This window comes from Onthophagus taurus, chromosome 1 (genome assembly GCF_036711975.1).
Source record: "Onthophagus taurus isolate NC chromosome 1, IU_Otau_3.0, whole genome shotgun sequence".
Taxonomy (NCBI): domain Eukaryota; kingdom Metazoa; phylum Arthropoda; class Insecta; order Coleoptera; family Scarabaeidae; genus Onthophagus; species Onthophagus taurus.
In genome coordinates, this window is record NC_091966.1 from 4,243,874 (window position 1) to 4,487,617 (window position 243,744).

A 243,744-nucleotide genomic window follows, 5' to 3' on the forward strand; every position below is an offset into this window, starting at 1 on the left:
TGATAATGTTAATAATTACAAAACTAATGGCAATTACTATGTTTATAACACTCGCAGAGCTAATCAATTGATGATTGATTATGCTAGGACGGAAAGGGTGAGAGATGGAATCAACTATTACGGCATACATTTTTATAACTTATTACCTGATCACGTCAAAAACTTGGGTGCAAACACATTCAAAACGAAGATTAAAAACTATTTATTAAATAAAATATTTTATCATATAGATGAATACATGAGTAATGATTTTAGGGATCTTCTATAATTTTGTTGCTTTTGTCAGCCGTTGCCTGTACTCCTCAAATATGTATATTGATGTGGTGTTTTTGCTTTTCTTTTCGAGTTCTAGTGGTCTCGTGTTATGTAAGTCTGTATTATATCTATATAAGTAGGTTATTTATGACTAGTAATATGTATTACTATACATCATTTTGTATCTTGTACTACTGACTTGTGATAATGCTTCATAGCATATTTTCATTAATAAAGATTATTATTATAAAACCTGCACTACAACCTGAATTCTCACCTTAAAACGGGATGTCAATATTGCAGGCTACGCGGACTATCTTGCAATAGTAATGGAGAGGACAATAATAAAAACAATAATTGAGAATGTCGAGTACTTCATAGTACTCCTCAAAATGAAGAAATCAAAGATGAAGTAATAATTCTAAATGTTATGCATTTTGGAAAGTGTCAAATATCCCGGATTGACTACCCACCTAAAACTAATGTCTGAAAAAGTGGTCAGGATATGTCGCAATGTCGATGCATAAATGCGATTACAGGAGAATTTTTAGTGGTAATTATCAGTCTGGTAATTACAGATGCCACCAGTAGTACAAGATTTTCCTTTTTAGTGCCAAATAAGAAATTTAGATTGGCTAGGGTGGTTTAGTTCTAAGAGAAATAAATTGAAAACAGACGCAATAGAAGAAGTTTTGAAGGTTTTGAAGAGAACAAAATGTCTAAAAGTGTTCAGAATAATAAGAAGAAATGTATTTTAACCATGCCTGATGTAAGAAACATATTCGATTCATCATCATTAGACCAGATTAGACCAACAACTCATACATTGAATATAATGATGTTTGATAAAAAGTGACAAAGATCAGTTGTGGGACAAATTCACTACAACATTTTCTTTGGCCAAATTCTGCAGGCAAATCTAAAGGCAGAAGACGAAGATGTAAATTTCATAACATACAGGTTGTTTCTGTAAGTCGTGGCATAATTTTAATCACAAATATAGAGTCAAAATGATGACGATTCGTGTAAAAATGTTTGGTCTCAAACGTTTAAAAGAAATCTGTCAAATTATTACTCAACGTAGCATGAAATCTGGATTTTCTTCAGTACAATTATTCTTCACAAATTAATGGTTATCTGTTAAAAGTACTTTTTTCAAAAACGCAGTATAATAGCACACTTTTCCAGCATAGTATGGCAACACTGTACAGGCAGCGGATGATCAGCAATTTTAAATTCTTGTACTCTCGACAAATGGATAGATACAATAAAATTGCTGTTCATGTAGGACATGCCAACACGTAACTTTGGATATTCTGAAATGTCAGAAACTGTATAGTCCTGTAATGTCCCTGTATAGCATTGATCCCGTGGTTCGATTTTTTCAATCGTAATCTTAAACGATTTAATAATAATGATGTATGAATTATAATCAATGTAGTTGCCACGACTTACAAAAACACCCTGTATAATGACGATCTGGTAATCATCAATTGAGTATGAGAAGTAAGTGATATAGTGTTAGTTGCTCTAAAATATTGAGGCAGAAGTGATGAATAGCAGCGTCCTCTATAAAATCATCCTTCCATCGTTTTTTGGTTCTTTCATTCTTTGTTCTTGTGGTGTCCATTCTACAATTCTCTTCACTCCTCTGTCTCCGTGCATCTTTTTCAGCACATATTCACATGTTTTGTTTTTTTTTCGCATGTTCCAGCCATACTATTCTCGGCGCTTTTATGTGTCATACTTTGTCTCCGCCATCCATGAACTGGACCACTCCATGGTTCATTCTCCAGTTTCCAACACCATTTTGTATCGGACCATAATCATGTGCAAAATCGGTCTTTCAAAGACTCTTAATTCGTTTTCAGCTCCAGTCGTCATGATCCATGCTTCGCATCCATATAATCTACTTGGTCTTATAATAGTGCGATAGTGGTATACGTTCAAATAAGAAATTTCCTATGTTGAGATGATTTGGTTCTCTTATTTGAGTTCTTGTGAACTTCATACATTTTATTTTGAATTCGTTAGTTATGAATCCTACTTTAGTGTCTTCTTTTGTGAATTGATGTGCAACTTAGGATCGAAGCTCCCGCATGACAGCTTTTACAGTCGGATTAAATATTATGGGAGCAAACGTGTCACCTTATCTGTGACAGATCTAAAGTAGATCCAGATATTAATTAAGTTTAAATGAAAGATGTCTTGATTTGACTAGGATCTATGAGTTTATGTCATTATGCCCTAATCATTTTGTTTTGTCATCATCTTCAATTTCAAGATTGAGCACCACTAATATTTGTGCACAATTTTGAAATGAAAAGAATCCAAGGTGTGTACAGGGTGTCCCAAGTTCGATGTCCGTATAGGCTATCTCCGAAACTAAAAGAGATAGAAAAAAAGTAGCTTACATGTCATGATCTCGTTTTTCGAGAAAATGCTAATGCCGAAAACTCCGAACAGCTATCGTCTTTTGTTTTCGCCCTATCGGCAAAAACTGAAAATTTTGCGAAAACGACATTCGCGAATATCTCACTTATTATCAAAGATGGAGTATTATAAATAAAACATTATATGGGCAACTTTTTACGAAGAATTCAGTGGCGTAGGTAGAATTTTTTTCCCATCTTTTATTTTCGAGATTTTAGACGTAACTTTATTTTTTTAAATGGAAATCATAGTTGGCTATGGCTTAAAATAATTTGTTATTTTCTTCTGATAACAAATATATATAGTTTATGGGGTATATTTCTTATAGTTATTGAATAATTAACAAAAATTCATTTTGTTCTATCTAAAACTAATGTATGTATTTAAAAGTTAATGTTGCTATGGTGATAACCATACATACTATGATGGAACATAATGTATCAAATAATTGTCAAAGTTTGTATTTAAAAATTCGATAACAACTCTGGCATTATGTGCTGGTACGATGCACCAGCATGTTAAGTGTCAAAATATAACAAAACCAAATAAAACTTTACAATGAATTTCGAAAATTATGAAAAATGTAACATGATGGAATGCTACATGTTATCAGATAAGAATGCGACGTTAGCCGCGGAATTTTATTTCACAAGATATCCAGAAAGAAGACAACCGCACGTAAGAACCTTCAGCCGGTTAGCAGAAAATTTAATAGATATTTGGCCCTTCCCCAAACCACATACAAAAACATACCAAAATGACCTGCAAGAGAAATTGCAACAAGACGTCTGACCCAAAAGCCGTTGCTCCCGAATATGAAAGAAAAATAAGTATAAATCATACAAAGCGGGGCTAACTCCTTATTTACGTGCCGGAGATGTCAATCGAAGATTAGAATTTTGTAGATGATATTTAGAAAAATTAAATAGTCTGCTGTTTGTTCAAAATGTTATCTGGACCGAAGAAGTCTCTGAGTGTTCAAAGAAGCTTGGGGTTCAATGTATGGTGTGCCCTTTTAGATAATAGAATTTTGCCATATAGTATCTACCATAAAAACTTTAACTCAGAGAAATACCTCAATATATTAAGGCAGCACTTGAGCCTTTGGTCGACAATTTGGCACAAAATATGTCTCAAATGATAGACTTTCAATATGACGGAGCACCAGCACATAATGCCAGAGTTGTTAGTGAATTTTTAAATACTACTACAAACTCCTTGCTACAAACTTTGGCAATAATTGGAAACAAAGCTTTTCCTCATGGTATGGTTATCACCATAACAACATTAAGTTTTAAATACATACAATAGTTTTAGAAAGAACAAAAAAAATTGATACATTATATTAAATCGTAGTATGTATGGTTATCACTAGGGCACGAAACTTTTGTAACAAAACGATACGATTTCCCCCCTCCACTTCTTCTCATTGGCTAGTTTTCTAGGAAGCCACTGAGAACAAGTGGAGGGGGAAATCGTATTCTTTTGTTACAAAAGTTCCGTGCCTTAGTTATCACCATAGCAACATTAACTTTTAAATACATACATTAGATTTAGATGGAACAAACTATAAGAAATATACAACACAAACTATATACAGGGTGGTTCAGTTTTTAATCGGGAAACTTTACTAGAACGTAGTACTTGCCAAAATAACACAAGTTTTTTATATAAACATAGGGTCGCAACTCTTTTGTTTTCGAGCTATGAGCTGTCAAAATTGAGCCAAAAATTTACACTTTATCTTTTATTTCGGGTATAAGTAAACCATATAATTTGAAATTTTGTATGCATGTACTGCTGGTTAATATCTTATTTTCAACAATACCTTAAACTTCCCTAGCGCCCTCTAAGGGGATGAAATTCACAACCCCTTTGATTTTTTTATAACAACTTTTTAACACCATGGAATATTAACATAAAAAAATATGGGTTGTAAAGCTTATTCATTATTGGTACTTTTTTGTCTCTTTAGTTTTTTCCTTAAAGTTAATAGTTTTAGCGTAAAAAAATAAAATATGCTACATTGTACTGTAAAGTGCTGCTATTATTAAAAAAAATTCTCTTTATAGCTGGCTATGGAAGTAGTGCACTTACTAGGATCTAGTACTAATTAAATAACACCAATTAATTGTGATTTGCATAAGAAAAATCATAAATAAGATTAATGCCTGTCTGAACAAATTACGTTGTTTTTAACAATATTAAAAAATTGATACTGTTGCTTAATAACAGTCAAAAATTATTAATTATCATCAACAATTATGAGGCAACTTGCACGATATTTTATTTTTTACATGGAAACTATTAACTTTAAGGAAAATACTAAAGAGAGAAAAAAGTACCATTAAAGAATGAGCTTTACAACCCATATTTTTTAATGTTAATATTCTATAGCGTTAAAAAGTTATTATAAAAAAAATCAAGGGGGTGGTGAATTTTATCCCCTTAGAGGGCGCTGAGGAAGTTTAAGGTATGCTAGAAAATAAGGTGTTAACCAGTAGTACACACGTACAAAGTTTCAAATTCTACGGTTTATTTACAAGCGAAATACAAAACAAAATGTAAATTTTTGGCTCAACTTTGATTGCTCATAGCTCGAAAACAAAAGAGTTGCGACCCTATGTTTATATAAAAAAATTGTGTTATTTTAGCAAGTACTACATCCTAGTAAAGTTTCCCGATTAAAAACTGAACCACCCTGTATATTTGTCATCAGAAGAAAATAACAAATTATTTTAAGTCATAGCCAACTATGGTTTCCATTTAAAAAAATAAAGTTACGTCTAAAATCTCGAAAATAAAGGATGGGAAAAAAATTCTACCTACGCCACTGAATTCTTCGTAAAAAGTTGCCCATATAATGTTTTATTTATAATACTCCATCTTTGATAATAAGTGAGATATTCGCGAATGTCGTTTTTGTAAAATTTTCAGTTTTTGCCGATAGGGCGAAAACAAAAGACGATAGCTGTTCGGAGTTTTCGGGAATTAGCATTTCCTCGAAAAACGAGATCATGACATGTAAGCTACTTTTTTTCTATCTCTTTTAGTTTCGGAGATGACCTATGCGGACATCGAAATTGGGACACCTGTATATACCACAACACATATCTAATGAGTCTTAGATCATTAAAATGGTTTTAACAAAATTTTTTTCCTAATCATTTTCCTTTCTTTCTCTTCTTACACTCCACCCAAACGCCTTTTTCTTCTCTTTTCCTTTTTTATTCACCCCTACGGAGAACAAAATCCCTTTGTTGCCGTAGTGAAAACTGCCGACGTCAAAGCGATATAAAAGAAAAAAGGCGATTCCCCGTTCGGTAGCTCCCCCCGGAAAATCATTAGTAGTAAAAACCCTCACCAACACAGCAACAAGCCCCTTTTCTGGTAGGTTCGAATTTCGCCCGAACGCAGGGGTCGCTAAGTCACCCTTCCAAAGCACCGAGATCCCCGTCGCGGACGGCACTTCTGGTGGCGCACGCCCGAATCAACAAGCGTGCAAGTGCAACGTGACGCGTGACGTCATTATCCGGTTCGCTAATTGGGCGGGAACATACGTTCGTTCGATCCGGGGAATCCCCGAACCGTATGTTCCTGTGTGATGCTGACCGGATTGGGATCATTGAATCTTGAATGGGTATCAACCCGATTTAACGAAGAAGAGAAGCGACAGGGGAAGAAGTTTTTGATTTATTGAAATCATTGTTGTGCTTGAAAATTCGTTGGGTTAGAAATTAATGCCAATTTATAGGAATCTAAATTTTTTTGTGGTTAAATATTCCAAGAAAATCAAAATAAAATATAGATTAAGTTATGCATTATTATATTTTTGATTCAAAACTTTCCTTTTTAAGAATACTAATCTGATTTCGAGAAATCGTTAGAGTCTCTTTGAAAGCGCATAAATAAGAAACAATTTACATCCCAGTATATCCACAAACATCGTTTCTTGCTTCTTCTTCTTCTTCTAATGAAGACGTCCCGTTTGACAGCTGTTTTGTGTACAAAGGCGGCCACGGACAATGAATCCAAGGCCTTCTTGGCTTCAACTCCTCCGTTTTATTCTTCCATTTTATTCTTTTATTTTCTCCTCCATTCTGTATTTTCCTCAATTTTTTTTTATTATTTCGCCGAGATTCCAAGAATTAACACCAAGTTACTATTTAAATTTCGATTTTTCTTTGACGAAGATCATCAGTACACGTGTGCACGAACTGATGCCATTTTTAGACGTGCATGACTCCGTGTCGAAAGCGATTAATACAACGGGGCGAGGTGAAGAGAAGTGATACAGGGGGAAGGAACCACCTTTGATGTACGGACTATCGGGTATTTAATACAAAACACCTGATACTCTTCTCTCGGGAGCAGGTGCGCTTCCTCCATTATATAGTTGGAGCTGTTGTGGCGACCCGTGGAGACTCAAATTGTTCGATAGACCGGCACTGATTCGTTCTGATCTAAGTTGACTGCGATAATCAGACATGTGTTGTATATTTTGTATCTAGTAAAAGATGTTTTTTTTTTGTTAATAATTAGATTAATTTAAAATTTGAAAAGTGAAATAATTTCTTGTTTGGACTATTTGTTAAATGATGGTTTTAAAGAACGTTTCTCTGTGTTCATTCGTCGTAAATTAGTTTTTTGGGATCCTCAAACGAGCCGGCTTTAGGCTTTTGGGACGGCGACGGCAATCATAAATCCCAAAAATAATTTTTGATTAATAAGCGAAGCGCGCTATTTCGGTACGCGCCCGCGCCTTCGAGGGCGCCACCATCCTCCGTCTTTCTTTCTCTTTCTCTCCGGAGGAATAAATCCACGCTAATTATTTTTAAAGGTCCACACCACGGACGGCCGCGCATTTAAATTTAAATTGTTTCTTGCGCCCACAGACCCAATATACCTTCTCTTCTATATAACTTGATGATGATTTTCTCTTACTTCCATCTCTTTTCCTCAAGACCATTCGTATATTCTCCTAACTCATTTCGACTAAAGTCTTTTCTTTCATCTCCTTTTCTAACAACGCCTTAATATTTAATTTATTGGACGTTTATTTGTATAAGATAATAATTTTTCTTTTTCAAATTATTTATGACTCCATTTATTTTTTGTTTTCTTAATGCTCTGTTAGATGTTAATATCTAAATGATGCAGAATATTATAGAAAAAAAATGTAAGAATCCAGAAAGGAAAAAGGAAATCCAGAAAAAAGAAGGGAATCCGAAATAAAAATACTCAGGATAAACCCGAACGACACCAGACGCAGAGGAAACATGCCAGAAGACACAAAGAATAAGGAACAGTTCAGAAACAAGTAAGAAATTTGCAAGGACTCAGGAAATTGATAAGAGGCAGAAGCAATGTAACTAACATACGGAGGAAGAAGCCCAAACGAAGCCAGATGAAGAGATGCTGGAAAGATGGCAGAAGATTTAGAAAAGAAAAAGGAGAGAGCCAACCCAGAAATATGCAAGAAATTTACAAGAATGCAAAAAAAGGATCGAATCAGAAACAATAATGCTGAGGAAAAACTTAAACGAAGCCAGATAAAAAGATGGAAACATGCCAGAAGATATAGAACAGAAGAAACAACCCAGAAACAAGCAAGAAATTTGGAATAATACAGGAAAAAGAAAGAAGTCATAAACAATCAAACTAAAGTACTGAGGAAAAACACCCGAACAAAGCCAGATGAAGAAATGTTGAAAAAATTTAAACAAAGAATAAAGAATCCAGAATAAGCATAAATTTGCAAGAATATATGGAAAAGAGAAACGTCAAAAATGATGAGCAAGATGCACGAACGATACCAAATCAAAACACTCTGGAAATATGTTAGATAGAGAATGAGAAATAACCCAGAAACAAGTAAGAATACAAAAAAATATACGGCATATATACAGGGTGTCCCGTTAAGCGTACGGAGCGGCTGTATCTCTAGAACGGTAAGGCTTAGAGGTTTGGGAAAAAAATCCTTATAAGCAAAGTCACCAAGAGAAATATCTGGAAATTATTTTGAAGTTCGTAATTCGACCGCTAGGGGGCGTAACTGCCATTGAGAAACATAAAGTTCCCGCTATCTCAGAAACTTAGACGATGAGCTATAATTTTGACAACATCATTTAATAGCTTGGATAATACCGCATCACTTTTGTTTAGCGATATTTCTCATATCTGTCATAATAAGGGAGGGGGAGGCCAATGCGTTTTCATATGTTTACATTTTAATATCTCCTAGACCATTCAACCGATTTGAATGTTTTCGGTGTTGTTTGAAAGAGCATTTTATGCTCTTTTTAAAGATATTTTCAGTAAGGCCGTCTGCATTAAAACAAATGAGCTAGAGGACGTTATTTGCAGCGATTACATATTTTTGTGATTTTTGAAGAAAAGTTAAATGGAACGATACTATTTACTTTACAGACCCTTAGTCACCTTAAAATTTGTAAAATTTTAGTGAAAACCGCATCTCGATATCGCCACCCGTTCTCGAGTTATAGAAGAAAATGTTAAAAACTCGAGTGCCATCAATCGGATCCAATTACCTCATCGAGAAAAACAAATCACATAACCATGGTAACTGTAAATATGTCATTTACTAACGCAGCAGCGTATGATAGAGCGTATGATGATTTATTTTCAATGTTTCGAATACGATGCAACTGCATGGCAAAAATGTGCAATGCAATTACAACAAAGAAAGACATTTTTCTCTAGACGTGTTTTTAAGATTGACTTAGCGATTACGGAAAACTGGCAACGTGTAGCCCATTCAGACATCTGTATGAATTCGTAAATCACATTGGTGCGCAATGTGATCCCACATAATCTGGGAACTCCGAAAACAATTGTCCACAAGAGTTCTCAAGAGAATAATATCTCCACCGCGTTGTTTTACATCATGCCTTAACAGATACCGATTATGATAATAGACTGAACTATTACCATTGACTTTTAAATATGATTTGGGCAAATCCAAACCTTTTATCACAAATGCTATGGATGCATGAAGCATCTGTCCAGAAGCTGATGTAAACTTGCATAATATGCATTCTTGGTTCGAGCAAAACCCACATTGCTTTCACCCCTTTATCTATTGGGTAGACTAAACGACTTGACTTTTCAAGAAAAACCAATAACCAGGGAAAATATGACAAAACATTAAATACCAGTAGAAACGTGTCCAGGGCCGAGACTTAAGCAGCGCTTTTTTTTCGTCGAAACTAGATTAAATAAATGCATCGAGGTTTATGGAAGGCATTTCGCACATTAGTGAGTTATTTTTGCCAAAAATTTAAGTTATTCTAAGTGTTTTGGTTTATTTTGTTTTTTTGGTTTATTTGGCTTTTCAACATGCTTCAAAAGTAGTTTTGAAGCAGTTCTAAGTTTGGATAAAGTGTGAAGGAAGGTTCTAGATAATAAAATGTATAATTCGAGAATGGATGGAGATATCGAGATGCGGTTTTCAGTAATATTTAGCAAATTTTATGGTGATTAACGGTCTGTGAAGTAAATAGTACCGTTCCATTTAACTTTTTTTCAAAAATCACAAAAATATGTAACCGCTGCAGATAACGCCCTCTAGCTTATTTGTTTGAAACCAAGCGGTCTTACTGAAAATATCTTTAAAAAGAGCATAAAATGCTCTTTCAAACAACACCGAAAACATTCAAATCGGTTGAATGGTCCAGGAGATATTAAAATGTAAACATTTGAAAACGCATTGTCTTCCCCCTCCCTTATTATGACAGATATGAGAAATATCGCACAACAAAAGCGATGCGGTATTATCCAAGCTACTAAATGATGTTGTCAACGTTATAGCTCATCGTCCAAATTTCTGAGATAGCAGGAATTTTATGTTTCTCTATGGCAGTTACGTCCCCTAGCGGTCGAATTACGAACTTCAAACTAATTTCCAGCTATTTCTCTTGCCCACTTTACTTATAAGGATTTTTTTCCCAAACCTCTAGGCCTTACCGTTGTTGAGATACAGCCGCTCCGTACGCTTAACGGGACACCCTGTATATTGTATTCTGACAAGTTAATCTGTTAAAAAGAGGAAATGCTTTTTATCGGACTGTTGGTAAAAGATGAGTTGTTTTTATAGACCACCCTCGAGACATCTCTGGAACTTGTAAACTTCTTCCTATCAACAATCAATTTAAGCTGGAAAGAAAAGTTTTATTCGCAATATGAGGAAACAACCATGGGGTTGTTTTTATTACCAGTCATTGTCAACTTCTGTAAAAACTATTTTTTGGTACCCAAAGTTATGGCTTCGATACCTAGAAAGTTAGGCTAAAACAGATTTCGATAAGGTAAACATACTTGTCAGAAACAAGTATTACAATCACTGGTGGTGCACTTAACACAGTAATTGTTTGATAAACAAAAACTAAACCCACCTCAACCCAATCCTTCCTTCTTTTCGAAACAGAACTTTATGATCACTGTATATTTGATGCAGTAATTGTTAAGTCTGCCAGATAGAAGCAAATCCAGCCATTCCAAAGGCTGTCTTTTTGTTGGGGAAATCCCAAATAGCACACTGGAAGTAGATTTTGTTTACCTACATGAAGCAAACCCAACCCGACTTTCCTTTTATTGGGGAAAGATCTGCATGGTCACCATGGATTTGGCGTAGTAGCTGTTTGTTAACCCATTAAAAGCCAACCCAACTCTTCCTTTCTATTGACAAAAATTCTAACCTTACCCTACAAGTAGACGTTGTTTCTCTGCTAAAATCAAACCTAATCTAACCCAAAACTTGTATTTTGTTTAGGAAAGATTTTAATGGGCACACTACACCCTTGGCATAGCATTATTTTAGATAATCTTTGAGTGGTCACAATTACAACAATTCTCGAACTCGTTAGAAATAAACATTTGGTGTACAAAAAGCAACAAATCGATGCGTTTGTAGTTGTTTTCACTTTGTTTCCTTTGCAACATTATGTAAAGTGTCAGAATAATAAGATTACAGAGATAATCTTCCGGTTTGAGATGGACAGCATCTTAAAGTCTCCTAGAGTTCGATTGAAGATCTGATCAATATAGGATAGTTCTTGGCCAGTTTGGGTAAGCCAGGTTTTTTGTTATTAGCAATTATATTGCTGTATGATTTCTTGTAGGTGGTTTCCTTTGGGAGAGTTTTTTGTTTGGAGTTTGCATCTTCGAGTTTAGTGGCAGATTTAGGTTCGGGAGTGTAACTTGTTAGTTGATTTGTTGTATGGGACACTCAGGTAATGTTTAAAACAAGTTGGGTAGGATCTCCCATATAGACCACATGAGTCATTGATACCACATTTGACGCATCGTTGTATTGCCTAACAGTTTTTGGCCGTGCCCATAGAGCTGGCAACGGTGGCAATGCGTGGTATAAACTTTTTCCGTGATTTTGGGTCCAACAGAAATATTGACTCCGCACATTCCGCAGAGGTGGAAAAATTCGAAAGTATAGACAAAAAAAATGAAAGAATCCAGAAACATACAAGAAAAAGATTCATGAGAAAGAAGGGAGTCCGAAACAAAAACAAAACAAGCCAGAAGATATAAAGAATAAGGGCCAGTCCAGAAACAAGTAAGAAATTTGCAAGGATTCAGGAAATTGATAAGGGTCAGACGCAATGTAACTAAAATACGGACGAAAAAGCCCAAACGAAACCCTAACAGATGAAAAGATGCTTGTAAGATTGCAGAAGATTTAGAAATGAAATAGGAGAGTGCTCAGAAAGATGCAAGAAATTTATAATAATACAAGAACAAGAAACGAGTCAGAAAAACCTGAATGAAACCAGATGAAAACATGCCAGAACATATAGAGCAGAAGAAACAACCCAAAAACAAGCAAGAAATTTAGAAAAATACAGGAAAAAAGAAAAGAAAAGAAAGAAGTCATAAACAATCAAACTGAAATACTGAGGAAAAAACACCCGAACAAAGCTAGATGAAGAAATGTTGAAAAAATTTAAACAAAGAATGAAGAATCCAGAATAAGCAAAAATTTGCAAGAATATATGTAAAAGAAAAACGTCAAATATGATGATCAAGAAGCCCGAACGATACTTAATCAAAACACTCTGGAAATATGTTAGATAAAGAATGAGAAATAACCCAGAAACAAGAATATAAAAAAATATACGGTATATATATTGTATTCTGAAAAGTTAATCTCTTTCGATGAGGAGATACTTTTTACCGGACTGTTGGTAAAGGCATTATTCTTGACATAGCATTATTCTAGATAATTCTTGAGAGCTCTTAATTGTAACAATTCTAAAGCTCGTTGGAAATAAGCATTTTTTGCCTTTTACTTTGTTTCCTTTGCAATGTTATATAAGGTATCAAAATTTTGAAGTCTCCTAGAGTTAGATTGAAGATTTGATCAATATTTTCTAGAAACAGGGTTTTGTGGTTCTTGGCCAGTTTAGGTGTGCCAAGGTTTTTTTTTCGCCGGGCGGTTTCAAACACACGGCTCAACCCAAATGTTTCTAGTTCTAGGTGTAGTGTTAGTTCTAGTTTTATTTCAATGAAGAATATACTATGATTTAACGCTGAATAACAACTAAAACTAACACTAGCATTAGAACTAATACTAGAACTAGAAACATTCGGGTTTAGCCGTGCGTCTCTTAAGACGGCTAAACCCGAATGATTCTAGTTCTAGGTCTAGTGTTAGTTCCACTTCTACTTCAATTAGAACGATCTAACGCTAATAGCAATTAAAACTAGAAAACTCTTCAGACGTACGGCTAAAACCGAAACTTTCTAGTTTTAGGTCTAGCGTTAATTTTAGTTTTATTTCAATGAAAAATATACTACGATCTAACGCTGAATAACAACTAAAACTAGAATTAACACTAGCATTAGAACTAACACTAGACCTAGAACTAGAAACATTCGGATTTAGCCGTCTTAAGAGACGTACGACTAAACCCGAATGTTTCTAGTTCTTGGTCTAGTGTTAGTTCTACTTTTTGTTCATAAAAAATATACAACAATTTAATCGTATAAACAATTCGGAAAATACTTTTACTGTATTAAAAGAGATTTGAAATAACCGCATCCTGTGTATATGGAATTAGTTTAATGAACATCCTTTAGTAGATCGTCTTGAAAACACTTTAAGACGTTCGTTTCGCGAGTTTGATTTAGGGCGGACGTGGTCGTAGGTGAAGTTGAACTGCGACCATAAATTTCGGTCCGAGTCGTCCGACTTCAAACACAATTCAAACCGCGCCACCACCGGAAAGCGGCCTGAAGTGCTCCGGCCCCGTTGTCCGCACTTTCATTTTCCCTTCCACGTAATTTATAAACATGGAAGTGGGAGGCGCGGGCGGTCGTAAATCTTAAGACGCCACAAACTACACGCCAGCGAAGGCTTTTTGCCAAACAACTTAAAGAACGGCCGCCCTTCGTTTGCCCGTTTAATTAACAGTTAAAGGTAAACATAACTTGAACTAATTTTCCTTCGTTTCGTTCCCAAGCATCAAAGTTAAAGAGAAGGTTATCTTGGGTCCTGGAATTTTGGATGGTCGCGGTGGTAGTGGTGGTTATCAAGACGCGTGGGAGTGGCGAATTACCGAAGTGACACTCCATAAATAAGAGTCGGGACATTGGAGCCGTCGTATTTCAATTCCCGCGGTGAAATATCGTCCCTGGACGCATCCACCCACAGACTGAACAGGGTAACTATATGGAGGCCCCCATTTTTGTGCCTCAAGGCGCGAAGTAATTGATTTCGCTCACCTACGACGACGTCCTCACCAAGGCGGCGATATTTACCTTACATTATGCAGATTTATTTACATTCTCTAATTTAACTAATGTTATATACCGCACTTAATAACTCAACCGACAGGAATTTAATACAATTAAAAAAATCATTTGACGTTGATTGAAATGACACAAAGAAAAAAGAGAAAAATCGTTTCAGTCAAGGAAAGGAATTTTCATCTAAGAAACTTTAATCACCATTTATAGTTAATTAGTCATTTAAATTGTAACAAAAATTAATCAAGATTATGTTTATTTATATAAACTTACGTAATTACACTCGATAATATTTATTTCTTCATTTTACAAGATCAGCACAAACTGCTAATTGCATTTATTGTTCGATGTTTTTAAAATTAAATCTAAATCTGCTACTAACTTACAAGTCAGGGAAAGTTTAATCAACAAATAAGAAACAATTAAAAGATTCAAAAACAGATTTTCCAAATATCTCCAAAATGACACTGTTTTAAACTTTGTTTCTCAATGCGTCGCACCAACTAACTGAGGATAAATCGCTACATCGTTTTAAGATGCCATATTAGGGGACTGCCATATTAGAGGACGGCAAAGATTTATGACAAAATTTTCCGAGAAAAGGTATACGTCCAATTCTGCAAGGATCAAAACGAAATCTTCCATCTCTGCGGCATATACGGAAACAATATTTCTGTTGGACCCAAAAACACGGAAAAAGTTCACATCACACATTGCCACTGTTGCCAGCTCTATGGACATGACCAGAAACTATCAAGCAGCACAACGATGCGTCAAATGTGACATCAATGCCTCATGTGCTCTATGTGAGAGAGCCTACCCAACTTGTTTGAAGCCTTACACAGGTGTCCCACACAACAAGTTACCTAAGAATAATAAAAGTCCAATAATATCCAAAGTTTTTGAAACTGCAATAAAAAACAGGATCATGGACCACATAAAAGACAATAATCTAATAACACGATATCAACATGTATATCAAAAAAAAATCAACAACATCAGCACTGCTTAGTGTAATCCAAAGTATAATAACTGGTTTTGATACGCAAAATTATACACAAGTAGTTTTGTGTGACCTGAGTAAAGCTTTTGACGCAGTGAATTATCAAATTCTTGAATAAAATAGAAAAATACGGCATAAAGGAAAATGGAAATAAACTTATTGGTTCATATCTTCAGGAAAGACAATAACAGACACACTGGAAGGGAGCAATTTGTGAATGGAGAACAGTAGAAACAGGAGCACCACAGGGCTCTGTGCTCGGACCAGTTTTATTTCTGTTATATTTAAACGTTTTACCAAAAAATATAAAGGCATACTTAATGTATTTGTATGCTGATGACACCTCATTCATGAATAGTTCTAAAGACTTAGAAGACCTAAAAGAAAAAACATTGGTTCGAAATAAATAATCTACAACTGAACAGAGAAAAAACACACACATACACCTTCTTCACAAAACAAAACCAAGAGGTCAGAGATAATACTACAATGTTTCTAGGAAACTCTATCATGGAAGGACCACATAAAAAAATTGAAAGGAAAACTGGCAATGGCACTGTATTGTTTAAGAATGTTAACTAAAAGTTTATCGGAGGAAGAAATAAGGAATGTATATTTTGCGTATTTTCATAGTATGGATATGACATACTTACCTGAGGCGCATCTAATGAAGCAGGTGAGATTTTTATGTTGCAAAAAAAAGCAATTAGAATACTTACAAAATTGGGTTATAGAGAAAGTTGCAGAGGTTATTTTAGGGACTTGAAGATACAGACAATACCATCCTGTTTTGTTTTTTTTGTCTCCAATATGTTCATGTACAAAGAGAAACATTGGAAAGAAATGTAGACTCTCACAACTACAGTACAGGATATGGAAACAATTTACTGGTACAGAGTACAGAAGTCACTTTCAAATATATTTCAATAAAACTATATAATGCTCTACCATCAAGAATAAAACAATTAGACGAGAAGAAATTTAAAGCAGAAGTGAAGAAACACCTAATAGAAAGTGAAATTTACTTAATTCTTAGCAGAGGGAGAGGAAGAGGAACTTGAAGTCAATTTTATTTTTTTTATTGACGAATTGAATGTACCATGTTTTGTATATTTAAGAAATAAACTATTATTATTATTATTAACAAGTTACACTCCCGAACCTAAATAAGCACCACCTATAAGAAATCATACAGTAACATAATAAAAAACCTGGCTCACCCAAACTAGCCAAGAACCTCAAAATCCTGTTTCTAGAGAATATTGAACAAATCTTCAATCTAACTCTAGGAGACTTTAGGATGCAGTCCATCTCAAAGCAGAAGATTACCTCTGTCATTTCAGGATTTTGAAAAATTTCATAAAATCGCAAAGGAAATTAAGTAAAAGCATCCAAATGCTTATTCCCAACGAGCTCGAGAATTGTAGTAATTGTGCTCTCAAAGATTATCTCGAATAATGTTATGTCAAGGGTATGGTGCCCATTAAAATCGTTCCCCAACAAAATACAAGTTTTGGGTTAGATTAGATTAGAACAGAAAGGAAGAGTTGGGCTGGCTTTTAAAACCAAGTTCAAGGTGTCCATACAGATCTTTCCTCATTAAAAGAAATGTCGGGTTGGGTATGCTTCATGTAGGCAAACAAAATCTACTTCTAGTGTGCCATTTGGGATTTCCCCAACAAAAAGACAAGTTGGCAAATGTAACAATTGCTGTGTCAAATATATAGTGCTCATAGAAACTTTTCCAACAAGAAAGGAAGGATTGGGTTAAGTGGGGTTTAGTTTTTGTTTATCAAACAATTACTGTGTTAGGTACAACACCTGTGATTGTAATAGTTATTTCTGACAAGTCTTTTTACCTTATCGAAATCTATTTTAGCCTAACTTTCTAGGTATCGAAGCCCTCTGCGGAATGTGCGGAGTCAATATTTCTGTTGGACCCAAAATCACGGAAAAAGTTTATACCACGCATTGCCACCGTTGCCAGCTCTATGGGCACGGCCAAAAACTGTTAGGCAATACAACGATGCGTCAAATGTGGTATCAATGACTCATGTGGTCTATATGGGAAATCCTACCCAACTTGTTTTAGACATTACCTGAGTGTCCCATACAACAAGTCAACTAACAAGTTACACTCCCGAACCTAAATCTGCCACTAAACTCGAAGATGCAAACTCCAAACAAAAAACTCTGCCAAAGGAAACCACCTACAAGAAATCATACAGCAATATAATTGCTAATAATAAAAAACCTGGCTCACCCAAACTGGCCAAGAACTATCCTATATTGATCAGATCTTCAATCCAACTCTAGGAGACTTTAAGATGCTGTCCATCTCAAACCGGAAGATTATCTCTGTAATCTTATTATTCTGACACTTTACATAACGTTGCAAAGGAAACAAAGTGAAAACAACTACAAACGCATCGATTTGTTGCTTTTTGTACACCAAATGTTTATTTCTAACGAGTTCGAGAATTGTTGTAACTGTGAGCACTCAAAGATTATCTAGAATAATGCTATGCCAAGGGTATAGTGTGCCCATTAAAATCTTTCCTAAACAAAATACAAGTTTTGGGTTAGATTAGGTTTGCTTTTAGCAGAGAAACAACGTCTACTTGTAGGGTAAGGTTATAATTTTTGTCAACAGAAAGGAACAGTTGGGTTGGCTTTTAATGGGTTAACAAACAGCTACTACGCCAAATTCATGGTGACCATGCAGATCTTTCCCCAATAAAAGGAAAGTCGGTTTGGGTTTGCTTCATGTAGGTAAACAAAATCTACTTCCAGTGTGCTATTTGGGATCTCCCCAACAAAAAGACAGCCTTTGGAATGGCTGGATTTGCTTCTATCTGGCAGACTTAACAATTACTGCATCAAATATACAGTGATCATAAAGTTCTGTTTCAAAAAGAAGGAAGGATTGGGTTGAGATGGGTTTAGTTTTTGTTTATCAAACAATTACTGTGTTAGGTACAACACCTGTGATTGTAATAGTTATTTCTGACAAGTCTTTTTACCTTATCGAAATCTATTTTAGCCTAACTTTCTAGGTATCGAAGCCATAACTTTGGGTACCAAAAAATAGTTTTTACAGAAGTTGACAATGACTAGTAATAAGAGCAATCCCATGGTTGTTCCCTTATATTGAGAATAAAACTTTCCTTTCCAGCTTAAGTAGCAGATTAACCTTTCAAAACACAATATACAGGGTAATTCAAATTCGACCCCCACCATTCTGATCTCAGAAACCATAAGAGATACAGAAATGGTTAAATGGAGGCAAAGTTGATCTTAGAGCTCATCTTTTTCAGCAAAATTTTTGGATCTAACCGTTTTAGTTTTTAAAATATGGCCGAAAAACAAAAAAATTACTTTTTCGGTTTTTGACTATAACTTCTTTATTTTTCGTTTTTTGGTGAATCTGAAAAAACATTCGTAAGGCAACTTTTTATGAAAAATGTCATGACACAACTAGAAATTTTCCCCGACGTTTCGTTTTCGTGAAACTATCATCAGGTTTATTTTTTTTTTTTAATAATTCTGTGTTTTTTTAAATGAAATACATTGTGTGACATATCATTGAAATCAGAATTAATTATCGTATTGTATGGTGTGAAAATCAAATATGGCGTTCATAAGAAAAAATAAACCTGATGATAGTTTCACGAAAACGAAACATCGGAGAAAATTTCTAGTTGTGTCATGACTCATGACATTTTTCATCCTCTAAATCTTCTGCAATCTTTCCAGCATCTTTTCATCTGTTAGGGTTTCGTTTAGGCTTCTTTTTCCGTATTGCAGTTACATTGTTTCTGACTTCTATCATTTTCGTATATTCTTGCAAATTTCTTACTTGTTTCTGGCCTGACCCTTATTCTTTATATCTTCTGGCATGTTTTATTTTTGTTTTGGACTTCCTTCTTTTTCATGAATCTGTGTTAATTTCTTGCATATTTCTGGATTCTTTCATTTTTTTTGTCTATACATATAATGACTGATAATAAGAGCCGTGCGTCTGAAGATCCTTATTAGAAGATTTATCGAACATTATTTTTTTTATTAGAAGTGGAACTAACACCAGACCTAAAACTTTTTTCCTATAACAAATTTTTGGCTATAATACACTCCCTTCCCCGTATAAGTCCGTTACATCGAGGTTATACAACAATTTTTTTTTGTATCCCAATTCCACCAACATAAAGAAAGATTGATACACACACGATGACGTGGTCGTGTTTATACACAATTAGCGAGGTTCATTAATCATCGTGGAAGTGAAGGGGAGGCGAAGTTTCGAATCTATTTAAGTGACCTGTGGAGTCAAGAATGGAATGCGACGGCGATGTCTAAGCACGCATCAGCTACCGTCTGCGTGCCATCGCTTCGTCTTCTTCTTCTTCTTAGCTACTAGAAGAGAGGAGCCACCGTTATCTGATAAGAAACTTCAACGATGTCGAGAGAAGAACCGCACAATCTTGATATTGGTTTATGTCATCAATAGTTGGCAAAAAAGAAAGATTACGTCAAAAATCTATTTCGTTACGATAAGATTAATTTTATTTCTTCTTTTTTTGGACGATTACAGAAACTCTATTTGATTTGAGTGGTTCGATTAAACTGCGTGCTTGTCGTTTATAGCGCGAATTTGTTGGACGTTTTACGGTACTAGGAAACATTAACTTCAACCGGGAAAAGACGTAAATTAAATTCGTTAAAGCGGTTTTAACGATATTTTGGAACCGGAAATGGGTTTAACCTTGACTATTAAAATTTTATTAAACTAATTCTTCAACTTATCTAAATACCGAATTTCTTTAATAAACCAACGCAACAGGTAGGGTTCAAAAATGACTTTGCAAAAACCGTTATTTTTTTAATACTCTTTGTGGTATATAAATTTAGCGGAGGTAAACCCGGAAAACAATAGCTTAGAGAGGATTAGATGATGTGCTAAACCCATAATTTATCAAAAAAAAGGTTACAGAAAAGAAAAAAAGGTGCAGGTAGCAAAAAGGCGTGGGAACGTTTATTTAGTTAACTTATTAAAAAGCGATTTATCAAAATTAAAAAAAAAATCTTTCTACGAGAAAAAAGTGTGTAAGACTAATTTTAAAGTTAAAATCTTAAAATCTAGTCGTATAAGTTTGCGTGTCTTATTCTAGATTGCAAACTTGTTTTAAAATATACAATCTAAGCAGGTGTTAATAGTCGTTTCCTTCACGCTTTCAGCGATTTCCACGAGCATTGCATACGATAGCGCTCATTAAGTGTGCCACTGAAAAAATCGTTGTATTTATGTCCGAACGGCTTACAATGGCAAATGAGACATAGATTAAACTGTCTGGGGCCGGTCTTGCAATCCGTTGCGCGCGGTTAACAAGACGTAAAATTGAGGGAACCCGAAGACCTCTCTCTTCTTCTTTCTTAGCCTTCTCTTACTTAGCGGCAGTACATCTACAGAAAGTGTGGTGCAAAACGAAAAATTCTCTGCTAATTACCGCCGCCTTAATGTCCTTGATAACCATCTAATGGCCGAAGGGGTGTTAGCGGGTGGTGCAATTAGTTGAGCGCCGTCGAGCAAGAACTTATTCCAACTAAAATCAAAATTTTTTTTGAAAATCGTTTATTTCAGTATGTAATCACTAAATATATTAAAAATAAAATCTGTAAATTAGTAAATTATAACCAAAAGTGTTATTAATATCTTTATGATACAAATACAACACCGAAAATGATTACAACCTAAAGACTTTATCATTAACTGTATGGCTGGAGTAGTATAGAGTTGATGGGTCAAGTACATCATAATGTTTGTTTGCTGTGCATGTAGCTACAATTTTAAGAAGTGTCCTTAAACATACATGGAAACTTATAACATCTTGGGAACTGATAAATGAAAGGTACAAAATTCATTTTATGAAAAAACAGAAGCCTTATTGCATTATCCTGGAATTGTAGATTAGGCATAAGTCAATGGAAAATGTATAGAATCAGTTTCTATTATTTGAAAGTTTAAACTCGATTTTCTCAAAACTTCATTTGTGATAGCGACCATAATCTATTTAAAGTACAGCTAATATTTTTAATAACAACAAAATAACAGCAGGAAAAGAAAATAGAAAATGACAACAGAGAAATAGTGACTGAAAGAAGATATGAGATAATTAGTCTAGAAGATGAAAGCGCTGTACAAATCAAACTAAAACCTGAGCTGCCAGAAATATCATTCCAAAAGACTAAAACATAAATTTACATATAAGCAAGTACAAGAAATGTGAATGACTACTCTAAAAAAAGGTCAAAAATGGGAAAGATCCTGCTTTAGACTCAAGACCTACCTAGGAGGAAGAAAAAGCACAGAAAGTTGAAGAATACTGAAAAATAATAATACTTAAGAGATTTGACAAAATGACATTTGCTCTTGATCAAGTTTTGATTCCACAAGAAATTAATGATGCTGAATATGTAACTCGCAAACTAATTGAAGAGTATGATAAATGGGTCTTAACTTGCAAAAAACTGAATACATGTATATTGAAACTCAGCCCAACCCAACTTGTTTTGCCTTTCTCGAACAAACCGGAAATCAAACATTGCAGCTTATACAAATACTTAGACTTAAAAATATCGAAGGAAGGAAAAATCCCTTGGAATTATGTTCTTGTTGCACATGAAAAGTAACAGGCTACTCAGTACGAATAACCGAGGAATTGGGGAATACCCATAAAACAGTCAAATTAATAGAAGCAATCTTAGCCAATTCTACGGCTACAGTAAGAGTTGACGGAGAACTAACCTCTACATTTAGCATTTATACTGGCGTGATATACTGTCGGGTACAATGTTCAAACTAGTGCTGGAAACAGCCATTAAAAAAGAGATACTGCTGGGTATATTGGTACAAAAATATCGCAAGTGTATCTATGATCATTATCAGCAAAAGTGCGAGAGTACCGAGAGAAAGCTTGAGCATATTGGCCAAAGAAGCGAACAGGAGAGGGATAGAAATAAAAGAAGACCAGGTTAATTACGTGACACTACAACAGAGTACAGCAACAAGCAACAATGTAGACCTGGAAGTCTTACAAGAATTAAGGAAGGATTACATAGAATGGGTCGAGAAGTAATTGAATAAGATCCCGTATCGTAATGTAATGTAACAGGTGCACCTATGCTTACTTTTAAGCAGTTTCTGTCCAACTGTAGAATGTTGAGCAAAAATATGTGCTCGTATTTGTAGCATGATTGTCTACTCTAGTTGTGTATGCTGCTACAACTTTATTTTTCTTTCGGGCTCACTGAGATCATCCACATCAATATTTTTGAACTCATTTATTGTTCCTAAAACTTACAGAAAATTTTAGTTCGAGTGAAATTAAAATAAAACTATGTGTGTTTATGAGATGGATAGTTATCTTCAGGAGCATGATAACAAACACATCGTCGACATATCTTTGCCAAAGAAGTATGTTGTTTCTATGGGGACTCCTGTTGTTAATGATCAACTCATTCTTTAGATTGTCCAGAAAGATGTCAGCTAATAGTCCACTAGGTGGTGACCAAATTGGAAAACTTTTGTTATTTATAAGTGTAGTATTGTTTGTTAAAGCTGCAAAATTTTTTTTGAAAATTGTGAGATAAACAAATTAATATTTAACAATCCCAACAAAATTTGTCTCAATGATCAAATAACGACAACTACTAGACCATTATATACATATTTACAATCTTCTTCCACCCTTTCCCGAAAAACCCCCAGATGAACGAGGATCTCATGCCACGGTTGTAGTATGTTGCAGCATACTACTCATCCTAGTTCACTGGAAAGAGAGTCGATGGAAGATGTTATCAATAAGGCAATCCAGGACAGTGACGAGTCCTGACAGTGAAGAGATAACGAAGTACGATGACTTAGTTTTTTTAGACATCTCACCCCAAGATGTTTTTAGCAATCTTTGGTGTTCTTCTTGAGATTCTAGGAAAACTTCTTAAAATTTAGACGAATTGGTGAGTTGCCACTTTTTGCGAAATTTTGGCAGAAAGCAAGTCATGATGCAAAACTTATCTGACACAAATTATAGAGTGTGCGGACCACCATGTAACTATTTGCTGCAATATTCACTTTAATCAAGTATTATCACCTCAGATGCAAATTCCACATCGATAAAAATGGAATATTAGGAGGAGCCCTGTCATATACAAGATGATTCTCAAAATTGTAACAAAAGTTTTTTAGTTTTCTAGATATCGCTAGGAAACTAGCTACTTATTATGTATCGAAAGTTGGATGTTCAAAGATTGAACTTATGTACCTCCGCCTCGTAAAAGTAAGAGTTTCATACCAGAATTGGCTTATGTTTCTCCTAGTGCTATAATTAGTAATCAAAGTGGTGAATTGCTAAAACAACGATTTTATCCCTTATCACCTGCCTTAATGAAGTACATCGATAATGAACTAGACGAAATGTTGGCAAATGGACAAGCCATGAAGAAGTGCCTGGAGTAGTTCTGTTGTGCTTGTGCGAAAGAAGGATGATTCATACCGATTTTGCGTGGACTACAGAAAAGTTAATAGTGTAACTAAAAAAAACGCTTATCCTCTACCATTTGTTGGTGCCATACTTGATCGTCTAAGGGATGCGAGATATTTATGCAGTCTGGATATTAAATCTGCTTACTGGCAGATACCAGTAACAAAAGATTCCCGTCAATATACAGCTTTTACTGTGCCAGGACGCAGATTATATCAATTTTGTAGAATGCCTTTTGGCTTACACTCAGCACCTGCAACATGGTTTTGAGCAATGATAAATGTAACTTTTGTCGGAGTGAGCTATTTAGGATATGTTGTGGATGAACTCTCTTGAATATTCCAACGCCAAAGAAGATTTCAGATGTTCGAAGTATCATGGGAACTGCATCGTGATATAGACGATTTATACCAAATGTTTTTGACGTTATACAACCACTGTGTTGTGACGCCAAACCTTACTAAACCGATTTTTTTTTTTTTTTTTTAAATTTAACAAAATAAAGAACGATAACAAATTTTTCGACAAGGACAAAACTAGTTTTACCACCCTGATGTACGCGAGTCCTCGACCGGCTCAGTGAAGAAGGGAGGGGTATTTATATGGCGCCACACAGTTAATCCCGCGTACAACACGAACTGTGACGTGGTATGATGGAATATGGTGATATAAACATATAACACAACAAAACATAAACGCTCAACAAAATAGATTTTGAGTTACACACAATATTTATTAAAAAAAAATTCCGAAGAAAAAAAAAAATATATATGTAAGTAAAATAAAGAAAAAAAATCAATAACAAAATTATAAATCAGTGAACTTCTAGGTTAAATCAACAAAGAAAACGAAAATTATATTGATGTTTGCGAGTTTTTCAAAACTAAAAGGAATTACTCAAATAAAATAAAAAAAAAATATATCAAGAAAGATGGAAATTAAAAATTAACACGCGTCTGACTCCGTATGGTTGAGCTCAACGTGAAATCGAGAATTAAAAATAAAAAAAATTAACGCCAAAAATAGAATAAAAAAAAAAAATCACTCGCCAAACAAGAATTCACAATAATCAATTCAAATGATATATATAAAAAAAATTGAAGTTCAGATGAAATCTTCTTTCAGAAAAAAATCAAGGATTTTCTTAAGGAAAATCAAATACAAAAAAAATATGTTATAGATAAATTCTTCAGTAACCAAAATAATAGTATGTTGTTCTATCTGACCTTTACTCCAAGTCTTGATCACCGGTCCAAACAAAAAAAAATATCTTCAGCAACAAATTCTGGTGATTCAGGAAAGGTAAGGTTTATTCTTTGTTTCTCTCCAAAAAAAGATAGTTATAATCCTTAGGACGTAAAGAAAATTATCCAAGGACACTGGTTCCAGATTATTAAAAAAAAATGTTCCGAAAGAGATGCCAAAGGTTGCTCCCCTCAATAAAACCTGGATATAGAAATAAAACAAATGAAACGTGGAAATATTAGATTTAAGAATTTTTCTGTTAGTAGCATAGTTTTTCTGTTTAAGTAGTTAGAACGATTTTTTTTTTTTTTTAAAGTAGTTAGTTTCTCTTTTTTTTTTTTTTTTGAAAAGTAGTGAGTAGATTGTTTGTTAAAAAAAATGGGTGGAAGAAAAAGCCAAAAGTATTTAATAAAGACCTTACGAACATGCTTACCTCTGATGTTCGAGGTTTAACCAGAAGACAGAAGAAACTTTAAAGAAATACGTTGAAATCCGGAATCTCCGTACAATTTGGTAAAAGAAAGACACTTTTCCAAAATTTTATTTCGAGTGATGAATCCCACAAAAATGGATTAGAAAAATTTTTCCACCCCAAAACCAAAAATGGCGAACCAATCACTTTCTTAAACACTCGAAAACACGTATATTCTGGTAATATAGCAAGAACAGAGAGAGACCGAGAAGAAACTGGAACCGTCTTTTATACCCAAAAATTCGGAAATATCAAAAAAAAAATTACGTCTGCGCAAGATCATGTACTTACGACACCCTCTCAAAAGCAAAGGAAGAATTTGTAGTATGATAGGAATTGAAAGGGATTAACAACAGGGATACTCAGAATCTGTTGCTGAAAAAGATAAAAAAAAATAACAAATGTTAATAATAAACAAAATGTAAACAAAGTAAATACAAATAAAAATAATAAATTTCCGAATGTATGCAACTCACAACCTATAACAGATAAACAAGTCACCCACACATAACATAAAAATTTCGGAACGTAACAGTGTCTTTTGCTAAAGAAATTAATGCCTGTGTTAACCACTGTATATCATCCTCAGTATCAGCCAAGAGCACGGCATCATCTGCACAGTATTCAATCTTGATTTTGTAACCATCATTGATAGTGTAACCATAGTTTACATTACATACTTTGTAATGTTAAACTTGTTCTAATTCTTTTATCGTTACTTTGTCGAACGTTTTAGTTAGATCAACGAAACAGAGGAAGGCTGCTTGACATTTTTTCGTCGTAGTTCTATCTGATTCTTTTTAATGCTCTCAACATTGTGTAGACAACTTTTGCAATCAGAAGGATGTGAACAAACGACACACTCAAACGTATGTCAAATTTTTTGTGCTGAACATGAAATAAGTATGGTGGTATCAGTTCTAGACAGATGAGATAGTTTGGTGTTGCTGTGTAAGATGATTTCTGAAAGCAAATACTGTACGCTTGAAAAGCATAATGTACATGCTTTTTAAGTGATATTTTTTTCACCTATTACCTGTTATTTGTCTCAAGGAATAAATCTCCAAGTTTATACGTATAGGTTGAGAATCACCATGTATCTGTACTAGGAGTTCCTATACTTCTTCGGACACTCGAATGAACGAGTGAGCTCTATGTACACCAAAATTCTTTTCTGTATCTGCAATGTTGACATAAATATAGTTTCGCTTGACATAAATGAACAAAGCCCAATTATTTTGTGTGCAATTCAATATACTTAAGACATACAGCTATTATCCAACTTTTAATGACGAACTAGATTATTAACCCTTTGTGTCCCAAGAAGTCAAAAATTTTGAAACTTTGTGGCAGAATTAAAACGCTATCAAAATACATTCAGTAGAGGCCTTTGGAATCAATTTTAGCAAAATATGCAATCCCCCCATTCCAGGGGGATAATGGTACTTGAGAGTACCGTCAAGCATTAAAATATATTTTCAGTATACAAAAACAGTTCTTTCTTTCATTACAACATAAATAAACATTGCACAAAGTACATTTTGAGTGGGGTCTAGCTTTGGCAGAACAATTTTGGCAACTTCCTCTTTCCTTTGAACTTACGCTACAACATTTTCGTGGACGCAGTAAATTTGAATATTTATTTATCAGAAATTATCAAAATCTGATAGAATATCGAGAAAAAACATATTGAGCAAAAACTAACATTTTCGCATAATCTAAGTGTCAAAAAAGATACTAATTTAAAAATTCCTGGAAGCCGTATTTATTGAAATTAAGGAATGAGACTTATTCTAAATTAAAGCTCAAAGCTTTCTCTTTAAAATGATGTATAATAATTGTTAGGTTGTATTGGAAAAATAAAAAAAAAAATGTTGAAATAAAACTTACATTTTCGTATGACCTAAAAGTGTCAAAAAAGTGTTAATTTAAAAATTCCTGGAAGCCGTATTTATTGAAATTAAGGAATGAGACTTATTCTAAATTAAAGCTCAAAGCTTTCTTTTTAAAATGATGTATAATAATTGTTGGGTTGGATTGGAAAAATATCGAGAAAAGAAATGTTGAAACAAAACTTACATTTTCGTATAACCTAAAAGTATCAAAAAAGATGCTAATTTAAAAATTCGTGGAAGCCGTATTTATTGAAATTAAGGAATGAGACTTATTCTAAATTAAAGCTCAAAGCTTTCTCTTTAAAATGATGTATAATAATTGTTAGGTTGGATTGGAAAAATATTGAGAAAAAAAATGTTGAAATAAAACTTACATTTTCGTATAACCTAAAAGTATCAAAAAAGATGCTAATTTAAAAATTCCTGGAAGCCGTATTTATTAAAATTAAGGAATGAGACTTATTCTAAATTAAAGCTCAAAGCTTTCTTTTTAAAATGATGTATAATAATTGTTGGGTTGGATTGGAAAAATATTGAGAAAAAAAATGTTGAAATAAAACTTACATTTTCGTATAACCTAAAAGTGTCAAAAAAGTGTTAATTTAAAAATTCCTGGAAACCGTATTTATTGAAATTAAGGAATGAGACTTATTCTAAATTAAAGCTCAAAGCTTTCTTTTTAAAATGATGTATAATAATTGTTGGGTTGGATTGGAAAAATATCGAGAAAAGAAATGTTGAAACAAAACTTACATTTTGGTATAACCTAAAAGTATCAAAAAAGATGCTAATTTAAAAATTCGTGGAAGCCGTATTTATTGAAATTAAGAAATGAGACTTATTCTAACTTAAAGCTCAAAGCTTTCTCTTTAAAATGATGTATAATAATTGTTAGGTTGGATTGGAAAAATATTGAGAAAAAAAATGTTGAAATAAAACTTACATTTTCGTATAACCTAAAAGTGTCAAAAAAGTGTTAATTTAAAAATTCCTGGAAGCCGTATTTATTGAAATTAAGGAATGAGACTTATTCTAAATTAAAGCTCAAAGCTTTCTTTTTAAAATGATGTATAATAATTGTTAGGTTGGATTGGAAAAATATTGAGAAAAAAAATGTTGAAATAAAACTTACATTTTCGTATAACCTAAAAGTATCAAAAAAGATGCTAATTTAAAAATTCGTGGAAGCCGTATTTATTGAAATTAAGGAATGAGACTTATTCTAAATTAAAGCTCAAAGCTTTCTCTTTAAAATGATGTATAATAATTGTTAGGTTGGATTGGAAAAATATTGAGAAAAAAAATGTTGAAATAAAGCTTACATTTTCGTATAATCTAAAAGTGTCCAAAACGATGCTAATTTAAAAATTCCTGGAAGCCGTATTTATTAAAATTAAGGAATGAGACTTATTCTAAATTAAAGCTCAAAGCTTTCTCTTTAAAATGATGTATAATAATTGTTGGGTTGGATTGGAAAAATATTGAGAAAAATAATATTGAAATAAAACTTACATTTTCGTATAACCTAAAAGTGTCAAAAAAGATGTTAATTTAAAAATTCCCGGAAGCCGTATTTATTGAAATTAAGGAATGAGACTTATTTTAAATTAAAGCTCAATGCTTTCTTTTTAAAATGATCTGTAATAATCACACCTAATAACCATTTATCAAAGAAATACCTTTTTGAACAACAAAATTCAACAAGACCACTTTTCACTAAACTTCTAACTTCACATCTGGATGAATAAGTTTAAATAGGTATACCTAAAAACCCTACAGTGCGGATTGCGTCATTTTTTATACAGATTCTTTCTTGTATAGACTACAGTTTAAAACGAGTGTTTGAAACTAGCGGTACTTTAAAGTACCGTCGGGACACAAAGGGTTAAGGATAAATAGCAAATAATTAAAATTGTTTGCTTAAATTATTATCAATTTTTTATAACTAAAAAAAATCTTTCTCACACAATTAAAGAACGGAAATGAAGGAAAAAGTAAAATTATCGAAAATCACAGTGATGATGGTTTACAGTGATCAAAGGTTCCGCCGACCAGCGATTTCCGATAATATCCGGTAGTCCGAAAGACACGGAGACCACAGTTGTCACTTGTATCCGAACACGCGATCACCAACACCACCGTCCTCTCGCATTATAATTGCCGGATGCGCACCGTTCGTGTTTTACTTTAAATTAACGTTGGAAGGACCCTCCACCACGGATGAGGCGATGCGAGAAAAATCGAAAAATAAATCGATAATAACACGAAAAATCGCAATTAAAAGAAATGAAGTTGTATATGAAAAAAAGTGAAATAAAATAAGGGGAAAGAACGGTAAAAGCGAACGTCGAAGTCGTTGGATTGAGAAGAAGAATTGTCCTTAGTCATCCGGGACAAAGGAGCTGCTGTCGGGCGAGTTGCGGCTCCCGTGGATTCCTTTCGAGGTGGCCATTCGGCTTTTTGAGTGTTGAGGACCGCCCGTTGAACAATAGAGAATGTTCCGACGATGACTTATCATCTAAAGTGTATTCAACTTAATGTTTGTTTGTCAGATTTCAATGTTACATATAAAATTTCTTAAATTTCTAATATGGTAATTTAAGTTAATTGAACATAATTGTGGTTAAGAAACGATTTCAATTGGGAAGCAGACCGTGTCTAAAGAAACGAGGAGGGGTGCTGCTGGCGAACACCGTGTCACTTAATTTATAGTCCTTAATTAGTCCCGTTGTTTGTCAAGCGATACCGGTACAAAACGGAAGAGGGCGTAGCCACCATGTCACTGAGCGCCCCAAATAGATGGTATGTGTGCCTGCCTCCGAAATTTTATAATTGCGGCGCCCCCAAGCTCGTGTTTCAATATTTATTACGCGACGACCACATTATACTTTGAAATACCACATGTGGCTTCCTTATCTACGTGATTCCTCCCTTATTATACCAAGGGTAATGTTTATCGTGGGTGGCCCCCCGGAAATAATTATTTAAGTATTTTACGATCGAAAAATTACAAAAGTGTACTACGTGTTTAAATACGTGTTGAGATCGTTAAAAAGGACAAAAAACAAAAAAAAAATGTAAACCTTGATAGCCAGAGGGCGGATGAGGATGGCGAAGCCTCCGCCATTTTACGAGGGAGCCAATAATAATTATTTGAGCTCGTGGTGATCTGCACCGTGGCTGGGGCAATAACAATAAAGTTTGTCGCGGCACCGACAACGACGGCGTAATGATAACAATAAAGGCGGTGAAGACGCTTGTTCGAACGATGTAGGTACAGGCGCACTTTTATAGCGCCAGGTGAAATTGGTTCACAAATTGAATCTCATCCGCTGCCGCGCCGAATTTATGGGTTCTACCCGCGGCGTTTGGCCGTTTGTTTAAGTCCGGTGAAGAGGCCGCCCTCTTAACTTTTACAGAACCGGACTTAATATTAAATAAAGTAACAAATGAAATCTAATGATTTTGAATTAACAAGAAAAAGTTAGAATCCCATTATACTATAGTCTGTACCATCAGGAGATGCAGTTGTAAATCACTACTACTCATTCAAGTAAACTAAAACTAACATTAGACCACTAGAACTAGAAACAATCAGGTTAAGTAGCTTTTGAAAAAATGTTTGATGTTTCAGATGCCATCTTGCAACCTTCTTCAGAAACAAGTTCGAAGTGACAAAATCGGTTGGCAAACTTTAACCGATACCATTAGAACCTGGAAATGATGTTACTTTACTTACGATGTTAATTCCCAACACGACCATCGAGGAACAACGATCTAAATTCGAGAAAAACCACGATTCTGACCATTGTACAAGAACAATTCTTTCAACACCACCACCAGGAGATAGATTGCTTACGTTAAGTTGCAAGCAGCTCAAGCTGTGCTCGAGGAAAATTCGAGATGTTGCCGGCCGCCTAGAAACATTCGGATTTAGCCGCACGTCTCTCAAGACGGCTAAACCCGAATGATTCTAGTTCTAGGTCTGGTGTTAGTTCTAGTGACAGTGCTAGTGTAACACTAGAACTAACACTAGACCGAGAACCAGAAACATTCGAATTTAGCCGCACGTTTCTCAAGACGGCTAAACGCGAATGGTTGTAGTTCTAGGTCTTGTGTTAGTTCTAGTGATAGTGCTAGTGTAAAACTAGAACTAATACTAGTCCGAGAACTAGAAACATTCGGATTCAGCAGCACGTCTCTTAAGACAGCTAAACCCGAATGATTCTAGTTCTAGATCTTGTGTTAGTTCTAGTGATAGTGCTAGTGTAAAACTAGAACTAGCACCAGACCTAGAACTAGAAAAGCACGGGTTTAGCCGTGCGTCTAAAGATGGAACCTCTTCATTCATCTTTGATCCAGAGAACCTATTTTCATTGATCTACGATCCACTGTCGAAATATAGTTTTATTATTTCCTGTTTCCTTGAGAAACTATTTTTCCTTGAATTTTTGCAAATTTCGGGTTGATCAGAACTTTTGAACAATTTAGTTTAAACTGCGTCCCATTCTTCAACCTGTCTAAGTAGGTAAATATGAAAGCAAAAATTTTGGCATTTCTTATTTTCTTGGAAAACTCTGGCATTTTGTACTGAAAATTCTTTCTGATTAATTTCATTTGAAGGCGAATTCCACTCAAAGTGTGCAAAATGTATTATATACTATAATGTATCTAAAAATAGAAGAAGATGCCTAATCGCACGATGGCTTACTGTAATGGCTGACCGCATAAATAGCGTCAAACTCAGTCAAGTAAACTACAACTAACACTAGCACTATCATTAAAACTAGCACTAGACCCAGAACTAGAAACATTCGGGTTAAGTAACATTTGAAAAAATTTTTGCCGTTCCAGCAACCTTCTTCAGAAACATGTTCGAAGTGACAAAATTGGTTGTCAAACATTAACCGATACCATGAGAATATGGAGATGTGATTCTGACAAAGCAGATGATTCCATCACCTACTTTGAATACCGAAAGTGTTCTTGGCACAGACGTCCCTGACTTCGATTTTGCAGGATTTAACAGATCCCAAAAACAGACTCCAGGCTACATGGTATCCCGCGCCTGTCTCTTTCTTTATCTCGGCAAACAGTTCGTTTAACTACAAGTTGAAGAGGTTAGAACTGAGTGAATCTCCTTGTTTTACTACAGCTAGAGCTGTAAGCCTTCTTCAATGTGCTAGCTATGTGTTTGATGACAGGAAGATTGATGTCGCGACGTATGATACAATTCCTCGTCAAAGATTTTGCAGGTGTCCAGCGAAACGTTTTTTCTCTTCTCGGAGTGATAGGTGTCTTGGCTTTATTATCATCAGGCAAAATTTCAATAATCTTATCTTTTTATCTTAATATCACAACTTGAAATAGGCAGTACCATCGTGAAACAACGACTCAAATCCAAGAAAAACCACGATTCTGATCATTGGAGACAGATTGCTTACGTTAAGTTGCAAGCAGTTCCAAACAATATGGACATGTCAGCAGGACTTGGAAAAGCCTCCACGTGCGGCAATTACAGCCTCAACCTTTCTTAGTATGCCTTCCACAAGTCTTTGTACGAGAGCTCTCGACGGTCTAATTCGTCCTAGAACGTTGTGCATTCCGCATCTTGCACCATGACAGCGGTGAGCTTTTCGCCATTCCATCCATACCAGGGTAAACACTCCCAAATCATAATCAAACATCCTTAGAAGTTGCATGGAGGAAAATGCATTCGGGCAGAAGACGTTCTCCAGGTTGACACAAAACCTAGAAACTGCCATTCGAAAAACAGAGGGTGAATGATTTGTTCGTTGATCCTCAAAACCTATTTTCATTGATCTATGGTCCACTGACTGTTTGTAGTTTTATTGTTTTATTTCCTTGCAAAACCATTTTTCATTAAAATTTTGCAAATTTCGGGTTGATCAGAATTTTTGAACAATTTGAATGCGGATAAAATGACCACATTTTTTGCAACCTAAGCAAGCAATATCATTTCATACCACTCCAAAGTTCGTTCTTCTAAAGTCAATCTTATCGAGGTCAAAATCGTTCTTTCATCATCCAATTCCTGTGTTAGTTGAACCAAATTAGTCATGGGATGTAATTTATCTCCGTTTCCTCTAAATTTAGGCCATAATTCGGATTTTAATTTGTAAAACTGGCAAATTCAGCATTGATATTTTTGAATCTCTGTTTCTTAAGATTTTCGATCTTTTTCTTTAATCTATGAAATTCATGATTTCTCTCCTGATTCCATTCTTCAATTACCTCTTTTATTTTCAGATTTCCTTTCTTGGTACTACCTGGTACTAACTCCACTACACTTGATTCATCTAAGAAGAGTCTTAGAATTTATTTTTCTTCTAAGTCTTCTAATTTTTTGTTGTTATCGTCCTTTTCTATCTCAAATTGCCTTGCTTACAAATTGGTAATGTTTGTGTTAAATTCTTTTTGATGTTCATCTAATTAGCTAATTAGCTCTTCTAATTTTTCTACAGTTTTCTTTTAATTTTCTTCAAATTGAAAGTAAAACTACAATATGAACTTGTAAACTTGACAATATCATCACAGTACCTAAAAATAGACTGGCCAATGGCCGATGACACGATGGCTAACACCGATCTCGCTTGTCAAGTATTTGGGAACTCGATATTCACTCACTATTTAAAGTCCGGTTTGAAGTTAGGTTTTTAGGAAACAACACAGGGGTTGCTAGTCAGGAATCCTTCTTCACAAACACCTTCAAGTTAGTTCTCCAACATAACTATAGGAATGTTTCCCTGCAATCCCCCGTAGTCCCCCACAATCAACACATAATGTCTAAACAAGTTAGAAAGCCCAGAACCAAACTCACTGAGAGATTTGCAAGGGAGATTTGCTTTTCATCTATGAGGCTCCAAATGCCTTATAAATGGTCTTGTAGACTATCCTCCCTTAGCAGTCTCTAACATCTTCTTTAGAGATTCTGGTTCCAGAACTGACAATCTATTCTTAGTCCCGCTAGCAGCCATCTCCAGCAAACCGAAATAATACCTTAGGATGGAATTTGGCATAACGAACATCATAACTGGTGGAAACACTCTTGGCATAAACCACAGGTAAGTGCAAAAACCATTTCGCATACATGGAAAAGATGCAACAATCTCTAATTGCTCGGACATCAAGTAACTGTGTTGATGTACAAAAAGCAAAGATTTTAAATTTGCTCTAAGAGACTTGGTGCCCACCACTCGATGTCCAAATTTTCTGTACTTTTTGATATACTTGAAAAATGTATGTTTTCTATCTAAAATTTTTACCGTAATTTAGAGTGCTTATTTTGATTTTATTAAAATGAATATATTAAATATAGTCAGTTAAGTCCTGCCCTGTTCATCTTATGTCCGTTCTGAAAGGGTTTTTATAGTCCATCGTGCGTGGGGCAGCCAGCAGAGAGCGCGCCGCGGCACACGGTGATATGTGGGTGTCGTCGGTAAGCTGGCCATAACTCGAAAGTAAATATAAACAAAAAATTATCGGCTAATAGCCATTCGTTTTGCTCGTCGACAGGTCGGGACCCCGGGCCGCCGGACGCTGATTTAGGCCGTGTGGCGGGGTCCCGAATTATTTTTTTTTTATTGTGGGGCGCCATGATTTACCGACGCCCGAAGGATATTGGATTTTTTTCGATATGCAGTTATCGCCTGATTTACTCCCTGTTTGTTTTTAGGGGCACAACTAAAAACGTCACGAAATTAAAATTAAAATCGTTCCTATTTCATTCCACTTTTTTTTTCAACTCCAAAAACCAATCAACATCATCATCCATTCATTTCATTATTACTATATTCTATTTTTTAATTTGGAAGAGTGTTTTCAAATTGAAACGCCAAAAAGAAGGGTTGCTATTGGTCAGTTTTAAGCAAAAATTTCACTAGGAAAATTCGAGATGTTGCCGGCCGTCTAGAAATATTTGAGTTTAGCTGCACGTCTCTCAGTATGGCTAACTCCGAATGATTGTAGTTCTAGGTGTTGTGTTAGTTCTAGTGATAGTGCTAGTGTAAAACTAGAAATAATAGTAGACCTAGAACTAGAAACATTCGGATTTAGCCGCACACCTCTCAAGACGGCTATAGCTGTCCTGACTTTATCATCATCAGGCAAAATTTCAATAATCTCATCTTTTTGTTTTTATATCAGAACTTGAAATAGGCAATACCATCGCGAAACAACGACTCAAATCCGAGAAAAACCGCGATTCTGACCATTGCACAAGTAAAAATTTTTCGACGCGAGGAGATAGATCGCTTACGTTAAGTTGCAAACAATTCCGAACAATATGGACATATAAGCAGGACTTAGTATAGCCTCCACGTGCGGCAATTACAACCTCAATCCTTCTTAGTATGCTTTCCACAAGTCTTTGTGGAAATCTTTGGTCTAATTCGTTCTACAGCTTTATGCATTCTGCCTCTTGCACCATGACAGTTAGAATTGTCCACCTAAAAGTAACATGCGTCAACGTTGGGCTTTCCTCTATTCCATCCATACCAGCGCAAACACTCCCAAACCATAATCCCACATCCCCCGAACTTGCATGGAGGAAAATGCATTCGGGCAGAAAACGTTCTCCAGACTGAGGCAAGACTCAGACCCTGCCATCCGAAAACCAGAGGGTGAAGGACCACTGTCCACTATCGGTGTGTAATTTTATTATTTTATTTCCTTGGATAACCATTTTTCATTGAAATTTTCCAAATTTTGGGTTGAGCAGAATTTTCGCATCGCATCCTCATCTTCTCTAAAATAGCAAATACCTAAAAAAGATAATTTTGCCATTTCCTTTCATCATTTGGAAACTAGTTTTCCTTGAATTTTTACAAATTTCGGGTTGATTAGAATTTTTGAACAATTTAGTCTAAACTGCGTCGCATTCTCTAACCTGTCTATATAGCATTTCTGATTTTTTTTGGGAAACTTTGGCATTTCGTACTGAAAATTCTTTCTGGCCAATTTAATTTGAAGGGTAATCCCACTCAAAGAATGTAAACAATACAGAATGCGGATAAAATGACCACATTTTTTGCAACATAAATAAGCATAAAGAAGAAAGAAATACGCAATTCTTTCTTAAAATCTTCTAAAGTTATGCACCATATCATTAATTCATACCACTCCAAAGTTCATTCTTCTAAAGTCAATCTAATCGAGGTTAAAATCGTTCTTTCATCATCCAATTCCTGTGTTAGTTGAACCAAATTGTTAAGATAAGTCATGAGATGTAATTTATCTCCGTTTTCTTTAAATTTAGGCCTAACGTCGTTTCCTAATTCGTAAGACCTTGAATTAGAAACATTCGGATTTAGCCGCACGTCTCTCAAGACGGCTAAATCCGAATGATTCTAGTTCTAGGTCTTTGATTAGTTCTAGTAATACTGCTAGAGTAAGACTAGAACTAACACTAGACCTAGAACTAGAAACATTCGGGTTTAGCCTCACGTCTCTCAAGACGGCTAAATCCGAATGATTCTAGTTCTAGGTTTTGTGTTAGTTCTAGTGATAGATCTTGTGTTAGTCCTAGTGATAATGCTAGTGTAAAACTAGAAGTAGCACTAGAGCGAGAACTAGTAACATGCAGATTTAGCCACACGTCTCTCAAGACGGCTAAACTTGAATGATTGTAGTTCTAGGTCTTGTGTTAATTCTAGTGATAGTGCTAGTTCAATATAAATATACAACATAGTAATATCTTATGCTAACTAGCGCTATCTATCACTGTGACTAGAACTAACATTACATATAGATACATTCGGATATAGAAATGTCACTGATGATCTCTTCAGGGCTCGCGATGATGGTCAGAGTAGAGTGGTTGTGCTCCTGGATTACAGCAAGGCTTTTGACAAAGTCAACCACCGAATGCTGTTATCCCTCTTGCATTATGTTGGTATATCTGAGTCGGCAGTGTCTCTTATAAACAGCTTCCTTTCTGGTCGAGTCCAGGTGGTGAGATTGGGAGAGGAATTTTCGGCTTCCTTATTCGTGAAGGCTGGTGTGCCTCAAGGATCTTCGTTCGCTCCGCTACTATTTACTCTATACACCTCTCAACTGCCCAATTGTGTTAAACACTCGTCAGTACACATGTACGCTGATGATATTCAGCTGTATTTGACTTTTCGAAGAGAGCACGTTGCCTTGTCATGTACAAAATTAAACGAAGATTTTTTTGCACTCTCGGAGTACTCCACCAAATTGGCGCTAACACTCAACGCAACCAAATTAACAATAATTACCTTTGGCAATTTACCAGCTGATAATGTCAATGTTTCATTGAATGGTGAGCGGCTGGTGAGTGGTGTTTGACTCTAATCTTCGTTTCACTACTCACGTCACTGCTTGTATAAGGAAGGCATATGCAGCTTTTCGGTATCTCTACCGACACCGTCGGGTACTTAACTCCACTACTAAAAGATACCTATGTGATACGTTGGTTTTATCAACTCCTGGTTGAGTAGAACAGATGACAGAATCTTTGGAAACTGTTATCTGGACTTCGCCGTTTGACTGCATATAGTTTAAGTCTGATGATGTTATATATTATTTTTCTTGATTGCAGTCAATAAAGGGGTTTATTATTATTATTATTTAGTCGCACGTCTCTCAAGACGACTAAACCCGAAATTTTTAAAATAGAATATAAACATTTAATATTAAAAAAAAATTTTAAAAATAAAAATAATAAGTATACTTTTGTAAAATTAAATATTTTTTGTTTAGTTAAAGTTAGGAAACCCTAAGGCCATCTTGTGGCAGACCCTATGATTAGGGACGGTGCCTCCCACAGTAGCCCAAGAGTAACTACACCCTCATTAACTCTCGCCACACCGACCGCTACTCTCCCAACCCGATAATTGTATTTGCTCATAGTCTAGAAACCCTTGGAACGTGATTCGGTGCGAATTCGCAGCAGGAAGCAGCAAAACCGTCTCAGAAATATTATTTATTAAGCGATAACGATCTGAAGAGGCGCGCAAGATGACGGACGCGACCCGATGCGAGTGTAAACATTTCATAAATCTCCGAGACTCTCATTCTAGAAAGGATGAGTGGGTGACGCTGTCCAGGAAATGGTTCTAAGACACTTTTACAGAAACGTATTCAACATTTTTCTTAATCTCCTTAATTAAAACAACTCCAATACATCTTATTTTCTTAAAATTTATTATTTCTTAATAAAAAAATTTTGTGTGCATCACCTAAAATGATAATAATAGTATTTTTGATAAAAACATAAAATTTTTGGTACGGTTCTGCATATTATTAAAAAATATGAGTGAAGCCCGGCAGCTCGTCGCTTGGTATCTCGGAGTCCTTCCAAGAGAAACGGCATGTGGCATGCCCTTTGACCCCTCGTAGGTGCTCCGGTATCAGATGACACGGTGTCTTAATGGCATTCCGCCTTCCCAGCTTTTCCAACCAACCCAAAAAAAATAACCATCACACCATCATCATCATCTGCATAGAAATGTGTTGATCAAAACCAACTACAACAAGAAAAACAAAAAAAAACGCAACTCAACATAATACATACTTCCACTACCTAGGTTACGTAACCCCCACCTTCTCGCTTCAGTTGACAAGTGACACCCGAAAAAAAAGAGACGCGATCGTCTCCACCTGTCAACGTACAGCGCCCCTAACGTTTCACTCGTCGGTCGGCGTTTCGCGGCGAACACGACCGATCGCGAAAGTATTGACGCGCCATAAACAATTCGAACGTGCGTCGTCCAATCACGCCGGTCCCACATCGTCCATGGACACACTCGATTGGACAGGGTGGGTTATGGTGGGGGTGATAGAGGGCGTGACGTGTAAAGCTGCGCGCGAACGCCTCTTTTTTAGGGCGGCGCGAACGCAGCATCCCTGGAGCTGCTCCTCTGCTCAAATGCTTGCCAACGTGAACGCGTTTCGGACGTTACATACCAGACGAACGTAACATTGTGTTTTTATTGTATCGTTCAATCGACGCACTTTTTTAATGGATTTTGATTAAAGCAAAAAAGTGATTTTGATATTACAAGTATTATAAAAAGACTGTGTTTTAGTGGAGTGTTATTTCTTGGAGGTTATTATTATTAATTATCATAATTAATGTCTTGATAAGGTTAGTTTATTAATAATAATTAATTTTTATTGTTAATGAAGTTATAAAAGTACCAATTTCGATTCGAAATCGGAAAAGGGGGAAATTTTTTGCACTTTTTTTAATTGACGACACGAAACTTATTAAGTGTAATTAAATAATTAAGGGGAAACGCGACAATTTGCGACAAGGTACCAATTTGGTAATCTAATAAGGTATTAAATTTCCCTGTGAACAGGTTAACTTTCACGTCTTCGTTATATAAATTTTAATATTTTCCGGTGATATTTTTCGGTAATTGATACAATACTCAAATCGGTGCATCCGGTGACGTTCTATTACGTCACGAATCGAAGGTCGAAAAATAGACGGCCCCGCCCCCATTGTCATGGAAACACCTTTGTTGCCATGGAATCGTCAAGAGAAGGCGATAGGGTGGGGGTGACATCTTCAACCAATATTTCAAATATACACATTCTACTTCTTTGCTTTATATAAATATATATATATAAAATTTATAAAATATATAGGTATATATAATATGTTAACAACGTTCTAGCAGTAGTAGTAAGATTCTGACATTTTCCAAGTCTTAATGTATCTACTATCTGTCACTTTCCTATATCTTTTTGTAACATTTCATTCCATAATTTATACAGGTTGGTTTCAAAATTCTTGCATTTTTTACTTTCTCAATAACTGCAAATTGGCATTCTAATCCTTTCAGCCTTTTGGGTTTAGCTCCCTCTTTCATTTTACCACGATGTTGTTCGATTTTTTTCAGGAAATTTTTGCCTTGGTAATAAATTGTTGGAGTTTGTGACAAGGGGCTTTTAGTCGAAATCTTAGAATTAGACTGACCAAATTATAAGCTCCAAGAATAAGTCTGGAATTGCGTCAGATAAAACTCTAAATTGCAAGATAAAGCAATGATCAAACAAGAAATGTGGAATTACACTATCTAAACTTTATGACAATGTGTGATAAAGTTTACACTGTATGCACTGTATGAGTTTCAAAATTAAGAAGAAGTCTGGAATCACACTACATACATGACATGGTTGTAGACTCAAAAAGTAGTTTGAAATTACACTGCCCAAACTTCAAATTTTAGGAAAAAGTGGCGAATTACATTCACCCAATTTGTGACTGTAAAAAAATGTCTGGAATTACTCTGACCAAAATTAAGACTGCAAGGAAATGGCTATAATCATCCTAATCAAAGTCTGGACTTCAAATTTTCAAATTTATATAAATATATATATATTGTTAATGCGTAGTGATTCACGGTTGGAGAAGTATGTGTTGCTGTGGTCAGTTCTAGATTTCATCATTCTTCCTCTTGGTTCCCTTTGGAAAGGAGCAGAGGTTTTGCAAAGATTTTGCAAACATTCGGGTTTAGCCGCACGTCTCTCAAGACGGCTAAACACGAATGATTCTAGTTCTAGGTCTTGTGTTAGTTCTAGTGGTAGTGCTAGTGTAAAACTAGAACTAACACTAGACCTAGAACTAAAAATATCTAAAAACCCGAATCTTTCTAGTTTTAGGTCTAGTGTTAGTTTTAGTTTTAGTTCTATATAAATATACAACATAGTAATATCTTATGCTAACTAGCGCTACCTACCACTGCCACTAGAACTAACACAAGACCTAGAACTAGAATCATTCGGGTTTAGCCATCTTGAGAGACGTGCGGCTAAATCCGAATGATTCTAGTTCTAGGTCTTGTGTTAGTTCTAGTGATAATGCTAGTGTCAAATTAGAACTAACACTAGACCGAGAACTAGAAACATTCGGGTTTAGCCGCACGTCTCTCAAGACGGCTAAACCCGAATGATTCTAGTTCTAGGTCTTGTGTTAGTTCTAGTGATACTGCTAGTGTAAAACTAGAACTAACACTAGACCTAGAACTAGAAAATATGATATTTTAGGCTTTCAAGAAAAGGTTAGAATTACATTTACCAATCTTCCCGTTGCAAAATTAACTCTGGCATCAAACTAAGTCTGCAAGTTTATTTATTGTGCAATGTTATTAGGTATTGATGTTGGATAATCATTACATATCGGTTATTGAAGATAATAAATTTAAACTTATTTGATATCATCTGGATTGATCAGATATGATTCATATTTCCTGGACTTTCCTACGCTAAAAAACTCAGAACCGTGTTTCTGAAATTTGTCTTGTAACGATAAAAATTTCCACATCATCGTAGACAAGTATTCACTTTTCCCTTTTGGCACTCGATTACTTTTATCTAAGTTTTAGATGAAAATTTCAATTTTTGCAAAAGCCCAAAATGTAACTTGAAAAATGGTCAAGCATCATTTTGTCAGAAATAAAACTTAATTTTATATCATGATCTCCAATGTGTTGCTCTAGTTTCATCCTCATTGGATCTGGTAGTGTGACTCATATCACTAAGATCTGCAAATTGCAACATATTCACCAAAGTTATGTGATTATAGTCTTTGTATTTGGTCATTCTTGTTCTTGTAAGTTTGTAACGAATTTCACTGTTGGAAGCTTTTACATTAATTGTTGAGAATTTGCCTAAACATTTAGAAAATCTATATATCATTGAATATTGCTACGAGAGTGTTAATATATGTATTTGTTAACGTATTATAACATAGTTGAAATACTGGATTATAATAAAATAACATAATTTATCTTTAATTTAAGATACATATCATTTCATAAGTATGTTACAGGAAATTTTTTAAAATTATCAGTTTTATAAAGCTCAATTTATATATACCGGGTGATTCAGACCACCCGTACCAGGGATTTTTCTCAAAAACGCGATTACCTAAAAAGTTGCAATAAAAAATATGATAATAATAAATTCGTTGTGCAGTTAATGCTGTAAAGAGGCGAGCAAGAAGGTGTGTGGCTGTTGATGGCAACGTTTTTGAACGTTAAAGTAAAATTTTTAAGTTGATGTCATTACCACCAACTTCCGGTGTTACCAGCGTGATAAAAACTGGTGCATTGGATTCTTCATATACGATTTTATTATCATATTTTTTATTGCAACTTCTCAGGTAATCGCGTTTTTGAGAAAAATTCCTGGTACGGATGGTCTGAATCACCCGGTATATATCATTAATTTATTAAAAATTTCCTTTTTTTATTGAGGCAATTTTTATGATATTTATTCTAAACCTTTTTATGAATATATTTATGATCCACCCTCATATTTTTTATGACCTATCAGAAAATATTATCATTTAACTTAAATTTAAGATATATATCATTTCTTAAGTACAATAAGTATATCATCAGCGAATTTTTATAGTTATCATTTTGTTAAATGAACCAAATATTTATAAAGATTTTTCAAAAATTATTCTTGTTTGCTTTTATGGTTCACCCACAAAATTTTTATGGCTTATCATACAATATCATCTTTTAGCATCAATTTAAGCTATAACTCATTCGTTAATTCCGATTAATGTACTATATATGGACGAATTCTTTAATTTTTCACTTTTATGATTTTGCACAATTTTTATCTAGTTTTATTCTTGAATGTTTTTGTAATACACCAATAAATTTTTTATGGCTTATCACATAATATCATCATTCAGCTTCAATTTAAGGTATAACTCATTCCTTAACTCCGATTAATATACTAGGTGAATTTTAGAAGTTTTCTCTTTCATGATTTTCCACATATTTTAGTAAGTTTTGTAAAGATTATTTTCGAAATATTTTTATTATCAACCTATATCATTTCTATAGCTTATCGTAAAGTACCATCAATCTAAGCTATATATCATTTCTTACTACCATAATTAACCCAATAAGTATGATGGATGTATTAATAATTTCATTTTTTATATAACATAAATATATTTATTATGCATACTTTTATGACTAATCTTAAAATATCATTACTTGACTACCAATAAGTATATCTGATGTGCAGTTTAGATTCGGTGTGGCATCAGTTGTAGCGGCTCGGCCGCAAGCGACCTCGACTTAATTATACATTATACATCTTAAATTTTGTGCAGAAACTCTACGACTCTTGTATAGAAAATAAGACCAACCACTTGAGCATAACAAATTTAGTTCTTTTATCTCTCAAAGTTATAACATAACTACTGAATCTTCATCTGTTCTATCCTGCCACCATCACCACTGGACTTTCTGTTTTGATATTGTTTGGCCGAAAAGTTTTTTACTTTCTCATAGACTTGGTTACTGTACTCAAATCATCGGCCACAAAAATATTAGTTTTCCAATACTGCCAAAGTGTTGGTTATACTACAGCTAAACCGATTTGAGTACTTTGTAGTGTATATGCAGAATTGTTCCAAATATACGTGTTTCTATGGGAAGCGTTTCCATTAAATGTAGTATTAGTAATAATTTTTTGAAATTGAAGTGGAAATCGTGGAAAAGTGTTGGAACGACTAGAAACTAAAAATAGTAATATAATAAATAATACGTAACGTCCGGTAGTTAATACGTGGGGCACGCGAGAACGTAGTCGTTCTCGCTGGTGTCGCAATAAACAATAACAATTAGCAATTAACAAATTAACGACAACACGTAGACACATACACACACAGACGGTTGCGCGAGGCTCTCGCATAAACAAAACGTCAATTACGGGGCGGCGTGGAACTAATGCGCCCGCGAAATGTTTATCTTCGACGCGACGCTGAGAATTGCATGTCGACCGCCCGGTAACCAATAAATCGACCCTTTCTGACCGAGTTAATTGAACGCAATTAGCCGGCAGGAGCGAGTCGCGTTTTTATTTTCGCACAACGACTGACGTTCGGTTCGTTTCTTTTATAACGTCAACTCTCGTTTTCTTTTCCCACTTTTTTTTGTATCATACGTTTTATTTTCATTTACCAATTAAAATATTTTTCAACGAATCGATTCATTATTAAAATAAAAAAAATACAACCTTTTTACTCTCTCATATTTACAAAGTATTTTTTTTGTTTTATATATAGTTAAATACCAATGCATTCATGAAATACGTCATCCCATATTTATCTTCTACTAGGATATATCAGTGTCTTACAGAACAGATAATGTCAGAGAAATCTCCTTCAAAAAGATAGGTTGTTGAATTGTAGCATCATCTCACTAAGTGAAGTAGCTATTAGTCATGCAGTTAGATAACTTTTGCTATTCAGGTCTAAAGATGGATGATCTATTAGTGGTTTCATGTTGCTGTCCAAATCCTAACTATCAGCTTGTTCTTATATTGTTATCAACATTTTTTTGAATATCTTTCCAGAATTAGCAACTGCTTGGTTTTTGAAAACACAAAACATGCTCTTCTTCAATCTCTACAATAAAGCTGAATTTTATGAAAACCAAGAAAGAACCGTCTTTGAGTACTTAAAAGGCAAATTTCTCAGGTTCAATGAAGTTGAGGTTGAAGATATTAGGCTATTGGAATAAAAATAATTCTTACACTGAAATTCATTTGGAGGAACAATATTTGGAAGCAACCCAACGATCTCACGAAGTCTTCACTTCATTCTTTTCAGGTTAATCATCTGCGAGATATTGTTCTATCAATTTAGAATGGAATGCAATTGAAATTGAAACATTTGGAAACAACTTTTCAATGTTGATGATGACTGCTAAATTTTTAACGAATAGTTTTAGCCAACGTAGTTACGAATCTTTCTCTCCTCCATCGAGGTTTTCTGGAAATGACAAAAAATCAGTTGTGTGAGCAGTACACTCAACAATGCTACTTAGGCAAAGCACACTTGAAGTTGTCTTTGATATTGTGATCCTAAACACCAATCTCGTTGCAAGCGACGTCCTGTCTTGCTGAAAAAAGTCCATCTTGGCAACATTATATCTCATCACTAAACTGTTTGGAAAGGACTCATGGTTATCTTCCATTATTTCTGGTAACAACGCTTAGGTTGATACCTTTTTTAATTAAAGTAATGTAAATTTCTAAAAATTTATTTCTAACTGTTGGTTATAAGGGTGATTAATTCTCTTATTCGATCAGATTTTAGAATATAAGAGGAATACCTGCAATGGACAAAATCATATGTAGTGTTAAAAAGGTGGAAGTGTAAAGATTGGACTATGAAGCAATAAATATAATGTGCTATGCCGACGATGCCTTTTTAATGGCAAAAAATTAAAATGATCTACAATGATATCTATATACATTTCAAATAACGTCAGAAAAATGTAATATATTAATATCAGTAAATAAAACAGAATCAATAGTAATAATGAAAATCTCATTCTATATCACGAACTCCGTATACAAGCAAATAGCAGGACTCGACGGAACTCTGGCAGAGTGTCTTACAGAACAGATAATGTCAGAGAAATCTCCTTCAAAAAGATAGGTTGTTGAATTGTAGCATCATCTCACTAAGTGAAGCAGCTATTCATCATGCAGTTAGATAACTTTTGCTATTCAGGTCTAAAGATGAATGAGCTATTAGTGGTTTCATGTTGCTGTCCAAATCCTAACTATCAGCTTGTTCTTATATTGTTATCAAAAATTTTTTGAATATCTTTCCAGAATTAGCAACTGCTTGGTTTTTGAAAACATAAAACATGCTCTTCTTCAATCTCTACAACAAAGCTGAATTTTATGAAAACCAAGAAAGAACCGTCTTTGAGTACTTAGAAGGCAAATTTCTCAGGTTCAATGAAGTTGAGGTTGAAGATGTTAGGCTTTTGGAATAAAAATAATTCTTACACTGAAATTCATTTGGAGGAACAATATTTGGAAGCAACCCAAACGGATTCGATCTCACGAAGTCTTCACTTCATTCTTTTCAGGTTAATCATCTGCGAGATATTGTTCTATCAATTTAGAATAGAATGCAATTGAGATTGAAAGATTTGGAAACAACTTTTCAATGTTGATGATGACTGGTAAATTTTTAACGAATAGTTTTAGCCAACGTAGTTACGAATCTCTCTCCTCCATCGAGGTTTTCTGGAAATGCCAGAAAATCAATTGTGTGAGCAGTACACTCAACAATGCTACTTAGGCAAAGCACACTTGAAGTTGTCTTTGATATTGTGATCCTAAACACCAATCTCGTTGCAAGCGACGTCCTGTCTTGCTGAAAAAAGTCCATCTTGGCAACATTATATCTCATCACTAAACTGTTTGGAAAGAAGTCATGGTTATCTTCCATTATTTCTGGTAACAACGCTTAGGTTGATACCTTTTTTAATTAAAGTAATGTAAATTCCTAAAAATTTATTTCTAACTGTTGGTTATAAGGGTGATTAATTCTCTTATTCGATCAGATTTTAGAATATAAGAGGAATACCTGCAATGGACAAAATCAAAAGTAGTGTTAAAAAGGTGGAAGTGTAAAGAATGGACTATGAAGCAATAAATATTCTGTGCTATGCTGACGATGCCTTTTTAATGGCAAAAAATTAAAATGATCTACAATGATATCTATATAAATTTCAAATAACGTCAGAAAAATGTAATATGTTAATATCAGTAAATAAAACAGAATCAATAGTAATAATGAAAATCTCATTCTATATCACGAACTCCGTATGCAAGCAAATAGCAGGACTCGACGGAACTCTGGCAGAGTGTCTTACAGAACAGATAATGTCAGAGAAATCTCCTTCAAAAAGATAGGTTGTTGAATTGTAGCATCATCTCACTAAGTGAAGTAGCTATTAGTCATGCAGTTAGATAACTTTTGCTATTCAGGTCTAAAGATGAATGAGCTATTAGTGGTTTCATGTTGCTGTCCAAATCCTAACTATCAGCTTGTTCTTATATTGTTATCAAAATTTTTTTGAATATCTTTCCAGAATTAGCAACTGCTTGGTTTTTGAAAACACAAAACATTCAATCTCTACAATAAAGCTGAATTTTATGAAAACCAAGAAAGAACCGTCTTTGAGTATTTAAAAGGCAAATTTCTCAGGTTCAATGAAGTTGAGGTTGAAGATATTAGGCTATTGGAATAAAAATAATTCTTACACTGAAATTCATTTGGAGGAACAATATTTGGAAGCAACCCAACGATCTCACGAAGTCTTCACTTCGTTCTTTTCAGGTTAATCATCTGCGAGATGTTGTTCTATCAATTTAGAATAGAATGCAATTGAGATTGAAAGATTTGGAAACAACTTTTCAATGTTGATGATGACTGGTAAATTTTTAACGAATAGTTTTAGCCAACGTAGTTACGAATCTTTCTCTCCTCCATCGAGGTTTTCTGGAAATGACAAAAAATCAGTTGTGTGAGCAGTACACTCAACAATGCTACTTAGGCAAAGCACACATGAAGTTGTCTTTGATATTGTGATCCTAAACACCAATCTCGTTGCAAGCGACGTCCTGTCTTGCTGAAAAAAGTCCATCTTGGCAACATTATATCTCATCACTAAACTGTTTGGAAAGTAGTCATGGTTATCTTCCATTATTTCTGGTAACAACGCTTAGGTTGATACCTTTTTTAATTAAAGTAATGTAAATTCCTACAAATTTATTTCTAACTGTTGGTTATAAGGGTGACTAATTCTCTTATTCGATCAGATTTTAGAATATAAGAGGAATACCTGCAATGGACAAAATCAAAAGTAGTGTTAAAAAGGTGGAAGTGTAAAGAATGGACTATGAAGCAATAAATATTCTGTGCTATGCTGACGATGCCTTTTTAATGGCAAAAAATTAAAATGATCTACAATGATATCTATATAAATTTCAAATAACGTCAGAAAAATGTAATATGTTAATATCAGTAAATAAAACAGAATCAATAGTAATAATGAAAATCTCATTCTATATCACGAACTCCGTATGCAAGCAAATAGCAGGACTCGACGGAACTCTGGCAGAGTGTCTTACAGAACAGATAATGTCAGAGAAATCTCCTTCAAAAAGATAGGTTGTTGAATTGTAGCATCATCTCACTAAGTGAAGCAGGTATTAATCATGCAGTTAGATAACTTTTGCTATTCAGGTCTAAAGATGAATGAGCTATTAGTGGTTTCATGTTGCTGTCCAAATCCTAACTATCAGCTTGTTCTTATATTGTTATCAACATTTTTTTGAATATCTTTCCAGAATTAGCAACTGCTTGGTTTTTGAAAACACAAAACATTCAATCTCTACAATAAAGCTGAATTTTATGAAAACCAAGAAAGAACCATCTTTGAGTATTTAAAAGGCAAATTTCTCAGGTTCAATGAAGTTGAGGTTGAAGATATTAGGCTATTGGAATAAAAATAATTCTTACACTGAAATTCATTTGGAGAAACAATATTTGGAAGCAACCCAAACGGATTCGATCTCACGAAGTCTTCACTTCATTCTTTTCAGGTTAATCATCTGCGAGATATTGTTCTATCAATTTAGAATAGAATGCAATTGAGATTGAAAGATTTGGAAACAACTTTTCAATGTTGATGATGACTGGTAAATTTTTAACGAATAGTTTTAGCCAACGTAGTTACGAATCTTTCTCTCCTCCATCGAGGTTTTCTGGAAATGACAAAAAATCAGTTGTGTGAGCAGTACACTCAACAATGCTACTTAGGCAAAGCACACATGAAGTTGTCTTTGATATTGTGATCCTAAACACCAATCTCGTTGCAAGCGACGTCCTGTCTTGCTGAAAAAAGTCCATCTTGGCAACATTATATCTCATCACTAAACTGTTTGGAAAGGACTCATGGTTATCTTCCATTATTTCTGGTAACAACGCTTAGGTTGATACCTTTTTTAATTAAAGTAATGTAAATTCCTAAAAATTTATTTCTAACTGTTGGTTATAAGGGTGATTAATTCTCTTATTCGATCAGATTTTTGAATATAAGAGGAATACCTGCAATGGACAAAATCATATGTAGTGTTAAAAAGGTGGAAGTGTAAAGAATGGACTATGAAGCAATAAATATTCTGTGCTATGCCGACGATGCCTTTTTAATGGCAAAAAATTAAAATGATCTACAATGATATCTATATAAATTTCAAATAACGTCAGAAAAATGTAACATGTTAATATCAGTAAATAAAATCAATAGTAATAATGAAAATATCATTCTATATCAAGAACTCCGTATGCAAGCAAATAAAGCTGCAAGCAAATAGCAGGACTCGACGGAACTCTGGCAGAGACTTCTAAAACAGAAAGTATGATTAAAACTGTAAAAATGATAGCATTGCGAACGATTAGAGGCGTAATGTTACGAGACTAAATTAAGAGTGCTTAACACGTGAAAAACTAGATATTCAGGATGTTACTAGATTCACCAGATCTAGGTGAAGATACCATGTCGATAGTATGGAGGATAGATGGGCGAAGTGAGCAAAGGAAATAAAATCCACAACGAAGAGACTTTTTGGCAAGACCTTGTCTTAATACAAGAGGATAAGAAAATCTTCGCTAACGATCTAAAGGTGAACTGCGTGTATTCAAGTCCTAGCAGGAAATCGCCGGGATTTAAGCTCGACCCAGTACTTCATTAGGTCAGATCTAGCAACCTAATACCAACGATACCCCACAAGTAAAGTCCACCATAAACAGAATTATCAGCGAGGTTGACCGTCACAAAGAAGATGTTGCTATGGATTTTCAAAGAAATTGTTTTCATTTTACTAGAAGGCAACGTAAAAGCCGTTGGACTGATTACACCTAAGTTTCCAACAGAATATCGAGGCGACTTCGAGAAGTACCAAAATTCCATCACCACTAAGATGGTAAAACTCATGCGTCCTTACTCAAGCCTCATATCGAGATTAGATCGATAGAATGATTTAGATAATTATCAATTTAGGGATTTTGATTGGATCTAAACACATCATTTTTGCAAGACTATCTAATTTGTAAAATAGAAGGTCATATTGCAAACAGATGTACTACCTAGAAAAAAATATAGTTTTATTCCATTTATTTCAGTCTAAATTCTACTTTCCTGGGCAAATAGCATTGGCTAAAATATTTTCAGGCAAATAGCTCTTTAAGCATTAATTATTCGCTCTGTACAACAGAAAACAAAACATATATCATTGGCGTCTATTAAAGATCAGCTGTTTAACTTTAAAAACAACAAAATCTGACGATTGATAAATCCGGAAATGAGGACTAGTAACTCTGCGTAATGAATCTGTCACCTCTTTCATTTCTGCTTTGATCAAAGTTGATTAAACTTATTCCATTTATGTTGTATAAATATGCAGCTCCACAACAAACATGGTGCCAAGATTACACCAGTTATGCAACAACACCAAAAACAATTTTATATCAAGAATAGCAGAAATATAGTTCCATAACAATAAGCTAAGAATCAATACTGATAAAACATAATATTTAAAATTGGCGCCAAGAAATGACCCAACAGTGTAACATCAAGTATTTAGAGTTGAACATAGATAACAAACTCACGTGGCAATCACATATATCGGATATAGCTTCCAAATTAGCCGGTGCAATATCGATACACAATCAGGTGAATGAAAATGGTTGCAACTCACGAAGCAGGATGGCTTATTTTGCAAATTTCCAAAGCATTGCATGTTATGGAATTCTATTTCGGGCTATGGCATCGGTCTCAGTACAAAGGTGTACTTGTTATAAAAATAAGATGATGTGCAATAGTAGATGCCATTCCAGCAACAATTGTTAAAACAAGTAAATTTTTGTATTTAGTATTATTAAACCACTCTAATTATCAATAATAAGTTTTTGATAATGTAAGTGGATAAGACATATCAAGACGAACCAACAATTTCGCTTTTTTAACAAATAATTACGCGTTCTTTTAGTAAATAAATAGATCACAGAGATACTACATCAGACGTGGTGCCTGATGATGGTTTAATAACCGAAACAAATTTGTAGCACCGATAATTAAAAATAAAATATCATCTTTCAAAGGAAATGTGTTTTCTCAATACATATAACTACTTTATTTTGTTGTGAACAGGTACTTACTCTATATTGCATTGTTGTATCGAAAAAATGGCATTTGCCTAAAACAAACTATTTATCTTGTCTAATAGTATTTGCCTAAACATTTAATGATAAAACTGTAACGAACTACTTTTTGCCTATGCAGACAGTATGTGCCTAGGAAAAAGCTATCTACCTGAAATAACCATTTGCCTGCGACATCTATACTGTCCTATCAACATGATTATGTTTGCTCTATACAATGACATACAAAATTTTTTGGAATCTTACAAACAATTTGGTTTTGAATTAAGCCAGTACTCAAATATAACAAAACTCGGAATAGATTTACTTTGAAGATTTCTATTCTTTATGATTCAATAATTATTTGTATTCTAGGTTTGAATAATGAGATAAAATGGGATAAAAAAATAAGTATATCAGCATCCTTGTGGACTTGTCGCAGTCTTTGTGGAAAAAGTTGGGGTCTTACCCCTGAAAGACTGTACTGGCTCTATGTGACTGTGGTTAGACCTATGATCACATACGGAGCAGCAGCCTGGTATAGGAAAGTCCGACAGACTTCAGCTATCAGTAAACTTTCACGAATTCAACGAGTAGCTGGATTGGCAATCTCTGGTGCGATAGGCACAACGCCAACTCTAGCAATGGAGGTTCTGTTTGGCCTATCTCCTCTGCATTTGCATATAGAGAAAGTGGCTAGAACAACCATTTACAGATTTAAGCAATATGCTCAAAACTGTTCCGACATGTCCTACCAATGGGCTGCGGAAGACATTATAAGCACTGATACTGTGCTATCAATGCCATCAGATTTGGCGGTATCACTATCAGTGATTAATGCTCGATACCAGATTGTACTGCCTGAGCGGCAGTCCTGGATCGAAAATGAAAATTCTCTGGTTCGGGCAGACATTTGCTTGTACACATGTGATCAAAAACGCCTGAAGGGGTAGGAGCAGGAGTATACTGCCAGACACCTCGAATTAAGCAAGCCTACAGCCTAGGTACGTACTGTACTGTATTCCAGGCGGAAGTATTTGCTATTGACATGGGTGCTAAAATCCTTCTTGAAAGAGGGGTGAAGAACATGACAGTACGAATCTTCTCAGACAGTCAAGCCGCACTCCAGGCGCTGCAAGCCGTGAAAACGGTGTCGGCTCTGGTTAATGATTGTAAGAGAACATTAAACACACTGAGTTGTGATAACAGAGTCTCTCTGATCTGGGTCCCGGGTCACTCTGGTGTTGCTGGCAATGAAGCGGCAGATAAGCTAGCACGAGATGGCAGCGCTGAAGCGTTTGTGGGACCGGAACCAGCAGTTGGTGTATCATTTGCGATGGCCAAATATAGGATTGGACTGTGGGCTGAAGAGAGACTTCGCCTACTGTGGACCAGTTCTCCTGGAATGAGACATGCTAAGGTGTTTATTAACATCGCCACTGTCAAACCCGGGAATATTTTGGGACTTGCCCGTAGTAGCATAAAAGTTCTAATGGGTGTTTTTACTGGGCACTGCCGATTAAAAGCACACCTCAACTTGTTGGGTTTAGCCGACGATGTTGAATGCCGACTATGTGCGGAGGAAGCAGAGACGGTTGACCATGTTTTATGCCACTGCCCTGCCGTTAACCGTATCAGATTCTCGATTTTTGGGTCGCAGTTTATCTCCTCAAAAGATCTGAATGACCTTTCGCCGAGCAAGGTATTAATGTTCGTTAAGAGCATTGGACTGCACGGTGAAATTTGATAATGATATCTATCGGGGTACAATAGATCCTTAGGGTCGCGGTGCAAGGTTGGTTGGTCCGCCTACCCGATATGTATTCTATGTAATGTAATGTAATGTAAGTATATCAGCATTCCAACTTGTTATATGCAGTGACAAAAAAAAATCATTTCACTAAAGAGATAATTATCAAAATTCCAGTGTTAAGATTGCTGATTAACTAACTTTGGGTTTTCAAGCATATAAATTTATATGTTTTTATACATACTTCTTGAAGTCGGGGTCATCAAACTAAGTTACGCTCTATATAAATATACAAATAAAAATTCTTTTAAAACCTTTAACCTACATCTCAAACTTCTTATTTACAAGAGGAAATAAGATTTTGTCGCCAATTCAGAAAACCAGTTAGTTAGACTAGACTATCCGGACACCTTCATACCTCTACTTACCCATTTCGAGTCTCGTCAACAGTTCCAAACTCTCTATAAACTCTTAGTTGGCGCCACATCTCGTCTTAAGTCTATTTAAATCGGTACGAGACATATCGCCAGAGATCAAGTTAGGTTAATTGCGGAACAACGTGAAAGTTAACGGATGGTTAATTCGATTCGGAGCTCACATCAGTATATTAGTAAGCGATTTCGTATGTTTCAGGTCAGTCGAGCGAGTACAAGACCATCAAAGTTAAAGAAAAAGGATGCTGAAGGAACGGGAAAGTTTGGAAAGATCATCACCGTGCTCATTGGGTAGTTCCGGATTGGATGTGGTTTCTTGCGCGGGATGTGGTGGACGAATCCACGATCGATATTATCTTTTAGCCGTGGATAGACAATGGCACGCACACTGTTTGAAATGTTGCGAATGTAAATTACCTTTAGACACTGAATTGACGTGTTTTGCCCGGGATGGAAACATTTATTGCAAAGAAGATTATTATAGGTAAGTAGATTTTTTAAAAACATTTTAATCTGATTAGTTTCCTCGTAAAGCTATTGGTTTAAATAAGTGCATAATTTTACATTTTAATTTAAAATATGAAACTCGGCGAGTTCTTGACTTAAAAAAATTTTTTACAGTGTTTTTTTGGATTTAATGTTATTAATTTAGATTAATTAGTATAATATATAAACCACACCTTTTGCGATTTATAATTTAATCAAGCAATTTCTCCTCGTTCCAATAATTAAACATTTGTGTAATCTAATCAACATTTCTATTAATGTATAAATGCATAGAATTAGTGAAAATTTAATTAATTGAAAGTTGTATATATATATCAGGTGAATATCATAAATATGATTAAATTATTCTAATACAATAACCGTGTGGTACAAACATTACATAATGAAAATATTTCTTACTATTTTTTGTTATTTGGAATTGAGTTGAATCTAAGAGTGAGGTCTTAGTCTTCAAATTGTCACCTGGCTTTTGTTTGGATGACCATCGTCTCAAACACAATAAAAAAAAGTTCCCAACGGCCCGTGGAATGTTAATTAATTTTTAAGGGAACGACCAAGAATGCACCCTCATTATCCCCGTCCGGTTACGCAATAGAAAGAACGGGAGCTGAGATATTCAGATCGTTTATCGACACAAAAAGCCGCGCTTCGAAAGCGAGAGCTTTTCGTAGATCGATGAATGAGAAGGCGTTTGGGAGTTTCGCCGTCCGAGGAAATATTTACGAGATTCCTCCGACGTCCCCCCTTGCTTGCGCCTTCAGAATTGACCGCGACCGGAATTTTTGACGGCACCGCGGGCAAAAGACACGATCGACAGATATTTTTTTCGGGATCTTTTTAATTGGGTCGTCCCGGATGCATGGCCCCCGTATTCGCGAATTTGTTATCGAAAAAGCCGCTAATTGTTATTTATTTGTCCCGACCTAACTTCTGACGCCGATTTATTACCAAAAATAACCAAAAAAAAATTTTATTTATAAACGATCAATGATATAAGAATAAAAATATTTACACCGAAAGCTTCGTTCCCTTCAAATATGCTCGTAATGACTCCCTTCGTCATGTCATAAAATTATAAAACCCCCCATCATAACAACTTTAGACAGGTTGTCGATGATATCGCGACGTCAACAAACGGTTTATCGAAACATATCGAAAATTAGGACATGGAGGAAAAAGATAACCTATCTAAGACACACGTTGGTTCCCATGATAAAAAAAATTGTCGATTTTGCGTTTAGTGAAGGGGTAAAGAAGACAGGAAGGAAGAAATAGCGCGTCGTCCTACTCGATCCTCGTAGAAAATCCTTCGACGTTATCTCACGCTCGATCTGCTGCCATCTCGCGACCAGCGCTTAATTGGTCGTGGTGAAGGACGCGTGGGCGACTGTGTGTGTGTGCAATTTGCGCTGTCTTTTGTTATGACACTGCATGGTTTTGATCGTGATAAACGTTATCGGTGTACTAAGATCAAGATGGTGTGCTGAATATATTAAAAAATTCGTTTATTACTTAATCAATCTGTTCATATCATTAAACATGTCTTGGAATTCCATCAAGTAAAGAGACTTTAAAAAATGTTGATTATTATCATAAGTTGGTTGAAACTTGGGAAACAAAACTTTAGGGAAAAAGTTTGGGTTGTGGTCAATTTCTCTTTTTACTATTAAGAACCTCCTTCCAGTTCTCTTCTTCTTTGTCCTGTTCCTTTGTTACCTTTACACTTTTTGCCAAACTCCTTCCTTCTCCTTCGTCTTCCCTGTCTGAGTCTCTTTCCAGTTTCACTCCGCTTTGTTCAACATTTTGCCTCTGTTTCGTTGTCGGGTACCTAGTTTCATGAAATTACTTAAAAATCATTTTGTTTAGCTATAGCTTGGGATACAAAATTGTTATAGAAAATGTATGATCATAAGTGACAATGTGATAATCGAAAGAACCATGATAGTGGAAATTTTGCAAATTCACAAAATGAGGTATTTCCCCTGAAAGTTTACATAATTTTAATTATTGATTATGTCGTGCCAAAAGGATTTCTTGAAATGCATTTTGCTTATTGACCTAATAATTTCTGTCTTTACACATTTCTGTCTCTTTCCACTCTGCTCAGTTTTCTCTAGTATCTTTTCTCTCTATCAAATCTCGTTCCTGTCTAACTTTCTGCTCAGTCTTTTTTTCTTGTCCAGCATTATTCTTCCCATTACAGTCTCTTCCCAACCTCACTTTCTATTGCACAGTATATTTTTTCCAGTATTGTGCTTCAGCCATCTTCTTCTATTACCAGCCTCCTGACAGTCTCACTCCTTTCTGCCTAATCCTTTTCAGACTCTGTCCAGCTTCCTAAATCTATTACTAGTTTCTTTTGAGTGTCCCTCCATTATGCCAGTATTTGTTCTCTTTCCAAGCTCTATTAAAAGTCTTTCTTCTATTTCCAATTTCGTTATTTTGCTGCCTTTACACCTTCTTTTCATTTTCATTCCTCTCTGCTCAGTTTTTTTCCTGACCAGCACTCTACCCTCATTTTTATATCTTTTCAGCTTCGTTCAATCTCTTTCGTCTATCACTAGTTTCCTTGCATTTCTCCTCTGCTCTATCTAATTTTTTCGTTGCTTTTACACATTTTTTTCTAGTCTCCTACATCTATATCAAGTCTCCTTCCTGTTCAACATTCTACTCACTCTTCTTTTTTCCTTGTTCTGCATTATTCTTCCCGTTACGGTCTCTTTCCAAAATAACTCTCCTTTGTATAGTATTCTTCTTTCTTTTCAGTATTTATTCAGCCTTCTTCTTCTATAACCAGCCTCTAGACAGTCGCCTTCCTCTCTGCACAATCCTTTTCATTTGATTCCAGTCTCCATTCCGTTCCCTATTTTTTGCCAAATATAGTTTCTGCAACTTCATATTTAATTGTAGCAAATGAGCTATTTTCCCTGAAAATTTACATAATTTTAATTATTGGTTATGTCGTGCGAAAACGATTTTTGAAAATGCATTTGGCTTTATACTCTCTTTCCATTCTCCTTCTACTCCGTTCAGTTTTCTTTGTCCACTACCAGTGTCCTTCCAGTTCTTTTCTCTCTATCAAGTCTCCTTCTTGTCCAACTTTCTGCCCAGTTTTTTTTTCTTGTCCAGCATTATCCCATTACAGTCTCTTCCCAACCTCATTTTCTATTGCACAGTATTTTTTTTTTCCAGTATTGTGATTCAGCCATCTTCTTCTATTACCAGCCTCCTGTCAGTCCCATTCCTCTCTGCCTAGTCCTAGACTCTATCCAGCTTCCTAAATCTATTACCAGTTTCTTTTCAGCGTCCCTCCATTATGGCTAGTATTTCTCCTCTTTCCAAGCTCTATGAAAACTCTTTCTTCTATTTCCAATTTCATTATTTTGTTGTATTTACATCTTCTTTTCAGTTTCATGCTGCTCTGCTCAGTTTTTTTCCTGTTCAGAACTCTACCTTCGCCTTCATATCTTTGCAGCCATTTTCCTCTGCTCTATCAAATTTCTTCGTTGCTTTTACACATTTTTTCCAATCTCCTTCCTCTATATCAAGTCTCCTTCCAGTTCAACATTCTGCACACTCTTCTTTTTTCCTTGTGTAGCATTATTCTTCCCATTACGGTCTCTTTCCAACTTCAATCTCCTTTGCACAGTATTCTTTTTTCTTTCCAGTATTTATTCAGCCTTCTTCTTCTATAACCAGCCTCTTGATAGTCTTTCTCCTTTCTGCCAAGTCTTTTTCATTTGATTCCAGTCTCCATCCAGTTTCCTAGGTACTCGTCGAAAGCGGCTGGGTGGATTTTGTCGTGGTTTTAACCAAAATATTACAAATAATTGCGTTTGTCAGAGTTATGTTCTCTAAGTTTTTTAGAGCGAATTATAAATTAAAAAGGAACATAAATAAACCATGCGGGGAGAGGAAGGTTTTGTCCAATCGGAAAATATGGTCCTGGTGTGTATTCCAGAAACAGAACGTCGCGCCTCTATTTCTTTATGTAGATAAGATGTAGCAGCGACGTACTCTCTGGAACGCACCTTTTTATTTCGAAAAAGTAAATTTGCTCCTCTTTAAGAACACATCAAGCTACCACCTGTTCAAAATTGAAACCTCTTTCTTTTATTTCCAATCTCCTTCATAGCTTTCCAGTTTCTACCAGTCTCGTTCTTCCATTACCAGTGTCCTTCCAGTTCTCCTCATCTCTGTCTAATTACTTTCTTGCCTTTACATCCTCTTTCCTGCTTAGCATTCTGCTGGATCTTCTTCTCCCATGTCCAGTACCTTTCTTCCTGTTATTATCTCTTTCCCGCTTAACTCCCCCTTTTTTGCACAGTATCTTTTTTCCTAACAGTAATTATTAATCCTTTTTCTTCTACTATGGAACATAATTACATGTTGAGTAACCAGCAACACGTATTAAAAGAGATTTAGGATTACAAATGCTCAATATTGTTAACATAGAACGCTTTCAAACTTTCTTTAAATGCATATACAATTCTTTTTGCTAAGAGTGAATTCCAATTGTGACCATGGTCATCTTTAAGACGTTATCTTTGCTGCCACAAATATAGTATCTTGTAAAGGAACATTTTGTGCTCTCCATTGTATGCGATCTGGTGAGTTTTGAACATCAATTAGTGGATCATCTCGCTAGCTAAGATAAAAGTAGAGAATAAGGATATGAAAAGAAATACTCCATGGAAGACTAAATACAACCAATAGAACGCTAAAATCTGCGTAGAGTAGATTAGAATCTGCATAGAAAACTAGATATTGCTGATAGAAGACCATATTCTGATGGCAAAAGACTACATCTGCTTGTGACCTACCCAGTCGGTGCTACTGGGTACTACTACTACTTGTAGTAGACTTGAATTGCTTGTATAAGACTAGATATCGCTTGCAGAAGATTTGATACAATTTTTCCGATGACAAATGACTTTAAATGAAGGATTAGGTGTAAATAAAAAGGCAGAAGCGGCTTGCAAAAGATTAGATATACTGCCAGAAAATCAGATGCTACTTGCAGAAGGCTAGATATTTATGCAGAAAACCATATGGTGCTAATACAGGATAAAACAATGCAAACAGAATAATAATTATGAGAAAATCTAGTAGATTATCAAAATAATACATCATCCAGTCCATCTAATTCTAATTGTTATAATTCTATTAAAGATTCATTCTCTTTTATAGATAGGATTCATTGTGTTTCTAAATTATTGATTTTCCTTGCAAACTTAAGGGTATTTCAGTATATTTATAACAATATTTCAAATACTACTTTTGTCCACTCAAGTCTAATTTTTATTAATATATATTTTTTTTTTCTAGAATGTTTGCAGTTTCAAGATGTGGTAGATGTCACGCAGGGATATCAGCAAATGAACTAGTAATGAGAGCTCGTGATCTCGTCTACCATTTACATTGTTTCTCCTGTACATCATGCGGCGTGCCATTATCAAAAGGTGATCACTTCGGAATGAGAGAAGGTCTCGTTTATTGCAGGTACAAAAATTTTTCCTCTCTTAATCTAGATTCAAAGCCTATTCTTGTATGTCAGTAATTAAGACGTCTGTTTCGGTCTTAAACGGCGCGTTGCGATGATAATTCACCGCGGTACTAACGAGCAATTAATCCCGAGTCTTATTCAAATGCCTCCAGACTAACTCGGAATAATAATGGTTTTGCGTCGCGTGTCCAAAGAGCGTTTGTTATTTTTGAATTTGGCGCAACTAAAACGGCAGCTCTTTTTCTTAATTAAGGTTAATCCCTTTTCACGATTTCGATTCTAGGCCTCATTATGAACTGTTGGATTACTGCGATCCACCCGATCCGATGGATTTGGTTTACAGGGGTGGTGAATCCCCGGGTTACTATCCAGCTACGCCTCCACATCATCATCAAAAGGGGCGACCTCGAAAACGAAAATTGGGTAGCGACGGAGAATCGACTTGTGGAGAAATGCCTGTTACTATGAGAATGTCTACTTTAGGTAAATATGCTTATTTTAGATCATTGTTTAGTATTTTTGATAAAAGAAAATAAAAAATTGTGCGGGTGTACTACCAGCCATTTTCAAGAGACCCTCGAGATTCAAACACTTCGCGTACTACACACAGATTTAGGGGGGGATCTTCATCAGAGGGGGGAGAACACGGCAAACTCCGGACTTCTCAACGAGGGTACTACACGGACGTGCTCGAGTGCTCCGTTTGTATGCGTGGGGAACTCACTGCTGGTCCCCCAAAAACCTCTTCTCCGAAAAGGGACCAAAGGGCACGAAGCAAAACCGCGAATTTCTCTCTCTCGGTTTTTGGTCCGGTTTCAGGTAAACCGATCTCGAGGTGCCATAGCGTCCTTACTATTGGCTACCGGGGCTTCTTTATCCAATCCTCGATCGTTGGATACTTTTCATCTGTCAACGAAATCTACTCAGGTGGCCACCCGCGGATTAAAACAAAACCAAAAAATTAGAACAGGACCGTATTGGAAACGGCTTTAAATACTTCATTTTATTTTTAGTTTCGATCGGTGTATATGGTCAAGTGGGTAAGTTAAAAAATTCATGGTGGGCGTTGTAGCTTCGAGTGTTGGTTGAGCAAAAAAAACTTTCTTCTATTGTAATAGGGTAGAAATAAATACAAACGCGTTGACGAGAAGGCAGTAGTACCGGTAACGAGCAAACAATATATTTGACAAGCAGGATTTAGATTTCGATTGTATCCCCCTCCTTCACTGTTGTTGTGAACCTTAGAACTTGAGCTTGTAGTGTTCGCTACTCTTTTGTCCGTGTCGTTTCTTTGTTTGGATATCGTTACTGCTGGATTTATCGTTATTTAGGGTTAGAAATGTTTCTATTTTTCTTACAGCTTTTTCAATTTTTTTTTAAGAAATTTTTGTAATTAAATAGTTTATACAGTATACATATATTTCCATAGAAATCAAGAAAGAAACCACCTCACTAAATTTAAATCACTAGATATATTTAATTGTAAGATTTCTTTTCACTCTGCGGCGTCACCTCTACTAACAACAGGTTAATTCCTACTATATTTTTAGATTGGCAACAAAGCATAAGATACAGAATAACCTTAAAGGTCTGGATACCGTTATTGTTTTGTTGTCTTTCAGTTGGTCCAAAGGTTCAACTTCACAGCCGCGTCGAAAAATGAAATTACACTTCATCATCCAAGTGCTCTGTGGAATTCTTCCGAATTCCTGCTTTGGAATTTTCTGGAAATGTGCAAGAAACTTTAACATAATGGCTCTTGGTAGTTTGTCAGACTTATCATACTACTGTTATACTTGGTGGGACACTACACGAATCAAAATGACCTAAAACATCATTATGGAGTAAAACTCCAAAAATACTTGTATGCAGAGAGTAGGTATTTTATTGTTGGCTAGGTATGACAAATTTCGTTGTCTTCAACATTCTGTCAGAGTGCAAAATGATATTTCTTGTAGATGGTATTCACACTGATCAAAAAATGTCACTTGAAAAAATAAGGTTAGTACGGACATAAGATAGATAACAAATTTCTGTTTGGTCAACATCATTTTCCAGCACAGCTTTAAACAAACACGGCTGTTTTCGATTGGTCGTCTCCGGCTAGCATTTTTTTAATGAAACGTCAAAAAATGTAAACTTAGAACGGACAGAAGATAGATAACAAACAAGAATCCTCTACGTCATTTTCCAGCACAGCTTCAAACTAGCACGGCCGTTTTCGAAAACATCGGCTGCCCCCGGACTTTCTTCAGGATGCTATGAAAGTGGTAAATCACCAAAAATATCATGGTTTAATCAGTTAATCAGTATTTCTAATCGGCCAACTGTATCAAATATTCTGCAAGCGATATCTAGTCTTATACAAGCAATTCAAGTCTACTGCAAATAGTAGTCAACCAGTAGGACCGACTGGGTACGTCACAATCAGTTGTTAGTCTTTTGCCATCAGAATCTGGTCTTCTGTCAGCAATATCTAGTCTTCTACAAGCACATTCTAATCTACCATAGGCAGATTCTTGCGTTGTATTGGTAGTATTTAATCTTCATGAAGTATATCTAATTCTCTACCAGCAGTATTTCTTATTATATACTTATTCTCTACTTTCGTCTTGGCGAAATGATCTACATACAACAGATAGCACAAAATGTTCCTTTACAAGATACTATATTTGTGGCGGATAACGTCTTAGAAGTGACCATAATCACTCTCGGCATTCACTCTTAGCAAAAAGAATTGTGTGTTATCAAATGGTTCATTGCAAATTTCAGGACAATTTTTGAAAGCGTTCTATATTAACAGTATTGAGAATTTGTAATCCTAAATCTCTTTTAATACGAGTTGCTGGTTACTCAACATGTAATTATGATCGATAGTAGAAGAAAGAGGATTAATAATTACTGTTAAGAAAAAAGATAAAAAAAGGGGAGTTAAGCTGGAAAGAGATCGTTCGAGAAAAAAGGTGCTGGCCATGGAAGAAGAAAATCGGGCAGAATGCTAAGCAGGAAGGAGACTTGAAAGAGGATATAATTCAAGAAGGTAATTTGACAGAGATGAGGAGAAGTGAAAGAGCACTAGTAATGGAAGAAAGAGGTTGAATAGCTTCAATACCTTGGAAAGCAATAAAAATTCTGGTCACAATGGAGGGACACTGAAAAATGATTAGTAGTAAAAATAGGAAACTGAATGGAGACTGGAATCAAATGAAAAGGACTGTACAGAGAGGAAGGCGACTATCTAGAGGCTGGTAATAGAAGAAGAAAGCTGAATGAATACTGAGAAGAAAAATGAATACTGTACAAAGCCCGAATAAACCCGAATATTTCTAGCTCTTGGTCTAGTGTTAGTTCTAGTTTTACACTAGCACTATCACTTGAACTAACACAAGACCTAGAACTAGAATCATTCGGGTTTAGCTGCCTTGAGAGACGTGCGGCGAAATCCGAATATTTCTAGTTCTCGGTCTAGTATTAATTCTAGTTTTAAGCTAGCACTATCACTAGAACTAACACAAGACCTATCACTAGAACTAACACAAGACCTACAACTAGAATCATTCGGGTTTAGCCGTCTTGAGAGACGTGCGGCTAAATCCAAATGTTTCTAGTTCTCGGTCTAGTGTTAGTTCTAGTTTTACACTAGCAGTAATACAAGATTTAGAACTAGAATCATTCGGGTTTAGCCGCACGTCTCTCAAGACGGTTTTATTCTCGGTATTAAGAACTCTTATTATTTTAGAAATTATTGTGCTTCCTTGTTGTGTCAAAAAAAAAACACTCATATTGAATTGTTGAGTAGCCTTGATTATTGGCATTAATTTCCGAATGAGTATAATTATTATGACAGTAACCTTTTCCTTTTCAAATGTAAGTGTTTTTTAAACACTCAATGCTTTCTCTCGAGTATTCAGACCTTGCATATCAATAAAACAACAACACTAATAAATAATTGTCAAGCAAGGTATCATAAGCTGTTCAAAAATTTTGAAAACGAAAGATCTTTGTAAGGAAAAGAAACTGTTACGCCTAAGAGGTTATTGGAAATAGACAAAACATCAAAAAAGGAATCATCGATAACACCTACAAATAAGAAAGTTAAATGGGAATGTGAACGATGTCTGAATTAATACTGAGATTTTAGATAATGTAATTGCACTAATTAATATCATATGGATGTTGGATGTTACAATGAAGGGCACTTATTTTTAATTTCACAAAACGCTACCATCTATCGGTGAATAACAGAAATTTAACATAGCGCCATCTAATGCTGCATTGTGTAAGGACCAATATCTATCAAGATTACTTCCCCTTTCAAACTCATACTAACCATCAAGAAAAATTGAAATAAACTAAGACTCATGGAAGATAAACATCATAATAGTCGTTGATATCTTCCATGAACTCTTTTAAACTCTATACATACTACTTCAAAGGAGATGATGCATTCTTGACTATTAATCCAATGCCTAGATGCTGTGCTAAATTAATTTGAATTTAAAACAAACCAACTTTGTGTATTCTTAAATTGTATTCTTAGTTTGACATGCAATGCAAAAATACTTGCTGTATGCATCAGCTGATGTGACTAATGTTACTCAATTGTCCTCATGCGCAATCTTAACGAACAAAATCCTTTCAGACTATGATTTAAACTTCTACAAGATGTGATGTGACTTCTCCGTTTTCTTATTTTCACCTTGTCATAATCTCCAGGATATAGTTGTAAACTTAGTAACTCGCTTTTAGTATTCTGTCTATTGTGTTCCCTAAATTAATTGAGCCCATATTCCCGAGTCGCATATTCCTTCTTGCACACGTTTGGATATTCTTTATAGGATTCGTCGTAGAACCTCTCTCTCAAAAGCATTGATGATTTTTCCGGATGTTTGCAATGAGGTCCACATTTCACTGCCGTAGTCTAGGTCTGATTTTAGTCTTGGAGATTCCTAGCTTCATCTCTTTGTGGATATCTTTACATTTGATGATTGGAAGTATCCAGTAGTGTCATGTCAATCAAACCACATCCGGAGATAAACTCTATGTTTTATTCTTTATCATAATACATCTCGTAATTTCGTAGATTTCATTTCGTTCCCATACAAGTTGGTTTCCAGATATATGGAATAGAGAATCCAGATATCCACCACGACAATTGCACCATGACTTTCGTCTTGTCGTCGCTGATGTGTAACTTCCTTGGTGACCTGGTATGATCTTGCCATTATGTACTCGGCGTAGATCACTATCTGCGACGCCTTAAGCAGTAGTGTACCTTTTGATATCAACTGGGAATTTTCTTATGACGTACTTCAAAGTCTGACTAAAAGTGTAGCTGGAAGGCCACTTCTCTCTACTTCAGGCTGGAGACCGTTTGGTGTCAACTCTTGCTTTTTTGGTTCTTTCACTTCCTCTACAGTTGGTAGATACATTGTGCTTTAACCGTCGGCGAGCGCCTCGTCCGGGTTGGGTTGGGTTGTTGGGGCGCAACTAAAGCTGTTTTTATTGCCCTTTTAAGTTGCATCGAATTTCAGTCCTTTTGCACATTTTGTACAATATATGCAGTCAAGTATTGATCTCTATAAATTACTACTCCTACTCCCTACATAACCCAAGTCTCCCCAATTTATCAAAACTCTACCAACCCAACTCTCCTCAATACATCACAACCCAACTCATCTTAAGTCTAGCAACCCAACTCTCCACAACTTATAACCTTACTTCCTACAGAACCCAACTCATCAAATCTCTAACAATCCAACTTTCCTCAACATATCACAACCCAACTCATATTAAGTGTACAAATCCAACTCTCTACAACTCATCATAACTCTACCAACCCAACTCTCCTCACAACATCACAACCCAACTTTTCCAAACACCTCCCAATTCATCTTAAGTCTAGCAAACCAACTCTCCCCAACTCATCAAAGCTCTAGCAACCCAACTCATCTTAAGTCTAGCAACCCAACTCATCCAAACTTATCATAACTCTATCAACCCAACTCTCCGCAAGTCATCATAACGTTTAGCACCTTACTTGACGCAACCTTTTAAGGAACTACTTTGCGAATCACTGTCATAATACAATATATAACGAGATCCATTGTGAGAAAGCTGCGAGGAAAAATGTGGCTAACATATTTCTGAACGGATGATTAAAATGAAACAGTTAATGAGCAATGTTGATGTTCTGGCGATTATTACCATACAAACCTGAGTTATTTAAAACTTTCCAACCCACAAATCAAGAAATTCAACGTTAATAATTGTATAATATTAATTTAATTTTTAATTTTCCAGAAATGTTACAACAAGGCGACCTTTCCTCCTCAATGGAATCGCTAGCATACGATTCTTCAGTGACATCACCAGCATCGAGTACCGGTCAACAATCACAACGAACGAAACGGATGCGAACATCATTCAAACACCATCAATTAAGAACGATGAAAACGTATTTTGCAATCAACCAAAATCCAGATGCTAAAGACCTAAAGCAATTGGCCCAAAAAACTGGATTATCAAAGCGGGTTCTGCAAGTTTGGTTTCAAAACGCGCGCGCTAAATGGAGGAGGAATCTGATGCGTCAAGAAGGTGGCGGAGGTGGACAGGTCACCCCCAATGGTCCAACTAGCGGTGGACCTTCACCTTCTACTCCCGGAATGATCGACTCAACAATTCAACAACATCAATCGTCTTTGGAGGATATTCATCGGCATATTCATCAAAATTCCCAAACGTTAAATTTTGGCGATATCTATTAAATAAGAATTATAGTAAAACAATATATTTGATGAAAAATATTGGATGAAAAGTATTGAAAGAGAAAGATTCAAAAAACAAGAAAAAAAAGAGGAGGGATTTCCCAAGAAGATAATGTTCCTTTTAATATAGTGATATAGATTAAAGAATAAAAACGGATTTCGGACACAATTTACGTTTTATTCTTCTAATTGCTTTCAGTGGTTTTTGTTAACACCTAATAGTTGCCACGTTTATCTAAAATAATTGTATTATAGGTACGGAATTATGTGCAATTTCTTTTTTAAATTGAAATTAAACTAGAATGGTGTACGAGTACGCGTAGAAGTATTATGTGAATTTGTGATTATTCATTTTTACCTTATTTTTCTAGAAGTAGGGTAACTGTACATAATGTCGATGATTTATAATAATATATTTAAAATAAAAATCATTAAACAAAAATTTAAATCAATTTTTTTAGCACCATCTAACAATTTTGATTTGAAACTTTTAAACACCTATAAATCAGCTTTTCGTTAATAGATAACGCTGCGATCTTTCGAAATCTTTATTTTTAATTTTTTATTTACAACGATTTTTATCTTCTGATTTGAGTTCCCCTCCGGGCGGTAGCGGGCGCTATTTACGATCGCAGATCGCAACGAGATACGTTGCGAAGCTCGAGCTTTTCCGAAAATAAGATCGAGATGCGGTGAATTCCTCGAGAATGACCAAGAAGAGTGACAAGGAAAGACGCGGTAAGGCGGAGAAAGAGAGGTATATAGGCGGGCGGCCTCTTTAATTTACGGTTTAAGATAACGCCGCGGTCGCCGAAATTAAGACCTAAAGATCGCAGTCGCCGAGGGGCGCATTTTTCGCGATTCCCGGCCTCCATAAAACGATAATTGCCGCGCGTAGATGGCACCCCTGCGCTCTTTCACCAGGCGCAGCGAGCGTGGTGCGCGATAAGGGCCGATTTTACGACCAAACCGCAAAAGCACCAACAACCTATATACTCTACACGTAGAGTAAAGATACCTGATTTTATCGGTTTGTGTATTTCTTTACACAATTTGTCTTAACAAAAATTTATTTGTTTTCATTCTTTTTTTCTATTTTGAAACAACTCTCAAAGATATCTAATGTTGACAGTTGCATTTTATAAGAGTTGAAAGACCAATAACATCCAGAATCCCAAAGCAGCTGAAGAATTTCCAGAAAGTTATATCTTAAGAAACTCTTTATTAGAGTCATCGTACCTATCTATGCCTATCCATACGATTATGAATGCTCTCTTGGGTTCGTTTCTTCCTCCATCAACTGCTTGTTGTAAATCTGAGATGTGCTTCCTTTCTGACACAACACCACTACTGCCTTCATGCTCTGCAGTTAGAAACGAGAGTGCCATTTGGGATAGTGTCCCGTACTTCTTCATGCATTCCTGGGACAAGGGTACAAAGTCTAGCAGCTTTGTAACTGAGTTATTAGTATCTGATTATATCATGCATTTTCTGAAGAATTTTCAGAAAGTTAAATCTTAAGAAACTCCTTATTAGAGTCATCGTACCTATTTATGCCAATCCATACGATTATGAATGCTCTCTTGGGTTCATTTCTTCCTCCATCAACTGCTTGTTGTAAATCTGAGACGTGCTTCCTTTCTGACACAACACCACTACTGCCTTCATGCTCTGCAGTTAGAAACGAGAGTGCCATTTGGGATAGTGTCTCGTACTTCTTCATGCATTCCTGGGACAAGGGTACAAAGTCTAGCAGCTTTGTAACTGAGTCATTCCAGGACTCAGAGGCATATTCGTTCAAAAATAAAACCTTAATATTATTTAGTAACTTAACCCCCGCTCAATCAGTACTTTTCAAAACTCCATAAAATATAAGTGAAGCTAAAAGTTCCTAAACTTAATATTTACGAAATCCAATCCTGAAAGTAACTGATCTATACCTCTCAATAATGTTTTAACATTACCTATCCCAACCCAACTCACCTCCTCAAAGGAATCATCAATAACATTAAGAATTCCAAAGCAACCTAACTTATGAACCAACATTGGTGCAGAAAAATTATGCTGCCAGAACAGATCTTCAACGCCTGGAGAGAAGATAATTTACACAAAACATTTATGTAGACCAACAAAAAATTTTCACTACAGCTTTATCTATTCAATACTTTATAATTTGTTGAAAGCAAAAAGAATGCTACAAGATCCAAACGAACAAAATACATAGGAATACAAAGAGTCCAATTAGTTAATCCAACCCAACTCATCTCAAAGCAACCATCAACAACATTGAGAATCCCAAAGCAACCTAACTTATGAATCAACATTGGTGTAGGAAAAGAAAATCTTCAACGCTTAGAGAGAAGATAATTTACACAAAACATTTGTAGACCAACAAAAAATTTTCACTTCGGCTTTATACATTCAATACTTTATAATTTGTAGGAAGCAAAAAGAATGCTACAAGATCCAAACGAACAAAATACATAGGAATACAAAGAGTCCAATTAGTTAATCCCAACCCAACTCATCTCAAAGCAACCATCAATAACATTGAGAATCCCAAAGCAACCTAACTTATGAATCAACATTGGTGCAGAAAAATTATCCTGCCAGAAAATCTTCAACGCTTGGAGAGAAGATAATTTACACAAAACATTTGTAGACCAGAAAAAAATTTTCACTCCAGCTTTATACACTCAATACTTTATAATTTGTTGGAAGTAAAAAAAGTGCTACAAGATCCAAACGAACAAAATACATAGGAATACAAAGAGTCCAATTAGTTAATCCAACCCAACTCATCTCAAAGCAACCATCAATAACATTGAGAATCCCAAAGCAACCTAACTTATGAATCAACATTGGTGCAGAAAAATTATCTTGCCAGAAAATTTTCAACGCTTAGAGAGAAGATAATTTACACAAAACATTTGTAGACCAACAAAAAATTTTCACTCCAGCTTTATACATTCAATACTTTATAATTTGTTGGAAGTAAAAAGAATGCTACAAGATCCAAACGAACAAAACACATACGAATACAGAGAGTCCAGGAACAATAGAAAAAAAAAGCAGTAAGAACCAAATAGAATAAACAACAGAACTACTAAACTAAAGAATATGAAAAACCAACCTCTTCACAGGTGAAGCTGAATTGATAGAGACTTAGAAAATGGCTACTGAATGTGCAGGCAGATGAAATTAGACGTGAAGATAAATTTCTTACGGTCGAACCTCTACTGAAACAAGTATTATGAGCTATCTGCAAGCTAGAAAGTAACAAAACTCCAAGAAACGACACTATATCAGCAGAATGTCCAAAAAATGGAGGAGAAACTTTGATGCTTGTCACTATTATGTTTATGTCCTCTCCCTTTTAGTATCAACTGAGAATTTTCTTATGATATACTCCAAAATCAGGTTAAAAAGTGTAGGTGCAAGGCCATCTCTCTGCTACAACCTGGAAAGCGTTTGGAAACATGGTATCAAGTCGTTCTGGATTCTCACTTGCCAGGTTGAATTCGTCATTGTAAGTATAAAGCTCCATGGAACTACACCACATCGGCAGAATGTCTAAAAAATGGAGGAAAGAGTTTAGTGCTAGCTTTCTATCAGCTAATCTGGAAAATATGGAAAGAAAAGCGAATACCAACACTCTGGAAAGAAAGTGTGATAGTATCGATACACAAAAAAAAGGCGATAAAATGTTGCTATTTTATTATCTCTTATTAATACAAGATACAAGGTCTTTTCCCTAATGTTATTACGACTGACAGCGTATGTGGATCATCAAATGGAAGGTTATAGATAATGCAGAAATGCTGAAAATACATCGAAACATTGTCCCTGCTATTTGTTGTAGATTTTAAACAGGCATACAATAGCTATGGCAGAACTAGGCATACCAAAAATATTAACAAATCTCAAAAAGCCTGTGTAGAGAGATCTACACCATGTATCTTTGCAATCAATAATGGTTTCAAACAGGGAAATGCGTTCTCTTCACCTTTCTTTAAGTTGCTTGGTTAGTTTGGTTAGTTTAGCTTGGAAAGTGTCGTGTAGAAGACAAACACAAAAACGCTGCTATTTAAAAATCAAGGTCCTCGAATTATTCTGGTTTTCGCTGATGACATAGATAGATGTAGTGACATAGATGTAGTGAAGATACAACTATCCATGTCAAGGAAGCGTTCATTAAACTGGTAGTTGTTGCAAGGGAAATTGGCTTACGAATCAACGATACACAAATATAAATCAACAAAATATATGATTACAACAAGAACAGAACGACGAGACAGAATAGGGCAGAACGTGACAATGGACAATTTCCTCTGACAAAAACATAACACAAGAGATTGATAGTAGAACAGAATGCAGGGAGTAAATCGCTACTAGTTTTATTACAAATGTAATGAAATCGATTATTTTGTTACAAGACCTATAATGACATATCCATATGAAACATTTTAAAGGACGATGACGAAACAAAATAAGAACCGATTAAAAATCGAGGAAAGAAGAATTCTTGAAGGGGTATACTGGCTAATAGAGAATTGCAAGAACTATATAACCAGCCAGATATACTGAAAGTAATAAAGTCAGAAAGAATGAGATGGGCTGGCCATGTTAGGAGAGAAGACAAACGTGTCATCAAGTTGGTAATGGAAGAGTCTTCAGAGAGAAGGCAGCCGCTGAGAAGACCAAAGATGTGGTGGACGACTAGAAAAGCTAATGTTGGTCCGCAGCAAATAGAGGCAACTTGCAAAGTCAACGAAGACGCAGTGGTAGTTGTAATGTTACGGAGAAAGGGAGAGAGAAAGCAAAAAGAAATTAGGAGAAGACATGTTTGTTTGTTCTAAACAGGTTCATTCAAACAGACTGTTGCCAAAGTTTTGGAAAAATGATATGTCGATTGTTGCTGGTATGCTGGAGAAATTTACATACTGTGTTAATTAATTATCGTACCCGACGTTATAATTGCAAGTATGCAACCAATATCACAGTGCAATACGCATCATACGTAAATCGCGTATTACAAAAAAATTTTGTGATACTGTATTTAAGATATTTGATGATTTTGAAGAAACTCTTTTGAAATAGTATTTTCCCCTACAATTTTGTGAGATGAATGAGCGGTTGCATAAAGACATTAGAAAGACTGTATCAAAAAGACCGTAAATATCGCTTGAATATCAATATGTTTGATATTGGTGTTGGTGATAATACCGAGATGTTTAGCTCTCATGAGAAAAGAAATAAAACACATAAATCTAACTAATTTTATAAACAATTTATTATTACGTAATTTAAAAACTTTACAAACCAAATGTTAAATCAAAAGGTTTAAGCCCAACCAAGTAAACCATAAAGGACGTCCTTAACTCTTTGAACATCGATTCCGTAAGCGGTGAGGGTTTCAACCAAATATTGGACTTCGTAATCGTCAAACAAGAAATCTTCTAAGAAGGACCTGGATTCAGAGCTAGAAATCCTCTCGAAAAATTCAACGAAATCGCCACTGCCGCTCAAAAGTTCATCTAATTTAGCGGCGACGGCATCCAAAGAGAAATATTCAAGGCATTCATCGACGAGAGCCCTAACTCCACCCATATCTCCACCGGGTCCAATTTCAACGCCGTTGATCAAATCGTGAACTTGATCGACTACGATTTGCAAATCGACGCCACGTACCAAAAGCCAATCTTTGAATCCTTGCCATTGAGCGTTGTCCCTAACGCGTTCAACTAAACCTTGCCAATCTCCGGTTGCACCTTGGAGGTAGCCGAGAACTCTTCCGTATTCGCTGTCTCCTTCACGGAAACGTGCAGAAACTGCTTTCCATTCATCGATGGGAATGATTGAGGTGAGCTCGAGTAAATCGTCTCTGAGCGAGCCGTAGGAAAGGCCGAAACAGGCCAAGAAGATTAAGAAGAATTTCATTTTTATCTATTTAAATAAAATTACAATTATAATTAAAACATTATTTTAAGATTATTGAAAAAATTTCTTACCTTTGTAGTTATTGGACCACAACTGAATACCCCTTGTGAGAATAATGGCTCTTTTATACTCACCCAGGGGGCTTCAATTGACGAAATGTCTTATTATCTAATCTATTATAATTATATTTACGACTTTTAGTCGAAGAACCCTGTACTTGAACCGAATTTGGGGCATTATCTTTCATCTCGAGGGTTTAACAAATTAAGTAAGATCAACTTTATCTGTATTCTGGACGTACATGGGAATTGACGTTACCCAATCAATTTTATTTTTTTAAGTCTGAATAAACACATTTCTACATTTTAATCTCACAATAAAAGATATATGTATATAAAAAAAACTATTACGAAACAGATAACCATTATAAATTAATACCTGTGTATTAACAGGGGGTCCGATAAAAGTGATTTATTAGTTAATTAGTGGTTGTTAAAAAGTAAAAACTCCGAATTAATCCAAAATTAAAATGAATGTGATTTTAACTTAGTTATAAAAAACATCAAGCTCTTTGTTATACAAAATCTATAAATATGAATGAAAAGATTGAGGACCCACTCGAGATTGAGTTTGAAATGCTTCAATTTCATCTTTATGCAAATTACTGATTATTATCATTTTTTAACGAAGTAAATTTAATTGATCGAAATGAATGTTATCAATCTCGTTTATCAATTTAATCGAGATCTATTAGATTATGATGTTAATTACGCATTCTCTTTTAAACTTTACACTTAAAGTACAAGGTAGTGCCAGGTTTTCTCAACTGTGTTCGGTTATTTTTGAAGTAATTGAAAAAATGTTAAAGTTGATTGAGAGAATAGAAGATTTTATATAAGTCTGAAACCATTATGAAACCTATACGCTTATAAGTACACCAAATAAAGTGTTAACAATCTTCAAAAAGAACTGAAATAAGCTAAGAAAAGAAACATTATTGGTAGAGCTAAAACCAACATCAACATTAAACCTTGAAGAATATGCTTATTGAAGCCAGGTTAAGCAGGTTATTGAAGATAAAACCATAGAAAAACATATGTTGAGATAACATATTATGAGAGATTCTTCAAGATTCTAAAAAAGCAGGAACTGTCTAGAAAACATAAATTCTCTTTTCTCACCTCAATCGATCTTTTCTCCGAGGCGGGAAGGTACATAATAACATGCCAAGACAGGATCTTTCCATCGTTAGTATAAGGAAGGTAAATATATACGACACAAAGTATAAAACTAGGCTATATAATAGCTGACACATAGCTCACACTATAAAGATATGGATACTCAATGAGTTGCAATATCTACCGCGGCTAATTTTTTAAAAAAATATCTTAAACAACTTTATGAATATGTTTAAATAAATGATATTTTTCCAGAATGTTAATTGAAATTGAAACATAACATCACGTCGGTATGAGAAGCTTTAGCAGCCCGTAGAATAAGCGATCGTATGAGACTTCTTAAAATTGTAAAATAATGTTTGGTATTCCTGGCAAAAAATCACGAGGTTTGCCAACCATGGTGATTGACTTCTAACTAACTCTTCAATTTACTTAGAAGAATACACAATGTGCAATGTGATCTCTCTTCACAGTTACTTTCTGTTGATACACAATCAATCTTTAAATAACCGTCATCATACTTTCGATATTTTCATTAAAGCAGAAGAAGCAGAGAAAGCAAAATTTTTTCAGATTAGGCACTTTGTGACAGGAAGCAAGGTGTTTTCTGATTAAGCCGAGGTTGCTTGCAGCCAAGACTGACCAATTAATCCCATTTGAATTCAAAACTGGTTAACACAATGTAATACTTCGGCTGCCAGCGAGCTCGCCTATACTTAAAATAGAGAAAACAGCATTTATTTATTACGCCAAGGTTTCTTGCTGCCGAGGCTGCAGGGAAAAAATTACAACGCCTCCAAAAAGTTTGCCTGCTTAAGCTGATGTCCCTTACCGGCGAGACTCTTGAATTAACCATATCATGCTAAAAAACACATTGAAATGCAACGACGACCTTATTAGCTGAACTTAGAACACAGATTCTATACTTTTACCTGATTAAGGTAAGGTTGGTTTCATCCGAGGCTTTACCATTAATATAAGAACATCCCAAAAGTGACCAACGTCCTGATTTGTGTCTAATTTCGATTGATTAATATTATTTTTTTGCATTGGTTAAGAACCGTCACAACAGAATAAAAAATGAACTTTTGAAGATTAGAGAAGATGAATTTTTACCATGAAGGCATTTAGCGCAGATATCTATATAGATAATGCGTTTATCGCATCTTGAATCGAATTTCCCCAATTGATAGTTATAGATGTAACATAGATATCATAATAAGATAAAAATTAAATAACAGCAAATTTAATCTACCTTTAATTTTTAGTTTTTTTAGAATTATAATGTTGCTTTTAATAAATTGCAAGATTTAAATTACTCAATTCGTGCTGAATCATGGATTTAGTCTTAATACTAGCAAATTTTAAGATATATTTCCAATTCCTATTCAAAATTGCAACAGTTGTTTCTTTTTAGCGTTCTACATCACATTAGAAGTATTGTGCAGATAATGACATTTTAACTGTAACAGAAAACAAATAATAAAACCTGTATGATTCTATTAATACTAAATTTTTAAAGATTTAATAAATAATTTCAAATAATAAAATTACGTCTACTTTTTTACAATCTCGTTCAAGTATAGTAATAAAAGTCTTCTTCTTGTATACCTTCGACTAAGGATGCATCCCTGTTTGTCAAACCTCATGTTTGAACTTTACTCCACAAATGAGGAGAACCAGCTCTGTGTCCATCTTGGGCGATCGTCTTTGTGGTCTTTTTCCTTTCGGTTGTCCATACATGCATATTCTGGCCAATCTCCTCTCATCCATTCTTTCCACATGCTCCTTACACCTTTTCTTTCTTACTTTTGTCCATCTTACTACATCTTGTATGTTACATCTTTCTCTGATAGAAGTGTTGGTCTGCCTATCTTGCAGTGTCACATTCAACATACATCTCAAGTCTTCTTTGTTTCTGCTGTCGTCTCTTATTAAAGTTGGTATTAATATTTAATATAATTAAATTGCTATCTTCATTGTTGCTAACTTCGGGTTTAACGTTTTTTATTCTAACTTTTTTGTTTTTTGAGATAAGTGCGTCATCTTTGAACTCATTTTAAAGGTTTTTTTAATGAAAATGACAAATATGTCAAAATTGACGTTGACGTTTCAAACCGGAAATGATTGTATTTTCATTAATATTAAAGTTAAATATGTAGAGTTTGAACTCATTTTAAAGGAATTTTTATGAAGTTGACAAATATGACAACATTAAAAGTTGAAAGTTCGAACTTTTTGGGTTTTTGAGATAAATGCGTCAAGTTTGGGCTCACTTTAAAGGTTATTTTATGAAGATTACACTTAAAACTTTCTAGTTCTAGTTCTAGTGTTAGTTCTAGTTTTAATTGTAATTCTTGTACATTTGAATTGATCTAAAAATTTGTTTCTTTTGATTTAATCCACTTACCTTGCTTATAATTTCATCCATTTACCCATTTTGAATTAAATACAACCTTTAAATCCAATTAATTATGTGTTTTTCATTAAAAAAAACTTAAATTGAACGTCAATTTTGACAGTTGCTTGTCAAAAATGTAATATTTGGATCTTAATCACCATGGTAACCGAGTCAAGTTTGGATAACCTTAAAATAAAAAAATTTTATTACGATTTTTTTATCAATTCTAACCTAATTTTTATTAATTTTAAAACATTTCGAATTGTTTACGATTATGTCGCATTCATAATAAAGTCGTTAATTGCAATTAATTTAAATCGATTCTAATTAAGAGTAATAAATTAAAAATATCTTTTTTTGATTTAATCCACTTATCTTGTTTATAAATCCCTAGATAAACCAATTTTGAGTTAAATACAGCCTTTTAAACCAATTAAATAAGACTTTTTCCTTAAAAATACTTAAATTCAATTTCAATTTTGACAAGCACCTGCAATATTTGGATCTTAATCACCATGGTAACCGAGTCAAGTTGGATAATCTAAAAATAATAAAATTTTAACCGTTAATATTTCGCTTTATATTTTAATATTTTTTTTATTTTTATATTTTTGTATATTGCTTCTTAAGTGAAATACACTGTATAAATAATATTTACTCAACGGACCTTGAATCAGTTGGGGTTTAGATGTAAGTTGTGTTGCCTAAATAACACTCAATATATTGACATTCAAAATAATTTAGTACAAATTTGGCGATAATAACTAGTTTGATGTAAATTACGTAAATAAAATAATTTTAATTTTTAATGTCTTATTTAATTGAATTACGAGTAAATTTATTCTTAAAACAGTTTTTTATAGAATACGACTCAACAATTATTATTTTAATACAACCATTTAATAATAGATGTCGCGTCACACATAATAAAAAAATTAATAGTTATCAATTAACCGATAATTAATTCCGTTTTAAATGATAATAAATTGCGTTAAATTTTTTAAATACGAAAGTATTTCCTAGAAAAACTTTTATTTTTATTACGTTTCTTTAATTAATTTTTAATGGAGAAATGTGGTGGTGGTAGATTGATGTGACGTTTGTTACAGAAAGTATGACGTTTTGTACTCGTTGATGAACTGTGGAGAAGTGCACGAGTGTAACTGCAACGAAAGTTGAAACTGAACGTTTTTTAAAGAAAATAAGAGGTTTTATTTCGTAACTCGTCTTGGTGGTCTTCGCAAATGATAAAAATTCAATAATTTAGATACGTTATTAGATTATCTTGAGTTTAGTTTTAAATTTAGGTCAGTTGTATATTTATTGTATATTTTTAGAAGTGCAACAAGAAATAAGTTAACAGGTAAGTTTTATAAGATTCATTTAATTAATTAATTAGTTTAAATTGTTGTTCTAATTAAAGCCGAATGCAACTAATTAGAAACGGTATTTATTTTTATGTAAACAAACCACGTTGGAATGTGTTATTATTTTATTCTAAGATTTCTTGTATGAACGATAAATTTATTTCAAGAAAAAAACTGTTGAGTTTATTTATTTAATGATAAGTCGAATTTTGATCGAAACGATTATAGTGCACTTTTGTGATTTCAAAGCGGAACTTGCACGTTTTCTATGCCCTACTTTCCGAGACGAATTTTTTTTTTATTTGCCGTCAACAAACAGAAAACTTTGAACTGTCCGTTTGGACTTTGCCCCCCGATCATTTTAATACAACGCACACCTCCTACCGCTGTGTTTATAAGCCTTTATGTTTACTTAGTGATAATTAAATTTATTTCTTTTTGATTCAATTAAAAAGAAAAATATTAACTCTTTTATAATCATTAATAATAAACTTATTGAAATAACGAAAAAATAAATAATTGTGGTATTGGAATGCAAAATAAACACTTACTACAAATGCGATATTATCTAATCACTTTTGATTATAGATTGTTGCGGATAATTATCTGATATTATAAAATGTGTCTAAACGTTGGATATATTGTTAATAAGTTGTTTTTTTAGTGCATTTAAACGAAAAACTAGAGAATGTGCGCAATTTAATTTGCGCACGTGTGGCCTCTGTTATGTGTTATCTTATTTGCACTTCCTTTACTTGGTCATATGCACTTTAGATATAGATTTTAATTAGAAACTCTCACAAAATAATATCTTGCAGGTTTTAAAGTTAGAGTCAATGTTGATAAAAAGTACTTGGATATTTCTCTAAATTTAAATGAAATTATTTTGTTACTACTTTGTGCAGATCTTTTTTACCTCTGAAACTTGCAGGATAAAATGATAATAATCCGATTTCTGTTAGTTGCAGAGTTTTGTAAAGTTTTGCCAGTGTCTAGAAACTCATTTCTAGACAGTATAACTCTTGTTGCTACTTTTTGCTCACTACCAAAGTGAGCATCATAGCTTTTTTCCAAATCGATTTTTTCTACAGTTAGAAATTTTAGCAAATTTTGGCAGAGTACAAGTCATTTCGTGTTTCTATTTAGTCCAGTGCATAAGTCAGCAAATAAAATTATATATACAGAGTGTCCCACAGCGTAACTGCAATAGCTTGGGTGATTTCAAGTCAAAAATGTCCCAAAACGCTATCATAACCTGTTGATTTTGTTATTATTAAAAAGTCCAGGTGGCCGTAAATGATAATTTGTTATTTATTGTTCCGCAGTTCCTTGGCCAGCAAAGTCACCAGACTTTAATCCCTTAGATTACTTTTTATAGAAGACTGAAAAGTTTAGTTTATGCAGAAAATATTGAAAATAGAGAACAACTAGTAGCTAGAATTATGGATGCCGCAGAAACTATTCGTGCTGATCCTGAGACTGTTAGAAGAGCTAGGTACCACTTCAATTCTAAGAAGAGCTAGACTATGTATACAGCAACTGGGTGGACATTTTGAGCAACTAATTCAAAAAAAAGCTGTTTCTTTTTAAATGGTCTACTACTACTTATTTAAAATTTCAACTGCTTTTTGCTCGGTTACGATAGCGTTTTGGGTCAAATCACCCCAGCAACGCACTCCCAAGCTATGGCAGTGACGTCGTGGGACACCTGTATAGTTTTTTGTATTTTTTCTTAAGTGCTTTTTGATGCAAAATCCTATCTCATCTCAAGCATAGATGTTGCCAGCGTTGAAGCAATAAATACCAATCTTTTTATTCATACAATGTTGTTTTATAGGATACAATAAACGTAGAGAGCTTTGGGAAAGGTTTACCTTTCAAAACTCGAATTACTGGCGTCTTTCAAGAAAATCCTAATTTGTTCTGCGCGAACTACATGTAATTTCTTTTGCATGCTACAACATTCTTCTCTCTGAATCCTGTTCACTTTTTATGTTATGCATTAATTATCAGATATCCTTACTTAGCACTTTAAGACTTTTGTCGCTCTATGATTTTTTGGATGTGTCCTCATTGGCTTCGAGTATTGTACTATCCCAAGCAAGAACATATTCTGTTTGAAATAGTCTGTCAGTTTCAACTGGATAGTTGACTATATTTAAATGATTATCTGTTAGGCATCGAAATGTTACGAAAACTATGTAGATCAGAAGTGCATTTTGCTAAAAATATATACTATAACGTATCTGTAATTTGGCAATACTACATTTAAGTTTTTGCCGTCTTTCTAGCCATATTATAGTTAGACCATCTTTATACTCTCCAATAAGTGTTCTGCATTTACCCCTTTTTGTGGATTTGTAATATTCTCGTGAATATAGTACAAAATGCGTACATTATTCGTTATTGTTGTAGTAGTTATTTTGTTAGTTAGCATAAAGATTTTGGCTATAAGTATTCCTAGCGGTCAAGGAGTAATTCGGAAGTGATATATCCCTGCTTCGGCCGCAAGTGACCTTGACTTGTTATAACTACATACAGGTGTCCCTTTAAGGGAACAGAACGGCTGTATCTCGACAACGGTAAGGCCCAAAGGTTTGGGAAAAAATCCTTATAGGTAAAGTGGGCAAGAGAAATAGCTGGAAATTATTTTGAAGTTCGTAATTCGACTTCTAGGTGGCTAACTGCCATAGAGAAACATAAAATTCCCGGTATCTCAGAAAGTTAGACGATGAGCTATAACTTTGACAATATCATTTAATAGCTTAGATAATACTGCATCGCTTTTGTTTTGCGATATTTCTCATATCTATCATAATAAGGGAGCGTTTTCAAATGTTTATATTTTAATATCTCCTGGACCATTCTCCCGATTTAAATATCTTTGGTCTTATTTGAAAGAGCATTTTCTGCTTTTTAAAAATATATTTTCAGTAAGACCATTTGGTTTAAAACAGATAAGATAGAGGGCCTTATCTGCAGCGATTGGCGTAGCGATTACAGGTAGCTGGCAACGTGTAGCCCATTCAGACATCTCTATAAATTCGTAAATCACATTGGTTCGCAATGAGATCCCACATTATCTGGGAACCCCGAAAACAATTGTCCATAAGATTCCTCAAGAGAATAATATGTATCTCCACCATATTGTTTTATCAGGCCTTAACAGATACCGATTATGATAACAGACTAAACTATTATCATTAACTTTTAAATATGAGTCGGGCAAATTCAAACTTTTTATCACAAATGCTATGGATGCATGAAGCATCTTTCAACAAGCTGATGTAAACTTGCATAATATGCATTCTTGGTTCGAGCAAAACCCACATTGCTTTCACCTCTTTATGTATGGGGTAGACTAAACGAACTGACTTTTCAAGAAAAACCAATTAATAACAAAATACTAAATGCCATTAGTAACGTGTACAGGGCTGAGGCTTAAACAGCATTTTTTTTCGTTGAAACTAGGTTAAATAAATGCTTCGAGATTTATGGAAGGCATTTATTAGGTGTCCCGTTTAGGCTATAATGGGACACCGGTATAGTCATGACCATGGTATCATGTTTTTGAGAACGCATGAAATAACGTACATGACGAGATCTTTCACATTAATTAATTAATGCGTTGCCTCGACCATAAGCGACTTGCCCTTTAATCTTGACCTTGAGACTGCTTCAGCAACACGCAATCTCGGATTGTTGCTGCTAAAATTTACGGCTGTAGCATACACTCCGTTTTTTTGAAAACTACATGAAGTATTCATGTGTATGCCGGAATCTTTCAGTTTTAATATGGCCTCGACCGAAACCGGCCTCACTTATCGCAAAACACTATTTTTTGAAAATGAGTGGTTAAGTTGCCGTGTACTCCAGATTTTGAGCTGCAAAAATTGGAAAGTGTTTGTAAAATATGAGTAAATAAGTAGTAAAAAGCTCGTGGTAGTATTTGGTTCACCAAAATAACAGCACCTTAAGATATGGTTGTGCTTTAAGAGTAAGCAGATTTTATACGACTTTAAAATCTCAAGTATTCCCAGTAGTTAAGCAGTAAGTTTAGTATCTTGAGGTTTTAATGTCATAGTTATAAATAATCCAGCGGTCCATTATTAAATTTACGTTGAGAGTGCACTACGTCGGCCGCAAGCTACCTATTTTAATGATGACCTTGAATTTTAAAATTGTAGCTGCAACTACTCCCGCCTTGGTACATTAATGTAATACTTATGGCTGAGGTATATACATATTCTTTTTGTAATTATACTAAACATTGATCTAAATCTTTGAATTTAGACATTGGTATACCTTGGTAGCAAGCAATTTGGGTTTTATGACCTTGAGATTTTAATATCCCTGTTGCAAGTATTCTTAGCAATTCAAGAATAACTCGGCGTTAAGATTGCATTATAAATAACAGTTATGGCTGAGCTGTATACAAATATTTATTATAATTTTACTAAATATTGAGTGATTTTAATTAAGACATTGTTAACATCTTGGCTTTACGTATGACCTTGAGGTATTAAAGTTGCGGTTAAGATTGCACTGCATCAGCCGTAAGCGACATCAATTTTAATGATGACCTTGAGTTTTAAAGTCATGGTAGCAAGTATTTCCAATAGTTGAGTAGCAAGTCAACATTTAGTTTTTTTATGAATCACATGGAATAGTAACATAATCTTTTGGTCTCAACTGCATAAAGGAATCCAACCCACTTATTAAGGAATCCACTCAACTAATTAAGTATTAAGTATACATAATTTATTTATCATTTGGCAACAATTTCGCAACACTCTGCAACTCTACTTCCCTAAAAATATTTTGACACCTGATATTATGATATGATATCTGAACATAATGTTTAAAATCAAAAACGTTATTGATACATAAACCGGATACCGAATAAAATTTCAAATTATCACATTGATTATAATGTTATTTACTTATGATATTTGTGTAATAATCAAGAAATGTATCGACGAAAACAATTTTGTCTCCGAGATAATATAACACTTACGTCAACCAATTTTTTTTAATGTATAAACAACATTTTTGTCGTATCAGAAACAAAAATGAAAATATTCCTTTTGACGGCAAAGCAGCTCTATTTTTTTTTTTCTATTTTTTTAATAATTCAAGTTCAAAGACCAAAGGTTAAACGGTTAAAAATTATTATTCAATTTTTGAACCGTTTATTTCTCTATTTTTCTTCAAATCGTTTTCACAAAAACAATTTCACATTAAAAATAATTATTCTGATTAATTAACATATTTAATCTAAATGACTTTACATTTTCACAAACACTTTCAACGAAAGTAACATGAATAATAATTACGTTTTAATGACTTAATACGCACAATGAAAAAATAAAAGAAACCACGTTTTATTAGAAACCAGTTTTTATTATGAAATGCGGAATTTATTTATCAATAAAAATTTTATATAATGAAATAAATAAATTGCGTAATCGATATACGTGTGTATTTTTTTTGTATGATTCAATTGGCGAGCCCACCCGTTAGACACCGAGTATTAAACATGTCGAGATAACGTTTTTGATGCAATAAAATTGGAGTGTCTGTGAGTTCGTGGGGGCCAGCCTTGTGTAGTGCGTATGTTTACTCGAATTTTTGCCTTTACGAATCGATACCATCGGAACTTTGCACCGCCGGCCGTAATCCGATGATAACGCATCTGTCGAGACGTTTTATTAATAAACACATAATATAAATACAGGTAGATTATTTCGGGTAAATTCATTTTTGAAATTTTTTTATTAGAGGCGGGCGAAGCTAGAAGAAATTATAACTAAAGAGAAACCATGGCGGAAGCTCATCAAGCCGTTGCTTTTTCTTTTGCCATCACCCACGAGGGATGGGATGTTAATTTTGATAGAGAGGTACTCAATCTTGTCTTCCAATCAGGAATTAGATCATGGAAGAAGAGAGTTGCTCGATTTATGGTAAGTAAAATTTTTTTTGATTTAGTGTTCAATTAATTTTTCCTGGCCATTATCACCGAATCAGATACATTCTGGTTCAATCCGAATGTTTGTAGTTCTAGGTCTAGTGTTAATTCGACTTTTAGTTCAATAAAAATATACAACCACCTGACTTTGAATAATAACTAAAACTAGAACATTCAGGTTTTTGAATCTTTAGACGCATGGCTAAACCTGAATGTTTCTAGTTTTGTCTTCCTAGTGACCAAATCATCCACGGAAAAATAACTGTTTAGCAACTTCCGTTTCCATGATAAATTTGATCGATCATGAAATGTTACGAGTTCAAGTGGTCTACGAATTTCTGGTCCTTTTCCATGCTGCCAGATCACAAAGTTGTCATCTACGTAACGAAACCGAATGATACTCCCCATTTATAAAGGTGGCGCAAGAAATTTAATCGCCAACTATAGACTATAACTATAGCCTCAAAAGTCTTTGAACGTCTTATCTATGTTTAATGTCAAATCATCCTTAATCCTTGAACAACATGGCTTTTTTCAAATATTGCTTTCTCAAAAACTAAAAGTTATTTTTCAAAACGGCTTTTTGCATTAAAAAGAGGACAATTTAATTAATAATTGTTGATATTTCCACAAGGACCCTTCAAGAAATTAATTTTATAGCGAATTTTTAAAATTATCGATGAAAATTGCAACATTGAAAATTTTATCAAAACTTCAAATATTGTTTTCTCAAAAACTAAAAGTTATTTTTCAAAACGGGTTGGTTCATTGGAAAGGAGACTCTTTTATTAACACTTTGGGAAATTTTCATACTCATATTTCAAGAAATGGATTTTATACGAATTTTTAAAACTTAATCGGTGAAAATGGCAAAATTCGAAAAAATTATTGATCATTTCAAAAATTTATTTCTCAAAAACTAAAAGCGATTTTTCAAAACGGCTTGTTGCATTGAAAAGAGGATACTTTTATTAATAATTGGTGATATTTCCACAAGGATTCTTCAAGAAATTAATTTTATACCGAATTTTGAAAATTATCGATGAAAATTGCAACATCGAAAATTTTATCAAAACTTCAAATATTGTTTTCTCAAAAACTAAAAGTTATTTTTCAAAACGGGTTGGTTCATTGGAAAGAGGACACTTTTATTAACACTTTGGAAAATTTTCATACCAACATTCCAAGAAATCGATTTTATACGAATTTTTAAAACTTAATCTGCGAAAATTGCAAAATTCGAAAAAATTGTCGATTTTAAAAAAATTTTTTTTCTCAAGAACTGAAAGTGATTTCTCAAAACGGCTTTTTGCATTAAAAAGAAGATACCTTAATTAACAATTGGTGATATTTCCGCAAGGATTCTTCAAAAAATTAATTTTATAGCGAATTTTGAAAATTATCGATGAAAATTGCAATATCGAAAATTTTAGCAAAACTTCAAATATTGTTTTCTCAAAAACTAAAAGTTATTGTTCAAAACGGGTTGGTTCATTGGAAAGGGGACTCTTTTATTAACACTTTGGGACATTTTCATACTCATATTTCAAGAAATGGATTTTATACGAATTTTTAAAACTTAATCGGTGAAAATTGCAAAATTCGAAAAAATTGTTGATTATTTCAAAAATTTATTTCTCAAAAACTAAAAGCGATTTTTCAAAACGGTTTGTTGCATTAAAAAGAGGATAATTTAATTAATAATTGGTGATATTTCCACAAGGATTCTTCAAAAAATTAATTTTATAGCGAATTTTGAAAATTATCGATGAAAATTGCAATATCGAAAATTTTATCAAAACTTCAAATATTGTTTTCTCAAAAACTAAAAGTTATTGTTCAAAACGGGTTGGTTCGTTGGAAAGGGGACTCTTTTATTAACACTTTGGGAAATTTTCATACTCATATTTCAAGAAATGGATTTTATACGAATTTTTAAAACTTAATCGGTGAAAATGGCAAAATTCGAAAAAATTGTTGATCATTTCAAAAATTTATTTCTCAAAAACTAAAAACGATTTTTCAAAAAGGTTTGTTGCATTTAAAAGAGGACACTTTAATTAATAATTGGTGATATTTCCAAAGGATCCTTCAAGAAATTAATTTTATACCGATTTTTGAAAATTTTCGATGAAAATTGCAACATCGAAAATTTTATCAATACTTCAAATATTGTTTTCTCAAAAACTAAAAGTTATTTTTCAAAACGGGTAGGTTCATTGGAAAGAGGACACTTTTATTAACACTTTGGGAAATTTTCATACTCATAGTCCAAGAAGTGGATTTTATACGAATTTTTAAAACTTAATCGGCGAAAATTGCAAAATTCGAAAAAATTGTTTATTTCAAAAATTTATTTCTCAAAAACTAAAAGCGATTTTTCAAAAAGGCTTGTTGCATTTTCTGCTCATATTGATTATATCATATATGGTGGTTCTACATCGAAACTTACAAAGATATCTTGAGGATCTAACTTCATATTTATGATTGATTCACAAAAAACGTAGAATCTCTGACATATGATTTTTGTTTTACTTGTAAAAGGAGGCAGAACCATTAGCAAGGAGTTTTTCCAACGGGTACGTTGCAGAATTTATGGCACTGACAATATTTAGGTTCTAGATAATCCATAAATTTTTGATGATACTAGGCCCTGTACAAACAAACTTCTCTGTTATTCTGCTGGAATTTGCCCTGATTGTGAGTTGGACTGGATCCAAAAGGTTCGTCATCTTGTCCATGACGATGGAGAAGATAATATTCTTCCCTGCCCATGACGATGGCAATATGGAATCCAGTCCCAACGGATTACCAGGCATTTTGATTGTCAAGTGTGCCCCTGAACTAGCTAATCCAGTTTATATTATTTTTTTGTTGTTGAGTAAAAAAAAGCGTATGTTCTTCCTATCTATGAGCCTGGAAGTAGGAACCTTGTCACTAATTATCACCCTATTTCCATTTTTTCGATATTATGTAAAGTTTTTGAAAAAATCGTTTATCAAAATTTTATAAACAACAAGATGGCTTTCTTCGTGGCCGATCTCTAGAGACTGCTCTGGTATCCTGCACAAATTACATTCAAACTTGCATGAACGAAAATTGCCAAGTCGATGCTATTTGTGTTGATTTTAGCAAAGCTTCTGACAAGCTGCATCATGGGGTACTCCAGGCCAAACTAGATAAATTTAACCTTTTCTTATTCACTTCTGATTGGCAAAGGTTACAAATTGATCAAGACAGATTACAAAATTATTGCTCAACAAATTTTCTTTACTTACATTACAACAAATGCAATCAAATAGTGTTCAGCAAAAAAAGTTACGTAGTGATTTTCACTTATTGGCCTTGGACCAGGACACCTAAATGCATCTTTGCATTATCCTGTTAAGAAATTACTCTCATACGAGTAAAGTATGATATAAACTAAACAATTTGCCAAACAACTTTTATATTATGATTAATTTTCATTGATTTTTACAGAATAGCATTCACAATGGAGTATATCCAGCTCATTTATGGACGCTATGGTTAACCATGTCAGTGGTGGTCGCAATCCACTTTTCAGGTTTTAAAGTGCCTTATGATTTAGTGGCCAAAATAATGCCTTTTCTTCCTGGGTATGAATCAATTTCCCAATTATATTTAATTAATAATTTGGTAAATTTTTTTAGAACCAGTACAAAGTGGCAAATAATAGGTAGCGCAATTGTAGCGGGATTAATGTGGTTAACCGTTATTTACACCGTTAGATATACTCTGAAATTACTTCTCATGTACAAGGGATGGATGTACGAAGCCCGGGGGAAAGGCTCAAAAATGAGCAACAAATCCAAATTGTGGTTATTAGCCGTTCATTTATTGAGCGGAAAGAACCCTAAACTTTACAGTCTGCAAGGATCACTGCCCAAGTTACCTTTACCTTCCGTTCATGATACAATGCAAAGAGTTAGTTATAATTTTCTTAATTAATTTTTAAATACATCCTTATTTTTTAGTATTTAAGATCAGCTCGTCCATTATTAGACGATGAAAACTACGAAAAAATGGTTAAATTAGCCGCAGAATTTGAATCTGGTATAGCAGTAAAACTCCAACGTTATCTCATATTAAAATCTTGGTTCTCTAGTAACTACGTATCCGATTGGTGGGAAGAATACGTTTATTTACGTAGTAGATCGCCTTTAATGATCAGTTCGAATTTTTACGGTGTCGATGCGATTAAATTACAGCCGACAACGAAACCGGCGGCGCGTGCCGCATCTACAATTCACTCGTGCCTTATTTATCGACGCCTAGTTGAACGACAAGAACTTGAACCAATTCTAATCCACAAATGCGTCCCACTTTGTTCGTGGCAATACGAAAGGATTTTTAATACAACCAGAATTCCGGGAATCGAAAGCGATAAAATTCAACATTGGTCCGATTCAAATCATATCGTTGTTTATCATAAAGGAAGATATTTTAAAGTTATTATTTATAAAGGACGAATTTTAAAACCAAGAGAAATTCAAACGTAATATGATTTTGTTAATTAATTAATTAAATAATTATATGTATAATTAATTTGTAGACAAATTCAACAAGTTCTTGATGATACCTCCCTCCCACAAAAAGGCGAAGAAAAATTGGCTGCTTTAACAGCGGGGGAGAGGACACATTGGGCGCAAGTTAGACGTAGTTTATTTAATAAAGGTGTCAACAAGATATCTTTGGATCTTATTGAGAAAGCTGCTTTTGTGGTGACTTTGGATGATGTGCCTTATGTTTATGATAAGGTATTTTGGATTATTTTATTTATTAATTTTTTTTAATTGTAATTTTTATTTCCAGAAAAATCCCTCCAAATTGGATGAATATGGAAAAATTTTGTTGCATGGTAAAGGGTATGATAGATGGTTTGATAAATCATTTACTTTATGCATTGGAAACAATGGAAAGGTAAATCTTAAATTTTGTTTTTTAACATCTGTATATATCTTTACTTTGTGGACGAATATCTTTGGATGTTTTGATCAAATTAAAATCTTATTGTGTTCCTTCATATATGAACGTATGGTTTGCAAGCTGTTTAAATGTATATGGGCTACCAAATCCTGCATATATTACGTGGGTCTTTATAAATATTCTAATAATGCTTTTACCAGGCTGATTATTAATGCTGTAAAAATTCATGCTGTAAAAATCATTGGCATAATATCCACAACATATACTATAACAAAAATGATAACAATTTGAGGCAAACATCTAAATGTTGATCCCATTTAGTTTTCAAGTTGTACATCAACTAGATAAATTGATTTTGACAAATACTAATGCAAAACATTAATAATATTATTCACTAATTATCCTTGATCTATTGGTTTAAGGAGCAAAATGGCACTTAATTATTAGTGCTGAGATAGGCAGGTGCATTATGTAGTAGGAGAATAGCTTTCATTTTATCAGGAGATAGCTGGAACATATCCTCCTGATATTATTAGTACTCCAAGTTTTATTGTTTATGTCACTTATGTCAATGCCTTACTAATTTTCTTCTTTTTTATTACTTCTTGATTCCTAATTCTTCTTGTATTGTTTGGATTGGGTTGAACCTGCATTGTATAGCTATAAATATTATTTTGAGACTCATACATTATTTCTTGTTATCGTCAGTTTAATAAATGATTTATCAAAAAGTTCTACAAAACATTTAAACGGAGGTTTATGCCGCAAAATCTTAAGAAGATGACATTAATGGAGTTAAACATTAACCTTTTGTCACTATCTCCAAAGAAAATCAACTAAATCGCACAACAAGACATCACAACACCTCACCAAGCCACCCAAATTAAACCAAAATAATACCTAATCTGAAGTCAGAAAATAATTCAACTCCAACACAAGCCAATCTAACTCTAAAGTAACTCAAAGAAATTCAAGTAAAAGGCAAGCTAACCATCATACAAGCCAAACAACGCCAAACCAACCCAACCTCAAAGTAAGTCAATCCAAACATAAATCAAGGCAACCCAACTCATTGTAATTCAAATTTGACACATGGTTGGGTTGGATTGCTTTAGAAACAGCCCAATCAGAAAGCAAATCAAACTAGTTCTAGAGAACGTTAACCAGAAAGTAATCCAACTCCAAACCAAGCTAATCCAACTCTATAGGAACTAAGCTATAAAATAATCTTAATTCAAAATAACCAATTTAACTCTAAACTAACTCAACCACAAAGGAATTCAACTAAGAGGCCAGCTAATTATTATACAAGCCAAACAATGACAAACCAATCCAACCTAACTCTAAAGCAAATCGATTCAACCTCAAAGTAAGTCAATCCTAACATAGATCAAGACAACCCAACTCATTGTAATTCAAATTTGACACATGGTTGGGTTGGATTGCTTTAGAAAATTCCAATTCAGAAACCAAATCAAGCTAGTTCTAGAGCAAGCTAACCAGAAAGTAATCCAACTCCAAACCAAGCTAGCCCAACCCTATAGGAACTAAGCCATAAATTAATCCTACTTCCAAACAAGCAATCTAACTCTAAAGTAACTTAACCATAAAGTAATTCAACTAAGAGGCAAGCTAACAATCGTACAAAGCAATCAACGCCAAACTAATCCAACCTAACTGTATAGCAAATCGACTCAATCTCAAAGTAAGTCAATCCAATCATAAATCAAGGCAACCCAACTCATTGTAATTTAAATTTGACACATGGTTGGGTTGGATTGCTTTAAAAAATCCCAATTCAGAAAGGAAATCAAGCTAGTTCTAGAGCAAGTTAACCAGAAAGTAATCCAACTCCAAACCAAGCTAGCCCAACCCTATAGGAACTAAGCCATAAATTAATCCTACTTCCAAACAAGCAATCTAACTCTAAAGTAACTTAACCACAAAGTAATTCAACTAAGAGGCAAGCTAACAATCATACAAAGCAATCAACGCGAAACTAATCCAACCTAACTGTATAGTAAATCGACTCAATCTCAAAGCAAGTCAATCCAATCATAAAACAAGGCAACCCAACTCATTGTAATTCAAATTTGACACATGGTTGGGTTGGATTTCTTTAGAAAATCGCAGTTCAGAAAGCAAATCAAGCTAGCTCAAGAGCAAGTTAACCAGAAAGTAATCCAACTCCAAACCAAGCTAATCCAACCCTATAGGTATTAAGCGACAAAATAATCCTACTACTTAAAAACAAGCCAATCTAACTCTAAAGTAACTCAACCACAAAGGAATTCAACTAAGATTCAAGCTAATCATCATACAAGCCAAACAACGCCAAACTAATCCAACCTAACTCTATAGCAAATCGGCTCAACCTCAAAATAAGTCAATCCAAATATAAATCAGGCAACCCAACTTATTATAATTCAAATTTGACACATGGTTGGGTTGGATTGCTTTAAAAAATCCCAATTCAGAAAGCAAATCAAGCTAGTTCTAGAGTTAGTTAACCAGAAAGTAATCCAACTCCAAACTAAGCTAGCCCAACCCTATAGGAACTAAGCCATAAATTAATCCTACTTCCAAACAAGTCAATCTAACTCTGAAGTAACTCAACCACAAAGTAATTCAACTAAGAGGCAAGCTAACCATCATACAAAGCAATCAACGCCAAACTAATCCAACCTAACTGTATAGCAAATCGACTCAATCTCAAAGTAAGTCTATCCAATCATAAATCAAGGCAACCCAACTCATTGTAATTCAAATTTGACACATGGTTGGGTTGGATTGCTTTAAAAAATTCCAATTCAGAAACCAAATCAAGCTAGTTCTAGAGCAAGCTAACCAGAAAGTAATCCAACTCCAAACCAAGCTAGCCCAACCCTATAGGAACTAAGCCATAAATTAATCCTACTTCCAAACAAGCCAATCTAACTCTAAAGTAACTTAACCACAAAGTAATTCAACTAAGAGGCAAGCTAACAATCATACAAAGCAATCAACGCAAAACTAATCCAACCTAACTGTATAGCAAATCGACTCAATCTCAAAGTAAGTTAATCCAATCATAAATCAAGGCAACCCAACTTATTGTAATTCAAATTTGACACATGGTTGGGTTGGATTTCTTTAGAAAATCGCAGTTCAGAAAGCAAATCAAGCTAGCTCAAGAGCAAGTTAACCAGAAAGTAATCCAACTCCAAACCAAGCTAATCCAACCCTATAGGAATTAAGCGACAAAATAATCCTACTACTTAAAAACAAGCCAATCTAACTCTAAAGTAACTCAACCACTAAGATTCAAGCTAATCATTATACAAGCCAAACAACGCCAATCTAATCCAACCTAACTCTATAGCAAATCGACTCAACCTCAAAGTAAGTCAATCCAAACATAAATCAAGGCAACCCAACTCACTGTAATTCAAATTTGAAACATGGTTGGGTTCTATAGCTTTAGAAAATCTCAATTCAGAAAACAAATCAAGCTAGTTCTAGACTCATTCTAGAGCAAGTTAATCAGCAAGTAATCCAACTGCAAACCAAGTTAACCCAACCCTAAGCCACAAAATACTCCTACTCCAAAACTAGTCAATCTAATTCTAAAGTAACTCAACTATAAAGTAACTAGTTCATATATATTCATCCACAAAGTAAAACGTTCTGATTTAAATTTATTAATTATCTTTACTTAAATTTTCCTTTCTTATTATTAGGTTGGATTCAACGCTGAACATTCGTGGTAAGACACCATTAACAAATTTTCTCATTTAAATTTACTAATTTAATAATTGCTGCCAAAATAGAATAAATTCTCGCAGTTTTGAGCTACTAGAAAATAAGTTTAGGTGTGTTATAGGGGAGATGCAGCCGTAATGTCGCATATATGGGAATTAGTGGTGACCAATGAAGCAACAATGGTTCGGTAAAGCATTCAAAACAACAATACCGATAATTTTTTCTTTTTATAACCATGTACATAAAGTAGAGCACTCGTTTAGAAAGGTTTTGCCTTCGACGCCAGAACTGCCATTCTATCAACTTTATTCTTGCACTTTCTTTTCGGATTTAACCTTTTTTAATTTTATTTTATTATTTAATTTTTTTGTTTATTTGTGTTCTTGGTTGAGGTTAACACGATTTTCTTTTCCGGTACGCGTCCTAAAGGGCTGACGCCGCAGTCTTGACTCACATGTGGGAGCACGTCATCTGTGACGATCTTGAAAATCGGTAAATCATCATCAACAAGCTTTTTTCTTTTTGTCTTACTTCTAATTCAAAAAAAAATATATCCATATAAAGCATTAATTTTATATTTTCTAATTTAACAATATCTAAAAAGGCTTGAAATGGATATATTTATATTTTAGTTTCTTTTTTTGTTATCACACTTTCCTATCTATTAGCTTAAATCTATCCGCTTCGTAGCTTTCGATTTCATAACAACCAAATAAAACTTAAAAAAAAAATAATTTATTCCTTTTAGATATAATTCAAATGGTGACACAGTTGGTGAATGTGAAATTACACCCCCAACCCCAATTCGTTTACAATGGGACATCAAAGACGAAGCTGAAAATATAATTAATATAGCTGCTGATAACGCTTTAAAATTAATCAACGACGTCGATTTAAGGATATTCGTCCATGATCATTATGGAAAAGGTTTTATGAAGAAATGTAGAGTAAGTCCAGATGCGTACATTCAAATGGCTTTACAGTTGGCGTATTACCGCGATGCGGGGAGATTTAGTTTAACTTACGAGGCTAGTATGACGCGGTTATTCAGGGAAGGGCGCACTGAAACCGTTCGACCTTGCACCATTGAATCATCAGCGTGGGTTAAAGCTATGGAGGATAAGAATTGTTCGAATGATGAAAGAGTGAGGTTGTTATGGGCTGCTTGCAATAATCACCAGGTGAATTAAAACATTAAATCTTCGTATTAGTATTTAATTTTTTAATTTTTAGTCGGCGTATCAAGATGCTATGTGTGGAAAAGGGATCGACAGACATCTATTTTGTCTCTACGTTATATCGAAATATCTCGAACTAGAGTCTCCTTTCTTACAAAAAGTATTAAGCGAACCGTGGAGGTTATCAACATCCCAAACACCACATGGACAAACATCCCGAATGGATTTACAAAAATATCCTGATTGTATTTCAGCTGGTGGAGGATTTGGGCCTGTAGCTGATGATGGATATGGAGTTTCTTACATTATAGCTGGAGAAGATATGATTTTCTTCCATATTTCTCATAAAAGAAGCAGCACGCAAACGGTAAATTTAAAAATAAAAACGTTTGCAACGTTTTAAATCCAATTTTATTTTTAGGATTGTCACAGGTTTGCGAAAAAGATCGAAACTGCTTTATCTGATATGAAACAGCTCTTCCTTAACGTAAAAGCAGCGAATGGAACCAATTAATTAATTAATTATTTAGGTGATAAGAATTTGGTATATGGTTCTTTAATTAAGTTTAAATTTGGAATGAATAAAAAATGTACATATCGGCCGATCATTAATAAATTTAAATAATAAACTCCGCACAAGGACTTTAAAAAAAAAATAACGAATAAAAGCATTTAATGAATATTTTAATACATCCTTTATAGGGTTTAATCAAGTGCAAAGTCAATGCAATGTTATTCTGTATTTTATATTAATTATTGTTATTAATTTATAGTTTCTCATTATTTAGAACCCCCTTTTTTTAATCGAGCGACTTTGTTAATTTTTCTTCTATAATACTATGCTGTTTGTTTGAATAATAAAGGATTTGATTCTAATAAAATTTGATAGAAACTACAAAAATAATCTTTTTTAATTCTTTTTTACCTAATAATATTATAACCTATCAATTCTTCTTAAATACCAGGGATATAAACTTGATGTCTGGGTTTATATAACCCTTTTACCACCAATACAAATTTTCTTGTATCAGTTTCTCTTCAAATGAGGTAGTCCAATTAAACAAAAAATCCAATCTTGCACAAAAAATAAAAAAGCATTCTTAAAACTCTAACGTCATTAATAGCCAAAAGTAAACTAACATTATATGGAGGAAAAATACCATCCCTTCTCAACCAGCCAAAATAATGTGATTAAGATCACAAAATTCTTCGCAACTGCAATTTGGAAAATCCACCATACCAATCCTATACATATGTGCAGGAAACATGCCGTGTCCCCCCACTCTCAGGCGATTAATTGTAGATATCATATGCTTAGATTCTGAAGACAATAGCTTATACCATGCCTACTCTCCGACATCCCTCTTAATCAACCACAAAGCTCTGCCTATAAAATCTGCGACTATCGTCCCAATCCCGCTGCCATAAATTCAAACTATATCTCTTTAGTTCGTAGAAAATGTAACTAACATTGACTTCTACCGCCAGACTATCGGCCATCTCATTTCCGATAATCCCCGCATGACCAGGAATCCAAGTCAACTCAATCTTCAGATTTTCTGCTGTAGACTGCTAGTTAAGTTCTTTGATATTATTCACCAGATAATATACTTTCGTCTTCCTTCACATGGTCACCTTCAATGCACGCTTAAAAGGGGGCGCTGGCGCCCTTTTTAATGTTTTCTCCAACAATATCTTATCTTTCTTTTGCAATATTTAGACCTGTCAGCAGTAGCTAGTCTTCAGAAAGCAGTATTTAGTCTCCAGAAAGCAATTTTAGTCTTTAGAAAGCAGTATTTAGTGTTCCAGATGCTGTATTTAGACCTGTCGCAGTATCTAGTCTTCAGAAAGCAGTATTTAGTCTTCTAGAAGCAGTATCTAGTCTTCTGCCAAAGTTATGTATGTTTTCTCCAAAATATTTTATCTTTCTTTTGCAGTATTTAGACCTGTCAGCAGTAGCTAGTCTTCAGAAAGCAGTATTTAGTCTCCACAAAGCAATTTCAGTCTTTAGAAAGCAGTATTTAGTGTTCCAGACGCTGTATTTAGATCTGTCGGCAGTATCTAGTCTTCAGAAAGCAGTATTTAGTCTTCTAGAAGCAGTATCTAGTCTTCTGCCAAAGTTATGTATGTTTTCTCCAAAATATTTTATGTTTCTTTTGCAGTATTTAGACCTGTTAGCAGTATCTAGTCTTCAGAAAGCAGTATTTAGTCTCCACAAAGCAATTTTAGTCTTTAGAAAGCAGTATTTAGTGTTCCAGATGCTGTATTTAGACCTGTCGGCAGTATCTAGTCTTCAGAAAGCAGTATTTAGTCTTCTAGAAGCAGTATCTAGTCTTCTGCCAAAGTTATGTATGTTTTCTCCAAAATATTTTATCTTTCTTTTGCAGTATTTAGACCTGTCAGCAGTATCTAATCTTCAGAAAGCAGTATTTAGTCTCCACAAAGCAATTTTAGTCTTTAGAAGGCAGTATTTAGTGTTCCAGACGCTGTATTTAGACCTGTCGGAAGTATCTAGTCTTCAGAAAGCAGTATTTAGTCTTCTAGAAGCAGTATCTAGTCTTCTGCCAACGTTATGTATGTTTTCTCCAACAATATCTTATCTTTCTTTTGCAGTACTTAGACCTGTCAGCAGTATCTAGTCTTCAGAAAGCAGTATTTAGTCTCCACAAAGCAATTTTAGTCTTTAGAAAGCAGTATTTAGTGTTCCAGATGCTGTATTTAGACCTGTCGGCAGTATCTAGTCTTCAGAAAGCAGTATTTAATCTTCCAGAGCAGTATCTAGTCTTCAGAAAGCAGTATTTAATTTTTTAGAAGCAGTATCTAGTCTTCTGCCAACGTTATGTATGTTTTGTTCTTGATACTGACAGCTACTTCATTCTGGGTGTCTATCATCATCTTTTTGGGATGATTCTCTTATTATCTATACGGATCTTGTACCACCCGGTACCTCATTTCTGCAGCTGTTACCTTGCTTTTGTGCTTATCCTGCATTGGCAAAGTTTCCGTATTGGTGATTTCCTGTCCTGTGCAATAACAAGACAAGTCCATTGGTTTCTTGTACATATTCTTCGCATTCTTTTATTGAACACATAAGTATTGCCATGAAAAATCATGTTTGGTTTATAATTAATTTTGTTTTCTCTGAACAGTAATTTTAGACTTCATGTGGACTTTGAACAATGTAATTCCTGTTTTTTGCTGAAGTCTAGTTTATAACTATTGCAATTTCAGACTTTTTCTTGCAAATTAACCTTCTGACCAGAGTATTCCCGACTATTCCCTTAAGTTTGGTTTTTCACCAGTATAATTCTTAAATTTTTGCTGAAGTATGGATTATGATTATTCCAGTCTTTTTAAGTTTATTTATATTTCTTTGATTATATATATTTTTTTAATTAAAATATATAATAAAATAATATAATAATAATTATAATTAATTTTTAATTTTTTTAAATTAAAATGAATTTTTGATTTTTCCCCCGCATTTTTTCGCTCCCCCCCCCCCCCGCATTCCACCCAAAAATTGGGGGGACTGCATCCAAATGTGCAGTAACATCCAAAAATATACCTCCAAATCAGGGGGAATATACCTCGCCACAAAAGTAATACCTCTCACCCTGAACATGGCAAAATGAATTTTCTCCTCAATCCACAGAGTATAGAGTATGAGTCATCTGTGCCTCAATCACTACTGGATCGTCTAACTATACCGCTTGTATACCTCTTTTAATCAAAATGGAGAGTTCTCCATAACCATCAGTTCTTCTGATATGTCTAATATTAAAACCAGGAGTACTTACCAAAAAAGTTTTCTTTAGCCAAGTTTCGCAGATGACTATTATATCCTGGGGAGAATCGGCGATAAAATTATAAAGATCCGGCTTGTTTCTGCTTAAACTACAAGAGTTCCATAACATAATATTAATAATTGAACTTGTGTTATCCATTAAACTAACTAAAGTTTTTGTTGAGTTCAATTTGATTTCATAAACGTCAAAATTTTGACGTAAATTTTTAGTACCAACCTAAAAATTATTGAATTAAATTGATTTTTCAAATATAAATCTTTTTAATTAATATAATTCTTATTTTATTTATATTAATTATCTTTTTATTAACATCATTTAATTATTTTGATGTTAATTTAAATTATTTTTTAAGAAACGTCAAAATTTTTTTGACATAAACGTCTAAAAACCAACCTAAAAAATGATTTCAAGAAATCAAAATCGATTATTCAAATGAATTTGTAATTTCTTTAGCATACGTTCAAACCCGTTAAATCGGCATTTTGGTTCGTATCTTAGCTATCGACCAATAACGTATCAGAACGTCCCAAAAAAAACCAAAAAGCTCCTCCCATTTCTAGGCCATCTGGGCACGTAAGGTTTTCCCGTAAGGTGTCCACATCCTTAATGGTAAATAATTGACAGATTCTTTTTTTGGGTTAAACAATCTTCCGTCATCGAAGCATTAAAAATGATCGAAAATCTCCGAAAATTAAACGTGATAAAGTGAATAGTAATAAACTGCGAGTATAGAAAGGTTTGTAATCAACACGTCATGCGAAACGATATTCAGTGTTGCTGATAAGAAAGGCGCTCTCTCCCGTTTGTTAAGCATTCGAATATAAAATACAGTCCGAGGGACGGCAATATGTTATTAGTTTCATGACGATTAATGTCGAACGTCTCCACATAAGATGTACCTACCTGTAAAATTGTTACAACGATGGCTGTACCCTTTTGTTGTTTTATCAGTGTGTGTTTCGTTAGGCCTAACAGATGAGTTTACACCTATGTCAACAGAGGAAAGATTAAAATTAAGGTATAAACTAACTTTAATTAACATAATCTTGATATTAAAGATTTTTTTTGTTTGTAGAGAGGAAGCAAGAGATATGTTTTATCATGCTTATAACGCATACATGGAAAATGCTTTCCCAGCAGATGAACTTATGCCTTTAAGTTGTTCTGGACGATACAGGGGATTAACACCTAATCGTGGTGATATTGATGATTCCTTAGGAAAGTAAGTTATATACTAAAAGAATTTATTTGAAATTTTTTGTTTATCTTGCATAAAAACAAAAATTATTTCAACAATTTAAGCACACATTTTTGTTGCATAATGAAATTCATTCACGCATATATTTCCCACGCTACCTAAATAAAAATAGTATTAAAATATCAAATATCCAATAAATCATGTTGATATTAATTGCATTTTTCTCATTCTAGTTTTTCATTAACGTTAATTGATACCTTGGACACATTGGTGATTCTGGGCGACTTGGAAGAATTTGAGCACGCCGTTAAACTTGTTATTGATAACGTTTCGTTTGATAATGATGTTGTGGTTTCCGTTTTTGAAACGAACATTCGCATATTAGGGTAAATAAGAAAGATTCATGAAATTGTTTGTAATCCTCTAATTTTGTTGTTTTTTGTAGTGGTCTTTTATCAGCTCATATCCTCGCAGAATACCTCCAACAAAACGCCGACGTCCTTCAATGGTACAAAGGTGAACTTTTAGATATGGCCAAAGATGTTGGATATCGATTACTTCCAGCTTTTAATACTACAACAGGAATTCCATATTCTAGAGTAAATAAAAATATTATTCTTATTAACACACTTACATTTTAAACAAATAATTCTTTAAATAGAAGTTTAGTTAAAGAGTATAAAGTCCATAAATTATATTTGATATGGAAAATTATTTAAAAATGAATAGATTGTTGTTTATTTTGAAAAAACTTCAATGAGGTTATAAAAAATAGATTGGAAAAAGATTAAAAACGTATAGTGGTGGATTTTATTATCACAACTTGTTACAAAAATGGTACATAGAAAGTTAAAACACTTAGTATTACATTTTAATCTAGAAAATCTTTGAATATACAGAGTGTTTAATAATATATGCGCAGAACTTCAGGATGTGACCCTCTAAAATGTACCATTTTCGAGATTATTTAATTTAATTATTTTCTACTCATAATAAGCTAAGTTTTGTGTGAGAAAAAAATTGTTTAAAGTTATATGGTGAAAATTTTGAAGGGGTATTACTCCCCAATTTCTACGCCACTGGAAAAAGTACGGTTTTGAGACGCCCATTTAAACCGTCAATGTTTTTTACACAAAAAAGGTACTGTAGGTCATGAGCTCTAAAGTTGACCGTTTTCTAGAAAAATCAACTTTTATGTTGAATAACATTTTATGTCAATTTTTTGAAACAAAAATTTTATTTTACTAAAACGTTAGAACAAGTAAAAACTTTACTTTTTGCAGGTACAAACTAATTGTTATTTTGACAGGAGGTAGCTTTTGTTAAAAATTTAAAGCCTCTTTGTTGAAAATAAATTATACAATTTTTTACACAAACGCTGAAATGTGCGCAATGCGTTACTTTTATGGTTTGGAGAATTTTTAAAAGACATCTTTTGTATCATTTCTTAGTTTTTTTTATTTTGCAATTATGAAGTAACGTTTGCTTTTGTTACTTGTTCTAACCTTTTATTTTAAAAAATTGACCATGTTCAACATAAAAGTTGATTTTTCTCGAAAACGGTCAACTTTAGAGATGACCTTCATGTACCTTTTTTGTGTAGAAAACATTGACGGCTCAAATGGGCGTCTCAAAACCGTAGTTTTTCCAGTGGCGTAGAAGTTGAGGAGAAAAACAACCACTACTCCTTCAAAATCTTCACCAATTATGACTTAATAAAAAAAAATTCTCGCACAAAACTTAGCTTATTAGAGTAGAAAATGCTTACAAACGCTGTTTTCTGTACGATAAATGGTTCCGGAGATATTCGTAAAAAACAATTTTTTTATTAAATTTCAACACCCTGTATCTCGAAAGTTGTGAATTTTAGAGGGTAAGTTGATAGAAACTTTTTTTCAAATTTTTGGACAAGCTATCACATCCTGAAGTCCTACGCATATATTATGAAATAACCTGTATATGTAATAAATGTAGAATATATGAAGCAGCAATAGAAATATTTGCAAAAAAAGTGTTAAAAGCAATTAATGTTGCTGGTAAAATTAACAGAGTAAGAATGATGATGGAAATAAAGAATAAGGCCTACCAGAACACCATTCTAAACTCCAAAGAAGACATGCACTAAAAGAATATTAGAAGAACAGACGAATAAGAAGGTTTTTTCTTCTGAAAATATTCAATCAGCAAATTACAATTAAAGTAGGCGCCCAAATAGCGCCATTGGCAGTTTTAAATGTCAAAGAAATGACAGTTTTCAAAGAACGCATTTTTTTCTTATACAACCATATCATTTGATATGTTCATCACATAGAAGGATTTATCTTCTATCAAAATATGTAAAAAAAAACATGCATCCCATTTAAAGTAACAATGTTGGTTGCCATAGCAACGAAACAAGAACCAATGTAAACAAGCAAATATCGCCAAAAAATGTGCCACAATTAATAAAGAATTTTCTTTAATAAAGAAGAAACATTTTTCTTTAAAACCACAAATGGCGAAGTTATTGGCTATATTCCAGACATTTGACACACCTATATACAGGTCAGTAATTAGTACCTCGGCGGTCAATAGTTACTAAACCGTTTGAAAAACAAAAAAAAAATTATACAAAAGTTGTTTGACTCGTCACTTTCTATTACGTAAAATTATTTTCACTTATACAGGTTGTTCCATTTAAGCGTAACGGAGAGTACGTCAATTTATTTAAATGGAACATCCTGTATATTTTATCATATTATGAATACAACTAAATTTGTTTATACGATCATATATGTTACTATTTCACAACGTTCATAGTTTCTGACATATTCAATTGTTCTTCCAAAATGTGCCCATTACAGAATCTTTTTAAAAATGATGTAAAAACGACATTTTTTCCGATTTTGCCTTGAAACTACGTCGGATAATAGTCAAAGCCAGTAGGTAGATGATAGTATTCGAAGATATTAGATACACTATACAGGATGTTTAAAAAGCTCAGTTACTTTTGATGCTTTTCAAATGGCTTTTTTTTAAGTTTTTTAAATGGAACAGCCTGTATATTGTGTGTTAGTTGAATTACTCATCAAATTCCTTTTAATTAATGATAAGTATGTTATATGTCTAACTTTAATAGTTTTTTTTAGAATTTAAAGAAAAATGTGTAATAAAATGTCATTATTATACTTAAAAAAGTAACAGAATGTAATATATTCTGTCCTTTTGTTGTCACTTTTTTTTGTTTCTTCTTTTTTGATTGTCTGTCATTTGTGAATCAGTAATATTATATTAAAATACAATTAAAAAAAAAACTTTAATAAATAAATAATCAAAACGTGATAAAAATACAAACAATACAATTAAATGACAGAACAATAAATCCCTTTTTTAATTACTAAATTATTTGAAGGAAATGCAGTAGGTATTAATTTAATTAATATTTAGAAGTTGTTCAAAATGCCGCCCATTTTCTCTTCTACAAGCATTAATGCGCTGTATAAAAGACCTTGAGGTATCTCTTAACATGTGCATCTTATTTTCTCTAAAGTCGTAAATTATATGGTAGAACAATTGCATATTTTATTACTTATGTATATCTTTTTAAATCTCATAAAGTACCAAGTCGCATTAAAATTTAGTATTTGGCAGCAGAATTATTTTACATTATAAAATATTTATCAAATAATAAAAGGAAGAGCAAAAAAAAATTGATAAAAATAGACTCATAATCAATAACTCATATTTTATTACACATTATTCTTTAAATTCTAAATATCAGGAAAAATACTAGAGTTAGATATATGACACACTTATCATTAATTAAAGGTAACTTGATGGGCAATTCAACCAGCACACAATATATCCTGTATATTCCAATTAAAAAACTTATGAAAAAGTCTTTGAAAAACATCAAAAGTAACTAAGCTTTATGAACACGCTGTATAGCGTATCTAATATCTTTGAATACTATCATTTACCTACTGGCTTTGACTATTATCTGACATAGTTTCAAGGCAAAATTGGGAAAAACGTTTTTACATCGTTTTTAAAAACACACATTTTGGAAAAACAATTGACTATCTCAGGAACTATGAACGCTATGAGTTAGTAACATAAACGGTTGTATAAACAAATTTAATTCTATTCATAATATGATAAAATATACAGGATATACATATACAAATTGATAAAGATTTTCTTAGTTGTCGACATATCGAGACCAAAAAAAAGCGAGACCAATATGAGAGAAACTATAATAAATAGGAATAAGAATGCTTATAGATAAGTTGTAGAGAATTAAATTACCTTTCGGATAGACTAATAAAATGTGGGGCATTCCATTTAAAATTTTCGACTTTCTCCCCATTGAATATGGAGAAACGGTAATTCAGTTTTTGACCAGCCTGTATAAAATACTCTGATACAACAAATGACAATCTATTTGACAGCATCTGAACAATAATCGTGCCACTTTAGAGCTTTTTTGAATGAACGTTGGCTGGGATATGGGGATTTACAGAGCATGGTGAAATTTACAAAAAAAAATTTAAAATCAAAATAACTCGAAAACGAAAAACTCTGGATACCAATAACTTCTAAAATCTGAAAAGAAAACTTATTTTAAGCAATACCTCAAATGCTGATAAATGGATGTTTCTAAGAAATAACATTATTAAATCGAAGAACGTCATATGGCTTAATATTAATCTCGGATTGTAATGAAATTAATAAATTCTGGATTATCTCTTCTCAACACAACTTTCAGTTAGACGAGTCTTTGCTAGAGTATTATAAAACTCACTTCAGAGATGGTATTGGAACTTTTTCCTTTACTGAGGTAGTGTTATCGAAACGGCTATTTCAAAAATAAAAGCGAGTTGACTTCAAATTTCTTCGCATCTGTTGTCCCTATATTGTACCGGTGATCCGCCACATTATCAATGTTTTTCTGCACTGTCCCACAGTGCTAATAAATGATTTATTATTATTAATTATGAAAGAGAGGAATTGGTGATCACATCTATGTAGGTTAATCGCTATCATTCTTCTGTCAACATAATCTTGAGCTTAATATCGCATGCAAAGTTATCTCAAATATATAGTTAATCATTTGGTAAATGAAATAAGTAATGGTAATTTGAGAGTATTGTTGCTATAATACTATTAGAAGGGAGACTTTGTATAGAAAACTTCTGGAAATGTTTTGATCAAAACAGATTCTTACAGAATTTTAAAGCGACTTTTATATAAGAAAGCTTACAGATATACTGTTTGTACCAAAACTTGACGTGCAAGTATAAATTAGTTTATTGCTATTATTACGACTGTAAGAGAAAGTAAAACTACATAGTTACTAAAGAAAAATTAAAAAAATGTAAATTTGTTGTCTAGTGTAATTAAAGATCCTTTTGATGTTTTGAATATTATCTGATATTATAAAAATATCTAATTAGTAAAGTCTAAAATTTGATACATAAATAAAAATTTAATTATGTACTAATTTTTTTTCTTTTCTTTTTAGATTAATTTAAAGTATGGTATAAAAGGAGATAGACTTGAAACTTCCCGTGAAACTTGCACAGCTTGTGCAGGTTCGATAATCTTAGAAATGGCAGCTCTTTCACGATTAACAGGAGAACCAATTTTCGAAGAAAAAGCCCATCGGGCGATGGATGAATTATGGAAGATGCGACATAGAAGCTCCGATTTAATGGGAACAGTTCTAAACGTACACTCAGGTGATTGGATTCGAAGGGATTCAGGCGTTGGGGCCGGAATCGACTCATACTACGAGTACTGTTTGAAAGCTTACATTTTACTCGGCGATGATCGTTATTTAAACCGTTTCAATCGCCATTATAACGCCGTTATGAAATACATTTCTCAAGGTCCAATGTTATTAGACGTACATATGCATCGACCACATACGAATTCAAGAAATTACATGGATGCCTTATTAGCATTTTGGCCCGGATTGCAAGTTTTAAAGGGCGACATAAAACCGGCGGTTGAAACCCACGAGATGTTATACCAAGTGATGCAACGGCATAAATTTATTCCGGAAGCGTTTACGACTGATTTTCAAGTACACTGGGGTAATCATCCGTTAAGACCCGAATTTTTAGAGTCAACATACTTTTTGTACACAGCAACAAACGATCCTTATTACCTCGAAGTTGGTCGAAACGTTTTAAAAAGTTTACAAAAATACGCTCGAGTTCCTTGTGGTTACGCCGCTGTAAACGATGTTCGTACAGGAAGGCAAGAAGATCGTATGGATTCGTTTGTATTGGCCGAAACGTTAAAATATCTATATTTGTTATTCGCCGATCGGGAGGATTTAATTTTGAATTTGGACGAGTTTATTTTTACGACTGAGGGGCACTTGTTACCGTTGAGTTTATCTAGTTATAAAAATAATACTTTAATCGAAGAGGAAACTGAAGATTATTATTACGAATACGCTAGAATATGCCCGAATTCTTTGACGTTATTCCCCGAATCGGTGAGGAAACCTTTAAGGAATATGGTCGATGGGATGTGTCCTAGAAGAATTGGGAAACGAAGACTTACGGCTGCCGAATTTAGTGCTTCTAATATGAATCATTTGAAGGTGATTAAAGATATGGGGATTAGTATTATTGCGTTAAATGATGGAAGGGTGCAGTTATTACATACTTTTTCAGCGGTAAGTTAAATCAAAATTTTTTTTATTAAAAACTTAAAAAATAACTAACGCATAAGGGTTTATTTGATCCATGATCGACCAGTTTTTGATAATTAAAATAAATAATCAAACTGCACTTTTTACTGGTTTTAGATTTATTAATTACTTTGTAATTAACTTAATCATCTTCAAAGATGCAACAAAGAATTAAATTATAAATTATAACTTATATCTTATATCTCTTAATTATATCTGGTCATTTAGACATTCGATATTTTGATTTTTGGTTCGACATTTATTAATCTCATACATTTCTAATAGATTGAGCTTAAAACCTTTATTCTGCTTATGTAGCAGTGTCAAATTTTTATTAATGTCAAAATCGTGGCTATGAATAATCATATGTCTACCAAAGTTGGATTTTTGGTTATTTTTGTGTTCTTTAATTGTATCAACGATCTACCGATCTCTCCAATATACAATGAAATTCCCCTAACTCGAATCACTAAGGGAGCAGAAGAAAACTTCGAATTATGGAGAATTCGAGTTAGAGAAAAATTAGAATTTAAGCTCTAAAGGAAAAAATTAGAAATGTACTTTTCTAATACGTATATTTAAAACAGAAACCTTAATATTATTGTAAGTAGAAGATTAATCAAGTTTTTTAAAATAATTCGTAATTTTCATTTGGCTTAAAGTGGACAACCGCTCTTTGTCGAAAAAAATCTTCTATTAAATGTAAAGAATTATTAATATTATCAGGAACATTCTCTCTTGATAATAAAAATTTTTCAAGCTTTCTAAGAGAGGAATAACCTTCATCTAATGTAGGCACAGCGATAAGTATTTCATTTTTAAGATTAACATCACCCTCATCTGACTCTGAAACAATAAGAACATTCGGTTTGTTTTGGTTCAAGAGTCTGTAGTTTCTGAGCCAGAATCTATGTGGTTTGATTCTGTAGGTAAAATTACTTACAGAGCGGATTCGAATATTTTATTCTTTGGTAAATTCGACTTAGAGAGATAAAAACACATTTGAAACTTAGTCAAACGCTTAAGCTTACGAAAATTATTCGACTTAGAGGATAATTCGAGATATAGAAGTTCAAGTTAGGGGAATTTCACTGTATGTCGCACCGCAGATGCCACACTCTAATCTATATACACCATTCTGTTCAAGTGTTTGTAATTTATCTTTTGCATTAATTACAATCTTTCCCAAGGTATTATTGTTACTAAATTAAATGTTGACGTTATATTTAAGAAAAGTTTTGCGAATAGAAAAACTAACGTTGCCCGGGTAATTTATTGATGGATAGATTTTAGTTATATTTGTTTGTTGTAAGCTTGTTGATATAGTAGACGCCACGAGAGCTGGCAGTAAATCATCGTTTTCCGCTCTTATAAATGCCATACGTAGTTCACAAACCGCTAGAGAGTAAGATGTGTTAGAAAGAGATAGCATTAGTTTAATATGTCTGCTGTACAATTAAAATGGCCACGTCGTAAAAGTGCGTCTGTTCTTCTAAGGGATGTAACTCTATAATTATAACCTCAAATCGAAACGTCTTGTGAGCGTTGTCATGAATCTGTTAGTGTTTTCATAAGCCGAAAATGTTTTCTTTGAAAGGAAAATCCAAGGACAGTAGAATCTAACAGGACTGCTACATCCATTGTATTTTTGTAGTCCACTACGGGTTGGTTTCCACACCTGGTAACTGTGTACTGTCTCTGTTTTTAGAGGTTATTTGATAGACATTAATACGTCTAAAAACATAAAACTTCAAAAATAATATGTATACGTCTAGGATATAACCTCTAAAAATACACAGCAAACACATAGACCATAACAACAGCAGGGCGTGGAAAATGGTGTGACGTAGTTTGCGGGCAGGTTGTCACAACAATGGATGTAGCAGTCCTGTTAGATTCTACTGTCCTTGAGGAAAATCATTAAATAATATCTTTGACAATGTTTGACATATAACCTCCATTACTAACATAACCTACATTTAAATGTATGTGGCGAAATAATCTAAGTCGTACGTCCATATCTTGATTCATACCAGTTTTAAGCGATCTGTCACTGCCAGCTCTCGTGGTTTCTACTATACTCTGTTTTTAAACCAGGAGGAGTATTTTAAATTTGTCACCAGATTGACCTTGCACGTGATTGGTTGAATGCGAGGAAGGTTTGCACACAGGCAATTTTGAATTTGAAAGTTAGGTTATTGATAATTCGACAGTTTTGTGTCATTGTTGTAAATTTTGTTTAAACCCTTTTGCGTCTTCAATTTAATTGAGTGAAATCTGTTCTTTTTAGAACAAGGTATGCATCGTGACGCTAATAGCCGTTCACAACAAATTTCACAATAATAAGTAAATAAATAAATAATAATAATTATTAATTGAAATTTACCGCCAAAATATCTAGTGATATTTTCTGGTGATTTTTCCTAGTGTAAATCTGATTTTCGCGTTTACTCCTCCTGGTTTAAAAACAGAGTATATATTAAATGTTGTTGTTTTTTATAATATATTCTATGTCTGATTCTGTATACCCATTATTTTTGGCTATATTATGGATTATGCCTAATTCTTTATTTTTGATTTCGTTTGAAAGAGGTGTACTATAATATCTGTAAATGAAAGCCCAAAAAGCCGCAGCTTTGTGGGTTTTTTGGTGGTAAGAATCTTTGGGAATGACTGAATCCGTCTGATTGTGAGTCGGTTTTCTGTAAATGTCAAAGGTAATTAAGGCGTTGTTAGTTAAGGTGAGATCTAGAAAATTTAATTTGCCATCTTTTTCAATTTCTATTGTGAAGTTAATATTGTTATGCAAACTATTAATGTAGGCATGGAAAGTATGAATTGAGTCTAACTCTTTGTTATTCCAGATAATTAGAATAAGTAAGATATTAGAGTTATTGGTATTTAAAATTTCTTTTTCCAAGTTATTGAGGAAAATATCTGAAAGCAGACGAAAGCAAAGTGGTGAGCCCATAGGTAAACCTTTTTTATATTCATAAATTTTACATTCAAACTGACAAAAATTTTGTTCTGTAAAAAATTGTAAATATGTTCAGTATTTATATCATCGAATTTCATCTTTAAATAACTCTTTTACTAGTAGTAATGTTTCTATAATTGGTATGTTGGTGTATAAATTAGTTATGTCGAATGATAAAATAGTGTAATCTACTGGTAATGTGGTGTTCTTTATTGTATTGATGATTTCGTTTCTGTTTTTTATGATGTATTCTGGTTTGAATTGTATGTCATTTTTAAATATTTGCAGTAAAAATTTGGATATTCTACTTTTGTATATGTAGTTGAATCTAATGAAGAAATGATGGGTCTAATGAGTAGGTTCTGTTTATGTAACTTAATGAGCGAGTATGCAAATGGTATTTTAGCGTTCAAAGGAATAAGGTTGTATAATGTAATATTTTGTTCTTTAAGGAAATCTTGTGATGTCTTTATCAATTTCTTTACCTTGTTGTGAAATGAGGTTGTGGGGTTCTTATTTAATTCTATGAAGTTGTTTTGTTGAAAAAACTCTAGAGTTAATGAGTTATAAAGACTTTTGTCTAGAATTACTATACCTGCCTGAGTAATTGTTAATGAATTTGATCGGATTTTATGCTTAATCTTACGCAACGTATTAATTTCTTGTTTGTTGTTGTTGTTCTGGTTATCAGGATCTTTTTCTTTCTTCTTCAAGATTTCCATTAATTCTTTTTTTAAATTCTCTTCTCCTGGGATTTTATTAGCAGCGACTTCCAAATCAATGGCCAGTTTTGCTGTGTCTTGTAGTTGTGGTTTTATTGCGTATTTGTGTCCTTTGTTGAGTAAGTTCCATTCGTCGGTGGAAAATTGAATGTTTGATAAATTTGTAACTTTTTGGTGGAATTTATAGGATTTTGAATTTTTGGTAATGTTCCCTTTATTTGTTAACAGATCATTTTTCTTCTCTTTTAGATTGTTAATCTTGAACGCTTTGGCTTGGTTTATTATTTCTTCTAATTCCAGGTTTTCTGGTTAGATTATGATAAATGAAGTTCAGTATTCTATTATATGAATCTATACTTTTATGATGTTCTTTAATTTCAATGTTCATGTGTTTCATTATAATTTTTCATGTTTCATAATAATTTTGACGCAGTAAGTATTTTTAGTTGTTTTTCAAATTGGTTATATTCGTTAATTAACACACATGTTTAAAACCGTTATAATTTATAATTTAATTCTTTGTAGCGTCTCTGAAGATGATTAAGTTAATTACAAAGTAAATAATAAATCTAAAACCAGTAAAAAGTACAGTTTATTTATTTTAATTAAAAAATAACATCAAAAATAAAATTTATAAATAAAACATTATTTAATTATTGCGCTTACCACCGAAATTAATTAAAATAATTTTCGGTTTTTATCAACTTAATATAAATTTGGTAAAAACATAACAAACAAACATAAAAAATCATTGGTAAACATAAAAAAACATTATTAAAAGCATATAAAAACTGAATTTGAATTCAATAATATAAACTAAAACAATTAATATTCTTAAATTAATCTTGATTGTATTCTTTAAAATTTTCGTTTTGAATCATTTCGAGTTTTAATTTCATTATCAACCCTTTCGACTTCTTCACGAAGAGTATTAACTCGATCATCAACTAATTTTTGTAGCACAATTTCAGCTAATTCCTTTGAAACACCAATAAGCTTAGATAAATCCTCGACAAATAGAACATGCCCAAGAAGTGATTGTCGAATAATAAATCTTGGAACTGTAATTACCATATTATGTATTTGGGCTTGTTGTCGAAATCGTTTTTGAACGGTAAATTTAATCTTCACCAGTTTCATGTCGTCTATAAGCAAGGCACGCTTTAATTTTGGTCCTCGATTAACAGCCGGGTGGTTAAACACTTTTTCCAACCATAATTCTTTTAATTTTATTATTGATTTATTTTCTGATTTAACATTTAAATTTTCAAATACGTGTTTTATAACTGATTTATACGTTTCTTTAACGATATTAGACATTTCTTACGACGTTTATGGATTAAACATAACCTCAAATTTATTTGTCATAACCTCAAATGATTTTCGAATAAAATTAATTGTGGAACTATAATTATTATAATATGTTTTTAAGCTTATTTTCGAAATCTGATATTTGTATTTATATAAATAATTTAATCTTCACCACTTTTTTAATATTAATTTGTTTATTTTATGACGTTTATGAGATAAACATAACCTAAAACTTTACAAACATAACCTCAAATTTTTTAAACAACCTCATCAAAATATTTAATAAAACGGCTTTCAATAATTACACTTCGAAGACTTTAAGCAAAGAGTAGGTTAAATTGCAAATAAATAACTCTCATGATTATTCTGCTACCATCGGGTAGTAATTATATAGATATTAAAACGAGTGCGGGAAGTTGGCCCCCCATTTTTTGATTTTTAAACTTTTCATAGTTGTTCTAGATTATTCTAGAGTTGTTCTATATTGTTCCAAAGTGGCAAATAGAAAAAATAAAAACTCGGCGACAAAAAACCGAAAAAACGGTTTTTTTTTGACTAGCCCCCCATTTTTGGAAAAATCAGATTTTCTTTGTTGTTCTGGGTTGTTCTAGTTATTGTTCTAGAAAATCAAAATTATGGGGGTTTGGCTGCCAAAATGTCTAGTTGATTGCTGTGACCATAGTTTTTCTATTTTTAATTCCATATTACAAATTATTATACCTAAAGCAATCTGGAACAGCTATTATTTTCACTAGAACAACTCTATAAAGGACACTTTACTCTTTGAAAATTAAAGTTTTTGGAAGTTTCAGTCAGTAATTCTTGCGTCAGTGGTTTTTTAATTACACAATAAGAATTAAAACACAGAACAATCTAAAATAACTCAAACTTTGCTGATTCAAATTGTTCTAGATGTGTTTTACGTTTAAACTAGAGAAAAAAAGGTTTTTCTGGTTACGTGGACATTAATTTTGCAAAATCATATCCTCTTAAAAATACAGCGAAATACATACCTAACAAGAAAAATAATAAATCAACAAATGAATAATCCAACTATTCGATCAGCAAACAAAAATACACTACTTGTATTATACATTATGTATTAAAAACTAAATATCTCTGTGTCCCACCCTCACAGAGATACATTTATATATACTGTGTGTATATTTATTATACAGGGTGCTTAAAAAAATTAAGGGAACACTTTTTTCGAAATCTCTAACTTTTTCAGTAATAGTTCTAGGCAAATCAAATTTGGTTTACTTCAACGGCATATATTTAACTAGAGAAAATTACAATTTTGTAAAATTAATGTCCACGTAACCAGAAAAACCTTTTTTTCTTTAGTTTAAACGTAAAACACATTTAGAAATTTGAATCAGCAAAGTTTGAGTTATTTTAGATTGTTTTTTAATATAATAATTTAAAAATAAAAAAATGGGGGCTAACTTTCCGCACTCTATTAAAACTGCTATTGAGGCCCTTGGACATAAAGTTAATAGCGTATCAAATATCCATACGTCATAGACGCAATAAAAATTGCCTCCTGTTATTTAATGTTGAGTTGGCTCCTAATTCAAACAATAAAGACATATCAAATAACTCGTCTTTTAAACACTGTAGTTGATGTCGAACCTCCTCAACCTAAGAGAGACTTACCACAATGTCAGCGATGCTAAAATTTTGGTCACACAAAAGCTTACTGCAATAGAGATCCCCATTGCGTTATTATTCTCCCCGTCAAATACGAAGTGACCACGTCATGCGTGTTAACGGCGGAGAAACCCATCCTGCAAACTACAGAGACTGCCTTGTAGGATGCGATTGTTAACTCAGTAAACTTGAATATTCCTTTCAAAAATGAAACTGACATCGAAAACGAGCGATAAATGACTTCACAAAATGTATTCAAAAAGCTGCATGGATATCGACTCCTCAACTAAAGCATTATAATAAAGTAATTCATTATCCACGCGATATTAACAAAATGATTAGAGAGAAAAGAATATTAAGAAAAACCTGGTTGTCTGCCAGGTTCGCCTCGATCGCCTGATACTAAAACAAAAACTGAGTAGGGCTACTCGTCTGTTGAAAGAAGCTCTAAAACGTTACAAAAACGAAAATAAATAAATTGGATGTTACACCACATCAAATATTTAGTTTAAACTCGTGTTGAAAATGTCTTTTCCTCACAGCATGTGGATTCATGAAATCCCATAAGTGATTGTTTTTCAAAATTTTCATTTTCGCGTAATTTTGTAAAAAGTGGGCATAATGTAGGCGTGCACTTGCGATTGGCTTATTCCGGTTGCAATACTTAATCGTCGAGTGCTTGCAGATGGATTTAACTCGAACCAGGGTCTCTTCTTCTTCGTCGACGCTATTTGTTTTTTTGTCGAACCACTGCTACTTTTAGGACGAAAAGACTCCGTTTCGTCAAGGCGACTGTACAGATTCCTAAGTAAGTTATGATTAGGTTGCCTTCGATTTGGATATACCTCCAAATATCTTCGGGCTGCTGCTAAACGATTAAAATTGATTTGAGCAAACCAACAAATCATGTCTCGCATATCACTATTAAAAAATACATTATGTCGTCGCATTTTCATATTGGTAATAATTTTATTGTTGCTAAAAATGATTATTGAAATAAAATGATTAAAATAAAAATTTTAGAAGCAAAAATACATTTAAACATTTAAATGTAAATAATTCGAAAACCTTAGACTTACATTAGACAATTTAAATAAGAGTACCTTTGTTATGTAAAATTGATTGCTCTTTGTGATTTGTAGCTCTTATTGGTCGTAGCTCAAAAAAACTTATGATTTGATTTATCAAAGGAGCTTTGTGTATCGAGCGCCCTCTACGAGCAATCACAAAACAAGTTTCAAAATCGTATTTCTCATGCTCGAAAACATAAAACCACCAAATTTTATGATAATAGTACAAAAAGCTTCAAAATTAGCAAGCAATTTCGAAAAAGGAATTTAACTTTCAACACCCTGTGCCTCGAAAACCACCGACATTTGTATAAAAAATGTTAGGATGTTGTTAAATCGTCATATTTTGATGTCTAGTGTCTCTGGTATTTGGATTTCCTATTCTTTCTAACTCACCTTGTATACTGGGTGTAACAGGATCATGGTACACCCCCCCGTATCTCCTTTAGTTTTGAAGATAATTGATTCAAATTTGAGACATGCTATACACATCATAAGAGACACTTTTTGACATACAAGTAATTTTTTTTTCAATTCCGGTTTTGCCGGAAGTGACACTAACTTTAGATTTTTAAATGGAACACCCTGTATATTATTACATTTTTGAAATTTGAATAATTTTCTGAATCCAATGGTACCACATAAGTGACATTTCAAACGTCAATTTTTTTTAGAATTTAATGTTTAATTTTCCATTTAAGTGTGCCATGAGAGTTCCGTTTTATTCTAATTAACCCATCTAATGCTAGAAAAATCTAAATTCCGCCAAAAATACCAAATTACGTGATTTATGTGCAAATAAAGTTCATCAACATGACGGAATTTAGATTTTTCTAGCATTAGACGGGTTAATTAGAATAAAACGGAACTCTTATGGCACACTTAAATTGAAAATTAAACCTAAATTCTAAAAAAAATAGACGTTTGAAATGTCACTTATGTGGTACCATTGGATTCAGAAAATTATTCAGATTTCAAAAATGTAATAATATACAGGTGTTCCATTTAAAAATCTAAAGTTAGTGTCACTTCCGGCGAAACCGGAATTGAAAAATAAATTAATTCTATGTCAAAAAGTGTCTGTTATCATGTGTATAGGATGTCCCAAATTTGAATCAATTATCTTCAAAACTAAAGCACATACGGGGGGTGTACCATGATCCTGTTACACCCGGTATACTGCTATACTGAAACCAGTTTGGGAATATGGTACTCAATTATGGGGCGCCGCTAGCGAATCAAACATTTTACAGCTGCAGCGTTTTCAGTCTAAAGTTCTTCTACAAATATGTTACGCACCTTGGTTCGTACCTAATTACATCTTACATCAAGACATAAGCTTACTGTAAAAGAAGTAATTGCCCAACGCAGTTCCGAGTAGCTGCAAATTCATCCAAACCGACTTGCAAAAAATCTGTTGCGCCGGGCAACTATTAAAAGATTGAAACGAAGAACTATCCATAACGGAACAAAGAACGTACCTATCTTTCGTTTATTATACTATTATTTAACTACTATTGAGCGGGTTCCTACTGTGTTATTACTGCCATTATTTTTTAAGAAAAGGAAAATTTAAAGAAATCAAAATATTTAGGTTTAGTTTCGTAAAATTTTAACTCTATTATTTTTTCAGGCTCGTTCATCTGCCGATGCAGAAGAAGGTTTACTTTTTATGCAAGAAATGGTAGAATTATCAAAATTACAACAACAACAAGGTGACGCTGCACCTCAAGCAGTTTCATTCCCCATAAAATTAACAAACGGTGAGCGACAAACGATGACTCTTCAAGCGGGTCCTTCACATTTTGGAACAAATTTGCGAGGTACTGAAAAGGTAACGGCCACAACGATTTTAGTGAATCCGATAAGAGCATGCACCGATTTACCATCAACCACAAATAACCAAATCAAAGGTAAAATAGCGATTATGGAGCGAGGTGATTGTATGTTTGTCGATAAAGCTCGTCGAGTTCAAAAAGCGGGGGCTGTCGCGGCGATCGTTATCGATAACACTCCGGGAAGTACAGTAGAAAATTCACCGTTATTTTCAATGTCGGGTGATGGAACGGATGATATCAAAATCCCAACAGTGTTTTTATTTTCTCAAGATGCCTCAAAGCTTTTATTAACGTTATCGAAAGATCCACAAGTTGAAATAACAATTGGTGAATGGAAATCGGAACATAACGTTTACCCACCGAATGAAGAGGAAGAATCTATGTTTCAAAAACTAAAAGTATCCGTCCAAGAATTTTTAAATAAACACACCGGAATCGCTTTCACTAAAACCATCAAACTTGGTAATTTCAAGGCTGACGTTGGTTTAGATAAAATACGGGTTACTTACGAAAAAGCGGAAGAAGAAAAACAAAAAGAATCAAACCAAGAGAATCAAGAAGAAGAATCGACTCCCGAATGGAGTCAAATCCGTAAAGGACTATTACTGCCAATTTTTAGTTCGGAAAGTAGCAAAGAATTGTTCGTTCCGGTTAATATCTTAAAAATTTATTATCAGACTTTAAGCGGTGTAACCAGCGAAGAATTGAAAACGCACGATGTTTTCAAACAAACCGAATGGTTATTAGGCGAATTAAACATCGAGTTTAATAAGAAAGATGATGATTTAATTAAAAGTGTTCCTACGGATCATCAATACGATGGGAAAAAAATGGAATCGTTAAATACGATTTTTCAAGCGTTTTTTACCCAAATCGAAAAGAACGTAATGGACGAATTAAAACGGCGGACTGGTGATGATTTAGTTGTTACAACCGATACAAGTGATAACGTTGATAAAGTGATATTACCACAGGAAAGTATAAATGAACAATATCTTCCAGAAGGGGAAAGTGATGACAAAAAAATTCGAACGGAAAAAAAAGATGAATTATGATCCCGGTAAATATCTTATAGAAATTAATTTGTTTTAATAACGGTTCGAAATTGTTGGTTTTTTTTTCTGTACCGTTGATAAAACAGAATTTAATTTTTAAATTTTTCTTATTATTATTTTTTCTTTTTGAATTGTTCTGGGTGATATAAATTTATTTGTGTACAGTCTTTCTTCTTTAAAATTAATACTTTTTCCTAATAGAATTTTACTTTTTAGGTAATTATCAAATGTTGCGCTTTATGTTTAAGTTTTAATTCAAGGTTTATTACTGTGTGATCAAAAATGAATTTAAATGAATATGCTTGAAGTTAGCAGCTAAAAGTTATCACTTAAAATTCTTTATTATTATTTTAAATTATGAAATAATTTATTGATATGAATCATTTAGTCTCAATACGGGCCATTTCATAGATAAAATAAACTTAACCCTAGAAAGCTAAACTATTGTAAAATTTACGACTGGAAAAATAATTTAATAACAAATACTTCTAGATACAAATTTTGACATTAATGAATACAATTAGTCAAAATATATCATTGAAAACATTTTTAGGTCAAATTTGGAAATTACAAGTCCTCAACGCAATCAACACAGCACTTTCCGCGATGTTGATTTTAGTGCTAGATAGAGTGTTAATTCTAGTGACAATTCTAGTAAGCACTAGATAGTGCTAGATTGTATGTTGTTATTGAACTAAGTCTGAAGACGCACGACTATACCCGAAACTTTCTAGTTCTAGGTCTAGTGTTAGTTCTAGTTTTATTTGTTACTCAGCGCCAAATTGTTGTATAATATATCTTTATTGAACTGACACACTAGATTTAGAACTAGAAACATTCGCGTTTAACCATCTGGAAAGACGAGCGAAAAATCATTAAAAAGTTTTTGGACGCTTCTGGACATCTTTCAAAATTATCTGGAAATCTTTATCACGGTCTAGAAAGCGTTTAAACACTATTTGATAATTATAGAGACCATTAGAAAGCTCTTGGACACTTTTGGACATCTTTAAAGTCACCTAATTTATTATCAGAAGTAGAACTAACACTAGAACTAGAAAATTCGGGTTTAGCCGTCTTAAGAAACTTTCAAGTTCTAGGTCTAGTGTTAGTTCTAGTTTTATTTGTTACTCAACGCCAAATTGTTGTGTAATATATCTTTATTGAACTGACACACTAGACTTAGAACCAGAAACATTCGGGTTTAGCCATCTGGAAAGACGAGCGAAAAATCATTAAAAAGTTTTTGGACGCTTCTGGACATCTTTAAAAATCATCTGGAAATCTTTATCACGGTCTAGAAAGCGTTTAAACACTATTTGATAATTATAGAGGCCATTAGAAAGCTCTTGGACACTTTTGGACATCTTTAAAGTCCCCTAGTTTATTGTTAGAAGTAGAACTAACACTAGAACTAGAAAATTCGGGTTAAGAAACTTTCTAGTTCTAGTTTTATTTCTTATTCAGCGCCAGATTGCTGTACATATATTTTTATTGAACTCGTAATTTTTATGATAGTTTAGCTTAGGGTTAAGAACACAGGTGATGCACATTAAACTAAACTACAGTGTTCACTTCTTCTAATGCCTCACATCTTAGGTCCTCCTCTTCTATATTTGTGGCTGCTGAGTTTCGCAGTTTTTCTGCTCAATTCTTTTCACAATGTAAAAAAGTGTTTAGGATGTTAATAAATTTTTTTATCATCACTTTGTCACTCCCAATCTCTGCATGCTAAGTTGTTTTTTTTTGAAAATAATTATTTTAACCGGGTTAAGTTTAAAATGCCATTATCCTGGTAGCTTTGAGTCATCTTTGGTAGCATTCCTCCAATTACTTGTCCAAAATTTGTTGCTTTGTACCTTTCTTCACTTCTTTATAGGACCATATAACGATATTACTACCACAAGAAATGTTTACACTACACTCTTAGTTGGGTCATTTTCAAAAAGATGGTCAGCCCTTTTCAAAGCAATCAAAACCAACTTCTTTTGCTGCAATTCATGTTTTGTCTAATTTCTGGAAATTCAGAGCTACTGTTGCTAGTTGCAAGAGTAAAAATCAGACAGTTTATGACTTTCAGTTTATTCCATGATTCTGAAGAAACTTCAAAATCACTAAAACCGATTTAATGAAACTAATAATACAAATAATAAGCTTCAACCCTTTCAATGTCAATGAAGTTTCTAATACTGCCAAGTAAGTAAACATGAAAATCGGTGTTGCTGATTCGGACGTCTTGAGCAATTAGAGCATATTCTCGAAACTAGGATACTTGGAAAGTAATTTTACACTCTAAGAATGAAAATATTTAGATTTGCCCAAATATGCCAAGTATATTTTATGTTTAGAACACACAAATTGGTTCATTTCATTAGTTGCTTGGGAATATACTTGGAAAATACCTTTCTATAAAATGAAGCGATAAATCATTATTTGTAGTATTTTTTATGGAACTTTATGGTGTTTTTCATTCAAAATCTGTTATAGAAATCTTTGTAGCTGTAGCTACATGGCGCTACAGCCCAACTTCGAACCTTGGCTTCCTTCAAATTTCCTCTCTGATCATTCCTAGAAACACAGGTTTTTGACATCCTCCATTATTCCACCGTGTCCTTGGTCTGCTCGTTCTCCTGTTTCCTTGCATTCTTCCGTTTAAGGTTCGGCAACCCATCGCAACCGTTAGAGCCTTGCATACTGAGATAGTGCAGTAACCTCACTCTCCATTCCTCGTCAATTCTGACCCTCCTAATATTATTCTTAGAATTTTCTTTGCAAAGCTAGCCTATATCTCACATGATTATGGTTTTATACATTTTTGAACACATTTTTGTATTTCGGTAGATGTCCTTTGATCAAAATGTATGGTTCATGGCAAAGTATGCTTTATATCCCATGATGCCTCTTCTCTTTATTTTGGCCTCTTCACTGCTATTTTGAATCATATTTACTCCTACTAATACGTATGATATTTAGCCCGACCTTCTTTGCTTTGTGTTTGAGGTCTAACTACTTGAGGTCTGCTTGTGTTTACTGCTATAGATACAGCAGTGAAAGGATTAAATGAAAAGGGCTGAATAATGCGGTTGTATGTTTACATAGATATTCAATTTTTACAGCTTCAGAGAGTTCTGATATATTACCTAGATATTAGGAAGCGTTATCTAAGAGATGCAGAATTTTTTGAACCAAATTTTTCTTCCAAAAGTATTCTTTCATTTCATAGCAAAATTGATTATTAAACCAAAACTGTTATTTATTCCTTTTAGAGCTCTTGGATTTTCGGACATGTATATTAAGAGTGGTTTAGCTTAAATCTCCAATTACATTTGCACTAAATAATAACACCAATCGTAATATCGTCATTACATGTCATGCACCATTGACAAAGATGCGAAAAGCGCATTTCTCAGTTCTACCCACTCGACCCAAAGCAGGTAAAGCCCCTTTCGCATCTCTGTTTATGGTTCATGACATGTGAAGCCGATAGTACCTTAGATACTTTAAATCTCGATGTAGCTCTTTCGTTTTTAGATAGGAACGTTCTATCAGGCTTCTTTTTCCAGTATGGAGGCGTTTCATATACATGAGAATGGTATTTTTATTTTTGACCACCATAGCCATCGGCGCTAACAATCTCATTGGAACCTTTTGGTCATTCAATTTCATACCAGTAAGAAATATACATATACACATTATTTGTGGTTTGTGAACTACTCTGCAGGCAATGATATTTCGTTGTTAGCTAAAATATGCTTTTTGCTTTTGAACTTTCTGAAGTGACATACTTTTTTGGCAATCAAAAGATAGTGCAAGAGAACTCCAACTCTTTCATATTTAAGGAATGTGAAGAATCCTGTGAACCCTCTCGATTGTTATTAATTGTTTTTGTCATTTCCAGTTCTAGACATTTAGAACACACATCAACCAGGACTTTTCAAAAATTTAATAAACCTCATAACAGATTGTTAATCTTTTGCACTCCTGATTCAAAAGAACGTTTTAGTACACTTTCCACTCTATTTTTTTGTTATTAAGGTGTTCAACAAAATTGGAATCTTTTTGCCATCTACAACACTTTAGGTTGTTTTTTTTACAACATGATTAGATTTCGACGGACGATGCCATTTTTATAAATAAAATAGTCGATTTGGATTCGAAATGTTTTACAGGCGTAGATTCAATGGTATTTATACTTAAGTTTAGACAAATTGTAGAGATGGCCAATATTGAAAATAGATGACTCATATACAAAAAACTTCGTTTATATTGACGTAGATATGATACAACTTTTTACCCCCTAATCATTTTTGATCACAAGATAATTCTATTTCTTTCAATATCAAAGTTACTTTTTAAGAAAAAAAAATTTTATATGTGATAAATTAGGTGGCATTTTCTTTTTCCCTTTTTTACTAATTAGGTTATAACCGAATAATTTATCTCTTCCATTAATAAATTTATAAAACTAAAAAAAGGAAAATAAATAAACAGAGGTCCAAACATTTGTAAAAGAAATAAGAAGTAGTTTAAGATAAATTAATTTAATTATTATGTATTTATTAAATAGATTTTTTTTGTTTGATGTATAATATAATTTTATTTCTCTTTTTTGGGTACGATTTCGGAATAAGTTTCGGTGAACATATCAACGTTGTTATATCAATGTTGCCCTCTCCCCGCCACCCTATAATATATCAATCGCTCTACCTACATAAACGATATTTAAATTAAAAATAGCGCTAATAGTACAAAAAAAAACTAAAAAAAAAAGAATATGTATTAAAAATGGTTTAGTACCACAGAAAAAAATGAATAAATAAACACCTGTATATTGTAAATATGTATACAAGCGACGGTTTTTAGTCTTTAGTTATAAAAGCGAAAAATATCCTTGTAAATTATAAATATACCCGTAACGAGTCAAATATTTTTATATTTGCTATGGTAAAAAGAAGAATTATTAAGAGATTATCTAAAAAATGCATTGTTGATGTGTAAAAAATATTAATAAAAATTTACTATAAAAAATTTTATTATTATTTTTATTTTCTTCTATGGCACAACAGCCTAAGGACAGCCCTTATGTTCCTCTCCAACTTCGAAGTCCCAGAATCCCGTGTGTCATCTCACCGCGTCTTTCCAGCGTCTCTTTTCCTGCATTTTCAGTTCACCTTTCTATTCTGATTAATTCGAAGAGGATAATATCTTTAAAAAGCTGCTACATCGCGTCAGAAAAGTGTTGTGTCTCATCCTCCACGCACGAAAATTTCATATTTATCAGTTGATCTTTTTCTGCCATTTTGTTGTGCATCATGTTGTCCCACTGTTCTTCTGCTGGTTATGTATCTAGTTCTAGTTCTTTCACCTTTTTAGTAATATATTTTTGAAAACTTTTCTGCATTTGTCAGAATTTTAGTTTTTCCATGTTCTATCATTCTATTACCAGAAATTACTCGTTTTCATTAATCTTCTTATGCAGAGAGTCCTCATATAACACCAATGAAGTGCTGATTTTTCCATTTTGGTCTTTCCGGTTTCAGCCCCAGATTTAGGTGTGGATTCTATGGGCTGCAGCCCATGAAGCGCCCCCCCTTTTTAATTTACTGATTTCGTATTTTCAGAAAATGCTTTTTTTCTTATGACATGATATGTTCATCAGATAGAAGGAAATATTCTCTATCAAAATATGCAAAAAACGTATGCGTTCCATTTAAGATAACAAAGTTGGTTACCATAGCAACGAAACCAAAAACAATACTAACAAATATCGCCAAAATATGACTCACATGAGCAATGTCTTACCCATGAGATGACTAATTTTCAAAATAAAGATCCCAAAATTAATAAGACTCTTTAAAGACCAAAATCGATCATTTTCAAATACTCACTTCAGAAAAAAATTTGAAATGGCCAGTTACTACAAAAATCTTGGCTATGTTATTCTACTAGTAAGACAACTGTGTTTTGTCTAGTTTGTAAAAATTTTTCTAAAACCCCTTCTCAGTATTCAACTAGATTCTCTGATTGGAAACATATAGGAGTTTGTTTAGGAAGTCACAAAAACTCTAATGAAGAGAAAAAATCGTTGCTAGTCATTGACAAGCAGTTGCAAAAGCAACTAAAAGAAGAAACCAATTATTATCATGAAGTCCTAAAACGAGGCATCGTAGTAGTTAAATATTTAAGTGTGAAAGGGGTCACGAGAAAATATTTGGCTTTCCTTACAACGGTAATTTCATGGGGGCTCTAGAATTAATAGCAGAATTTGATCCATTCCTGCGTCATCATATCCTACAGCGAGAGCTGCGACCAAAGTCTTCTACTTCATTCTTATCTAAAACAACTTACGAATAAATAATAGAGATACTGGGAAAACAGATGATAAAAACAATTATTTGTGATATAAATAACGATGATGCGAAATACTACTGTATTGTGATGGACTCGACGTCTGATTTGTCCCACAATGATCAAAAAGGAAAATGTTTCTTTTATCAAAATTTGCAGTTGCACTGGATTATATTTGCTTAATTCTCTACAAGAACATGAACTGCCTCTGGCTAATTGCAGAGGGCAGTCATTTGACAACGCTGCAAATATGTCCGGTCAATATAGTGGGTACAATATTATATGCCATGTGCTGCTCACTCCCTAAATTTTGTTGATAAGGAAGCAGTTAAGATCAATTTGTTTGGAGTAGTTCAACAAGTATATGTCTTCTTTTTTGCTTCTTCCCAGAAATGGGAGCTGTTAAATAGTGAAGAAAAATGTAAATTTTAAATCAAAAGTTTGAGCCAAACTAGGTGGTCTTGCCATTATGATGGTGTCAGAGTGTTAAAAGATAGTTATGGCAATAATAAAAAGATTTAGTGAGAATATAATTGAAAAGCTCTATTTTGGAAAAGAAGCTCAGTATATAGATAACAATTTAAAAAAGCTAGTAACCGCAGTTTTAATAGTGTTTTGGCAGGAAATCTTTAATGCAGTTGACAAAAAGTTGCAAACCCCAGGCTTAGACATATGTGAAGGTGTGAAATTAATTAAACTAAAACTAATAGTAGCACTATCACTAGAACTACCACTAGACCAAGAAACATTCGGGTTAACCCGTGCGTCTTTTGAAAAAGTGTTTGACGTTTAGAATGCCATGTTGCAACCGTCTTCAGAAACAAGTTCGAAGTCACTTCGACATTTTGCCTAAGAGGTGGTACAATAATTAGTTGATAAATTGGCGTTAAACCGGCTTTTCAAGTCGCTACTCAATACGATAACATTCTCAATTAAAAAACGAAATGAGAACAAAAAATTCGTCTCAATAAAGAGACATTGTAGCTGGTTTTCTGGAAAATCTCAAAGATTTTGAATAAACTTGAATTGAATGTCACTTCCTACATGGCTAGAAGAAACTCAATATACAGCTGATAAGATGGTGAAGTTGCCCCAGATACTTTTTAAACGCTTAAAGTTCGTCTGGCAAAGAGTATAAAAGGAAATTGACTTTATTGGTTTGCAATTTACTGTGATGATAATCATATTTTCATCAATATTGCAAAAACAATTTTAAATCTTTAATTTTATAACTAAATTAAATAAAAAAAATAAAACGATTTATAGAAATTGGACTTTATTAAAGATAGCGTTTTATTATTACCATAAAAACCTTAACCTCTCCTAATTATTAAAAAATAAAACAAAAAATTTTTTTTCTTAATTTTTAATTTATTACATTTGATCGAGATCATCATCAATCCGTTTTCTTTTCCCCCCATTTCCAGAATCGATATCCATAGGACTTTCCAAATTAGTAACATTAATGTTTTGTGTAATTTGAATTTTAGGTTTCAAAACGGTTTTTTGCGGTTGCATTCCACCCACATTTGTACTGATTTTAGTGATTGGTTTCGGTATTGTTACCGTTTGCTTGTTAATTCCGATTGCATTCGTTCTCTTTATGAAATTGATGTTTTGCTTGGTCGCCACTTTCATTGGAGGACTCGCATTGGCTATGGTAAAGTTGATTTTGTGTTTCTTTTGATTTCCTTTTAATATGTAATTTGTGGAAGATAAACAATGTCTGTCTGGAGGAAGTCGCAACCCGCAATGTGGCTTGATTAATGGTAAAGGTGAGTGATTCTTATTCCTTGAGCATTCCAATAAAACCTCTCTCGATGGTGGCATGGTAAACATACTTTCTGTTGAAAGGAGCAAAGCTAATCGTACATCATCAAGATCGATTTTCTTTTTTGAATTGTTCGCGTAGGTTCGAGCCTCTTCTAAAATCGATGTTCCGTATTTGTAGACAAACTCGGTTAGTTGTACTATTGTTTTTGGCTCATACTCGGTTATTCCCATTTCTTTCATTATTGCTGTAATTACCTGGCTATCTTTTGGTATATTTTTCGGTTGATTTACTTTTGCTTTATCTTTTTCTGACATCTTCTTTAGTACTTAAGAATATTATATGTTTAAAAGACTTATTTTAAGAGGTTATTTTCGAAAAATGTGATTTAACAATGGACTAAAATAAATAAGTGTGAATTTAGTCATAAATGGTAACCAACCTAAATTAGCTTTTTTTAAAAATATAATTGATACAAAACAAAATTAATAACCTTTAAATACTAAAAAATTAAATATTATTAAAAATATAATTCAATATTATTTAAAAAATAATTAACGTCAATTTTAAAACCGATTTATTAGTGTATCAATTGACTCATAGAGGGCGAAAAATGAAGTGTCATTGATTTGGAGGAATTAATTTAAATTCGATTTAAGGATTTGAGTAAGTATTCTTTAGTACTTAAGAATATTATATGTTTAAAAGACTTATTTTAAGAGATTATTTTCGAAAAATGTGATTTAACAAGGGACTAAAATAAATAAGTGTGAATTTAGTCATAAATGGTAACCAACCTAAATTAGCGTTTTTTAAAAATATAATTGATGCAAAACAAAATTAATAACCTTTAAATATTATTAAAAATATAATTCAATATAATTTAAAAAATAATTAACGTCAATTTTAAAGCCGATTTATTAGTGTATCAATTGACTCATAGAGGGCGAAAAATGAAATTCATTGATTTGGAGGAATTAATTTAAATTCGATTTAAGGATTTGAGTAAGTATTCTTTAGTACTTAAGAATATTATATGTTTAAAAGACTTATTTTAAGAGGTTATTTTCGAAAAATGTGATTTAACAAGGGACTAAAATAAATAAGTGTGAATTTAGTCATAAATGGTAACCAACCTAAATAAGGTTTTTTTAAAAATATAATTGATACAAAACAAAATTAATAACCTTTAAATACTAAAAAATTAAATATTATTAAAAATATAATTCAATATTATTTAAAAAATAATTAACGTCAATATTTTAAAACCGATTTATTAGTGTATCAATTGACTCATAGAGGGCGAAAAATGAAATGTCATTGATGTGGAGGAATTAATTTAAATTCGATTTAAGGATTTGAGTAAGTATTAAAAACGATTTATTAAAGGATTTTAATTATTTAATAGAAAAAGTTATTTTTAAGTTTGTTCTATTTGCTTTATGTGTTGTTAACAAATTAACATTTATTTGTTAATGAGCGTATTGAATATAACATAACCTCAATTCAAAATATGAATATATAAATTAATACAATTCGGGTAGAAAATTACAACAAAAAGTAAATCAACATCAATATAAAACATAAAGAGGCAGTGCCTTAAATATTTCTCTACTTAATGCCTATAATCACAGATTTTTTTAGACAAAATTTTAAACTAGTCAACTATATTGTTTAACTAATTCTTTATTTCTCCCAGAATTAGCCACATGTGAGGTATAAATATCGTACCCTAAAGATATAGTGTTATCATAAAGAACTCTATACCTGTTTGGTAAAAAATAAAAGTTGATAAATTGGGCGGTGGGCCAAACAAACCATTCGGCAACATAAAGTTTCCATGCTTTCTCTTTCACCTCTTCATAAAATTCGTTTAAACTCATTCGTTCCACCACACCGAGTGTTATAAAAAAAGTTCCTATATTAGCTGGTGATCCGACCATTTGGTCCACTAAAATTTTCTTGGCTACAATCCTTAATGAATACCCCGGTAAAGTTCTATCAAGGATATTGTACCAAAAATGACTGACAAATCCCACTGTAATGCCAGTAATAGCCATATTTCTCGTCCTGGTGCCGTTCCATTTATTTATTTCACCTGTAGCTATTTCATATTGTTGTTCCAAAACGTCTCCAGTCCCAGAAAGACCGAAGGAGAGAGTCACATTAGTCCATAACAAAAATTTATTGCTGAAAGCCGCTTTTGAGACTTGCCTGAATTTGTCAAACATACGAGTTCTGAGGTTTCTAACGGCAACGTTTGTTGAGTTCATTTTTGATTGTTTTCTGGTATTTATTTGTAAAAAGGTTTTAAAAATCAAACCGGGTTGAGGTTATGTTATATTACACGCATTGTGGGATGATGTCACATGATAAGAGTTCAAAAATCGAAGTTCGAGATTTATGTGAATAATTTATTATTTAGAATAAATTGAAATTAAATTAATTGGCTTTATTAATTTATTGAGGATGAAATCTTTATTTTTAAAAAAAATATAGAATAAGGATATAGTTTATAAATAAGTTAATAGATGGCGCAATTTCATTTTCAAAAATTCATCCGTTTGAATTGTTGGGATCGTTGGGTGTTGAAAAAGACAAATACACCGTATAAAAATACACGGAATATCCCACATGATTTAGAATCTCTTCTATTTTGACTAAGCCAATTATGTTATTACGAATCTCCATTTATTCATCACCTTTTAACATTTTCAGGTACGATCTAAATAGCGACGGAATATAAACTTTTTATGACGAAAAGCATCATTATAATGAGTAAGTATTTTACTAGCTGTATTAAGATGCACCGTTTTGAACCTTGAGAACCTCTATTATGGTGCCTGATAGTTGATGACTTGATGAACACCCTAACAAAAAACGGATTCAAGATTCAGAACAGCTTTACTTATACATATAAATGTTCGGTAAAACTCTCTTAACACCTACCACATAAAGGTTCAAGACCTCATGGCAATACTAAGGTTCATCAAGGACCTATATTTACCCTAAACCTTTGAAGGGCTAAAGTTACAATAGATCTTATAGGTCGCGATAACGAGATCGGCCGCTCCCCTCAACCCGGCAGCAATAATAATAATAACCTTGAGAACGGACAGAAAACATCTTTACAGACAGTAGGACCACAATAAAGACAATTCAGGCCTACACGTGTGTATCCGCACCGGTTCAAGAATGTACCGATAACCTAAGAAAACTCGCAAGGGTAATGAAGGTATCCTATGGTGGGTTTCAGGTCACAAAAACAAGTTGGCCAAAGAGGCAGCGAGGACGCCTTTTATTGAACCCTCGTTGTGGACTACAAAAAGCCACTTAAAACAGGTGATTAATACATGGAAGGATTTAAAGGTAATCTTGCACTGCAAAAAACTTCCAGGACACGGACAAGCGAAGAGTGTGGTTTTATGCCTCAGCAAATAATAATAATAATAAACATATTTATTGACTTAGAGAAAAAAAAAGAGCAATACTACAATAATAAAAATAAAACTAAATAATAAACATTGACAACAATAATAAAAATTAAAAGAAATTACAGCATAAATTCTGCGCCAAAGAGAATCGAGTCAGTCTTACCTTCTATGTTTAGGTGTTGTTAAAGTATACCTGTGTCTAATGTTAAGGTTATGGACATTGGTTCTAAACATAATTTTATTATAAAGATAAGGATGAGATTTATGCATAATAATTCTATGAAATAAAGATGCAGAATGTAACTCCCTACGTCGCAACATAATCAACCAACCAACCCACCCACCCCAAAGTATGCAATATCCTCTTGTACCTTCTAATGCCAAATATGAAACGAATATCATCAGCATCAATGATTAATAAAGAGCATCGCTAAACTTGAAATATGAGAGCACTAGTGCTTTACATAAGTGAGCGGTCTAGCATTATGTCGATTGTTATAAAATAGCTTCATAGTGTAATAAGCCGAGTTAACAAGCTTAGTAATATGTTTTTTGAACCTCGGACGAGAGTCTATAATAACACCAAAATTGCGAGTTTCAGAGGAAGTCGGTAGTCTAGCACCTTGCAGAACCAGACGAAAATTGGTTGACAAAGGTAAGTCATCTATCAATTTGCCACCGCTAGGCCCAAAAATAACCGTTAGACAGAACCGAGAAGCATATACTGCTAAATTGTCCAAGTCAGTATTTATCCTATACACTGTGATATTCACTTCGTCAGATTCAAAGCTATAATATATTTGAGTATCAAAGCTGAAACGTATAAATCAGGTACAATAAAGGCTCGAAGACAGAACGCTGAGCTACACCCGACAGAACACTTAAAAATCTGAGTATAAACCATTATGGGTCATGCACTGAAATCGATTACAAAGGTAACATTTGAGCAAAGAGATGGCTGAATCAGATAACCCTATATAATGTAAGATCGAAAATAAAGTTTTGTGATGTAACGTGTCGAATGCTTTTGAAAAGTCCAATAAAACAAGTGCAATGAGACATCCATCAATACGTCGTCAGTGACATCCAGCCATCAATTGAAGCCAGGACGGAACCCAGACTGTTTAGGTTATTATTTTCTGTGACAAAAGCTCTTAACCTCTCGGCAATAAGCTTTTCTAAGATTTTTGATAGAATGGGTAAAATACTATCAGTATAATAATATCTTTCAGACCTGAAGGGTTTTTATTTTTGGGGATAGGCATTATCAAAGCAATCTTCCATTGGTCAGGAAACACGGAAAATTCCAAACAAAAATTCATGATGTGACATAAGTAAGGAAAAATTGTTGGACAACATAGTATAGCATTTTTTTACTAATTTTATCATTACCAATTGATTCCGTTTTAATGGAAATTATTAGCTGAGCAATTTCCTTTTCTGATGTCAAGGGTAAAATAGGGTATTATAAAAATCTTGCAAATCACGATCACCCGAGGAATTAATCTGTGTCGATTGAAAATAACAATTCATTTGATTAGGTGTACCCAAAGTGTCCGAAATGATTTGATAGGTCCGATAGGAGCAACACTCAGTGATTTAATAGAACTACTTTTCGCACTTTTCGCGAAGCACGGACGAGTTGGTAAAATTTCTCAAAGATTAATAATAATCAAAATGATGTGGATTTTTAGTTTTTTTTTTTAATTTAAGTAGGTTTTATCTTGAACTCTCATTAACGGCCACACGTTCATAAACTACTTTTTTTTCAATATTCAAAAAGCTGAGGAACAAACTTGTCGACTTTGCAACAAGTCAGAGCTACTGAACATATTCTGTGTGGCTGCGTCTCCAGATTTTGTCTAAAATACAAAATTTTTTGCCAAAATTTGCCTAATACTAACTGACATAAAGGAATAAGACTTTGGAGCAATATAATTCATTAAGAGCAAATCTAGATGCCCTAAACTTTAAATTTGAAAGAATAAATTTCGGGAAGTTGTCGCACAACCTCTGCAGTTTCTGCTATTTCGAATGTTTTGCAAATAAGACGATAATGTTATTGACATCAAAAAAATACATTAAAGAAAGCTCAAGAAAAATTTCAATTTACTAATATCGATGATACTTTTAATCAAGATAACTGACGGAACGTCACGTTTACGTCTCCAATTAAATCTTGTTTACAGGTGTGAGACGTTTGTTTATGAAACATCGCCGTCAATAGAGAAGCCAGGAAATACAGAGAACCAAATTGCTTCATTAGGGTGACAGCAGTATGGAGTTTATCCCTAGCAAGTCGACTGCAAAAACAAATACGATAGCTTGGGGTGTATAAACATACATTTTCGTCATCTATTTTTGTAGGAGAACGTTAACGAGTTTTCGTTGTCCTTCTATGAGATGTTTTGCAATTCGAGGTTGCTTCTGCGGAAATGTTGTTTCTTTTCCAAACCAATTAATGAATTAAGCTATATATACGTTTGTAATTAAAATATTTTAATCTGTGAGGAGCATTTCGTATTAAGTGTCTATTTCTGTCATACACTCTGACTTTCCAAACCTCTTTTCATTGGTTTATTACTATTCATTATTTGTACATGGCCACACCTTTATGATACTCAGATACTTCATTTCAGTCGCTTGTATTTTACTCTTCTACTGTCTTGTTAGCAGCCATCTCGCACCCAAAAGTTAATATAGGCCTATAGATTGTTTTGAACACTTTCATTTTTGTTTTTCCGTGATATTTTTGCTTTGGCCAAAAAAGTTAAAGTACATGGCATGGTAAACTTTTACTGCTTTCTCAATTCTATTATTAATATAAATTTCATTTTTCGATTACACAGTATTATTACTCCTAGATATTGAAATGATCTAACCTGTTCCAAGAATACATCATCTATCTTTATGCTAACTGGTTCATCTTCCTTCCCTACCACCATCACCTTAATTTTGTTTTTGTTGATTTTCATTCCATATTCTGAAATTTTATTCAAAATTTTCAAATTTTTCGCCACATCACCTTTGCCATTAAAACCACATCATCTGCAAACATTCCCTCGGAGAGTCATTTTTGTAGATTTCGGTACCCAACGCTTAATTTTTTCTTTTACGTCGAGAATCTTCGCTGGTCTAAAGATTCAGATTTCATATTTTTATATAACACGACCTTTTCAATATTGGACAAATTGAGGATCAAACTTGTCGAGTTTGTAACGACGAGTCAGAGACTCAAAGACACTGACACCTTTACTGACATAAAGGAAGAAGACCTTAGAGCAGTGGTGTCCATAACGTTGATCGCAAAGCAGTTTTGAGTCGATCGCCAAGAAAATCATGAATCTGAAATATCTAATATCTGAGCCTCAGAGCAAAAAAAAGGAAGGTTACTTTAAACCCTTCGGTCGATCTTGGCAAGTCATATATATAAAAAGATCGATTTTGATCAAAAATTAGTGGACACTGCTGCTCTAAATCGATTAAACGTCAAAATTGTTGATTTTCGAAAATTAACTCAATCATAACTCAAAAACTAAAAGCGGTGGAGAAAAACTTTTTATACATAAAACCTTAGTAATGGGCGATAAAGACTGGATCCATAACAAGATTGAACCCAATTATAACCGTTCTTTATTTAGTAGCTTTAAATCGACTAAACATCAACATTGTTGATTTTCGAAAATTAACTCAATCATAACTCATAAACTAAAAGCGATGGGGAAATATTTTTTATACATAAAACCTTAGTAATGGACCATAAAGACTAGATCCATAAAAAGATTGAACCCAATTATTACCATTTTTTATTTATAAGCTCTAAATCGATTAAAATCAAAATTGTTGATTTTCGAAAATTAACTCAATCATAACTCATAAACTAAAAGCGATGGGGAAATATTTTTTATACATAAAACCTTAGTAATGGACCATAAAGACTAGATCCATAAAAAGATTGAACCCAATTATTACCATTTTTTATTTATAAGCTCTAAATCGATTAAACACCAAAATTGTTGATTTTCGAAAATTAACTCAATTATAACTTAAAAACTAAAAGCGATGGGGAAATACTTTTTATACATAAAACCTTAGTAATGGGCGATAAAGACTAGATCCATAACAAGATTGAACCCAATTATTACCATTTTTTATTTATAAGCTCTAAATCGATTAAACATCAAAATTTTTGATTTTCGAAAATTAACTCAATTATTACTCAAAAACTAAATAAAAGCGATGGGGAAATACTTTTTATACATAAAACCTTAGTAATGGGCGATAAAGACTAGATCCATAACAAGATTGAACTCAATTATTACCATTTTTTATTTATAAGCTCTAAATCTGTGGTGACCATAACGTCGATTGGCAAAAAAAAATCATGAATCTGAAATATCTATATCTGGGCCTCAGAGCAAAAAAAAAGGAAGGTTACTTTAAACCCTTCGGTCGATCTTGGCAAGACATTTATATAAAAAGTCGATCTTGATCAAAAATTAGTGGACAACACTGCCTTAGAGCAATACTAAGGTTTATCAAGAACCTAGATTTGCCCTAAACCTTTGGAGAGCTTATGTTACAATAGATCTTATCAGTCGCGGTGATGAGAGGGGCCGCTCCTCTCAGCCCTGCAGCAATAATAATAACATTTTTATATACCACATAGTTTATATAGTATATTAATAAAGTTTCATTTCTGTTTTAGAATTTACAATACAATGAAGCTGGAAACGAAATGATCGAAAATGGAGCAGAAACCCAAATTGAAACAAATGGGTTTTATGCTCGTCTAAGTCGTAACCGGAAAATATACGAAAACGAAAATATTTCTATTATATGCGGAGTGTATCATTTACACTTGATGAAGTAATGCAAAGTTATGCTGATGATTAATGCGACATATTTGGCAAATATATCTCTCTCTAGCTAAAACAGATGTCTCTTTACGATGCAGTTATCTGCCAGGAACAAATTGAAACAGTAATAAGACAAAAGCGATTGGGAGTGTTGAGTCCCAGTATCACAGAACTTCATCACCAGCGTTTATCATTCCTCTCTCCATCGCCTTTGCTTTCAAACAATACGGATGGAGCACATTGGTCATCGTCGGTTTTAAATTAATCATGTGATACTTACAGTAAGTATATGTCTAAAAGGTGTCTTAGACTGCATTTAATATTACTTGTGTCTCGCGAGAACGCGTTTTTATTGCACCACGAATTTGAGTGCTAATTTTATAATTGTAATTTTCTACTTTAATTAGCACTCTTCTAGCATTTGGGGTGTCGAGTAAATTTAATATCGTCCGAATAAACGACGTTGAAATGTTTCAGGCCAATTTGTAGGTGTAAAAGCATACATTTGAAATCATAATCTCCTTAATTGCTTAATCCGAAAGGAGAATCCTTTTCGTTTATTTCGAACTAGTTTCTAGATCAAGTGGAAAATGATATCTACTTAAACGATCCAGAATGTATGAAATACTTAGTATTGATTATTTATTTTATACCATATTCTACTTGATTACCATTCTTTTTTTATTTAAATAATTTTTTATTATTTTGTTTTGTTTTTTTATGAAGAGTTTTGTTGCAGAGAATTGTGAATAATTAAATGTACGTTTTTCCACTGTCGATTTTTATAAGAGTGCTTATAGTGTTGGTTGTAGAGTGTAATTCTAGTGATAATAATATTGTTAATAAACCAAGTGTTGCATAGTGCAACTATATCCGGATCATTTTCTTCCAGATTTATCTTGGAAAGATGATATTGTAAAAATTATATCCCAAAAATATCTTTGTAACATAATCACGATTGAATGAACCAAGCTATTTTTAAAATCTAGTCATGTTTCTGGTGTTGTGTTTGGATGAACTTTTCCATCCAGTTTTTAAGATTTATTTTGGACTTAATGATTATCGACTAAAATTTGTTTCCCTATTTTAAGTCCCGACCCGACCCGACCCAGTATGTAAAGTGTCTACAAACACTATATTTTATACAACCAGAACATTACATACATTTTGATATATGTTACCATTTGTAACTCTATAATTTTTTGTGTTCATTTCTCATTTTGAAGGATTTAAATGTTATATATAAGAAAAGTTAAACTTCTTAGTTTTAAAACGATAAATTATTCTTTCATAAAATTTGATTAAAAGTAATCCTTTTTGTTCCTAATGGGAAAATTAACTCTTTGTTAGATCAACTTGACGATGGCACGACCGTTGGAGGAAAGAAAATGACTACGTATACGCATGACATCGCGGTGACCTGAGTTCGGTCCTGCGCTCGGGTCGTTCTTCCGCTATCCTATCAACCGACAGTCGCAGGATAACGCCGGTTCGATCAACAAGTAATACGGTAGCACGAAAACTGAAATTGGCGTGTGCGACGACGTCGCGATGTCGCTTTCAGTTCGGCTGAAACAATTTCAGCTCCCGAAATGCAAAGGAGAGAAAATCGCTAAAATTGATTTTAGGGGTAAGTTAATTATTTATATAGAATTATTTTTATACAAACCTAATTAAGAAAGTGTCTTTTTGCAAAAAATTCAACACGAAAATTTGAAAAGAAAATTTTATTATCAAAAAATTAGCAGGATGTGGTAAGTTGTTTATATCGTTCGTATAAAACTTTAAGCGATATGATATTAAGTGTTCATTGATCATAAAAAATATAAATTCGTTTTTGTAATTTCCGTCAATATTAAAACTTTTATTGCAAGTTATAAAACATGTAAACATGACAGTAACTCTAATTCAAAAAGTTTTTCACATGTGTAAATTTACAGCAACCCTGTAATCAACATGTCCCATTTTTTCCCTGTTATTTCCGTGTCTTTTTGCTCCCATGCCACTGTTATGAGTACAAACGAACTAATTTTCGTTTATTTCCGTCTCGTCGAACGCAGGCGAATATTTGCATTAAAATTCAATACACAGGCGGCATATAGGTGTGATGTTATTGTCCCCTATACATAAAACACCCCTTATAAGTAGGTATCATTTTGAAATGGAAAATATATTTGGAAATATTAATGAAAATATTCACCCCTTTGTAACGATGTCGTTAATAAAATATTAGATAACTTGATTAAGATAAAATTAATTATCTGAGTTAATAATTATATAGAATAATTAATTAAAAGTTATTTAAAGTATTTAGCTTAAGATATTTGTTTCTCCAGTTATTTTATAAAAAGAAATGCGGCAACGTTGAAAAGGGAGGAATAATTAAAGTTGATTTATTTACGAGGTGAAATTTGTACTCCTTACAACAAGTTCGTTATTTTTCATCAGTGAAATTATTTTTCGAGAGGAAATAAATTACCGAAGATCAATCTTACGGTTGAAAATCGATTTCGACCGGATTACAAATTATACTATATTAACCTCATCACGTTTGAGTACAAGAAAATCATTAAATATAGATTACTTTCCAGTCATAAATTTGAACATTAACAGTCGACCTACAACCCCATTTCAAAATCTGGCTCACCTTATTTGTAGGGATACGAACAGTTCTTAATTAATTATTAAATATGATCTCAAAGTGAAACACTTCTTGGGAGCCGTTATTCGATGGAAATATGTTTGAAGTGTCCCTATAAAATATGAAATCTTCAAAGTATTATCTGGATTTCTAAATCTGGGGGTTGTGCAAACGTAGAGGGGTGCTAACAAAAATCATTATTTATGTATTAGAAATCGTAAATATTCAACGTGGTTCTTAGCATATAAAATACACGTATACAAAAAGAGATATTTATAATTTGTAATAAAATTTACCAAAATCTCGAATTTTTACAATACTTTACATATTGTTTATATGATTCATAAAGAGTCTTAAAGTTCTGTGGACATTTAACTATCTCTTAGCCCACTTTCCAATTCTTTTCTTAATCATCGTAATATTATATTTATATCAGTTGTAGAATCTGAATTCAGTGAGTCTCATCGCTGTGACCAGGTGCCGAGATCAGAGTATTAGATCTCAATAACTTTAATGTTCTTCTTAATCATCAACCAATACCGAATCCATTTTTATGGCTGTAAACGCCTGGAGTGGAAAATGAAATTGGTTTTCAGAGAAAAATCATATAATTACCGTATTTTCTCGAATGTAATCCGCACCTTTTTTACAAATTTTATGTGCTCTAAAATCAAATGCGGATTACAATCGGGTGCGGATTAGATTCGCAGTCGTATAGTTGCAATTTGGAAAATAGTAAAATAAAATCACATTATAACAATAACACTTTATTAAGGGTTTTAGAACGATATTTACATTTTTATGTTTCATTTTCTTCCCATATTACGTCATCTTCGGATTATACAAAACTTCTTAAATGATGTTATAATATTGTTTTCAGGGATCGTTTTCCATGTCGCCTACACTCACTGAACAAGTTCAGAAGCTCCTTTAATTGCTCCCGGTTTTGTTAATTCTCGAGTTTGTTAATATACATATACATACACAGGTTGTAGTATGGATGTTATTCCACCAGGTATTATTATTGTGACAAGAAGTCTAAACCAAGGGCAATCATCTATGATTAATTAATATCCTTATTTAATAATCTTCCTGGTCTACGACTCCATACTTGTCTTAATCATTCCATCATCAGCTTTTCAATTATCCATCCTTTTTGTTGTGCCTTAACTAGGACCTCATTCGGGAAGTCTTTCAGATTTCAGAATGGTTTTTTTTCTCAATAGTAGTAATGTCAGCAATTTTTCCCTATCACTTGTTACTGCTACCATCAATGTGATGCGCAATTTTTCGCAACCATTCGTTTATAAAGAAATTTCCCACACACCTCTTCTTTCCAGTGTGTAGTTGGGTGGCATATCCAGATATACTACCATTTTGTTGACATTTACAGTTTGAGACAAATTGAAATTTTCTTGAAAATCATTAGGAGCTTTTGGGAAAGTGTAGTTCTGCGCCTCAACGATAACACCATTCGGCGCATAAATCCCACAGTCCAACCTTAGCTAGTATTAAAAATTCTTTAGTCCCTCTTTTCGTTTTTCTTGAGAGAACTAGAAAACTGCCTCGTCAATTTCATGAAATCGTCTCTTCTTTGGCCCAGTAAATTTTTTGCACGATGCCTCACAGTCTCCAATAGCTACCTGGTCTTTCCGCAACAGCTGCAACGTTACTCTCGTTATCAGCAAAAATTGTACCAGCTTTTCGATTTCCTTAACGCTAACTTAATAACATCTCTTTAAACTTTGCTGTATAGAAGAACCTTTTAGATTTTTGCTACATTTTTTTATAATTACCCTATTATATGTATAATTATTAATTAAGCACACACCACGTTCGAGCTACTACTAGGGCAGTATATGAACGGAATTCGTGCTAGGCATTACTATTTATTTTTAAAATTATATTTATTTTCCAATTTTTTCTGGCTTGGTAAATTTAAAGTCTAGTCTAATAAAAACTCGTCGTAAGCAAGGTTTCTTTAGGTGCATCAGCGTCAGTCAACGGAAAAAATATATATTTATGGTTAACAACAAGCATCGCATCGTTTTGGTGTTGTCGAATTGCTCAAAGAAAGATGCGGATTACATTCGCAAACTAAATTTTTTTACCACTATGCATTTTTAAAATCGGGGTGCGGATTAGATTCGAGTGCGGATAAGATTCGAGAAAATACGGTATGTATCTTGTAGGTTTTTCTAAAAGATTCTGGGTACCCAAGTCAATTGCAAAAACTTCCGCCAGAAAGATAATCTTTTAATGTGTCTTTTTAAAGATAATTCTCGGGAGATTTAGGCGACTTGTACACGGAGTTGCTAAAAAAGTACTAAACTGGTTGATAACTTGCGTCACTAACCAGTTACTGACTCATTAGTGATCAGGCTCCACACGCGAAACTACTCATCAGCGATCAAAACCTGTAGTTTGTTCAGTTTAGTCATGGATGCAGAACCGTCAACAAGTGTCGTTTTGTCATTTTCAGAAGATAGTTCCAGCAACGATGAAACCATCATGAGTCATTATTGCCCATCATTACCTCTCATTCTCTGTTTAGGTGTAAACGAGACAGATCATGTATATCTTAATTTTTTAGCAAACTTTATATACAGGGTGTTCCGGTGACTCGGGGCATAAAATTAACCTCATATACTAGAGCAAAAATGATGACGATTCGTGAAAAAAAATTATTATAAAAGTCTTCAAATGGTCAAGATATGGGCCATCAAAGTTCAGAAGTTTTAACACATTTTTCTAAATATTTTCAATACCATTTATGGTAGAGCGTTGAAATTTGGTACAGAGTAAACAAATATCAAGCAAAATCATTGAACCAATTTTGACTTTAATCGGGCGGCGGCAACCATGCTATACAGGCTGTCCCTAAAATTTGTTTGCTCAGAACTTTTTTATTCGCTCGTAACCCTACATTTATTTTTGTACTTTTTAATAGAAAATTTATTTTAGAGATTTTTATCACTCTTTGAAAATTTTGATAACATTAACCGTTTTCGAGTTATACGCGAAAATATTAAGCTTCGATTTCAATGGTAACACTAAAAAATAAAAATCTTCGAAAAAGTGAAGGTTGGCCATGGCCATTAAAAAAACAAATTGAGCTGTCAACTTGCTTATGTCGTTTAAACAAGAGTGTAGTTTAAGAGAACAAAGAGTTAAGTGTTCAAAATGGAGAGTTACTCATTTAGTGAACAAACTGACATGATTTTGACATTAGGGGAATGTCACGGAAACGCCGTAGCAGCCGCTAAGCGTTATCGGGAGAAATTTCCGAATCGCAGAGCGCCCAATCGAAAAACATTTTTAAGGACTGAAACCCGTTTAAGGGAAAATGGGACGTTTAAGCCGAAATTTACTAACAACAGTAACGTAAGATCAGTTCGAACACCCGAACTAGAAGAAGATATTCTAGACTACGTAGAAGAAAATACTACAGCTAGTACTTTGGTTATGGCGAGGCACTTTTTAACTTCAAAAACAACTGTCTGGAGTGTTCTTCACGAGCAACAGCTTTATCCATTTCATTGTTACAAAGTTCAGGAAGTTCGACTGGCTGATTACCCACTGCGACCGCAATTGCCAAATAATGCAGCACAAAATCCAAATTAATGATCAGTTTTAAGAAAAAGTGCTTTTTACAGATGAATCCACTTTTTCTAAAGATAGAATCTTCAATTTGAGAAATTTACATAGTTGGGCGGACGAAAATCCAAGATTTAAGAAAACTTGGAAATCACAATGGAGATTTTCTCTTAACGTTTGGGCTGGCATTGTGGGCGATGTAATTATTGGACCCGTTTTCTTGCCATCAAGGCAAGATTTAGAGGAATTAGATGATTTTTAGATGACGGTCCTTTAAACACAAGGCAAGCAATGTGGTATATGCATAATGGTGCTCCTGCGCATAGCACACAAGCTGTCCAAGAATTTCTGAGGGAACGTTTTCCGGGACGGTGGATTGGACTAGGAGTAGGTTCACCGATAAGTTGGCCCCCCGATCGCCAGATCTTACACCTGTAGATTTTTATTTATGGGGACGCGTTAAATTGCTAATTTACTGCGTTTAAATCAGTTGATCGAAAACGAGTTGATCAACTGAGGTTGCGAATTGTTGATTCATTTGATCAACTTCGAACTGTGATCGATGTTCTCCGCAGATATCAGGCGATATCAGGCGTGCATTGATGCCGGCGGGAGTGTTTTTGAACATCTGCTTTAGTATTTTTTTTGTTCTTTTTTATTTATTACTATTTGTTTATAATTTTATTGTTCTTGTTAATATTTTTGTTATTTTCTTGTTTGTTGTAACCATGAAAATTAAATTTAATGTTTTGGAAATTACATTCGTTTATTCAACTAAAATAAATTAACACTGGGTTTAACTAAGTCTGCACTTAGAAATGTATGTAAATAATGGTTATTAGCTCAGTTCGTTTTTGAATTGTCATCGCCAACTCAGATCTTGCGGAATATGTTTCCTTTTTTTGTTTGTTACGATTGAAATCAAAGATTAACATTTTCGCGTATAACTCGAAAACGGTAAATGTTATCAAAATTTTCAAAGAGTGATAATAGTTTCTAAAATAAATTTTCTATTAAAAAGTACAAAAATAAATGTAGGGTTACGAGCGAACAAAAAAGTTCTGAGCAAACAAATTTTAGGGACAGCCTGTATAGCATGGTTGCCGCCGCCCGATCAAAATTGGTTCAATGATTTTGCTTGATATTTGTTTACCCTGTACCAAATTTCAACGCTCTACTATAAATGGTATTGAAAATATTTAGAGAAATGTGTTAAAATTTCTGAACTTTGATGGCCCATATCTTAGCCATTTGAAGACTTTTATAATAATTTTTTTCACGAATCGTCATCATTTTTGCTCTAGTATACGAGGTTAATTTTATGCCCCGAGTCACCGGAACACCCTGTATACAGTATTATCATCAATAATATCACCAACATCATCTTTCAAAGATGATATTACGACTCTTTTTTGTAGCAAACTTGTTACTTATCTCATTTTTATATCTAGCTATATTATTATTTATACAGGGTGTCCCGCAACGATTGTACAATACTGCATCAGCGTACTCTCTGATCGAAAACAGACAAGAAAAGTCTAATAAACATAGGTCCGAAAATGGACCAATTTCGAGATATTCAAAGTTTTAGTTTCATAAGCTGACCTATTGTAAACATCATTAATTCTAACGATTTAGATGCAGTAATTATATGATTACCATGGTTACGATGGTTATGATAAAGTTTAATAAATAATAAGATAATATTAAGTTAATTAATACAGTTCATTAATAATTTAACAAAACAAGTAACAAAGATTGTCAAAGAAAATCGTTCAACCAGCATAAAAACAACGAATATTTAACAAATTGGAAAAGATTCATGTCATAATAAATGTTCAATATGCGCACCATTTACTTCTAAACACAAACGGATACGTTTTCTAAATGAACTTCTAATGCGTTCAAAGATACCAGGAATTTGTTTTATTGTGTCAAATGCGTTACTAATTTTATTCTTCAAATCCTGCACATTTTGAACGTCTTCAGAATAAACAATTTGTTTTAAATGTCCCCAAAACCAAAAATCTAACGGATTTAAATCTGGTGAACGAGATGGCCCTCCTCGGCCAATCCACTTATTGCCAAATCTGTTATTTAACTATGCTCGAGTAGCGCGTACATAATGTGCTGGTGCTCCATCGTACATAAAGTAGCAATCTTCTAGAATTTGTTGAGGTAATTCATCAAATGCCTCTGTAAGGTCATTTTGTAAAAAATGTATGTAGGCATCGGCTGTCAATCTCTTTGGAAGAAAAAATGGACCTATTAACTGATCACCTATAACTCCAGCCCATACATTAACACCGAATCGCCACTGATGATGAGTTTCTAGTATTGCATGGGGATTTTCATCGCTCCAAACGTGCGCATTATGAATATTAAAAATTCCGCTTTGAGTAAATGTTGCTTCATCCGTAAATACAATGTTTATGGGAAAGTCGACGTTTACTACCTCTTCCTGTATGGCCCACCTACAAAAAAATCTCTCTTTTTTCGCCATCATTTTCTGTTAGAGCTTGAACGGTGTTGTAATGATAAGGATAAAGCAACTGCTCCCTTAAAATGCGGTGAACGGTTGTTTTGTTAATGTTTTCTTGTGCAGAAATTCTTCTAATGCTGGTTGAGGCATTTTCATCAACTCTTCTCAAAACTGCTTCTTCTAATTCCACCGGCCTTGTGTAATGTCTCTCCGTGGAATGGCTGTGGGTTACGCTTCCCGTTTCTTTTAATCTGAGAAATAGTCTGCTAAAGGTGTGACTATTAGGCAATCGTCTGTTCGGGAACCTTTGCGCGTAATGACGAGCTGCTAACGACGCATTTCCATCAGCTAGTCCGTAACAATACACCATATCCGCCATCTCTTCCTTGGAGTAATTAATAGGAGCCATACTTAATAGTTTTATTAAATTAAATAGTAAAATAATAATTTCGTGAAGTATTATTATTTTTTTTTGATTCACAGACTACTACCAGACGGCCAACTCCATTGTGAAAGCGAGATCAATATATACCGGTCTCTCTCACTCATCATGTAACACTTATGTAGATGGCAGTGAGAAGCAAAAATGCAATTGGCGCCAAATTCAAATCTTTTATTTAATTTAAAATTTGAATACAGACATATTTTTGATCTAATGTGCTTTTTGTGGATCTATTAAGCTATATTTAGCTTGCGTAAGCCAAAATAATTACAGCTTAATAGACCAATAAAAAGCACCTCAAATCAAAAAGTTATAATTTTATAATTTCAATGCAAAATAAAGAGAACTCCATTGGCGATTTAAAATTTTATATTTAAATTACAATATAATTACACTAAAAACCCCTGTCCTCGTCTTCTCCGGGATGATCCTCACAGGTTGGGTTGGGTTGGCCGTTTTTGTCTGTGGTTTTCAATTGATAAAGTACATATAACAAACACCAACTGCTTCTGACCCTAAGTGACACGGTGTTATCAAAAATTTGAATACTTAATTTGAATACTATTGAAATTAAAAATTAATATAATTAAAATACTAGCCTGTCCTTATTCTTGGGAAAACAAAATAATTTTCCAACTTCATCTTCGCTACATCCGCACACAATGCAAAACATTTTTACATTTTAAACATTCTTCATCGATATTTTCTCCAAGACATTTGCTTTTATTAGTACAAGTTGTGATTTGCGCAGCATTGCATCTCCTATTCAAATTTAAATTTCGAATTAAATAAAAAATGTATAAAATCCCGATTTACGAGGTTTTGAAAACTTATTAATTCATATGTTATATAAAACGTCACATGGGGAGGTATAGTACGAAAGCTTCTTAAAAGGAAACGACACGTGCTTTATTCCGCACAACGGTACTTTACTTTATGAGTTTGTGCATTTCAATTCCTCAAAAGTGCATCGGAGATTTTCACCGCACGTTTTATGCTTTTTATCCAAGTGCCATAAAGGAAAAATAAAATCACAAAATCGATAATTAAAAATGAACGGTGAATTATTAGTCCAGGTATGAAACCCATTTAAATTGCATTGAACGAGCATACTTTGATAAAGTAAGTTAATTTTTTAATAATTAATGCACTTCGATAAGTACTCGCTTTTACGTTAAATATTTCTAGTTCCTTTTATCTTTTCGCAATTGAATTAGTTTAAGTATAAAAAATAAAATTGGTGGAGGAGCCGCGTGTTTAAAAGAATTTATTGCAAATGTGTATTGAGATTTTGTCATTTAAAATTTATTATTTGAGAGAAAAACACCCACCTTCCGCTTTGAATATAAATTTCCCGGAATATATCGTGCGTGGAACACCAATAACACAATTTCTTTCCGGATTTCCTAGAGAATTGTAAAAAACTAACTTTGAAGATTACTGCATCTGCATTATTTATGTCCGTACTTCAGACAAAGTCTATAGAGATTGTATAACACGCGTCTTTTGTCTCGTGGGGCCAAAAATTTCCATTCCTAACATTGTAGTCCCCCGACTAAAATGCTTTAGGTATCATGCAATTTTCGACATTGTCTATTCCAGACAAGCTTTTAACTTTAAGTTTGCTGAAGTTCCAAATTGGATTGCACTGGAGAATATAAATCGGTAAAGTGCTTAGGTGTGTTAACCGCTCAATCAATATCTTCTCACTTATTATCACTAATATAAACGAATAAAAATTAAATTCCCGTTCTAGACACCTCATTCAATTAAATTTAGCAGCCGTTGAAATGTAATTGAATTATTTTTATTGCTCCTGGTCGAGTAAAACCCCATTAACCTCACAAATGAATTTGTTATCATCCGCAAATGGGAGTGTGAAACTATGTTTAGATACAAGCTTGAATATTCAGTGCATTGTATACCTTTTACAAAATAACAATTAAATATAAATCGCTTTTACATTATTCCTTTATGCTGTTTAAATTTAATACATGAGTATATTTAAATATAAATGTTAACTTTCATGGATAGAATCTAATTCGGATTATTCCTCAAGTTCTTTTAGTTCTATATTTGTCATTAAACTAAAACCAGTTGTGATTCAGAGCTAGATTGTTGTATATTTTTATTGAACTAAAAGTGGAACTAACACTAGAACTAAAACTATACCTTTTCAAGCTCAAATTGGCACTAATCAGAATCAAAATGACATTAGTCAAAATCAAATTGACAATGTCAATTTCAAATTGACAATAATCAAAATTAAAATGGCATTAGTCAATATCAAATTGGCAATAAACAATATCATATTGGCATTAATCAACAAATTTAGCACTAATCAAAAGCAAATTGGCATTAAACAAAATCAAAATGACATTAGTCCATATCATATTGGCACCAAACAATATCAAGATGGCATGAAAAATAAATGTATAAATCGGTGTCAAACAATTGTTAACTTATCGGTTGTTGTCAAGTTTATGGTAATTTATTGCGAGATTTAAACTATTATATTCACACGAGATGCCTTATTTAAAGAAAAATGCTGCTGCAAATCTGAGGACACAGATTTGCGCTTTGTATAATGCCAATGGTGACTGGCGTAATCTTGCAAACGTACTACAGGTGCCAAAAAGAACCGCGTATCGATGGGTTAACAACCAAGAATAACCGGAAAAGCAGCGAGGGGGTAAACGTAGAGCTAAAATAACTGATGAGCACCGTCAATTCATGGAACGTTCAGTCGAAGAAAATCCTAAAATTACTCTTAAAGGACTGAGTGAAAAAATCCGTGAAGATTTTGCACTCAATGTCTCCAACGAATGCGTTCGATAGCATCTCAATGGATTGATGTTTACTTTGAAGACTGCTCGTAGAGAACCAGAGAACGCGAATAGTATTCAAACGAAAACAAGCAGGAGTATTTATGTAGAAAATTTATTGGATCTTCAAGCACAACATATACCTATCATATACATGGACGAGACAAACTTTAATTTGTTCATATCGCGGACTCAGGGTCGTTCAAAAAAAGGGACTCGCTGCACAACAGTGTCTGCAGGTTGCAGAGGGTCGAATATTCACCTAATAGGATGCATTGGAAACATGGGGCTAATTCATTCCGAACTACGTCGGGGCTCTTTCAAGAAGCCGGAAGCAAATGAATTTGTGAGGCAATGCCTAAGAAGAGCGCAAGTCCTTTACCAAACTAGAGTTGCATTAGTTATTGATAATGCTCCTTGCGACTCTACTATTGAAGAGGTTTTTGCAGAAAACGAATTTGAACACCACACACTTTTACGATTAAGTCGGTAAAGCCCTATGTTTAATCCTATTGAACAAGCGTGGTCTGCATTAAAAGCTGGAGTAAAAGCAGATATGGCTAAATAACATCTTGGCTGGTGCTGACCGGGATCATCTGACTCAAACAATATCGAATGCAGAAATTAGAGAACACCGTTCATAATAATATGGACAAGATTACTGTTGCCAATTGCGCAATGTTTATTGCCCACATCCAACGATTTATCCCTTCTGCATTAAATATGCAAGATATAAATTTTTAAGAGTGTTATTTAAAACATAACGTTACCTACTTTCTTAAGTAATATAATTGTTATCTACTGTGTTTGTAAGTCAATAAAATGTTTTTGCCCATTTCATTTTATTTAATGCTGATATATATTTTATTTCAATTTAAAATTCATAAGTGCCAATTGATATGGACTAATGTCATTTTGATTTTGTTTAATGCCCATTTGCTTTTGATTAGTGCTAAATTTGTTGATTAATGCCAATATGATATTGTTTATTGTCAATTTGATTTTGACTAATGCCAATTTGAAATTGACATTGCCAATATGATTTTGACTAATGTCATTTTGATTCTGATTAGTGCCAATTTGTGCTTGAAAAGGTATAGAAACATTCGGGTTTAGCCGAGTGTCTCTTAAGACGGCTAAACCAGAATGTTTCTAGTTTTGGGGCTAAAGTTAGTTCTAGTGACAGTGCTAGGTAGCGCTAGTTAGCACTAGATATCACTATGCTGCACATTTTTATTGAACTAATACTAGAACTAATACTAGACCTAGAACTAGAAACATTTTGGTTTAGCCGTCTTTAGAGACGTATGGCTAAACCAAAATGTTTCTAGTTCTAGGTCTAGTGTTAGTTCTAATGCTAGTTGTAGTTATAGTTTTAATTGTTATTCAGCATTAGATTGTTGTATATTTGTCATTAAACTAAAACTAGAACTAACACTAGACCTAGACCCGTTCTGGTTTAGCCGTCTTAAGAGACGTATGGCTAAACCTGAATGTTTCTAGTTCTAGGTCCAGTGTTAGTTCTAATGCTAGTTGTAGTTATAGTTTTAATTGCTATTCAGCATTAGATTGTTGTATATTTCTAATTAAACTAAAACTAAACCTAACACTAGACCTAAAACTAGAAACATTCGGGTTTAGCCGTCTTAAGAGACACTCGGCTAAATTCGAATATTTTTAGTACTGGGTCTAAGGTTAGTTCTAGTAACAGTACTAGCGCTAGCTATATTATATTAGCACTAGATATCACCATGTTGTATATTTTTATTGAACTAAACCTAGAACTAGAAACATTTGGGTTTAGCCGTCTTAAGAGACGCTCGGCTAAACCCGAATGTTTCTAGTTTTGGGTCAAAGGTTAGTTCTAGTGACAGTGCTAGGTAGCGCTAGTTATTATTCAGCATTAGATTGTTGTATACAGGGGTGGCACGCTAATTAGCACACCGTACTGCATCTAGTTAAAAGTGCATCAAATCAAAGCAATTTCACTGTCTTTGTCGTGTTCTTTGGCTCTAACTGTCTATTTGGATTTTTTTTAAACTTTAGCATCCCCGGAGATTGTTTTCCAGAAGTCGTTGTCTGATAGTCATACTTGCAATGTTGACATCATGTTCCTGCTATATTCTAGCTCTTATCTGTGAAGAAGTAACGGAAGGATCTTTGAGCACCTGTCGGACAATTAGGGAATCTTCCGTTTTCCCGGTTTTTCTGCGTCTTGGTCATTTTTGATTAGAAAACTTTTATTATTTCGATAATGTTTGAGAACATTTTCAACTTTTTTACGCGAACTCGCAATAGAATTTTACTTATATTTTTCTCTTTCTCAAACATCGTCTTTCCCCCTCTGTACAGCTTTTTTTGCATCCCATCTCAATAATGTTTAAACAATTTTCCTTTAAATTGATTTAACTGACATTTATACTGCTTTTAAATCAAATTCAACTATCAATACGAACTTCATACGGAACAGACATTGCCAATGTCAGGGTGTGCTATTAAAATGCCAACTTATACTAAATATATTTGAGAAAAAAGACGTATAACAATTTAAGCAGCGATAAAATGTTACTACAACGAAACCATTACAAACGATACAGAATAAGTCAATACAAATAAATCAAAAATTATGTTAAAATGCCGTTATAGTTCTATATATAGATAGTACTGTTTGAATTTGTAAGGGTGTGCAAATTAACGTGCCAGCAGTGTATTTGTCATTAAACTAAAACTAGAACTAACACTAGACCTAGAACTAGAAACATTCGGGTTTAGCCGTCTTAAGAGACGCTAGGCTAAACCCGAATGTTTCTAATTCTGGGTCTAAGGTTAGTTCTAGTGATAGTGCTAGGTAGCGCTAGTTAGCACTAGATATCACTATGCTGCATATTTTTATTGAACTAAAACTAGAACGAACCTGAACTAAAAACATTCGAGTTTAGCCGTCTTAAGAGACGTGCGGCTAAACCCGAATGTTTCTAGTTCTAAGTCCAGTGTTAATTCTAATGCTAGTTGTAGTTCTACTTTTAATTATTATTTAGTATTAGATTATTGTATATTTGTCATTAAATTAAAACTAGAACTAACACTAGACCTTGAACTAGAAACATTCAGGTTTACCCGTCTTAAAAGATGCAACTTTTTGCTATAACAAACACTCCCTTTCCCGTATTAATCCGTAACATCAAGATTTTACTGTATTTAAAGCAACATTTAATGCTTAAAGTAGATAAGCTTAGGTACTTAGGGCTTTTATGTCATAAATTTACAAAGCACCTTAAACTTGACTTCCCATTGGAATGTTTGTCGTAAAACCCCCGCATAAACTTAACTATTCTTAGATTAGAAGCATTAAATTCTAAACAACTGAATCTTTTCAAAAAAAAGATTTCGAAATAGTACAATTTCAATTATCGTTTTTGAATTATAACGTTATGTCATGCACGTATTTTAGGTAATTATGGATAATAGAGAAATTGTACCAGAAAAAAATTTACTTACTTCTCTTTGTCACGCGATAAGTACGATTGTAGCTTGTTATTAGGTTTTTTAGTTAAATACTTCGCGATTATAAACGCTCTCGAATTACAGTTTGGTGTGACCTACTTAGTGTTTTAATTAAAATCAAATTTGAGTTAAAAAATTTCTAAGTCAAGTCATAAATTATATCTGCTTGAGAACACAATAATTCCTTTCACAATTTATCACAAACTCACATAGTGAATAAGCCAACATTCCCTGAATTTATATATACCCTCCGTATTTCCAAGAATCGATCTAAAAACCATCAAGTCATACAAGTTTTATGCTTTTATTGTTGAGGTCTAAAATTTGAGAACGCTTCACTTAAACAAATTAAACGACTCCGATCGATATGTGGACATAAAATAATGTAGTTTTATTTCAAATTTAATTTAAAACGGTGGTTTATTTAGTTTGTATTTGAGAACGAATTTATAGGTAACCCACACTTTTCAGCTAAGTGATTAAACAACTTTTTTTATACTATTATCAAACAGTGTAGGGTTTTTTTTTAGAAATCCTTTCTACTCGGCTCGTTAATGTATATACATTTTCTTTGTAATCTTGATGTACTATTTTTTAAGTTATGGTGGTAGGGCGATTGTTTCCACGACACATTTGCGGGAAATAGTCTATTTTGAACATTTATGTATGAATTTATTAAACCCGGAAATATTTCCATAAAAAAATATTATTATAATGACTCAAATGGAAATGAAGTTTACTAGGAAAATGTATTAAAGTAAAGTGGAATGAAGTGCATAAAACTGTCAAGTATTATAATAATTAAATTAAGGATGAATTCTGAGCTATTTCTCTATTACTCCCTTGAATACTCATCGTAGTTATTATAAAACATTTGAGTTTCTTGAAATCTGTTTTGCTCAAACCATGTTTTTTTTATGTCTCACTGTTTGATGCCATTTGTAGCCAATTTCTCCCCCCAATCTTCTTGATGTCATCCAGCGATCTTTCTTGTGGTCTTCCCACACTCTGATTTGTTGCCTTATTAGGCCAGTAATTCTAGCCACTACGTTTGTGATCTTACTACATCTTTGAATCTCCTCATTATGCGCTCTGTCTCTGTGATAAATCCTCAGCATTACTCTTTCTATGACTCTTTGGTTTATCCTTAGCCTATTAGTACTTATTCAAACAGTTTCAGTACAGGATTCATTTCAGTACAGGATTCAAACAGTTTGCGTTTCAGGTTAATAGCTAAGAATAACAATAGGAGTAATAGGAGGAATAAAATAAGGATAACCATATCAATCCTATTCTTCTTGTTATTTCGGTGTTCTGGTTTTCTTTGCCCAGCTTGATATTGTGACCAACTTCTATAATATGATTTTCGGTCGAAAATTGAGCAGCGTCCAGACTCAAGATCTTTACCCTTGAATGGTTCATTCTTAGACCCATTTCTACTGATACTTTATGGAGTAGCATATTCTTCAACTCCTCTGAGTCGCTGCTTATCAGTACGATTTCGTCCGCGAATCACAGGTGATTTAGGTAGGTGTCATCGATATTGAGTGATGAGCGTACTCTGTCTTTTCCGAGTGCCTTTCTGTCCCTCATCTTTCTTAAAACAGCTAGCAGCTCATTACTATCAATCTGTGGTATTTCCTATAAGTTCACATTTAAGATGTTCCATCTCTTATCGTTTTATAATTTGCGTTGCCTTTGCTTTAGTTTTGCCAAAGTTAAATATGCTTCTATAGCTCAATATCGCTACTGGTTTTCGCTTTTACTACCTTGTGGTCGCTACCAGTATTAAATCGGTTGAAAATCAAAACAGCAAACAAATTAGTAAGTTTAATGGTTATTAAGGCATAGTGGAGATGCTTCCAGTTTCTTACACCAAGCGTCCTAACGTTCTCCATCAGATCATCCTTCAATAGATTCTACAATTTTCATTACTCCCCTGTCGCCTTGCATCATCCAGCCATACTGTTCTCTGCCGTATTTTATGTGTCATAATATTTCTGCACCATCCATAAGCTTTCTTATATTGAGGTTGTCATCTTTTACTTATTGCCACATCAGCTAGCTTTTTAAATTATTCCTTAGACCGTTCTGGGTGCAGGAGCTCCTCCATCAGTATCAAATTCTCACAGCTACTAAGGGAAACTCTCTTTTACTTAGGTTCATATATATTGCTTTCAATAATTATGAACTTGTGGATCTACAGATACCCAGAAGAAGATAATCGTGGTTGAATTTTAATAAATTCATTGTTTAAGCTTCGGCACTAGGCTATACGCATCGGCTTTCCGCAGCTTCAAGGGGGCTTTGTGGTTTGCGTTCTTATCCATGAGATGACACAAGTGATGAAGTATGCTTTACTGTCAGCAAAGGTTTGGTAACTCTTTTACTTACGTGCTGCATTTGCATACTTATGATTCCTTGTCAAGGAGCATCTATCAACAACTGAAGTGTGAAATAAAACCTTCTTAACACCATTCTCACAATGGATTCAATTATTAATAAGAAGTGTTCAATTATCAAGTATCCTCTTTCATCATCAAGTTTGGACAAGTTTTGGCATTTTTGAAACCTACCTAATCTATCAATACCATCAAATGTTAAGATTTCTTCGCCATGGGGATCTGCAAGTAACTCGATTTTAAGTCCAAAGGCTACAGCACTGATCAGATCTCGTGGACTGGGATCTCCAATATTACTTTTTCTGGCTTTATTGCGCTCAATCTCTTTTTTTTTTCACAACATTTTCTCTGCCTCTATCAATCTTTTTACTGAAGCACATTTTATTCACTAAAACCACAGTTCTAGTAAAAAAATCAAAAACGGTGATGTCATATTTGTTTGGCAGCACAACGATTAACTTGTAGATGAAAATCGTGAATAAGCTTAAATCCTGATATTTTCAAGTTTATGTACTTGGCCATAATTTACCATAAACATCTATCAGAAAAGTCTTCGTACTTATATCTGTCAGGTTGGTAGAGTATCCAGGACGCTGCAAGATAAAGAAATCTTGGTTTGTGCGTTTCTGGATATAGAGGGAGCGTTCAACAACGCAATACCACAATCTCTTGAAAGAGCTGCTCTTGACAGGGGAGTGGAAGCAACTATAGCGGGTTGGATCCGCAATATGCTAGATAGTAGAATAGTTTCTACTTCACTCCACGGTGATACGATACGCTTCAGGCCGGGAGGTGGCTGCCCGCAGGGAGGGGTGTTATCTCCCCTGCTTTGGTCCCTCCTAGTTGACGATCTGATTGCGATAGTCGAAGCCGTTGGTGTGGAAATACAAGCTTATGCTGATGACATTGTCGTTATGGTCAAAGGAACCTGTTTGCCGAGGATATCTAAAGTCCTCCAGGTGACCCTAGATACCATTTGCGCTTGGTGTAAGGGAGAGAACCTCTCAATAAATCCGCAAAAGACAATTGTTGTGCCTTTCACCAGGAAGCGAAAGTTGGATGGACTAATCCGCCCAACTATCCAAGGTGAAGAAATTCCTTTCTCAAAAGAAGTCAAATATCTAGGAGTAATCCTAGACAAAACCCTGTCATGGAATGGACATTTGCAGGGAGTTTTGCACAAAGCTAGACCATCCTTGTGGACTTGTCGCAGTCTTTGTGGAAAAAGTAGGGGTCTTACCCCTGAAAGACTGTACTGGCTCTATGTGACTGTGGTTAGACCTATGATCACATACGGAGCAGCAGCCTGGTATAGGAAAGTCCGACAGACTTCAGCTATCAGTAAACTTTCACGAATTCAACGAGTAGCTGGATTGGCAATCTCTGGTGCGATAGGCACAACGCCAACTCTAGCAATGGAGGTTCTGCTTGGCCTATCTCCTCTGCATTTGCATATAGAGAAAGTGGCTAGAACAACCATTTACAGATTTAAGCAATATGCTCAAAACTGTTCCGACATGTCCTACCAATGGGCTGCGGAAGACATTATAAGCACTGATATTGTGCTATCAATGCCGTCAGATTTGGCGGTATCACTATCAGTGATTAATGCTCGATACCAGATTGTACTGCCTGAGCGGCAGTCCTGGATCGAAAATGAAAATTCTCTGGTTCGGGCAGATATTTGCTTGTACACAGATGGATCAAAAACGCCTGAAGGGGTAGGAGCAGGAGTATACTGCCAGACACCTCGAATTAAGCAAGCCTACAGCCTGGGTACGTACTGTACTGTATTCCAGGCGGAAGTATTTGCTATTGACATGGCTGCTAAAATCCTTCTTGAAAGAGGGGTGAAGAACATGACAGTACGAATCTTCTCAGACAGTCAAGCCGCTCTCCAGGCGCTGCAAGCCGTGAAAACGGTGTCGGCTCTGGTTAATGATTGTAAGAGAACATTAAACACACTGAGTTGTGATAACAGAGTCTCTCTGATCTGGGTCCCGGGTCACTCTGGTGTTGCTGGCAATGAAGCGGCAGATAAGCTAGCACGAGATGGCAGCGCTGAAGCGTTTGTGGGACCGAAACCAGCAGTTGGTGTATCATTTGCGATGGCCAAATATAGGATTGGACTGTGGGCTGAAGAGAGACTTCGCCTACTGTGGACCAGTTCTCCTGGAATGAGACATGCTAAGGTGTTTATTAACATCGCCACTGTCAAACCCGGGAATATTTTGGGACTTGCCCGTAGTAGCATAAAAGTTCTAATGGGTGTTTTTACTGGGCACTGCCGATTAAAAGCACACCTCAACTTGTTGAGTTTAGCCGACGATGTTGAATGCCGACTATGTGCGGAGGAAGCAGAGACGGTTGAGCATGTTTTATGCCACTGCCCTGCCGTTAACCGTATCAGATTCTCGATTTTTGGGTCGCAGTTTATCTCCTCAAAATATCTGAATGACCTTTCGCCGAGCAAGGTATTAATGTTCGTTAAGAGCATTGGATTGCACGGTGAAATTTGATAATGATATCTATCGGGGTACAATAGATCCTTAGGGTCGCGGTGCAAGGTTAGTTGGTCCGCCTACCCGATATGTATTCTATGTAATGTAATGTAATGTATATCTGTCAGAAAAATTTTCATTTCCTTACAGATAATTTTTTTTTGTTTTAGGTGTGTCACACACGTTACATTTAGAAGACGGAAGCGGAGATTTTATAATCGTAGACCAGGTTTGTATCAAACTCATATATTACCCAGTAAACCCTCGATATTATTGAAATATAACCTGTAACGTTGTTCAAGCAACTTTAACACGTCGTTATTCTTTACGATATCGCTTACAAAACCTAACAGCATCGTTAAAAATATAAAGCTACAAACGAAATAGGTACTTCTGGCTATCATATAAGTAGTATAACATAACTTCGTCTTAAAACCGATTATTACTATTAAAAAAGGATGTCAAAACTTTTAAACCGAACAATTTTTTTATTACCAAAGACATACAATTTTTATCCACAAAAACATCAAGTACGCGAAAATGAAAAAAATTTCAATCAAATTTAAATCCTATATCCATAATCTCTATAAACATTTCTTGTATCAATCGGCGATAAATTTCGCATCGCGGCAAATTGAGAATACGGCGAATACCTCTTAAATTTCGTTTGTTGATTTTGCAATATCGATAAGCGTTTTTTAAATTCCGCAGCTGCCTGATTTTGAGATAATTGAGGACCGTAACAATTTTGTTCAGGGTGAACGTACTTTATATTTCTATTTTTCGTCATTCTTCCTAATTTTTGTTCCGCGTTCAATTTCAAACCGGAAGTTTCTTTTTCTGGGTAATCCGAAAAATTAACAAATTTAATTTCTTCTTCGGAGTATTCCGAAGATACCGTTTTAAGATTATATGGTAAGTTATCATCGTTATCATAATACTTGGATGTATCGGGTTTAATTTGTTTAGGTGGTGATTTATTCGCGAAATAATTAATGTGGCGTGCGATTTGAGTGGTATTTTTATAACGGGGAAGCATCGCCCTAAACGATTTTAACTTTGCTGTTACGTAATCATCACCGTTTTCTTCTACACTACTTAAACTGGAAATATTTTTTTTAGATCTATTTAATGCTAGTGTTGATTCTCTTACTGCTTCTCTTTTTATGTTTCCTACGGCGTGGGCAGATTGTTTTAGAATCTCAAGGGTTTTTTGATTCAAAGCTTGAATCCATTTATCACAATTACTTAATTGACTTGATTTTCCACTGCTGGTTTCGGTTAATTTCGTTGCATTTGATTCGATTTTTTTTATTGGTAACTTAACAGGAATCTCAATCTCGGATTTAATTATTTCTGGATTTGAAACCGGAATTGGTTTTTGTGAAACCACATTTTCAGGAAAAACATTTTCTGGATACTCATTTTCTGAACACTCATTTCCTGGATAAACATTTTCTGAACATTCAGTTTCTTCGTTACTAACATTAACACATTTCTCGTTCTTTGTGGACAAATTCGATGTGCTTTGAGTACGTTCTAAAAACTCATCGTTACTACTTGAATTATTATTATCAATAAAAATCACATTTTTCTTTTCATTATAAGATCTCGAATCATTTTCTTTAACATCTTCATAAATTTCATCCAACTTGTCTTGTAAATAAGGAGATATTTTATTTTTTTTTCCATTATCCGCTGTGTCATAATCAGTCATCACCCCCAAACTGATTCTTGACAATTCTATTTTAGGACATTTAATTTCCAATTCAGTTTGATTCCGAGGAATGATAAATGTTCGCTTTGGGTAAGAAGTTCCCACATTCGAATAAGTTCTTGATGCAGTTTGAGTCATTTTTTGAATTTCCTCTAATGAAAGTTCTGGGCCCACCCTTAAAGGTACTCGTGATGATATCTTTGTTGGTGAAGGTTGTGGCTGTAATTTAGGTGATGGTTCTGAATATAACTTAGACGATAATTGTCGATACAAAATTGGTGATGGTTGTTGACACAACGTAGGAGATGGTTGTTCATACAACGTATGAGATGGTTGTTGATACAACGTAGGAGAATGTTGTTGATACAACGTAGGAATTGGTTGTTGGTACAACGTAGGAGATGGTTTCTGATAAATCTTAGGAGTTGGATACAACGTAGGAGATGGTCGCTGACACAACCGAATACTTGGAATTGGTTGTCCCAACCTCCTCATTTCTTCGCGTTTCACCAAAAAATTTTGAATGCGTTCCTCAGGGCTTAACCCATTAAATCTTGGCCGTGGAGTTGGGCGTTTATTACACATCGATTCTTTAATAGCCCTCTCAACTTGTTGGTAATAAACACTACAATTCGGTGATAAAGTTGTCTTCTCATACTTCCCAGCATGATGTTCTTTTAATTTCCGAGATTCTTTCGGTTTTTGTTTTGGCGATTTTCTCTCTTCTCTCTTCATATTATTTTTAATTTCGGGTACTTTTTTCTCTAAAATTTTCAGTCTCGCTTCAAGATCTTCAATTGGATTTATATCATTATCAAATTTTAAATTAATATTTTCTGATGATTTCTTTAACATTTCGTGAATATTCGCTGTTGATATTATATTGGCAGCGATTATGTTGGAGATATTTTGAAAAACACCCATTGTGTTGTAAGAGGTAACCCGAGAGATCGCTTCTTGAATTATTTTCTTTTCCATCTTTTCTTTTGTGAGTTTATCACAATTATTTCCTTGGTCTTTTTCTTCATTCAACTCATTTAAAAAATCGAGAATATTTCGTTCTGGATTTTTCATAATATCATTAACACAATCGTTAATAGATGATTTTTCATTCAAAATCGTTTCATTATTATTTACATTCTCACCTTCATCCAAAGCTTCTTGAATCTCTTTATCAACGCGAACTGCCCCATCATCTTGCGTACCCTCATTAATAACCGTTTTATTAATTTTTTCAATAATTTCTGTTTTAGCTACATTAATTTCAGTTACATTTTGATTAATAACTTGAGTATTTTTATCTTCATTATTATTTTTATTCTGAAAATATTTATGAAGCATTGGAATCTTCGTCGGAATTTTAACTTGATTACTAGGCGAAGAATAAATGCTGCTTTTCCACGATGGCCTCTCCGAAATCGACTCAGAAATTTTCCTTAACTGTTTGGTTAATTGCCTCGTTTTTGATGTATGCATCGATGACGAAGACGATGATAAATCCCCCCTTTTCCTCGTTTTCGTCATACTGCGAGCTTTTGAAACGTGAACTTTATGTTTATTAGCTTTCGGGGATCCATTATTTTTTTTTGAATTTGTTGCGTGTTCCCGCATTATTTGTACGTGTTTCTTTTGCGATTTACTCAATCCTTTTGGTACTGATTTGGGTCGTTCCTTTTTGTTTCGTTCGTTTGTTATAATTACTCCGTCATTGGTGGGAATGTCTTCTAATTTTTTAACCGCATTTTGCAATAATTCCGTGATTGTTTTGTATGTTACGTCATCACTGAAGTTTTCGGAAAGTATCGTTTTTGAAGTATTCGAAGTAATGGGATTAATTGTTTCAACAGTAACATAACCCACTCTTGAGGTTGGATTAATGTAAATATTTTCTTCTGGTGGTTTTGTTGCTTGGATAAGTCGTTTTCTTGTTTTCTCCCTCTCAGCCTCTCGTTGTTTCAGCCGCTCATTTTCAATTTCTAACATCTTTTTTTGCCTCTCCTTCTCCATGGTTTCTTTTTTTCGTTCTAATTCTTGTTGCATTCGTTTTCTTTCCCTTCTCAACAATTCTTTTTCTCTCTCAATATCGCGCTGCTTTTCTTGATCGATTTTTTGCCTCTCCTCGAGTAATTTTTGCTTCTCCATCTCAATTTTTTTCATTTCTTTTTCTACCGCTTTCAACCTTTCTTGCTCAAATTTAATTTTCTCCTTTTCCAACTCCCTCCTTTGTTGTTCGATTTTCTTCTGTTGCAGTTCTAACTCTTTTTTCTTTTCAACATCCTTCTTACGTTCTATTTCTAATAATCGTGCCATTTCAACTGTTAACATTTCCTCCTTCTTCAGTTTTTCTTTGGTGTCATTAACATCCGTTTTATCTATAACAGATTTACTTGTGCAACAAGAAGAAGAAATTGGTTCTGCGATAGTGGTGCAGATTTCTTTTGTTTTCTTTTCATTCTTGTTCATTTTATTTCTATCCGCATAACCTTTTGATGGCGAATTTTTACTTGATTTTGGCGACAAATTCCGTTTTTTGCAAGATTCATTTTCCAAGATATTTGACGATTCTATAGAAACATTTGTATCAAGTGATTCATTTTGAAATATCGATTTTGAAGCAGAATGTGCTGTATACACAACCCTCGGTTTAATTAGCGATTTACTTCCCTTTGGAGACTTTGCTTTTCTTTGGCTACCTTCTTCCCCATCATTAAATTCAGAAAAATTGGTAATCTTTTGGATAATTTCATTTACAACTTCCGCAGGTGAATTTTTTTCGCTTATTGGTGATTTGGGAAAATGTCCAAAAGATTCTTCTTGAATTGAAGCCGTCTGTTTAGATATTGGGGTCAAAATTGACGAGGTCGATTGTTGACCAGAAACATTCTTTTCATCCTTCGTAATCTTCACTTCATCAGTAACATCATTTTTTCCAGGTTGATCCGTTTTTACCACCACCGTTATATGTTGTTCGAATTTATCAATTGGTTTTGCAACAATCGAGTTTTGCTCAAAAACATTTTTTGGCTTAATTTCTGCTTTCGTTACATCCCTTCCTTTCAAATAATTCAAAAGAATACTTTCAGTGATGGCATTTTCAGCAGAATAAGATTTATTTTTCTGTTTCTCTTCCCAATCATGACTTTTAATCTTCTTACTCCTTCTATGTCTTTTCTCCGATTTTTCCGGCATTACCTTTGAACTATTCGACGCAGTCGTTGAACTTTCAGATTTATCATCAGATTTCTTCCTACAAGACGGCTTACTATCACAAATAACCGAATAAAACGAGTCATGAGATGATCCCTCGCGCGATTTAGACTCATCCCTTTCTAATTGGTTATTAGTACAAAATCCCGGAATTGAAATAGGAGTACTCGCCTTAACATCCTCTTCAAAGCAACTTTTCGCGCAAATCTCACCCAATTCCTTCCTCACCTCAGGATCTAACCTTGAAATTTGCCTAAATCTTAAATCATCAACAAAACACACTTCATGCCCATCGGGGTCAGCTAATATAAGAAATTGCAACCCATCGTGTTCTTGTTTAGTCAAAGGAATGACCACCCTTCCTTGAAATTCTTGCGAAACCCGACTTTGAATTAAATACAATTGTTCGAGTGGGCATGAAAAAACGATTCTATCCGCGGATTGGCCTCGATTAATACTCACATCAACTTGATGGAGCTCTATTAAGACTTCGTCGGATCGAAACGAAATTTGCGCACGTTTCTCTACTTTGCAATGTTGGAATAAAGTCAATCCAAGCATACTGTGCCAAAAATGCAACGAACACGTTAAGTTTGTGCACGCTAGAGAAATTTTTACTATGGGGTCGCTTTTACGCGGCAACGGACTATCAATTACGTAAACTTTTAAACCATCTGGTGCTTCCAGCATATTATAAGAATGAATGGGCCAATTCAATTTTCTAGCTTGTTCCAACGCTTGAGATGCAATCACCGTTATTCCGATACATTCGTTCCCTTTCATCTGCTTAACCTGATTTTTGCAATCGTAAGTTAATTGCAGACAAAAATAATTATCTTCTAATCCATAACCCACCACGGTTTTACTTTGATACGGTTGATCACATTTGCACTCTTTCACTTTAACTTCTTCGTTTCTTAATACTTTCATTCCCATTATATCGGTATAAAAGTGTAACGACGCACTCCTATCATCGACTTTTACCACATAATGCAGAGCGCGTCCGTTGATGACCAATTCGCTGCAATTACATCGAGCTTTCGATTTAGAATCTAACCTAGTCAATGATTTGGTCAGCTGTCTAAGATATGGAGCGATGTTAAGTTTCTGCGGACCTTTCCTGCCGATATTGATGTGACCACCCATTGCTCCTCCATCTTGAGCATTCGGATCCAAAAACTTCCTTCTGAAGTAGTCTACGACCGTTGTACAAATAATTTTCATTACAGCTGCTTTTGCCGAATTGAGTTGACATGTTACAGGATTGACAACAACTGTCTATAATATGTGTCTGAATGAAACATGTCAGTGATAATGATAAAATTTTAGTTAATACATATATGTTTGTAAAGAAATAAAAATTACTTGGCAGAAACGTTTAACTACTAAAGGGATAATTCAAATATAAAAGGGTTGAAATTCTCCATATTTCTCAAATAATAATTCAAAGTCACCAGATTCTCTTGAGTATGTCGGACTAAGCTGCATCCTCCTCATATTGTCCAAACAAGCTAAAATTGGGGCGGCCATAGCAAAACATTCTCTGCAAATTTTACTTATAATATATGACAATATAACCTACTTCTATAAGTTACAGCCAAAACTCTCACATTTTGGTGCACATGCCTCCCAACAGAAAATTCAACATCACGTTTTACTCGTCTACATTTTTTTTAATGATGAATAATAATAATTAATCTTATGTGGAATCGTTCTTTAAGCTGTTTCTCCAATCAGAAGCATATTAGCTATTTCATAGAAATATCAAAAGTAAGAAGTCATTACACAGAAAAATTCATAAAGAAGTTTAACTTCTTTTGCAGTATTCTCCTTTTATTTCTGCCTTCTATTTGGCATTAAGTTTTAAAATAGCAACATTTGCCCATTTTATGAATAAATTTTTTAAATAAGTCAAAAAGATGAAGGAAGAATACTAAAATAGTAACCAGAAGAAAGCAGAAAAAAGATACGATCATGCCAAAGAAAAGCTAAAAGGAAGAATAAGTTAAAGTGAAGTTTGAGTTATTGCAATATTTCTGGCATAAATTTTATAAAGAGATCAAGAAGTAGCTAATGCGAAATCATTAAAGAATATTAACAATACGATAAAACCAGTTTCAAAAAATCAACAACAATGTTAAGCATGCAGAAGAGGAGTCAGGAGGAAGTCAATTAAATAAGCAGAAAAAGTCAGATTGAAGAATGAACTCATGCAATAAAGCAGAAATAATTCTGGCTGTTTTATAGCACATATATTTTAAGTAATTAAGTGATCAAAACAGATTTACAAAGAAGCTAAGGAGACAGCACATTTTTTTGGCTTCTTTATCAACTCTTACTGAGCTAACAATTAATAAAATAAGATAAACAACTTTTAGCGTCATTTTTCAGATTACTATTGTAAAGAAATCAGTAAAAAGCCAAAACCATTCCAAGATGAAGCCAATACGATGGCAGAAAAAGTCAGAATGAAGATTGATTTATTGTATTATTTCTAGCATCTTTTTGGCATAAATATTATAATCAATTAACAACAAAGCAAATCGAAAACACAAAGAATCCAAAAAGATAGTATCAAACTTTGAATTCATTTTGCCTTTTTTGTCTGAGTTTTTTGAATATTTATTGTTCATTTGAATATTCTTTACCTTTCTATCAGAATTCAAATTCTTAAAAGAATATCAATAAGATGAGTCAAAGAAAATTGATAACGATGTTTAATATTCCAGAAAAAAGCCAGAGGAAGTGAAAATGACTTATGTTTATGTTGTTCATCAGAAAGATCTCTTTCTTAGTTTAATTTCTTAAAAAAAGAAGCCTATAGGAAGCCAATGAGATGGCAGAAAGAGTCTTAATGCATTATATCGGGATTCTTTCTGGAATAAAGAGATTACATAATCAACAAAAAAAATCAAGGTGAAACACATAATTTAGAATTCATCCTGTCGTCTTTTTTGTAAATTTGTTGTTCATTCAAAAGCTTCCTTATTCCTATATAAATTCAAACTCTTAAAACATATCAACAAGAAGATAAGAAGGATGAAGCCAAAGAGAAGCCAGAAGGATGTCAATGATGTGGCAGCAACACCCAGATTAGAATAGAACAATAACCCCAAGCGAAATTGCAAAAAACGCCAATAAGGTAGCATAAAACTCCGACTCTACTTTATTTCTTTTGGGGTTCTTTTACATTCTTCGTAGCTTTACATTTTCAAGATGCCAGAAAAAGCAAAAAGATGACAAAGAGGTTCCAATTTGATTTCTTTTTGGTTTTATTCTGGCTTCCCTCTCTCTTCTTTTTGGTATGAACTAAAACGTTCCTATTTGGTTTAGAACAACAGAAAGATACCAAAGAGAAACTAAATTAAATGGCAGAAACGAAAAAATGGCTAATATAAGTTCTGACTTCTTTATAGTATAGATAGTTTAAGTAATAATAAGAAATCAAAGTTAAATAATAAAGAAGCCAAAGAGATAGCACGAAACGACGAAGCCATTTTGATTTCTTTGTATATTTGTCGTCTCGTCTTGGTCTGATCCTTATACGACTCTCATGCATCTCCAAATTAGAACAACTCTATGTTCTAGTACAATCGCAACCTATACCGCTTCAAGCGTTCCTGTTGGTATTGAACCTTAGTGGTAACAACCTTTGTTACTTAGCCATTGATTGAAAACTGATCTGCTATTGGAGAATCAGATATACCATTATCACTTGAACCATATGAATACAATTTTTATCAATTCTTAGGTAGGAGTTAACCGTTTTTGCCAAGTTTTGCTAAAATATCCTACCCCTTTCTGATGGTATTGTTATGTGTTTTCTCATCATTAATAAAGAGAGAGTCAGACGTTCTCCTCGCCAATTTTACTGAGGTTCTATTTAAAAACCATACATCCACCCGCCACCAATGTAACGGGCGCTGCCGCCAATGTAATGTAGATGGGGAAGAACACCACCGCCACCAATGTAATGTAGGCGGAGGGAAGGAACACCGCCACCAACGTTATGCGGACGGGAAAATATAGAAGTACGGTAGCGTATACTTACAGAAAAAGAGAAAAAATTATAGAAGATTTTTAAGATGCTGCCACCAGGCAAATTACGTACTTGGCCGAACGGTTTAAGAAGTTAATGAGTAAAAGGAGGGAGGATCGTAGCCCTTGTGTTGAAATTGAAATAATACGAAACAAGAATTTATATAAAAAAATATTAATATATTAATATATTATAAACTAATTGAACAAATTTTGGATAACGGAACGTTAATTATGGATACAAATACTAGCAATGATTATGAATTTCAAGAACAATAGTAATTAATTATGCTTACTTATTCTACGCCACGACGACGCTCTTCCACCAGGATTCGGACGCTTCAGGAACTGGCTTCAAGGCACAATTTCGATCTGAGGATTCGATTTCTCTAGCAAATTACCCAGCACAAACCACTAGCGTATTTAGAAGCCTTTCCGAATTTAGTATTGAGAATTTAAATTAAAAATAAAATGAAATGGAGCGAACTCAAGGGGAAGACTGTAGCTTCTATCTACCTTGGTAGTTGGTACTCGACTCCCCGAGTCAAACTCGGTGGCGCATCAACGCCTCACGCGATCAAGCTGACTTAAGCAAAAGAATTATACAAAACGCAATTTAATATACAGGGCGGTTTGTTACACTGCACTTGGTGCAATGAGCACTACGTTAGAATCGTAAGCCTCAGGTCGCTGGTCTTATGGTGGGTTTAGGATGTCGTACGTAAAGGTTGTAACCGTAATCATTGCAGTAGTTGTAACTGTAAAGAAAGTTAAATGATATTCGTTTAGTTGTTCCGTTTAGGCAATCGCTTACAGTCGCTTAAGCATAAAGCGTAATCCCAAAAGTTGACCAACTTTTAACTTCTTACGTTTAGGGCAAAATTTAAGCATGCGCACTAATGCGAAGGGTCAATATTAAACATGGCTACGTACAGCTGTTTTGTGTTTACACGTTGACATCACGGACTGGTGTTTCAGTACTCGTTGCGAGTACTGAAACACGTTGCAGTAGCGTTGCAAGTGGTGAACAGAGCATTCACTACATACTTTTACTTTTAAACGTTCGGTGCTTTTCTCAGCTGTAAGCGTTAAGTTCCTTACTGTTACGGTTACAACTACTGCTACGGTTAAGGTTACGTTTGATATCCTAAACTAGCCATTAGATTTTCCTATCCTAAACCTTGCTGTTCTTTGGCCGGTGTTGTAATCGAATTAATTTTGGTTGTGATAACCTTATGTTTCATTTATGGTATCCCACTTTTCACATGATATCGGCTTTGTGCTGATTTTTTCGGCTAGCCTTTGTTGGCATAGAATTTTATGGATTCATTCGACAGTACTTCAATGATAATCTTTTTTTCTTCCCGTAAGATGTCTTTTGCTGAATTTCTTGTTATTTTTAATCATAACTTTCCTGATAACAGCTTATGAACACTTCCCACATTAGCTGAGTTTATTGTTCTGACATCTAGCATTTAGGATGGCAAAATCCTCATCAAATCACAAATTTTTAATCTCTATAATTTTCGAATATGGGCTTGTATGTAGGTAGGTGTCTTTGTGGTTATTTTTTTCTCCAATGGCCCTACAGCTCACATTGAGTTTTGACCTCCTTTATCTTTTGTCTCCAACATTACCGATCAAGAACTACTCTCTTGCAGGTTCTGACGCACAGTGGTCTAAATTCGAAAAAACCAGAACAAAAATATTTTAACGCAGTTTGGGTTGAGATAATTTTTTGAAACTTGGTATGTGGCTATAGGACTATATGCTAAAGACTTTGTGAACTTTTGGATCAAATATGGCAACCAATACTTGAGGTCACATTCTATTTTTTTCATATAATTTAGGTCCTTAGAATTGGATAAATACAAAATTTTATACAACGCTATTAAATCGTGAAGGATAGCTAAATACAAAATTGTTTAAACTAAATTGGTTATATAGTTTACTTCGATGTAAGCTTTCTATGAATAAATCTTTAACTAGAGAGTGTCTCACGTAATTGGTTCGTTAGAACTTTTTCAGGTTCTACTATTCGTACAATTTTGAAATTTTGGTAGCATGGGTTGTTCATTCGGAACTTTCAATCTAAAATATTTTCAAGATGGCTGCCAATTCCGGTCTACCGGAAGTATAAAAGTTGATAAAAGTTATTGGTACCTAGCGTTTTTTGTTTTCGAGTTATTTTGGTTCTAAACTTTTTATGGTAAATTTCACCATGCTGTTTAAAAGCCCATATCTCAGCCAACGTTCATTCAAAAAAGGTCTAAATTGGTACGATTATTTTTCAGATGCTGTCAAATAGATTGTCATTTGTTGTATCGGAGTATCTTATACAGGTGGTCAAAAATTGCATTATTGTTTCTCCATTTTCAATGGCGAGAAAGTAGAAAATTTTAAATGGAACGCACCATGCTTTTTTAGCCTATCAGAAAGAGAATTTAATTCTCTATAAATTATCTACTTTGCTTAACAATGTCTGTTTCTTCTTGTTCTGTTTCAGACCATTCTTCGTCATCTTCATCTTCGTTGCATCCTGCCTTATATAGCTCTTGTTCTGATTCTTGTTCTTCGTCATATTCATCTTCTTCTTCGCGATCTTTTTCTTCTTCCTGGTCTTCTACATTGTCTATTATAAGTAATCTTTTAGTCTCCATACTCATCTTTTTATGTTTTCTAGAAATGTGCTGTTGAAAATTACTTATAAATGGATTTGAGCTGAGTAGCAGTCTTTTAAATAGATCTTCATTCGTATCCAGTCTACTACATTTCCTTGTGTGGCTCTCTCCAAATTTTCAGATTTTTTGTTATTAGCTTCTTGCGCTTCTTCCGACAACTCTCCAATAGGTAGTAGAGGTTCTTTAATGACTGCAGATCCATGTATCAAAATTTTATGAACGCTGGTTGGCATATAGTACCAACCATAAAATGGACGTACTTTTCGGTAGTTTTGAAACAGTATTTATCAAATTTATTGCAATTAATATTGTACCCACTGTTTAATGAAATCTCTGATGATAATTTAGTAAAAGTACGTATGAATCAGTCACCTTCCAAGTTCTAATTTTTAATCTATATGAAATGTGAAGCAGACACACAAAAAACCCAATGTATGCATGGAGAACAGACAAATCAAACTTAAAACCTTCTAGCTCTACCGTTCATCAACTAACACTAGAAACTTTCGGGTTTTGTCGTGCGTCTTCTAAGAAAAGGTTTGACGTTTCGGATGCCATGTTGCAAACTTCTTCAGAAACACTTCGAACCAGTTTAGTTAGTTAAGAGTTAGTACTAGTTTTAGTTCTAATTTTAGTTCAATTAACTCCGGCCGTGAAAACCTTCGTACTTATAAAAAAAGTAGATATTTCAAGTGTTCCAGTTTTTTGTCGCACTGTATCTAACAACCACTTCCGGTTGTTAAATATACCTGAAACTTTAAGTCTGGTATTCTATTATTGTTATGCGAGTTTACACCAAATATACGAGATTTATCTTTTAAGAAAAAGAATATAAGCATTTTATATGAAAACAGTCAAATAACACACTCAGGCACTGATCATCTTTGATCGCTAATATCTTGGTAAGGAGCAAGTTAAAGCAAGATGTGGTTATCATGTTATATAGAGCACATCTCAAAGAATAAGAATATTCTAGCGACAAAAGTTCTTCTTGCGTCTTCTGCGAGATATATATGTTAAAACATTTGGTTGTAACTTCAAGTAGGTGTTAATTAGCTTTAAAAGAAGTGCTTATTACGTGTTTCTGCAAAAATATTTTAAAAATTAGAAAAGTGCCAAATGAAGACCTTTCTATACTGTTCAAGATAACAACAACGCATTGTCTTGAAAAAGTGGAACACAATATATTTTCTTCATCTAAAGTTGTAGCATTTTATGATATTTAATACACAAGAATTGTAGTACAGTTTTATTGCGTACAGTTGGCACTAGAAAGTACATAAGACTTTATTCCTTTCACCTCTCAGTCTATTAGGACCTAAAGTACATGTAACATGTAAAAAAAAACGGAAAAAAAAATTTCGAAAATTTGATTTTCGTTCACATTTTACCGCTTGTGGACCACTGTGGACGCTCAGGAGTCGTTTTGCGTTCTTCATAACTTTGTCTTCACATCATTTTCGTGACCTCTCACCTTAGATACTACTGCTTAAGAGGGTCGTTCCTGCTTCCACGTTGTTTCTCATTTACCTTCGTTGGATCAAACATTTTTCTCAGTATTTTTCTGTCAAATACTTATTCTTTACACTCTCTGTCATAATCCATGAGTCGCATCCATAGCACAGTGTAGGTCTAATTTCGATCAATTCCCCGTTATCAGTGATATGGTATTAAGTGAGGTAGTATATTTTCCTCTTTCCAAATTCTTTTCCGTTTTCTTGCGGATGTCGTTAAATAATCCGTCCTGGTCAGAGGCTTCTCATCGGTTTTCTTAGCAATTAGATTTTCTTTTACAGTGGGTGAACTGCAGTAACTATCTTTGAGATCGGACAGTTACAGAGCTACTCGATTCACCCACCACTTACTCCAGACGGAGCTTTCATCTTGAATCCTAAGAACTAAACCCACACGACAAGAGAAATAGAGCTTTAGTACTGTCACGGAATTGATTTTTACCGACTCCAATGTATTATACTTCCGCAACTCTCAATTTGCTTCGTTATATTGGTAAGATTTCTGCCGTTTCCTTCTGTCTCCTTTGTACTGTTAACTTATCAATGTAAAGTTCATGCTAGATCAAACTCGATTGCTTTTCCTCAAACGATTCTGCTTTATCTTTGAACTTGTCGAATGTATTTGCACCATAAAGGAGTATCTTGTATCATATCTATTTGCAATCTCTTTGAATTAAATTTGATTAAAATTAAATCATTAATATGTACGATATTTCGTTTGTTTCAGAGATTCGATTGGCCTCTTGGGAGGCAAGTGGCCGACACGGAAATCCTGATGATAGAACTTTACGTTCGCAACAGACTATTTTCAGACAAACTGCTCGGAACATACGGTTTAATTCTACAAAGTGCCGTTAGAGATGGAAGGCTGTCCGTTAGCGATAACTTAGTGGACGTTAACAACAAACCTTTGCCGGTAAGCAATGTCGTATCGGGCGTATAATGCAATTTCGATGCGCGCCGGTAGATCCCCTCTAAGGTTTGGCTACAACGTGTCCGACAATGTTTGTTTATTGACAATTAGACCGCGCGTATATCCTTTATAGACGAATAAATTTAACTTTATGTGCGTCCCTAGAATCAAGTAAGGTAGTTGCTATTGTTCTTTAAACAATACTACAACAACTCGTATTAAAAGGAACTGTATAAATCTTCTTTTATGATGCTGTTTCATATAGGGATAAATCAATCTTGAGGCAGGAGTTAATTGTTACATCGCGTGCACGAGGCGCCTCGCACAATAACTCGGAGAATAAATAATAGTGTACTTGTGGTACTGCTAAATAGGAAATTTGCATAGGATTTTCAACGTGGATATTTATTAAAATATGCCGGCCGCAATTATAGTTTCAGTTCGACCTCGGGGCAAAAATTAACTTTTTATTACCAATACAGAGTTATTTGAATATGAATAAAGTAAATAACTGTGTTATAAATTATTAATATTACTAAATCCCTCTTTAGATGAGAGATCCAAATCAGAGTTTACAATTTTGCTACAAATATGTGATCATGAATATTGAAAAGGGATTATTGTCTAAACGCTCGATGGTTGTTAATTAACGTTGGAACAATGAATTTACGAGTATTATCCTACCGCTTTGATTAATAACTCGATTGTTTCTTAATTTTTTAAGGTTCGTGTTGATTTCGACGTATTATATTCTCACCCGGACGAATCGATGTTATCCTTCGCCGGCAGCCAAGCGTATGATGTCCTAGATGACGATCAACAGATGCTCATCGATATCGAACAGAATATAGCGAATTTAGAACGGACTTTAGTATCAACAGGTAAACACCCTGTTGAAGAGGAGTCACAAACATCCGCCGTGGTTAAAACTTTAAAGAGAAGCATTGTTGGAAGCGCTGAAAGATCTGAAAGAAAGAGAACATCCGCACTTCGAAGCGTTCGAAACTTAATAAGATTGGGAAAACAACGCCCAAGCGCGAGAGAATCGGATACGGATGGCGAAGGAGTTTCATTAATTCAAGATTCTACCGGAAGAACATCAGCTCATCAATCCGAATCCGAATCTGCCACGATGTCTCGCGCTGGTAGCGAAACATCGATAAATTCAACAAATGAGGACCAAATGGTGTCGTTAACCACCGAAAAAGGAAAAAAAACTCCAAGGTTAATTTTAATATTTATTTATTCGCGATAGTAATCTCAAAATTGAGATTACATATATTAGTCATAAATATTACACGAAAGCTTGCGAATAAGTGCGACCTTGAGGTATAAAAACGTTCTTTTTTTCCTAGAATAAAAACGGATCTTAAATCAAGAGTTCAATCTGCACTTAAAGCCCAGGATTTTCAAGTTTGTATCACCATTATCGAAGCTCGACAATTAGCCGGGTTAAATATGGACCCGGTGGTTTGTATTCAAATAGGGGACCAAAGAAAGTACACAAGCGTTAAAGAAAGCACCAATTGTCCTTATTACAACGAGGTATGATATTGATATAAAATGAATTATTATGGATTATATCCGATTGTAACATACATGCTCGATTGTTATACGATCGTTTTAATCCGAAAAAACAACAAGGGTGAATTGTTTCATCACTAAAATTGATTAAATTGGTTTTTGTGTGTTTGTATTTTCAGTATTTCGTTTTCGACTTCCACATGCCACCAATTATGCTGTTCGATAAAATTATAACCTTATCGGTAAGTATTAATTTGTTTTTTTCACGCTTTAAATCAACAATAAATCTCTGTAATATGTAACTATCAAGATATGTGGTATGTGCGGTTTAATATAGAAATTGCCGCGGAAGTTGCAATTAACGATCTCTGAACTCCCCGAATGCTAGAAACTTACTGATATTAATCCCAATGTCATTTCGAATAACTTTGTGTGTTTATTTGAACAAATTGCCTTACAGAATAATTTAAAATTAGATTACTAATACTAAATCTTTGTTATATCAACCCTTTATGTTTTTAATACTTAAAATTAACCATTAATTAGCCAGATATACAGCCTGATTCAGAGTAAGCGCCTTATTTTTTTTTAGCCACACTATGGGTACTACTTTCAAAATATTTGGCAGTAATATGTTTTAGGACACTCTCTACACGATGGTAATATCATATTTTCAATTGAACGAATTATTTCAAAATGGCGACTGCCAACTTTTTTTTTAAATGAAATGCCAAAATTTTTTTTTTATTATTGAGATCTTAAAAGCATTCTTTTTACGACAGTATTTTGTTTTTCTTAAAAATTCATTTCTTTCCCCATCCAAAAGGAACCTAATATTTTAATCTATACTCTGTTTTTAAACCAGGAGGAGTATTTTAAATTTGTCACCAGATTGACCTTGCACGTGATTGGTTGAATGCGAGGAAGGTTCACACACAAGCAATTTTGAATTTTGATTTTGAATTTGAAGGTTAGGTAATTGATAATTCGACAGTTTCGTGTCATTATTGTATACCGTATTTTCTCGAATGTAATCCGCACCTTTTTTACAAATTTTATGTGCTCTAAAATCAAATGCGGATTACAATTGGGTGCGGATTAGATTCGCAGTCGTATAGTTGCAATTTGGAAAATAGTAAAATAAAATCACATTATAACAATAACACTTTATTAAGGGTTTTAGAACGATATTTACATTTTTATGTATCAGTTTCTTCCCATATTACGTCATCTTCGGATTATACAAAACTTCTTAAATGATGTTATAATATTGTTTTCAGGGATCGTTTTCCATGTCGCCTACACTCACTGAGCAAGTTCAGAAGCTCCATTAATTGCTCCCGGTTTTGTTAATTCTCGAATTTGTTAATATACATACACCGGTTGTAGTAGGGATGTTATTCCACCAGGTATTATTATTATGACAAGAAGTCTAAACCAAGGGCAATTAGTCTATGATTAATTAATATTCTTATTTATTAATCCTCCTGGTCTACGACTCCATACTTGTCTTAATAACTCCATCATCAGCTTTTCAATTATCCATCCTTTTTGTTGTGCCGTAACTAGGACGTCATTCGGGAAGTCTTTCAGATTTCAGAATGGTTTTTTTCTCAATATTAATAATGACAGCAATTTTTCCCTATCACTTGTTACTGCTAGCATCAATGTTATGCGCAATTTTTCGCAACCACTCGTTTATAAAGAAATTTCCCACACACCTCTTCCTTTCAGTGTGTAATTGGGTGGCAATCCAGATATACTACCATTTCGTTGACATTTACAGTTTGAGACAAATTGAAATTTTCTTGAAAATCCTTAGGAGCTTTTGGGAAATTATAGTTCTGCGCCTCAACGAGTTTTGGACGTTTTGCACCATTCGGCGCATAAATCCCACAGTCCAACCTTTGCTAGAATTAAAAATTTTTTAGTCCCTCCTTTCGTTTTTCTTGAGAGAACTAAAAAACTGCCTCGTCAATTTCATGAAATCGTCTCTTCTCTGGCCCGGTAAATTTTTTGCACGATGCCTCACAGTCTGCAATAGCTACCTGGTCTTTCCGCAACAGCCGCAACGTTAACAGCAAAAATTGTACCAGCTTTTCGATTTCCTTAACGCTAACTTAATAACATCTCTTTAAACTTTGCTGTATAGAAGAACCTCTTAGATTGTTGCTACTTTTTTTTATAATTACGCTATTATATGTATAATTAAGCACACACCACGTTCGAGCTATTACGAGGGCAGTATATGAACGGAATTCGTACTATTTATTTTTTAAATTATATTTTCCAATTTTTTCTGGCTTGGTAAATTTAAAGTTCTTTATGTGAATCAGCGTCAGTCAACGGAAAAAATATATATTTATGGTTAACAACAAGCATCGCATCGTTTTGGTGTTGTCGAATTGCTCAAAGAAAGATGCGGATTACATTCGCAAACTAAATTTTTTTACCACTATACATTTTTAAAATCGGGGTGCGGATTAGATTCGAGTGCGGATAAGATTCGAGAAAATACGGTATTTTGTGTTCTTAAACCCTTTTTTATTATATTTTGAAATAAATATACTCATAACTTCAATGTTAATTTGTATGTATAGTGTTGACGATAACAAACGAAAATAAATACAATAATAAGTAAATAAATAAATAATAATTATTAATTTAAATTTACCGCCAAAATATCTAGTGATATTTTCTGGTGATTTTTTCCAGTGTAAATCTGACTTTCGCGTTTACTCCTCCTGGTTTAAAAACAGAGTATAGTTCTAGTGCAAGTGTTAGTTCTAGTTTTAATTGTTATTCAGCGCTAAGTTGTATATTTTTAAGTTTCGGGTTTAGCCCTGTGTCTTCAGACGCTGAATGTTAGGTAAGGTTAGTTTTGTTTACAAACATTAATTATACCTTGAAGTTTTCTTTGGCAATTTGTAATGGCAATTATAGCGTGAAGTTTTCTTTTGTAATGTCAATTATAGCGTGAAGGAATGTGAGGTAAGGTTAGGTTTGTTTACAAACATTAATTATACCATGAAGTTTTCTTTGGCAATTAGTAATGGCAATTATAGCGTGAAGTTTTCTTTTGTAATGTCAATTATAGCGTGAAGGAATGTTAGGTAAGGTTAGTTTTGTTTACAAACATTAATTATACCTTGAAGTTTTCTTTGGCAATTATACTCTGTTTTTAAACCAGGAGGAGTATTTTAAATTTGTCACCAGATTGACCTTGCACGTGATTGGTTGAATGCGAGGAAGGTTCACACACAGGCAATTTTGAATATTTATTTTGAATTTGAAGGTTAGGTTATTGACAATTCGATAGTTTCGTGTCATTATTGTAAATTTTGTGTTCTTAAACCCTTCTTTATTATATTTTGAAATAAATACACTCATAACTTCAACGTTAATTTATATGTTTAGTGTTGATGATAACAAACGAAAATAAATACAATAATAAGTAAATAAATAAATAATAACAATTATTAATTTAAATTTACCGCCAAAATATCTAGTGATATTTTCTGGTGATTTTTCCTAGTGTAAATCTGACTTTCGCGTTTACTCCTCCTGGTTTAAAAACAGAGTATAGTAGCGCATGAATGTTTTACACTCGATGTTATTTTTGTCAAAATAAATAAATAAGTAGATGTTTATTACAAAATAAAGTTTAATTGTTTTTTTTGTGTCTAGCGCTACTTGATATTTGGACAAAAATAACATCGAGTGTAAAACATTCATGCGCTACTAGATTAAAAGTGTGCTTTTTGATGGGGAAAGAAATGAATTTTTAAGAAAAACAAAATACTATCGTATAAAGAATGTTTTTAGGGCCTCAATAATAAAAAAAAATGTTGGCATTCCATTTAAAAAAAAAAAGTTGACAGTCGCCATTTTGAAATAATTCTTCCAATTGAAAATGTGGCATCACCATCGTATAGAGAATGACCCAAAACATATTACTGCCAAATATTTTGAAAGTAGTACCCATAGTGTGACTAAAAAAAATAAAGAATATAACGAAAAAACTTCTAAACTTGTTTTATTTAATTTAATATGCAGTCAGACCGGTTTCGGGGCTAGTCCCATCATCAGTGACAATGTCAGTGGCAAACTAAAATTGTAGAACGAAGATCATCAAAAGAACAGGGAGAGCACGTAAAAGCTTGTATAAGGCTGAAGGCTTTATAAAGCGGTGATAAAAATGTATAACAAAATGGCGAAAGTAAAAAAGGCGGGTTTAGCCGTCTTAAGAGACGTACGGGTAAACCTGAATGTTTCCAGTTCTAGGTCTAGTTTTAGTTCAATGAAAACTATTCAACTATCTCACATATTCATCATCTTAGTTTTAGAAGTAAAACTAGCACTAACACTAGCATTAGAACTAACACTAGACCTAGAACTAGAAACATTCGGGTTTAGCTGTATGTCTCTTAAGACAGCTAAACCTGAAAGTTGTTAGTTCTTGGTCTAGTGTTAATTCCACTTTTAATTTAATAAATATACAGGGTGAGTTATTAGCAGTCCGGCGGACGATAGTTGCTAAACCGTTTGAGAAAGAAAAAATGTTTTATACAAAAGTTGTTTGACTCACCATTTTCTATTAGGTAGAAATATTTTTACTTATATAGGGTGTTCCATTTACGCGTAACGGAGAGCATGTAGATTTTGTTAAATGGAACACCCTATATATTTTATCATATTATGAATAGCATTAAATTTGTTTATCTACGACTGCTTGGATAAGTCATCATTACCGCACTCATTTGAGGTGATTTGAGTTACGTAATGAAGTTCATTACCGCACTGGTTTCATTACGTAACGCATTTTTAGCCTATTCAGAACAGACTTAATTTATTGAAACGAGCAACAATACAAAAGAAAAAGTGCTATCTACTTACAGAGAAACAATACTGTTTATTATAAACATTAATTGTTATGTTTTTACATTTCAAAACACTTATTCCAGATGAGTAAACATGTTGTTTAAACTGACAATTCAAAATTGTCAACAATCATTTCAAAATATTTTTATAAATGTCAAATAGACTTTTCTAAAGAAATTGATTTTTTAGTAATTTTTAGCAGTCATAGATAAAATGCTGTATATCACACGTGGGCTAGAGCATAATTACAGTACTCGTGTGATTAGACGACTCGGTCTACGACCTCGTCGTGCAATTCTCCACACTCGTACTGTAATTATGTTTCTAGCCCACTTGTAATATAAATAACTATTATCTACGACTGCTTGGAGAAGTCATCATTACCGCACTCATTTGAGGTGATTTGAGTTACGTAATGAAGTTCATTACCGCACTGGTTTCATTACGTAACGCATTTTTAGACTATTCAGAACAGACTTAATTTATTGAAACGAGCAACAATACAAAAGAAAAAGTGCTATCTACTTACAGAGAAACAATACTGTTTATTATAAACATTAATTGTTATGTTTTTACATTTCTAAACACTTATTCCAAACATGTTGTTGAAACTGACAATTCAAAATTGTCAACAATCATTTCAAAATATTTTTATAAATGTCAAATAGACTTTTTTAAAGAAATTGATTTTTTAGTAATTTTAAGCAGTCGTAGATAAAATACTGTATACCACACGTGAGCTACAGCATAATTACAGTACTCGTGTGATTACATTCTCCACACTTGTACAGTAATTATGTTTCTAGCCCACTTGTAATATAAATAACTATTATCTACAACTATTGAATTATCTATTCGTTATACACTTGATTTTTGACGGGTAATGACACGCATTACTCATCACTGACAAAGTGTTGAATAATGAAGCCATTATTCTCGAATATTTCTAGTTCTAGGTCTAGTGTTAATTCCACTTTTAATTCAATAAAAATATACAGTAATCTAGCGCTGAATAACGATTAAAACTAGCACTAACACTAGCATTAGAACTAACACTAGGCCTAGAACCTGAAGGTTGCTAATTCTTGGTCTGGTGTTAGTTTCACTTTTAATTTAATAAATATATACAGCAATCTAATACTAAATAACAATTAAAACTATCACTAGTCCTAGAACTAAAAAGTTACGGGTTTAGCCCTGCGTCTTCAGGCAGATTTTTGTTTACTTATTTTGTATTCACTACATTTCACAAGTATAATTATTTATTAGAATTGTTATTATTGCCTGTAAACAATATTGAAAGTGGGTTATTTATGACGCGTACTGTATTTACAAAAATAAATCATAATCAAATGTATACCAGAAAACTACTAAAGAGGTTGGAATAAATTTAGGTAGCCCAAATTTATTTAAAAAATACATTTTTTAAATATAAAACGTAAACAAGAATAGAACGGGTTGCAAATAAAATGTAGTTACTCGTGCATTAAAGTGATGCTTTTATATTCAAATTTAAATTTGTATATTTCCATTTGTTTGGAACATCAAGCTTTTGATATTGTTTTTATTAATGCGAACCAGTTTAGCGTAATAAAATACAATAAACGCAAAAAAATGTTTAGAGAACAATGCATTTCGTCAGTCAAAATATTTGTTAATCTTCAATATAAATTAAACAATATTATTATTTATTTACCATTTTGCATTAACGATGTAATATCTAGAAACGATGTATTTGTATAAGATACTCTTACTGTCAGTTACATACTTGCACTTATTGCGACATCCTTTCGAAAGAAGATGTGAAAGATGGACGAAGTTGCAAATTATATAATTATATATTGAACTGTATTTGAGTAAAAGGACGACATCATGAAAATTGTGTAGAGGAGAATTAAGTGTAGAGATGGGAAAAATGAGATGATACATCAAGAGGATGTACTACTGTGGTAACAATAGATGAGCAGGGAGTAATGGAAAATTTCCAGACTCGGATAATATAATTAACGAGCTATAACAGAGTGAGAAATACCGTTTTGGAAAGCACAGCTGCATCTTCTAGTTGGAGGGTCAACCATAGCACTGCAGAAAACGGGATGCGCAACTAATATTGAATTACTATTTTAAATAGCTTGCTTAAATAAGATCCAAATGAGTCAAGAAGTTGATGTCATTTTCATGTCAGACAGGTTGTTGAAAATGTAATAGGGCATAAAGTGTAACAAATACTGCCTTCCTCTATTTCGGTAATCTAGTCAAAATATTCGACAGAGTGAGTCTCAACATCATTGAGACAACATCATTGAATCACTTAACACTTGTAACACATCAATAATTAAGACTAATCGACAAGGGGACAGCTTCAGCCCTTAATCTTCTACTTGCTATAGGACCTAGTCCTGTCTGTTTTGTCTCATTCCTTTTTATGATAAGGATGTCCATCTTTCCTGTAAGCGTTTTCCAAATGGACGCTTGGTTCCTGGTCCTTGTGTCATTACTTGGTCTATTATACGTTCATCCACAACTAATTTGCATCGATATAGACCACATTACATTTTTCGACTGTTCTTGTCAATCTGTAGAGAATGCGTTGTAGACGGGTAGTCATTGGCCTCGTTTTTCCATCTCCTCCAATGTTCTAAATGTTATCCTATTTCTCGCAAGTCGTCTCTCGTTGTTCCGTCCAGTTCCGAGGCTCGTTTAATTGCTCTGAATCATATATGCTCTGTTTGGGTGATTAGCCCAACAACAATGGTTCCGTACCCCTACGGCCCCTCAATGATTAATATCATATCTGCATGAAACTGGTTATCATATGGCAGCACCTCGGCTTCAAGCGACCTCGTCTTAATTAACAAAAGGAAAGTATGATTTGTTGAATACTAGATACAAGTAATAGAAGACTGTATACTGCTTACGGATGACTATCCACTGAAGCAGTAGGTTTTCCAAAAGTCTGATATTGTTTAAAGAAAACTAATGGAAGACTAGATTACTGCTGTCAAAAGATTATATGCTACCACAGTTCTGACACAAAACTAGATACAACTTACAGAGAATTAGATACTAATGGAAGACTAGATGTTTCTTATAGAGGTCTAAGCACTGTTACTAGAAAACACGAGATACTAGATATACTAGGTCACTAGGTACTAGATACACTGCGGGCAAAACACTAGATACTGCTGATAAAAAATTAGATACTGCTAGAAGAACACCTAAATACTCCTTGTGAATGGTTACACGTCGGAGAACATTCAATCGGCCAACAATGAAAGGAGGCCACAAATAGTGGATGCAGTACGTATCAACCAGAAAAGAGACTGAAGAAAGATAACATTGTAGTAAAACACGAGAAAACCAGCTTTCGCCGTTAACAAGGTCAAAACTACAGACCAAGTTCTCATATATGGACCACGGTATGGAAAGTAGGTCAAACGAATGAAACTTTTGATTCAGAATAAAATAACACGACCCTTGTGTGTAAACTTCTTGTTGGTTGAAATCCGCTTCATTTGTAAATAAAACAGTATGGAAAAGTAGGTATAGGTAGTATGGATACAAGCTGTATTTTCGAAGACATGTATAAATAAATTTATCTATACATATTATCTTAATAAAAAAAACGATAAAGTGAAATCGTTATTATATTAAAACAATGTTTCGATCAATTTGGGGCCTTCATCAGGCACGACTAAAAGTAAATTGTAAAAATAAAGCTGCAAAATACGTTAAGTAAGCAACTTATTTTTAATTAAGTAAATATACAACAAATTTAATGAGAAACAGAAGTTTGATATTATATTGTAATATCAAGTTTGATGGGCTGGGAGAAGCTGCCAATTAGTAGCAAAAACATGGATGTTAATGACCATGGAATCGTGTATGGGTCTTTTCACTATGTTGTGGAATAAGTAACAATAATTTTGCATGTCTCCTATTTCAATGTTCTCGTATTTTCCAAAAATTGTAGACTAAAGTTTGAGGGATATCTGTATCTACTTTCTGGTGGAACGCAGAAAATTACCTGACGCCAATATACAGGGTGATTTATAACATACGAAGCAAACTAAACGGGTATGTATTTAGAGTCAAACTGAAGAGATTTTCTTAATACTGTTTTGTTAAAAACCTAATAGTTACATAGATATCGCATGTTAATGTTTTAAATAAGTTATCGTCCATTTTTGGGAACCGCTGATATTCAGTAAAGAACAATTAAAATACTTGTTAAATGAAATGTCCGCTGCTAGGTAACCAAATCAACTGGATTGGCAGCAATAAAAACATGGTATGAGCGGTTCTCAACAAACAAATACCCGTTTTTGAGCGATTTAACAAACTTTTAAATAGCCGTAACTGCCATATTACAAAGATTTTACTATTGATACTAATTATACATTATTTAAGTAACCCCGAAATATTCGTTTGAATTTAATTTGAATTTAAACGTAGTGTAATACTGTATATCTTAAGAAATGCTCGGCCATTAATACAACTTTAGCGTTCTATATCTTTGTGATCATTACGTTGTAGTCAAAACATTATTAAGAAAATTACTTCAGTTTGGCCCCTAGTACCTACCCTTTTAATCTGCTCCGTATGTTATAAATCACCCTGTATATATAATTATTTCTCTATTTAAAATTTCCTTCTTTACTATTGCAACTTAGTTTGAAATCGTATTGTATGAAATTGAAACTCCTAAAACTTGAAAACATTTTATATTAATTGGATACTTTGTTTCAGTCTTTGTTGGATTTCCTAGGCATAAACACAAATTTAATTTCTTAAGCAAGAAACGTTAAAAGCTAAACTCTGCTGTAAATTCTCTTCTCTTGAGTAAATTACGGAAACAACTTTATACATTTCATCAAAATTCTTGTTTCTTAATATAATAAGAAGAATTCGAAATTAATATTAATCTTATTTCTACGTATTAATTTAATCTATATGTATAAGATGAAAGTCTTTTGAAATCGAGTAACATCAAAGTGTTTTAGGTATTACATTCCAGGAAAATCCTAAGGTCAGGAACCGTTGTTGGAACGTTCAAGATCGACGTTAAGACAGTATACGACGCTTCCGGTACTTGGAAACGTTTTTCACCTTATTTCCCTGGAGATAAACCACTCCAATTTTTTATGCCAACATTTTAATAAAAAAATAAATAAATAAATTGTTTTGGTTTTTCTCCGGGATAATTGGAACAAAATTGTTTTAGTTGCTCAAATTTTTTTGTTCAATTAAGATCAAAAATCAATTTTAACGCTGCGTATACACTGGTTTCCAATTCACTTCCTGCATCTTTTATTTTTTTCGATTTTTTTCTCTTTAGTTCTTTCTCGTATGTTATTGTCGTTTGTTTCTTTTTATTGCACACAGGTGTTGCAGTCTCGGAGCATACTCAGGGGTAACAAATTATTGGGGAGCTTTAAGTTAGATGTTGCTACGGTCTGGTCACAACCAGGTACGATGCGCGATGTTGGATGTTTAATAATCAAAATAAAAAGAAAGTTGCGTATGATGGGTGTGGATGAAGACAGAAAGATTGAGTGGGAAATATAAAAATATAGCTTGTACATAGGCAACATTGATATTTTTAAATATGAAAATCTCGTGTTTATAGTAACCATACGTGGCATTAATTATAAATGTTCCAGATACATATTTAATCGATAAATAACATTGGTAAAGAACCACCCTTTTTGATTTAATCAATTTTTAATAAATAACATTAACTATAAAATTATAATCTTTAAATAAAACATCAAATTCAAAAAAATCGAATTCATTTAGAGCTGAAACCCAATAACTTTGTTTATCTTGAAGAAATAAACTTACAACAAAAAAAACATTTTTTGAATAGAAAAACACTTTTTAATTCAATTTCAAACTTTGCATGCTAAAGCTTTTATATAAATCGATGTATGCTGATTCTTAAAGCATGTTATTGTAAGATCACTTTTAAACCAGATCAATTTGTAATAAATGCATGATTCTTTATATTAAAATAAAAAAATATTTATTTAACTTTGAAATTCCAGATCATCAATTTTATCATAAATGGGCTTTATTAACGGATCCTGACGACATCGCGGGTGGTCCAAAAGGATATTTAAAGTGCGATATTAGCGTAATTGGTAAAGGAGACAGCGTTAAAGTGCCCCCGAAAAGCGAAAAAGACGACGATGACATCGAAGCGTAAGTAAATAATATTTTTAATTTAATTTAAACAAGTGGGATAACTTTATTTCGATTCTTTCAAGTTTCTCGATGTTTTCGTTTCTTGTCCGTTTTCATTAAATCCATAATTAAGAAAGAAATTTCCGAGCAATTAGAATTAACCGGCACTAATTGCACAATGTCCGGTTTTCTAATTGAAATTCTTTCGTTTTGCATTATTTAACGAAAATTTCACCGATTTATAACAAAACTAAATAATTCTGTTATTTAGGGAATGTCACAAACTCGTGATATAGGACTTTTATTAAAGTGCATTTCCTCGTGGGGTGGAATTCCCTTTATCGAGTGCATTCAGCGTTTTTCAACTCAACCTCACAATTCCGCTTTTAAAATTTCCGGCGGTGTTTGTTTTGCAATTCCTAAACGAACGACTTAAAAGTTTCGTTTGAATTTAAACAACGAACGCCCGGGTAACTTTTTGAGAGTGTTTCCTTTGTTCGAAATAAACGAATATCAAAATTTATTGTGGATGAGAAAGTTACTAAGAGATTTTAATTTTGCACGGTTTCCCCAAAACTTTAAAGGTAAAACTTAAAGAATATGAGCACTACTTTTTTTTTAATTAGTCTTTTACTTTTAAATTTGTTAAACTTAATTTATATTTTTATAGTTATTTTCCATAACTTCCAAAGTCAATATACACTTTAACAGTTTTAGTTCAATACAAATATACAACATAGTGATATCTTATGCGAACTAGCGCTAGATCTAGAACTAGAAACATTCGGGCTTAGCCGCACGTCTCTTACGACTGCTAAACCCGAATTATTCTAATTCTAGGTCTTGTGTTAGTTCTAGTAATAGTGCTAGTGCAAAACTAGGTGCACTTGGACTTGCCATAAACTTGCCCCTATTCATTTAGACAAGTTGTTAATGACAATCAACTAATTTTTAATCATTTTGAGCAACATGGATTGTTTAAAAACTAGTTGTTAATCATTTAGACATGTATAAAATTATGCTCAACCAGTTTTCAATGATTTGGAATAACATGAGATCGCTATCAACTTATTTCCAATCATTTTGAACAATTTTGCTACCTTATAAACTAATTTTAGACAATGTTGGTGCAGTTTTCAGTCATTCTGAGCAACCTGGACTTGCTATAAACTAGTCCTTATACATTAGACAAGTTTTTAATGACTATCAACTAGTTTTCAGTCATTTTGAGCAACATGGATTGTTGAAAAATTAGTTGTTAATCATTTAGACAAGTATAAAATTATGCTCAACCAATTTTCAATGATTTTGAATAACATGAGATAGTTATGAACCTATTTCAAAACATTTTGCTACCTTATAAAGCAATTTTTACAATGTTGGTGCATTTTTCAATCGTTCTGAGCAACCTAGACTTGCTACAAACTAGTCCTTATACATTTAGACAAGTTTTTCGTGACTATCAACTAGTTTTCAGTCATTTTAAGCAACATGGATTGTTTAAAAACTAGTTGTTAATCATTTAGACAAGTATAAAATTATGCTCAATCAGTTTTCAATGATTTGGAATAACATGAGATGGCTATCAACTTATTTCTAATCATTTTGAACAATTTTGCTACCTTATAAACCAATTTTAGACAATGTTGGTGCAGTTTTCAGTCATTCTGAGCAACCTGGACTTGCTATAAACTAGTCCTTATACATTAGACAAGTTTTTAATGACTATCAACTAGTTTTCAGTCATTTTGAGCAACATGGATTGTTGAAAAATTAGTTGTTAATCATTTAGACAAGTATAAAATTATGCTGAACCAATTTTCAATGATTTTGAATAACATGAGATAGTTATGAACCTATTTCGAAACATTTTGCTACCTTATAAAGCAATTTTGGACAATGTTGGTGCAGTTTTCAATCGTTCTGAACAACCTAGACTTGCTACAAACTAGTCCTTATACATTTAGACAAGTTTTTCATGACTATCAACTAGTTTTCAGACATTTTGAGCAACATGGATTGTTTAGAAACTAGTTGTTAATCATTTAGACAAGTATAAAATTATGCTCAACCAGTTTTCAATGATTTGGAATAACATGAGATGGCTATCAACTTATTTCTAATCATTTTGAACAATTTTGCTACCTTATAAACCAATTTTAGACAATGTTAGTGCAGTTTTCAGTCATTCTGAGCAACCTGGACTTGCTATAAACTAGTCCTTATACATTAGACAAGTTTTTAATGACTATCAACTAGTTTTCAGTCATTTTGAGCAACATGGATTGTTGAAAAATTAGTTGTTAATCATTTAGACAAGTATAAAATTATGCTGAACCAATTTTCAATGATTTTGAATAACATGAGATAGTTATGAACCTATTTCGAAACATTTTGCTACCTTATAAAGCAATTTTGGACAATGTTGGTGCAGTTTTCAATCGTTCTGAACAACCTAGACTTGCTACAAACTAGTCCTTATACATTTAGACAAGTTTTTCATGACTATCAACTAGTTTTCAGACATTTTGAGCAACATGGATTGTTTAGAAACTAGTTGTTAATCATTTAGACAAGTATAAAATTATGCTCAACCAGTTTTCAATGATTTGGAATAACATGAGATGGCTATCAACTTATTTCTAATCATTTTGAACAATTTTGCTACCTTATAAACCAATTTTAGACAATGTTAGTGCAGTTTTCAGTCATTCTGAGCAACCTGGACTTGCTATAAACTAGTCCTTATACATTTAGACAAGTTTTTAATGACTATCAACTAGTTTTCAGTCATTTTGAGCAACATGGATTGTTTAAAAACTAGTTGTTAATCATTTAGACAAGTATAAAGTTATGCTCAACCAATTTTCAATGATTTTGAATAACATGAGATAGTTATTAACCTATTTCGAAACATTTTGCTACCTTATAAAGCAATTTTGAACAATGTTGGTGCAGTTGTCAATCGTTCTGAGCAACTTAGACTTGCTATAAACTAGTCCTTATACATTTACACAAGTTTTTCATGACTATCAACTAATTTTTAGTCATTTTGAGCAACATGGATTGTTGAAAAATTAGTTGTTAATTATTTAGACAAGTATAAAATTATGCTCAACCAATTTGCAACAATTTTGAATAACAATACGCTATGAACCTATTTCGAAATTTTGCACAATGTTGGTGCAGTTTTCAATCGTTCTGAGCAACCTAAAACTTAGATACTTTCTAGTTCTAGGTCTAGTGTTAGTTCTAGTTTTACACTTGCGCTGTCACTAGAACTGACATTAGACCTAGAAACATTTGGGTTTAGGCGTACGAATGATTCTAGTTCTTGGTCTAGCGATATATATCTATAGTAATTAAAATTAAAACTAACACTAGACCTAGAACTAGAAAGTTTCTTTCTAGAAATATCTAGGTAGATACTTAGATAGTTTAAGGCCTAGTGTTAGTTCTAGTTTTACACTAGCACTGTTACTATATAGAACTAACACTATACCTAGAACTAGAATCATTTGGGTTTAGCCGTCTTTAGAGAGTTGCTGCGAATGATTCTAGTTCAATAATAATCAGTACTTGAGCGACAACGTTTGAGTTAATTATAAGTAGTGAATGGAATCACTTCAACTTTTATAATTTGAAGAACGTGAGGCATCCTAGCAGAGCATTCAAAACAATATCTTCGAGGCAGCACCAAAAACTCTAAACTCTGGTTTTGCGAAGTGGTTGGGAATCTAGCAGAACTAAAAAAAAAATTTGCAACTCCATTCTTCGTCATCCCTCATCTGGCAGTATTTTGGCAAATAGTCATACATTGCCCATGTGTTCTTCTTACCAAATTTGTTGTCATGCATCATAGGCGTGTTTTCTGGCCTTTTTAAACACTTTCAACAGTCTCTGAAAACTTTTTTTTATCTATATTATGCATATCACAATTGTATAACACCTAGTAAATACATACTAATTAGTTACTTATTTTTAACACCAAATTAAATTAGATAATGTTTTGCAGCTTTTCCCATTGGTCCAGAATTAAATAAAAATAAAATTAATATAAAATAAATTAATATCTCAAAAATTTGTGCTATTATGGTTTATAACCCGTTGAGGTGAATGTGGGGGCCCAATCCTCTGATTTGCCAATTACTAGTCATAGAAAGATGTTGTTTTATAACACTTTATATGATATAAATTGGAATTTCATATTGCATGATGATTTGTCTGCCAATCACTGCCAACCACAACTTATCTTTCATGCATTTCATAGTACATTTCCGGAAAAAATAATTGTGCAAAATAATAAGAAATGCACAAGCTGGTTTTCTGCATATCTCAAGGGCATGAGGAATCGCCTGTATTTCTTAACAGATATTCACAATACCACACGTTGTGAGAAACTAAAGCGAAAACTTAACTTTCTGACAAAAAATTATATAGACAAGATAAAAGATGTTAAAGTTAGATATAATGATGAGATTTTGAAACAATGTTTGACCCAAAAGAAGTAAATGATTACTTTATAAATGTTCCCCTAGATCTTATTAATTAAATTCAATCAGTTTAATCAGCTGCTATCAAATGTCACTGTATCACCTGGGAAATTCTGCCTGGAACCGGTTCGGTCGGTTTAATTGAGGTTCGTGATACAATCTGTTCTTTCAAAAATAAGTCTTCTAGGAATTTATACGGATTAAACGCTGTAATATTAAAGCTGATAAAAGATGTAATAATATCATCGCCTTTAACAAAATTAATCAACCATTGCATGAGAGAAAATATTTTTCGAAATGCTTTAAAGTTAGCATTGGTAACTCTTGTCTTCAAGAAACGCTATCCTCTTGCAATAGAAAATTATCGACGAATCTCACTTCTGCCTGTATTTTCAAAAATTTTGTAACTATCATAAAGAATAGAATTGTCGATTTCTTTGAAAATAATAACTTGTTCGCGTCATGTCAATACGGATTTCGTCAGAATCGTAGCACAGGAAACGCAATTATGGATTTTGTACAACAAGCAACAGACTGTTATGAGAAAGGCAAGTATATGACAACTACGTTCTGCAACTTCAGCAAGGCTTTTTATTGTGTGGACCGTAATTTATTAATAAAGAAGCTGAGCAGATATAACTTTGGCGACAGTAGTATTAAGATGATTCAATCGTACCTTGGTGGCAGAAGAGAAATAGTCTGTTGTAATGATGATAGCTGTTCTACATCAAAGTGCATTTCTATTGGAATTCCCCAAGGGTCAGTGTTGGGGCCACTGCTTTTCCTGATTTACCTTAAGACTACTCTCTGATTTTACCTATTATAAAGAACTGCGTAATTTCACGAGCTTTTTTATCTCACATATTCAGGGATGGTGATTCCAGGAAATTGTGAGGTGCCTTTCCATCTTTGAGCATTGGCGGTAATAGGACTGGTAGTATTGCTAGCAACATTGGTGATGCTGATTTGATTAACAATTCTTTTTTAACCTCTCAAATTACTAACTCTGGTGATGCAGAGCTTATTAAATTCTAAAGTCTAATATTCTGCCTTTGATTAGTACTACATTATTCTTTTCCTTAGCCTCGGAAGACGAAATCTATCGTGCGCTGCAATCTATTAAAACCAATGCAGTTGGAAGTGATGGCATTAGCGTAAGGATGTTACTTCTGTGCTGCCCTGTGATTGTTCCGTATTTGTGCCATATTGTCAATTTTTGTCTGGAGCTGGGTGTCTTTCCTGATCAATGGAAGACTGCCTTAGTGTCTCCCATCCCTAAATGCAGTAACCCCTCAGGACTAAATGATCTTCGGCCTATTAGCATCTTAAATGTTTGCTCTAAGGTAGTAGAAAGGATTGTGGCTGTAAGGATTTGGGATCATCTTAATACTTTTAATTTACTTCTATCTACTCAGTCTGGTTTTCGTCCTGGTACTACAGCTCTTCTGAATGTGACGGATGATATCTTGCGTGGATGGGATCATCCACGCACTCATCCTAATTGACTTTTCTAAGGTGTTTGACACCCTCCATCATTCGACTTTACTTGCTGTGTTTCATTATGTTGGTTGCTCCCCGTTGGCTATCGATTTTTTCAAAAACTATTTTTTACATTGTTCGCAAATTGTTAAATTTCAGGGTGTTTCGTCGAAGAGAGGTTATATTACTTCAGGTGTACCTCATCTTAGGACCAATATTATACCTAATTTACACTATTAATCTCTGTTCCAATCTAAAGCATTGCAAAACCCACATGTCATTGCAACAAAAACCTTTTACATCAAAAATTAAGAATACATTTGTGCGAAGCACTTGTGTTATCCATCTTTAACTACGGGGATCTGCTTTACCATTCTTGCATTGATGCTGCGGACAGAATTCGAATTCAACGGGTACAGAACTCTTATCTTCATTTTATGTTTGGGATCAAAAGACGGGAGAGGATATCTCACTCGCTTGCATGGGTTGGTTGGCTGGATATGTCACGACGGAGAATTTTGCACTGTGCTTGTTTGTATCATAAAATACTTATTTATAAGACTCCTCCTTATTTATATAACAAAATTAGTTTTCGTACTGATGTTCATAATGTAAATGTTAGACACAGGTTTGAACGAACTTTTTCATACTGTGTGCCTCACATTTATAACAACATTTCTATTCCGATGAGGCTGAAGAATGAGCGCGGATTCAAGAGAAAATTTAAAGTGGAGCTGTGGATGCAGCAGGAGGAAATGAGTCATCGTTAATATCATTAATACCTTTTTTTATGATTTCACCTTATGTTTTTAATTTCAATTCGTTAAATTATAATTTTCTGAGTTGACACTGTGACAATTGACTTGGTGCTGGGTTGGGTTTGGATTCATCATTATGATGTATTATACAGGGTATTTCATTTAAAATGACATATGCTTATATCTCGAAAACCAAAACTCGAATCGAAAAAAATTTCAAGTAAACTTTTTTTGGTGAAAAGGGAGGCACAGGGTACACATGAGCAGATTTCTTTTTAGGGTTGCCTAAAGGCGCTTCTGACGTCATTTTCATTTTTTCAAATCGCACATATACTTTTCTCTTTCAACGTTTTGAACAACTTGACAAACTAAGTATTTTTTGCTTAAAAAATGTTTTTCTTAAATTCTGCGTTATGAAGATATCTACAAAAAGAAAAATAAAACAAAATTTTTCAAAATGTAATTCAAAAAATTTAATTAATAAAAAAACGATTTAATTAATCGTAAAATAGTACTAAAATTCTTCTTCATTTTTGAAATCACCTTAGAACATTGATTAAAATTTATAAAGTTACCTTTATACATCGATTAAATGATCGATGCCTCAAAATGATGACCATTCACTTCTAAACATTTCTGAATTCTCATTGAAAACGTTCTCTGCACATTGCCAAGCATTTCTTCAGTTATTGATTCGCAAGCTGCTCTGATACGGTTTTTCATATCGTTTGGTGTTGTTGGAACCTGGTTGTAAACTTTCTCTTTGAGGTAACCCCAACGAAAGTAAATCGGGAGAGGTTAAGTCAGGTGATCGTGCTATCCATTTTTCAGGAAACATTTCGTCTAAAACTTCTCTTGTGGCTACAGCATAATGAGATGCACAAGTCTTCGCTCCAGAGTAAGGTCTTCCAACAAAACCGGTAAATCGTTCAACAAAAAATTCCAACACTTCCTGCCATTCAAATTGCTATCCAAACCATATGATGTTTCCAAGCAATGGAAACATCATACTATTCTCAAAAAAAGACAGTTTCATACTGTATCGATTTGCCAAGTATCAAATCTGTAGTAATTATAGTTTAAGAGAAAAAACGTAGAGTCCCAAGAAATTTGAACATCCTGTATTTCAAAAACGGTTTATTTTCGGACCCATGTTGATTAACACTTTTCGACTTGTTTTCGACTGTAGTACTACCTCTATAAATATTTAAACGTTGTTTTTAAACACCCTGTATAAAACGTTATTATTGTTATAACTTGTTGTAGGTAGTTGTTCTTTGAAAGCTTACTATGATATTAAATAATCACCCAAACGTAGTTACGTTTTAATTTATCCTTCTTTTTTTGAATATCTGTAAGACTAAAACACGTACGATATTGCGGTTTTCACTGTATTACGTACTTTTTAACGCTCTTTTCACATACTTTGTCAAAAATATACGTTTCCATTTGAACTTTTCAAGAAAATTGTAAAAATAAATACAACTCACAAATTACGCCACCTAGCGTTTGACTTAGAAAGCAAATCGGCTAATTTCGGATGTCATCGAATACAAAAATTCCTTCTCTTTCCAGCAAGACCAATTTTGATGTATTCGGATGAACAATTCCAAAGTTAGGGCTACTTTTATAATAGTAAATGTAACTTATTTAAGCAGTAAGCAAAAAAATTGACTAACGAAAGTTGTCAGAAATTATCTAAAGATTCTAAAAATGTTATAGCCGAATGAAGTTTATTATTAAAATATTCCGAAAAACTACATTTTAAATTTTGTCGTTGGCATTACGCCCCTTAGCGGTAGTTTTACAAACTTGAAAATAATTTCCAGCAGTTTCTATGGGTCACTTTGTATAAGAATTTTTTTGTCTGAAAACTATGCGATCAACAGTTTCTGAGATATAGCCGGCGTCCATGTTAAACACCAAAAAATGTTTACTTGAAACTTTTTTCGATTCGAGTTTTTGTTTTTAAGATATAAGCATATCATTTTAAATGAAACACCCGGTATATATTATTTTTATATTCAAGGGCCAATGAAAAACAGTTTAGCATTCTTGCTTAACTGACTTGGTCCTTTTTAGCTCCAAATTTAGTTTAATTGATATTTTGTTTGATTATGTTACTTTTTATTGGTTTTTATTTTGTAGTTTTTTTTTTTTTAATTCTTTTTGTATGTAATGAGGTTAATAAATATATATTATTATTATCATTATTGAGTTATTTTAATAATTAATGTGGTTATATCCAAATATAAAAACTGAAAACACTTGTTACGTTTTTTTTAAAGTTATTTTACACTCTGAATTCTTAAATAAAACTTTTTTAACATTTCCAACACTATATTTTTTGTTGTTCGTGTTTCTAGTAATCTCCTCTTACCTGATGGTGTTCCGATCGATAGGCAGAGAGCTCGGTTCATAGTCAAAATATACAGGGCGGATGGACTGCCGAAAATGAACTCCTCTTTGATGGCAAACGTAAAGAAGGCTTTCACCGGGGAAACGAGCGACCTAGTGGACCCGTTTGTGCAGGTTTCCTTCGCGGGGTTAACGGTAAGCAATACGATACGCGATTTTACGGTTTTACACAACTACGTAAGAAATTTCAAATTTACTGTTTCACGTTCGAAACGAGTTTCCGATCGTATTCGCGTTGATTGAACAAAATTTATTGGCGAACGAATAAAAAATTCATTTTTTTTCTAGGGAAAGACGAGCGTGAAAAAACATAGTTACGCTCCCGTTTGGAACGAACAGCTCGTTTTTACCGAAATGTTCCCACCTTTGTGTCAAAGGATTAAAATTCAGCTAAGAGACAACGATCCGGTGAAACCAACGGTCATAGGGACTCATTTCATCGATTTGAAAACGATTTCCAATGACGGAGAGAAGGGTGAGAGTCATCTTCAGGTATCCTGGGAAGCAAAATCGAAAATTACAATCCTCTTCAACTTCTTTTTTTCCAGGATTTCTTCCGACGTTCGGTCCTTCGTTCATTCATCTTTACGGCTCAACCCGCGATTATAGCTTAATTGATGAACACTCTTCGTTGAACACCGGTTTAGGCGAAGGAGTTTCATATCGAGCGCGACTTTTAATCGCTATCAGAACGGAAATCACCGATAACATCGATATAGGCCCATCCGAAGTCGATTTAGAAGCGACACAATCAATAAATGAATCAGCTTACGGAAAAAACGAAGAATTCTTTTTGTTTTCAACCATATTAAGCGCTTCCATGATCGATAAAAAACTCGCAGATAAACCTGTTTATTTTGAAGTTACCATTGGGAATGCGGGAAATGCCATCGATGGAAACAATGAATCAAAAATGAATAAAAGCGATTCCGATAGCGACGAATTAGAAAGTATAATTACCGACGCTTCCTGGCAAAGCACCACAACGCCAACGAAACCGATGACTCACGATAAAATTTATTATTTTTTACCGTATTGGGATAATAAACCTTGCATGCACGTTCGATCTGTTTGGCCCGATCATCGGAGGAGAATGTATAACTCCAACATCATTTCAAAAATTGCGGATAAATTGGTAACTCACACAACACATAAATAAAACATTTCTTTAATCTTGTAATCACGCAGGAGGAAGGTTTAAATGAAGTCCACGCTATGATGGAATGCGAGCGTTCCGAAGCTGAACTTCAGCTAAAACAAGTTTTAGAGGAGCTATCCGTAGGTTGCGCCAAATACGTAACAATTTCAAAGGGCTCCACCACCGGGCCGGGAACCGGAAAGACGAAGCTTGATAAGGAACACCTCAAACTATGCTTACGTGAGTTGGTGAGTGATTTTCGCTCCCACCTTAAACAAAATTTAATTAATGTCGGATTTTCACAACAAAAGGAACACACAGGAAATATGTCAAAGAACCTCAGGGCTTTGGTGACGAAAAATTCCTTTCGGGAGCGTTACAAGACGGCCCAATCTTATCTCGCTAAACTAAAAGGACTCGTTGAGGACGTAAGATTATTGCCGACAACGGGATAAACTGAGACGACGTGTAATGTCATTTTCACGCTTCTCCCATTTTCAGCCCCAACATTCTCTCCCAGACGTTTTCCTGTGGATTATTAGCGGCGGTAAACGTCAAGCTTACCAACGTATATCCGCAAGGGATATTATTTATTCGATTGTCGACGAAGAAGCCGGAAGAGAGTCGGGAAAAGTTCAAACAATATTCCTAAAGGTACCCGTTTTTTATGTATCTTAAAAGCAACTGTTAAGTGTTAAAGTTTGTTTGAAGCACACAAATAGTATTAGTTAAACACGGAGAACACGAGTAACTCAACTGGGAATAGTTTCGTTTGTTTTAACATTTACCTTCATGTGATATCGCGCAAATATTAGTTTTCTCGTAGTTACTAAGTATTTTATTAAAATTTATTCTAATTATATCATTTACATAATCCAAATTAATATAATAAAATATCTAAAAGGGACATTTAAGAAGAACATAAAGCACGTTCCAGCGAAACAGTTCACCTGATGCACTAGTTAATTAAACTTCTTTCCAACAATAAGCTTGAGTTCATCCAGTGTTCTCGTCGTTTCGCAGCTGCCGGGAAAACGAGCTTCCGGTCCCAGCGGTTGGACGATACAGGTGAAACTCGATATAATCCTATGGCTCGGTATTTTAAAACACAAAAAGAACTTCATCAATGGCATACCGAAAGGATACGAGATAACCCAGGAGATTCGAAACGTCGAAAGACCCAGAGCGTTACCGCCATCGATTATTCACTACGTCGAAAAACATGTAAGTTATTTAAAAAAATGAATTATTTATCTTTTTATTGTTGATGTTTTGTAGAAATTTATTTTTATTTTTCTCGAGTGTAATATTACGGTTTAACTTATTTACAGTCTCAAATTTCCGCTGCATAAATCAGCATCGGTCTAATTAATAATCAGTCTTGTAGATCCGGTCTTTGGTTTCAGTTCGAATACAATGTGTATGACGAGAATAATACTGCATTAAAATATTTTGCTTTTCAACTTGACGAATCTACAGATCTTGCTGGTGAGGCTATTCTTTTGGTGTATGTGAGATTTGAACAGAATGGTGACCTGCAGGAAAAATTTTTTGCCAACAAAAACCACTAGTTCAGGAATATACAAAACTGTGACAGATTACGTAGTCAATAATTGTGGATTGGACCTCAAATTTTGTGTAGGTGTATGATCTGACGGGGCTGCTGCAATGATAAGACGACATTTTGGAGTAGCTACACAGATTAAAAAGCTTGCACCTGAATGCAAGTCGACCGGGAAAATCCGGTAACAAAACAAATGTCCCCAGAATTTAACGATGTGCTTGTCGAGGTCGTGAAAATTGATAATTATATTAAGGCAAATACTTTGAACTCGCGGTTATTTGCTGTATTATGCTATAAAAAGATCTTGTTACATGCTGAGCTGCATTGGTTGTCCATTGGTTCAAGAGTATTCGAGTTTCGGAACGAACCATCGGTGTTCCTTCAGAACAAAAAAGAAAATTCGCCCTAATTTTTCCTTGATGTAAATTGACATCTTTGCCAAAGAAGGATGGTTTCCTGTTTTACCATTGCAGACAAAATGGATGGACAGAAACGAAAACTTAAAGCATGGAAAGATAGCTTATCAAGAAAGTGTTATGGCATGTTTGACAACTAAGAGACATTCATGCACGATGCAGGAGAAGAGCTTGATAGCTTCGAAGATGATAATAATTCGCTTGCATCTTTTTGGTTATAAGTTAAAACAGAATATCCTGAGCTCCCTGATATTACTATGAAGAAACTACTTCCTTTTTACACGACTTACCTCTGTGAGGTTGGATTTTCAATAATGAGTGTAATTAAAACAAAATATAGAAATAGTGTGAGCATTCGTGATCCATTTCGCGCACCGCTGTCATTAATTGAACAACGAATAGAAAAACTGGTCAAAAATAAGCTGTCTCATCTTTCTCATTAAGTTTTTGTTAATAATATTATTATTATTTTGACATTTATAAATAAAATAGCTAGTTCTGCTTAGGTTCATATTCAGTTTCACATTCTGTAAAAGTTTTTGCAATGTCACTAATGATCTAAAATCTCCAAATGATTCTTGCCAGTAATATTTTCTAGTACTAAAGACTGTATATAGTTTGGTGGAGCCCTAAGATAAGATAGGAATTGGTGTTGGAAATTAATTTTTGGCGTTTTATGTGTATTCTGCCCGATCTATATAACTGAATCAAAATAGTCACTTCTCTTCGTTATCATCTTTGAAGAATTCTAATATTTCTTTCATGTCGCACTTCAAACTCCATTCGCAAGACCAACGCAATTGGGCGATTAGAAGTATAGAAAAATGAAAGGTTATTGTCATCGAAGCGAAGAGGCACCCAAACAATTTAGCGATTGTCAAGGTCAATATACACTTCCAACCCATTCTTTACTGCAAAACATAGAAAATAGGTGGAATACGTTATTGTTGATGCAAACGATGGCATAAACTCAACACTACTCACTAAGCGAAAGAAGACAGTTTGTGGGAAATACATAATTCACCTGATCACCAAAAATCATGCAAGACGCATTGTTTAAAGACCCTTCTAGGGATTTCAGAAAGAAAAGGTAGCGGGAAAAATCACAAACATTACAAATATGAAAAAGATAATATTAATTACAACAGAGAAAATACTTGCATTCAATCAAAGTCTTCGTGGGACGCAATGGCTAGATGCTCATCTTGGTTATTCCTCGTTCCATACCACATTCACAAATTCGTTCAATCACATATTACCTGAAAAAGAAGTACCCGATACCAAGAAAAGATGTTGTCAAATGAATTTTCCTCCGGAACTGCAGAACAAAAAGAGACTATTGGATATATTGCACACTATGGCAACAGTTGTGAACTTACCTGAACACATGGAAATTTACAAGCGATACAAATTAGAATACAAGCAAGCAATTCAACAACAAAAAGCTATAACTCTTTCCAACTTTATACAAAATAGCGACAATCGTTCCAAGGCCATTTGGACGGTAATTAAAAACGAATTCTACCAAAAGAAATTAGACACCCGGATGACTTTAATAATTATTTTTGTGAGATTGGCAACCAGATACACTCTGAACCTGGACCTGTGCTCTGTCCGGAAATCTTCGTGAAGAGAAGCAGATCGGTCGCGAGTATTATCCTCTCACCAGTAGATTTGATAGAGGTCGGAAGTGTCATACAGAACCTAAAATCAAAAAATACTTTAGACTTGTATAGAATTTCATCAATTTTATTAAAGAGTATACGAGACGAAATAGCAAAACCGTTAACAGATGCTATCAATCAATGCATGCTAGATGGAATTTATCCAGAAGAATTTAAGTTTCAAAGGTGGTGCCATTTTTCAAGTGTAGTGATAAAGCGAATTGCACTAATAACAGGCCCATCGCAATACAAGCAACACTATCCAAGGTCTTTGAACGAGTAATAAAGAATGCAAATGTTTTCAACAAAAAGGAAGAAGCACCACTCAAATGCTGCGATCTAACAAATGCTTTTGATTCCGTCGACCATCAGATTCTGCTCGCTAAGCTAGACTACTACGGTATAAGGGGTACTTCACTTTCACTCTTCAGGACATATCTCCAGGATAGAACACAAATTGTTTACTGGAAAGGAAGATTCTCGGCAAGAAGACAAATAGGACACTTCAGAATGCCACAGGGATCTGTTCTTGGCCCGGTTTTGTTCCTGATCTATATCAATGACTTACCACAAAACTTAACGGCTGATTTGACGTGCCTTTTCGCTGATGATACTTCGCTGTTGGTAACATCTAGAGACAGACAGGAACTCCTCTGAAGGTCCGAAGAAGTCGAGCTGGAAGCGAAAGAGTGGTTATAAAAAAGTTAGCCACAGTAACCTACCTCATCAGAAGAATAAGGATTATCTCAACCCATGAAGCTGCTAGAACCGCCTACTTCAGCCGTAGGCGGTTCAGGTGTGGAGATCATCGCCTCAAATTTCCAAGTTCTTAATCCAGCAAAAGGAAGCCCTTAGAGCTTTGGCGTGTGCAGGACCGCGAGACAGCTGCAGAAGCATGTTTAAAGCGATGCAAATATTAACTGTCCCTAGCGTCTACATACCGGCGGCAGTAATCCTTCTGCATAAGAACAAAATGAGATATTCATCACATAGTGATATCCACCAACATGACACTAAGCAGAAAAACAGGATCGTCATTCCACAACACCGTATCAAAAGAGCACAACAAAGCACTAATTATATGTGTATAAAATTATATAATAAATTACCACCAGCCTATTCTGATTTGCCGTTGCCCATCTTCAGAGGGAAAGTGAAGCGATTGTTACTGCAATACACCTTCTACTCAATAGAGGAATACTTAAATTGCATTTTTTATTGAATATTATTATTACTTTCTTGTATTGTTGACTATTGTACGCACATTTCTTTGCGACAAATAACCATTATTAACATTATTCCTGGTCGAATATAAAGCTGATTCCTTTTTCTCGAGATTAAGACATCCTTTAAATAAACTAAGGCAACAGTATCGTTTGAAAGTTCGTTCCAAAGCTCAATTAATTAGCTATACACCAAATGGGCATTCTAAGTCTTCTATAATTTCGTTATCTTGTTTGTTATTTAAGCTCATTTATAATACATCTGTTATTTTATTTTTATCGTATTACTCAACACATCACAATTCTTTTTTTTTGTTTTAGATATTTCAATTACGTGCTCATGTTTACCAAGCAAGATCGTTAATTGGTTCTGATGCTTCCGGGTTATCTGACCCTTTTGCAACGGTAGTAGCTGGAGAATTTAGCAAAACGACACAAGTGATCGATGAAACATTAAGCCCCACATGGGACGAATTATTAATTTTCGAAGAAATTTTAATTTACGGCACCGGAGAAGAAATTCAACACGACCCCCCAACAATAATAATTGAAATTTTCGATCAAGACAAAGTCGGAAAATCGGAATTTATCGGAAGAGCGATCGCGAAAGCTCACGTGAAACTAAAACAAGAAAATTACGCGAAACCAAAATTTCCGGCTCCGTTGGAATGGTTCGATATTACGCGAGGAAGTGATCGGGCTGGAGAACTTTTGGCTACGTTTGAATTGTTAGAGATTTCGAACGACGATAATGATTTGCCGAATTTGCCACCGCCTAAAGAAATTCCTGTTTATAAGGATGAAGTTAAAAATGTTGGTCCAATTTTACCGGTGCCTAAAGGAATTCGACCGACGTTGGCTAGATATCGGATTGAAGTTCTTTTTTGGGGACTCAGAGATCTTAAACGAATACATCTTTTAAAAGTTGATAAACCAAGGGTGGATATTGAATGTGCCGGTCACATTTTATATTCATCAATAATTCAAAACGCGCGAAAAAATCCTAATTTTAATAGCCCTGTTAAATTTCTCGATCTTGATCTACCCGAACAAGAACTTTATAGGCCCCCACTTACAATTCGAGCGGTTGATTGTCGGAGTTTTGGTCGATACACTTTAGTTGGTACCCATATGATCAATTCAGTTCACAAATACGTTTATAATCCTTTAACGAAACGCGAGCGCGAAGCTGAAGAACGAAAAAAATCTTTACACCAATTAAAAGCTTTAGATTGTTTAGAAAATAATCATTTAGCTCACACATTACTTATCGACACCGATAATAGTATTGAAAAAAGTCCTTTATTACCTAATAAAGATACTCAAATCGGTTTTGGATATGGGACACAAGATTGCATTAAAAAAAAGGTCGATGGAAATAAAAAAAGCGGCAGAAAATTAAGTTTGGATAACGATGAAATCGACGAGGATGACGGCAAAGATTGGTGGACGAAATATTTCGCTTCAGTCGAAGAAATGATTGCCGAATCAAAAGAAGCAAGGAGAATGTTTAACGCCGATGGTTCGATTCAAATGAACCAAACCGAAGAAAATTTAAACATAAAAGCAAACAGTAATGGTGTAACAGAAAAAAGTCCGAATGAACATAAAAAGCGATTTGGATTTAAAACTGCCGCGACAGCCTCGAGATTTGCAGCTAGGATTAGTCCTAAAGGGTTTAGGAAACGAAATAAATTAAAACCGGCTTTATGCAAAGTAATTAGATTTTATCACATTCATATTTACCCGTGCGACGATAGCAACAAACTTCCCAGCAACAAACTTTTACCCGTAATTTCCTATCTACTTTCTTAGCTGATATCTTCCTTATTATTAGATATAGCGAAAAACTAAACGCACCACTTGAAAGCTTGAACCTTTCTCTATCTAAAACCGGTTTTCGTCTGCCGATAAGTTGATATTAAGATCAATAAAAAATGAAGAACACCACGCTGTACTTAAAATAGCTCAAAATTACCAAACTTCAAGGCCTTGTGCAAATGTTATGAAACCGAATTTTAAAAAACTGTTATCACAGTCAGAAAGGGCGCTCCGTCAGCTATTTTAATCCGAGTTTTCGTAGGTCAATATTTATCTTCGTCATGCTTAAATCACTCTTAATGTTCATCCCTACACGCAGAAACGCTTAAATACTCTTCCTCTAAACAACTTTCGTATTTGATAAGCTTTCAAGTGGTGCGTTTAGTTTTTCGCTATCTCTAATAATAAGGAAAATCAGCTAAGAAAGTAGATAGGAAATTACGGGTAAAAGTTTGTTGCTGGGAGGTTTGTTGCTATCGTCGCACGTATTTTTGTTTTAATAATTGTTTTTCTTAGATTTACCCAACGGAATTAGAAGCAAGACCTGAATTTGAAGGATTCAAAGAGTGGTTAAATACTTTTCCTTTGTATAGAGGGAAAAAGACTGGTGATGATACAGATGATGATAGTAGAATCGTAGGATTATTTAAGGTATTAAAAAAGGTAGTGATTAAAAAGTGGGTTTGTCAATTTTAAATTTTGTTATACAGTGAATTTCACTTAAGATGCAATATATTAAAATATGTATGTGGACTTACTTTGTCCCACATAAAATGCAACATGTCTGAATGTTTCTAGTTCTAGGTTTAATGTTAGTTCTAGTGACAATTGTAGGTAGCGCTAGTTAACATAAGATATCACTATGTTGCGTATTTTTATTGAACTAAACTAGAACTAACACTAGCCCTAGAATTAGAAACCTTCGGGTTTAGCCATCTTGAGAGACGTGCGGCTAAACCCGAATGTTTCTAGATCTAGGTCTAGTGCTAGTTCTAGTTTTCCTCTAGCACTATCACTAAAACAAACATAAGACCAAGAAGTAGAATCATTCGCGTTTAGCCGTCTTGAAAGACGTGCGGCTAAACCCGAATGTTTCTAGTTCTAGGTCTAGTGTTAGTTCTAATTTTGCACTATCACTAGAACTAGTACAAGACCTAGGTCTAGAATCGGCGTTTATTCTTCCTTTAAACCAAGAATGATTTTGACCCATTTCTCAAATATTACTAATCCAACTCATCTTAAAATCGAATTAATCAACTGTCAAAGTAAAAACATCTATTTCAAAACGTCTAAACGTCTGATTGTTTAAAGATTTAAAGAGATGGAATAAACTGAGTCATACAGAAAATGGTCCTTATTAACCTAGAAAATATGATTCATGAATTTTTTTACCCATCCTTCAATGTCACTAATCCAACTCATCTTAAAAACAAATTAACCAATAATAACGTCCGGCAGTCGTATCTTATTATATTTTATCTCTCTCTCTTTACTTGGTTAGCTACAAAGACCGTTTCAACTATCGACTTGTTTTTTAGAAACCGCTATTGTTCCTCGCTTATTGTGTATGCGCTTTAGAATGCAGTGTTGCGGGAAATGCCAAAACAGCTTTATGGATTTCCTCAACCTCTGCGTTCTATAATCTTTGGCTTTCGGCGAAAGTTATATCACCTTTTCTCTGTGTATACAGACCTTCAAAGTAGCAAGTCCACTTGTCCACCTGATTTGAGTTACATCACATTTTAAATTGTACCCCAACTTTTGGCATACTGTTGGTTTTAAGATAAACATTTTCCGAATGACATGTCTGAAAACGATTTAGATTTCTTATAAAGTATTTGCACTTCGATATAAAGACTCTAGTGATATACGATGTAAAGTAGATAAATTAACTACTATTAGCATTCTGAGCATTCTTTTATTTTATTCCTCCATAATTGGCGATCTTCTACTTACTTCTTGAAGTGCGCCTTACAGCGGAGTGTCTGTTATCTCTTTTACCTGGTCCAGCCACCTAGTTGATAATCTTCTCCTTGGATTTCTGCCTTCTACTTTTCCTTGAACTATTAATTTATCCAGGTTTTCTCTATATTTTCTGTTTTGATCTCTTAATTGTCTTTGATCTCTTGATGGAGCTTTTTACAAGTATTATCGATAGTCTTCAAAATCACCAAATACGGCATAGACTTATTTTATCTCAGTGATGATTCTTATAACTGAGAAGTTGTGATTTCATGTTTATGAGCATATTTTTACTTTATTCCTCCATAACTCTTGTGCCTCTTGAAGTGCGCCTTACAGCGAGGTGTCTATTTTTTCTTTTACCTCGTCCAGCCACCTAGTTGGTAATCTTCTCCTTGGATTTCTGCCTTCTACTTTTCCTTGAACTATTAATTTATCCAGGTTTTCTCTATATTTTCTGTTTTGATCTCTTGGTTGTCTTTGATCTCTTGATGGAGCTTTTTACAACTGTTATCGATAGTTGTCAAAATCACCAAATACGGCATAGACTTATTTTATCTCAGTGACGATTCTTATAACTGAGAAGTTGTGATTTCATGTTTATGAGCATATTTTTACTTTATTCCTCCATAACTCTTGTGCCTCTTGAAGTGCGCCTTACAGCGAGGTGTCTATTTTTTCTTTTACCTCGTCCAGCCACCTAGTTGGTAATCTTCTCCTTGGATTTCTGCCTTCTACTTTTCTTTGAACTATTAATTTATCCAGGTTTTCTCTACATTTTCAGTTTTAATCTCTTGATGGAGCTTTTTACAACTGTTATCGATAGTTGTCAAAATCACCAAATACGGCATAGACTTATTTTATCTCAGTGATGATTCTTATAACTGAGAAGTTGTGATTTCATGTTTATGCGCATATTTTTACTTTGTTCCTCCATAACTCTTGTGCCTCTTGATGTGCGCCTTACAGCGGGGTGTCTGTTATCTCCTTTACCTGGTCCAGCCACCTAGTTGGTAATCTACTCCTTAGATTTCTGCCTTCTACTTTTCCTTGAACTATTAATTTATCCAGGTTTTCCCTACATTTTCTGTTTTGATCTCTTGATTGTCTTTGATCTCTTGATGGAGGTTTTTACAACTGTTATCGATAGTTGTCAAAATCACCAAATGCGGCATAGACTTATTTTATCTCAACGATGATTCTTATAACTGAGAAGTTGTGATTTCATGTTTATGAGCATATTTTTACTTTATTCCTCCATAACTTTTGTGCCTCTTGAAGTGCGCCTTACAGCGAGGTGTCTATTTTTTCTTTTACCTCGTCCAGCCACCTAGTTGGTAATCTTCTCCTTGGATTTCTGCCTTCTACTTTTCCTTGAACTATTAATTTATCCAGGTTTTCTCTATATTTTCTGTTTTGATCTCTTGGTTGTCTTTGATCTCTTGATGGAGCTTTTTACAACTGTTATCGATAGTTGTCAAAATCACCAAATACGGCATAGACTTATTTTATCTCAACGATGATTCTTATAACTGAGAAGTTGTGATTTCATGTTTGTGAGTATATTTTTACTTTATTCCTCCATAACTCTTGTGCCTCTTGAAGTGCGCCTTACAGCGAGGTGTCTATTTTTTCTTTTACCTCGTCCAGCCACCTAGTTGGTAATCTTCTCCTTGGATTTCTGCCTTTTACTTTTCCTTGAACTATTAATTTATCCAGGTTTTCTCTATATTTTCTGTTTTGATCTCTTGGTTGTCTTTGATCTCTTGATGGAGCTTTTTACAACTATTATCGATAGTTGTCAAAATCACCAAATACGGCATAGACTTATTTTATTTCAGTGATGATTCTTATAACTGAGAAGTTGTGATTTCATGTTTATGAGCATATTTTTACTTTATTCCTCCATAACTCTTGTGCCTCTTGAAGTGCACTTTACAGCGGGGTGTCTGTTACCTCTTTTACCTGGTCCAGCCAGCTAGTTGGTAATCTTCTCCTTGGATTTCTGCCTTCTACTTTTCCTTGAACTATTAATTTATCCAGGTTTTCTCTACATTTTCTGTTTTGCTCTCTTGATTGTCTTTGATCTCTTGATGGAGGTTTTTACAACTGTTATCGATAGTTGTCAAAATCACCAAATGCGGCATAGACTTATTTTATCTCAGTGATGATTCTTATAACTGAGAAGTTGTGATTTCATGTTTACGAGCATATTTTTACTTTATTCCTCCATAACTCTTGTGCCTCTTGAAGTGCGCCTTACAGCGGGGTGTCTGTTATCTCTTTTACCTGGTCCAGCCAGCTAGTTGGTAATCTTCTCCTTGGATTTCTGCCTTCTACTTTTCCTTGAACTATTAATTTATCCAGGTTTTATTTACATTTTCTGTTTTGATCTCTTGATTGTCTTTGATCTCTTGATGGAGCTTTTTACAACTGTTATCGATAGTTGTCAAAATCATCAAATACGGCATAGACTTATTTTATCTCGGTGACGATTCTTATAACTGAGAAGTTGTGATTTCATGTTTATGAGCATATTTTTACTTTATTCCTCCATAACTCTTGTGCCTCTTGAAGTGCGCCTTACAGCGGGGTGTCTGTTATCTCTTTTACCTGGTCCAGCCAGCTAGTTGGTAATCTTCTCCTTGGATTTCTGCCTTCTACTTTTCCTTGAACTATTAATTTATCCAGGTTTTCTCTACATTTCCAGTTTTGATAACTTGATTGTTTTTGATCTCTTGATGGATCTTTTTACAACTGTTATCGATAGTTGTCCAAATCGCCAAATACGGCATAGACTTATTTTATCTCAACGATAATTCTTATAGCTGAGAAATTGTGATTTCATGTTTATGAGCATATTTTTACTTTATTCTTCCATAACTCTTGTGCCTCTTAAAGTGCACCTTACAGCAGGGTGTCTGTTATCTCTTTTACCTGGTCCAGCCACCTAGTTGGTAATCTTCTCCTTGGATTTCTGCCTTCTTCTTTTCTTTGAACTATTAATTTATCCAGGTTTTGTCTACATTTTCTGTTTTGATAACTTGATTGTCTTTGATCTCTTGATGGAGCTTTTTACAACTGTTATCGATAGTTGTCAAAATCACCAAATACGGCATAGACTTATTTTATCTCAACGATGATTCTTATAGCTGAGAAATTGTGATTTCATGTTTATGAGCATATTTTTACTTTATTCTTCCATAACTCTTGTGCCTCTTGAAATGCACCTTACAGCAGGGTGTCTGTTATCTGTTTTACCTGGTCCAGCCACCTAGTTGGTAATCTTCTCCTTAGATTTCTGCCTTCTACTTTTCCTTGAACTATTAATTTATCCAGGTTTTCTCTACATTTTCAGTTTTGACCTCTTGATGGAGCTTTTTACAACTGTTATCGATAGTTGTCAAAATCACCAAACACGGCATAGACTTATTTTATCACAACGATGATTCTTATAACTGAAAAGTCGTAATTTCATGTTTATGCGCATATTTTTACTTTGTTCCTCCATAACTCTTGTGCCTCTTGATGTGCGCCTTACAGCGGGGTGTCTGTTATCTCCTTTACCTGGTCCAGCCACCTAGTTGGTAATCTACTCCTTAGATTTCTGCCTTCTACTTTTCCTTGAACTATTAATTTATCCAGGTTTTCTCTACATTTTCTGTTTTGATCTTTTGATGGACCTTTTTACAACTGTTATCGATAGTTGTCAAAATCCCCAAATGCGGCATAGACTTATTTTATCTCAGTGATAATTCTTATAACTGAGAAGTTGTGATTTCATGTTTATGAGCATATTTTTAATTTATTCCTCCATAACTCTTGTGCCTCTTGAAGTGCGCCTTACAGCGGGGTGTCTGTTATCTCTTATACCTGGTCCAGCCACCTAGTTGGTAATCTTCTCCTTGGATTTCTGCCTTTTACTTTTCCTTGAACTATTAATTTATCCAGGTTTTTCTGCATATTTTCTCATTTGATCTCTTGACTGTCTTTGATCTCGAGCTCTTTCAGTATCGATATGTTAGTGGATCTTCGTGACCAGGGAGTACGCAGTATTCAACGCCAGCACCATATTTCATTGTTCATCTACAATATTTTCCTGCGTTAGATTATTACCTCTATTTATTATCATCAATTTCGTCTTAGGTTCATTTCTAATCCCACATTTCAACTTTCTTCGCTCACCAAATCCAGCATTCTATGGAGTTCTCTATCTTTCGCCAGCAGAGTCGTATTGTTAGCATACTTGTATACTTTGAACAATCTTGATAATAAAATACACCTCTACTAGACATTAGCGTTTAGTTGTATTTTTGCTTCTCCTGCATCTCTTCCCTTAGTAAATCCTGCTTATTCGGGCTAGCTACTGCTACTAGGATGTGATATTAGGATATAGTTTTATGATTTTCACATTTCATTGTGAGGCCTGTCTTGCGTATGGGGATAAAAATTGATGATATCCAATCTTTTGGCCATTTTCCTGTTCTCTATACTTTGTTACATAATGTAGATCTAAAAAAGCATTTTTATAGCTGCATCGTCCAAACACTTTGAAAATTTCTGCCTTGATTTGATCTGCCCCAGAAGCCTTATTTGTCTTTGGGTAACATATAGCTTCTTTCAAGATATCTGGCTCACAATCTATCTCTTCCCAATAGTTATTCGCCTTCTATCTTAATTCCTTGTCAGAATATATAATAACTCTTCACAGTACTGCGTCCATCGATGAAGCATCATCTCGAATCAATCCATAATATTTTTCCATTTCCTTTATAGCGGATTCACTTTTTGGAAAAGATCGCGTACATGTTGATTATTAAAGTATTTAATTTTATTCTTGACAACCAACTTTTAAATCACTTTTATATCATAACCACTTAACTACTTAATTAAATTTTTTCTTGAATTTAGGGAGCAATTAAATTATATAAATGGCCTTTACCCAAAGACATTGAAGATCATACAGTTATGGGTTTCGATCCTCAATACGGGTTCTTTCAAGGTTTACCATCAAACGATCCAATTCGGGTTTTAGTTAGAGTGTACATAGTAAAAGCAACCGATTTACATCCAATGGATTTAAACGGAAAAGCCGATCCATACATAGTTTTGCAATTAGGATCGAAGCGAATCAGTGATAAAGACAATTACATATCAAAACAATTAAATCCTATTTTTGGGAAATGCTTCGAATTCGAAGCCACGTTTCCCCAAGACTCATTATTGATCGTACAAATTTTCGATTGGGATTTAGTCGGATCGGATGACATGGTGGGTGAGACTAAAATTGATTTGGAAAATCGATTTTACAGCAGACATAGAGGAATAATCGGGTTACCACATAAATACGAAGAGTTTGGTTATAATCAATGGAGAGACGCGACGAAACCAACGCAAATCTTAGCCAAATTATGTAAAGAAGGAAAAGTTGAGCCTCCAATTTACTCCGAATGTCAAGTAAAGATTGGAAACAAATGTTTTAACATTCCAGAAGAAATCGATTATTTTACAACGAAAGATGCCGAGGAACACATGGCGTTGAATGTTTTACATCGTTGGAATGAATTTCCACGAATTGGATGTCATCTTGTCCCGGAACACATCGAAACAAGACCGTTGTATAATCCGGATAAGCCAGGAATAGAACAAGGAAAATTAGAAATGTGGGTTGATATGTTTCCGATGGATATGCCACTTCCGGGGCCACCTCTCGACATATCACCGAGAAAACCGAAAGGTTACGAATTAAGAATAATCGTTTGGAACACCGATGACGTCGTTTTAGAAGATGACGCTTTTTTTACCGGCGAAAAAATGTCCGATATTTACGTTAAAGGTTGGTTAAAAGGTCCAGAAGATTGCCAATGCACCGATATTCATTATCGATCATTAACCGGGGAAGGAAATTTCAATTGGAGATTCGTTTATCCGTTCGAATACATGAGTGCAGAACAAAAAATCGTAATAACCCGAAAAGAATCGTTGTTTTCTTGGGACGAAACCGAATGTAAAATCCCCGCTCGGCTTGAACTCCAAGTTTGGGATGCCGATCATTTCTCCGCGGACGATTTTTTAGGGGCGATTACGATCGATTTGAATCGATTTCCACGCGGGGCTAAATCATCGAAATTGTGTACCTTAGATATGTTAAAATCGGACGGATCCGTTCCGATGATAAACATTTTTAAACAAAAACGAGTTAAAGGTTGGTGGCCGTTTTTTATTAAAAAAGACAACGAAGATTTGGAGTTAACTGGTAAAGTCGAAATGGAAATTCATTTATTAACGAGGGATGAAGCCGAAAAAAACCCAGTCGGTTTTGGAAGAAACGAACCGGATGCTTTGGAGAAACCCAACCGACCAGACGCTTCATTTATGTGGTTTTTAAATCCGTTAAAATCAATAAGATACATTATATGGCACAATTACAAGTGGAAAATTTTAAAATTTCTTATTATCTTAGCTTTGGCTATAATCATTTTACTGTTTGTATATGCAATACCTGGATATTCGGTTAAAAAAATTATAGGTGCTTAAAAATACTTAAAATAATTATAAATTAATGGAAAAATTCAAGAATTATCAGGTGGCTTAAAAATCGACGATTTTTTTTTAATCAATGAGAAATGACCCAAAAAACACGTTAAAAATAAAAAGAAAGTGCAGAAAAATGTTGAACATACCGAAAAATCACTTTAAAATTTCGATGTGACGTCACGTTTTGTTAGATAGACTGTGTCAATAGACTTTATGTTAATACTAGAACTAACACTAGACCTAAAACTGGAAATATTCGGATTTAGTCGTATATCTCTCAAGACGGCTAAACCCGAATGATTCTAGTTCTAGGTTTTGTGTTAGTTCTAGTGATAGTGTAAAACTAGCATTAACACTAGAAAACGTTCTGCAACGTTCTTATCAGCAACTGCGACAACTTAATAAACTTATACCTTAAAACTTAATTTTAACGATTCGCCAAAAGGGACTGAGTCAGTTCACATGGATAAACCATGAGTAACTGTTTTTCATCAACCCCTGAAGAATAAAAAAAATAGAAACTAAACATGATTATACAGATTAAAATAAGTATAATAACAAAATACTAATAGTAATAAAATTAATAGTAGCAAGAATAGACGAAAGAGTAAAAAGGCCAAAAAGTAAAAGAAGAGAGACGCTTAGTACAGAAAAAAGGAGTTGAGAAGATACAACAGTAGAAAATACATAAACACAAAAAGAAATGTCCAAATAAAAAATAAAGGGTAAGGAAAAAAAGATAAAGTGAACATGAAAGCTATTGTAACTGCTGAAGAAGCAAATATTTTTTAAAAGCCGTTTTAGGACTAGTGTTAGTTCTACTTTTCTTTCAATAAAAATATACCATAATCTAACGCTAAATAACATTTAAAACTAGAACTAACACTAGACCCAGAACTAGAAACATTCGGATTTAGCCATCAGAAGACCCGCACGGCTAAATCCGAATGATTCTAATTCTGGGTATAGTGTTAGTTCTAGTGGAAGTGCTAGGTAACGCTAGTTAGTAGTAGATATAACTATGTTGCATATTTTTATTGAACGATAACTAGAACACTAGACCTAGAACGTATCGGGTTTAGCCGTGCGCTTCATGCCCAACCCAACATTTGAGAAATTCGCACTGTTAAATGTTAATTAACCCTCCTGTAGTAACATGATTTTTGTAACACTAGTACTAACACTAGTACTACTAGTCTATCAGACCGAACCTACCAAAAAGTGCTTTTTCTTCATTTCTTTACATTTACACGGTAGGGGAGACCGGGGCACATTCGGACACTTTTGGTCAGCCTTTTAGTAATACAACAAAGTATGCTCTATTACACATGTTACAAAACGTTAAGAGTTTAAAAATAGACCATATTATTCCACTCAGTAATATTTATAAAAAAAAATGCACTTTGTCCGAATGTGCCTCGTGCTGTGGCACATTCGGGCAGTGTGGTACCTAAGAGACCAAAATTATAATACAAAAAAGAAACGAGCTACAATAAATTCAAACTCTTAAGTTAATTGGAAACTTAATTATTGCATTTACTCTTGTAGTGCTTGACTTGATAGGTTGTGGCAGTTTCAAAATGACATCAGACCTAGGAACTACTGACACGTCCAAGATATTCGGGAAAACAAAACCTGTATTGCCTTTTTTCTCAAAAAGCTGATTTCGTATTCATCAGATCGATCATCAACAGCTAGGACTTTGCCAATGTAATATTTGATGCTTTTTTTTGTAGGAAACTTAACCAAAATGTAATTATCAATCTCAATTATTGTTTCAAACCCTAGTAAGCCTGGCACATCAGCTGCTTCATCTACTAGGTCCATATTGTCTAGATGTGATGATTCAGAATATTTTTTTGTTTTTGGAACCTCGATATCTGAATCAGATGAAGATTTTCATCTTGAATTTTCTTTTGTCATTTCTTTTCAGTGTTTAATTTTGGCACCACCTTCTTTTTTTCTGATTTCTTACTGTTTGTTGGAAACTACTTGTTTTGTAGTATTTTTCTTAGCTTGTTTCATCATTTTCTCCCTTTCAATGTCTTCAATTCGTTCCTATTCCGGTGTGTCGGTGTAAATTTTGGAGCTTCCTTGCCTGGATTTACGTACAATCTTTCGTGGGAGTGCTCTTGGAAAAGGGCGAATATCAGCAACCTTGTAATTCTTTTTTCTGTCTTTGAATACGTTTACAAGCAACTCTTCAACAATACTTGTCACTATCTTGATAATCTCAGTAGTAGCTTGGATTCCAGAAGGACCTGGCAAGTCACTCATTGCATCTTGTTTTGCTGCATGTTCCAACACCTTTACAAAAATTTCAACAGTCATCCACCCAGTCTTTGATCCAAAACACACGGAACCTGGTGCTGCACCATACAGATATTCATCTTTTATTCTTAGCGAGGAAAAGATGTAAATAGGAAGCAAGGAAATTCCAGAAGCCGCTATAATTCTGCAGAATGTTACTAATGCACCACGCTCCCCTGAAACCACCTGCTTCTTTCCGCTTTGTGTAATTACTTTAAGGGCCTATAGCACAGTTGTTATTCCTGTTTCATTACAGTTCAGAATCTGATCTGGCGTGAAGTTGTATTTCTCCATTTGTTTCCTATAATTGTCAAAAAACTAGCTCTTGCGAGGCTAGTATTTTTAGGGTTTCGGTGGGATAAATCTTGGTTTCTTTTCATAAAAGTCTTCGCCTGCCATTTTGTTTGCATCCCACGAAGGAGAATGTTTCTTTTCCAGCTTGTCTGCGTATTCGTAGGCCAAAGCACAAGTGTTTTGGTATGTTAACCCAAAATGCATATTGGAAGTCTGAATTAAATATTGTTTTAGTCCATTTTCTTCTCGAGCACTAAACACACTTCTTGCTGCATATTTAGACGTATTTTTATCATTATCGCTATCATTTCCAGAATCTCCATTTTGGTTTTTGTATGACTTTTTCTGATATACTGGCTCTTTCAGTTTTTCTTATGTATGTGCGAACCATTCTAGAAGAAAAATAAGTGCTAAAAGCTATAATAAAATAAATCAAATCGAGGTATATTGGACAGTGCGAATGTGCCCCAGTTAAATTGTTCGAAAGTACCCCGTACACAGTTTGTGGAAACAATAAGCTATACAATTTTTGAGGTTAGCATAATTTTTTTACTATAGGTAACAAATTTATTTTATGCGCATTCGAGTTAAATATGGCACTTATTGAGTTGTTAGACGCCTCTTCAAATGATCTGTTACCAAATCAAACGAAAGTTTTTCTAGAAAAACTCTTCGAAGCATATTTGAAACAAGGATTTTTGAATTGAACACAGAAAAAAACGTTTACGGCAGCTATGCGATGTTCAATACACGATAAAAATTACCATAGGCTAACAACTTTCTTCTGTTTCTGGCACATAATTGGTCGACTGTGTCAATACACCCTTCGTTTTATTGTACAACATAATTATCTCAGGGTTGTAATTTCCTCTATGCTATCGTCGTCATGCATAGTGGATACGAGCAGAACATTTTTTCCTTTTTTTGAAACGTACGACACTAATGTAAAATTTTCTGCAAATCCAAACATCAGCAGGCTTTCACATAATGGTATACTAGTGAACCAGTTATCTATGGTGATGTTTCTTACACTGTTCACTATTAGTTGTACAAGACGCTCATAGAATCATCATGATCAAGATGAACACTATCACTTTCCTCCTCTTCTAATTGTGCCCAAATTCTCCTCAATCATTCCTGATCTTTTTCATAACTCATCTCTAACAAACTATAATTTACTATTATTAGGTACATAAACGTTTTATCAAAATATAACGCAATTATCAAAAAGGGGTATACAAGGTGATTCAAAAAACCGCTGATAGACTTCTAGGGCAGGTAATACATCAAAAATTAAGATGAAAAGGTCGCAAATGCCTCCTTAACGAGATATAGCGGGTCAAAGTTTCTTTAAAATTAAACATTATCTGCAATAAAAAAGCCCTTTTTTAAAAATATTTTCAACTCCACTGCTAATTTTGTATTACATTATGTATATTAAGACCATTCATCTTAATTTTTCATGTATTATCTACTCTAGAAGTCTGTCAGCGATTTTTTGAATCACCCTGTATATTAAACTACGACTAACTTATGTATTTATTTCTTTGGCTTCCTTTTTATAGCCGTTCCTCTTCGAAACTAGTTTTTAGCGCCATTAAGTCGGCTACGCAACATTCGTGTTTGAACGTGTTCAAACGGAGTCGATTCATTTTAAGATTATTCTTCTTTACTTAAGTATTACACATTGTAAATCAAGAAGATTGATTGGTAATTAAGTAAAATTAAGATAGTCTTTAACAGCAATGTCGGATTCGTCATTATTCTAGTATAGTAATGAAGAGTCGGTCTGTTAGATCAATGTTAGTAGTTAATTTCTACACAAAATTCTGAAATATATCACTAAATTAGGTGGATCCGAATGTAATGTTTAAAGAGGGGGATAGATTTTAGGTTATCCTTAGTTTATAAATGGTAAACGACATTTTAGTCGTTATGCGTCGAAAATATGCGTTTTAACCAATATGCTGCGAAAATATATGTTAGCAGGGTCGATGACGTCACTTCGAAACTTTAAAAGTTATTTTTCGTCAAGTTTTACACTTTCACGCATTTTTTTAAAATTTGTAACTGCTTACTGGATTACAATTTGCGACATGATGATTCTTGAATTATACCAATTTAATTGTTATAAATATCTCTGTAAAGTACAAGGAATTAATTTTAAAAAAATAAATACATATTACATCCTTAAAATAACTTTTTATTTAACAATCATTTTTATCCTAATTAAATCACTTTTCTAATGGGGCGTAATTAAGAAGCTTTTCAATTAAATCAACATGACCCAACAACATCCTTCGACAACAATATCTTTTTAATCCCAAAGCATCTAAAGCATCACCTTCAGTGTATTCAGCTTGGAGAAGACCTAAGTAAGCTTCCCATTTATTGCCAATTACTTTTCCGCAGGTAAAACATCGCACAGGGATTATCATGGTGATTCCTAATAATAATTATTGAATGTTATTAAGTTTTTATAAAGATATGACATAACCTCAAAATAAAAAATTTTAATTTAACGGTAAATACAATCTAAATAAAAATAATACCTTAATTAAAATGATGAGATTTCTGTTTGTTGTTAATCCTTAATAAGTGTGGTTTTAATAATCTTTTAAATAATTCTTAAATAAATATAACATGTATTTTGACGATTTTGACATTCGAGGTTAATTAATTACCAACATAATGTAACAAAAGTTTTTTAAAACTAATTTTCTTTGTATAAATAAAATAATAATAATTAATCATAAATTGAAATTGTAATAAATTAAAAAATTAATTTCGATAATAAAATAAGTTATTTTGTTATTTTAGATTAACCTCCAAAAAGGAATGTACCAACCTAAAATCATATCGGGGATAAAAGACTAAATTTTTTTTCATTTTAATTATTACTAATATCGTTTAATTTAATTAAATTAAATTCGTTTTTAATCACAAATCTAATCCTTTTTATTAAAGTCGTTTTAAAGCGGATAAAATTAAAATTGAAAATTCAAATATTTAAATAAAAACGGTTAGACGGAAGTCAGCCATCTTGTCTTCCGGTACAATTGGTAGCGCGTACCCGCTTAGCATTTCTAAGCCGGCCATTTGTCCTATCTGTTCAGCGCTCGTATCTAAACGTGTTAAACGTGAATTTACGCCGAAACGAGTGTTTCAATTAGGAGGAATTGTCTTCGAGACGTTTTAAGGTACCGTTTAACGTTGCAGTAGAACCCGAAAAATCACCATGAGCGATGAAAAAAAGGTATGAAGTTGAACCGTGTTTTTCTAACCACAAATGTCAACACTTGTTATGTTGGGCATTTTTCAAATCTTAAATAAATTTCTTTTTTAAGCCCGAATCTGAACACATCAATCTTAAAGTCGTCGGACAAGACAATGCGGTCGTGCAGTTTAAGATCAAAAGGCAGACACCCCTTCGGAAGTTAATGAGTGCTTATTGTGACCGAGCGGTAAGAATTAATTTGTTTTAAATTATTTTTATATAAACGAGTACGTTTAGGGTTTGAGTATGCAAGTGGTACGTTTTCGATTTGATGGAAACCCAATAAACGAAACAGATACACCGCATTCCTTGGATATGGAGGAAGGCGATACAATTGAAGTTTTCCAACAACAGACTGGCGGTTGCTACTTTTAAGTGTTATAATTTTAAGATCGTCGCTACATGTATAAAATAGACGTAACATTAAGACAAAAGTTGTGGGGCCCGTTCCTTTTTTTTTTTTTTTTCTAAATTGCCGTTTAACAAAAAAAAGGTAAAATTAAAACCTAATAAGGTTTTTCTTTTATTCTTTGTTTCGAATTAAATCAGGACGATTTCTTTTAATTTATTTGTACGTTACTCTTAATGAAAAAATTAAAATTTAAAGTTGCTGCATGTATTCAAAAGGATCTTTGCTAATCTTGAAACTTTAACAGCAACGAAATGTAACAGCAAGCACTTTTTGTATGTTGAGAGTTTCCTGAATTAGTTCCGTTATAAAGATGAAATGTTAGTAAATTTTAGTAAGTACGTCTCTGTAAGGATGAATATGCTAGGTTTTTGTATTATAAACTAAAAAAAAAACAGTTTCTCATTAAAAATAATGTGTTTATTTAATAACGTTTGTAACAGCCATTAAAAAATTCGTTTATTTTTCTTTCTCTATTTTGTTTTTCTTTTGTGTATTTCTAGGCATCATCAACAAATCCAATCCAGTTAATTCCTCTTCATTTTTTCCAGCTATTTTATATTATTGCTTCAAGTAAATGTAGTAATTTGCAGCTTTAATATTTTTATTTTATTATAATTTGAACAAATCAAATTTTTTGGTGTTATTGTGGACTTTGAGTTAATTTTCAATATTTGAAAAGAAAATGGAGTGAACTCATTTTAAAGAGTACAATTTACACTTTTTTTAAAATATCTTTGGATTTTTTTTTATGAACACACCAAATTAATTGCATTAAACAATAATAAGAGAAAATAATGAATTTATTAAGGATAATTTATGTAAATTGTTAATGGTGTGTAAGTTATTATGAAAATACCAGGTAATGCATATTTTATGTAACAATATGTAATTTTAATATATTTATTCTATGTATAGATCACCAGATGAGCTGATTACAATGTTTTAGAAGAATTTAATGAGATGGAAATATTTTTGTTGTTGAAGGTGAATTATTTTAGATGATTTCATTGAAAAATAATATATGTATTCTTTTATAGAACATTCCCCAGATGAAAAATATGATAGGAACTCAAATAATGCATTAACAAGATTTTCAAGAAGGAAAACTAATATAAGAGTGACAAAACATGCATTATATCACTGATAAGGTTTGACCTGATAGGAGAGTTGATTCTGCCAGAAAAGTTTTTGTAAATGATTTGCTTACAGGTTTAAAAAGTCTTAATAACAAGATTTTCAAGGAGAATGAATACTAATACAGGGTATTTTTATTTTATTATAATTTGAACAAATCAAATTTTTTGGTGTTATTGTGGACTTTGAGTTAATTTTCGATATTTGAAAAGAAAATGGAGTGAACTCATTTTAAAGAGTACAATTTACACTTTTCTTAAATTATCTTTATTAACCTCAATGGATTTTTTTATTGTGAACATACCAAATTAATTGCATTAAACAATAATAAGAGAAAATAATGAATTTATTAAGGATAATTTATGTAAATTGTGAATGGTGTGTAAGTTATTATGAAAGTACCAGGTATTGCATATTTTATGTAACAATATGCAATTTTAATATATTTATTCTATGTATAGATCACAGGATGAGCTGATTACAATGTTTTAGAAGAATTTAAGGAGAAAGTAATATTTTTGTTGTTGAAGGTGAATTATTTTAGATGATTTCATTGAAAAATAATATATGTATTCTTTTATAGAACATTCCCCAGGTGAAAAATATGATAGGAACTTAAACAATGCAATAACAAGATTTTCAAGCAGAAGGAAAACTAATATAAGAGTGACAAAACATGCATTATATCACTGATAAGGTTTGACCTGATAGGAGAGTTGTTTCTGCCAGAAAAGTTTTTGTAAACGATTTGCTTACAGGTTTAAAAAGTCTTAATAACAAGATTTTCAAGGAGAAGGAATACTCATCACGACGACCGTCCATTAGAACTATACAGGCGATTATTAGCTCAACTTTGACATACAGGTTGGTCCATTTAACGTGAGACAAGCGATTATCTCGAAAACGACTATAACATTCCTTGACTTTCAAGGTTATATGAAGGTCACGACCAATTTTTTAAATGGCACCCTATATATTTTATTGTAAAATCTGAATCTGTGGATAAAAGTAAAGTAATTATTACACTGTTGGAAATAATTCACGAGCACACCCTATATAATCTGAACGCGTGATGATAAATCCATAATATTTGCGGAGGACAAAGGTTTACTGTAGACGAGTTTATTCAGGGAGTTTCGAGTTGTTCCGTCGCGGCATTGTCGACTGAGCCGCCCTTCCAAGTGGAACATTCCGTCGCTATGGAGACCAAAGTGGATGGAAAATACCGGTCGTTTTTAGTGTGGTGTGAGGAACCACATTGTTATCGTGGTTCCTCACTTCCATATATCCATATGATATGTGTGCATTTTTCAAAAAACCCTAATTATCTCCCAAACTATTAATGTTAGGTATGGGACATATAGGATATAAAAGATGTAAAATGAGACACATGAAGACGACTAAGTAATAAAATATGGGGAGTGCCATTTAAAAAAATTAAGTTATGATACTTCCAAGTTTCGAGAAGGTAACGTGCCATAGTAAAGTGACCAAACGTTCTAGATAGCCATACTTGGCACCAAAACATACTCCATCATGTTGCTTAAGCATGTTCTGAATCCTAAATTGATATCCCAAAAATCGAGTGTTTTCTGATTTTTTGAACAAATGTCTGCTGGAGCAGATTTTTCTAAAAAAATTCGAATAACTCGAGAACGGCCGAATCAAATTGCAAAAAGTAAAGTTATTCATAAACCTTGAAAATAGACAAATCCAAATATGTAAAAATATATAGGGTGTTCCATTTAAAAAAATAAAGTAGGTGGCGACTTCCGGTATAACCGGAAATGCTAGAAATCTGAAAATATTTTAGTCGAAGAGAACGCAATTAATAATACTTAAATCTGAATTTTCAAATTTTTGTATTGGCTAGAACCCTGTAAAGTTCTAGTGGACTGTCGTCGTGGATGACCCTGTATAAGAATGACAAAACATGCATTATATCACTGATAAGGTTGGACCTGATAGGAGAGTAGTTTCTGCCAGAAAAGTTTTTGTAAATGATTTGCTTACAGGTTTAAAAAGTCTTAATAACAAGATTTTCAAGGAGAATGAATACTAATACAGGGTCATCCACGACGACCGTCTATTAGAACTATACAGGGCGATTTATTAGCTCAACTTTGACATACAGGTTGGTCCATTTAACGTGAGACAAGCGATTATCTCGAAAACGATTCATTTTACATAAAAATGAACCAAATGAAAGTTGTTCTGTGCGAAAGGGGAAGCCATATGACGATAACATTCCTGGACCTTATTTTCAAGGTTATATGAAGGTCACGACCAATTTTTTAAATGGCACCCTATATATTTTATTGTAAAATCTGAATCTGTGGATAAAAGTAAAGTAATTATTATACAGTAAGGTATAATTGACGATAAATTTTTGAATTCAAATTCCATCTTTTGCAATTAAAGTCTGGACGTCATAAAACGAAATATAATCAAGTTTTACGTCAAATGTCCTCAAAGTACCAAAGTTGTTTGTTATGTTAAATTATAGCGATAAGCCGAATTTTATTCATTTAGGATATAAAAGCAAAATGCAGATTTTTAAATCATAAGATTAACAACGAAACGTTTTTGATCTAAACTAAATTAACATAAAAGCTTATTCAATGATACCAACACTAACACATAATTCAGCCTTTTTCCGACATTGTTTATAACTTTTTAAGTTTTGTTAAGCTATTTGATAATATGGATTAGTCTTTGACCCGAATCGACAATTTTGTAATGTAACCACTCCATTAGTGGTGAACTATGCTTCGTCCGAAAATATTATGTTTTTTAAAAAAGTTCTGTCTTTTAAAACTTTGTACCCAAGTCACAAACAATAATCTAAACGTTTTGCTTCATCACCTAATTCGATAGTGTGGTTAAATTTTGGTTTATACGGCAATATTTAATTTTCTCGATAAATTCTTTGTAAATGGGATTTACTTATACCGACTTGAACAGTCCTTAATCCATTGTGTTTGCTACTGCAACAATTGACCCCGCATCATATTCATCTAAAAGCTTTTTTTTCCTTCCTTTTATATTCCACATTGCCCGTTTCTGAAAATTTTTTAACAACTCTCTTAATTGTTTTTTTATCTACTAAAAATCCAAATTATTCCTCAAATTGCCTTAAAACTGCATTGTGACTAATGTTCCCCAATCCATAGTACTGCACTATAATTATTTTTTGTAAAATGGAATATTAGAAAAAAAATTTCAAGAAAAACTCATTTTTTCTTTTATATATTAAATTAATAAAATTGCCCAGAAAGACCACTTTACCTGCAACGGTTGACAAACTTTTTGCGTTAACTTTGGTACTTTGAGGATATTTGACGTAAAACTTCGTTATATTTCGTTTTAGGACATCCAGACTTTAATTGCAAAAGATGGAATTTGGATTCAAAAATTTATCGTCAATTATACTTTATGGGGACACAATCCGAGGACACACTGTATAATATACAGGGTGAATCAGAAAGAATGTTAAATTCGAATACTGGAGATACTAGACACCAAAATATGATGATTTAACCTAACATCTCTTATACAAATGTCAGTGGTTTTCGAGGCACAGGGTGTTGAAAGTTAAATTCTTATTTCGAAATTTCTTGATAATTTTGAAGTTTTTTATACTATTAACATAAAATTTTGTAGTTTTATGTTTTCGAGCATGAGAAATACGAATTTGAAACATGTTTTGTTATTGCTCGTAGAGACATTAAGATTAAGAGATGTTAAATCGTCATATTTTGGTGTCTAGTGTCTCCGGAATTTGGATTTCCCATTCCTTCTGACTTCTGTATAGAAGTAATGCATTTAATAATATACAGGTGTCATGTAATAATGTATTCCTTGTGAACCATGCTACTGTAGTAAGTCACAAATTAAACAACAAAAGTCGTTAGTTTTTCAGAAAAACTTTAAATACTTTCTAGTTAATCACTAGAAAGGATCGCTACTATCACTAAATTGTCTATAATAATGATATGTGTAAACATTATATGTGGTAGTTCTTCTTCCCAGATTTTCTACATAAATGTATAAACGTTTTTCACTAGATTTCGCCATCCGCCTTGAGTTCTTCTGATGATATGCCATCAATCCCCGGTGCCTTTCCGTTTTTTAATGCAATAATAGCGTTTTGAACCTCATTGATGGATATATGGTTCATGGCACTCTCATGTCTTTGGTGTGGTGGATTATTGTTCATTTCCAACTACACTTAACCCATTAAGTTAACTAATTTAGAACTAATTTTTCCAAATGTTATTTACTTCACTACTATTTTTCTGTGTGTCATTTATACCCTAACTGTCTAACAAATGTATACACATTCCTGGTGTTATTAGCTTTAAAGTTTCTCTCCATATTCAATATTTGCTTCTTTGAACAATTTATTCCTTTCTCGCGTTGGTCTAGCCATATTTTTTTTTATGTTCTTCATTTATGTTTTTATTAGTCTCAGCACAGTCAAATTAGTTGTTCAACTATTCCCAAATTACCTCTTCCATAGTTGTCTTAATAATACTCCACTGATCATCAATCATTTGACTTCTATCGCCGCTAGAACGTTCCTCTATCTTTATCTTTATTTCCTCCTTGAATTTGCATTGTGCTTCCGGTGTTTTCAGTTTTTCAATATCCAGTTTGGGTCTTTTTTGTTGTGTTTTGCGATTAATTTTGCACCTAAACTTTTATCTATTAATACATGGACTATTTTGTTTTTGGAAATACTCTGGTGAGATTTATGGCACTTTATGTATATAAAACGAATATTCTACATCTTTGTTGTTTTTGTACACTTGCTCTAGTTGTTGATAAAATAGCTCTTTTAACCTCTGGTTCTGATCTTCTGTTGGGCTATGTACTTTTATGATTTTTACATTGCAAAATCTTGTACGTATACTTAATTTGCAAAGTCCAGTATGCTCGGTGGTGTTTGCTGGTGTACATTATCATAGGAGTTTTTTTTACACCCTGATGTCTTCCACCCAGCCATTTTTTTTGTATATGGCTAAGTTATATTTCATTATGCTGGCCTGTTTGCGCTCCTGGCTTGCTCCTCACATTTCATGTTGCAATCTCATGATCCATTTTCGTTCGTCATAATTTTCGTCGTTAAGACCATCTAATCCAAGACTTGGTTTTAGGTAGGTTTCTGGACAATTAGGTTTTACGGGAATGGATTGTTAACTGATAGCCCTATTCTCCTCCTTTATCCGGGCTTGAGATCGGCAGTGATAATTTCTGAGCAGAAATCTTCATTTCTATTGCCATTTCTTGATCTCTACCATTGCAGTATGTTATGTTCCAACAGACAATTTTGGCAATGCATCATCGAGAAGTGGTTAATGGATAATAGTGGAGAAATGAATTTATTGCTAATATAATTCAAAATCAAAATTTATTATAAAAAAAAAGTTATTTTAAACTTCATAAGTATCTAATAACAATTTAATTTTTTCTATAATTTCCCCCATTTGTTTCTCACTTAATTTTACTTCTCGTCTTCCGTTCTTTCTTGCAATACTTACGATAGCTTCTAATTAAAACAAATTAATTAATTAAAGAGAAAACAAAATTAATGATATCTCACCGAGTAATTTAGGCGATAATTTCTCTTTCAAATTAAAACTCTTCCTTCTATGATAATTATACCATTCCGTTTTGACCGTAAAATCCAAAGAAATACTTTTACTCTTTATCAAAAATCGAATAAAACATTTCGGAAAAATTTTCCACTTAATCACGCGATCAATAACGGTTTCCAATTGTAACAAAAATTCCGCTTGTTTCTCCAATCGCCTCGCACTGCTTTCTTGTTGAAGACCCTGTATGTCACTTACTGCCAATCCAACCATTAAATTCATCAGAACTATACTAACGACGATGATAAATAAGAAAAAAATTATTCTCGATGTCACGTGCAATCCGGATGTATTATTCGCCGTCGAAAATAAATCGACATACTCAAATTCGCCGATCATCATAACCATCGTTTTTACCATCGAGAGCCATACATTTTGGAATGTTTCATCGTTGTAAAATTGGATTGAGAAACAAAGAGCAAAACCAATAACCAAGCTGATAAACGTCGAAAGTACTTTAATCACGTTTAAAAGAACCGCTCCAAACATTAAGGCGTAATAACCTAAATTTGGAAATCTTCCTATTAGTAACATTAATTCGGTCCAAGCTAATAAAACGGCGACGCTGGTGCTGTGCAAAACCCATTCTTGAGATGCAACGATTTCTTTTAAATCATTACTTTCAGCAAAAGCAATCACGGTAAGGGCGATTGTCGTTGATGTTATATTCATCCAAATTTCGAATTTGTTATAGAGATTCTTTATCATTACTATAGCCTACATAACAAATATTATTTAATTATAACGAATTTAAAAATATATTTTACCTGTATTATAGCATGAATTAAAAGTCCCGTTGCGGAAATGGTTAAAATATATCTAGACACTACCGATACTATAAAAACATAAGGAACTTTTTTAACAAGCATCAAAATATAAATTGATAAAGACAAAACGAAAACGATGTAACTTATAATTAAAAAATAAAAAAATGGCTTTGCTTGGCTCCACTTTAAATTTAAATAAGCTTGTAATAAGGGATGATGTAACAATTGTAATTTTTCTTGTTCTTCGATCGCGTTGAAATAACTATGAAGTATTTTCATCTGTTGGCAACCTTTCGGGGCTAAAATTGCAAAATTCAACTTTATCCCGTGATTAGGATCGTTTTCGACGCAACCATCAAAAATGTTCGTTAAAAATCTTATCGGATCCGACACATTCTTAAAGAACTTATCGCTAACCGTCTCTCCACTTTTCGTGCATAAACTCATATCGGCCCCTTTATTCAAAAGCAGTTTAAAGCAATCTTTTCTATCCGCATAAGCAGCCAAATACGATGGACTTCTTCCGTATGAATCAACCCGGTTAATATCGTCAATTGTAAATCTGGAATCTTCTAAAAAAGTATTCAAAATACGTGTGAATCCTTTTAAGGCTGCAACGTGCAATTCGTTCTCTCCATTTGTTGTGTTTGTTAACCAAGCGCCTTGTTTTAATAAAAGTTTCGTCATCTCATAACTTCCTAAATGGACGGCGTGGTATAAAGATGTCGCACCTAGAATAAAGAGATTTTTATAAAATTCTTGACGTAAATGTATTTAGTTTTATAAATAAGCAAAATTTTCTGTTATAGGAAATCGATCCTGATTATTATTACCATCATAGGGATTGAGGAGATGGGTTAAAACAGCCGGACAGAAAAAAAGATGTAAGTTTAAATAATGTAATTGATACAACGTTTGGTAAACCTCAGAATTGTTACAGGATTTGGAGTTTTCATCGCAACTTAAGATACGAAAGTAAAGGAGGGCAGTTGAAGATTTTGCTGCAAAAGAGAGGTAAGTCCATTTTTTGGCACGAAAGGGTTAAATTTAAAACGATCTATTCGGGGTGAACGCTCAAATAAAGTACAGGAACAACTTTTTACAATTTGCTAATACAGTGCGTTTCAAAAGTAACGGATAAATTCGATAAAATTATTATAAACAATTTATGAAAAAATCGCTGAAACGGGTCTAAAGATTTCAATTTTTTGCAATTTTTTTGTGTATATTTAAAAAAATTTCCGCCATTTTTAAACGAGTTATGACGTCATCGGAGTTTTTTTTAATGGAACACCCCATTTTTTATATCGGAATTTGAAAGAGATTTTTTTCTGAATTATGTACAATAAATATTAATATCGATTACATAAGAAAATTTTCGAGAAAAATTAATTTAAAGTTTCATTATTTCCCATTCATTTGATATAAAAAATAGTAGTAGCCGTGCGTAACCATGGCAACCAAATGTTTTGATTTAAAATTTCCAAGTGTCAAAATTCGATTTGAAACAGTGTATTGTACGTTAATGACATTATTTTGAGTAGTATTGTGGAGTTTCTTGTGTTAATTGTTGTTATTCATTGTTATTTGTTGCTATTCATCGCTATTCGTTATTACGTTTTTGTTGTTATTTGATCTTATTGTTTATCTATTATTGGTTATTTGTTATTTATTGACTGTTCGACAAGTAAGAAATTAATAATGACGCTTACTGAAACTGAAAGAATCGAGATTCTTATGATGATTGGTTTCGGAAATAGAGTCCGAACGTCCAAAACATCCAAACCGTACTCCAATATCACTATCGACAATAAGTCGAATTGAGAGTAAATTTGGCGAACTTGGTGATGTACGAGATAAACCTAAGACCGGACGTCCATTGGCCTTAAATGAAGACCGTCAATTGGATGTCCTGTTAAGTGTAGAGGAAAATCCGCATTCAAACATCTCCAATATTGCTGCAAATTTAAATACATCTAGAAGCACAATATCAAGATTTCTTAAGAAAAAAAAAATATCACCCCTACAAAGTACAGGGTGGTTCAAATTCGATGTCCGAATAAGCTAACTCGAAAACTATAAGAGTTAGAAGAAAAGTAGCTGACATGTCATGATCTCGTTTTTCGAGAAACTGCTAATGCCGAAAACCTCATAGCGCTATCGTCTTTTGTTTTTCCGCTAGAGGCCAAAATTGAAAATATCGTAAAACCCGCAAATGTAATTATCTTGGTTATTATTATAGGTGGAGTATTATAACTAAGACATTATATGGACACTTTTTTACACAGAATTTGATGACGTAGTCAAAAAAGTTTTGTCGGTTTTAGATTATGAGATATCACAATTTTCGTTTTTTTTAATGGAAATAACCACTGATTATTCGCTTAATAAATTCGTTATTTTTTTCTGATTACAAAAATATAGGGTTTGACAGGTCTATTTCTTATTTTTTTAGAATAAAACTAAAAATAAACTTTTCTTTTAGTGTCGTCAAAGAAATTAAATTTACAGTTTCCTGTAAATTACGGTTCTATAACTAAAAATTAAGAAAACATATTTCTGATATTTGAAACAAATATATTTGTTGAACTGTTTAATTTATGTATGTTTTACACAAAAGTTGGAATAGATTATTTCATATTGTTTATTACGATTTAATATTATTTTTAAATGACTTAATAAATTATCGATAGATGGCGCTCATATGTTTTTTTTAATTCAAATAAACATAGCAACATTTGTTTGTATTCAAAAATTTTCTGAAGTGTTACTTTAAAAATCCTGTTTTTAAGATCAATTATGAAAAGTTTGACATGTTAGAATGTTACATATTAAAAAATTATTTGTTTTTAAATACCAGAAGTTATCTCCGTTTAATTGTTAACTTTTTAGATTTTACCTACCGCCCCGCAACTTACAGGAAACTGTAAATTTAATTTCCTCGACGACACTAGATGGTAATTTTATAAAAAAAGTTTATTTTTAGCTTTATTCTAAAACAATAAGAAATAGACCTGTCGAACCCTTTATTTTTGTAATCAGAAAAAAATAACGAATTTAATAAGCGAATGATCAGTGGTTGTTTCTATTTAAAAAAACGAAAATTCTCATGATGATATCTCAAAATCTAAAACCGAAAAATTTGTTTTGACTATGTCATGAAATTCTCTGTAAAAAAGTGTCCATATAATGTCGTAGTTATAATACTCCACCTATAATAATAACCAAGATAATTGCACTTGTTGGTTTTACGATATTTTCAATTTTGGCCTCTAGGGGAAAAACAAAAGACGATAGCGCTATGAGGTTTTCGGCATTAGCAGTTTCTCGAAAAACGAGTTCATGGCATGTAAGCTACTTTTTTTCTAACTCTTATAGTTTCCGAGTTAGTCTTTTCGGACATCGAATTTGAACCACCCTGTACACTTGGTGCATGAGTTTTCCGATGACGATTTTGATCGACGCGTGCAATTCTGCGAAGCAATGACGGAACTATGCATGATGAACTATGCTGTGCAAATCCGGAATTTATTAAAAACATTCTATTCTCGGATGAAGCAACATTTTGTTTAAATGGCACCGTCCATAAGCAAAACTGCCGTTATTGGGCAGTAGAAAATCCCCATTGGAAAGCCGAGGCAAATACACAATATCCCCAAAAGGTGAATGTGTGGGCTGGAATAGTGGAGAACAGAATTATTGGACCGTATTTCTTTAACGGAACAGTAGGCGGCCAAGTTTACTTGCAATTTTTCCAAATGCAGAAGATCCAAATAGATTTCAAATACAGCAAGATGGCGCGCCCCTCATTATGCTCTAGTTGTACGAGAATACCTCAACCAAAAATTTCCCAATCGGTGGATTGGCAGACGCGGACATATTGAATGGCCCTTTAGATTATTTTCTTTGGAGTTATTTAAAATCTAAAGTTTATTTTAATAAGCCTGATAACTTAGAAGATCTGAAGCAAAAAATTAGAGAAGAAATTCAATTAATCGATCCGGATATGATTTAAAACGTTCAAGAAGCATTTGTCTCCCGATTAAGATATTGCCTTGCCGCTAACGGGCAGCAATTTGAATTAATGATGATTATTGTTTTCTATCGTTCATTTCATATTTTTGTAAACTTAAAGTTGAAAAAAAATGTTTAATTTTTGATATCTTATTTTCTGTTTGCGTTTTTTTTTAATGCGTTTGATGCAACAAGCTATTGCTACTTTTGTATCTCAAGTACAATAGTAATAATAATTAATTTAAATAAATAATTCAATTCAAATTGAATTTTGACACTTGAAAATGTCAAATCAAAACAATTGGTTGCCATGGTTACGCACTGCTACTGCTATTTTCTATATCAAATGAATTTGAAATAATAAAACATTAAATTAATTGTTTTCGAAAATTTTGATGAAGTGACTCATCAAATCAGTCTTTTACCACATTGCATTGAAAACACATTAGACAAAGCTGTGAAAGTATTATACATTTTTTCTGATAACTGCGCGGCTCAAAATAAAAATCGTAGCCTAATGCAATATTTATATTGCTTGGTACAACATGGTAGATTTGACAAGATCGTGCACTACTTCTCAAAACCCGGTCACAGTTTTTTTGCCTTGTGACCGATCATTTTGGAGAACAGAAAAGTATATTAAAAAAGTAGAACGGATCGACATACCTGAAGAATCTATAAATCGTTACACAAATTTGTGTCGTGGCCGTTACACAAAATATGATTATTCTGTCTAGTCTGTCAAAAAAGTCGTAATGGATAACAAGCAGAAATTTGCCATATCAAAACAAAGAATTTTTGAATATGATTCGAAATCAACTGACATTAAGTATAGCGTGTCAAGTGGTCTGATTATATTTTCCCATTTTGACATCAGAAAGAAGAAGGCAACGCTCCCGTTTCCTCTACCAAGTGCTGAGGATCATGCATATGCCTCGACATTTTTCTTAAAAAAACTAAAATATGATAATGTCATGACCCTTGCCCGAAAATATGTCCCTGAAACCTGTATGAAGTATTACAGAAGCCTAAAATGCGTTGTAGAGCAATCGAGTGAAGACACTGATTTGACAGATACAGAAGAAACAGGATATTAACAGAAACAACTAACACAAATAATGTAACGAAGTTCTAGGTGAACCTTATCTTGCTGGAATTTACTTCGAACGTTGTGATAAATTTTCGGTCCTCCCTAACTAGAAGTAGCGCCTTGAAATGGCACATGGCAACTTTAATTATAAATGTTGTGTCGTCCTATCGGGGGCAAATGGATGAAAGTTTATGGGGTATCGTCCTTCTTAAATCCTCCAAAATTTTGCCGGCTTGATATTTAATTACTCATTTTTTAAAGTTAATGGTAAAATAACAACTTTTATAAAAAAAAAAACTCTAAGAATGGAGAGAAAAAGAGAATGAAGGGAAGAAATTTGGCAACATGAAAGTGACAGAACTTTGAATTTCAATAAAAGGTGATCATCACATTGCTGCCTCAAACGCAGCTTTAGCCTCAGCTTTGATTAAAGTGGGGAATGTACAATTTGTGGGAAAATATCAAAATCGGTTGTATTAAATCAAAAACATAACATTACCTGTTGAATCAGTTTTTGTAACATCAGCACCATAAGAAACAAGTATTCTTGTTATTTCTTCATATACATCCAAAGAATTACATCCTGCTAGTAAAAGAGGAGTTAAACCATTAGAATCGATACAGTTTACGTCCGCGCCTTTAAAAACCAACAATTTCACGATTTCAATATGTCCTTTCTTCACGGCGATATGTAAAGGAGTTCTTTGACTTGAAACGCCCAACAGATCAAACAAAGGCAACTAAAACAAAAAGTTACATAAAACATTTTCTTTGAATATTGTATTTAACCATTTGTAACAATTCTTTGTATTTTTGAACATCACCAACACTCGATTTTTTTTCCCCAACAATTTTTTCTCTTTCGCAAGTGAGTTTGCATTCTATATTAGCGCCGTGGGTTAATAATAGCTCAACTAATTTCACGTTTCCGTTCAAAACGGCGTAAAGTAGTGGAGTACGGCCGAGATAATCTTGCAGATTTATGTGATTATTTTTCGATAATCTATATTTTAGATTTGATGGAATTTCGTTTTCGGTTGCAAAAGCACATAAAAGCTATGTAAGAAAAATTTTAAATTAATACAAATAAATGTTTAAATGAAAACTTACTTGTACGGCCGTAATGTTGAATAACCCGATCTCCCCGTTGTATAATTCCGGGAAAGAATTTATAATTTGAAGAACACCATCTTCGCTCCATCGTTTTGGAATAGAAATGCTTGATCTAAAAGAAGACATATTAATTTAAATTTACATCTGTTTGCATAGAAAACGAAACTGTTTTTGAATTTAAATCTTGTTATTATCGGTTATAAAGGAAGTAATTATTAAATTTAATAAACCACATTTTGTGATAATAATTTTATCAAAAAAAAAAAAATAGGAACCCACAAAAAAATTACCTCGAAATTACTATAAAGTCTTCATAAATATCAAAATTATAGTTATTCATATTAAGACATTCAATTCATACCCAAAAACGTTTCTTTGGTAAAAGCAGATGTCTTATTGAGACTAATCGATAAAAAATATGAACAGGATGGAATAAATAAATAAATATTTAAATTGATAACGCCAAGGGTATATTCTTTTTTATCAGTTATTACATTCAACATAAGGAGTAAAATTTTTATGGTAACAACAACACCTTGGATTTGTATCAAAACTTATCTAAAACTTTCTTCTCCTATAGTGCTTCTCAACCAGATCATTACTCTTCGAATCATTTATTACACAACGATCGTTCCACAGTGGCCGTCGTCCTTGGGATGGTGATTAAAATCAAAATGGTTTATATTATTTTTCGATGTTATTTCAGAAATGTTATTCGAATTCAAAGATAATCATTATTATTCCAAGAAAAATCTCCTATGGTCAAAAATCCTCAGCAGAAAAATGAACTTTAGAATACATAAAACGCTAAAGACCTGTAGTAACCGATGACGCAAGAAGAAGAGACCACGCTGGGACTGTTTGAGACTACCCAGGAGGAAAACGGTGGTTGGAGAATTAGGATGAACCACGAGCTGGATAGCATGATGAGGGACGAGGATATAATGCGTTTTATTAAGTATAGGATAGAACATAGGGCGAGGGAGGTCCCGAAGTACATAGAATTACTATGTACTTAAATTGCCGGTTTGTAAATACGGACTTTGCTCTCCATGGACTACATTTTTTCCAACATACGATATCTCTTAGATGCTGTGCCCTAACTTCTCGGTGTACATTTCTGCAGCTAGAGATATCAACACCCACCTACAGTGCAGACTCAGTCAAAAGGACATCATCTACATAACATGAAATTTTCAACGGTTTTTGTCCCATGGTGTATCTGTCGCAAGCAAATGATTATTTCAGGTAAATTACTTTTTTCTAGTCAGATACTATCTGCCTAGGCAAATAGTTTTATTCCATTTATTTCAGTCTAAATTCTACCTTCTTAGGCAAATAGCATATGGCTAAAATATTTTCAGGCAAATATCAGAATGCAAAGTATTTAATTGCATATGATTAACATGGATTAACCTTTAAAATACATTTTTATATTATACAATTACGAGTATTCATATCATAACACAATAACAAATTGTGTACAGATAAATTTTATTATCAATAACATAGCAAATACATATATCGGGTAAATCTTTTAAAATTTATTTCTGGCTAATGTAAATTAAAGCCCAAGCATTCTGTATGCTACTTATCTTAATAATCTCTACAACTTTATTTTATTATGAACAGTTACTCTATATTGCATTGTTGTATCGAAAAAATGGTATTTGTCTAAAACAAGCTTAGACTGATACTATTTGTCTTGTCCAAAAGTATTTGCCCAGAAATTTAATGATAAAACTGTAACGAACTACTGTTTGCCTAGGCAGACAGTATCTGACTGGGAAAAAGCTATCTACCTGAAATAACCAATTGCCTGCGACATATCCTATGTAGATAACAGAAACACCACAATGATGTATATTTATTCAGAAGTTATGTACAACAATTGTTTCGCTTTTTTAGAGCGTCTTCAGGTATAACGTCAATCAACGAGAAATGATCAAAGGATTGTATGCATCATGTGGAAAAGGATTGAGAACGAAACATAACAAAAAGTGATCGGAACCTCGAACGATTTAAAAACCGCAGATATCCCACTCAAAAAGAAAAAGGCTGAAGACGTGTTAAATTGCAAAATGTCATTTTTTTTTACGTTGTACCTAAAGACGCTCTAAAAAAGCGAAACAAATGTTGTACATAACTTCTGAATAAATATACATCATTGTGGAATTTCTGTTATCTACATAAGATTTCATTCCTTATAATCATCACACAATGAACCTGGAGTATCTCATCGTTAAAATGCGACATACCCGCCCTTGACTTTGTTGAGGACATCTGTTCTTGTTTTTCTTGTATGTTTTCTCTGTTATCCCGTTGGCTACTAAGTTACGGAATTGATTGTTGTTACCTCTTCGTTGACACTCTTTTCAAAACAAAACTAACCTATCCTAACATTCTTTCACACTATAATTGGAGTTTCTTCACGCTATAATTGGGGTACAAAAGAAAACCGACATTCCTTCACGCTGTAATTAGAGTTTCAAAACAAAACTGACCTATCCTAACATTCCTTCACGCTATAATTGGAGTTTCTTCACGCTATAATTGGGGTACAAAGAAAACCGACATTCCCTCACGCTATAATTGGGTTCAAAAGAAAACCGACATTTCTTCACGCTATAATTGGTGTTTCAAAACAAAACTGACCAATCTTAACATTTCTTCAGGCTATAATTGCGGTTTCTTCACGGTATGATTAGGGTTCAAAAGAAAACCGACATTCCTTCACGCTATAATTGGGGTTCAAAAGAAAACCGATATTCCTTCACGCTATAATTGGGGTACAAAAGAAAACCGACATTCCTTCACGCTATAATTAGGGTTTAAAAACAGAACTGACCTATCCTAACATTCCTTCATGCTATAATTGCGGTTTCTTCACGGTATGATTAGGGTTCAAAAGAAAACCGACATTTCTTCACGCTATAATCGGGGATCAAAAGACAACCGACATTCTTTCACGCTATAATTAGGGTTTCAAAACAGAACTGACCTATCCTAACATTCTTCACACTATAATTGGAGTTTCTTCACGCTATAATTGGGGTACAAAAGAAAACCGACATTCCTTCACGCTATAATTAGGGTTTCAAAACAAAACTGACCTATCCTAACATTCCTTCACGCTATAATTGGAGTTTCTTCACGCTATAATTGGAGTACAAAAGAAAGCCAACATTCCTTCACGCTGTAATAGGGGATCAAAAGAAAACCGACATTCCTTCACGCTATAATTAGAGGTTCAAAACAAAACTGACCTATCCTAACATTCCTTCACGCTGTAATTGGAGTTTCTTCACGCTATAATTGGGGTACAAAAGAAAACCGACATTCCTTCACGCTGTAATCGGGGATCAAAAGACAACCGACATTCTTTCACGCTATAATTAGGGTTTCAAAACAGAACTGACCTATCCTAACTTTCCTTCACACTATAATTGGAGTTTCTTCACGCTATAATTGGGGTACAAAAGAAAACCGACATTCCTTCACGCTATAATTAGGGTTTCAAAACAGAACTGACCTATCCTAACATTCCTTCACGCTATAATTAGCATTTCAAAACAAAACTGACCTTGGCAGTGTGCATAAAGAGAGCTGGGGGGAAGAGGGAACAGAAAGATAATAATAATAACATAAAGGGAAACACATTAGGGCAGATTGGTCGAGAGAAGGGATAGAACATTATAGGGAAAAGTTGGCAACCTGTGGTCAAAAGGTGGAAGGGTTCGACGAGTTGAATGAACTGTTTGAGGTGGTTAGGGAGGCGACGTTGAAAGAAGAGAGTGGGCGACGGGGGCTTAGACTGGGAAGGAACGAATGGTGGGATAGAGAATGCAGAGAGGTGAAGAGAGAAGCTAGAAGGAGATTGAGACAGTGGGAGAGAGGGGAAGTAGGGATAGATAAATATATAGAGGCCAGGAGAAAATACAAAGAAGAATGCAAGAAAAAGAAGAGGGAGACTGAGAAGATTAGGGAGTTGAAAGAGCAAAATGATGTATAAAGATACTTAAAAAGGATGTGGAAGGGAAGAGAGGAGGTCAGCAGAGATATACAAATGACGGAATGGAGAACTTACTTCATGGAAATGTTGGGAGGGTTGGAAGAAAGAAGAATTGGAGAGGGAGGGTGAGGGGTGCAATGGGGAGAGGAGATAACACTGAAGAAACAGTGAAGAAGAAGCTATGGAAGGTAATAAACGACGTATGCAGAGGAGAGGGGTTTCTGGACATGTGGAGGATAGGGATAACACGTCTACTGTATAAAAAGGGCAGTAAAATGGTGGTATGCAATTACAGAGGAATCACCATGGACAACGAATTTGAGACATCCAGTACTCGTCCGTAATTCCTGCGTGTTTATGTTGTAGTAAGGCCTCTCTCTTCTGTTTAGCCAATGTCTTTACGTATTATGTGAAACAAGGTTTATTGTTCTTTTTCCCATTTATCTTCACCTTCCTGGTTTTTAGTGCTTCTTTTGCACTTTCGGTTATGCTTGACGTAATTTTATTCCATATAGTCGGTGGGTTCTCGTTTCCTGTAATTGTATTCAGAAATAGTCTGTTCTGATATAACATCTAGGTTGAGGTCTAAAAAAACACACATCACCAGTACCAGATATTTCCTTAGATGCTGACTGCTTTCTTTTTTTCTTTTTTGATGCAGCTGTTTTTTTTATTTCTCCAATATAGGTGCGTAATTTTTATGTTTTAATAAGAGCATAACTCCTGGGTACGCCTCTGGATAAGGCCATTTTAATTTCATTATAATTGGATTTGTTTAGAAAATTTAAAACGAAATCAAACGTAGTAAATAAATTTGAAATATACCTATCGTTAATCTACAATATCGTAATTATCGCATTATTTGAACACCTGTTTGATAACAAATGTTATAAAAACCAACCAGACTCTTTTTATCTTTTAGGCATACAAATATGTTTATTTAAATACACATCATTTTTTCCCACATTTTTCTTACCTACTGATTAGATTATATTAGTATAAGGTCAAGAACATGTGGCAATACGCTTAGTACACATCACCACAACATCATAACTAAATTCAGTATAAAATTGGCGTTTTCAAAATAATTTTGTTTCAGTAAAATGGTTAAAGATCAAGATCTTTTTGCTTTTGGAAAAAATTATGATAACATCAACTTCGAAGGGGTAATTTTGACACCATATGTTTAAATTTATTATTATTAATCATTATTTATTAATATATAAATTTTGTTTTAGCCGTTGGATTGGTTTTTTCAATTAACACCAATCGAACATGTTTGGAAGTATCAACCTTCATATCTTTTGGTGCATTTCTTATTTATTTTTGGAGGATTAATAACATTACTACATGGTAAATTATATTTGTTTTAATACAGTAAAAACAATAACATGGCGTTTAAACAATAACGGATTAATACGAGGAAGAGAATGTTTGTCATATGAAAAATTTTTACACAAATTCGAACAGCTATTCACACCGTTGCGTTCTTTATTAGTTTTAGTTCAATGAAACATATACAATAATCTTACGCTGAATAACAAGTAAAACTAGAACTAATACTAGACCTGGAAGTTTCGGGTTTAGCCGTGCTTTTGAAGACGTCCAATAAAAATATGCAACATAGTGATTTCTTATGCTAACTAGCGCTACCTACCATTGTCACTAATACTAACATTAGACCTAGAACTAGAAACATTCGGATTTAGCCGCACGTCTCTCAAGACGGCTAAACCCGAATGATTCTAGTTCTAGGTATTGTGTTAGTTTTAGTGATAGTGCTAGTGTAAAACTAGAACTAACACTATACCTAGAAGTAGAAACATTCGGATTTAGCTGCAAGTCTCTCAAGACGGCTAAATCCAAATGATTCTAGTTCTAAGTATTGTGTTAGTTCTAGTGATAGTGCTAGTGTAAAAGTAGAACTAACACTAGAACTAGAAACATTCGGATTTAGCCGCACGTCTCTCAAGACGGCTAAATCCAAATGATTCTAGTTCTAGGTATTGTGTTAGTTCTAGTGAAAGTGCTATGTAAAACTAGAACTAACACTAGACCTAGAACTAGAAACATTCGGATTTAGCCGCACGTCTCTCAAGACGGCTAAACCTGAATGATTCTAGTTCTAGGTCTCGTGTTAGTTCTAGTTTTAGTTTAATGACAAATATCAACAATCTAATGCTGAATAACAATTAAAACTATAACTACAACTAGCATTAGAACTAACACTGGACCTAGAACTAGAAACATTTTGGTTTAGCCATACGTCTCTTAAGACGGCTAAACCAGAATGTTTCTAGTTCTAGGTCTAGTGTTAGTTCAATACAAATATGCAGCATAGTGATATCTACTGCTAACTAGCGCTACCTTCAAGACGGCTAAACCCGAATGATTCTAGTTCTAAGTCTTGTGTTAGTTCTAGTGATAGTGTTAGCGTAAAACTAGAAGTAACACTAGATTGTGTTAGTTGTAGTGATAGTGCTAGTCTAAAACTAGAACTAACACTAGACCTAGAACCATAAAGCTTCCTCAGACGCTTCCGTTCGTCCTCAGACGCACGGCTAAACCCGAATGTTTCTAGTGCTAGGTCTAGTGTTAGTTTTAGTTTAATGAAAAATATACAAGAATTTAACACTGAATAACAACTAGAACTAGAGTTAACACTAGTATTAGAACTAACACTAGACCTAGAACTAGAAATATTCGGACTTAGCCGTCTTAAGAGACGCCCTTCTAAACCCGAATGTTTCTAGGCCAAGACATTAGTTATATTTTTTGTTCAATAGAAATTCACAACAATCTAGTGCAGAATAACAATAAAAATTGGAACTACCGTTCTTAATTTATACATCGCGGAATACCCTGACTTTATCTATAAACATTTATATTTAATATATTTTTTGTCCGTTCTAACGAGGTTCGTTATATCAAGCTTTAACAATATTAATTGTTACTAATTATATTTTTACAGCATTCATTCGAGGAGGAAGGTTACCATACTTATGGTTAGCTACGGTTTTACACGGACTCGTCGTCGAATTGATTTGTTATTTCTTGCCTGATGTAGATAATTTTTGGCACTCCCAAACCCCAATAATGTTTATAGGACGTCGTTTACCACTACACATAATCTTCCTGTGTAAGTATTTCCCCCAAAAAAAATTAATTTAATTAATTTAAATCATTTTATTTTAGATCCATGCTTTTTGTACCAATCAACTGTGGCTGTTTCAAAACTAAAACTACCAAAATGGTCCGAACCATTCGCTGTTGGATTAGGAGTTGTCCTCATCGACATCGTTTATGATATAGTTTGCGTTAATTTCGGACATTGGACGTGGCACGACACCGATCCTAGTATTGAGGATCGGTTTTATTGGGTCCCATGGAATTCGTTTTATTTCCATGCCACTTTTGCCGCTAGTTTTTCCATTTGGTTTCAATTAACAAAGAAAATTATCGGAAATAGTAATGATAAATGGGCATCTAACGGGTTTGTATTAATTATGTTATTAATTATAACTTAATATTTTTTTTTTATTTTTAGTTTCATTAAAGAAATGATTTGCGTTTTAATAACATCACTTCTTGGCGTTCCCGGTGGAGTCTTAATGTTTATTCCAATTTATCATCCATTACACGACATCCATAAAATACACAGCGAAGTTACATTCATGTTTTTATTCAGTATCTTCTTATTATTAACTTGGTTAGGGGATCGAAGCGCGAGAGGGAAAGAATCGCCAAAAGAAACCCAAAAAACGCATTGGAGTAGTTGGTTACTTATTTTCCACTTAATTCTTCATTACGCCACATTTTTGGGGATGTGTTTATATTTTAAACCAGGAAATGACATTTCAATCGGTTTAAAAGAGCCGATTGGACCGTGCGATGAATTTTCCCCAGTTCATACACCCTTTGGAATGGTAAAAACAAATCAATTCAATTAATTATTAACATTTTTTTTTTATTACTATTTAGGTTCTCCAAAAAAGAAAATATTTATGCCCAACAAATTACGATGAGAAATATTTCGATTGGTCTTGTTTACCGAATAAACAACCGCCACCAAATGGTTCGATTTGGTACACTTCCTGTATTGTTCAGCCCAAGAATATGTTGGAGATAACATTAATAGCGGCGTGTTTAAGCGTGATCGCTTTAGTTGTGTTTATAAATTTACATTTGAACTCATTTGGAGATGGAGTTTTTGAAAGGATAAAAGGTTTGACCAAAACAACGCTTAAAAAGAAAAATAAATAAGAGTTTGATTAGTTTTAAAAACATGTAATCAAAATTTGTTTTGTTAAAGAAACGTTTTAATGATGAGTTTGAATTAATATTGTTGAAACCTCCATATTTTTTCATTATTACTATTATTATTTCATAAATCTTACCCAAGCACTCAAATGACATCATTGGTAGTATCAACCAGGAATTTTTCAAGAAAACCATGGACTAAGCACGTCATCTAGATTTCTACCAGTAATATCATGTCTTCTGCAAGTAGTGTATAGTCATATACCGGGCAGTATTTACTTTTTTTTTAGCAGTATCTAGTCTTCTATTAGTATGTAGTCACCTATTAGTAGTATCTAAGTAGGTCGATGAAGTTTCACTTAATTAACGAAGAAAATCTTGAAACAACAGCATCTATGACTCTGGAGACATCCCTTAGGACTGACTGGCTTTTCGTTTGTAGCACTACAAAAATCACTGCATATACAAGGCTTTATAAAAAATGTGAGGAAGCAAATGGAGCCAATCAGTTTGGATTTAAAAGCAGATTTGGAACCAGAGAAGCCATATTTAGTCTCCAGACACTTGTGCAAAATTGCCAAGATCAAAGAAAGGACGTCTTTATGTACTTCATTGACTATGAGAAGGCATTTGACAAAGTTAAAAACAATTTTCTGATAAAAAAACTTTTGAGTTCTGGGCCTAGCTGCAAGGATACAAGATTAATTGGTAATCTATATTTGCACCAAAAAGCGGAAGTCTGGGTAAATAACGCTGGAATAACAGACCCATGGACACCTACGCCTCATTGGTTTGGTGGCCCAAAACATAAGACAGCACAACAACAGTTGGCACAAATCCAGCGGTTAGCATGTCTTAACATAACAGGTGCAATGAGATCTTGTCCGACGGCTGCTTTGGAAGCCCTACTCGGTCTCACACCGCTCCATTTATATATACAAAAGGAGGCAGCCTGAAGTGCCTTATCACTGAAAACAATTTCTTCACTCAAGTTGATGCAGGGTAACCTCAGAGGACACCTCGAGATCCTCAAGGACCAATGTCTAAATCACCTGATTGAAATTAAAACGAACCCCATACCGACAGAATACAACTTCAACCAGCCGTATAAGATCATATTTAGAAGCAGGCATGATTGGGCGAAGGGAGGACCTTAACTAAAAAGAGGAGACCTAGCCTGGTACACCGATGCTTCAAAGACAGTAAGATCTGGAGTAGGCATGGGCATCAGTGGACCAAATAGCCACATCAAATTGCCCCTCAGCTAGGACTTAACAATTTTCCAAGCAGAAGTTCTTGCTATAAACTTCTGCACCGCTTTGAACCTACAGAAGGGACAAAAAGGTGCATCCATAAACATTTTCACAGATAGTCGGGCCGCCTTACAGGCAATTCAGGCCTACACGTGTGACTCCGCACTGATCAGAGAGTGTACCAACAACATGAGAGAACTCGCTAGGGGCAATGATGTTACCCTATGGTGGGTTCCAGGTCACAGCAACATTGAGGGCAATGAGAAGCCGACAAGCTGGCCAAAGAGGCAGCGAACACGCCCTTCATTGGACCCCAACCTGGTTGTGGACTACAAAAAAGCCACCTAAAACAAATAATCAACAACTGGGAGGTTTCAAAGATAGCCTTACACTGGAAAGAACTTCCAGGTCACAGATCAGGACACAACATTTTCGGTAAAACTCCCTTGTTACCTACCGACGTAAAGGTTCAAGACCTCAGGACAATACTAAGGCTCATTAACGACCTACATTTGCCCTAAACCTTTGGAGGGCTAAAGTTACAATAGATGTTATAGGTCGCGGTAACGAGAGGGGCCGCTCTCCTCAGCCCGGCAGCAATAATAATAAAATAATAATAAAGGGTGTATCCTGCCCCCGATGCTGTTCAACCTGTATGAAGCAAGAGTATTTTCCAAGTCAATCTCGAATAGTCTCTTTGGAATTAAAGCAAATGGAACCTCCATTAACAATATCTGGTATGCGGATGACACCGTAATATAAAGCCAAAGACAAGGTTTGAAAATTAATATCAGCAAGACCAAACTTATGGTGGTTAGTAAAAACGATACTCCACACACTCGAATACATGTTGATGGAGAGATCATCGAACAGGTCAAACGATTTAGACACTTGGGATGCATGATCAATTAGGGATGGAACCCGGATTAAGAGATACGATGCAGGATTGAACAAGTTAGAACAACCTTTCTAAGACTTCAAAAATTTCTTGCGGACACGAACCTGAATTTCAGCCTCAGATATAGGATGGTAAAGTGCTACGTAAAGTTCTCCTATATGGGTTGAGACATGGACGCTGAAAATATCAATCATCAATAAAATCGAAGCCTTCGAAATGTGGATCCTGTGGCGAATGTTATCTTGAGTCGATCACCTGAGTATTTCTAACGTCTCATTCTCCAGGAAAAAATTGAGGGAAGAAAAAGAGGAATAGGTAGAAAAAAATTATCGTGGCTAACAATAAAAAATATCCGTCAGTGGACTTCCAAACATTACAAAATGCTGCACATAATACAACTATGTGATAGGAAAAGCGATGAACGCCGATGCAGGAATCTGCATGGCACTTTAACCCTGGAAGGTTATGCTTATTTTTATACGAAAAGGCTATGCTTCGTCGAATAGACAACGACACTACTCAAAAAGGTGATACAGATGACCTATGCACCAACAACTTGGAAAATCGATTGTAATTAATTAATTAGTTTATGTAACTGGAAGAAAAACAAAAATGGATCATTTTTTAATAATATTTACTTCAGAAAATCAACATACATGGCTGTAGTCATTTGGATTGTTTTACACAACTAAGGTGTTAGAAAAAATCAAGTTAAAGTAACTAGAATCGTTTAAATATATTTTTATCTTGTAAAATAACGTATTAACTTACAAGTAAACACATTCTCATGAGAACCTAGTTACTGTATATGCAAGACGCACTTTCTGCTCACTACACAGACTTTTATGACATTTTGCACAGAATGATTTCGTTGATTAGAGGGACAAATAGCGCAAATCTGTTTTTTTTAGGATTTTTTATTTGTTTAGTATAATCATCATTAATTGGTATTACATTTTCAATATTACTTCGCACCGACTTAAGCAATATTGGTATTACAAGAACAATTTCGTTGCCATTCATTTTCTTGATAGTGCTACTTTGGTGCACATCATATTATCATAAATCAAACATAAAACCAAGAAACAATAATACAATTACATCAGAAAACGCATCTCGGAAATTCCAAAGTTACGCAAAAGCTATGTTCGACGACTTACAATTAAAAAAACCATACTTACGAGATGCTGCACTTCCGCACGCACCATAGTAGCAGAAAACAAGCAAAAACAAGAATTTTTTCCAACAAATTTTAAATATGTGTCGTTGATTCGACGAAGTTTAGCCGTCCAGGATTAAGAAGAAGAAGGTCTCTATCAGAAGTATATAGTCTTTTACTAGCAGTAAATAGTCACCTCTAGGTAGTATCTAGTGTTTTCCCAACATTATCTAGTCTTCTACAAGTAGTATATAGTCGCCTATTGGTAGTATATCAAGTATATAGTTATCTATTAGTAGTATCTAGTTCTCTACCAGTAATATCTAGTGTTCTAAAAGTAGGCAGTATCTGGTCTTTTACAAACAGGTGCAACCTCAGAGTTGAATGCAGACTTGTTGATAAAGTATAAGAGTGATGTTCAGTATATATTTGTATACTATTCAGCAATAACTATTTATAATTGAAACAATATAGTACAATTTAGCGATGAGATACTCCAGGTTCATTGTGTGGTGATTATAAGGAATGAAATCTTATGTAGATAACAAAAATTCCACAATGATGTACATTTATTCAGAAGTTATGTACAACAATTGTTTCGCTTTATTAGAGCGTCTTCAGGTACAACTATAAGTGATAATTAAAATTAAGGAATTATTATCTCTTACCGTCAATCAATTATCGAACTCGTTCTGTAGAAAGTGAAGATAACGATCTCCGTTTAATGTATCATAAAAAATGTACGGTCCAAGAATTCTTGAAGAAGTGACACACAATATAGTATAAAACTCAATTTTTGCCTTTAAATTTTATTTCACTATTATTTGACATTGACATAATTTTTAACAATTTAAATTGATTGCGCCATCTATTCCCTAAAAGTTCAATTAAACTATAAAATTTTTTACAAATCTTTTACAACATAAAATTATTTATAAAAGTTATTAATTAAATTATTTCATTACAATTTACTCGGATAAATTTTAATTAAGTATGCGTATTCGTTTAGTTTTAAATTCTTTTAACAACCCAACCGTAAATTATCGCTCCCTACATTACCTACATCCGTTGTATTCTCATTTATAACCGTCAACTGATTTCAAATAGTTGTCATAGTTGTTTAACTTTTGAAGTCCAGTGAAGTCTCGTTTATTTATTAGTTTGTTAGCTGAGTTTGATCGTAATCGTTTTTCTTAATTCGTAAGTAATTCATTCTTATTAAGTTTTCTTATTTACGGTTATGAAAAACACATCACCTTTTATTTTCTTTTTTAGAGCTCAAATAAACAACGTTTTAATCTATAACTTTATTAACTGTTAATCAAGATATTTATAATCAACAAAATATGGAGAACAATCCAAAAGTATCCTATTTAGTCGCTCGTGATGGTAGCCTTTATCTACGAAGAAATCTTCCGAAACAACACCAATTTAATTTGAGAAGTGCGGAATTTTCGACCATTGAAGAAGATGAATTGCAGCAATCACTTCCTAAGCAAGAACCCCAATCACCCCAAAACATTGAAATTTTTTTACGTATCAAAAAAGTTGATTCCTTAGGCGATTTTTATGAATTAGACGACAACAAATTACATTGCATTATTCCTGAAAACTCACACAGTAATCGAAGTGTTCCTAATGGACATTGTCAAAAGAAAATTTTCACTTTTTCACATATTTTTGGACCAAATGTGCCTCAAGAAGAAGTTTTTAATCATATTGTTAAGCCAAAATTAGTTGATTTTATTAATGGACGAAATTCTACCTTGATGACTTATGGTGCATCTGGAGCAGGTAAAAAGTTTTTATAAGATTCTTTTTCTTCTCATGATCCTTATTCTTGATGGCGTCAGATGAATCTTTTTCCTGAATCTAGTTCTTCTACTCCCTTTAGTTCCTGGCTAATTCCTTTATATCTGCTAGAATCTTCCTTCTCTTCTTCCCAACTTCTGCTATTCTTTCCTCCCACATCTTCTTAGGTCTTCCCCTCTTTTTTTATCTTATTCTTTGCTTCAAATACCTTTTTTACTATTGTGTTATGTTCCAGTTTAGTTACTTTCTCTCTATTTTGCTGATTATCTCCTCTTGATCTTATTTCCTCATTCCTTATCCTATCCCACTTCATCTTCCCCACTATTTTCTGTAAAAATTTCATTTCCATTGCTGTGATCTTTCCTTCTTGTTTATCTTGGAGTTGATTAGTTCCATGTTAATATTGGGACTGCCACTGAGTTGTACTCTTCCAATTTTATCATTTTATCTATCTCCTTAACAAAAATTGTTCTGTTTAGAGTATTATACATATTATGTTGTTTGTTTTCCTTATTCTTGCATTTAGGTCTAAATCTATCCTTCCTTCTTGTGATATTATACTGCCCAAGTACTGATATGATGATAGTTCTTCTATCTTTTGTTCCTTAAGCTTCGAGCGGGCGCGCTGTCATAAAATTTATGACAATTTTTGTTTTTATAATATATCTCCTTATATTATGCATTTGAAAGGATTTAATGCTAAAGTATTCATGTAACTATGTATTTTGAACATGATGAAAGAGGAAATGTAAAAAGAAAATATACATGGACGCTTTTTTATGGCAAAAAAAGTTGGACACTGTAGATAATAATCAAGTTCAACCCTCGGTTCAACCCCAATAGGACTTTTTTCATTGAATACAACTTGATTTAGCATTAGCAACCTCACTCTAACAATCCCAATACGATATATAAAATCTCCAGTGTCCTCTTTCCAATGAACCAACCCGTTTTGAAAAATAACTTTTAGTTTTTGAGAAAACAATATTTGAAGTTTTGATAAAATTTTCGATGTTGCAATTTTCATCAATAATTTTCAAAGTTCGCTATAAAATTAATTTCTTGAAGGATTCTTGTGGAAATATCATCAATTATTAATTAAAGTATCCTCTTTTTAATGCAACAAGCCGTTTTGAAAAATCACTTTTAGTTCTTGAGAAATAAATTTTTGAAATAATCGACAATTTTTTCGAATTTTATAATTTTCGCCGATTAAGTTTTAAAAATTCATATAAAATCTATATCTTGGAATATAAGTTTGAAAATTTCCTAAAGTGTTAATAAGAATGTCCTCTTTCCAATGAACCAACCCGTTTTAAAAAATAACTTTTAGTTTTTGAGAAAACAATATTTGAGGTTTTGATAAAATTTTCGATGTTGCAATTTTCATCGATAACTTGCAAAATTCGCTATAAAATGAATTTCTTGAAGGATCCTCGTGGAAATATCACCAATCATTAATTAAAGTATCCTCTTTTAATGCAAAAAGCCGTTTTGAAAAATCACTTTTAGTTCTTGAGAAATAAATTTTTGAAATGATCGACAATTTTTTCGAATTTCGCAATTTTCGCCGATTAAGTTTTAAAAATTCGTATAAAATCCATTTCTTGGAATATGAGTATGAAAATTTTCCAAAGTGTTAATAAAAGTGTCCTCTTTCCAACGAACCAATCCGTTTTGAAAAATAACTTTTAATTTTTGAGAAAGCTATATTTGAAGTTTTGATAAAATTTTCGATGTTGCAATTTACATCGATAATTTTCAAAATTCGCTAAAAATTAATTTCTTGAAGGTTCCTTGTGGAAATATCATCAATTAGTAATTACAGTATCCTCTTTTTAATGCAAAAAGCCGTTTTGAAAAATCACTTTTAGTTTTTGAGAAAACAATATTTGAAGCTGAGATGCCAGATGCGCAGGCTTGGAAATACATAAATGTCTCATGAAAATTCCCTAAATTTAGGTTTTATTAAGAATAAAATTAGTTTTTTTTTCTGATTACAGGTCAAAAATTAAATAAATCATATTAAGCTGTTAATTTTAATTATCAAATATTCGTGTATTCACTTATTTCGTATTTAATTATTACGAAGAAAAGCTAATTTTCAGGTAGTAAGTACATAGAGCAGAAATAATAATAATAAAAAAAATAATACAAACAGCCACCAATACACATAAAATATAACTTTATTGTGTTTTATAGAAACGTGTAATTTTACAAACTAAAGATTAATTTTATTGAGATCACGTTTTATAAAAGTTGTGAGATTCCATCAATTTAAGGTGATCATTAGAAACTTGAAAGGATTGGCAACAGTCATTTGACGCGCAACGAATTACTGCAACAGCATTTAGAGTTTGACAGCTTATTTTCTTTCTTTTCTTTGTTTTCACATCAGTAACCTTGATGAAAAACTGACTATATTTTGGCTAATTTAACTACAGCTGCATATTCCAATTCATCTTGAACATTTCTTTCTTCCCCTACAATTTTCCAAAACTCTGCAACTTCTGTTTTCAGTAAATCTTCCTAAACAATTCAGCTTTCGTACCAAGCCTTAGTATAAAGTTTTAACATAGAAGCTTATGATGGCATGTTACAAATGAAGTTTGCAAATTTAATTTATCTCTCAGAATAATAGAATATACAATAAAAGCTCTCAAAATGTTGGATGTTGCAATTTTCATCGTTAACTTGGAAAATTCGCTATAAAATTCATTTCTTGAAGGATCCTTGTGGAAATATCGCCAATTATTAATTAAACTAGCTTCCTAAATTAGCATGAAAAAAAGTTCATTTTGTATCTTGGATCCAAATAATTTGACATATCTTATCAGCTTTCTTATTAATTTCATTTTTATTCAAATGTCGCAATAATGTGGCAATATAGGGTATCACTTCAGAAATGCAGCAGAAATTGTTCTTGTATTTTTTATCACTCTGTCCATTAATATTATAAATAACAAGATTAGGCTATCGCCTTGATGTATGAGGTTGTTCTAGACAGTTCCATAAGATTCTTTTTCTAAAATAATTATTTTTTTATCATCCAGGAAAAACATTCACAATAGTAGGATCAGGAGAAGACCCAGGTGTAATTCCAAGAGCTTTAGAATATTTATTTGGGTCATTACCGCAATTATCCGATTGTCCAAAAGTAAAACCAACGGTAACAGGGGCTGTAACATCTTTATCGTCGTCATTATGTGATTTAGAGCGAACAACTCGAAATTCGTTATTGACTGCATTAAATTCGATCGAAGATAAACAGCATATTCATACTTATCAGTAAGGAATTACTAAAATTAATTACATTTCACTTTATTTTTTTATTACTTAGGCAAATGCAAGATCGATTAAGTACTGTTCCTGTTGCGGAAATAGAACAGTATAAAGATGTGTCAATAGCTGTTTGGATATCGTTCGCCGAAATCTATAATGAACAAGTCTTCGATTTATTGACTCCCCAATCAAACATGACCGCGAAAAGAACTAAATTACAACTCGGTAAAACGGAAGAAATAACGTACATCAAAAATTTATCCAGTGTAAGTGTAACAAATGGATTAGAAGCCTATAAAATCCTTCGATATGGATTACAAAACTTAAATTACGCTTCAACAGCGATTAATTCACATTCAAGCCGTTCTCATTGTATTTTCACGATAAAACTTGTACAAGCCCTCGATGGTTTCGACGAATCATCGTCTTCCAACGATTATTGCGTAAGCTATTTTAATTTCTGCGATTTGGCCGGATCTGAAAGATCTAAAAAAACTTTAAATGCTGGTGATCGTTTAAAGGAATCTAATAACATCAACACATCTCTTATGATTTTGGGGCGTTGTATTAGAATGGTGAGAGATGCGCAAGCTAGGAATGATAATAATAAATTAATTCCATACAGAGAGTCGAAATTAACGATGCTATTCCAAAGGGCTTTGTCTGGGAAAGAGGATATTGCAATGATTGTTAATATAAATCCGTGCTTGCAAATGTTTGACGAAACTCTGCACGCGTTAAATTTTTCGGCAATCGCACAAAAAATCACAATGTGTACCAAAAAAGAACAGACATTACCTGCGCGTGAGGGATCTAACGATAGATTGGAGAGACTCGAAGAAGAAAATGAAAGATGTAAAAGTTTACTTATCAAATTATACAATGAAATTGAAGATGAGAAACAATTACAACAAGAAACCATTGAAAAACAGATATTAGGTTATCGAACAATAATAAATCAAATTGAAGAAAGTTGTGAATCGCGGATTGCTAGGATGGAAGAAAGGTGGAAAAATAAGATTAAAAGAGTGGAAGAGAATCTCCAAGAGGAACATCAAATAGCTTTAGAGAATTTACGCGAAGAATATGAACGCGAAGGCGGCCGAATTAAAAGGTTTAAGAGTTCTTCGTCTGTTATTAATTTAGATAGTGATAGCGAGAATGAGGATGATGAGGAAAAGTGTGATAAAGATGAAACGTTGAAGGCCCGATTAAATGAACTAAATAATAAGGTTAATGAGTTACAAGCAGAATTAACCAAAACGAAATTCGAAAAAAGTGTTATGGAACAAGAATTAAGAGAGAAAAATGAGGAGCTTCAGGAACAAGTACAACAATTAACGATGCAAATGTTACCTTTGAATGATGCAAATATGAGTTTTTTTAATTGATTAATTTAATGTGATTTTTAACTGGTTATTTAATAAGATATTTTCAACAATTAATTTTGTTTATACATATTTATCCAGATTTAATACTTTGTTGATCCTATTACATCCAACTCCCATGTGTTAATTGACACCTGAAATAATAATATGACCTTAAAAACAAAAAAATATAATGGAAATAGAATCGGAAATTTAAATTGTAACGAACAGAAGAATTATTATTTATACTCAATGATTACTACACTTACAAGGGAAGTATCAGGACGGTCCCTCACCGATTTCGTTGTAATTTGGTACAGTGATAGTATAAGCCAAAATAAGGTTTACGTATTTTTTTATACGTGCTAATAAATCCCCTGGGGCTAATTCGCGTATAGTTTAAAAACGAAAGCAGCTATCGAAATGTGGTAAATGTAAACTAATATTCATTTTTAAAGAGGTTTTTCATTGATATATCACACATATATCTGAGAGCTTCAGGGGGTAAGCTACCCCTACTTTTTTGGAATAATTTAAAAACTACTCTGTCGATTTTGGCAGCATTAACTATCCATATAGTACATTTAAAAATATTAATTACGTATTTTTTCTGATTTGCCTCTGACCATCCCCTGCAAAGTTATGGGGTATAATAAATAACCCATTTCCTTAAGAATAATGTGATAAAACTGTTACATTTTTGATCAACATTTTCAAGAAAACCGTAAATTAGTTAACATTAAGACTTACGCAGTAAAATAAGCCCTGTACTACATTTAGGGGTGGCTGGGGTTAACTACCATAAGCATTAATTTTTTTGCGAGTATTTTTTGCTTGTTTCCAAGCCACAGGAAAGACACCATTCATCAAACAGAAGTGAATGATATGGGTAATATATGGAATTATAACCGGACAAGAAACTTTTATCATTTTAATATCAATATTATCTTGATATTTACACCGGGTGCAATAGCAGGAATAGAATCGACAAAATGGTTATTAATCGCGTTTGAGGTAATCGGGGACACTGTTAGTT

General features: G+C 33.6%; 12 protein-coding genes, 1 long non-coding RNA gene and 1 pseudogene across 18 annotated transcripts; 8 read left to right on the forward strand and 6 right to left on the reverse strand.

The window, feature by feature from the left end:
• The first annotated feature begins 24,472 nt into the window (after positions 1 to 24,472).
• Positions 24,473 to 26,188, forward strand: LOC139429180 (uncharacterized). 2 transcript variants are annotated; one of them, XR_011639859.1, is made up of 3 exons: positions 24,473 to 24,781; positions 24,839 to 25,311; positions 25,363 to 26,188. It is a non-coding gene; the product is annotated as an uncharacterized lncRNA (long non-coding RNA). The 2 variants fall into 2 exon arrangements; XR_011639857.1 differs by lacking the exon at positions 24,473 to 24,781 and having other exon boundaries at positions 24,812 to 25,311.
• A 13,328-nt stretch (positions 26,189 to 39,516) lies between these two features.
• Positions 39,517 to 67,055, forward strand: LOC111419757 (LIM/homeobox protein Lhx9-like). The gene is made up of 5 exons (XM_023052620.2): positions 39,517 to 39,751; positions 54,039 to 54,323; positions 59,675 to 59,848; positions 60,136 to 60,335; positions 66,156 to 67,055. The coding sequence occupies exons 2-5, from the start codon at positions 54,082 to 54,084 to the stop codon at positions 66,617 to 66,619; spliced, it is 1,080 nt and encodes a 359-aa protein (XP_022908388.1). The 5' UTR covers positions 39,517 to 39,751; positions 54,039 to 54,081; the 3' UTR covers positions 66,620 to 67,055.
• Positions 67,056 to 71,962: 4,907 nt separating this feature from the next.
• LOC111419752 (uncharacterized) lies at positions 71,963 to 72,806 on the reverse strand. The gene is made up of 3 exons (XM_071195194.1): positions 72,694 to 72,806; positions 72,631 to 72,652; positions 71,963 to 72,565 (listed from the first exon to the last, which is right to left on the reverse strand). The coding sequence occupies exons 1-3, from the start codon at positions 72,804 to 72,806 to the stop codon at positions 71,963 to 71,965; spliced, it is 738 nt and encodes a 245-aa protein (XP_071051295.1).
• A 4,455-nt stretch (positions 72,807 to 77,261) lies between these two features.
• On the forward strand, positions 77,262 to 94,243 carry LOC111419754 (carnitine O-palmitoyltransferase whd). Of its 4 annotated transcripts, XM_071194700.1 has the most exons (13): positions 77,262 to 77,501; positions 83,287 to 83,468; positions 86,954 to 87,090; positions 87,145 to 87,418; positions 87,469 to 87,989; positions 88,047 to 88,251; positions 88,307 to 88,414; positions 92,140 to 92,165; positions 92,283 to 92,348; positions 92,591 to 92,653; positions 92,910 to 93,342; positions 93,395 to 93,706; positions 93,761 to 94,243. In XM_071194700.1, the coding sequence occupies exons 2-13, from the start codon at positions 83,328 to 83,330 to the stop codon at positions 93,851 to 93,853; spliced, it is 2,379 nt and encodes a 792-aa protein (XP_071050801.1). In that variant the 5' UTR covers positions 77,262 to 77,501; positions 83,287 to 83,327; the 3' UTR covers positions 93,854 to 94,243. The 4 variants fall into 4 exon arrangements, with proteins under 4 accessions (XP_071050801.1, XP_022908384.2, XP_022908386.2 ...); XM_023052616.2 differs by lacking the exon at positions 92,591 to 92,653; XM_023052618.2 differs by lacking the exon at positions 92,283 to 92,348.
• A 3,443-nt stretch (positions 94,244 to 97,686) lies between these two features.
• On the forward strand, positions 97,687 to 120,690 carry LOC111419751 (ER degradation enhancer, mannosidase alpha-like 2). The gene is made up of 6 exons (XM_071194696.1): positions 97,687 to 98,166; positions 98,224 to 98,370; positions 98,580 to 98,732; positions 98,792 to 98,945; positions 103,850 to 105,016; positions 114,398 to 120,690. Exons 1-6 carry the CDS (start codon positions 98,042 to 98,044, stop codon positions 115,655 to 115,657), a joined length of 3,006 nt encoding a protein of 1,001 aa, XP_071050797.1. The 5' UTR covers positions 97,687 to 98,041; the 3' UTR covers positions 115,658 to 120,690.
• A 2,574-nt stretch (positions 120,691 to 123,264) lies between these two features.
• On the reverse strand, positions 123,265 to 124,190 carry LOC111419755 (TBP-associated factor 9). The gene has a single exon (XM_023052619.2). The coding sequence runs from the start codon at positions 124,091 to 124,093 to the stop codon at positions 123,380 to 123,382; it is 714 nt and encodes a 237-aa protein (XP_022908387.1). The 5' UTR covers positions 124,094 to 124,190; the 3' UTR covers positions 123,265 to 123,379.
• A 546-nt stretch (positions 124,191 to 124,736) lies between these two features.
• Positions 124,737 to 209,414, forward strand: LOC111420226 (otoferlin-like). Its single transcript, XM_071194702.1, has 21 exons — positions 124,737 to 124,781; positions 126,495 to 126,554; positions 131,919 to 132,350; positions 133,420 to 133,699; positions 152,634 to 152,692; positions 166,348 to 166,536; positions 167,258 to 167,757; positions 167,889 to 168,078; positions 168,237 to 168,299; positions 178,324 to 178,408; positions 178,986 to 179,142; positions 188,221 to 188,407; positions 188,561 to 188,747; positions 188,821 to 189,407; positions 189,461 to 189,658; positions 189,722 to 189,838; positions 189,912 to 190,064; positions 190,434 to 190,634; positions 194,599 to 195,993; positions 196,615 to 196,749; positions 202,972 to 209,414. The coding sequence occupies exons 4-21, from the start codon at positions 133,621 to 133,623 to the stop codon at positions 204,595 to 204,597; spliced, it is 6,108 nt and encodes a 2,035-aa protein (XP_071050803.1). The 5' UTR covers positions 124,737 to 124,781; positions 126,495 to 126,554; positions 131,919 to 132,350; positions 133,420 to 133,620; the 3' UTR covers positions 204,598 to 209,414.
• On the reverse strand, positions 125,191 to 126,129 carry LOC111419756 (mpv17-like protein 2 pseudogene; annotated as a pseudogene).
• Positions 152,932 to 158,648, reverse strand: LOC111419759 (putative leucine-rich repeat-containing protein DDB_G0290503). 2 transcript variants are annotated; one of them, XM_023052622.2, is made up of 2 exons: positions 153,617 to 158,648; positions 153,489 to 153,566 (listed from the first exon to the last, which is right to left on the reverse strand). In XM_023052622.2, exons 1-2 carry the CDS (start codon positions 158,609 to 158,611, stop codon positions 153,558 to 153,560), a joined length of 5,004 nt encoding a protein of 1,667 aa, XP_022908390.2. In that variant the 5' UTR covers positions 158,612 to 158,648; the 3' UTR covers positions 153,489 to 153,557. The 2 variants fall into 2 exon arrangements, with proteins under 2 accessions (XP_022908389.2, XP_022908390.2); XM_023052621.2 differs by having other exon boundaries at positions 152,932 to 158,648.
• Positions 209,384 to 209,880, reverse strand: LOC111420224 (DNA-directed RNA polymerases I, II, and III subunit Rpb10). The gene is made up of 2 exons (XM_023053171.2): positions 209,754 to 209,880; positions 209,384 to 209,647 (listed from the first exon to the last, which is right to left on the reverse strand). Exon 2 carries the CDS (start codon positions 209,637 to 209,639, stop codon positions 209,436 to 209,438), a length of 204 nt encoding a protein of 67 aa, XP_022908939.1. The 5' UTR covers positions 209,640 to 209,647; positions 209,754 to 209,880; the 3' UTR covers positions 209,384 to 209,435.
• A 368-nt stretch (positions 209,881 to 210,248) lies between these two features.
• On the forward strand, positions 210,249 to 211,363 carry LOC111420223 (Small ubiquitin like modifier). The gene is made up of 3 exons (XM_023053170.2): positions 210,249 to 210,457; positions 210,549 to 210,665; positions 210,716 to 211,363. The coding sequence occupies exons 1-3, from the start codon at positions 210,440 to 210,442 to the stop codon at positions 210,851 to 210,853; spliced, it is 273 nt and encodes a 90-aa protein (XP_022908938.1). The 5' UTR covers positions 210,249 to 210,439; the 3' UTR covers positions 210,854 to 211,363.
• Positions 211,364 to 213,897: 2,534 nt separating this feature from the next.
• Positions 213,898 to 233,032, forward strand: LOC111420227 (uncharacterized). The gene is made up of 10 exons (XM_071194715.1): positions 213,898 to 213,978; positions 214,040 to 214,158; positions 219,258 to 219,332; positions 219,389 to 219,462; positions 229,777 to 229,843; positions 229,916 to 230,030; positions 231,649 to 231,816; positions 231,873 to 232,170; positions 232,225 to 232,603; positions 232,659 to 233,032. The coding sequence occupies exons 5-10, from the start codon at positions 229,781 to 229,783 to the stop codon at positions 232,938 to 232,940; spliced, it is 1,305 nt and encodes a 434-aa protein (XP_071050816.1). The 5' UTR covers positions 213,898 to 213,978; positions 214,040 to 214,158; positions 219,258 to 219,332; positions 219,389 to 219,462; positions 229,777 to 229,780; the 3' UTR covers positions 232,941 to 233,032.
• Positions 217,421 to 224,851, reverse strand: LOC111420222 (transient receptor potential channel pyrexia-like). The gene is made up of 6 exons (XM_023053169.2): positions 224,663 to 224,851; positions 224,342 to 224,608; positions 224,052 to 224,292; positions 218,449 to 219,179; positions 217,630 to 218,398; positions 217,421 to 217,575 (listed from the first exon to the last, which is right to left on the reverse strand). Exons 1-6 carry the CDS (start codon positions 224,789 to 224,791, stop codon positions 217,460 to 217,462), a joined length of 2,253 nt encoding a protein of 750 aa, XP_022908937.2. The 5' UTR covers positions 224,792 to 224,851; the 3' UTR covers positions 217,421 to 217,459.
• A 4,337-nt stretch (positions 233,033 to 237,369) lies between the features above and the next one.
• On the forward strand, positions 237,370 to 242,786 carry LOC111420225 (kinesin family member subito). Its single transcript, XM_023053173.2, has 4 exons — positions 237,370 to 237,447; positions 237,523 to 238,041; positions 241,113 to 241,347; positions 241,400 to 242,786. The coding sequence occupies exons 2-4, from the start codon at positions 237,594 to 237,596 to the stop codon at positions 242,730 to 242,732; spliced, it is 2,016 nt and encodes a 671-aa protein (XP_022908941.1). The 5' UTR covers positions 237,370 to 237,447; positions 237,523 to 237,593; the 3' UTR covers positions 242,733 to 242,786.
• Positions 242,787 to 243,744: the final 958 nt, after the last annotated feature.

Excerpts from the sequence above, each read along its gene's own strand:
- LOC111419757 (XM_023052620.2), top strand. The coding sequence starts at position 54,082 with ATGCTGAAGGAACGGGAAAGTTTGGAAAGATCATCACCGTGCTCATTG. Across the intron at positions 59,849-60,135 it reads GAAGGTCTCGTTTATTGCAG|GCCTCATTATGAACTGTTGG; the intron begins GTACAAAAATTT and ends TTTCGATTCTAG. Across the intron at positions 60,336-66,155 it reads TATGAGAATGTCTACTTTAG|AAATGTTACAACAAGGCGAC; the intron begins GTAAATATGCTT and ends TTAATTTTCCAG.
- LOC111419751 (XM_071194696.1), top strand. The coding sequence starts at position 98,042 with ATGTACCTACCTGTAAAATTGTTACAACGATGGCTGTACCCTTTTGTT. Across the intron at positions 98,167-98,223 it reads GAGGAAAGATTAAAATTAAG|AGAGGAAGCAAGAGATATGT; the intron begins GTATAAACTAAC and ends TTTTGTTTGTAG. Across the intron at positions 105,017-114,397 it reads TATTACATACTTTTTCAGCG|GCTCGTTCATCTGCCGATGC; the intron begins GTAAGTTAAATC and ends TTATTTTTTCAG.
- LOC111420224 (XM_023053171.2), bottom strand. The coding sequence starts at position 209,639 with ATGATAATCCCTGTGCGATGTTTTACCTGCGGAAAAGTAATTGGCAAT.
- LOC111420222 (XM_023053169.2), bottom strand. The coding sequence starts at position 224,791 with ATGTCTTCTTTTAGATCAAGCATTTCTATTCCAAAACGATGGAGCGAA. Across the intron at positions 224,609-224,662 it reads TCAACATTACGGCCGTACAA|CTTTTATGTGCTTTTGCAAC; the intron begins GTAAGTTTTCAT and ends TTTCTTACATAG. Across the intron at positions 218,399-218,448 it reads TAATTCATGCTATAATACAG|GCTATAGTAATGATAAAGAA; the intron begins GTAAAATATATT and ends TTTGTTATGTAG.
- LOC111420225 (XM_023053173.2), top strand. The coding sequence starts at position 237,594 with ATGGAGAACAATCCAAAAGTATCCTATTTAGTCGCTCGTGATGGTAGC. Across the intron at positions 238,042-241,112 it reads TTATGGTGCATCTGGAGCAG|GAAAAACATTCACAATAGTA; the intron begins GTAAAAAGTTTT and ends TTTATCATCCAG. Across the intron at positions 241,348-241,399 it reads CAGCATATTCATACTTATCA|GCAAATGCAAGATCGATTAA; the intron begins GTAAGGAATTAC and ends TTTATTACTTAG.
- LOC111419755 (XM_023052619.2), bottom strand. The coding sequence starts at position 124,093 with ATGTCAGAAAAAGATAAAGCAAAAGTAAATCAACCGAAAAATATACCA.
- LOC111420227 (XM_071194715.1), top strand. The coding sequence starts at position 229,781 with ATGGTTAAAGATCAAGATCTTTTTGCTTTTGGAAAAAATTATGATAAC. Across the intron at positions 229,844-229,915 it reads ATAACATCAACTTCGAAGGG|CCGTTGGATTGGTTTTTTCA; the intron begins GTAATTTTGACA and ends ATTTTGTTTTAG. Across the intron at positions 230,031-231,648 it reads ATTAATAACATTACTACATG|CATTCATTCGAGGAGGAAGG; the intron begins GTAAATTATATT and ends ATATTTTTACAG.
- LOC111419752 (XM_071195194.1), bottom strand. The coding sequence starts at position 72,806 with ATGAAAGATAATGCCCCAAATTCGGTTCAAGTACAGGGTTCTTCGACT. Across the intron at positions 72,653-72,693 it reads CGTCAATTGAAGCCCCCTGG|TTGTGGTCCAATAACTACAA; the intron begins GTGAGTATAAAA and ends AGGGGTATTCAG. Across the intron at positions 72,566-72,630 it reads GTGGTCCAATAACTACAAAG|ATAAAAATGAAATTCTTCTT; the intron begins GTAAGAAATTTT and ends TTATTTAAATAG.
- LOC111420223 (XM_023053170.2), top strand. Across the intron at positions 210,666-210,715 it reads GTGCTTATTGTGACCGAGCG|GGTTTGAGTATGCAAGTGGT; the intron begins GTAAGAATTAAT and ends GAGTACGTTTAG.
- LOC111420226 (XM_071194702.1), top strand. The coding sequence starts at position 133,621 with ATGTCGCTTTCAGTTCGGCTGAAACAATTTCAGCTCCCGAAATGCAAA. Across the intron at positions 189,839-189,911 it reads TAAAAGGACTCGTTGAGGAC|CCCCAACATTCTCTCCCAGA; the intron begins GTAAGATTATTG and ends TCCCATTTTCAG. Across the intron at positions 196,750-202,971 it reads GAATCGTAGGATTATTTAAG|GGAGCAATTAAATTATATAA; the intron begins GTATTAAAAAAG and ends TCTTGAATTTAG.
- LOC111419754 (XM_071194700.1), top strand. The coding sequence starts at position 83,328 with ATGGCGGAAGCTCATCAAGCCGTTGCTTTTTCTTTTGCCATCACCCAC. Across the intron at positions 87,419-87,468 it reads TTCATGATACAATGCAAAGA|TATTTAAGATCAGCTCGTCC; the intron begins GTTAGTTATAAT and ends CTTATTTTTTAG. Across the intron at positions 88,252-88,306 it reads TGCCTTATGTTTATGATAAG|AAAAATCCCTCCAAATTGGA; the intron begins GTATTTTGGATT and ends TTTTATTTCCAG.
- LOC111419759 (XM_023052621.2), bottom strand. The coding sequence starts at position 158,611 with ATGAAAATTATTTGTACAACGGTCGTAGACTACTTCAGAAGGAAGTTT.